This window comes from Micropterus salmoides, unplaced genomic scaffold, assembly GCF_014851395.1.
Source record: "Micropterus salmoides isolate LMB-PRFRI ecotype aquatic unplaced genomic scaffold, ASM1485139v1 Ms_hic_scaffold_18, whole genome shotgun sequence".
Lineage (NCBI taxonomy): Eukaryota > Metazoa > Chordata > Actinopteri > Centrarchiformes > Centrarchidae > Micropterus > Micropterus salmoides.
The window spans coordinates 13,890,098-14,178,455 of NW_024040928.1; the positions used below are offsets into that span (position 1 = coordinate 13,890,098).

Genomic DNA, 288,358 nt, shown 5'->3' on the forward strand with positions numbered 1-288,358 from the left:
TTTGTTTCACACAGAATTTAGACATTTCATAAAAAAAATAAAGTCTCTTTGTGATGACTCAAACTGATTGTAACCTCTTTCATTTGACTATAAGGAGTGAGGGAGGTGCCTTCCTCCCACAGGAGGACCCACAGTCACTGACCTTCACCATCACCATCACCATCACCACTGAGTCACTTGAGTCACTCTCACCGTCATGACTCAGCAGGGGGATCTCGCTGCTATTCTCTCTCATGAGTCAGGACACATAAATCTGCCCACCTCGAGTCAACTCCACCCCACCATGACCCATGAAGCTCCTTAAGACTAAAGGGAGATGGCAGGACGAGGGCTTACCCCATTGTGTGTGTGTTTGTAGACTTTGTGGGAGTGGGTGCTCCTGTGATGAAGCACTTCTTGAAACTCCTGGCATCATAGGGAGGGATCGGCATGCCGCCTGTGAGACTCTGATAAGGGTAACCCCTCACATAAACTGTGGCAATTCCTTTGTCCTTGAAAAAAGCGAGCCAACCCTGAGTGATATTTGAACAAGAAAGCACCTTCTCTAAAATTGCTTCTATGCACTCTTCCTCACATATAAACAAAAATGCAGGTGAAACGTGAATAGATGTTTTTGGCCTTGTGAGTATTTCACATGTTCAGTAACAACAATCTGTCTTGAGGAGATTTTGCCAACCAGGCAGCTGGGTTGACATGGCTAATTAGCCTCTCTTATTAGTATCACAGTGCCCTGGAAAATAAATAGCTAATTTAAAAGCTGCCAGCTTTGCCCATTTATCTTGATATGACCCTTGAGACAGCTCTTGTTTTCTGTTGGTTGTTTGTTATATGTAAATTTGTATCTGCCTGGTTTTCGTGGTGATGATTACACGGCATGACACAGCAATTAGGAGAGCTGGTGGCACCTTGGATGATGGCTATGCTAAATGTAACACAAAACAAGATAGCAGGTTTTATTAAGCAAAACTGAAACACAACATGAACTCCGGCAACAGGAAAGAAGGAGAAAAGAAATATCAACTTATTTTGTTTAATAACAAAAATCTAAGAAAAATGTACGTTTTGCAAGATATTCAGAGATGCTAAATAATAATAATAATAATAATAATAATCCTTATTTGTAGAGCACTTTTCAAAAAAAAGTTACAAAGTGCTTTAACAAGTGTAAAGAATAATAAACAAGATAAGAGCATGAAAAATTTATATAAAATTATAATAAATAAATAATAATAATAAATAATAAATAAAACAACAGAATACTAGAACACAGCACATTTATACTCACTGACACATACAACATGTATGAAGATACAACATGTCAGGTTTTGTGCTCTTGAGAATGGAAAGTGAAGTATGTCAAGAGCCACACAGAGAGAAATCTATCATAAAAGAGGCAGAGGTATCACTTTAGCTCTTTTTGACAATAGGTGACAAACCCACAGCATGTGTTCTGACAGTGATAGATTGAATTTGCTTTTTCATTGGCTTGAAAGTGTTGCTATCTTGTGTGTCACTGTGACACATGCTAATGGTTAGAATTCTCTTCAGCAGCAGAAAACATACAAAGCAAAAAATGCAGGTGAGGTTTGCGGATGTTGTTGGAGTAGGTAATGGAAAAATAAAAAATACAAACAATTTTGAAATCTTCCAATAGCAATCCTTGTCATTTATAAGTTAAGTCAATTTTATTTGTATAGTCGAAATCACAAATTTTCCTTGAAAGGCTTTTTAAGAAGTTGTTAATTATAACATTTTTTCCTCATTATTGACATACTCACTTATTTTTCATTTGTATACCAATTTATTTTAACAAGAATCTTTCCACATTATGACAAGAAAAGTTGATATGTGATATGTGATTGTTTCATAATGTGCATGTTGTAGTATTTTGCTCAGGTATACCACATAAACAAGAATCCGAACCAATATATAGTGCTGGAGATAAAACGCAGCAAAAACTACAGTCATATAATGATGGCTGAAGGGATATTATGCCGAGTCATAGATTGTGGCTGAGCCTTCAACTGCTTTCTAAAAGCGTGGTTAACTCCCTTTATGCAATGGTGAAGTCCAAGTCATGTGTCCAAAGCCTCAGCAGATTTCAGTCCAATCTCAGAGTGATTAGCAAGGCTTTTCATTCTATCCTTAGCTTCCCATGTATCTGATTAGCAAGTAGGCCCGCGTCTGGAGGAAGGCTTTTGAACTGCTTTCTCGTTTCTCCGCTTGCAATAGCTCTGGTGTTTATTTGGAAGCCACATGCTGTGGAACTATTCATTTTCAGTTTTGTTCTTTCACTGTCTGGATTATGATTGTGGATCATGTGAGTATTCATACTTAAGTCGTTATTACTCTAACCACTGCATTGTGGCTGGATTGCTTGTCCATTCAATGTTATTTGCAAAGCAACTGCAATATGCATTAGTAACTAAATCAACAGTGACACTGGAAACTGCACTTGCACTTAACAGAGATCAAATTAAATTAGAATTTAGTCATGTTGGGTAGTAGTTTGTTTGTGTGATTAGCACAAAGAAAGGATGCAACAATCCATGTTGAACTGGATGAACTCAGGCTGGTGTGTATGCAGGATGTGATTTTTATTTTCCTTGTTTGAACCCTTTTAGGAGCCTCAGTTGGCAAACATGACACCTTGGGGATAAATGGCATTATTCTAGGGATCCAAGGCCACATATGTTTCCTGGTCATGGTGAATAAAGAAAAAGAGAAATACTTGCATTTGCACTCCACTGAGTAGAAATAGCTAGTTTGAGTTTAGAGTAATTGTCTCTGTAATGTTTTTTTAAATTACCACATTCTGCAAATTTGCAAACTGGAGTAGACAGTACTGCCATACAGTACGATATGTTACAGTGTATCAAATGTAAGTCACTTTGGATAAAAGCATCTGTCAAATGAGTAAATGTAACTATATACCTTCCCTGTACCTTTATTATTAACACAAACCCTGCTGTGGCACCTGTAATGTTGGCATCCTGCAAAAGAAGCATCTCTCAAATGACCCAAACAGACTTTTTTCTTGTTTTTTTTCATTTCTATCAATAGGTTTGCATTTCTGAAATTTTCAATTTGATGTTGTGCTTTGCCTTGGCCAATGTCAGCATCCAGTGTGGCTGCACAGGGCTACTTTACTGTAGGACACAGATGATATGATTGATATTATAAAATCATTGACAGAAGCACGTATTCAAAACTCTGAATTCACTGAAATAGAATTCATAATCATGGATTATGGAGGACAGGGGGACCTTTTCTGCTAGTAAGATAAGACAATCAAATAAGCTATAAATGGGTATACTGTTGGTTCAACCTCAAGACTTAAAGGCCGAGGTTGGCAACATGACATATAAGGGTATTTACAGCAATCCATTACTTTTCTTTTCTCTGCCAAAATGTTAAGCTAGAGGAAACACTTGCTGCTTTACTTGCGTGTCTACAACACTGCTAATACAAGAACAAGGACAACAGCCAAACCTGTTCTTTATATGTGTCAGTCAAGCTTAGCCTATTTTCGAATCACAGAATTTGACTCTTTTTTTATTTGCATTTCTTAGTGGGCTTGCATCCCTTTCCATCAGGCTACAATGAATTATCGTTACCTCCAAGTATTGTTACAGCAAGAATGCGTTGTGCTTACTGCAGATATTGCCGCTTTTTATAGGTAATCCTTGCATTATTGATTGGAGTAAAAACTGGCTAAGAATGTGTTTTCTTCAGTGATAATAACAGAGGTAATGTCCACTTTCACTGCTTGCAGAGACTTAAGCTCGTTATTTAAAGTCACTTGGAGGATTTATTTGTGGCTGTGTCCTCATTATCCCCGTCTTGATTTACCCTTTGATCTTCTCAGCAGTCTGTACATACAGTATGTATTAGCTGTTTAAAATATTTGCAATGGCCAGAATTTTCAACAGCTGCTAAAATGTGAATAAATTATTAGTCTGGATACATCTGTCTATTTATAAGTATGAAAAGTATAATAAAAAGTGTAAGAGAGTCTCTGACCTATAATGTCAACAAAAGCCCAATGTCCAGTAAGGGTAATGAGTTCAAGAAATGAATCCAGTTGCCTTTGACTTAGTACTTCAAGATAAATGTAAAACAGTATTGTGCTGGTTACACCTACGGCCTTAAAGGCATCCCTTTGTATGGATTTTCTCTTTATGTCAGCCCTCATCAAACATGTTAAGGTACTACTATAGACTTAAGTACCTAAAAGAAGATGCTGAGGAGCCAGGTTGGGTTTTAAAAGCTAAAATGTGCATAAAAGTGCAAGTTCACTGTCTGCACAAAGCCTAGGATTATTTCTGTCATGTTTTTGTTTCTTTTGCTTTGCCTTGAACATTTAACTAATCACTTTAAGCTGTGTTCTAGTCTTCTAGCCGTTCTGTTTTTTCACCTCTTTCACCATTTTAATTTCTCGTTCAGCCTGTGCGGAGTGGGAGCCATGCAGATGTGTGATGCAGCACCTTCTCCTAGGCTGCGCAGGAGAAACATGACAACCCCCTTTACCCGTTTGCCTGTGCTGACCTGACACCATCCTTCATCCAGAGCAGATAGACCACCACCAAAATGTCGTCCCACAAACGCAACTTCCAGTGTTTTAATGCTGTAGATGGTGAAGGTCACAAGTCTGCTCTCCCCTATGAGCGACACAACAGCGTGCTTCCCAGGATCCCCCAACATGGCATGGTGACCCATCATGAACCTCTGGAGGAATGCTACCTTTGCTCAGAGTATAGACATGCGCATGCCTTGGAGGCGTTAGAAACTTTGTGTCACACTCACACACCATATCAGCACCATCATCCACACCAGTATGTCCTCAGGAGACCGACCAGGCCCGAGGAGCACCCTGTGGCATATTCAAGCCACAACAGGCACGTTCAACATCACCACAGGTACAATAAGAAGGTGGTGCTGGTGAAGAACAGCGACCCCTCATTCAGGAAGACCATCGTCTTGCACAGCAAGAGTCTACGCAGTTTTGGGCTTTTCTTAGAGGAAGTTTCGGAGCTCATGCAGTACCACATCAGGAAGTTGTACACTCCGGAGGGCCGCAAGGTGAGGTCATAAACACCTGGCACAAGAAGAGTGTGTAAAGTTATGTTTAGTTTTAATGTAACTTTTTTTCTCTTACACAACCTGCACAAAGTTTGGGAGTACCCGGGTTGTTTGAGATTTTATTCTATTATGTGTTCAGGAAACTTCTTTTTCCAGGAGGAAGTGTCTGTGCTTGACCCTAACTAAATACCTTCCTTTGTGTTTTAATGAATTGAAAAGGATGGCCGAATCTGAAATGAACAATAGTACTATGAGCTGTTGTCTACATTAACTTGGCTTTTAAAAAGTGCTCTAAAAAGTATGTTTAAAGTGTTGTTACACATGCTGTTATAGATGGCTTAGATTGAAAACCACAGTGAAAGGGAGGCCTTAAGTGACCAGACTGATTCCCTACTAAATGCCGGTAAAGAGCTTTGTCATCTACCAGCAAACACACAACTTCAAAAAGTTATTTTATGACTATGATGGTAGATCCTTGAACCTTAGAATATGTTATTGTAGCTCACTGAACATGAACAAATGGCAATATGGAATGCAATTGTCAAAGACAAAAAACAACAGGGTGAAAGGATCACAATACTACTAGTATTTATACTGTTTTTTATTAATAATTGAGATTAGTATGTCCTGGGTGGATTTTCATAATATGCATGCCATCTAAGTAGTGCATTATTGGCTGTATTATGAACGACATACTCTTCCTCAGTACACTAAACATTGATTTTAAAGCACTGCATCTTTTGTCATAGAAATATATATGGACATTGGATTGTTAAAACCCTCTGGGAAAAAAAGGTCCACCCTCTTTATTTTCACAATAAGAGGATGATTCATGCTTACTACAGAATCCTTTGCCATCTATACATAATTATTCCATACTTTGCCAAAGCATTTTCTGAAACAGGAAAGTTTATTCTGTCTAGTAGGACACACCACTGTAACTTGATATGTGCAGTTTAAATTTCAACATTTACACAACAAATACACACGGTTTCACTTAGTTTGCAATTAATCTACAGTCTATTGGGATAACAATTTGAGTGTGTGCATGAGGGAATGAAACAGGGATATTCCCTTACACACACACACTCACACATTTAGATTGTGGGTATCTCTCCAAACCCCATTAATCTTGGTCAAATCAGAGCTATTTTTGAGAGAGGAAAAACAGGTCAACGTTGAAACTCCACTCCCTCTACTCTGATACTAGAGGTGTCTCAGAAATGTGTCTTCCACAGTGGCAATTAATTATCTTCACCTGGGCTTCGTGTGACCACGGATGAAGCCATTCATCTGCCTTTACCGACACTGGATTCAAAATTCAAAACTGCACTTTCATCAAAACTGGCTGCTCTTCAACAAAATTAAATCAACAAAGCTCTCACTATTTTAGTCTACATATTTCTCTGAGTTTCATAATTGTCAATAGTGAAGAGAATGTATTCAATATTAAAGTGTCGTGAAAATGTAATAACAGTATTTTATATAATCTATTTGCTCTACAGACTACCTCACCACATAAAGAATAAAAATATGCAATAGAAAATATACATATTGATTTCATATCGTATTATCTGTGTTTCCTTGTTATTTTAAGATGTAGAAGTAGTTAATAGCATTATTGTCACTGTCTCGGTAAACCCTGTATCTTCAAACTGTCTTTTTAGCCTCAGTGACCATGTTAAACAAAGCAGTAATGAGCAATAATTAGCAAAAAAACAAGAGAGAAAAAAAGAGTTTCATCCTAAAACCTGGATAGTGACATGCTCTGAAAATGTAAAAAAATTAAAATAAGTTACCAAACTTGGAGATACATGTTTTTATCTGACGACAATATGTGTCTGTCAGTATGGAAGCTAAATAATATAGCTACTTTTATTCAGCATTTGTATGGAGAAAACAGGTCAGTACACACTCACCCTCTAGATTAGCATTCAGTCATTCAGGCTAATCACCTATGAGACAAAATACTTGATGATGATGATGATGATAATTAGCTTGCATGGTGTTAGCCATCCACTATAATAACCTTGCAACACTAACAGGCATAAAGACAGACTTAGTATTTCTGTTGCATTATACATTTTAGGAGTACGAGGTGCTCTAAAACAAAGAATAAATCTAGTAGTATTGTGTTAATGAATGCTCAGACCACTATACCAGCAAGCTTGAAATACTGCAGAGCAATTCCCACTCTTGCAGCTGACAGTGGCAGCTCACCATTGCAAGAATGCGCCGTCATCTGGTGAAGTTTCATATCATGGATTAGGATTAGGATATTTATCTTGTCTTGACTCACTGCTTGACACAGCCTTTTTTGCAGGGATTTAGAGCATTCAGTTGCACAAAATACAGTTTTTTCTTAAATATTTCCCAATGAATACTGTCAATTTGCTACTGCAGTATATGTTTACTCAAAGAACAGACCATTTACTTAAATCATTACAACAAACTACCATCAGACTAACACATTAGAGTTTTAAAACTTGTATACTGGACAATTTAAAATGAGGAGTATCTAGTGGATATTGTTTAATGTGAAACTATATTAGATACCTAAAACCCATACTTGGTTCTATTTGAGTAACTAAAGTCATATGAAAAGTGGCCACAGCAGCTTCAATCTTGGTCAAATAATAACTACATTAAAAGGAGGTTCTGTAGCTCGGTGGGTAGAACAGCACCAACACTGCAGCATTTAACCCCCACTATGACAACAGTTTAAAAAATGTGAACTCAGCTGTAGGTTACAACTGTCCACCGAACAGCAGAAACAAAGACAACAGTAAATAAGTTGTCCCCATGAATACAGCAGGCTTCTTAAAGGCCAAATTTATGTTAGATTTTAGTTGATTGGTAAGTGTGACAAAAGAACAGACCTCTATAATTTAGAACATAATAGGTAGTAAATGCCTAGAAAGGCTGACATGGACTGATAGCCAAACAATTTTTAAAAAGTGGTCCAGAAAACTCTTTGTAAGAAAGAGAATGCATCTAGCATAAAATATGGTGAGAGGTTGGGTACGTTTTAAATTTGCAATTTTGCATCAATACAGCAGAAATCTACCAGGTAAAATTCCCCATCTACTTCAAATCATTGCATGGCCATGGGATTTAATGCAAAGGGCTTGTAATCCCTCCGCCTATTATCTTTTTTTTTTGCTATAAACTTCATTCAGTAACATTCAGACTGACTCACTCTTAGCTAACACTTTCTGTTCTTCTGTTTCAGATTGACAATGTTCAGAGTCTTGTGCAGTGCCCCAGTGTCCTTGTCTGTATGGGACGTGAGCCCTCTCACCCTTCCATCGTGGAGAATTTTTGGAAAACATCAGATGACAAACTTCCGAAGCTGAGTGTGAAGTCACGCTCCAGTCGCTGCAATGAAGAACATGAGGGTACGAGAAACAGTCAGACTTCATTTTTGTGTTTTTTAACATACATTATAAAATGCATTCTAAGCATTGTTTCTTTGCCAAAGGATCTGCAATATACATTATAACTGTTCTGTATACAAAAGAGACTAAGAGTTGTTTTTTCTGTCTTTTTCCGTGTCTTTATGGTAAACCAAGGACTTCCAACAAAGAAAAGTGTCATCAATCCAAAACTGGAATCTGACAACAAAACCTCCAGGCAGTCAGTGTCCCCTGACAAGTCCTTACCAGATGGAACCGACTCTCCAGATAATGTGGATTCCTACCACCACTCTGGTGATGGAATGAGAGATGATGATATAGAGAAACGAGTTCGCGTTAATAAAGATGGCAGCTTGTCTATGGAAATGAAAGTGCGCTTCCGGCTACAAAATGATGAAACATTACATTGGTCGACAGAGGTAAAAAAGACTACAGGCGGGACACATGAGTACCTCCAAGGACACAATAATCCCTACTTGGCACAGGTTAGTGATAGAAACTATTCAGAATCTGAAAACATCTCTGCTGGTGAGCAAGAGGAGGCTTACATCACCAGGCATTATCAAAGACATACAGAGGAGCCTCACTGTCCTCACTGCTGCAGTCACTGTCAGGATTATGACATCTGGAAAAATGTCCCAGGGACACATGGAGCAAGTCGCCGCATTCAAACTTCCAGTTCAAGTGCATCTTCACATACAATGGTCTCTAGAAAGACGGTGGTTGAAACGACAACTATGTCTAGATCAAGCGATGAGCATACAGAACAAGTGGTGGAGAGAGAAACCTGTGTGAAGCAGACTGTTGAGGCAGCTGAAACTGTAGAGTACTGCACCATCAGGAGTTGCTCACCAAAGTGCTATGTGCAATCCTCTGCACTGGACAACTGTGATCTGTATGTTGACAATTGTCCCAGTGCTTCCTCTGAAGTATTAACAGACCATGAGGAGGATCAAAATGATGAGGATGATGATGTCCCACTGAGTGCTTCAAGAGCATCCTCTCAGAATAGTAAACCTGAAAAGGAAGAGACCACTGGAAGTGTAGTGTTGGATACAGGACCAACTATGCAACATTTATCCCTGAGCCCTACAATTAGAGCATCAAATGATTCAGGGGACTCAGGAAAATCAAGAAAATCCAAAAAATCATACACCTGTAATTGCAGAGTGTCTAATAATCCTGAGGATGACACAAAAGGACAAATCAAGGCCCATCCTGAAGAAGGTAAGACGCAAAGATATCAATCAAGTGCCATGTATGTCAAATCAAATGCCTCTGGCAGATCAAATACGCCTGAGTCTGAAGATGTAGAGGAGAAAAGATCCAAAAGTGCCATGTCAGTTCATTCAAATGCTTCGGCAAAATCCAAATCTGATGTTTTAGATGGTACAGTTGAAGAAATACAACCCTGTGCTGACGAAGAAACACAAGAAAGACCATTAAGTAGTGTGTCTGTTAAATCCTCTAAATCTGAAAAATCAATAAAGTCAGAAGTGGCAGCTGAACAGCATAAATCAGAGGAGGACGTGGATAAGGAACGAGCATTAAGTTCCATGTCATCAAAATCCAAAGCCTCTGTGAAATCAAAGGGATCAAGAGTCTCTTCTCTCCCAGATAAAAAACAAGCTGAGGAGGAAACGGAGCAAAGGACACCCAGTGCCATGTCAGCTACATCAAACGCCTCTGCAGAATCAAAATCAGACGCATCGGCAGAGGAAAGTATTCAAAATCCAGCTGAAGAAAATCAGAATGAAACTGGACAGAGAGCACAAAGCGCAATGTCAGTTAAGTCAAATGTTTCTGCAACATCTAAAATATCAAAAACCTCTGAAGCTCCACCCATAGAAAATTCCGATGACAAATCTGAGGAGAGTGTACATTCTCCTGTGTCAGTGAAGTCACAAACTGCTGATGAGAATCTTGAGGAAGAAGAGGGAACTGAAGAGGCTGGAGAAGATCAAGAGAGAGTGACAAGCGTCACGTCATCCAAATCAAAAACCTCTGCAAGTTCCACACATTCCAAAGCATCTATGTTTCAAGATGAGGGAAATGCTAATGAAGAAGAGAGAGCACCTAGTGCCATCTCAGCAAAATCAGCAAAGTCTAAAACCTCTGAAATTGAGGATGAAGTGCAAGATACAGACACAAGAACACCTAGTGCTTTACCAGAAGTGACATCAAATAAAGCTGACAGTGAGGAGGATGTGGTGGAAACAGTGGAGAGAGCTCCAAGTACAATGTCAGTAAAATCCATTAAGTCAAATGCATCTGCAAGGTCCAGAAAATCTGAAAAATCTAATGTATCTGAACAGTCAATGGTGTCTGATTTATCAGCTGTGGGAAAACAGGCTGAAAATAAAGAAAGTGAACGAGCATTGAGTGCAATGTCAGCTAGTTCCATCAAGTCAGGTGTGTCTGCAACATCTAGAAAGTCAAAATGCAGTGAAGAAATGAATAAAGTAGATGCTGAAGATGTAGAAGGACCAATGGAGAGAGCATTTAGCGCTATGTCAGCTAAGTCGAAGGCATCTGCAAGATCTAGAGAATCAAATGGGTCTGACCTCCATGCTAGAGAAAGTGTTGCTGACATTTCAGATGATGGAAACGCTGAAGAGGAAAGTGAAGGGAGACCACAAAGCACAATATCAGTCAAATCAGCAAAGTCGGTGAAGTCAAATATTTCTGCAAACTCTAACAAATCTAAACCATTTTCAATTCATAGCAAAGAAAGTGAAGACAGTCATGAGGACGGAAATGATGGAAAGCAAACTGAAGAAAGAGCAGAAAGCTGCAAGGATGAAGCTGTGGACACACAACGCTCCTCCTATGTTTCAGCTCAGGAAAATCCTGTCATTCATGATGAACCTGACACAAGAGCATCTAGTGCCAGGTCACAAAAATCAGTCAAGTCAAAATCATCTGTAATATCCAGTAAGTCAAAAGTCTCTAAAGGTAGGTCGGAGGGAAACAATGATGATGATGAAATGGCAGAAAGAGCACAGAGTGCAATGTCAGCAATATCTGCAAAGTCAAATGCCTCTGCAGTATCTACAATATCAAAAGCTTCTCACGTTCTTCTCAAACATGATGATGATGATGATATTTGTGATGCAGAAGATGCTGAACAGGAAACCAGTGTGAGATCACCAAGCTGCATGTCAGATAAATCCTGCAAGTCAAACATTTCAGCAAGATCAAGTAAGTCAAAACGCTGTGATGGTTCAGATAGAGAAAATACTACTGAAAATGAGGAAGAGAGGGGACCTAGTGCATTGTCAGTGAAATCAGCACAGTCAAACATTTCTGCCAAATCAAATATGTCAAAGCACAATGATGTTTCAGCTGAAGAAAATTCTACAGAACATGGAGAAAGAGCTCCAAGCAGTATGTCGGCTACATCCGCTACATCTGCAAAGTCAACTGCTTCAGCAATGTCTAGGAAATCAAGAGGTTCTGCCATCCTTCTGAAAACTGTGGTGATGTTTCTGAAGATATTGTTACTGAAGGGGAGACTGAAAGGAGATCAGTGAGCTCAATGTCAGTACAGTCAATTCAGTCAAATATTTCTACAAGATCAAATAAGTCAAATGTTCTGCTCATGTTCCAGCTGAAGAAAGTGTTGAAAGTCCTGATGAAGAAAATTACAACGAGCAAACTGAAGAAAGAGCAGCAAGCTGCATGTCAGCTAAATCAGTCCAGTCACATGTATCTGAAATATCTATTAAGTCTGCAGAGAGAGCATCTAGTGCTTTGTCAGCCAAATCTGCAAAGTCAGCTATTCTACCAAATCTGCAAAGTCAGCTATTTCTACCAAATCTGCAAAGTCAGCTATTTCTACCAAATCTGCAAAGTCAAAAGGAATGGATGGTCCAGCTGAAGAAAATATATCTGATCAGAAGGAACAAGTAGAGAGGGCTCCTAGCAATTTGTCAGTCAGATCAGGAAAGTCAGCAAAGTCAAATGTTTCTACGGTATCTAAAAGATCAAACATTTCTGAAGTTCCCTTAGAACACAGTGTTGACAATCCTAAGGCAAGAATTGTTGAAGGGGAAAGTGAAGGGAGAGCAACAAGTTCAATGTCTGCTCGGTCAGTTCAGTCAAATATTTCTGCAAGATCAGATAAGTCAAAATGTTCTGCTCGAGCTAAAGACAGCTCTGAGTCCTCTGATGACGATGATGATGAAGAGCAAACAGAAGAAAGAGCAGCAAGCTGCATGTCTGCAAAATCAGTTCAGTCAGATGTTTCTGAAATATCAATTAAGTCTGCAGGAAGAGCACCAAGTGCTTTGTCAGCTAAATCCGCAAAGTCACACGCTTCTACCAAATCAATCAAATCAAATGCTTCTGAATTTCGCTCTGGCAAAACTGCTGGCACTCGTGATGAAGGAGAAGGTGAAGATGTAACTCAAGAGAGAGCACAAAGTGTAATGTCAGCCAAAACTGCAAAGTCAACTATTTCTATCAAATCTGCAAAGTCAGAAGAACTAGATGGTCCAGGTGAAGAAAATATGTCTGATCACAGCGAACCTGCAGAGAGAGCGCCCAGCAATATGTCAGCCAGATCAGGAAAATCTGCAAAGTCAAATGTTTCTACAATATCTAAAAGATCGAAAGCTTCTGAAGTTCTCTTAGAAGATGCTGTTGACAATCCAGAGGAAAGAATTGTTGAAGGGGAGAGTGAAGGGAGAGCAATGAGCTCAATGTCAGCTCAGTCAGTTCAATCAAATATTTCTACAAGGTCAAATAAGTCACAATGTTCTGCTCGTGTTCCAGATGAACAAAGCATTGAGAGTCCTGATGAAGAAAATGATAATCAAACTGAAGAAAGAGCAGCAAGCAGCATGTCAGCTAAATCAGTACAGTCACATGTTTCTGAAATATCTATTAAATCCACAGAGAGAGCACCAAGTGCTTTGTCAGCAAAAACATCAAAGTCAACTATTTCTGCAAAATCTACTAAGTCTAAACGACTAAATGGTCAAGCTGAAGAAAATACGGCTGATTACGGGGAACATGTAGAGCGAGCTCCAAGCAATGTGTCAGCCAGATCTAGAAAGTCAGCTAAGACAAATGTTTCTACGATTTCTAAAAGATCGAAAGCTTCTGAAGTTTCCTTGGAAGATGGTGTTCACAATCCTGAGGAAAGAATTGTTGAAGGGGCGAGTGAAGGGAGAGCAATGAGCTCAATGTCTGCCCAGTCAGTTCAGTCAAATATTTCTGCCAAATCAAAAAAGTCAAAATGTTCAGCTGATGCTCGAGCTGAAGAAAGCGCTGAGAGTCCTGATGAAGAAAATTACAACAAGCAAACTGAAGAAAGAGCAGCAAGCTGCATGTCAGCTAAATCTGCTAAGTCACATGCTTCTATAAAATCAATCAAATCAAATGCTTCTGAAGTTTGTTCAGGCAAAACTACTGGGACTCCTGATGAAGGAGAAAGTAAAGATGAAAGTCAAGAGAGAGCACAGAGTGCAATGTCAGCCAAAACTGCCAGGTCAACGATTTCTGTCAAATCTACAAAGTCAAAAGCACTGGATGGGCCAGCTGAAGAATATACATTTCATCATGAGGACCACAGAGCTCCAAGCAATATTCAGCCAGATCAGCAAAATCAGAAAAGTCAAATATTTCAGTAGTATCGAAGAATTCAAAAGCTTCTGACATTCCGACTGATCATACTGCTGATTCTCCTGAAAAGGCAAATGAGGCGGAGCACAATGAAAGCAGATCAATAAGTTCAATGTCTGTCCATTCAGTCAAGTCAAATGTTTCTGCAAGATCGAGTCGGTCAAAACGTCCAGCTGATGTTCCAGTTGAAGAGAGCATCGGCAGACCTAGGTCACATGCTTCTACAGTATCTGTGAAATCAAATGCTTCTGAAGTTCCTCCTGATACTGATACCCCTGAGTGGACAAATGATGAGGAAAAAACTCTAGAGAGAGCAGAGAGTACAGTGTCTGCAAAGTCAACTATTTCTGCAAAATCAAATAAGACAAAAGTGTTATCTGCCCCAGCTGAAGAAAATGCTTATGATTCTGATCATGTGGAAAGAGCTTCTAGCAATATTTCCATCAAATCAGCAAAGTCAAATGTTTCCAAAATATCTAAAAAATCTAAAGCTTCTAACATCCCCCCTGAACATGGATCCGAAATCGCTGATGCTGAGAATGAAGGAAGAATCAGCTCAATGTCAGCTCAGTCAGTCAAGACAAAATGTTCTGATGTTCCAGCTGACAAAAGCTTTGAGAACCCCAATAAAGAAAATGACAAAGAGCAAACTGAAGAAAGAGCAGCAAGCTGCATGTCAGCAAAATCAGTTCAGTCTCATATTTGTGTTACTACTGACGATGTGGCTGGAAATGAGGAAACTACAGAGAGAGCCCCAAGCACCTTGTCAGCTAAATCAGCAAAGTCACATGCTAAATCAGCAAAATCTACTAAATCTAATTGTTCTGAAGTCTGTTCCAAAGCTACTAGCATTTCAGATGAAGGGAATGGTGAAGGAGAAACTCAAGAAAGAGCACAGAGTGCAATGTCATCCAAATCTGTAAAATCAAGCAAGTCAAAAGTCACGGATGTCCAGACTGAAGAATATGTTGCAGAACATGACAAAACTGTAGACAGAGCAGCCAGTGCTATGTCAGCACCAGACACTGTGTCAGCCAAATCAACCAAGTCAAATATTTCTGTTTCATTAAGGAGTACAGTAGCATGTGAAATTCCTTCAGAAGACAACACTGCAAATGATGAGGAAACTGTACTAAGACCAGCAAGCACCCTGTCAGCTAAATCAGCCAAATCAAATATTTCTGCAAAGTCTAGTAAATCAAAAGCCTCTAATACTCCAGAGGAAGTAAATCAAGAGGAGGCTATGGAGCGAGCACCAAGCAGTACCTCCATCAAATCAGCAAGAAAGTCAAATGCTTCAGCAGTATCAAAGAAATCAAAAGCTTCTGAGATCCCTGCCGAAGATGGTGCCAACATTAATCTAGACGAAAACACTGAAGAAGAGACGAGACCAATGAGTTCCGTATCTGCCAAATCAGTGAGGTCGAATGTAACATCACTATCTACAAAATCAAAAACTTCTCATGGTCCTCAAAATGTAAACAATGAAGGGGATGGTGGTAATGAACCTGAAAAGAGAGCACTATGTGCCATGTCAAATATGTCATTAAAGACTACTGGAAAATCATGTACTTCAAAAACCACTAAAATATCAGCTGAAGAAAATGCCACTGATTGTGAGGAAAATGAAGAGAGAGCACCAAGCGCCATATCAATTAAATCATTAAAGTCAGATCTGTCTCTGAGGTCGAGGAAATCAAACGTTTCTGAACAGACAGCTGACACACATACTGAAGAGGCAGATAAAACAGAGAAGACTCCAAGTGTTTTGTCAGTGAAGTCAAACATTTCTGCAAGAACCATGAAATCCAACATATCTGGAATTACCCCTAGTGAAAGGACTGGCCATGTGCAATGTAGTGCAATGTCAACTAAATCAGCAAAATCACATCATTCAACAAAATCAAACAAATCGATAACGCCTGAAATTCCTACTGTAGAAAGTCCGGACACTCCTCCTGAAGGAAATGCTGAAGAGAAATCTGAGAGAGCACCAAGTGCCATGTCAGAAAAGTCAAATATATCAGCTAAAGCAAAGAAATCAAAAGTATCCGATGTTCCTGCTGATGAAAATACTCACGAAAAGGAGGAGAGAGCACTTAGCCCTGTGTCAGCAAAATGCAATCGATCTGAAATGTTAGGTACGCCTGAAGTACCTACTGTGACAGTTGAAGAAAGTGAAGACAGGCCACCTACAAACATGTCATCAAAGTCTAAGGTTTCAGCACGGTCAAAGTCGTCAACAACATCAAAGGGCAAAGAAAAGAAAAGTGAAGGGCAGATACCAAGTTCTTTATCTGTCAAATCAAACATGTCTATAAAATCTCGAAAATCTAAAGTAGCTGATATTTTAACAGATCAATATGTGGAAAATAAAGAGGAGTTAAAGACGTCCACAGCCATTGATGTTCCTGGTGAGCAGAAGAGCAGCGTCTCCCCAGTAAATGCAGAGGAAGATGTGAAGCGAGATCCAGCTGATAAGAGAAGTTGTAACTCTAATACAAGCAAGTCTAGCAGGCAAGGCACAAAAAATGCAACCGCAGAGGTTGTTATCAAACCAAAGTCTGCTGAAAATTCTGCTGGGTCAGAATTCTGTCAGAATGCACAACCAAAAGGAAATAAACGTCATGTGATTCATCATACAGAGTCAAATGAAAGCGATTTGTCACAAACACTGTCCAGTTCAGATATTGTCAAAGAGATGTGTGAGACTCAAGCCACTGGAGAATCAACATCCAGTGTGTCTAAGAGGATAACACATGGTCCACTGGAAGCTACAGACGTTGGTAGTGTCACTGATAACAAAAGTGACAATAGCAGCAAACGCAGAAGCAAAAGCTCGAATGCTGATGACTCTGAGCTGGTCCCATCTAGCCTACCAAATGCATCCCCTACTGAGGTTGTGAATGAATGGCTGAAAACAATACCAGCAGACGGTGATATGTATGACATGGAGGAAATGAATGAAAACTGTGATGGACAAAAAATTGGCCACACAACAGAGGAAATTAATCGAATGGAGGATAATAACAATGAACACTCTGCTGTTGAAAATACAGAAGACACAAATGAAGGAGTTGGGATGACCACTGTCCCTAATGACTGCCAAACAAGCACAGAAGCACCAAATGCAGATAACACCTGCACTCAGAGAGATGATGCCTCAAAAATATTTAACTCCTCCGTCCAGGTAATGAAAGTACTTTTAAATCCAAAGCTTGACAGATGTAATAGTTTACCGGAAGTTTCTCCAGTCTATGGACGGAAACTAAGCACTTCAGCTTCAGGTCTTCTGGATTGCCTTGTGAAGTTGCAATTAATAGACCACAATCCTAAAAATGCAAATGAAAAGAATGAAAGATACCAAGAGCTAATGAATATTCTTCAGTCTCTTTGGCTTTGTGATCCTTCACAAAATGTGTTAAAGAAGGATGATCACCATTCTGTAAATGATGAGTTCATTCATACATCATCCTCCGGTGTAGATGTCAACAGTGGCTCCACTGGCTCCGGGAAGAGCAGTGATGGTGTGAATGGTGATGCGTCTCAACCACATAACAATGAAGATACGTTAAAGAAAGTACAAGAAGTTGGTGAAGGTGAAGCAGAAGCAGATGCTCAATGGACACGTGACATAGAAGTAGGAGTGTATGAGGAAAAACAAAAGGAAGATGATCCAGCAACAGATGAAACAATTAGAAGCAGTGATAGTCCAAGAGAAGTCCTTGAAACACCGCCCTCCTCAAACAATAGTTCAGGAAATGACAGCAACGGCCAAAAACTTGAAACAGAATGTCACGAGCACACCAGTTCCGAGAGTCCTCCCCTCATTCAAAGAGAAAAGATAGCTAAAAGCACTTCTCAAGATCCTGATCCTGTTTGGGTCTTAACTTTATTAACTAAAATAGAAAAGCAGTTTATGACACATTATATCAATGCCATGAGAGAGTTCAAAGTTCGATGGAGCTTGGATGATAACGAGCAGCTTGATATGATGATAAGTGAACTCAAAACTGAGGTCCACAAAAGAATCCAAAAGAGCATAGACAAAGAAATGAGGAGAATTCAAGGTCGAGTGGGCCTACCAAGACCTCCTAAAGAAGGGATGTCCCGTGCTTCAACAACACAAATCGAAGAGAGAAGACAAAGGCTGCAGAGTATGCTCAAAAAATCAACTGATCTCCAAGCAGAACAAAGTGATGATTCAGCAACAGGCACATCTTACAGTGACCAGCGCAATGAAAACGATGATGAAGGCTGTCCATGTGAAACATGCATTAAGAAAAAAATTACATCTAGGCCTGCAGAAGTTATCAATATTGCACCTGTTATCATGGACTTTGACCTAAAGAGGGTTCTAATGATGAAAGGTAATACACAGGCAATCAACTGTACATCTCACTCAGAAAATGATTCTGAAACAAAAGCAGCAGAAACACTTGTAGGAAACGTTATTGTCAAAGCTGTGAGAGAAGTAAAAGAGGATGAAATACACCATGACACAGAGGATAACGTTGCAGCTGCAACAGATGATGTGTGTGAAGATGCAGGTCAAGAAGAGTCTGTTGTGGCAACCACAATTGCTGTCGCAAGTGAGGATGAATCAAAAGAAGAGACTGCAAAAGCCACCACCGCTGAAGATGACAATACAGCAGGAGAGACTGATGTCGCAGTCATAACTGATGATGAATCTGACAAAGATGAGGCTGTGGAAACAGAGATAGTTGATAATGAAGAAGAGGTTCGATCCCGTGGGGCAGATAATTCTGTAGAAGAGAACGATGGCATGGCCACACCTGATGAATTGTCAAAGGAACTAACTGAGTTAGCAACAACTGAAGATGAGATTGCTGTACACAAAGAGACTGCTGTCACAAGTGAAAATGAACTTAAGGGGGAAGCTTCTGAAGCCGCTATATCTGAAGCAGTAGTAGAGACCACAATGACAGCCGCAAGTGAACATAAATCTGACAAAGATGATGCTGTGGAAGAAGGAACAGTTGATGATGACGAGGAGATTGCTGCCAACAGAGAAGATGAACTGGAGGAAGAGGCTGCTGAAACCACCACAGCCGAAGATGAAAATGCAGGAGAGGCTAACCCAACAACTGAAGATGGCATTGCTGTAGAAAAGACTTCTGTGCCAGCCACCACTGAAAACGAATCTGACAATGAGGAAGCTGTGGAAGAAGAGATTCTGGCCACAAGTGCAAGTGAGAACGCAGATGAGAACAATGACACAGCTGAAAATGCAGAAACTGAGGATGCAATTGATGAAGAAAAAGAGATTGGTGTCACAAGTGAAGATGAATTGAAAGAAGAGGCTGCTGAAGTCACTACAGCTGAAGATGAAAATGCTTCAGAAAATGTGGAAGAAACACCTGAACATGAATCTGAGCATGAATCTGACAAAGAGGAGGCTGTGGTAGCAGCTGAAGATGTGGAAGAAACTGCTGCCACTAGTGATAATGAGTCTGCAGAGAGTTTAGATCCCACCACAAATGATGATGAGACCACAGTAGAGAATGATGCCACAGGTGATGAGCTGTCAAAGGAACCAGCGGAAGAAGCAGCAATTGAAAAGAAGATTGCTGTTACAAGTGAAGATGAGGAAGAGGATGCTGAAGCCACCACAGCTGAAGATGAAAATGCAGAAGACAACACTATGACAGCCACAAGTGACCACGAATCTGACAAAGATGAAGCTGTGGAAGAAGGGACAAGCAATGATGAAGAAATGCTCGCTTCCACCAGTGCAGATGAGAACAATGACACAGCTACCGCTGATGAATCATCAAAAGACCTGGCTGAAGAAGCAACAGCTGAAGATGAGATGGCTGTAGAAAAAGAGATTGCTGTCACAAGCGAATATGAATCGAAAGAAGAGGCTGCTGAAGTCACCACAACTGAAGATGAAAATGCTGCTGAATATGTGGCAGACACAACTGAACATGAATCTGACAAAGAGGAGGCTGTGGCAGCAGAAGAAGTTGAAGACGTGGAAGAGACTGCTGCCACCAGTGATGATGAGTCTGCAGAGAGTTTAGATCCCACAACAAATGATGATGAGACTGCAGAGGAGAATGACGCCACAGGTGATGAGGAACTAACGGAAGATGAGCTTGGAGAAAAGGAGATTGCTGTTACAAGTGAAGATGAACTTATGGAAGAGGATGCTGAAGCCACAGCTGAAGATGAAAATGCAGAAGAGACCACTATGGCAGCCACAAGTGAACATGAATCTGACAAAGATGAGGCTTGGACAAGCAATGATGAAGAAGTGCTTGCTTCCACTACTGCAGATGAGTCTGTAGATGAGAACAATGACACAGCCACTGCTGAAGATCCAACAGAGGATCCTGACGTAGCATCCATAAGTAAACATGAATCTGATGAAGATGTGGCTGTGGAAGAGGGGACGATTGATGATAAAGTAGAGCCTGCTTCCACCAGTGCAGATGAGTCTGCAGATGAGAACGATAATACAGCCACAGCTGATGAATCATCAAAAGAACCGGCTGAAGAACTAACGGAAGATGAGATGGCTGTAGAAAAAGAGATTACAAGTGGTCATGAACCAAAGGAGGAGACTGCTGAAGAGGACATCGCAGCAGACGAGAGAGCTGTGGCAGCCACAACTGAAGATTCAGCTGTGGACAGTGCAGATGAGTCTGAGTCAGGTGAGGGGGAAACAGCTGAAAAAGCAACAACTGAAGATGAGATTGCTGAAGAAAAAGAGACTGCCGTTACAAATGAAGATGTGGAAGAAACTGCTGCTAGCAGTGAAGATGATTCTACAGAAGGCATGGATGCTACCACAAATGATGATGAAACTACAGAGGAGCACGATACAGCCAAAGCTGACAAACTGTCAAAAAAAACAATTGAAACAGCAACAACTGAAGATGAGGTTGCTATGGAAAAAGAGGTTGTTACCACAGATGAAGATGACACCAAAGAAGAGACTGAAAATTCAGGTGAGGATGAAATCAGTAAAGCTGATAATGAAGAAGAAGAGATGGAAGAAACCACAGATGGAGAACTTGTGGAAAAGGATGATAATGTAGAAGAATCTGCAAGAGACGAAAGCTCCAAAGCTGTAACTGAAAATGAATTAGAGGAAGAGTGCAACGAATCAGCCACAGATGAAAATGAATCAGCAAACAACGGCACGACAGATGCAAATGAGAGCGCCAAATGAGAGCGCCGGAGAAGAGGATTCTCCCAAAGTCACAAATGATAATAATTCAGGAGAAGAGCACTCAGAAACCAGGTGTGAGAATGGGACTATAGATGACAGTGCAGGAGAAGACGAAAATGCAGAAGAGGATAAAGTGGCTACTGATGGAAATGACACCTTAAGTGACGCAGAACATGTTGAAGGGGCATCAGCTGAAGAGCTTGCAGGAAGCAGTGCCATTGAAGATTTTGTTAAGGAAGAAGATGATACGTCTCAGAACGAGGAACAAGTAGAAGGCGAAACTGGAGAGGAATTAGAAGAGGCTGAAAATGATGCGGAGGAATCTGCTGAAAATGGAAGTGCTGCGGAGTCGAGAGCAAGTGGTGAAGATTGCACAGAGGCTGCAACAACAGGAGATGAGACTACAGAACGTGAAACTGCAGAAGAAGAATCAGGAAAGCCTGAAATGACAGGGAACGATAGTACTGAAAGGGAAGAATCCACTGATAACACAGGAGATGAATCTGCAGAAGATAACAGACAGAAACTTACAGAAGGAGAGGATGACGAGATATCGGAGAATGCTGCTAGTGAATCCGAGACTTATGCTGACAAAGCCGAACACGCACAAGAAAGTCACATGACTGAAAAGCATGGAGAAGATGCTTTAACTGAGACAAACGATGAAACAGAAGGCCCTGATGATGTGGTGGAGCTGAAGCCAGAGAAGGATGAGGAAGTGGAGGAAATATCAGAAAACGATGAAGAACACGTAAAAAACAAACCAGGAGACGATGTAGAGGAAGATAATGATGAGCAGACGAAAACAAACATAACACATTGTGAATGTATTAACATCCCAAAAGGAAGCCATGATGAAGATTATGCCGAAGCCTCCAAAAAAGAGGATGAGGAAACTGAGACAGCAAATGAGGACTGGAGTGGAAACCAGGGATATTCTGCTGATGGAGAAGATGAGGCAGAGGAAGATTCAGACGAACCAGAGGAAGAAACCGATGACGGAGAGCAAGATTTTGTTCCAAGCAAAACAGATAATCAAGGGACAGCTAGAAGAGAAGCTCAGAAAACAACATTAATCCCTCTTGATACTTTCATCAAAGTGAATGCAGAATCTGAGGATGGCGCTTATGCTGATGTTGAAGATTCTGAGACTGAAATAATGAGCCAAGAAGAAGTTACAAGCCTTGAGTCAACGACTTTGAAAAAGATTTCATCATAAATTGACTGTGACTTTGCAAAGGTTTGAGGGATAAGAGTGTAAGATGCAGGAGTAAGATGTAAGAGTCTACAGTAGAAAAATAGACTTCTAATTATATTGATGCTACAAGTTATAAGCAGTCTGATATCATTCATGTCATCGTCTTCCAGAGGAGACCTAACAAGAACTGTGAAGTCAAAGAAAACTAAAGCACTGCTCTGATGTGATTTTAGTTCTTGTTAAACAACAAGTGCTAAATAAATTCAAGCACTTTGTTCCAGAATTTCTAATGCGCAGATGAATACATGCACAACTACTTAATCTCAAAAACTTGAATGTATATAAGTTGGAGGTTTGCATAGTTTTCATGCAAAGCTATATGGGACTTATTTTCATTGCAGTCAGAGAGTATTTGTTACATGTTACCTACCTGCAACTGAGCCTCAGACAGAACATGGTTCTAATGATAAACTATGCTTTATTGTACTTCATAGGAGCTATGACCGTTACATTAATAACTTAAAAATGTCATACCTGCACATGTACTGTAGTTTTTCTTCAAATTACTGCAGTATATTTACACCATTTTTGCTGCTGAACATTTTTTTGCAGGAGTAAGAAAGTCTCTTAATGTATTAGGTACATAGGTATATGTATCAAATCAAAAGCATTATTTGAAGACTTTTGGTTCCAAAGTAAAACTATATATATTTATTATTATATATTTTTCTAGTTAATATTGTATTTTCTGGGAAGCCAGAAAATGCTGAGAATATTCATTTTGAATGTTTAACTTATTATAGTACAGATACAGTTCTGTTCATGGGAGTTTGTTTGTGCTGGATCTAAAGAGCAAAACTGGATGACAATTAACATCAGTGTAAGCATCTTCAGAATTCCATCAGGTAACAGCATTATAGCTTTAATTGCTTTCTATAGCAGATGAACACCAACATCTGAGGAGATGTAACAAAATTCATGGCAGGGTTTTATGTATCATTAAAGGTTATTCTATTGTCCAGTATTTTAGACCATTCAGTGGTGTTTCTCAATAAGAAAATAAATGTTACTCCGTGGTACAGACGTTATTACCTTTGCTGAATGTACTGTACTTATTGTCTCTGAAATTAAAAGTACTTTAATGTTGTTTTGTTTTTGTTTTTTTAAGACATACAAAAATCATTGACATTTCACACCATAAACTGAGACTTCATACCTCTTCTAATTGAAGTTTAACATTTTGAAAAAAAGAAATGTATCTATTGCATTCAAACACAGAGTCACTAAGTGAGTACAACATATCAGTATAATAAAAGATTTATTAAATTGAACACTTTTAAGTATATTATGATTAACAAACATTATCACAACTAAGTCAAAATGGCAATCATATTCAGTGAAAACAATGGCAATGCTTACTATACAGCACATGTGGCATTCAAAATTCATCACAAATCACAAATATTTCCTTGAATACTCCATGAAATATCTGCTACAGAAGTGACATTGGACACTACTACTGCTGACCTACAGTGTCATCTAGAGACACTATGCCTAAAATCAGTGAAGAACTAAAATTTGTAGGTAATGATATGATTATTTAGTGGGAGTGTGTGTGTGTGGGGAGGAGGGTATAATTACATCACTGATGGCACATTATGATTATCAGACACTTTAGTCTCTGAATAGTGCAATATAATTTAAAACATATATCCCATACATACGTCCAATCTGTCTATTGAGACTTCATTCATTCTCCTACTGTAAGCCCCATTAGACTGAGCTGATGGATGTGCCTCTCTTGGAGTTTCCATTTGCAGTCTCTTGTGGTCATGTAACATACATAATTAGTGTCACTCTGATTGACTCTATAACACCACAGAGTGAGGGGCAGGCCACTCTTCTCAAGCTTTCTTATGGACACAAGAAGGTGCCATGCAGCCTCTTAAGTCCTTCTTACTGGATGTTCTGTCTGGATGCAACAGTCCACTCCTGTGGAGCACTTTTGGTAAGTGTGCTTACTTGTCACACTGCTAATTAAGAGGGGGAAAAATGTAAGGTTGTATTTAGCTTAGCTTGGCACACACACTGGAGTGGAAACAAAAAGCAAGATACCCACCAATACTTTTAAGGATGGGAGGTATGTTTGCTAACCCTAACCCTGTACTGGGGAACTTAGGAAAGAACACCTAAGAATCATCTGGCGAGTAGGTAGTAAGGAAAGAGAATTATCAGCCAGGTCTGCCCTCAACAAACTTAAAAGTTTTTATGAAGCTCATTGTTTTACAGGACAACAATTTACTGTATGATTGAATCTTACCTGCCTCATCAACCTTCTCCAAGCCGTATCAAGCAGCTGTTTTTAGCGCCAAATGGCTCACAGATTTAGCAACTATAGCTGTTAAAAAAAGTCGAATTATCTAGGAGCTATCCAAGATATTTTTCTCAGGAGTGGATGAAAACCGCTGAGCTAAAAAGATAGTGACTACTGGACTTGCATTCTTTCAGTTCCAGACATACGACTCCAAAAGGATGATAATGTTGCTCCATGTCTCCTGGACGTGTGGGTAAGCTAACATGCTGGCTAATAACGTGCCAGGCCTTTCTGGCAGCTTGTTAGGATTTCTTCAGCCCTCTTGTGGCAAAGAAAGGAAATACATTTTTTTTGAAATAACACAAAATGACGAATTCCGTGGTGGGTTTGCCTTTAAAGGCCTGCACAGCCACATAGGTCAATAAACTACTCTGGCTAATGAGACATCTCTACTCAGGTTGAAGGTGGGTGGAGCCACATTGGAAATCAGAATCAGAATCAGAATCAAATTATACAGTATCACCAAAATCTATGTATCTAAAGTGAAAAAGGTATAAGTTGTTCGGCCATAATAAGAGCAACAAAACTAACTGGTGAGTGAAGGATGTCAATTAACAGCACATGTCCTTACATGTCTTATCAGGCAATTTAAGTAAAAAAAACCCACCTTGCTGGAGCATACATGTGTACAGGCTTTAAAAGAACTTGATTTATGATTTTTATTTTCACCCAAAAAATCCTCTTTTTATAGATGTTTATTAAGTGAAATAGTAAGAAATCCTAATAATAAAAAATAAATAGGATCATGGACACAGCTATGTTCAAGATGCTGGTTGACCACATTCATGTGAAAGTAGGTCTGCGGTGAGCATAATGTGACATTGTTCCTCAAAAAGGAGATATGACAATCAGTACTAAAGGAGACGACTGAAATCGAATCATGTTTTCAAAGTAAATGTTAAAAAATCATCCGTTTCTAAATGAAATACAATGACACCATTCCACTTAGTTACATAAGCTCTTTCGTAATAAAGCTGCACTAATGTTTGATTTGCTGAGATGAATTCAATCCTCAAATCTTCTGGAAAAGCAAAGAGTGTTTGAGGAAGCACCTGCTTGCTGGGACAGAGTTATTTCCACGGTAAACACTGGAAGAGTGAGGAACGTCATCCGGAGCACAATAATAAGGGGCTTTCCCGCAGCCATGTTTACCACAGAGCAACTTGCTCCTCTGGAACAGCTGCTTAGACTTGCTTCCAACTACATTACCGCAGATCCAACTGCAGATGTGTCTTTTAAACAAAGAGTGTGACCTTTTACTTGGGGAAAACTGCAGTTTTTGGTACTTAAAATATCACAGCAATGGTTAATTTTACTGTAGACATGAAAGTGAAATAAGACAAATAATAAAAACATAAAAGAATAAATAAATATGCTTAATTTAGCAAAGTAACTCAGGATGAAGGCTGCCATCTAACTATAAATGTAATAAAAAAATGCAGCCATGCTGCCATTACAGTAAAGCCCACATATAAAGCTACAATACATTTTCACCAGTGTGCCTGTTGAATGCATGGAGGAGGTCAATTGTCACTTTGAGTTTTTTTTAAGGCAAATGAAGGAGTGAGACCTTCCCTCACTCCATGCGTGACAGAGGACAGAAATGGTTCCCACACAGACAGGAAGTCAAAGAGGGGCCTCTTGTGATGTAGAGGGGGATCTATATTGAAGAAAGTGTGTGCGTTGATATATGTATGTGTGTGTGTCTGTCTGTCTGTCTGAATAAATCAAAACTTTGATAAACTCTGAAACAACACTAACTGAGCAATTACATTACAGCTTCTATAAATATTCAACTTGGAATCTGTATTGTATTTAACGAATGTCCTGCTTGGCCTATGGCCACACACAATAATCTAAAGCACGCACATAAGCACATGCACAGACATTTTCAGTCACAGGCAGTGCACACTCACGTTGATAATGGGAACTGAAAGTGCTCATTGGCAGCATGTATGCTTTTGGCACTGAGGTGGCCAGGGCTGCATTAGTAAAGGAGACCCACGCTCCCTGTCTTTCCCACCGTTGTTCAGGTTATCCTGTGGGGCCACTTCTGACCCTTCAGCAGGCAGGATGCAATGTCTAGGGACCCCAACAGAGCTGTACACAAGCATCCGCCAAGCCCTGGGAAGAAAACAAGGGCTGATGGAAAACCAGAAGAACTGAATATAAAGAGGAACAGCAGTTAGCAACCAGGACGCACTCAATAACACTCACCATGCACCTGCAGCCTGTGTGCGCGTACATTTGTGTGTACTGTATGTGTGTACTGAATGTGTGTCGAGTGAAGTGAGGTTGTTCCTTCAGAGAACTACAGCACAGCACAGTCCCCACACACAGCACAGGTGGTCCAAACAAAAAAAAACCTGTGAAGTGTTGCCCAGAGAGTAATATCCCCACGTTGCGTTTTGTATAAAGCCCCCCCATAGGAAACAAACACTTCCGGTGCTGCAAGATTTATTGTTCCCTGCAGTTATAGGTTACAACATACTCTGAATGATATCTTCCTTACAAGGTTCTTTGATTCATTCTTAATGACACTTAATAATAATTTAGCATGCAAACCAGAAACAAAAGGGGTCATAATTACTGCTAGATAACTCAAGGACACATTGTTTTGTGTTTAGTGTTTCCACCGCAGAAGAAGAGGGGTGAATTCCCTCTTCAGTGCATTGTGTGGTGAGAATAGGAAAGACCTGGTTAACTATGCTGTGAAAAACCAAAGCATTGTTGTACTTTGATAGATTGACCGCGCACCAGCTTGCGATGCTGGTTCCCCAATGTGACAGACTTTCACATCTGTATTCACTTCCGCACACTGCCCCTTTGCAACAGATACAGGTATGCAAGCATTACGCAATAAAAGTCCCCAAAGGTCAACACTCTATGGAAGCATTTCTATATATGAGGCCAATGTAAGGGTTATCTATTAATAGAAATGGCATGGATTTAGGGTAAAGCTCGTCTTGAAAAGGACCTACTTTTAAGAGAGACGGGGTTAAAAACATGACTTTCTACACCCTCTAGTGTCAACACTGTCGTACAGTGAGACCCAGCTATTGGGCCGCTTAATGTGTTCAGGGGTGAAAACAGAAACAGTACACTCACTCTGAATACATTTTACAATCCAGAGTAGTGTTAATTGTTTATTGCTCATTTATTTGCACACAAAAGAAAAATAAAACTACAAATCGAGCTTATAAGAGTCCTCCTCAAAGAGCACTAAAAGTAGGGGTGTGCTGATCGATACCTGAAGTATCTATACTACTGATACTAAAGATTGCTACTAGTGTCAGTAGTGCTACATTAGCTGCTCTCAATATCAGTATATGTATTGTATTGATATGGTTTTGGCCCTGGTGCTACTGTACTGTGGAATGCAGTCTTATTTATATGATGTTCCAATTACTGGTCAGCAGGCTGTAAAGGTAGGGGGGGGGGGGGAGTAGGATAAGGAGGTAAGGGGGACACTCTTAGACTCACAATACTATTTCTCAACTAGAGGGTTTCAAGACCAGCTCACCAACCCATCTTGTGGCAAGATTGTGTACTGCTCCACAGAAGTACAGTAAACATGTATCACAGTTCATAAAGAATTGTAGATAAAAAACACATTGGCTTAAACCACCAGAGGAACTGAGAAATATGTCATGGAAACCATACTAACCAAGCCATACTCTGCTGCATTATTTGAGGACCCAGCACTCAACCACACCTGTGCTCAATACGAATCACCCATACAGACACGCACAGTAGAGTGCAACCCTTTTTTCCACTGCAGATCTCATTTGATATGCAAGGATATTCACAATTTAGAACAAGGATCACAGTTACATATTAAAACAATTGTTTGCACCTTGCACGTTGTGCTGTTTCACATTGTCCAGGACATCCTTGTAAAAGAGATTAAAAATCTCAATGGATTTCTTTCCTGGTAAAATAAAGGTTAAATAAATAAATAAAATAAAAAATTATGGGCTGTCCACTAATACATTCAGAAAAACAGAACTACTTTGAAATACAACGTATCAGTAAACTTCCTTCTCTTTGTAATATGATTGATGAATTTGATAATCCTTGGTTATGCTACATTTGTGTCTGAAGGACTTAACTTCATTCATTTACTAGTTGAAAGTTTAGTAAAGAAGTTTAATAAGCAGGTGAAGTGGTCTTTGAACTGTTTTATAAGAAGGTCTGTCACAGAGGCGGGGGTGGGGGTGGTGGTGGTGGTGGGGTGACAAGATGCTGTATTTACTGTAAACTACGATCGCCCAGGGGAGGCCCTGATGTTCACTGAGAGAGAGAGAGAGGGAGAGGGAGAGAGAGAGAAAAAAAGGAGAGAGAGACTTTCAGAAACAAAATGAGCGAGTGAGAGTGACACACTGACAAGCAGTTGGTTTTCAATAAGGAAACTGACATTTAGCATCGGAGTACTTCTTAAGACACAAGCCTGGGGGACAAGTTCAAGGTATTTGTCTACTTTCTGTTTATCTCACACTACAGACTGCTAACACAAGTGCTACAAGTAATATTATGGTACACGGTATTGTGATTTTATGATGGGAAAATGAACAGACTAAACAGTGTAAAATAAAGAATTAAAAAGAGAAACATTTAACTAGTTGAACGCTAGTAGAGTTTTATTGGCGTTCCATAAAGTCACATAGTTAATTTTTACCATAAAGGGACAAATACAGCAATCGTATGGAGACAAATAAACACTTGTTAAAATAGTGGTTCCAAAGAATCATGACATTATACATGAAAGTAAATTTAGACCAAGAAAATTTAAATTCCTAGTGTGGCAAAAGCGCAGTTAAATTATTGATAAGATCTAGAATATGTAAGGTTGAAAAATGTAAAGCTCATTTTTCATTTAAATAATCAGTTCCTTTACATGGAAACAAATATGAGATGTATATCGAAGCGTATAATTGTTAGAGAAGGTCTGTCGCTGCTCAACAGCTATTTGATTTCCACTTATAAAATTACCGCCACAATTGCAATAATGCGTCAGTGGATATTTTTAGGTAGATTGTCATCATGACAGTTATATGTTAATTCATGGACAGCTTTAACATTTTTAATAAGTAAGTAATAAGAATAAGTTTCACATAGAAAAATGAGAGTTCACTGTGAATGTATGCATCTGCTTCTTATCAGTTATTTTTAGCACTTTATTTTCTCTCTGGCTGTTGTCTAAAATGGCTGTATCTTAAATTGTACATGCAAATGTTACCATATAAAGATGAAAACACATTTTCCACTTCCTCTTATGAGAGGCAATATGTTTGAAGTGCACTTGTATCCAAGACATAAAACTAATAATAGACTCTCCACTGATGATATTAGCAATTATGAGCAGGTTTAATTCATTTTTCAGCACCGGGCATGAACTCACAGACTCTCAGGCCCTGCAGCGGGAGGACTGGAGACTGAAAACAGCTTCAGCAAAGCTCATCTGCTTTATCAGGTAAGAGCACAGAAACAAACTTGCTGAGAGTCTTAGTTGGAACTTGAAATAGGTGGTGGTATTTGATAATGTAGTATGAACCGCATGGAATTACGTGGGATGAATTGTATTATTACATTGATTAAATCTTATTAGTAGTATGCAATATACTTTTTCCATTACATGTACAGGATGGGCTGCGCTTGCAGTGGCCAGAAACAAGTACAAGATGACAAGTTCTACAAAGGAAAACACAACTCTCAGGCCTCCCACTCGACAAATCACATAGTAGGTAGACTACTTAAAGGAAAAAGCTTTACTTACTTGAACAATGTACAATATAAAGTACTTTACTGTGATTTGAAACTAATGTAGTTAAATTACTTGCCAATATTTTTCCATTGACTTACTGCACTTTTTGAATTTTAAACAACATACTTTTTTCCTGTTCTTTAGGGACGAAGTGGAAACAGCTATTCGGATAATGGTAATTACTGACCACAACGCATATAACACACTTTCTACCAAAAATAACCGGTTGACTGCTGCTGTGCAGAGAGACAGTAGTAGCAGTGAGAAGAAGCTACAGCTAGCGATTGAAATCTCATTTGGATTTCCTCTATTTTCTTGGGGACAAGATGAGATTATTCACGGAAGAAAGTCATTTTTATGTCACAGACTGTATTGAAAGCTACAGAATCATTATTCGTCCAAGAAGAACAGCTTTTGTAATACTGATCTTTGAATTTAGCTGGATGCTTGTGCGGCATCCTTCCACTATAAATTTTATGTTAAAAGTAGCAGCCAAACAAAAAACTATTTAAAGACTTTTTTTGAAATTTAAAAAATTTGCACGAAATTACTGTTGTTAATTTAGGCAGATGGTTTCTTTTGAAATAACTCTTTGCTCTACTTGCCTTTAGATGATACTGTGTTTGTGGCACAGCATGACTTTAAAGGGACCAACGACAGTGATCTACCATTCAAAAAGGGAGACAAACTTAAGGTTTTACAAGAGTAAGTTCCCACATCTAGCCCCTAGTAAACAGAATGTATTCAGCAATAAAGAAACAAATGATGGTTAACCTGAAGAAATGAAAATGATCTGCCATGTTTGTCTGTTTGTAGAAATGGAGAATGGTGGGTGGCTAAATCATTGGCAACTGGGAAGGAGGGCTTCATACCATGTAATTATGTAGCCAGGGCAGATACACTGGAGATAGAAAGGTAAGACACAAACAAAAACACTTTTGTATATATTATCAAACTGCATGGCAGATATTAAAAGGTTTGTGGACTGTTAAATAATATTTTTAAATAGTTGCATAAAGCGTATTTTTCATTTCTGCAGGTGGTTTTTCAAAGACATAAGTAGGAGAGAGACTGAACGACTGCTTTTAGCCCCTGGAAACAAACCAGGTGCCTTTCTAATCCGAGAGAGTGAAACCAGCAAAGGTGACCACCGTCAGTCTCTTCGCGTGAGCGTGCCACAAATCAGAATTCTAGTGGCAATGCATCCCTACGTCCAATTACAAAACCGTTCAAGTAGTAACCCATACATGTAAATGTGCAATCTATTTGTTTCCCACTTAGGGTCCTTCTCACTGTCAGTCAGAGATCATGTACCAGAACAAGGAGATGTGGTAAAACATTACAAGATCCGCAGTCTGGACAAAGGTGGCTACTACATCTCACCCTCGAACACATTCCTATCTCTACAGGAACTGGTGAAATACTATAGCCGTAAGTAATAATCAGAACACATTTAATCAATCTATAAAATGTTGTAAAAGTACTTTTAGAGCTACATCATTTAAAAAGAAGTAGGTTTGCGTATAGGTCTCGAAATGTTTCCTTATCGGTAATTATAAAACATAGCTACATCATTTGTTGATGTGGATTCAGATTCAGCTTGCTGCTGTGAACTATAGGCTGACTGAGCTGGCTTTGAATTAAAGGGGGAAGTTAGACCCTTGTGATGCTTTGTGCATTTCCTGTGTGAGAGGAGTGATAATGAGTAGTGACTATGACTAAACCACAAGATAAGAAGGCCAAATCTTTAGAATGGCTGCCTGCACGCATCAGCTTATGAGAAAGAAGTAAACACAGACAAGCTTTCAAAATGATTTAAGGAAACAAGAGCTCTTTAGGGCTGTTCTGTTTCAGTAACTAAATTTAGCAGAGGGGAAAAAAGCAGGTAGTACAAAAATGTGTTTATTCAACTTTCATGTATCATGTTTTGGTGCAGGTACAGCAGACGGTTTGTGTCAGCGGCTGTATGCCCCTTGTAGGTCTAAGGAGCCCCAGCAGCCATGGGCACAAGACGAATGGGAGATTCCCAGAGAGACACTGAAAATGGTGAAGAAACTTGGGGCAGGGCAGTTTGGAGAAGTGTGGATGGGTGAGAAAAACTATTTATCCTGGCATTGGCAACATTTCATAATCCTAGACAGTAGAGCATAGTCAGTTAAGCACTTTGTTTCAATTCCTAATGCAGGTTACTATAAGAACACCCAGAAGGTTGCTATTAAGACCTTAAAGGAGGGAACGATGGCGCCTGAGGCCTTCCTCCAGGAGGCCAACTTGATGAAGCAGCTGCAGCATGAACGACTGGTGCGGCTCCATGCTGTGGTCACTAAGGAGCCCATCCTTATTGTCACAGAGTTCATGATCAATGGTAAGACAAAGCGGAAGACGGAAGGTGGGCAGACATTTGACGATTAAAGTCTCTCTATTGAAGGATGATATATTGTGTTACAAAAAGAGCTGCAGCTAATAAATATTTTTCATTAATCTGGAAATTATTTTCTTGATTAATCGTTTGGTCTAATAATGTCAGAAAATTGTGAAACATATGAGTATTAGGGCCACACTGAGGAATTTAAAAAATCAGAGATTATGAGAAGAAAGTCATAATATTACGAGAATAAAGTCATAATATTACGAGAATAAAGTCATAATATTACGAGAATAAAGTTGCATTTTTAAGATAAATGTTATAAAGGGAAATATCAGAAGAGCATCCTGCCGCCTCCATGCGTTAAAAAACGTGGAGAATCTTGTGAAGTTATACTTCAGTATAGGTTTCACAAATAACGACATACGAAATCTTTTGGCACATAAGCACCAAATTTTGGCACATCAGCACCAAATTATCAGTATCAGGACTTTGAAAAGACTATGCAAGAAACTGTCTCTATTCTGAAGTAAGAATCACACGGGCTTGGAGGAAATTGCCTCTTGTAGAAGAGGAGATGGCCGGTAGTGGTCGACTGCAAGGCTATCGTTGCTTACATCTGCGTGCTATTAAAAGGGGTTTCACGGTTTCTCAAGAAACCTATACTGAAGTATAACTTTACAAGATGCTCCATGTTCCTCATTTTAACGCATGGAGGTGGCAGGCTGCTCTTCTGATATTTCCCCTAACATGTAGCTTAAAAATACAACTTTATTCTTGTAATAGTATGACTTTATTCTCGTAATATTACGACTTTATTCTCGTAATATTATGACTTTATTCTCCTAATAATAGGCCTACTACTTTATTCTTGTAATACTACTTTATTCTCATAATATTACGACTATTAAACATCTTCAAAGGTCTTGTTTTGTCCAACCAACAGTCCAAAACCCAAACATATTCAATTAAAAAGGATATAAAACAGAGAAAAACATTTGAGTAGCTGGACCGAGAGAACATTTGGCATTTTTGCTTGAAAAATTACTTTAAACTATTAATTGATTACCAAAACAGATTCATTGTATGATTAATTGATTAATTGTTGCAGCTCTGACACTAAACCAATTTCAAAACATGGGCAAACCATTAACAGTTCATTTTTGTCAGTCGCTGCTTGTGAAAAGTACTTTGTTGTAATAAATTGTAGAAAATTACATTTGTAAAGCATAAAATATTCAATTTATGAGACTGTGTCAGAGGTTGATTCAATTCTATGGTAATTCTTGAATCCATAAAATGAGGTGTTGTTGTACTTGTGGATTACATCTACATATGCAGTAAGGTTTGTTGGGGAGAGTTGTTGTATTGTAATGAATTGTATTAGGCAGGAGATGTAAAAGCAAGGATTGTACCCTTATTACTGAGTATCCTTCTATACTGAAAGTGGAACAGTATCACATGAATTTGGTTGCGTCGTCTTTCTGTGCAACCCCTTTAATTGTAAGACATTTTGACACAACTACAGTAATTCTCTGAAAATTTTGTCTGTCATTTCTCATGATGATAAAAGTTGTGCTTCTCCTTTTCTCATTCGCAGGATGCCTCCTAGACTTTCTAAAAACAGATGAAGGAAAAAAGCTAAAGCTAAATAAGCTGATAGACATGTCAGCACAGGTGGGGAATGTTTAATTATAAATACACAATTTCAACAACACAACCTCTGTGAATGTACGCAATCTTTTATGTGACATTTTCATCACGTTGCTAATTCACATCTCTCAGTAAAAATATCAATCTCTGAACATTAACCAAATACAGAATCTTTTATCACTTTGCCTCGGAGTGCTTCCGTTATTCTCGTTATTTTTTTTACTTTTTTTTCACTGATACCGCTTGTTTGCGACTTGGCATTAATATTTACTTCACAGTTCTTTGCTTCCTTTGACAAAAATAAAAACACTAGCCGTCTCACTGACCTCAGAGTCTATTTATACACACAAGCTGTTCTACAGTGCCACTTTGAACGTCTGTTATAGTATGTTCTTTGACACCAGTCATGATGTGATACACATGGAAACTGTCAGCAGTAGCTGTGTGGTTTCTGTGGCGGGGCTTTTGCTCATCTGGCTTGAAAGCCTCGCCCCACGTCAATTATTAACATCCGGACAGGAAATCATGCATTTTCCATCCACAGTGAGTTCCCCCAGAACTCTTTTGCCCCTCCAAAAAAACAAAAAAAAAAGCATTTTCACTTCCTGAGAGTTGGCACATCCTGTTAAACCTACTTTGCTGCCAATATCACACACATAAACACAAGTATACACACATACTGTAGCTGCACAAGCTTTACATTTGCTCAACTGAAGTTACTGTACACACTAACCAGCGGAAATGCATACAATATGTGTACATCACCATTTATTCGATGAATTCAGGGTACTGTAAAACAGACATCTTTCAAGTGTAGTTATTAGTTATTTCTTGATACAAATGAATGAAATAACAGCTTCATTTTCCAACTTTGCATTTGATCTCACGATTCACTCAAAGAGCCATCTCAAATATTCTACTTTATCTCCTTACATGACAGATAGCTGAAGGCATGGCGTACATCGAGAGGAAGAACTACATCCACCGAGACGTGCGTGCAGCCAACATTCTGGTCAGTGAAACCCTGCACTGCAAGATAGCAGACTTTGGCCTGGCGAGGATCATCGAGACAGAATACACAGCTCAAGAAGGTGCAGTATGTGCAGTGTTTCCCCATGTTGGACCAAGGGCCATAGCCAGGATTTTAAAAATGATGAGATCATGACTTAAAATCCCCCAATGCACCTCCATCCTCCTAAATTTGAACAAGAACCCAAAAAAGGTCTCTACATTTTTTCAAATCAGAAGTTCTGATTTTTAAAAAATATTGTATTGTATGTTGAGTCACCTGTTAATTACACTTTCTGTAATGTTTTCCCTCTCCAGCAACATGAAGGTCTAAATTAAATTGCATTAATTTGGCGGATGCGTCTGTCCAGAAAGAAGTGCAAGAAGTACATTAAAACTAAAAAGAAGCAAGAGATATATAACACTCCCAAAGAAACAGTTAGAAAGCGTGTTAGAGAGCTTTGTCGCATGTGCCTTTAAAAAAAATAATTATAAACATAGGCGCTAGCGTGGGGCATTGAGGTGAAATCTGTAATGTTGTTTTCAGTGGTTTCTCTTGGCTGCCTGGAATAAATACAAAGAGTATAAAAGAGATTAAAGAGAATGACACCTCGATATAAATGGTGTAGGAAAATTTCTAACAGTTATCAAATCTCTGTCATCTCAGGGTATTATGCCGTCATATCACCCCAAGTTAAGAAGAACAAACACACATTCGCACAAAGCACACATATCACCACCTACATGTTCTCTACTACATTTCCTTCTGCTATTTCTCACCCTCTTTGTGACAACTAGGTGCTAAATTTCCCATCAAATGGACGGCTCCAGAGGCCATCAATTTTGGCACATTCAGCATCAAATCAGACGTATGGTCCTTTGGGATCCTCCTCACAGAGATAGTCACCTATGGAAGAATACCCTACCCAGGTACGACAAGTGAGAAATAAATAAAAAAAGAGAGAAACATGTACTTAACGTAAATTATGTATATTATAATGTTGCCTTGTTACTTTGAAGCTAAGCAAAATATGATCTATTAAAATCTGGCTGCATTTTTGTTTTTCCTGATCAGGGATGACCAACCCAGAGGTGATCAGGTGCCTGGATAGGTCGTACAGGATGCCATGTCCGGACGGCTGCCCCGAGGAACTCTATGACATTATGATGATATGCTGGAAGCAGAGGCCTGAGGACCGGCCTACTTTTGAATTTCTCCAAAACACTCTCAACGACTTCTTTATTGCCACAGAGGGACAATATGAGATGCAGCCGTGATAAAAGAAAAAGAAAATGTTTCCTGTTGGTAACCCGTAGAGACAAAATGTCCGACATGAAGGAGGATGAGGACCAAACATCTTCTTTATAACAGATGCAATTGATTTTTTTTAAAACCTTTCAAATGGACACATTTTTTAAAGCCTACCTTCTGACTAAAGCTATTTATTGGCTTCCTCTGTCTCTCGCAGCTAAGAACGCCTGAAAACATGTCAGAAAGGCAACGTTCAGAACTGCAACGCAATGTTTTATTATACTGACTGTACTCCTGCCATTGATGGCTCCCATTCTTGATGACAGCCACAGAGTATGAGGAGACTGATATATACAATGGTAAAAAAGGAATATGGAAACACAGTACATGCATGATGTAAAAAAGACCTTTGGACCCAAGGAAGTCAGCTCAGGTAAAGTTACAGATAAAACATTTGCATGGTACAGAAACAAGCAGCCTGAGATTACATGCACAATACTTTGCACTTTTTTCCTTCAGTCATCCAGCAGATAAAATAGAAAATAGAAAAGGGCTTCCTAAAGAGAATTTTTACTTGCATACATGTTTTTTTTTAAATAAAAATATTTACATTATTTAGAAGCTGGGCATGTTGTTATATTTCATTCCAGTTGGTTTATTTACTGTGCCATAGAAGGGTTAATCAGTTCACAGAGAAACGGACCTTCTCTATCATGCACTCTGTACGCTTAGCATAAAACATACATACAAGATGGGACTTTTAAGGGCTATATTTTGACAGCTTTTTATGCTGTGTGACATAAAATAGACAGCACCCTGAATTAAACAAGAATAAAGAGGGTTTACATGCACAGGAAGTCCCATCCAAACATATCATCTAAAGTATATAATTTCTGGGACTTTAATTTTTGTTTGAATAATAAGCCAATGGAGGATAAACAGTGATGAGCGATAACAACCCAAAGGTAAAACCCAAACTCTATGACCAAGTCTCTCAGTATTATGTGCTCAGAGACAACAGCAGCCTACAGGAAGCCTTTAAAAGCAACTGGCCCTACTAAATTACAGTGGTTTTGATCCTGTAACTAAACCATCCCAGGGGGGCTCAGACTGTATCTTGAAGATAAGAGAGTTGGATGGCCGAGGCAGCCAGGGGTTAAACCCTGCAACTTCCGGAATGGACAGGAAACAGGAAGTGCGAGTCAGCATTCCTCAAATGCCACACAGCTAGAAGCACCTCACACGCTACATTGGTGGGGTTCTTTACATTTTTTCTACTTGAAAACACTAGTTTGGTATTTGGCGGTTGAGAGTGTTTTCTCTGCTATGGTTGATAAACCTCCTTTCAATTGTGAGGAAGAGAGAGACTTTTACTTTATGGAATTTAATATTAACTGCAAATAAGATGAGGGAAAACATCAGCTTCCATTAATTAATAGTACAGGCAAATACACACTCAAAATGCACCAAGTGTGACTTTGTGTTTATGTACCATTGGCCAGCTTTCTTGTTGTGTCATCAAAACAGCCTGTAACAGCAACTGATTTCTTTTTCATATACATGAGCTCAGGGCTTTCTCTAAAAATATGCATAGTCTTTCATTTTCTTATACATTAAATCCATTAAATACATCATAGCATCAGAGAGCTGCCACGCTGGCAATCTGTGTAATATCGGTCTTTCTTACGCATGCAAGCAGAGACAGTTTAACGGTAGTTTGGCCAGTTAAATGCCTGTGGCATCTTGGATGTTTTAACTTCATCAGTTATGGAAATGAACAATTCCCCGTAGTCACGTGGTTCATTTTCCTGATAATACTAATCTAAAATTATAAACGCAAGAGAAGTTTGAAAAGCAGAAACTGTAAGAAGAAAAAGGGCAGTGTTACAATGATGATGTACTCTTGTCATCCTGCAGAGGACAGTGTCACACAGTTTCACACCAAGTGCTCTGCTGTAAACTACAAAGAGACTGTTGTTCCACTAACTATGTGAGAGTCACATTTCCTTCATTTAAGACAATCTGCAAAATGATACTTCAAATTATATATTACCACAATGCCAACATTGTGTCTCAATTTTTTTATGAGTGTAAAATGAGCATTTTTATTGAATATGAGGCTGATGGCAGGGGAATGCATCCTCAAAACATACAGCACATCCTCCTAATGGCATTATTTACATGTTTCTTGGTCACAGCCATGGTCAAAAATTCCTCATAAATCACACCTCCTGCTATGGGCTAAGGAGTTCCACTGTGTACAGCTGTGTACAGCTGTGGTCTCTAACTACTGGGCCACCATATCACACACTGATTCTATCACAGTAATCTGTGTCTAATTTATTTATCTAATTATCTGGCTGTCTTTGCATCTAAAAGTGTTTACGTGAAAGGCTCAAAAGGAATAAGTATTATAACATAATATAAAATCGTTATTGTATCTGTAGAACAATTGCATTACCATTAGTCACACCTTTATTAATTTAGGCATTTGCTTTACTAAATCTGCAGTTTACCTCTGGCAGCATCAACAAATATAACAATGGTGGATTATCTATCAAATATCCTAAGAATCCATTGAGCACAGGGTGAAATGTTTTCATTCAGTGCAAGAAACTGGAAATGTAATGGGAAGCAGCTAATGTTTGGTCACTGTTTTCAAAAGCTACCCCACAGGCAGAGATAATAATAACACCAGTCTGTCTGCTGATGAAGTGAGGGAACTACCATTAATAAGTCTCACACTGTAGTGTGATTGATAAGCAGCCTCACCTTGAAAGGAGCCATGATGTTAACACAAGAAGACAAGACATGAGGGGTAAAGGTTGGGAGGCCCAAAAACCCTCTCCCCTCCTTCTGCTCATCACTGCTGCCTAAAAGGGATAATGACGGGAAATTGTTGCTCGTACACAAATTGATGACTGATCCCTGTAGAAGGCAACACATCATTAGCATCATGTGAGGATAACCCCGCTCTGTCCTCTGGGATATAAAAAAAGAATACAAGAGCATGCCACCACAGATGAAAAGAGGTGTGCTTTCATCTTCCAATGTTGTTGCTGTTGTCAACGGCGTACAATTGAGATTATGCTCCCCATAAACGTGCTTTCTCTCCTGGGCTTTGATGTCATTAAATTAATGGAGTCCATCAATCAAGAGTGTTCGGTCCAACAGCTGTGAAGGTAGAAGAAGTCTACAAAACATTTAGGAAAACAGCATTTGGAGGATGACAAAAGGATGAGCCTCACACAAACTAGGGCTACTAAATGTGTAAGAGTCATGTCATAAACAGATTTTATTTATGAATCATAATATCATATATATAGTTTTACTTACTTACTATAAAGCTTTATTTCCTGAAGTTAACATGAATTAACAAACAATTAAAAGCAGATCTTCTGTGCACACATCAATCTGTGAAAACTTGCCTCAAACAAGAAGGTACAGCTCTCTTAATGGCTCCAGGTGCTGCAAACAGGCAATTGTTTTGTGTTTTACAGGGCTGTGCAATATGACGATATGATATCTATCGCCTGACGATAGAAAAACATCTATTGTTAACGTCTATAGAACATCCAACGTAATTCTAAAATCTAACTTGAAGCTAACTTCACCGCGGTCAGTTCTTCCACATATGGCGGTGTTGCGGAAAAGAAATTTGCATTCAGTATAAACAAATGTGAAGGTGAGTGAAGTTTACTCCTAACTGGATAATACTGAACTGCAGGAATCAGACAATGCAAGCTAAAACGAGGAGCTCATACCAAAGAGAGAAGTCTGTTGAGCCATTATTCCAGCAGTTCCAGCCATGATGTTTGTGTCAGGCAACTTTTAATGGCTTGCCCGTGGACACCGAGGTTACTTTCTAGTTCACCAAGACATACAGTGTTGTTGCGATACTCAGCAGAAGAGCTGAGTATCGCAGTCTAGAGCTGCTGTACTGCTCTGGGACCATCTCATCCCTTTCTTAAGCTTTGCAGCAGTTAGTAGCTACAGTTTGCTAGCCCACAACTTACTGTAGCTAACGTTAGTTACAGTCATGCTGTGTTGTTGTTCACTCTATATCATGGTATTTGTCATGTTATTGGATTTCTCCAGAATCCTTTATGAAAACTCCACAGTAGGTGACCAGATTTCTGAAATGAAAATCGGGGACATTTTTGGTTTGGTGGACAGTATGTCATTAAAAAATATAATGTTATTTTATATGAAATAAAAAAGGGGGACGATTTTGGTTATAATCTGTCAAATATTGGCTAACTCTTCTAAATGAAATTAAGTCATTTTGAGGCAGAAACTACCTTTCAGTCAGTAAGTAGAGGCTGCAATCACTTTCTAACAAGTATACTGCATGTATGTTGTTTTGGCCATTTAATGGTATTTTAAGAGTTATAATCTGTAAAACGCATAGGTGTCATTTATACTGGGGACGCTGGGGACATGTCCCCACCACTTTTTGAAATGGCTGATGTTTTAAAGCATTTGTAAAAAAAAAAAAGAAAGAAAAAAGGCTGAAAAATTGCTTGCAACAAGAAATGGATTTAAAATATAGTCTTGTCATGTTCTTGTGACACAAAGCTGTGCATCATTATGTCTCATGGCATTGGCTCTCATTGGCTGGAGCAGACACGGGGAGAACATGCAAACTCCACAAAAGAAAGGCCGTGGAAACCGGGGTTTGAACCCACAACCTTCTTGCTGTGAGGCAACAGTGCTAACCACTTCACCACCATGCCGCCCCTTGGCAAAACATAACCCTCATATATGAAATCAAGTCATTTTGAGGCAGAATCTACCTTTCAGGCCATAGGTAGAAACTGCAATCACTTTCTGGCAAGTGGAATGCTGCATTATATGGGTTGTACTGGCCATTTAAAGGTATTTGAACAAGTAAAAAGGTCTGGATTGGTTGGTACAGAGCAAGTTAAATAATGTAGGGTCATAAGGATAATTGCAAAAGAGATTCTGGTCACCCTACTCCACAGAGCCCCTGAGCTCTACAGAGTGTTTTAGCAACTTTTAGTTTCTTGTTTTCGTTTTGAGACCTGCAACTTTTCTGTTTTGAATCCCTCTCATCAGGATTGTTTTCCAATACAACAGCATGTTGAGCTAAATAAGCTCTGCTAAATACACTGTACGCTACCTGTCCAGCACCAAACACCAGACTGTTTAGTTAGAGACAGGCTGGTGAGCACAGTAAAGCACTTACCAGCTAAAGAGCCAGATATTTCCCAGAGGAGTTAGTTGGAAAGCAAAACAGAGATAAAAGGAAAGTGAATACTGGAATTACAGTACATCCGACAGGTGGACAGAAACACGACTCCAAATCACTGCTAATGCTGCTCCATGTCTGCTGGAGTGTGTAAATAGGTGAGTGTTTGCTTAATACAGTTGCCATATCAAGTTTATAAATTGATGCATTGTGTTTATAGTTTCTATTATTGTTGCTATTGGCAATAGGAAGATGGCCAGGAAAGTGGTGGCACTAACACACATTAGATAGCTTTAACACAAATACACCTACTACTGTCTACCCCTGACATACAAAATCAGTAACATGTTCATGTTAATTTTTCCTCATCATTTGGAGCATGAAAAAACCCACTTCTATTCTATTCTATTTCTATTGCAAGTCAGTACTGAGCACTTAATGCTCAACATAAAACAATAGAAAAGATGATGGCAAAAAAGAGAAGAGAGCACTTTTTACTTGGCTTATGTTTTATAGATCTATACAGTGGGTTGATTGTATTGTCTTTTTCCTAACCAAAATGAAGTCTATTGAGGGGCCATTCGTGCTAATGGAATTTTCTTTGATGAAGCCAATACAAAAGGAATCTGCACACAGGGGCACATTTTATGGAGGCTTGCTTCCTTTCCTTTGGCTGGTTGGGAAGGATTTAGGAAACCATCTGCTAGATTGATATTTTCTCTTGATATATGGGTCTGTGGCAATTCATTTACTGTGGAAAGCCTTAAAGCAGTGAGGTAGCAGGAACCCCACCAACACCCACAAATGTATCTGGTGATTGGCCACCATTGAGGTTGTGCTCAATGATGAGTCAAGGGCAGCGGTAACTATGGGGAAATGTAATTACATGTGCGCTGGTGCAGTAAAAAGTACTGCAAGATGCTGCTGGCCTAGGCAATGTGGGCTGAAATGTGACCAGTCAATGTTCTCCTAGACCTTCTGTCTCCACTGTTAAGTGTTGAAGGACTACGTGATCTGATTAGTTTTAAAAGAACAGTCAGTAATGAAGAATCAGACAAATTAATGAACTCTGCTATGAGCGCTAAATTTACTCCATACAACCATAAACCTTGTACTGGACAGTAAAACACTAAGCAACATTACAGCTTCTGCACATCTCACACAGCCGCACTTGTGTAACACCTGATATCTTTTCTCAGGGACATATGAGTCTTTTGTTAGCTCACCAACAAGACAGCTCATCATCCCTGATCAGTATGCAGCGCTGTGCTTCAGCCCATTTTAAGATACCTGCTGCCACCAGCTCCCTTCTCCTATAGAGGTTTGAACCAAATGTTAATGTAAATATTCATATAAGTGGCTTTGACCTTGGATTGCTGTCTTCGACTATGCTTTCTCACAGACTGATTTTTTCCCCCACATCATATGTAAAAGCATTAAATATAAAAAAGAGGAAAATCAAGAAGAATATGATGTAAAAGTGGAGGTGAGATGTTGGTGAATATAGTTGATACAATTTATGGCTTTTGTATTTACAATTTCTTTGTGTAATTAATGCACAGTATACTGTGGGAGGTACTGTATAAACAATGCTTTTATCCCATCATGCCATTTCACTTAATGGTGACTGATATGTGATAATGCGTTATGTCAGAGCCAGAAAACTCTTTAGTAGGTCTCATCCAGCATACTGCTTCTAATATTCCACTGTAAGTACCTCAGGCTCATCAGGAGAATGGACAAAATTATCTATAGACAGTCCGTCTGCAGTCACCTATTAAATCCCTGCCATGTTTCTGCCTTTTTATTACTTGTAAAGTTCTTTTACTGGGCACTGAACACCATGCAATTAACATTTTGAGTCTTTTCTCCTGCAAGGGGAATTTATTTTTGGTATATTTTTAACCCTGTCCTCACAAGATCTTGTTCAAAGGTTTTCAGATGAGATGACGGAGTTGCAACATGAGGAACAGTGTGACGTAAAGCAGGGGAGTCGGGATAGATGGAGTTCAAAGCCTGGACGATGCTTGGAGGTAACCCTCTGGCCTTTAAAAGGTCCTCTTTACTTTGCTTAATTTATTCATTAAAAACCCGCTCGCTAAGACGCCACCTGCATCAAATTATTTCTATGTTAAAGTGTTTTATGTTAAATTAATCCAACAGCCTAGAAATGTGAAGGTGACACATTCCTTAAGCTGTACAATGGGAGTAAAGGATCCTAAACTTGCTTTCACAAATACATGCATACACACTTGCAGGATCATTATAAGTGGCACTTCGGATAGAGCTGTGGGATCATGTCAGATAAAAGAGGTTGGTAACTAATGTCTTAGAGGAAATAAAAGCTTATTAATGATCTACCCTGTCAGTTTACAGATTAAAATGTTTTCAAATCAGACATACACCTCTACTCATATAGTACAATACTTGTCTCTTGGTGCTGAGGTGATGGCACACTGACACAGTGAGAAAACTTTTGTACTTTTAAAATGCGCGGCAGGACCTTACGAGATATACAGTGACACACTGCTGGCATTTCTGTATGCAACCTGTAAAATACAAAATTTCATGTAAACACAGGAAGTCGGCATCTGACTCTATTCATTTAGCAGGACTCCAATGTTTTACCCGGGTTTCACACAAATCGAAGGAATGCTCTCCCTCATGCAGTACACGGCTGAGCAACAGGAAGTACTGGTGCCGTCGAGCAATTATATCAAAAACAAACAACTCGCTTCAAAATTAGAATGAGGCAGAATTGAAGTGCAAAACATGTCGAGTGCTTCTATGCAAAATTAAAAAGCCATAAGCCTGAGTGTCACTTGTGTAGATCATTTAAGTTCCATTGTAAGCCTTTCAATGAACTCCTTGTAGTACATTTTCCAGTGAGATAAAAACGTCACCTCTCCAACATTCTCTAATACCTCTTTTAAATGCTGCTATAACTCATTCCACAATGTACTTTGATCAATTATGAAATATTTTCTATTTTCCACTCACATCAGTTACATTTATTGGCCTTTTTGAATACTTAAAATATTATGAGGTACTCCACGCTTAAAGCCTTTGAAGACTCAATCTTTAATTCCCACTTAATACTTCAGACTACAGCAGCTCTTGCACTGCTACCTTGGTCTTCTTCGGCATGCTAATCATTGTGAAATAATAAAAGATTTTTTATTCCTATTGCCTTTTTTCCCCCACAGTGATATAGTATCTGTTCTGATGGGAGTGGTTGTTGACTTGAACCTGAGATGTTTGCATTTCAACATGTTGCATTTCAACAAGTGAGCAACTTACTTTACCTCTTCTAACACCTCTTTCAGCGATTTAAGCAATTTATGAAAACAGGGAATTAAGTATTGCTGTCAAGACTTTGCATAAATTCCGGCTCATGTTACTGCTAAAGATTGTAGGGCAAGTGCTACATCTTACGGGACAAAAAAAGAGACTGCAAGAGGATTTTTCCAGGGGCAAAGTATATAAATCCCAGCATAGCAGACTCATGAATGTAGCTGTGTTTGAGCCAATAACTCTCTCCCCTCTGTAAATCAGCACAACTTACTTGAAAGAAGTTAGAATTAAAGCACCTTGTTCGCAAATCACACCGCACTGCAAAATTGTTTTATGCTGATTCTGAGTCTCACCCTGAAGCAATATCATGATTAGTCCTTATTTGAACAGAACACCTCTGAACCCTTTTTACACCATGGAAATTTATTTTACCGATGAGCTCAATAAATAACTGGAAGGAAATCAAGTTTTATAAACAAGTTTAAAAGGAAATGATCAGTCAAGTCTGTTCATTGGAGCCTCATTCTCACAGCTCTGTAATATACTGGCTGTAAAGCTAACAACATAACACAAAAGAATGCAGATAGTGCAGTGAACACTAACCACAACATCCCCACTTTTCAGTGTCTCTGTTGAAGGAAACGGAAAAGCTGCTATTGAGATAAATGCCACAGAAATGTCAGCTACTAATAGACAGCTGTCATGGTAACTCCAATATCTAATATCTGGCTTAAACGTCATAATTTTACTTTCAAAAACCTCTTTGTCTGCTCCAGCAGAGGACTGGTGAGCACACAGAAACCATGGCAACACCAACAGAGGTGGAGAACTGACCACCAAAAGCTATGAAATGGTTAATTAAATCACAAACAAGATTAAAGTTTCGAAAGGGGCAAACACACTTCTGTCTAAGGAGTTAATTTGCTCCTTTCATTGACGTTCTAAAATCATACTTGTGATCTATCTTCCATATCCACTCATCTTCTGATTCATAATTAGAAGCTGTTTAATAAGTCGTTTCCCACACATTTGATGACCTCTTTGTTGCGCCTTGAATGAAGACTGCAGCAGCCTGCCTGTGTGGGCAGAAAGACAAGGCGAAGCGCTTGTCCCATGAGGCAATGCACTCAGCTTATCAATGAGATCAATCGTCCTGATAACATGGTGTGTCTTAGGGGGCTGCACAGTGTATGATGGGTGAGAAGCATGTTGTGGGGGTTAAACAAAACACTTCATTCTTATTACATTTCTCATCAGAAGTTTAGTGATTGAAGTAGATCATTACAGTAGGTCTACTACAACACCCATTGTGATAGAAAACATTCCATCTTGGGAAATGTCAATCAACACAACATGACAGCACTCTGTAATATCAACACTCAATATTAGCTTCTGACATTGACATTGACATTAAAGCAGCAGGAGAAGCATGCTACAGTGTGAGAGGTGTCTGCAGCCCAGGTAGGAGTGCTCCCTCCTCTGATGATGACACGTGGGACATTAATCATGGCATGCTGTGCATGAACGCCAAGTGCCAGAAAACCAGAGGGTCTTATAGGCTACCTAGGGGTGGGGTTGAGGGGGGGGGAGGTCTACCGGAAAAGGACCGCAGGATGACCAGCCCCGGGCGCGTGAATAAACAACGTTTAGGTCCGAGACGTAGGCTAAATAGTGAGCCGTAGAGCGCGAGGGCAGTGTAAAAAAACGAGAAAACTTAGAGGCTGCCCATGGTGCTGTATCGCCCCACGGCGTCCCCTCAGTCTGCGAGGGGACCAACGAGCCTGTGAGCGTCATCCTTTCTACGACCTGTTCATACCTGAGCTCTCGTGCGAATGCAGGGATGATGTACGGCCACAGGTTCAGCCACCTGACTCGGTCTCAGTCCGCATGAGAACATGGACGAAGGACAAGCGGATATAAACCCCAAATGAAGAACCCTCTTCGGCTCGACAAACATGTTGAAGACATCATTTGTCACGTACTTTCACTGGTTATCTATTTACTGAGCAGCTCGAGCCCGATTCAGCCCCGTAGCCGTTCGTTCCTTCATGAAGGGGATTTTAACATGTTGTAAAATAAAAACATGGACTGCTGTAATTTAGCTGCCCTTTAAGCATAGGAGGTCTACGTTTTAATCCGAGAAGAGCGACGACACCCGCCGAGACATGGCTCGTCTACTTGTTGTGGTCAACTCCGTGGTCCTGTTGCTTTTTGGCAGCGGCATGTTCTTGGTAGGAGCAAGTAAGTACAAGCCTCTACAGCAGAGGAGTCCGACCAATTTTTGTGCACTTTGTAACCTTGTAAAATGCGCCATTAGCCATACAAAGTATTACAAAACCTAAAACAAAGGTCACAGTGTTTTTTAGAGTCTCACGAGACTTTTGCTGTTTAATCTGCACCTGATGGTAGATGCACTTGATTCCACCCTTTATTCACACATCATACACTATTTTGTATGTGTTTTAATGCCCATCTATACTCAGTATCCAGTTCATCCAGTAACACCTGTCTAACCAGTATAAAGTAGGTGCAAGCAAGTACAAGCTGTGCTGTTACACCTGTCTTTACTTTCTTTGAATCATGTAGAAATATTACAATATCTTTTTTTTGTTTACATTTCAATTCATAATAACCTTAAGCCTAACAATGACAGTTCGCCCCATGCATCCAATTAAAGAATATATAGCATGTTTATACAATATTAGCATGTTTAAAGCAAGGCGCATGCACAACTATCGCCACCACAGCCACATCAGCACTTTCCACCACTCACTTGGAAGGCTACAACATGCAGGGGCATTTGCTTCTCTATAATAATGTGCCACCAGTTGCAGAGTCAACACTGCTTTCAGGTTTCATTTACAACAGTGTATACACACCCAGTATAGTTTGCATTCTTGCCATTGCAAGCTTGGCTGTTAGACTTACTGGTTATATATTTTTCCTAGAAATCTTCTCTATCTGCCACTGTATGCGTGCATCTACAGTATCTCTGTCTCTTTAACTACCTGTCTGCCTCGATCACTTCTTCCCTCACCCCTCAATGAACTGCGTCCTACGTGTGATAGCGCCTTGAAATAATCAGATTGGCACTTTACTGTTTCTGTGGGGGTGTGTGTGCTCACGTGTGCCTGAAACAAATATTCATAGCTTTTTGTCATGTTCTGCGTCAAAATTTGAAACGCAAGAGCATCTCTGATCTCAGTGGAGTGCTGCATAGGGCTGTAAAGAGCAGGGGAAGCTAAAATAATAAACATGACACTCATAAATACAAATGTGGCTGTCGCAATGAGCTTCAAAGTAAATGAAAAGAAATGCTGAATTAATTAGCGCCACCCTTATGTATGCTCTGAGACTATGGGATTCACAGTGACACAACATTCAGGGGGAAGGTCTGAATTAGTTGTAAGCCTCTTTGGTTCATGGAAAAGTTTTCCATAAACATTTCCACTATACAGCGAAGCAGGAAAAAGGATTTCAGTGAAGTTCTCTTTGGTGATATTGTCAATGGGATTTGCTTAGATATTTTGATTGTGATGCTAAAATTATGTAATGGTGGTTGGTACCATGTAATAAAGCCTGTTCTTCTTTCATCTCACCTACTGAAATTTGTTCATAAAGCTTTGTACTCATCCACTGAGCATGCTTTTCAATATGAGTCATGATTATACATTGATCTACATGGCACAGGTATTTGGATTGGTAAAACTGAAGATTTGTAAAAATCTGAAGAAATGACATTTGGTGCACATGAAGTCAACTGTCATTGAGAAAGAAAATCCAGAATGCACAATCTTCCTAAATCAAACAGTGGGAACACACTTGGATTTCTGTCATTTCTTTAGTCCAAACTGACAAGAAATATTTGAACGTGGGTAACCATATTTACATTTACATGTTCTGAAAACAAGCAAGCTAGAAAATGAATCCCCCATGAGGCCTAAACAGAGCTTTAGCCAGTGAGAAAACATGAATTAGAATGTATTGGATTTATTTGGATGGCCAGGCTCATATCATTCTTCAAATTGGCAATCTGCTGTTTATAAACCTGGTGACACATTCTTGACAAATAGACATTCTGTATTACAGCTGAATCCATCCGAGTGAGGGCTAATGTTTGCTCATGTTGTGATAATGTTACCTGCTGTCACATGGCAGACATTTTACAAATACACAGGGAAAATACAGACTAGTGTGTTTGGAGAAAAAACAAAAGACGATTTGATTCAATCTGAGATTTTATATCTATGTTTTGAGTCTCACACAGTAGCTCACACTTGTTGGTGTCTTGTTTAGACATCTGTTAGATCCAGTAAACACCCGCTGTAGCCACTAAAATCAACTTGTTCATAAATCTGCTCCAGCATGTGACTTCATACTAGCCTTTTGCAGTTTTGGGATGATGAAGCAGTGTAAGCTTCAAGCTTAAAAGCCTAGGGGTGGCACCTGGTCCCATCTGGTCCCAGTGCAAAGGACTTAGCCACACCTGGCTGGACAAGTCCTTTCCTCTGTGTCCGACTACTTCATATTGTTGTTGCTGCACTAGGGAGACAGACAGACACTAGTGTACTAGAGTAAGAGATTTAAACAAAGATCACAAGTCACTGCTCTTACATGGCTTCAAATGTAAAGGAAAGATGTGAAGGAAGGCAGGATCTCAGTGGGGGGATGAAACATGAAAAAGGTCTTCAAAGGTGATATGGGGGCAGGCAGTTCTGCGGCTGAGTTAAACCAGCACAAAATTGCTTAAGAGTTCCACTACTGGGCAATTTGCAACACGGCGGCCTGTGAGCAGCTGTGCGACAACCTTCTGTTGTGCAGAGGAGAACATTTAGACTTCCCACGACTGGGTTCGAAACACATCCAGATTGAGCTTATTTGAAGACTGTCTGGGCAACACGTCAAATTTAAAGGCACCAGTTTTGACTTATTGCCTTTATTTATAAGATGTCTGTGAATATATTATCTCACAAGGGCCTAAGGCATTATATGTATTAGAAAAGGATTACATTGCAAGCAGCTCTTCAAACTGTCAGTAGCTTAGAGGCAGAAATATGATCAATAATACTGTCCACATCCTTGGTAGATCAGTGCGTTTTGCCTTTTAAATGTGTTTGAAGCTAAATGAATTATGCACCTTTGGGAGTTTCATTGTGTTGTTAGTGAGCCGGTCAATTGTTTGGAAAATTTATGAACGTTTATTACAGAATAATGAGCAGAGCACTCTCTCATGTCAGACTTGATTTTCTTTGTAAAATTAAGTAGAAGCCGCTTCTGTCTCTATTTGAGACATTCACTGAGTCATAGAGCAAATGTCTCTTTGTCACACTCTCCTTTTAAATGTCAGTTTTCAAAAATCATTCAAAAGAAAGAACTGGGTTGAAAAGTGTCTAACATATTCTTTTACCTTCTTTAATCTGCAGAGCCTATTAGAAAAGGTTGCCGACTCTGCTAACATACTTTCTAAAAGAAATGCATAGAAAGAGGCAGCAATATAGCATTTTGCATTCACTGTGCATTTCAACATTTTTTCTTCTACTTCAGCATCAAACTAAAGTGGCTCAGGGAAATGCTAAAATGGACATGACATGTCATCTGTCAAATTCTGCTCCTGGTAAACCCGACTGGGGATGCAATCTCCAATTTTCTACGCCCATTTTTCTCCTTCTGTTTAATCAATGTGTCATGGGTATCCAAGGTGGTCTGCAATCAAAAGCTACACAGGCTGCCTTATCTTGATAAACCTAAAATCACATTATTTGATTACAAAAAAAACATTATTAATCAATCTCTTCACCTCATATGCTGGGAATATACAGTATAAGCAACCAATAAACAAACTATGTGTAAATCAGGATAAATTGCGCAATTGTGCTTGGCAAGCAAATATAGAGGACAAAATATTAGATGCCAAAGCTGTGCCTCGCTCGGACAAATTCAAACTGGGCTCCTTTCCACGTGGCGTGTCAGCCATTCAGAGCTCCACCTGCACTTTCACTATCTCTCTGTGCACTCTGGTTAGATGGGGAGTAGCTAATGCACTGGGCTTTGGCTATATTCTATGATTCATCCTGGCAGTGCGCCCACATCCCAAGAGGGTGTTACCATTTGTTTGCACTGACACACGCCTCGGCCGCTGTGACCTATTGCTGTTTGATTTCAGATCTTACATAATGCATTCTGTGGAGTGGGGCTTACTCAGGACACGTGGCCGACAACAAATACTGAAGTATCCACAATGACACTTATTACTTCAGAAGGGAACATCAAACAAGCTGGAAGGGAACATTTGGAACAGGATTGGATAATTGGACTTCACATCAAGAAAAATATTTGCATTAGAAAATCAAGTCATCTGTTGTCTGCTCATGAGCCAACAGTTTTTGAAATTATTAAATGAATGGATACAACAATGTTAGTTTGTAGTTTTAGTGATTTATGTTCAACAGTACAAAAAAGTCCCCTTACCCAGGTGCTTCAAGTTAAAAACCACATGCTATGGAAACAACATCATATAGGATGAGGGCACTTAGACATTAGAGATGATTCATGGCCTGCTTCACCTGATCCGTCACTTGCTCCATCACCACTAAATGACCCACAGACAATACATCATAGTTAGTGGCTGCAACCCCCATTATCTAAAGGACAATGAGCTTCAAGAAAAATGAACGTGTCCAGTCTTAGATAAATGTTGCACCTGACTCTGAAGGGTGTGCGACATGTGCTGACGGCAATCTCGGCTTGATAGTATTTGCCTTTTAACGAGAAAGATTTATCCTTAGAAAACAAATAACAATGCTTGTTAGTTTGGCAAAGGGTGTCCTGGGGATGATTCGGCAGCAAGAATCGAAGCTTCTGTGCGGCTTTTAGAACTGCAAGGCTGTTAAAATGAGATACAAAGAAGGAAATGCAATCCTGGTGCAAGTCCAAGCCATATGCAGCTCTGAGGAAGGATTTTTTTAAGTAGGAAGCTTTATTAGTATTCAGCCAATAACTGTCCTAGCGTGTTGTGATAATAGATTCAATTGTAAGGTCATCAAATGTTCAACACAAAATTATCGTTTTGATATTGCCAAGGCACAAGGACACAGGAACCATTATTGTAGATTACTGTAAGACTCATTCCCCAATGCTCTGCAAAGATCAAGGACGACATATTCTATATGCAACTTGCCCTCCCTCTTAACCTGCTATACGTCTATCTTGACACATTAGAGTACCTGCTTCCATAAATAAGCTTCTCATAAAACTGACAAAATGAGACAAATGGAGGCAGTTAATTACTCTGTGACATATGGCAGGTTAATAGTTATAAATAGTTATAGTAATAAAATACAGTGCATGTCACAACAGTATACTGTGGTTATCTGACTAGACTGCCCGATAATGTTTTGTGTATTTTCCTCTGTTTATGTTTCACTGTTTTTTTCTTCTATTAATGTTGCTCTTCCTCCACTGTTTACACGTCGATCAGCTGCGCTATTTTCATACTGTTTAATTCACAAGCAGTTGGGCACACAGCTAGCACACACACACAGGTGCATACAGCATGCACACATAGACACATACATACACACAAACACACATAGATACAAGGATACGTCACACACACTGCACACACTAGCCTACACTACATCCGATAGTTGAATGATGACCACACTTAAGCTCACCTCTTGGAATGTATGCAGAGTTGGTTCAAGTGAAAAGAGATTTTTAACCATCTAAAAAATTTTCAATAAAACATTGTCTTACTACAGGACACTCATTTATCCAAGACAGCAGATAAACTCACCTCACCACAGTTCCCTCACTCGTACTCAGCCTGCTTCAACTCAAAACAAATAGGTGTCACCATTATGATAAATAGAAAAACACACTTCAATCATATTACCACTACTCTAGATCCAGAGGGTCGATTTGTTATTGTTAACATTTCTATTCAAAATATTCATTTATGCATTGCCAATAATTATAGCCTGAATGTTGACAATCTCTCTTTTATTCATGCTTTCTTCACCCCACTCTCTGCTCACTCAGACACAGCTCTTATAATAGGAAGGGACTTCAACCTGGTATCTAATCCAGTAGTTGACAGGCTCAGTATGGCAGGCAGTCATGAAAAGTAAAATAATCTTCTACTCATCATACAAAAAAAAAGAAAGAGAGATCTCGTGAATTAGAGCGAGGACACAAAACATTAGAAGTTGCCTATGCTGCCTTCCCACAGGAACACGTGTTGAAAGATCTGAGAAAATTAAAACTTTAATTAAATGAAATTATTGATAAAAAGACCAAATTTCAGTTGCAAAGACTATGCTTTGAGAACATGGCAATAAATCCATCAGATTCTTAGCCAACCAACTGCAATTGAATAAAGAAAGTTTCTGTTTCCTTACTGCCAAATTTCCTCCTTAAAAGATTCAGATGGGAATATGACTCATAACCCAGAAGAAATAAACAATGTATTTAGAGATTTTTATAAAAACATATATACATCACAAATTGATCCATCTAGCTCCAACATTGATGTATTTTTGAACAATATAGATTTGCCAAGATTAGATGATGAACAGATCAGGGCTCTGGATTTACCTGTTTCAATGGCTGAACTCCATGAAGCCCTCTTACATATACCAAATAATAAAGCCCCTGGGCCAGACGGTTTTCCTGCTGAATTATACAAGGAATTCTGGGAAATACTTGCGCCCACATTCTGTAGGATGGTAATGCAAATTAGGGGTACTTGCATGTTGCCTCCAACAATGAACTGTAGTGTTTTACACATACAAGGAATTTGCTTTGGTGTTAAGGTGCTACACGCAGACAGACATAAAGCTGACATAAATAGATGTAGAAATATATAAATATGTAATAAACAAATGCAAGTTTATAAGAATAACAGAAGAATAGAGAAAAATAATACAACTGACAATATAAAAAATAAAAATAATAATAAAATAAAATAAGAATGGAACAACAACAATTTACAATTAACAACAAATATGTGCAATATACCAGGTTTGTGCATGATATGACATGAAGTGATACACTCCGACACTCCCATCCAGTTATCGCCCAATATCACTTATTAACGAAAATCTTAAAATCATCTGCAAAGCCCAAGCAAGAAGGCTAGAGAAGGTCACTCCTGTTATAATTCACCCCAGTCAAACAGGGTTTATCAAAGGCAGGCACTCCACCAACAATACACGCAGGCTACTCAATGTAACAGACTATGCCACTATTCATAACTTGGATGCTACGGTTGGTTCTTTATATGCAGTGAAAGAATTTGACAGGATAAATTGGAATTTCTGTTTGCTACTTTACATAAATTTGGATTTAGAAACTCTTTCATAGACTGGATTAAAATATTATACAGTGCCCCAAGAGCTTCTGTCAGGACAAATGATCATACTTCTCCAAGCCTTAGTCTTCAGAGCGGTACCAGGCAGGGTTGCCCACTCTCTCCCTCGCTATGCGCTATTTTAGAAGAACCACTAGCAGCTGCTATCAGACAAAATGGAAATATTAAAGGAATTCAAACAGAAAATGTACACCACAAGATAGGCCTTTATGCAGATGATGTATTACTTTTCCTCCTAAACTCAGAAACATCTCTTTCTGAGACAATCACACTTATAGATAAAATCTCATCCATCTCCGACTACTCCATTAACTGGATTAAATCCATAGTTTAATTGTAATGTGTGATTTCCACACCGCTAAAATCAGGGAATATTAAATATCTGGGTGTCAGTATTTCCTCAAGGCTGTCAGAACTGACATAACTAAATTACACACCTCTACTTAAATCAATATATGTCCATCACACAAGGTCATCATTGCCCATAATAAAATCAGTCTTTTCAGTATTACCCACCCAAACCTCTGCTGTCTGGTTTAAGTCACTGGACTCAAATATCTCAAATTTTTTGTGGAAAAATAAACCCCCACAAATCAGTTAAAAAACTTTGATTGTGGTGGTTTAGAATTGCCAAATTTTTCTCATTACTTCCTGTCCAACAGACTACAATATATCTCAAAATGGATCAATCAAAGCCCACTGGACCACTCATGGATGGACAAAGAACAAACATTCTGTAAGGATATTAAAATTTCCAATATGCCAGTCATTAGTTCCAGCATCCATCATCATACCTGTGTTAAAAGCATTAACATGAGCACTTCACTGGCAGTCTGGTGGGAATTTCTCAAAATATCTAGGTCTTCACCTATCCCATGCAGACTGACTCCAATCTGGAACAATCCTGGCAAAATAAGAAAACGCTAAATTCCCCTCTGTGGCATGACAAAGGGATAAGACATCTAGAGCATGTAATGCAGGGCAATAACTTTATTCCATTCCAGGATCTAGTGGCACAATATGGAATTAGCAATAATAAATTTCTTTAATATCAACAGTTTAAATCCATAATTCAGGCAAGATTTAAGGATAACATAATGGACTTGCTGACAGACCTGACAAAGCATGAATTCATATGTCATATATATATATAACAAATCTGCATTATATTGTACTTATTTCGGCATCAGTTTGATCCGTTTATTACAATTAAGTGGGCTTTCACACCTACCTCGTTTGCTCCTTAAGACTTTCGGACTTTTCAGTTTGGAACAGACGAAATTTAGTCCGATAAAAAGAGGTCCAGATCAAACTGAACCATGGTTTGGTTTGTTTCTGGTGTGAAAGCATTTTTTGGATGGTTTGGACTTTCACCATTTACAGGAAGTTCGGCGTTTCCCGTACAAACCAGAAACAAATACACGGGGAAATGAATTGAAATAAGGACACAATTATAAATCTCCCGTGACAGCTAATCTTTTCAAACAGAGGGAATTATAGAAGTAGCCTACACTGCCACCCATCTCTTTGGTCTTTCCTCAAACGGAGGTGCAAAAGGATTGCTTGGGGTCTTCTCCTCCTGTCCTGTCGGTGATGTTTTAATGTTCGCACAACGAGCACGTTTAATTGCGACATTATAGTGGTGGCAAATATGCACATGTTCATTTTTTATTCATTCATTCTTGTCAAAGATACCCGATAAACCAATCAATGTCGACAGGATGCAAGTCTGTCATGTAAAGTCCTTTAGTGCGTTCGCAAAATTGCAGTGTGAAACCAAACCTAAACTAACGGAATGTATCAAAATGTATCAAAACATGAACTTTGGTTCGGACCTTGGTCAGTTGTGAAAGCCCCCTAAATCACAGCAAAAGGTTGACTTTGGGTTCATATAGCTGTAGTATTCGCGGCTTGTGTTTATTCGCTTATCACGTTGTGTGTGAACACTCAAAATGTGCAGCGGTCAAACTCACGCGAGTAAAGTGAGGCAAATATTAACTTTGCTTTCAGTGTGAACACACCTTTAGATCTACCTCCAATGATAACAGATTTTCTTCAACTCTCACCACCAAAACTATTATCAATGATAAAAATGTTACTGTTGAAAACAGATGGTTCAATCTCTTTCCCATTCTTAAAGTGGGAGACAGATCTATCCATTAGTCCACACCAAAACGTCTGGACACAGATAGGTTTAAATACTTTTAAAATTACTAAAAATCACAATCTACAACTCACATCTGCGGAACAGCTCAGGTAACATATCTGATAGTTGTCCAAACGTTCTGGCAGAAGACATGTGAAGACCTATTGATATGGCTAAGATATCCCTTCCCAGTTTCCCCATCACTCTGCATGCTGGGGGACCTAAGTGACATTAGTATACAGATTGACATATCATACATGCTTCTCACTGCCCTATGCATCACAAAGAAAACAATCCTCATGAACTGGAAGGCCAAAAAGAATTTAATTATCATCCAATATAGGAATCTCCTTATGGACCAAATTAGCGTAGAGAGAATGTCTGCTTTCAAAAACACACAAAAATGTTTGACAAAATTCCAGTCTCTCTGGTCCCCCTTGATTAACTTTATCACTTAGTGGGGGTGGGTGTTTGCAACCTCGCTACTCTGGGTCCTGTGCACCCGGTAGGTGGGTAATAGTGTCTGGGTGCTGGAGCCCCCCCGTCCAGCCCGATGACAAATCAATACATATTTAAATAAATAATAAAACAGACAAAGGAGTATATTAATACTCTCTTGTTAAAGTAAAATCTGCCTGGTTACCCCGGCCTCTTAGCATGTCACGGGAACCCAGTCCCAAAACCTTGAACCCTCCCTCATAATGCTACAAGGGCTGAGAGAGGGAGACTGATAGCTTCGTCTGACCCGAGGGTCTTGAGATTTGCCTCAATGTCACTTTTGCACTAAACACTGACGCCATCGTTGACTGTCTCCGAGATAAAACAGACAGAAGTGCAAGACGCAAGTGAGAGAGAGGAAAGAGAGAGAGAAAGAGAGAGAGAGAGACAAAAGTGGAGACACAGAGATAAGAGAAGAGGGATGTCAGAGGCACTGCTATAGAAAACAGCAAATCATTTGAAATAGCTCCCAATTCCATCATTTTGTCTTTCATCTTTCTCTCTCAAGTGCTTTTTTAGATGAAATATTGTCCTACACAGCATATGACTTTGGCTGTCATCTCAACACAACTGTGTTATGGGTTATTTAGTCCATGCCCCACAAGTTAATGAAAGTATTTGAAATACAAATTGACTGTACAACTGTCAATTAATACCCACTTTGTAGTGAACTGTTAAAGAAAGCTGTAACTAGAAATCTTACTGCTGGTACTTGGAGCTGTAAAACTTTAGATGAAACACATTAGGCAAAGCATATGTTATTCCATCTGTATTGTCTTCTCCGATGCCATCCCCATAAGATTCTATATAATTCTTTTGTCTTTTCTTTACAACTTACCTTCCAGCTCAAGACATTTTCATTCACTTGACCATCTCAACATAGCATCAGTTACTTGTGACAACACACAAAGTCACCAGACCTGTGTTAACTACAAAAAAGCCCCAAGGATGGCCTACAGGCTTGGAGACTGTGAAGGCGTACAGGGCCCTCCATTAGCTCTGTCACCCCCCCGTTTCTCCTGGCCTCTGCTTCCCAGGCTTTTGTCCCACTTCGCAATCAACATGTCCACTTGCAAGCAAATCATGGTAGATGGCTGTGAAGTCACTGGGGTAAAGAAACGTAACCCTGCCCGAGGGAGTTGGACACTGTGGTCATTTTCTGTCGGGTTGTCAGACAAGGTTGTTCAGAGGGAAGGAGGAAAAATGTGAAAAAGTGATAAATATCCATGGTTTTTTTAATTCTGGAGGGTCATAATAAAATGCAAGTGGATACAGTAACATGTTGCCACCAGTGGCCTCCCCTTAAAAGAACATTATAAATGTTGCACTTGCTCCAGAGAGTTCTAATAATTTGCTTTTGACTGCAACCTCCTTTGTATGCATGACAGTATATATTTATATCCATGGGGACACCAAATCAATGTCCCTGTTTAGACGAGTTTATTTAAATGTGACTAGCGCTGAAATTAAGCAATCCAGTAGCAACGGGTGACAAAAGTAATTAAAGTGGCACTGTTGTAGTGTGATATGGTTAATTGGTCTGAAGACAGTGGATCAGAAAACAGTGATGCTAGTATTTGGAGATGAAAGGAAGAACAGAAAGGTACCAGTGAAACAAAAATTTAAACCAAACGAACAGTTTTCAGTCTAGTCCACTGCTTGATTAATTGAGACCCAGCAGCTTCTTGTACCATGATGACATACAGTAACAAGCTGGTGTCCCATACTGTATTTACTCATTCCACTGATGAATTCATCCACAAAACTGGATCACATGAATTCTGAGCGTAAGACTTGGTTATTCACTTTAAAAATCGAAACAAACACCTGTGGTGAGTTTCAGAGTGCTAACAAAGAGCTTGAGACTTTCCAGGTTCAGTGTTGACACAGATGGCATGGGTAATTTAATATCTAGAGGAGTGGGCGGAATAACAGACCCCTCTGTTTCTGTTTCCTTACTGCCAGACCGGCCACCAGCTCCTGTCAATGTGTCCGTCATGCACCTGCGGGCCGACTCGGCAACTGTATCCTGGGAGGTTCCAGAGGGAGACATAATAATTGGCTTCTCTATCTCACAACAGGTAACTCCTGAACTTCTATTGTAAATCAGCAAGACCGTGGACAGGTTAGCAGAGCAACCCCAAAATGGGAAAATTGCATTGTTTGATTTTTGGCCATTTGTGGTTTGGCATTGAGCCTTCATCGTGTCCTGCTGAAATTGTGTTGGCACACCACCCAGCCAATACGTACAGTGCACCTGGAATTTAATCTACCATGTCACAGTTTTTGACAGCCTGTGGATAGATTGAGATGAAATGGGGGCTACAGAAAAAATATTTTTCAGACAATAAAATTATAATCTATTCAAGGGCATATGTTTGGTTTCAACATTGAAGGAGACATATTTAGTGGGTGGTTAGGAGATACTCCCCAGAAAATTTTAAGCATTTTTTTGTACCAATTTCTGTCTTTTCAATTAATTCAAATGTTGTTGATGATTCAATTCAATTCAGTTCAATTTTATTTATATAGCGCCAAATCACAACAACAGTTATCTCACAGCGCCTTTCATAAAACAGCAGGTCTAGAACGTACTCTGTTATGTTATATACAGAAGCCCAACAATTCCCACCAAGAGCAAGCACTAGGCGACAGAGCCAAGGAAAAACTTCCTTTTAAGAGGCAGAAACCTCGAGCAGAACCATGGCTCAGGGTGGGCGGAGACCACCAAGGAGAGAGAGAGAGAGAGAGAGAGAGAGAGAGAGAGAGAGAGAGAGAGAAGAGAGGAACAGAGAGAAAGAGAGAGAGGGATGGAAGGAGAGAGAGGCAGCCTACACAATATACACACAGAGGTACAGACAGTAAAGGTGATGTTTCTATAGGCTAAATGAAAAATGGTACAGATATTTAAAGTAGTGTTAATAATAATAATCGTAATGTTAATGATTATCATAACAATAATAACAATAGGACTAGCAACAATAGTCGTTGTAGCAGAGGGTGTCGAGCAGGAACACGGGGCAGCAGGTGACCCGCAACCACCAATCCAGACTCCACAGCTCCAGAGCCAGAAACACCTGCAGGAAGTGATAGGAGGAGAGAGGAGAGGGACGAGAAAGCACAAGACTACCGGAAAGGGGAGTAGTTGAGTTAGTAACATGCAATAATGGGATGAGGTTGCATACAGAGGGAGAGAAAGTAGAGGAGAGAGGAGCTCAGTGCATCATGGGCAGTCTAGGCCTATAGCAGCATAACTAAGGGATGGTTCAGGACTAACCTGAGCCAGCCCTAACTATAAGCTTTATCAAAGAGGAAAGTCTTAAGCCTACTCTTAAATGTGGAGATGGTGTCTGCCTCCTGAACCCAAACTGGAACCTGGTTCCACAGGAGAGGAGCTTGATAGCTGAACGCTCTGGCTCCTAGTCTACTTTTGGAGACTCTAGGAACCACAAGTAACCCTGCATTCTGGGAGCGCAGTGCTCTGGTGGGGTAGAAGGTACTATGAGCTCTTTAAGATAAGATGGTGCCTGACCATTAAGAGCTTTGTAGGTAAGAAGAATGATTTTAAATTCTATTCTGGATTTTACTGGAAGCCAATGCAGAGAAGCTAAAACAGGAGAAATGTGATCTCTTTTCCTGGTTCCTGTCAGAATGATGTTTCAAATGTTTTTATTTATATAAAAGGGAATCACAAATTTCACGCAGCAGGTGACAAAAAAAAGGAATATAATGCAAAGTCGTAATATTTATATATTTTTTATATATTATAAAAAAGAACTACCTGCCCCATACTCTGCTGTGCATTAGCTTGCGTTATTGCTCTGCTGATATGGTCGTATCCCCTTCAGATAAATCCCTCCACAAATCCACCCAAATGTTAACTTCAGCTCCTTCGATAAAGTGCAGCTCACAGCTGCTTCAGTGGGAAGCATCCTAGAGCAGTAAGTCAGTCCCAAACAGAGCAAAGTTGTCTATAAGTGAGACAGCAACCCAGAGGAAAGACGCCAGACTGCAGTCCAAACATTTTACAAGTCTAAATAACTGGAGACTGCCAGGAAATACTAACACATGACATCATGAGTTAAAGCAACCTATTCTATTATGTCTTTATTCTCTAAATATTACATTACAACACATTTGTTTCTCATAATATGATGACATAAATCTCAAACTCTTCTACAACAGTGGCCCTAATATGCCTGTTGGTTTATATTATTCTCTAACAAATTTGCGGCTGACTGTTAACCATTTGTGTGCCAAATACATTGACTAGACAGACAACAGTAGTTATGTTATATTTTGATCAAAATAACTGCTAGGGACAATTCAGTAGTCGCTGAATATTGGTAGGGACATTTCCCGTCCCTACTAAATTCTATGCCCTTGAATCTTTTCACTGTCTGTTCCATAGAGGACACATTTTGTGTGTTCAGCAAACACCTAACTATGTGTCATGAGTTTGTCCAGCATACTGAGTAGGTAGTAGTTCATACGCACAACATCCTGGGTTAATAAATATGTGTTTTCGTCTGGATGTATATTCACAGGAACCTCTTAAAGCATTGCTTAGCATGCAGAGAGGCTGTCTAAATCTTGCCTTTAAGTCTTGAGTTAGATTGCAACTTGGCATTGTCGATTTGTTAAGAGAAAACAAGGGTGCAGCGGGAATGCACATAAGCATGTGAAGCTGCATTTTTTAGGATGACAAGATTTCAGGGGCTTAAAATAGAAGGACCAATGAATGTTAACACTGAATGACAGGATGCCATATGCTGCTATAATCATGTTTATGCTTTATGCAACTTGAAACATTATGCAGCCATTTAACTTGGCAATTCACACACTACTGATGGGCTGTATGTAACACCCAGATGTCGGCTGTTCATCATGACATGCAGCTGAATTTGAACACGTTTGGTAATTGCCTTGAGTGTGTATGGCGGTTTAATCATTACATTATTCATTGTTTATGGAGAGTAACAAGTTTTTCTTCTTTATCAGATCTCTCAGTCAAGTAAGGGCCACAAAAAATAAGCCACTGGCCCAAAGCCACTCCAAGTGCAGACAGACGAGAGAGCTCACTAAAAAGAGAGCTCTGCATGCAAGCAGGAGGAGTTAATACTTTTTCTTTTAAAAAGCAGCTGAAGACGCTGTTATTCAAACAGGGATTTAGCTAAACATTAGGCTTGGTTTTAAAGTTGTCTGCCATATATCAATGTGTTTCTGGTGTTTAGCTAGAAGAAGATATTTTGTTGTTTCATTGTGAAGCACCTTGTGATTTTATCTGTGAAAAGTAAATCAATTTTACTTACTTACTTGATTGTTTCAATAACATTCAGGTCAAAGACAAAGTCTGAGACTTTGAAAGCTTGTGACTCGAGGTACTTGCAGTCAGTTAATCAGAATATTGACTCCACAACTTTTCAATTTCCAGTCAAGACTCCATATGGTGAAAATAAAGTGCCAACTGTTAAGATAATAAAGTACTTGCGTGTTGTTCTCCAGTACCTTAAATATTTTCTGGTTGGTCGCCTCCGTCTCACATTGCTTATGGCTTATAGTATATTGAGGTACATGAATGTTTTTAGCTTTTTTATGATGCTGGAGGGTGATACATCATTAATGCAGGATTGTCCTGTAAAGATGAAATCCATAAAATCAAGCAACATGACTTATTAAAGAAGAGAGTGTTTTCTTTAGGGACAGATTTGCAGGGCTGTTATTTCTGTGTGGTCATGTTGATCACCTCATTGCCCACTGTGCTGATCATTGTCTCTACTTGTAAGATCGCTCCATTCTGTGTTCTGTTTCGATCCATAGAGGCAGGAAGGACACATGCAACGATTCATTCGGGAAGTCAACACCACCAGCCGCTCCTGTGTCCTTTGGGACCTGGAGGAAGAGACAGACTACATCATCCAGGTCCAGTCAATTGGTCTCTATGGGGAAAGCCAAGCCAGCAAGAAGGTCCATTTTCGTACCCTCAAGAAGTCAGACCGCTTCCCTTCCAACAGCTCCAATCAAGGTAAGATGTACTAATAGCTACCTTTGAAAAAAGAAGTTTTTGTCTGTGTTCAGGGACAATAATAGAGCGTGATTCCTCAAACACTGTTAAACCCTTGTAAAAAAGTTTATTAAAAAACAAAAAAGAATAAGACTGGAATTATGTTATTATTATAATTATCAACAAATCCTATGAAAACACCAAAACAAACAATTAACCTATTCTGCCAAAAAGTATAATTTGAGTAGAAACAGATACAGTTTATAGCAACTTGCCACAGAACTCCATTATTGTTCATACACTATTAAAAAACCAAACGTGTACGGCCATGATAATGGCTCCTAAGACTGTACTCAATGGTGCTTTGAGCTACATACTAAGGTAAGCCTGCTATCATGCTCACAAAGAAAATGCTCTAATGTTTAGCATGAATTTTTTTACAAGGTTCTCCCTCTTGGTTAGCATGCTAACATTTGGTAATTAAGATTAAACACAAATTCAATCTGAGACTAATGGGAATTTCAGTAGTTTTGCAGGTATTTGGTTATAGTCCAAAGTATTGGGCAATTAAACATTTGACCTGATGATGGCATCAGATGAAATATCAGGAGATCACCAAGATCATTAGGATTCACCCTCTGGGAACCATGAATGTCTGTACCCAATTTCATGGCAATCCATCCAATAGTTGTTGAGAAATTTCTGTCTGTGTGGTGGAGTGAATAATAGACAGACCAACACCACCAGATTATGAGTGTGGACTTCTTCACCTTCATCAAACTAGACAGCTACTAGAGTCTCAAAAGATTCACTAGAGATGATCAGAGTTCAACGCAAAAGAGTTTCACAAGACAAACCCAAGCTGGTCCTGGAACCGAACTGATTACACAATGGCTGTGCCAATTTTCTAAAAATGATGTCATCTTTTCCCCAAAAAACAATGGCGTTGAGCATCCCATTGGCCGATTTTTACTAGTGTCAGCAAATCCCTCAGACAATGCCTAGCAGACACATTTTCAGGCTCTGTATCTGATTCCAGTATTTCAGGAAAATTCCAACTCATGAGGTCAAGAGATCAGATCCCCCCTGACATCGTTAGGCTAGGCGACCAGACATCTGTCCTGGCACATCTCCCATCATCCCATTAGAGGTCAGACTCTGCTCATCCGACCAACTCCTTCTGACACCATTCAATAATAGGATTTCAAGAATATGTGTTTTCTTTTTTAAACCTACATATTGTTACAGCACACACTTTGAACTAAGGCCGGTTACATCTGACAACAGAGTTTCTCTAATCATAGAAACTTAACATCAGATGTGAATATGATTGATATATTGAGTACATGAGTTAACTCTAGATATGAGGCCACAAGGAACTTATCATACCAAGTGTCTGCACGAGTTGTAAAGTCAAAAGTTCATTGTAATGAATACATACATAATACATGTGACTCTGTTATGTGTTTTAATAGACTATTGTACAACAGGTATTGTGTTCATTTAGAGTCTATCCTTAAGTCAACAAGATGTCATGCCAGAGTTTGCCAAAATGCAGCATAACCGATAAGGTCACAATAGGTTACTGCAGCATTTAATTCAATGTTTCATCTCACTCTGTTACGTAACATAATGCTTTGCTTTTAATTCTATATTACATGCTCTGCCACAGGTCTGTTTCCCACAGACAGGAGAAACCCATTACAGATGATTTTCCTGCTGTTGCACTAAAGCCTCTTCTGGCTGTTGAATGCTTTTAAGCACCTTGACATTGAAAATGAGGTACAGTAAAGGCTAGTGCCAACATAAGTGCAAATAACCTGAAGCCTCCTCTCGCAGCGTCCCTCTGAGGGGGCTCTATGTGCTTCTTGCAGGTTATTTTCTCCTAGACACCAATTCATTATTGACAGACTCTTCAAGCATGGCTACAGGCAGGCTCCTCTGAATTTATGCAACTCTACATCACTCCGGGTGCCTAATCAGGATTCTGACACACACTCTAAAACACTTTGGATTCAGAGTCTGGGCTCAGCTCATGAGCTGGAGGAAATAGGATGGCCGTGACCAATAGAGAATAGGTTCAGTAGCACTCAATTTCCTACAGCAAAGATGAGTGAGAAAAAGCTATTTTCTTTCTATTATAAGCAGTTGAGAAGAGTTTACATTTCAGAAGAAACTCCTTTGCTAATCTTCTCTGCATTAGTTCACCATGATTATGGGATGAGCCAAATACATTAACTTAAAATGATGGCAGCTTGTGTTTGAAATTAGTCTGTTCACTCTGTTATCTTATCGTCTGGCTGTTGTGAATTTAGGAATTGCTGGCACAAGTGACTAATAAATGTTTCTATTCAGCTGACTCAGGTTTAGTACCATCAGTTAAGCTGCCAAGATCGTCGAAACTGAAAAAAAATAATTCAGCTAACATAAAGCTAATACGGGCACCGGAGTTACACCCCTTTCCTTAAGCTTTACATTCAGGAAATTATTTTCTCTACTCATTTTTGAAGTTAAAAGCAATGGATTTTTGTAAACTTACTAACTATCCAAATGTATCTGATTTGAAGTGCTGAGCATAAATAGACTTAGGGCCAATGCCTCACTACTTTTTTTCCAAGAATCTTGGAGAAGATTCATTATGCAACATTAATCAGTGAACCTTTTAATGTTGTACTTCGATGACTCCTTTAACGAGTTGTTCCAAGTGCCAAGTGGGTCAGAAAAACAGCCCATTCAGTGGATGAGCTTCATTTGTGGGAGTTTGTTTTTGGAAGTGTAGAAGCAATCACTGTCAGCTTTCCATAAATCCAAAAAATGCCAGCACTGCTGCCTTCTCATGCCCCAGTTTCAAAGTTCAGTCAAGTTTCTTTATGTAACTCTTGTAAAGTTTATTACTCGACTCCTCTTTTCATGTTTGGCTTTGCGCCATTGTATATTTTGACTCTCGATATTGTTGGCAAATTTACTGTGGACTGAACTCAGTTTGTACATGACACACACAATGCACACATGACCTGGGGAAAATCCACACATAGCAGCTGTGGCTAATACTCCTTACATAGATAAGCTATTGTGCTGTTTTTTAATTTCATACCAGTTTCAGATAAAGACCCTAGATAAATGACTACAAAACACATTAACCTAATTAACTCTGTTGGTGTGATGGAAAATTACACCACTTGTCCAAACAGTAAAACAACGTAAAAAAGTAACATGCGGTCTTAAAGTGAACAAGTGAAAATCAGCAACACATAACTAACATTACTACATAGATACTAACAGAGGGTACATATCATAAAAATGTTCAATATATTATCTACATTAGTTAAGCTAATAATTATGTGTATCTACTTCTCCAACATGTACAACCTGATTCTGGTGAGTCTACTTGAACAAAGAGTAGGATTTCATCTGTCCTGTATAAACTGATAAACCGCTACCAATATAAGGTACTAGCAATGGTACAGCTGAACATTTCAAAAGCGTTAGCGTTTGCCTCAGCTAGCTAATGTGGGTAATGTTAGCCAACAGGCTGCTGACGTGCCCAAAATAGTTTTTAACTCACCATTATAGTTGAAGGTCACCAACATGAGAAACTGAGCTTTTCTACTACATACTCCTTAAATACACTCACTTTTAGTCACAGTATTAGTTCCACGAACCCCTGAAAATTAATTTCAGTTGTTTTTTAAAAGTTAAAGTTATGTCTCTCAACAAGCATGTTCACAAGGTTTCCTCCTAAAATCACAATATATTCTTCACAAACCTTAATTTAATGTGACTTTCTGTTCAGGATCTTGCTTGTTCCTTAAAAGCCTTTTTTAATCTAGCATTACGGTGCAATTACAGAGATCCTTTGTCATAGCCAAGTGCCTCCTATTGAAACTAAATTGATTTGCGGTGTATACCATACATGCCCAAGAGCAGGAGCTATAATACCCATATATCAAAAATGCTTTTATTTTTTTCCTCATTGCCATTCTCGTTGATAATGTGATTACATATTAGTGCATATGCTATTGAATGTACAGCTGTCTTGGTCAGAATCCATCTATTTCATATAAAGCATTTCCTGGCAAGACAGCAGCCATGTGTTGCTGGAGAATTTCAATTTAAATAGGTTACAATGGATGTTTTTCTCAAGATCAATATGTCTTTCCAAAGTCTATTTTAATTTTATTAGTTCCATGGAAAGCTTTTAATCAGAGTACATATTTATGTCCTTTGCCCGCCCTTCAATGTATGATTGAAAACGTGCAGAAGTACAGCAGCATAAAAAAATGTTGTATGTTGCCAGTTTATTAATATTCCATTAATTTAAGCAATCTACATTTGCAAAGTAAACATATTGGTTAAGAACTCAAATATAATTCATTGCTGAGGGGTAATTGCAGCACATTGAAGAGACTTTTTGAAATAAAATCTCTTGTGCTTATAGACAGACAAAGCTGTAATAAAATTGGGAAAACTAACTTGTATTTGTTAGCATGAACAGCGATGCCACAGTCACTACAAAAAAAATTCTCCAAATATGTTAAATAAATAATTTTCAAACAAAGTCATGAAACTGCTAAAAATGCTACTTGCTGCCACTAAGCTGTCAAGCTGTTTCACACGGGAGAGCAAAAAAAAGAACATTTTCAAAGGATGGATGCCTTGAGCAGTCAACCCTAACTAGGTAGGTGGTCCCCTTAGACACAATTACTGTGTGATACTTCAAAGAGATGCCAAGCTGTCTTCGCTGAGTCAGAAGCTACACCTACTGTTGGTACTCCCATTAACAGCACTGAGACAAAGGTATGCTACACACTGCTCGCTCCCTGCAGAATATTCCTTTGACTTCCACTGGTACACAATTCTACAACTTCATCTTTAGTTAATGCTTTAAGTTAACAGCATGCCGATTTGCTGATAGTGGGCAAATGGTGACATAAGAACTGAAACAACTAGTTTATTGATTATTAATTGGTAGATTAACAAAAAAAAAAAAGACCTTTAACTATTTTGATAATTGATTAATCATTCAAATCAAGCAAAACTGCAAAACATACCTAATTACTATTTTTCAGTTGTTAAGATTTACTGCTTTTTATTGAAGGTTAGCGGTCAGTCCTTAACCCCGTACATTTCAAACTGAATTAAGTCCAAGGGAGTAGCCTTGTGTTGTCATTGTACAACAGCCACTTGTGCACCACAATGTCTTCGCGTACACTGAAGAACTGACTCAAAATGTAAATGAAAACAAATTTAAGGTTTAATCAGTGTGACTGAGCAGTTGTTGAATTAATTTTGTCAAGTTAAGTGAATTTTAAGCTGAAAATGGTTTACAGTGTAATGAAACCTAAAAAAAAATTGCTCAGTCTCAAGGAGACGTAATGCAATAATAAATCACATGATCCATCTTTGTGACTACGGTAAAGCACCTCTGGTGTGTTGTTACACTGTTTCCCGACACAGTTCACAGCCACAAAAAACATCTTGGGATTCGGGGTGAGCAGAACGAAGGTCGACTAATTATCTCAACACAAACTCTTTGTTGCACTGGAGGCGCCACAATCCGCTCAGTGTGGTGTCGCCATGTTATTCAGGTCATCTGGAAATTCTGTTCACTCTCTCTGTGTTGTCTGCATCAAATATTAAGATATGCATACAGTATATCAGCATGCTAACACAGTCTGCATGTACCAAGTGGAAATCTATAAACAAGAAAAAGAAGGCTCTCATCATCTCAACACCTCTACTAGTAGTTTCTCTATGCATAGCGATATTGTAATGCTACATAGCTTTTCATATATGCAGAATAAAGTGGAGCAACTTGTATGAGCACAAACCTGGGTCCTGACCTGGCATTTAAGTGTATTTTGCAGCCTGAGAGCTCACTGTGCAATAGAAAGACACAGGAGATGATGTAGTTGAAGCTTAGATTTGGCTCTCAAATCACTGGCTGGAGTTTCAAGTCTATGTTAATACAACACTCACATGTAATTTATAGTTTGAAAGAGTTGGTCGCTGTAATAATTTCTCCTCTTCACATTGGTTATGAAGTGATACTGAGCGACTGCACTGTAAGAGATGGAGCAGAAAATCTACAGTCCTTACTCCATGCAAACACGCATTCTGCAGTTTAGTCGCAGCTAACATGAAACTTCAGCAATCGGAGTAGGTCGAGTCAAATGAATATATTCCCCCTGGTTTTCGTGTGCAGGTTCATTGCCAGTGTTTCATCCCCACTACGACTACCAAGAAGTATCCCTCCACCAGGGCTTAGCAAGGTAACCCTGCCGAGGGAAACATAAAAAGGGAATATCATAGGCTATAGGCCCATACACACTACTACAAGACTAAAAAAAGTGTGGCAGTATGAGTGACCCCACTCCCTAATAGCTATCATGTGAAGAGATCGGGGCCAGTTTCTTGACAACTTGATTCACTAAAAGAGGCAATTGGGAAGAGTGGTGCTCTGGAAGAGTTCCATCCATGCGGGTAAAGAGATAGTTTGGAAAGTGGAGATAGGCACATAGTCAATCCACTTAATGGAGGATATAATGCTACAGGATTGATACACAGTAATGCCCACCACAATTTCTGACTACTACAGTTTTTGTTAAATGGCATAATAACAGTCTTAAGAGATAAACAGGGTCCATTTTTGCCAGTCCACGCTGACAGGATGTAAGTTGAACATCTTACATTATCAGGAAAACCAATAAAATAGCCCTGCAAGCAACACAACCTTGTAAAGGTTATAATGTTCAGCTTTCACTGAGACACACGGGTGTTGTTTCTACTCTATAGTAATGTTTGAGGCCATTGTTTTTGATGTTCTATTGGATTGCATTTTAATGTCTAATGTCCCCTTCCATATAAATAAAGAGGTTAGGACAAATATTCTGTACTTTTTCTTCAGTATTTTGGAGTCAGGATTTCAGGAGTCTGTATTTACAATACGACAACTGTCCTGTCTGTCCTCTCTGCTAGATGACCCCACTGTGCAGGGTCTGGACAAGTCCCGGCATCTACAAACTGGAGAGATGATCATAATCGTGGTGGTCTTGGTCATGTGGGCAGGTAGGTTTATAGACTGTATGTGGTTAATAATATTTATACAATTATGGTTTTATTTATGGTCCTTGCTTTACTTACTGGTTTGACATGAGAAGGGTAATTTGGGAAAAGTTGATAGCCAAGTTTAGCCCCCCATCCCAAATTTAATCTGACACAGAAATACTTCAAAATCAAGTTTTCAAGGGCTTTAAGTACCACGAAATATAATAATTGTACAGAATTCTGACTTAATGTCACTGGAGCTGAGCCTACATGTATACTAGACTAGGTAGAGATCGATTATTTTTGTCAAAATGTCATCAGTACTCTAGCTTAAGCGCCTAATTAATGTTTGATCTGTAATACTGGTGTTACTGTCTTCTAGTCCTTCAGCGTGACACAGGCCGATTGTAGATCCACTGAAGTCTAAGATCTATAAATCCATTGTCATACATCAGATGTTATTGAGCAGTTGTTATCAGTAGTGAAATGACTTTAAATATGCAAAAAGATAATTGGACTTTTCCAATGGATTTGCAAAATGTTAACATTTATTGTCAGTCTAAATGATGATTATCTTGTAGATGAATCAATACAAGGACACACCAGTCAATAAGACAGCAATCAATAAAGACAGAAAGTCATCCAGCACAAGATATACAGGATCCCCACTGAGTCCAAAAAGCTAAGTAAAAAAACACAATAAATGTAACAACTCTGAACATCCTGTCCCCTTTAAGCCTTTTCCTCCAACAGCGATGTCAAACCAACATCACGCTTTCCTGAGCATTCTCTGCATCTAAGCTCCCCGTCCAAGTATGATTTTCTTCTCCTTTGAGGAAGTGCGTTGATAAATGAAGTGTTGAGGCACAATGAGAAGTGGCACATCTGACAGGCAGCCAGGAGCAGGGTTTTCCCATCCCCGAGCAGCAGAGTGAGATGTTAAATAATACTAATGAGAGAAACCAAAGTGACACGGGGGCTGTGAAGAGTGGGAGTGAAAGATTAAAGGCACCTCATGTGGCGTATTCATAATGGACTGCTCATTTGCAGCCAGTCCAGCTCAAAGTCACCTCATTCTCTATTTTTGTGAGGCTTATTCAGAAATTCATAACCTGCATCCTTTGTTTATTTCTGTATTTGTTTATTTGATTTCAATTTCTATACTCCATCTTTTAATCTTTTATTTATTTATCTCTGTATGTTCGGCGGCTTGGTCTGAGTTTTAAAAAAGTGAATTAATTGTAAAGTAATCGGGCAATTGCTTTTAATATGATGCAACCTCATCTACATCTACATTGTGTAACATTTCTGTGTGGCTGTTGGTTAACAAAGTGCTTAAAATGTAGTGAAGACCCTGGAGATCAAATTACACAAATGCTGTAATTTAACCATGCAGCAGTGGAAATGCTTACCATGTATGTATCCCTGCAACATAGAGACATGTAGCTTCAATATTGCAGAGCACTTATGTGGCGCATTATTAATATGTTAATTCAAGAAATTACACTATGCTTCTGACTATCCCTCACAGCTCCCCAGTTGACCTTACCAGAACTGTATATCAGTTTCTGAATATTTAATGATAGCATCCTCATAGAAATTCATAACCTCAATGAAGCAGGGAAGCTAATTGTAAGCATACAGTACTGATCCAAACTGGAGGCAGAGCTGCATCTGGCAGACTGCAAAATGTAACAAAGCCAACTCCGTGGAGAATTTCTGTCCTCCAAGCTTTCAGATAAGGGCCCGACCATCACCCTCCCTTGGGAGCAGAATTCCATTATCCACATGGCCTTTCAACGTGCTTAGTTAGAGGAAGTGGTGACATGTCTGCGAGTGACGGTTGCCGCCTCGTGACTGAATTCCTATCCTCTTTTGTGCGTGTCTGTGTGTTGCGCATGTGCCCATTTCTCACCTCCCGGCAGCTGTTATTGCCCTGTTCTGTCGGCAGTATGACATCATCAAGGACAACGACTCCAGTAACAGCAAGGAGAAGGCCAAGCCATCGTCGGAGAGGAGCACGCCGGAGCACCACAGTGGAGGACTGCTGAGGAGCAAGGTGAGTGCGACTCCGCTGAGTGAATACAGCTCCGCGTCATGATCACTTCAGGAATTTTTGTCTGAATGGATTTCTTGCATGCTGAAAACATGCACACCGTGTTTCCCCTCACGCAAGACTGGCTCTTGGCAAACAGTGTCTCACTGTGCAGACAGCAGTGTCACCAACTATATAAATTACTGTCAAAGTAGGAAACGCACAGGTGTTACTAAGAACATTAACGATGTCTCTGTTCTATTCTTAGCATCCCAGTAGTAAGTCATGACAGTAAGCTGGCATGTCCAATAGCAGGACCCTAAAACTGACACAGCTAAATTTAATTCTTTACACCTGTGCTATTCCTATGGAGACATGTCAAAATTTCCTCTGTGAAAAAGACTGTGTTTATGTGTTTAATGACTCAACGTGTTGAAGGATGTGTACAGAGGGGCAGTGATGATGTTTTTCTTTTTCTTCTGCTCCTTGCTGCAGAAACAACTTCCTCCAGTGAATAATAACATTAATGTAATCTAATCCAGTGTGCTCAGCCAACTCACGCGGCCATGAAGTGCCCACCTCTTTGGCACTTCACAACTGCAAACGTGGTTATGCTGGATATTAACATGATTACTGTAGTTTTGTAGAATACAGGTACATTTCAGGCTCTGCTGTACAGACTGGAACCAAAAACATCCAATATGCCATGATTAAGTTTAATTGCTTATCTATCAACAGATGTGATCACAGGAATCTCCAAAGATCCATTCCTCAACCGCTGTCAGTGCAAGATACTTACACACAAGCAGCATGTCTTTTATGGAAAATATATTTTGCATGTGCTATACTAATACAGTCAGTTTCAGGTTAAATGCTCAGCAGTAAATGAAATAATTAAGTCCATTCCTTGAAAGATATCGAGCCACTGGTGGATCTTTAAGTGTGTGAGAAATGCCTTTTAAAAGTAACAGATTGCAGCGGACAGATATATGCAGTCACAGCTCAATAATGAGGCCACGAGCAATCGATGGTGGAGGTCATTTGAATTTTGAGTGGCAAGGATTAAACACAGCAACATATTGAGTTCTCTTTTTTAAATTAGCCGGGGCGGCAATCGTGGCTTATCTCTCCTTCCAGTTGTCATTAAGTGGTCGGATGTTGACGTAAGGTATCTGACCAGAGACATTCTGATGAGGACTTCAGACACTCTCTCAAGCATCTGTCAATAGTAACAGTAACTGATTTTTATTTGTCTTGTCTGTTGCAGTTTCATGCTTCTGTGCCGTCTATCAACATCATTGAAGTTTGAGAGAAGAAGGAAGCTGAAGTTAAATTCCACCACTCTCTCTTTTACCGTGAATGCATTGTCAACCTTTCTTACTGAAAGCTGAAAAAATGTGTAGTTTCTGTGGGTGATCATCAGTGAATAAGGTTGGCCGAGGCTGTCTTGCAAGACACACTTGCATGCACACAGATACATACCCTACACACAGCTACACGCCCCTATATGCACAAACACACAACACAGAGTAGCTAACCTACTCCTGCAGGTTGAACATAAACGAATGTTAACCCATGATGCTGTGAGCATTTATGTCTTTGCCAGGTGCTTGGTACGTTATTGCAATACAAAACACATAATACCACTGAGGCCAGGAGGCCTGTCTCCATGACTTTAAATAGGCATTGTATTTTTGATATCGGCATGTGCGGTTAGATACCACGTCCACCTGTTATAGGCAACTCAACTCTAAATAAATCCTCCACTGCAAATGTGTTAATATATTGTCTGATCACAAATGTATATTAGCTGACTGCTGAGGGCAGATTGTTAATTAGCAGAGAAAGCAAATATATGTATCCAAAATTAATTTGTAAGAACCACCACAACATGTCTTAATTTTTTCTGATTATTGAAATTAAAATAACAATTTCTGGATAATGTTTTTCATATTTCATACATAACAAACATTCAGTCTGTACATATTTCATTCATTTTCCAAATGAAGTTGCATGCAGGTCATGTGCCTGTAGAATAGCATTTGATGTGCATTCTAAGTTAGATGCCAAAAATGGAGAAATAAACTTGATTACAGTACTGTGACGCTGTTAATGTTTTCTTCTATTTTGCCGCTTTTAGAACAGGACACCATCTCTCATCATCCAGTCAGTCTTGTACATTGCCTGACAATTGTATTACCTGAAGTGTAAAAATAAATCTTATTTTGAATGTCCCAAAATTGCAGTTAATGGAATGGAGCTTCTCTCACTGAAAAGCACAAATCACTTCCACTGTGCACAAAATGCACGTTCACACACAAACTGCTCTTCCGCATCTGCAATGTGTGCATTAACTGTTGGTTAAGACTTACGGCACAAGGAAACTGCAATTCATGCACAAAATGTTTGCCAAGTTGCATCATAAAAATGTTTTAATGCAGGTAATACATTCAAAGTGCAACAAATTTATTAGGTAATGATATGGTAGTTAATTATTGTAAAGTCACTCCCTTCATTTTAAAGTACAAAATGCATATAGTGCATGAAAAGTGACACCTGAAATCCTGACATGTGCAGTATTTTGTGCAACACGCTAGCATTTTCTTGTTCAGACTGTTTGTGTATGAGACACCTGGTCCATCATACATGGGACAGCTCTCTTAAATGAAAAAAAGATTGATTGGGAGAATTTATGTTCCCTTTAAATACTTTAAAGAGAACACAGTTAATGATAATAATAATAATCATATATTAAAACCGCAAACAATAAAACCACAACATATGTTTAAGAAATCTGGTCCATCTCAGCTAAAAGTGCTCAATAGAAATCCGTGAGAGCCAGGATGACACTAGTAACACTACCAAAGAATACAGTATATTTAGACGTTTTAAAACACATGAAGCTACTGTATCTGCCTGTTCACTGGGAGAAACCAACATGTTATCTATGTAAACAGTGGGGGGGAATTCCATAACCGCCGGCTCTGTTCATAGAAGCTTTTGATTGAGTTGACTGGGTCACGAATCAGCTGGTGCAGCTATGCGAGTCCACAGGATAATTGGCTGAGGAATATTATTTAGATAAGTAATGACAACAGAAAAACTGATAATTAAAAATATGTATATTTTCCATCCTGGCCAATTTATACTCACTAATAAAACCTCTATAAATAGAAGTCGTGCAATGTTGAAATCTGCATTCTCACCAACAACAACTACACTTATCCAAGATGAAGCAGAAGTTAGGAGACGGTGTGTTGCAGTTCTTTAAAGAACAAATTCAATAAGCCATTTCACCTGACCTTTAAATCAGGATGTTCCTAATCTAAAATGTAATTACACAGAAGGATCTAAGAATACAGCTCATCTCAAAATAGAAAGTGATTACAGTGTCTAAGGGATTAATAATTTATATTGTACACCCTTTTTTTCTCTTTAACTCTGTCTCAGTGCTGCGAACTTCTTTCCATTAGTTGTTCAGGTGATTTATGGGCTGTTGTTATAGCTGAGATAAGCTGTGGTTAGATTTTAGATGTGATTCAGAGATCCAGGAGTGTATCTAAAAAATAAATAGGGTTTGCACTGGGGGTCTGATTTCATTATTGCAGCACTTGGCCCCTTGTTTCCATGTGCAGCAATATTGTGCAGCAATATAGCAGCCTCATCTGATCTCCATCTTTACTTAATTTATTTTTACCTGAGCAGAAATAGATGGACAAGAAGGCCTGACATTCAAATACAATACACAAATGCATAAAAAACCAACCTATCGCGGTTTATTTTTAATGTGGTCTCTGGTAAGCTATAACTTTAAGAGGAAAAAGGTTTGTTAAAGTTGGAAACTGCTGCTACTGCATGCCCCAAAATCCAGTTTTTATAAATATAGCCTTTTATCATTCCCTGTTTCCATGAAAAATGTTCCATAGCACCACAAATATTATACAAATAGCAGCAACTAGGCATCATATGGTTCACTGCTGTGCACTAAATAACCTGCACAGTCATACCTCTGACTAAAAAGGGAAATATTCCCAGTACTTGAAGGTTAGTGCCCTCCATTTGCCACTTCTCCAGTTGCTGGAGTTCTAACCTTAGCATATCTGCCCTCCACAAGCCAGTCTCAATATACTCTCAATATCAAACAGTGCAACCACTACCTACACAACATTAAGCCACTAGGGCAGTGTGAACACCTTAGTAGTAGCTAATTAGCCATTTCAAAATTGTGTTAAATAGCCAATTAGCAATTAATTACACAGTTATGCATACTAAAAGAGCTGTTCATTCGCAGATCCCAGAACACCACGGTCAAATTAGACATCAGTAATGAACATATTGCCCCAAAGTTAAACAAGAATTCCTGAATTAAGAGTTTAATAAATTATAAACATAAAAGTATTTTGTCGAATAGCTGGGAATACGTTAGGAGAATGTTTTTTGTTTTTAGTGTTTTCTTTTTTCCACCTTATCTAACCTAAATGTAGGCAAAAGGTGGTTTGGGTCACTGCTCAGGACGTCACAGTGACAGTGCTGCTTTTAACTGCAGAGTGCCTGTACAGACTAAATGTGTAGTCACCCTATCTGTGATCCGTACTTATATTCTTATCATTTCCTCATTACAGCTATGATTTACACTACAATTTGTCCATAAGAACGGGATGTGACTGGCTGCTGTAGACACGACATGACTTGCAGGTGGTCGGTTTGCGGTGAGCTCAGATTTGTCAAAGGAGAGCAGAAAGCAGCTGAAGTGGACAGACAGGCTCTTATAATTGACAGTAGTATATCATCAGTCTAATATAGTGATCAAAACAAAGCCAATATCAATAGTATTTTAAAACCTACAATTATGAACCACACAACTGTAATGCCACGGCACACTTACACAGTATATAGGCAGTTGTCAATGCAGCACATGAAAAAAAAGTTTTTTTTCCCCCGCAGCTTCGCTTAAGTGCTCTCTGCAGGCTGATCTCAGGCCCGCTACTCTTTGTTCCTCCACAGTTGAGTCCAGAGTTTTCTGGATAGTCCAGTCCTCCAGGATTAGAAACCAAGCTTTTCAGGTCAGTGCTGCTGAGGCTCCCAACACACCATGTTCCTCCCCACAGTCTGATAAAAGTGGACGGGTTGATACAGGTAAAATGAATGTCTTCTTCAACATATTATATAATTAGTTATTTCATTAGTCATTTGTTTACATTTACACTAAAGTCTGCAGCCTAGGATTCTATATCCTTGAATGGCTGATGTCTGACCCCTGTGAGTGAAACCAAATGTGATCTTCTAGACGTGTTTTTTTTTTTTTTTCCCCCCAAACTGTTGGTGCTGCACAGTCTCATAATGAGATTGGAGACATCCTGCCATGATGCGGCATTCATGTCCTTAGAAATTGAAAGGATATTTGCATACCTCTATAAACAGTCATCAGACTAAACAAACACTTACAGGGACCACAGACATCTCACAGACACACACACACACACACACACACACACACACACACACACACCAGATTATTATTTATACCAGTAATATGGGGGGCGGGGGAGCCCTTGTCTGAACCCTTGACAACCTTTCTGTTAAGTGTTCCAGGTGCAACATAATTTTTCAAAATTTGATGTGCTATTTGTCAGGTTTGGCAATGTGATAAATCGTTCTACCAAGCTACAGGTGCAGCTACACAATAATTAATTGCATCAGAAATTGAACTGCCTTGGTTAAGGATTGTACTCCTACATACAAGCTACAATTGTTTAATATCACTCAATCATACAATGTATAAATCATGTGGGAATTTCTGATGCACCATGTATGCATTCTTTATGTTTTCCATCAGTCATGAGCAGTGGGCTGAGTGAAAAGACACGTTGATGTGTCAGTCATGCAGACAGACAACAGAGAATGTCCGTACCTTGGATCAAACACAATGAGCTAGAAGATGTTTGCAAGAAAAACAGTATGGACCAAATTTAATGTTAAACAAGAATTCCTGAATTAGAGTTTAATAAATTATAAACATTATAAAAGTATTTTGTCAGAATAGCTGGGAATACGTTAGACGTTTAAACCAAAATGTTCTGGAAGGAAATGAAAAACAAAAACAAAAAAAACCCCTGCACACACTGAAATGTGTGATGCCTGCTCGTCTGTGGTCATTTAATTGCTTGTTTTTGAAGATGATGAAAGTCATTATTGATCAACTTATAAAGCAATTCTGGAATCAAATTGATTTGCTTCACTGCAATCATATTATCTGACAATGTTAAAGGCCAAACTGTATCTTTGTAATAAAACTGTATATAACTGAAGAAGCTCAGCCTTCTGCAAATTTGCTTCCATCTTCTAGAATAAAAATTACACTTGAGTGCAATGACATTTTTGTACAAAGTCTTTAATTATGCATAAATATGTTACAAACCATTCTAGTTCCCAAATTCTGTACAATGTTTTACACAGTTACACAGGGCAACTGCTTGTGGTTTATACACAAATTGCTATTATCATAATATCGCAACACTGTTGGAAACCTACTAATTGCATAGATAGATAGAAAATAAGCACCTTCTTTGAAAAGTAAACTGATACTGTAAACGTCAGTGTTTAATTTGGGTAACAATAGCTTATCTGAAACCTCTCCGCTTTTTCAGTTGAAGGGCTTTCTCATTTTTACAAACCTCAAATGTTTTCTGGCCTCAAACCGTCACAGGCTGATTTGTATTCAGTGCGCTCCGGCTTCAAATTGGCAAGTGCAGGTCTGCCCCCCATCCCCCCGTAAAATTCTTGGCTGCATCCTTTCCATCCAAGATTTGCTGGGAATCTGATCACATCAGTTGTGTGCTGTGTATAACAAAACTCTTAGCAGGCCATAGAGTCCAGCAGATCAATCTGTGCCATAATGTAATTTATACAGGGATTGATCAATTTTAAATAAGGATCAGATCTAAATAAGGGGGGGGGGGGAGATCAAATTATGTTACACTGCTTTTGTTTTTACTTGAAAAATCAATCAAAAAGCCCTGCGATGGACTGGCGACCTGTCCAGGGTGTACCCCGCTGTTGCTTGATGTCAGCTGGGATTGGCTCCAGCCCCCCTGCGACCCTGTACGCAGGATAAGCGGTTGACAATGAATGGATAGATGGATCAATCAAAAAGAGCAAAGACTTGGTGAAGACTATATCCAAGTGTAATATCTAATAGGACCTCTTACAGGTTGTGCAGAACTCCAGAGTTTATTCTTATGAGTAAACGTGCCTTAAAACTGTTATCTGTTGTTTGTCATTATTGAAAACCAATTCGGAGACTGAGCACTCCTGGACAACAGCCCATCTCCAGATATCACTCAATAGCACTGAATCAGCGGATACTGAAGCACCAACACGTGAATCAATCGGTCAGTCAATGACAGAGCAGAAAAGGTGAGAAAACGTTGTAAGATGTTGAAGAGACAGGTAAGGGAAAATGACAAGACTGCATTCTGACGGCGCACTCTGCTGACCTTGAACTTCAGCCAATAAAATGCAAACATGGCTAAATAAATCATCCGCAGACTTGCTGGAGGCGATTTATGATATCCAAACAGTACCAGAGTGTTCTTTAGTACCAGTACCCAGTGGAGCTGCCATTTCAGCCAGATAGGTACGAAACAATGCAATCAAGTTTCATGGCGTAACCTGATAAATCTTCCAATTATTCGGCAGAGGGTGTCATGACAACACAGAGCCCCCTTTCCACCTCCCGCCGCACAATGATTCTCAGTCGTGATGCCATGAATACAGAGAGAAGGACCACTTCAGCCAATATAATATCGTCTTGACACAGTGAACATTATCTGAGCGGTGGATAAAAATAATTAGCGGAGTCTGCGCAGACACTTTGTCTATAATAAGATTTCAGACAGAGGACTGTTTGCTGTTTTGTGGCACAGATTGCCGTTAAGCGAGAAAATGTGAACTGTGTCGATCAATGTAACAGGTGATTACAAACTTGAGTATATGATTATTTTTTTCTACTTTATGAATGTTTACTGTATGTGGGTTACTAAAGGTTTTTTTTTGGAAAAATAAAGCAATTCCTGCAGTAATAAAAACCACATACAATCACATTTGTACAAATTGTCTAACCTAATGCAAAACAAGCATCTACACATTCACAAGAGTGACAATTATTTTTGAAACCCTGATTCTATTCATCCTACTTAATTTATAATGATACAATATGCATACATAAATTACACAGCTTTGACATTGAAAAAATACAGCATATGGAAATAGGTTTCTTTACTATAATAGTTTGTCCTTGCCATACAATTGTCCTCATAACCTTACATCATCGCTTTTCTTTGACAGTAACATCTTTATGTACAGTAGCAGGTGACTGAAGAAGGAGGCGACCGAACATTACATTTTGCTTACATTTAAGGAAGAGTGCTGAAACTGATTGTTACAGGAATGTCAGCCTGTTTCTGCGAGAGAAAGGTTTGCTGTTGTGTTGAGTGAGGAAGGTCGTGTTTTGTTTACGTTGCAAACACAATCTCTTTATTAACATTTACATCCTATTGACATTGTTAACACAAAGCAAGCAGGCGCAATAGTCATCAGTGGGTTAAGTTTTGATTACTGTATCATCAGAATTTATCGCTATAGTAAGATTGTCGAGTGTGTTTTTAATTAACTCAAGATTTTTAAAAAACAGATAAAGATTTGTTTAACTTAAAGGGGCACTCCGTTGATTTTAAACATCAAGGTCAGTTTGCTCATCATGATTAGTAGTACTCAGCCTGGGAAAACAGTTGTGTAACTTCTGTAGCTCTGGAGGGAGCACTCCAAAATCAGAAAAAATAACCCTGATGATGTCATAGTGATGTCATCGGGGTTATCTTGACTTGGAGGCTTAACATTTTTAACATCTGCCTTACAAACTGGGAGCACAGAGTTTGAAATACATGGGTGTTTACCAGGCAAGTAGAATCTAATAAAAAACACTACCAAATTGCATTATGGGAAATGTAGGATCCAGTGTTTTAGTGTACTCCCAATACTAGGGAGTACAGGCGAGGATATATCTTGCGCTTCAATTTTGATCATTCTTTTTTAATCCGCCTCTTTTGAGTCTCCCGACTTTATGAAAACGCATCAGTAAATCACTACAGTACCCCTTTAAATGTCAAACTATAATTGTCAAGTGTGCTGCCTCCTAATCTCTAGTTTACTAAATGCATTTCTTTAAGCCCAGTAATGAGACTGAATGAAAAGAGCAAATGTAAATGTCTACACTACAGAGCAAAACTAAGCTTGATGTTCATTCTTGACTTTTTACAGCTTTAAGCAACATCTGACAGCCCTCAGTAAATAAAATTGCTCGGTTGTCATAGTGATGGATGGATAACAGGTGGATAAAAAAAAAAAAAAAGTATGTATAATTTATCCAATATCATGACTGAAGATTTGTACCATTTCTGCTGTGACTTCTAACGGTGGACTTCTTCCACTGACAGCTGAGACTGGCAGCTGTTACAAGCAAACACCAAGAAAGTGATGACAACGTATATACACAAATGTCTGGACTTCATGATGCTGAGAAAATCCTCATCAGAGTGGAATCCACATGTGACAGTATTTTTTTTTTTTACAAGTTTAGATTAAAAGGAGACTCCATACATGGTATTCATCCTGTGATCTTCCATGAGTACTTCTTTTGAGTAGAAATGTGCAACATCTTTCATCCGGCAGTTTGTTGAGAATTTGACTACGGCACTGTGTGTGGTGACTGGCAGGCATTCATAGAAATAGCAGTTTATAATATCAGGATATTAATTCTTGCTTCTCTGAAGCAGCCAAAGGATATCAAATAGAGCCTCTCTGATTCAGATTGTGCACCAGGAAATGTGATATGTTTTGTCTGTTCAGTGATGTATGCTGTGTTGGTCTTGGGACCCGTTGTAGGATTTATGTCTAATTTCTGTGCGGCTGTAAGTTGGGCTGCTATTGCCGGTGTGTGTTACTCAAATTCGTTGTTGCTGATAGACAAAAGATTCTCATTTGAGACCTCCTGGGGACTCAGAGCTGCATCGTCAGAGATGGGTTCGGAGCGGGACTCGGCCAGTCTGACAGAGACAGAAAGAGAGGAAGACAGAAGTAATATTGCTACAGAGGTCAGAGGCAGTAAGTATTTGTCATCAGGGTTCACAGGATATTTAAAGGTTAAAAACTGAAGCACACAAAAGGTGGTTGATTTGAATGACTGGAATGACTGTGAACAAGTCGGAGGAAATATGTACTATGCAACAATGTGAACACATAAGTTGATTCATATCTCCTTTCCAATGAAATAGACTATCATGTCTGTCATGCACAGTTGATTAAAGGCAAGCCATAATAATAGCTGGTTAGATGAACAACATTAGGACTCTATAAATTTTTGTTTTTGTTTTTCTATTTTAAGGTCCAAGGATGCGAACCACTGCAAACACAGATGATTTGCTTATTTCTGGACAGTCTGTTTTTGGTGTAAAAATAGAATGGCACTGTACATGAGTGAGTGATACTCTAAATGTAAGGCCTCATGTAACATGCAGAACGAAACATGTAAATAGCATGCATGTCACTTACCGGTCTCCATCTCTACATCCACGTTGCTGAATGCCAGGTAAAGTAGAAGACAGATAGGAAATTATGACTATGTGACTCAATTAAATACTTACATTTTAATTGTAGTATTCTTAAATACTAATCAAGCCATTTAATTAAACACGTTTAAACTGTAGTTGATGTCAATAGTTGTGAGCTTCAATTGCCCTGGCTTTAAGCACTGAGCCTCCACTTGAATCTTCTACTCTAACATCTAGATTTTTTACAGAGCCATAAACCCTGACCTGTGCTGATATAGTTAATTGGAAACCATTCTACTGATGTTGGTTTGGCTGCACCATTTGTAGCTCAAGCTAGAAGGCTATAAAGCACTGCTAGCGACCACTAGAGGCAGTGCAGCTACTTACACACAAGTGCAATAAATTGGTTTTGCAGTGAAGCGCCCACCCACAGACCAACAAACTGACCCGCAATGCCATCTGTAAATTCACCCATTCTCTAAAGAGGCTAAAAGTTAGCAGAAAATAAGCTCACAAGCCCTGTTCATAGTAGTTTTCTGTACAGGAGATGCAGTCAAACATGAAAGGTAAAAACAATGCCCCTAACATTTTTACCCCAATGTGTGCATCTACTACTAATTACTATCGGAAGATTTTATGTTATAAGCTACACAAAGCTCCTTAAAGCACCAAGCAGTAGAGGACCAAACAGTTCACAGCTGTGGCCAGGGAGCGTCATTTCTTCAGAATCTAAAATGTTGACATACTGTTTTGTGATCGGACCAAAATCTAATGCTTGACCACTGGCTGCTGCAGAGGTCCCAAAACCTTTTCAAACCATGGCAGCCCTTCACAACCAAATACAGAAAATGCTGGTCTGCGCCTTTTTCCACTGTAATCTTTTCTAAATGCCACATGTGTGGTCAAGTAGGTGTTTTTCTCACTTGCTTGTGTTTTGTCTATTTGGAGTTGAGCTTTCAGGGCCACCATAGTCAAAAGTTTGATCCCTGAACATTCAGAATGGTGCCTAAAGACAAAGAGCATGACCATCCTCTGTTGATCTAAAAACACTCCCAGTGTCAAGGACAGATCGTATCCACCATTTGTGCACCACCACCTCACTTCCTTGCTGACTTCTGCATAGGAGATCTGCTCTAATAATCCCACTACAAAATCCTTTCCTCAAGGATATCAGATTTAGACGCTTCTTTAAGTGTTCCGCCTTCCTCCATTTGACAACTGTCCACACTTGAGGACAGCACTTTCTCATCCCTGCTGAGAACGGCATCAGTAATGACCTGCCTCCCTCTTCTGAACTCCCAGCCAGCTTCCACATAGACACTGCTGTGTAAATTCTCTGCCTCTCATTTACCAATTTGCTTTAACCAAAGCTTTTCATGCTCCAACACAACAAACAGATCTTCTAGCCACAACTTACTGAGATGCAATCTCTTTAATGTGTAGGGTACCATCCCTCTGCTGTGCTCCTCTCTTTAGGGAGGGCAGACACAGCACTGCAGACACATACACATGTATCAGCAGGTTATGTGAAGAAATGAAAAGCCATGCAGAGGGCTCAGACACTCACTGGACAGTTTGGCCTACATTCGTTATAGTTTTTTGTGCATGTAGGGACATTATCAAAGAGCTTTGATGGGTTTTGAGTTTGGCAAAAAGTGTGCTTATAGTATGTGATATTATATTACATATATCTTTTATTATTATTTTCATCACACCTTTATGAGTCTGTTACCTGTGAGACTCACATCTGTCTCTCTGCAGGCATCTCACGCTATTAAATTACAATTTCACAGACCGCCGCACTTCTAAGAAAATAGAAAGTGTTGCATTGTAATCCTAGTTCAGTGACTGATGTGCTGTGGAGTACCCTTCTGGGCTTCAGTCACTGTGACAGCTCTGTCAGTAAAGGTAGGCGATCATGTTGGCAGTAGAGGAAGCGATAGTCATTTCTATTGTCTGCAATGGTTCAAGAGTGGCACAGTGACCTCACAAGAGTTCAGACTGCTCACTAGATACACATGATTTCTATAGTCACTCAGCTCAGTGTTACAGGCTTACAATAGCCTATTCAAATAGATTGTTATAACGTGATATAGTATATGTTATATAATAAAATCAAACAAATTATCAGTAAAAAGCTTCTTTAGCACCAGGGTAATATCACAGGTATGACATTTATTGTACACAAAACAGTATCAATACTGGACTATAAACAACCTTTAGGAATGGATAATAGATGATTTCATATTTCTTAGTTTTTAACATTTTTGTATATTTATTTTGTTGAATCTAACAAAATGAAACAAAATGAAAATGAAAATCTCACTACAAAATAAAAAGGACTAAGGAAACTGAACATAAAATGGAAGCAGTTTTCTCCCTTATTGCTAAGAAGTGCAAAAATTGCCATTTAAGTATAGGTAATTTTAAGACCTATACGTGTTCTAAAAGTAGATTATAGGGTGTTCACATTAGGCTTGAAAATTTCTTATCCACCTTCCCTAGATTGGTTTTATTAAGCAGAGACAAACACAGGAGAACATCAGGGAAACAATAAGACATGTTACAGAAAGTAAGATAGATACCTGTAGAGGCCCAACTGGCATTTGATGCTGTTAGCTGAATTTTTATAAAAAGTCTTAGAGGGTTAAAGTAAATGAGGACTTCACTGCTCCATTAACCCTACACCTGGCATGCAATAAATCTCTTCTCATTTGTTCCTCATATTTTTTGAACCCTTGGGTCAATGGATTTGTCAGAATCAGAATTTAAAAGGGATTTAACCTGTTGGCAGGGAACAAATGTTGCAGTTATTTGCAGATGATATTATAATATATCTAAAACAGGAGTATGACTCCATGTATGGCCATAAACTTGCATAATACTAGCTTTTAATTATGAACTTACTAAGGAATTGGAACGCAGATTCATAACAATATTTTGGGCCTAAAGACCTACTTTTCCAACATCAACTTTGGTCCTTTGAACTCCAAGGTGAAATTACAAATTTAAGCGCAAGTGTTCAATCAATCAAAATGAAAACTCTCTTCCACAACTACTGTTTCTCTTCCACACACCACACATGGAAGTGACAGCCCCACGGGTCCTATGCTTACTAGAGTATCCTTATGCAGCCCAGTTAAGGCCTCTCATACACTGGTGCGACCCTGCTTATTTGGCAAGTTGGAAGGAGAAAGAGCTAGATGGGGTCCCACTTCAACACATAGCTTCAGATAAAATATGAGTCAAACATATCTTGAATAGAACAAACACATTTATTAATTTGTTCCTTAAGATATGGCACAAGACTCAAAAATTTTGCAATTTACAGAGAATACCACTCTTAAGATGATGTGGTTTTGTTAATTTTCCCTTCATTTAAGGGACGAAAGCTTCATTATATTGGAAAGGAAAGGTATTCCATCCTACTGTACTCATTAGGGGGGCACTAAAGAGAGTCAGGACTGTATGGGAATATAATTTAGGACCGCAATATCTCTACATATCCCTCTGAATCCCTCACTATTTTAGAACAATCCCAAAAGACATTCTTTGGCAGGACAGAATTAAAATATTTTTATCTACTTCTATTTCTGAATATAATACTAAAATAATATCTGATAGATCAAACGGTTTTTAAAATAGAAAATTAGAGGAGGCGTATTGAAGAGAAATGAGTTAGGGAAAGTAATAGAGTGCTATAAGGTTTGTCAAATACAGTGGAAGACTAAAGGTTCCCTTATTTGGAGATAATTTTGTTGGAAGAGTTTTGTCCAATTCTTCATTACTCCTCTGCAGAAGCGACACACAACAACTAATTCTGACTGTTGGAGCCAGACATATACTGAAAATCATTATTAAATCATTATTCTGGTCCTGTCCTGTTTTTATCACTCAGCACACACCAAACTTTAGACGAGATATTCATAACTTCAATCCCTCTTAGATTCGATGTCCTATACCTATGCAACACCTCAAGAGTGACAAACTCTGAAGATAGGGCCCTTATTGAAATTCTGCTTGCTGCATGCAAAAAAGCTATAAGTCATAAATGGCTAAATCCTTAGGCACCCTTCATTTATAACTGGAGGTAGTTCATCAAACATGTATAATGGAGAAATTGACATACTCACTCACAGTACACCAAGATACATCTACAAATATCCGGCAAAGGTGGATTGAGTTCATTAGATCCCGAAGACAAGACTATACATGAAGCACAATTACATCATTTAAGGATATTCGCATTCCTCTCAATTGTTTGTACATAGTTCTGTTTGGTAACAACAATATTTGTTGCAGCTGGGAAGACACTAGTTAATATTAATTTCTTCTGGAATTTAATTGTTTGGTTGTTTTCTTTATTTGTTTTGTCCCCATTTTTATTTACATTCCAATTGTGTTACAAGTGCAAAGTGAGAGCCTTCTTTAAGTCAACAATTTAGATTTTTCTTCTTGTGATTTTATTGTCATTATTATTGTACCACAGTGCCATAGGAGGATTTATAACACAATTTAAGTGACAGTAGAGAAGGCTGTCTTCACGATGTAATATAATAAAAACTGTGCTGTGCTTTTGGTTTGGTTGTAGTTGGTCTTTTCTTCCTTTTAAATTATTTTTATGTGTTTCTTCATTTTTTTTTCCTTCATTTAATATATGTAATTGTCAAAAAAGGGTGGGAAATGCAAAGTAATTCCAATAGTAAACAAACAAAAATTCTTAATCTTTCCCATGACTAGAGACACAATTAAGCATTTCTCAGCCAAAATCCCCTATTAACCAGATAATAATCACTTTTGGGTTTTAGGAACAAAATCTGGGCTATTTTACTAAGTATTTCAATACTGGTGTTATACAAGGTAGTGGATCAAGTCACATCCAAAAACTGCTTTAATTAGAGCTGATTGACTCCAAAACTGCCTCGTTTTATTCGGTTCTGGTTTAATAAGACACCAGAGCTTTACAGAACCTACAGTACCTACAGCGGCCTATAATGTTAAATTAGAAGGAAGTCCTCCAGGACAACTAACACGCTGAGCATGCTGGGAAAACTATCAGGAGCTTTATCAAATGGAGTGTTTTACTTTTTCTTTCTACTACTAACAGCCGAACACTCAAATGAATCTATCTTGTAATATCTTTCTAAATCTCTAAAAGCGGTGGTAACGCCTCAACAGATGCTGCTATAACCTTGTGTTTTCATGCATCCTTCCTACATTAGGTCATTGCCATGGCTGCAATGTCATCTTTCTGCATGGAATTAACTGAGAAAAGAAAACTAGTGCATGCCCTGTCTGTGTCTATCCATGGGTGTGAATTTCAATAAAAATCTGTGTCAGTCAATGTGTCAAATGAAGGTCTTACCTTCAGCACAACTGTCATCCTCTGAAATTGCTCGACAGTATTTAAAAGGTGATCTATCACCGTTAAGAGTTCAATCACCATAAAAATGGTTTCATATATTTGGTTTTCTGGGAGGGGAACACTTAAGTGAGCATGAACAATCCCATCTCTTTCTACAAATTAAAAAATATATATCCCCAGAGTTCAGCAGACTTGCAGTCACATAAAAAGGTTACCTTGAGAAAGCATCATCGAATCCATCCTCCACATCCTGTTGGGACACAAACAATATGAATCAATACACACATAAATGACTCCTAATGACAATCCTGCTGCTCTGTGCTTTCAAGCTGCCTCATCCCTGAGTCAGCTGTACTTCATAGCATGTGTCGCCTTGCATTGTTGTAATTTATTACATATATAAAAATATGATAATATAAATACCTGTCTGTCCAATTTATACTGAAAATATTAAATTTAACCTGTCAAACACGGAAGGATTAGAAACTACACAAATGAGTCAACAGTAAGAGGAGAGCATTAAAGATCAATTTGACCAGCTGATGAAATCTAACTCCATTAAAGCATAATTTCTCTAGGGAGAGAAATATCCTATTACAGAAAATATGTCACAATGAACACAGATGAATTTGTGTGAGATCAGCATGTGGGAAAGATTTTTCAATGAAAATGCTGTCACCTAGTGTTAAGACTCTGTAAGTGAACACCAGGATGGTGACTAAAGCGCATCTGCAGCGTGAACATTTAAAATGATTTAAAACTACACGTAACTGCTGCAATTGTAGCAAAGTATTTACTGGTATAAATTAAAGAAGTAATAATTTTTTTGACTTTCACAACAGTACAGCTGTTTCAAATGCTTTTTATATGTACAACTTTAATTACTTTACTGTGTATAATTTAAATACACTCTACAGTAGTACAGTAAAGTATATAAAATATAGCTTACTGTAGTTTAAATTATAATTAGGCTATAGCCTAAAACCGTATTGTGCCCTTAACCAGGGCCCTGTTATTATTTAAACAGCATTTGTTTATGAATGATTCTGTACCAAGCTTTTGATCCTCCGGTTTCCATTATATGTATAATTTAAAAACATTTAGTATTTTAGATGATTTTTGATAATCTTGTAAATTACAGAGATTGCATGTTTTAATATTAAGAGAAAGGCAATACGGTGTGATTGATAAAACATTTTAAAAAATCCTAGAGACATGGTAGTCCAATACACTGTATGCTATTGGCACAAATACTAGCCTTACTAAGCTGACAGGAAAACGCTGATGGTGTCATGTTACCTTACTTTTCCTAATGAGTTCTAAAAGTAGGGCGATTTACAGATTTAAAATTTGGGAAAAAGACTAGTTTTGCATCGGCACCACAAGTTGCAGAATTCAGTGTCAGGAGAGAAGACATTGGATTGCTCATTCCCTGTCTGTTGCCTAATCATAAATCATTTTGGCCCAATCAGACCAATCAGCAATTTGGAGGCAGATGTTGTGACCTACCCAAGAGTCATGTTTGATTGGTCGCCTTCGAGTAGGGTTACTACGAGGTGAGGGCGAGCTGAGTGAAGCAGAGAAGAAGGGCCTCCGGAGCTTCTCCTCCATACCAACAGGCTTGTGTACTTCTGGATCTGAGGGAGATGGTAGTGTGGATGAAAAGTTAACAGGGAAATAGAATGAAAAAAAGAAGAGAAGAGGAAAGGAAAAACACGTGGTACATCCAGACACAGAAGAGAGAAGGAGAGACTTATCAGCTTTTTTGTGACATATCAGCTACAGCCTGTGGCACCGGCAGCTTTCTATGCAACAAGCTGAATTTAAATCATCTCTCTAACGCTTTTATAAGTCTGTCCAGTTATTCTCAAGGTCCTGGAGCCTTTCACATCATATTTTCTCTTGGTCCTTGGGCCACTACCACTGGCAGTGGAGCAAATTTTAATTTAAAGAAGCTGGAAAATCCAGCTCTTAACTAACAATAAACTGAATGGATGATTAAGTCTCATTTCGCAGACTCTTTGACCCCCTGAGTAGCGGAAAACATTTTGACCTATAAATGTCACGGCCATTGGAAAGTACTTAAAATCTACTGCTCCCCTGAATGACTAATGAGTGGCGTATAATTAAGTGATTTGTCCTCCATGTATTTGAGAGGTGATTGACGTAAGTTAAATTACGTCAGCGTCAAACTTAGTCTCACTGTCACGTGCATGCTAAGACTGGAAAAGGAATTTTCAAGTCATTATGCAACTGACTACAGGAGCATTTACTTACTCGTGTTCACTGTAAACTGTTGGGTATGTGTCTGGAGGAATTTGGCCTTGTGAGGATGCAAGTACTTTAAACATGCATCTAATCACTGTCTCATTTCAGTGACTGCAGCACATTACAGTGGCCATTTTTACAGCACTAATCAGATCATTGGAGGGGGGGACTTATTAGTTGTTAGAGCCTTAGATTTTATATGGTACAAAGTACTGCAAGATGGTTGATAGTTTTCCACAGGACCTGCTAACAAACACCTGCTTTAAGGGCAGACAGCTCTCACTAGCTCACACTTTATAGCTGCTAAATGAATTGTGCAAACATTTGTCAGAAGCTATTTAATGCTAACATACCTTTTTTTATGCTAACCTAACTTTTTTATTTTTATATTAATGTGACTTGTGTGGTTATGGGTGTCTGTGTTTTTAACCCGAGCTGCCCAATGATGTGGTTTTGGAACACAGGCAGGTAATTTCTTTTTAGCTATAGACCTAAATTTGTGTAGTCTGCGTTAGCGTTATCACAGCTACTTGCTGCTGTTTTTCACTGGTAACATTATATGTGACATGTTAGCTAGCTGTAGGACACATGTCTATCAGAGTGTGATGTGTGGTAAAAAAAAAAGTTTTAGAAATGTGAGTGTTGTATAAAAATTCACATCTAAAAGTAGTTTATATATGTGCTATTATGGCAATGGGTGTTCTACACCACTGCTGTGAGCACATTTTTGACTGTTTGTAAACAGGAAACCCATCTATTAGGTTTAAGGGAATAGTTTGACATTTGGGAAATATTTGTTGAGAATTAGATGAGAAGATTGATACTATTCACAAATAGTGGGTCTACAGGGAGGTTATGTGCCCCAAAGTACTGCTTTAACACTTAATTTCTTTTTGTAGGGATTAAACAACTGAGATTTAGTTAATTAGTCAGCTTCAGAGCTGCAGGTAGATGGATTTTGTTTACTTCAAACAGAGCCAGGCTAGCTGCCCTCCCCCCCCCTTTCCAATATGTATGCTGAGCTAAGCTAATCACATTCTGGCTCTAGCTTTATATTTCACAGACAGACAGGACAGTGGTTTCGATCTCATCTGCAAGAAAGCAGATAAGCATATTTCCCACAATATCAAATGTTTCCCTCAAATCACCTAAAGAATTATATGGTTCATTTAATTGTGTGTTGCTAGTTCTTACATTGATAAACAATACTTTGAAAAAACAGGCACTGTTTACTTTAGGGTAAGATAAAGATGAAGTAAATTTCCTGGTAGTAACTATCAGCAAGACATTCTGCGATGTTCGGTTCAATTGTGCAGTCTTTCACTAATAAAGTCATAGGATAGAATAGTCTTTATTGTCACTGCACTGTGAAGGTACAACGAAATTTAGGGTGCTCCCACGGAGCCACCCTTGCACCATAAAAATAAGAAAAGAAAGAACAAAAAAGAGAAAAACAGGTTAAAACAAATGACGATCTCATAAAAATAGAGACACAATAATATATACAACCAGGGTATATAAATATAAAATATGTATATATGCTTACCTGTATTGTATATTTCTACATACACACATAAAATCTAATAAAAAGGTAAAGTCTTAAAGTGTCTGGAGTTATTACAAGAGTGCAAAATAGGGGGGAAGTGGGCTGATTGTCTGCTGTTTCGGGCGTTATTGGGTGAATTGGAGGCTTATGTGTGTGAGTGTCCATGGGTGTTGGCATTTCGTATGGCCCAGGGGAAAAAGCTGTTTGTCAGCCTGCTGGTGGGAGATTTGATTGACCTGTAACGTCTCCCCGAGGGCAACAGATCAAACAGGGGGTAGGCAGGGTGTGAGTGGTCTCTTGTGATGGCTTTGGTTCTCCTGAGGCAACAGGATATGGAGATGTTTTACAGGCTGGGCAGAGGGCAGCCAATGATCTTTTGGGCAGTGTTTATAACCCTCTGTACCGCCTTCCTGTCCTCAGCTGTGGAGCCTGCCATGATTGTATTAAACGCTGAGCTGTAGTCCACGAAGAGCATCCTCACATAGCTCTTCTTGTTTTCCAGATGGCTAAGCGCTGTGTGGAGTGTGAGGGCGATGGCATCCTCCGTGGACCGGTTTGCCCTGTAGGCAAACTGGTGGGGGTCGAATGAGGGAGGGAGACAGTCTCTGATGTGCTGGGAGACTGATCGCTCCAGGCACTTCATAATTACAGACGTCAGAGCGATGGGTCTGTAATCGTTCAGGCTGTTCAGTTTTTTTGGGAATGGGGATGATGGTAGAGGCCTTCAGACATGTGTCATGTCTCGTCACTGGCGTTGCACTTAATTTTATGTACATATACACACTATGGATGAGTACAAAATCAAACAAACTCACCTGCTGGAACACACTGAGTGTCTGTTGTCTCTGTTGGCCCGTTGCTTGCTGCACAAGAACAGCAGGTCCTGGCCTTCTTGCTTTTGTCTGTGGACAGAAAAAAACAAAACAATTCTTGTTCAGAAGGTCACCCACTCCCCATAGACTGCACCATCTAACATGCATGTGCAAGCTGTGGCGCTGTGCATGCGGCCCTCATGTCACCTTGGAACAATGACATTTCAGCAATTAAGTGCCTCAATTAACCCTTTGCTAAGCCCCGCCCCCCTTAGTTACGAACTGTCGGCGCTGCCACAGTCTATTGCTACACTCTTACTTACCCTAAAGTAAACAGTGCCTTCTTCTATCAACCTCTCTGGGTAGTGACTGTAACTATTACAAGTGCCCCAGAAACAGCATTTGACCATATCTTAGAAAAATACAGCCTAAAAAAGATTTTTACATTAGAGTCAATGGAGCGCAACCATTAAAGTGTCGGACTTCAGTTAGAGCGAGTCCTATACTGCGCTGTGATTGGCCAGCTGTGTATTAGGGGTGTGGCTTAGCAAAGGGTCAATTAAAAAGACAGTTTTCAGTCTCCCCTCTTTCAGTTGCGGCCGTTCAGGGGGACACTGCTGTCTCATCTTTTCGTCCCTAGTTCAGAGGAGTTTTGCTGGACTTAATACTTCATTTCATATTCTGGACTATGTTTTTTTTTCATATTCCGTGTGCGTCCATGAGAAGCGAGTACATTATTTTGTTTGTTCATTTTATCGTGTGTTTTATCACCTGTCTCACTTCATATCCTATATATTGCTGTGTTTGCTTTCATTTTTATAATCAATATATAGTTTATGTCAGACTTTCCCTCCCATTAATTAGTACTGTGAGCGCTGACGGGTCAGAAAGGGACCGTTGCGCAATTACCTAGTCCGTGTGTCATTAGTAAGAGTATGCAGCTGAGCCATTTCAGTCCCAATATTGAAGCTCCCTCAGAAGTTATTCATCTTTATTCATTTTCGTCATCATATGTCATTATTCATACTTGTTTATCTCATATCATATTGTTTTTATTCATTACTATTTTCAGATGTCTAAAATTTCACATTTGTTTACATATTTGTTTATTCTCTTAATACACACACATTCATTTCAACAATAAACAAGTTGCAAATACAAAGTGTGAGAGTGTCATTGGATTGGACAGATTACCAACATCATCTTAATTGTTCTAACTGGACAAACTGTGGTTGTGTACAGCCACAAAAGAAACATCCAGATAATTCATTCATTTTAATAGAGGTCTCAAGTTTGGGGGTCAAAAGCAAACACCTCTTTATAGTTCTCAAAACTAAACCTGAAGGAAACTATATTCAAATATCTATGTTTGAATTTGTTAGTGTTTAAACCTTTGCCATTCATGTTCAGTGGTAATTTTTCATGCAGGAAGTACAGTAGTGTGTCATTCATATAGTGTAGTGGAGATTGCAGAGGGCCGGATGGTGGCTGAGAATATGAATAATTTTCTTTCAGTTCCTTTGGTTGTTGAAATATATTCAAAATTCAATAACTATCTTCCCAACTTGACTTAAAAACCAGAGGAATTCCCAGTTAGACTGGCCGCAGATTGGATGGATCACAGCCTTTCCTTACTTGTACTTCACTGAACTGTGTCATGTCACCTTCGTTAAGTTCAGTAAACTCACCTTCCTGAGCAATCTCCCAAAGATCGAGGGCTACTTTAAATGCCTGGGCTACTGTTAATGTCACAGCCTGAGCCTGGAAAGAAAAGGGGAAGAATGACTCAGTAATGAAACAGAGTAAAATATCAAACATGAATAGCTGTGATTTAATTTGGTGGTCAAGAAAATGTTTTGCTTTAACATTTTTAGTCTGATTATTTACCCATCTACAGTGATAATTAGATTTATAAGTTTAACAGTTGAACAGTTTTTTTCTATAAACTAAATTATTTCTATTTATAATATTACAATTTCTCAACACTGGTAAGATTAACAGTATACGATACAGATTAGTGGGCTGTAGTCTGCCACAAGATGGAGCCCCACACCAACTACACTTATGCTACAGTTCATCACGTGCACTCAGTACCCCAAACACTGACCTTATGGCCTGCTAATGTCATAGAGCATGTATTCCATATAAGAGGATAAATACAGATATACACGCAGGTAAATGCAACAAAATTGCACACTTACAATCTTCTTCTTTTGGCAGAGAAATGCATGGCACTCCAGGGTCTCACTGAACTGACTCTGAGAGACATATGCAAAGACCTTATCCTGAGTTTTGTCAGCGGTGCAGTACGAGATTCTGTAAGAGAGGGGGGGGGGGGAATTTTTACCAACACTATCAATCCACCTGACATAAGTGCATTTATGATGATGAAAGCACAATTGCACCAGACAGGAACTAATTTGTGACATGAATGTATTATGGCAAACATCCTTTTTTATCACAGGACTCACATGCAGAACAAAGAACACAGTTACAGTACATTAGCTGCTAGCTTGCACTCTTAATCAAACCTCATACATCAAAGTAAGCTACGCTGCATACATGTCAATTTAGGCCATAACTTTGCATTTGTGCTCAACCTACTGCATATGCATAAGCAAACCAATCATAACAGGATAAGAGAGGTGGTTATGAATATTATACTGATTAAGTCCCACAGCTGGGAATGGTGGAGCAGGAGACAAACGTGCAGCAGTGACATCCATGAGAGATGCTCGAAGCTGTGACCGAGCACTTCAGTCCTTCATATTTTCACAACATTATGCAAAAATCAGTTCAAATGCTGATATAATATTGCTTTGTGGATTTGAGGTTTTTAAATGCCAGGCTTAAAGGGTCATCTGAGCCTGAAATTTTCAGTGAAGTGTTTTGATAATGGAGGTACAATGAAATTTTTGTTGAACTGAATGTAGTGGGGTAACTTGTGTGCTATTCCTCAGAGTTTTGTCTCATTCGAGAACTGTTCATTTCTGAAACCTCCCTGATGATTATATAATATATTGCTTCTTCTGTTGAAATATCTGAATTTTTACCATCAGTATGAAACAGAAAGTCTTGGATTACAAATTGATCTCCGTCATGACTATATTGCACAAGAGACCTCATTCCCAATAGTCACACTGAATCTCTCATATAATATCTGGTTTTCTAGAAATCCAACTCTCTGCAAATCCAGTGACACCCATGGCTGGTTATTTTCAATGGTTATTTAAAAATCCACAAAGTCATTTTGCTCCCCCACAACAACTCATATATATTCGCTGAAGCGACAGACACAAAACAGATGGATTTGTTCTGTCGGATTTTGTGCAGGCTTTTGGGGCGAGGGGTATCGATTTCGAGTCACCCTGTATGTCCATCTGATGTTGTTACCTGAACCAGCAGAGCGCGTCATGTTTGTTGCTTTAAATAGATGTGTAAATAAGCCAGTGAGTGATGCACTCGACCTTTGTCACTTGTATTAAACATACAACCTTTATAATAAGCCACACAAGGACAAGACTGGGTGCTTTTACTCTCATTATGCCCGGTATAGAAATTTGTCTTGGCCGAAGTTATTTTTCTCGAAACAGAACAAATCAAATCATCCTATCTGAATTAGACTAGATCTCTGCACACATGTCAGACACCATAGGATTACTCTCAATGTTGCGTGGACCTCCATGTAATCTGCTGTCATAACAGTAACTTGTCCACTGTAAGGAAAAGCGGTCTGCAGCTGATTCAAAAGGGGCAAGTCATATATTCGATCAAACAACAAGGACGAAATCACCAGCCTTCAGATTTCTCTCTCAGATTGTTTGCTGGCTTGCACCACTGCTGCATGACCCACATTGCAATGCCCAGGACACCCAGCTCTGTATTTACCCCCTTTCCCCCGTGTTCTAACTTATATTTGGGCCTTAATTGCAGAAAAAAAAAGAGTGGAGAAAAAGTTAAAAGCACTGACCTATTTAAGTTTGGAAAACAAGTGTGATGTAACTAACTGCTCAATATAAACTTAATTATCATCTTATTGAGACATTATCTACTTTCTTCCTTTACTATATTTTGCGCAACCTAAATTTCACTTATTTCTGTGGACAGACTTGCATCCTGCTGCGTGTGTGCACTCTGAATTTCAATTTGTTTTTCTAGAATCACTGTATAAATTATTAATGATAATAAAGTATAATACAGTAGATCCGAATAATTCATATTGTTGCATTGGCAGCAGTATTACAGCGGCAGTACTACCAATAGCAATTAATTCAGTAACTGTAGTGAAGTTAAAGAAGTTAAAGTGTTCTTGTCATTTAGGGAATCAATGCTTTAAAGCAAAAAAGACCGTAAAAAAAAAAAATTTAAAACACATTGTGAAAAAGTTCTTCTGCAAAAAAGTTATTCAAAAGCTGATTTGATTTTGGTTATTTTTATAACTTGTCACAGTTCTTATTAAAGGTCTCCATAAACATGCTATACAAAGTTTAAATAAAGGTAGATACAAAATAGGTTTGGGCCGACAGACAATGCCATTGTCCATCGGCAATGGCTGACAGACATCAAGACGTTGAGCCGGCATATGATTGTAAAACCCCCGCCCCCCAGCAAAAAATAATCTCAAATTTTCACATTATACCACCCTTTGAAATCAGGTTTTTATGACCATGAACATTCTTATCATTGTTTTCAAGTATGCTTTGCACCTGCCTCGAAATTCTCTTCTCCCCACACTCTGACACGCTCACACACACCTACACCTCAGGTAAACACCCCGGCTTGGCCCGCCTCTCTCTGCCTCTCTCGCCCCCGTCCGCTCCATTTTCTCCATCAGCAGTATGTTTTATAAAGTCGCCTTTTTTCCCGTATATTTCCACCCGCGACCCATTATCATGGCAGCAGGTGAGCCGCACGAACTGAAACCAACAGCTGCACCCTGTGTGTTCACTGCTGCTTTACCTGGTCCATAAAAAATCCACTGCGACTTGTAACTTAACTTATTACTCTACCTTTTGTTTTGTTTTTTTTACCGAGGGAAGTCTGTGCGAGAACACATGCACATAAAATGTCAGCTGCCCCCCTTTTGCCCGCGCACCCTATGTCCATCCTGATGTTTCATTGCAGGCATCGTCCGATGGAAATTTTGTAGACATCACCCAACCCCAAAACAAAATCTGTAAACAGCCAATGCCTGGAACTCAGCAGGCTCCTCTCTCTTATCACATATTGCAGTAGAGAGGGGTAGTTACAAGTTCTGAGTTTTAATGCATTTCAACAACAAACGCTGTTCATTGTCAATATGTAAATAATATGTAGTCAGATTTCCCAGAACATTCAGCTTTAAGCATAAGCAAAATAAGCAAATAGGTCAGTGCACATGCAGTGGCTGTCTGACTAGCCTATGTGCATCCCGTGTCCGTTTATCAACAGCAAGAGTTTAACAAACATGAATGTATCAAACAGTGGTTTCATTATAATATGGCATCCATGTAACAATAATGTGTTTCTGAACAAAGACCTCTCATTGGAGTGAATACACATTTAAAATTTCACCTTTTTTTGCAAAGACATACAAGCTTCCTCTTTGACACAGTAACTTGGAGTGTGATGAACATGTGCGTGAACAGAGTTAAAAACAAATCCATGTAGATGCAGATTTCACTCATAATAAAAAATGTTTTAACTACTGCCACCAATGTACCACACAATGGATCATATTCACAAAATAAGCCTTCAGCTTGAAACAACAACAGAAATAAATAAATAATAGAAACCATCGCAGAGGTTTTTCACTAAGCTTGAACAACAGAAGCTGAGCTGTCAGTCTGCATCATATCTCCAAAGGGGCTCTGTAGACAGCAAGCCTTTGATCTCCTCACTGTGTAGAGCACCGGTGTTTGTGAGGAAGAGAGGGAATATCAATGGAAATATTTAAATATTTACAGTACAAACCCTGAATAGAACTTCATACATCAAAGCCTCAAATTCTCTAGTAAAGCAGGTACGTTGTTTAACACAACCATGGACTAATTTTAAAGCTTTTACCAGACATTAATAATGAAATACAGCGCTCATCAAAACATTTTTCATCATTCTCAAACAAACGGCAAGATCAAAAAGATATTTTCAGGAATGTTAAAACACTGGCATGTCGTGTATATCGCGCTGTTAGGGATCTCTAATCTTATTACAATGTGCATCATTACCAGGTGGAGTGTCAGCGGTGCACACAATAGTTCCAGCTCCCCTTTTCTGACCCGCATGCTTTGCTGATCGATATGCTGGTTGTTCTGAGAGCTCTGGTCAGAATATGAATCAGTAACACCAGTCTGGATGCCAGCTCGACACCTCACGATGCTGTGCTTATTGGGAGGTTCACGTTTCACTGCCTTTATATTTTTGATACTGAAAACCAAACAAGCTACTGTGTACAACACATGTTCGGAGATATGTATGAACAAATGTAATTACAGGAAATACACAATTTGTTTGGTTTTCACACACCTATGAAATGTAAAGATTTGTTTAACATTTATATTAGTACTTTTTTTTTCTGCTGTAACATATTCCATTTTATAGAAAAATTTGGCATTTTAGGAACTATGCTGCTTATTCCATTAGTGTTTCATGTCTGTGCATCAAGTAAGGAGCTGGTGGCAGGAGACAGTTAACTTAGATTCTGCAGTTTGTTTATTTTTTTTACAGCCAGGCTTGCAGTTTCCCCCTGCTTTCAGTCTTTATGCTAAGCTAAGATAATTTACGGCTGGCTCTGGTGTCAAAAACTCTATATCATTACATGAGAGTAGATATCATGCGGGACTCTGACCATCCGATTGTACAGTTACCTAAAATTTGTCTTTATTGACTGCTCCAGTAAAATGAAGGGCAAATGGCTCCACACGTCAACATTCTTCTGTGTATATATTTAAGCTTCGATAGCAATCTGTAAAATATTGAAATATTTTGATACTGCATCAAACAAACACTCTGCTCTTTGATATTGTCATAATAATGAAGCTTTACAATAATATTGTAAATATATATAATATTAACAATATCATCTAACCTCCTGTGGTGTAGTCCTTGGCCTAACCTCTGCCAGCAGGTAGACCCATAGCACTACAAGGGAGACTTGCTCATGTTGGAAGATCAGGCTCATAACAACATAACTTGAATGTCTGATGCTGCAAATGAGATGCACTGTAAAGTGTGCTGTCAGGAACGGAGCGGTTGTCAAGGCTGCTGAATTCAATATCAGGTTGTGATACTGTGAAAACTCAAGTGCCACTGATACAGGATGATATTGCATTGTTTGTGTGTGGGCGGGTGTGTGTATGTGCGTGGGAAGGTGTGGGTGGATGGGGTGGGAGAGTCATGGCTTCCATTTCCAACACGATGCACAATGCCTTCCTATCCGTTTCCTATCCCCCACTAAGCATCCCCTGAGGGAAACAGCCCGACTTCCACTAAGTGTGAAACACAAATAACTACACACATGCTCATATGTCCATCAATGTGTGGACATCTGCGCGCGCACACACACACACACACACACACACACACACACCCCTTGTTTAACTGACTCTTCTCTCCCTTGCTTGTTATGCACAATAAATTCTAGTCTGATTTGGTACATTGTTTTGCATCTACACTTTCTTTCACCCTTCGCTTGCTTTCCTGGCCAATAAATGGATTATGTGCAACTAAAATAAGACACAAAAAAGGAGGGGCATGAGGGAAAAGGGGCTGTGAGGTGGTGGAGGTGGGGGTGCGGTCTCATGAAGGGGATAAATCCATCCTCAGTCAACTCAAAGCTCTTCAGGAGGCCCTTCAATCTCTCCTGTATCATCATTCGGGAGTACTGGCAAAGACTGGCGGCTTGAGTTTCAAAGTAGGCAATTAGTTGTGGATATTCCTGTGTTCAGAGCTCTGTTTATATTAATATGAGCAGAAAAGAAAGACATATTTCTAGACAGTGAAAATGAAAGGGGGAAGGAGAGGAGGGGAAAGATAAGGAGAGAAGAGAAAGAGATCAAAGACGAGGCTGATTCCCCTGGCCTGTAGTCTGTTACCGCTGATAAGGTGGATCAGAAGGGGATGCGGACCCATGCGCACACACACCAACCACATGTAGTGTATCTCCACACACACACACACACACACACACCCTGCTTTTATCACGGCCTGTTCTGTAAACACAGTCCGGCCATTTGATATTTAGACTGTAATCCTCAATGACACGAGACCCAGTCTACATTACAGGCTGCTATCCAGTGAAGGGGCAGCCAGCCAAACATATCACAATCCACACACACACACACACACACACACACACTTCAATGATTTGGTAGAATGAAACCTAGCATGGTGCTCTCTGTGTCCCTTTCATTGACACAGAGAGACAGTAACAGGCACCCCCCCCCAGCAACCCCCCTGCCCTCCCATTATTGGTTTCCGTGTGAATTGATCAAACATGAGACTCACAACAGCTCTGAGCAGAGAACTGCTTGGTTTAATCCAGAAAAAGGAGCCCAAGCTATGGACAGAAAGGGAAAGTGACCTAGATAGATGATATCAGTATCTTCATCATCAGATGCAGCCACTGATTTGCTTTTAGGACTCGACTAGAAGGATTACCCGAATTGTCAGGCATAGGTGAACATAACAGTTTAATAAAACAACAAAATGGAATAGCAATAATTTTGTTCATGAGCCATTATTTGCATGATGCCAGTAGACCTTAAATGAGTTCTCTACCACATGTAACATGTAAAAGCTGATACCATGTTACTAGGGCTGAGGTGATTTATTGACGTAGTCAACGTAATCGATTACGTAAATGCGTCAAGTCGCATTACGTGCGTTGAAGTGTCGCTGCATCCGGTGTTAGCAGGGATTCCCCCGGACAAGCTCCAGCTACAACACCGCGCCTTCGACCGTATAAATTTTGGGAGTATTTTAGACAGACACTCAACAACGTGCTGCTCTGCGAGCTCTGTGAATTGGAAATAGCTTCACTGCAGCACTGCTGTCCATGAATACGTGAAGCAGCATGAACACGTGAAGTGAAAGTTTTCTGGAGCACTTTGTCTAGACAGAAACCCTGCAAAATGTGTTTACATTCTGTCTCCACACAAGCACGCCACATTATAAGCATGAGGACAAGAAGTCCTTTAAAATTTATTTTCTAAGTATTTCTTCATTGCTTTCATGTTAAAAGTAATTTCTTCCCCACTGCTGTCACGGTAACGTAACGTTACACCGTGTGTCATCTACCGTTAGGCCTTTATATTTTCTGTTTATTTAACAGCCACGTATGAGCGAGAAAAGAGCTGAAAATAACCTATAAAATAAATATCCTGCCATGTATCAAAACTGAAAATAAAGTTCTGAAAGGTTGAAAATAAGTGTTTGAAAACTCAAAATCTTACAAAAAAAGTTTTGCAAGATCGAAAACTAAGATTTGCAGGCTTGCAAAATGTAAAATAAAAAATAAAAATAAAATCTCTGCAAACATTATGTGGTTTTTGAGTTGTCCTACTTCAGAACCGCACCATTTTTTTTTTACAATGTTGCGCAAACAAATTTATACGATGTTGAGTTTCAAATTTGTCAGTGTTGTCCCAGTGTATTAGTTTGTTTTCCAGGTTTGAACCCTTGTAAATGGTGATCTGAAAATTAGTGTGCGAATATGTGGCAAAAAGTTTTACAACTCTGAAAATGAGGTTGAAAAGGGCAAAACTTTTAAGTGTGGTAGTGGATTTTAAAGTTAACTTTACTGCACTTAACCAGTAACAACTATTTGTGTAGTTTTTTTTCCTTTTATGGCCTAAAGCACAGAAGACTAGGCATGCTTACTGTCCCTTCTATTAAATATCACATACCTACCTTTGCCGTCCAAAGCTGAGGCTACAGGGCTTCCCCCTGTTCGTTTAACTATGAAGCTATGAGGATCCCCCACTACGTTACACATCTTGACCATATGTGACGACTTGGGAGTGAGAACAGGTTGGCTGGAGTGTTTGTCTCAATAGGCCTCTTCTCAGAACCCATCAGCTATCATCTAACAACGATTTAGCCACTGGGGGCGACGGCCAATATTCCTCTTTTGCTCTCCACATGGACTGTTCAATCATGATTGTGTAGGCTTTGGTTCCATGCAGGTGGTCAATACTACAAACGGACTACAAACAAAAAACAGAATGCTTCCAACCACTGTGCAGGTTTCTCTTTAAAATCTATTTGATTTGTACTTTTTATTTACCTGTATATGGAGACATTTTCTATGAGGTCTGTGGTCTCTGTGTCTGTGATGATGATACCTTTCGGTGAGACTGTCAGTGTCACTTTCCGAAACTTCTTAGCTCTGGCTCTGGCCTGTGGATATGAAATATAAAAAACCACATATATACACACACATTTTAAAATCAGAGAACATCAAAATCTTACCACGGGTACAGACAGAGCTAGCCTGTCACTCTGACATAAATATAAGATGATCTTACTTCTGATTAAGCACAAAGAACCCTAAAAGCAATTGTCCCAGAAATGTGGGAAATTTATAAAAGGTGACAGAACGGGGAGGATGAAAGCTGCAGTGTGTTGCCCAGAACGAGTACTCGAGGTCGGGCTGGCAGCCACCGACTCCCCTGCCGCTCTGTTCCATCTGGAGTTTCACAAAATACAGCCATAGTGCTGAGCTTGCGGTCTGTGACAGTGCCTGTTGACAATGACCTTCTTAACATGCAATTAGCTAGCAAACAATTGCAGTTTTATTTTTCCCACCCAAATATCATCAGGTTAACAATCAGTGACTGAATGTGAATACAGAAGAAAGATGGCAAAATAAAAGAAATTATTTCATCATTTACCGCACATTTCTACATTCACCCGGCACCAGAGCACTTTCATTTTTGCAGGAGGTGAAATAAACATTGAAGAGAAGCTGAGGATGAAAGGAGTGGGATATTTGCTTGAACAAAATCTAGGACTTCTGAAGGACAACAGGAATGATGCCTTGGCTTGCTACAGGAGCCTGAATGCCCTGGAGATGGTGACAAACAACAACACATTCTGTTAAAACCCACAGCACTTGCAATATGGGAAACTAATATTATAATAGTGAGGAAAAGGGTGCTCAGGCTGACTGTGGCATTCATGTAGGAAGTGCTAACAACCACATTTCTTCTGTTATGTTACTCATGTTGTGCCACAAGGCATAAACCAATCTGCCAGCTTGAGATACCCCACTTTCTCTATATGTTCTGCCTTGTCTTATCATGCCTGACTGAAGCATGTATCCAATGGAAAAGTCACAAATGTATTCAGTAATCCCATTCAGGTTGATTGGTTACCAAGGGAACAGACAGAGACAACCGATTAGCTTTTTTCGGTCCTAGTGTAAATCAATTGAATCTTAATCCTGCCATTAGGTTCGGTTCAGTCTCTAATTGAGAAGTGGGAGGTTTATGATTAGGCTGCCTGTGCCAGGCTTTTCTTTCTGCAGAGAAACAGATTAGACATTCTTATTGTTGACGGTGTTCAGTGAAAAGGTGTGTGTGTGTGTGTGTGTGTGTGTGTGTGTGTGTGTGTGTGTGTGTGTGTGTGTGTGTGTGTGTGTGTGTGTGTGTGAGAGAGAGCATGAAAGAAAAATAAGGAGGAAATACGTTTGTGTGCATTAAAACATGCAAATAATTGGGTTTTGTACATCTACAAACTCACTGGTTTAAAACAGTTGTCAAAACGGTCTTATGAAAACTGACGGGATTCTGAACTGATGCAGAAAACTGTGCTCAGAAATCCCCTGCGCGACTCTGTGTTGTTAAGTACACAACATATCACTAATTTCACTGCTGCACATGTGCAGCCCTCGATAATCCTAGATTAACAGCTGTGTTACCATGCTGCCCTACTGACCTTGATATAAACATGACCCAACTATAACTCCATGCCAAGAGAATAAGACAAAGTTGAAGGTGAATGATACTAATTACTCAGTTTAAAAGTAATTCTGGTGCACTGTTTATATATATTTTTCAGAACATCTCAATCTAAACTTTTCCCTCAGAATGGACTATTTGTCCTACATGCTAACTTGAAAGGTCACACCGATCCATGAACACTGAATTTAATTGATTATGACAGTGACCACAATGGTTTTCTGGCCATGAGTTTTGCTGAGCTGTGACTGACTGAAGTTCTGACATATAGGGCATCTTATATTCTTTCATTGTCTGTAGTTAGCCTATACCACAAGTTATATTATACTGTAGACAAGCAATGCAACCAATTCATCATAACTGATCACCCTGTCCTGGGTAATCAGAATAACATGGTTAAAATCTAAATTTGACAAGCAGTCACCTTCAAGTCATTCAGATAATGTGCACTGCAGTTTGAGGCTGTAATTTCACAAATCCACAAGAGAATTTCTATAAAAAGCATCGCTGTAATTGAAATCTTCACAATGTCACTCTTGAAATTTCACATTGCTATTGAAGGTGCTGAGCTTGCCCACAGAATTGTATGCAATATTGTTTGCAAATATCAGAATCAGTACAATCATATATACTGTATAAGCACTAGTACTTCTGATAATCAAAGGGTAGTATGTAAGATTCGTCAAGAAGTGACCATAAAATGTCAGAGTCAATATAACATCCATTATAAGGCTGTATGAGTCAGAAAGGGACCAGTGACTCACCGTGGCTACAATTCTGCGAATGGCAGCTGAGGCCATGTCCTCTCCTTTGGGCTGGCCCACCAGGGTCATACCCAGGTATTTCACATTGAACACCATTCCCTCCAGCAGAGTCTCCTTGGTGTCTGTCCAGTTCTCCGGCAACTCTGGTTGGACAAAAAGACCGGACATAGGACATCATCAAAATGCCCTGGTATAACTAAACAACTACATAATTACAAAAAATGTGAAATGTACATCACTAAACAGGAGTCCAGAAAAAGTATTAAAATGTTTTACAATACCTGTGAATGGATGCCTAAAAATGACATGTCACATAATCCACTTATAATAATAATAATAATAATCATATCAAACTAGTTAATTAGAAATGGGATTCACACGTTAGCCTTGAAAGAAATGTGTCACAACTGTTAAAACATACATTTCAACGTCTATAAGTCTGTCAGAATTAGTTTTCAAGTCAGTTTCTTTATTGTTTGTTGAGCAGACTGTTTACAATACTCAGCACAGACAGCATGAGAGCTGGCAGAGTAATATCACAGCTGAGCAGACAGGGCTGTGAACATACAGTAAGATCTTTCACAAATTATGTGTGATATAATGATTACACTATTTTTTTTATATTAAATATTTTTTGTGCTTCAAATGTCTCTCTTCCGGTGCTCTGCAACATGTTAAAAACGTGTGCTTTGAAAGATAAAAATAAGATAACAACCAACTCTAGTGAGAGAATAAACACATGGTATCATCATTTATTTTGTGTAGGAAACAATCCATAAGTGAGCCTCACATTCCACACTATGCTTACATTTTCTTAATTTAAATACATCTTACATCCTACTCATCTGTTACCATCTCTTACAGAGTAAGAAGCTAATGTTTCTGTAGTAGAAAACAGTTAGGATCTCAAACATAAATTGTTGCACAGGCCCCACAAGCCCAGTGTCAACTGGGCTCGGACAGGCTGTACAAAATGGCTGCAATGTCCTGCTGTTGCTGTGATTTCCAACAGGTAGCACCAAGCTGTCCTCTAGCCGACTACCGTGGGAAGGGAGGGGGACTGCTCCCATTCAGAGAACTTAAAATATCTCTCAGCGACACCTGGACACCCTGCATTGGAGTATCAGGAGAGGAATAGCTTACTAAACTATGCAAGAGACCACATTCTGTGATAAACTTAAAGTGAGTCGATAACTGAAACATATGATTGACTAAACCACAGCGTTTCAAAGCATTCATCTAACAGCAAAAGCGCAGTGATAAAGACAGACACAGAACTGAAAATGCCCATGGTTTGGCCCCCCATTATTTCCCTTCTTCTTACAAGGGTATTGCTGTTTGTAGCACGCACTGAAATGAGGGAGCGAGAATGACAAAGAGTATGAACAAGATGAGCATGTAGAGAGAAAGAGACACAAACGCAATCAGAGTCCAACACTCTACTGGGCTATACTGGCAGCAAACTCCTCACATGGGCTGAGCCATCTGTCACCGGCAGGCCCCATGCAGCTGTGAAGGCGAACAGCAGAGACCACCATCCCCTTACAATGCTTCCAACAACTCTGAATTATTAACTAATCTTCAATCGTGCTATGGGGGCTGTTGTCAAAACCAGGGAGCACATTTGACGTTATTAAATGTGATTGCTTAGGTGGGCAGCATGGTTTGTTGCTTTTGAGTGTTCTGGATGAGAGCTATGTGAGGATTCAGGGTGCGAGTCTCACATATAGTCTAACATGGAAGTTGTGCCTTTATTAAAGCAATTCATTGTTCTGAGCCAGCAGGCTCACCACCTTTTAACAATGGCTCTTTAATGCTGTATTGATCCATGAGGGAGAAATGTATCCTCTCCCATTCCCCTCTCCACAGGAGGTCAAATGTCAGAGACAGCTACAGAACAGCACAAAGGGCTTCAGTCTTTTGCTCAAGAACACGAACAACATAAAGGCATAATAAAATAAGGACACTCTTTATGGAAAGGCATTGTTCTGTTGAATTTTGCAAAATGAGTTTTAATCACAAACAGACATAATTCTATTTACTTCCATTGTATTGGGTTGGCAGCACAATTGTCAGCGGTGGATATTTGACAATCATGGTAAATAAAACCAAAACTATCTGCATGGTTTGGTACCACTTGTAAGATTGTGGTGTACCAAAAAAATAAACAGGGATGGGTGTGAGAGCCATTTTCATTAAATATTTACAATTTGTTTTTGGTAAACCTCCCGCCATCAGGGGAAGCCAGTGGCACTGTCAATTTGGCACCGGAGTTCTTAACCTAGGTTCTTAACAGGACACAGGTGTTGCTGAGCCAGGAATGGGAGCACACACTTGACCGTGCCACTTGAGATATGGTGGATGAAGGTTGTTTTTTTGTTCTGTTTGCTGGTTTGTCTATGAATGGTACAAACAGAAAGTGACTATACATACTGGAAACAACACAAACACCGATCACCAGGTCCATTTGAAGCCTTTTATTTATCATGTAGCATTATACAGTATACTGTATATTTATCTAAAAACAATGTATTAAGTATTAAAATTAACAGATGATAAAGTGTCATGAAATGACAACTGGTTATTTTATTGGCAGGAAACATGGGCAACAAATTCCACTCCCTCTGTCTTAGAGACTTGAACCATAGCAGCCTTTGCTTGGTTACTGCGAACATCTTAAAGCTAAACAAATACAGCTTTCCTGCGGAATAAACTACAAAAACAGAACAAATTTACTTCAACTATAAAAACTGCAACAAAAAAGGCTATAGCAAAAATATTTAAGAGATAATGGAGCACAGGCATCCTGAGTCAATGACGTAGCCGTTTTTTGTTCTGGAAAGCTCAGGCAGGTTGTGTGGGCTTTAGGGGGGTATTGAGAGGGAGAGTGGGCTACAGAGGAGTCAAAACTGTCATCAATGAGATTTGAAAATAAGGGAAATTTAAATAAATAAAAGTACAATGTTAATTCCATGTTATACTGTTAGTATATTGTTAATATTACTTATAGTTACTTTATTCTTTATAATTTCATATAGTTTACCAATAGTATAGGTCTAATATTATTTCAGTGGGTTGTTTTCATTTATTAAATCCTTGTGCAAGAAGCAGTTTCTTCATCTTTAACATAGGCCTACTGCCACCGGCTTTACCAGAGGAGAGAGTAGCAAACACTTTAAATACGGCCAGCAGGTTTTTATTTGATTTTGTAAAGGTTAAAAATAGCCTACAGGAGATATACGGGCAAACATTTAATGGGAGATTACCGGGTGAGAATGGTGCTAGCTAGCTTTGAAAACTGCTCAGACCACGCAGTGAAACCATTTTAGCTGCCGTTGAAAATGTGTCCATCGAGTAGGCTATTGCATCATCTGATTGGCTTTTCTGATCTGCCTTTTTAGAGACCACCAATCAAACTAGTTAAAGCCATTATTGATCTTAGCACCCTTATTGGAAACCCTGGACATTTTCACCATTTACTGCAAGAGTCTAAAATAACATCAATCAGCAGCCGTGGTGGACTTCTTTGAGGCAAAAGGTCACTACAATGCGTAAAGCCAATTATCCATCCGCTAACCCGTCATCCAAACAGCAATTGTTCATTCAAAGATTATTACTCGTAACCAGGCACAACAGGCTGGTTTTTAGCCTTTTTATAACCAAAACAACAAAAGTTTAAAGAATGGTTTAAAAAGTGTGTTTATCTACATTAACATAAGTTGCAAACATTAGCACGCCCAGCTTACTATCTACACTTCTAAAGCCAAGGGTTAGTATATCTAATAATTTATATACTTATATTTTGGGATTACAAATGATGTTAGAAAATTCTCAGTTTGGGACTGTAACATTCCCTGTGTGGGAGCCCAGAAGCTACTATATCACAGTTCGGAGTAGCGAGAGCAGTTTTGCCCTGCTCTTTATTTGGTTGGAAGAAGTTAAATGCTACTAACCACAGCCTAACTCATTACCAGAAGTAGCTTTACTTTGCAGAATTCATTAGCTAGTCCTCATCTTTACAGGTAAGGATAGCTTACTTTTTATTTAGGACATGTAGTTTTAGCCTCTGTCTTTATCGATGTAGCCACTAGAGCTAGAACGATTAATCAACTATTAAATTAATCAACTATTTTGATAATCAATCGGTGTGAGTCATTTTTTAAGAAAAATTATCTCATTCCAGCTTCTTAAATGTAAATATTTGCTGGTTTCATTACTCCTCTATGACAGTAAACTGAATTTCTTTGGGTTGTCGACAAAAAAGGACGACGTCAGCTTGGGCTTTGTGAAACATTCATAGTCATTTTTCATAAATTTCTGACATTTGACTTTTTCATCACATTACAAGGTAAATTTATTGTCATTTTACAACAAGGTTGCAAGATAAGATATAGTTGGTAACTGTAGAAAGTAAACAACTAATTGATTAATTGAAAAAAATAATTGACAGATTAATCGACAATGAAAATAATCATTAGTTGCAGCCCTAGTAGCCACTATGTGCAGATAGTATTTGCTTTGTGTTGCTTTAAAACGTGTCGGCTGGAAACATTAAAAACTCAGCTCGTGACTTTGTTTTAAACCAACTCATTGAATTAGCACTACTTAGCTAGCTAGCTGAGGCTGATAAAATCTGATGGTGACAGTTGCAATTTAAGGAGACTAAATCAACGGTTGTCACCTGGAATTCAAGATCTGATGTTGCTTACTTCTTTGTGAAATCATCACCCATTGTTTAAAAAAATCATGTTTATAAACTGCATTATGCACCATACTAGAAGGGAAAGCTTGACAGGCATAGCAACAGTGATAAGGGTTGTGGGCTTAGCGATTAAAACATAGCCTACTTCACCATGATCAACTCCAATATCAATCCTTCAGTGCAGTTTGAGTCATCCCAAGCTGCAATACATCAACTTATGGTCAAATGGTCACGGTCGCCTTCTTTAAAATAGCACAGCACTACAAAGCCGAAGTGCTACAGTCCATGTTGTGTTTTCACCAGGCTACACACATGAATTATTAAAGAGATTTGTGTTGATGCTGCAGGGTTTCCAATATATTATCCCCTAAAAGAGGAGGGCTTAAATTTTTAATAAATCCTGTGCGAGTCTACAGAGGGACTGGGACTGATAAGAGTGACAGGAACAAGCGCAGGGAGGCTAATTGGATTTTAACATGTTGAGGAAAATACTGAGGAAGACAAAAAAAAATTCAACTTTAATTTTTTTAATATGCTGTACATTTGTCATCTGTGTTAGTGTGTGTGTGAGTTAGTGTGTGTGTGTGTGTGTGTGTGTGTCAAGGTGATTCAATTTAAAAAAGCACAAAACAAGATTAGGGAGGGCGAGGCCCTTGTGGTGCACTGATGACGTTTGCATCTTTATTAAACTGATGCCTGGCAACACTTTCACACTCTGTTGCGGCAAGAGCACCGATTCCATTATGTTCTCACAAAAGCCTAAAGGAATCAATGTATTACAATGAAGGCACTTTGAGCAATTTGATGACATTTTTCCGCACTCTGCCTCAAGTTAAACAAGGTACCATTGTGAAGCACTGTAAAATACCTAATGCTGTTGAACATACAACTGACAAGTGTAACAGTAGCTGATCTGACTGTAGTAGTAGTATAATAGGTACCATGTGCCCTGCACGCCTTCAGCTACATGCAGCGATCACCAGCTGTCTCTTTGAGCTCCATGCTCAGTAATTTAATTTGCACTGATAAGTCGAAATCGTACCCCGGTGAATTCTGCTCCAGCTGAACACCTACACTGATGGTTAATTAATAACACAAACAGGAGCGCACAGATATGCACACAGGCACCATATAGCAGGAAAGGGCACATGCACAGGCATGCAGGGGGCACATACACACACACACACACACACACACACAAATTTCCTCAAGATACTATCATCCATATTAATTGCAAAAACTGTTGAAATAAGTGTGTGCTCCAGGGTCAAAATAAAAGCATTCCCTGTTCTCTATTTCCCTACAGGTCAGTAAGTAGGCCGTTCTTCAAGGATGTTTCACACATGTCTTGGTTTAAATCAAATGCCATAAGTACAACATCAATTTATGAGTAAGGAAACATTCAGCTTGCTTTTTAGACCCAACTGACACCCCCATCCTCCATATCCTTCTTGACATAATCTCTTTGCCTTACTGTTTTACTCATCCGATGGAACTTTGAATCTAGGACACCACCTTGACAGGGAAAATAGGCCGCACATTCAGGGAAGATGGGATGGTGTGTGTGTGTGTGTGTGGGAGGGGGGTGTAACTGGTTTCCTGATTCTGCCTTGAGGGGGAACCAAGTTAAGCTAAGTCCATCCTTTCAAGCTCTCGCTCTTCTTACTGTTTTCTTAATTCCGTCCCTCCACTCACCTTTCTCACCTACTCTATCTTCACAAATTGAAAAGAAAAACAACCCTCTTCACATCTATCCAAGAGGCTAGCTTATTAGAGAGGCTAGGAGATATTAGGTGCCTCTCAATCAGAGCTACAGTACAAGCTACTCCTCAAATGTTGACAACATCAACAATAACAAGAACGGAGCCATGAGATCCTATGTTGCTAAGCAACCACAGATTTTATCACTAACAGCCCAACAGCAGCACGGAGGTGGTACCTTCAAATTACATTACTAAACACCTTGGCTAGGCATCAAAAGAAATGAACAAACCACATAAAGTGCTCAGATGACACAGAATTAATTAACCTGTGCTCTGAACTGGAGCAGTACATAAAACTCCCACCTTTGGAACAGATATTTACTTATCCAATGGGCCAAAACACAAAATGCTACCACCTCAATTTTGTCTCCCTTCACTTCATTGTCTTCACACTGACATAAACTTAACATAATGTTACAGAGCATAGAGCACATGCTGCCTTAAGTTAGTGGCACCTCTGTACAATTTTGTCCGACCAACCAAATTCAAAGATGCTCCATTAAATCTCACATAAAAACTAAGAAAGGCAGCACATCGTCACAAATGACTGTCATGGTTGTGGTTATTCTTGGTTTGGCCTGTTGGGATCTTGGTTTTCTGGTTAGGGTTTCATAATTTATGTATTCATCCATGTCCTGGATTATGTTTGGTTTTGCATAATTTGTCATTTGTTCAGTGTCTGTCTGTCCTGTTTCCTGTTTCGTACAGCAATTGGCTGTCTCGGTTCCCTGGCCCTGCTTCTTGTCTGTGTCGATCACCCTGATGTCTCTTACCTGTTCTTGATTACCCTGCCTGTCTGGTGTGTGTTGTCCTGTGTCAGTATTTAAGCCCTCAGTTCTGTTCAGTCTTTGTCTTGTCCTCGTTGTATGTTGAGTGTTCTGCCGGTTTCTGTGTCCTGGATTAGTCTGTTGTTGCACTGTTTGGCTCATATACCCTGTTTGAATTTTGTAATTTTATGGAGTGCTGCCTTTGTTTGGACTTTGCGACAAACCTGTGTAAGCTTGTTTAGTTGTTTCTTAAATATATCATAAGAACTGCATCCTGCAAGTTTGTGTCTGCATTTGGGTCCAACCTGCTGTCTGAATACACACCCGGACGAAGGCTCTGTGCCAAAACAGTGGTTAAATAAAGATCAAACACCTTCAATAATTGATAGTTTAATAGAATGCATTCTCACAAACTGGCTTGTTTATTTGGTTTACTCCATGGTGTATTCTTCATCAGCACTAGTATCAAAATGATGGAAATCTTATGAAAATAGTCTCCAACAAGATGGGAGGGAGACACCGTGCTGGTCGACACGGAGACCTGGCTTGTAAAAGGAAAAGCAACGGTTCAGTCAGTGTTTCCCACACATGCACTTTACTTCGGCGGTCCGCCCAGGTTAGGCGACACATTGTAGTATTTATCAGAGAAACACAGTGATTAGGTTACAAGTCGCAACATGGTGGATATTTTACAAGAGCGGACCAGGTAAAGCGACAGTGAACACACCAGTCAGATGTTATTCGTTAGCTACCACGTTGGTTTTGTTTTGACAGGCTATGTTGTCAACACATCTCCTCAACATGCAGCTCAGCTGCTGCTGTGAATGGAATCACGGGAGGAAAAGTCCAGAAAACAAGTTCTGTTTTTTTTGGCGAATTTATACAGCCTAGCCTACTACTGATGGAGAAAATCACCTAAGCAGACATACAGGGAGAGAGAGACGTTAAAGCCCTTTTTCCACAGCACAGTAATAGCTCAAGTCGCCTTTTTTTGGTTTCCCATTATGTAAAAGTTTTGATACCTATGTTACATTGAAAATATGTCTTGCTTTTTATATTAATGATAATAATGTGATAATTAAGTTACTTTATACAAACAATAATGGTTCTCAGTTTGTTGAGAATAAAATTGGTATAGAAAAAAGGATCCGCTATCGAAGTCGAGGTATCGTTGAACGCAGACTGCTCCCCACAACAGACTCACACTACCACCTATGCAAGAATGTAAGAATTTATTCACTGAATTTACAGAAAAGCAACTGATAGCCACCTTTTTATTTACCATTACATCACGGTTTAATTACATTCTTGTCTGCAGTGAAAAGCTTAATTTTTTTAATAGAGATTTCAAATAACTCAATGTGACGCTTTTAATTTTCTGCTGACCAAAACTGTCAGACAAAGACATGTAGGCAAAACCAATCCAATGAACAAATGAAAACCTTGCAGACTATAAAGATATTTAGTTTTGTTTGTGTCTACTTATAAAAAAAAAAAATTCTAGCTCAGTGGAGTTATCAAGCTTCTGTACTTACAAAAACTATTTCCTTTAAGCCTTTTATTTTATTTTTACTGACAGGAAAAATGTCTCCGGAGTGAAATAATTCAGGTTCATGTATCAAGTCTTTCTCCAGAGGTCCTTGAATAAATCAGTGCTGGTGTGTATCTTTCGACATAGTCCCCTTTTCACCAAAAACCCTAATTAATTGCTTTCACTTCAAACACCCTATCTTGCCGTTAATCATAATGATGATGTTAGTTATCTAGTGTATGCATTGCTGAGAAAATAGAGCTACTGCAAAGTGGAAGCTTTTTAGGGCAGCCTGGAATATGAAGGGAGACATGAAATTGTCAAGTGTCAGACATCACATAGCTTTGTAATATTACTGCAGAAACTGAGAAGAGGATATTTTTAATAGCAACGTAAAACATTACCTTGCACAAATAACTGTAGCTGTTTAACCAAATTATAGGGTGAAATACATTAGCTCAATGTAAAAAAAAGCACTTGAGTGATTTGTCCTGTATTTTCACAAGTTTAATGAGGCATAGCGGAGAGGTATTAAATGAGAATTTGCAGGACAGAATTACACCAGATATGACAGGTAAGTGGTCTGTCACTCAACGTCATTGTTTCCCTGGTTACAGAGACTCAGATGGGCCTTTTTTTTTTTTACTACGGCAAAAATCTGCAGCACACATCCGCCCATAAAAATAAAGCTATCCAACTCAGATCTGAATGGTACACGGACAGTGTCAGTGGAAATGAGTATTTTCTGAAACATTCAACAGGGGGCCACCAAGATGTTGGACTGAATGTTAAACTGACATTATAATGCCTTCATACTGTGAGAGAAGATAATATGCTATAAGATAATACTAACCATTTGAACATTGGTGGACATTAATCTGCCTAAGGCTAGGCTAACCCATCCTTTATGAGAGGTTTTGGACTGAAGGTTAAAATGAGATTTATTTTATAATCACTCTGGAACAGGCTGACATCCATGAGAGTTGTTCTGATCAGTTTTACAGTAAAAAAAGTAATTTATTTTTACCAATATATGCTTCCTTCAGTCGTCCAGTATAGTGGTCTCTGTGGTCTACCAAGTAATTTGTTGTTTCCAAAATTATCAATGGGTTTTTACTTCTTCAAAATACTACTAAATAGTTTATCTTACCAGACCTAACACTTGTCTATGATCTGATGTTTTAACCCTTAATGTAATTGATGCAACTGTGCCTTACTCTTATTGACTATTACCTTTACATTCATGTTGACAGTAACAGAAGACATCACCAGAATGCAGAATAAGGTTTCTGACACTCAAAATCTCAGGGAGGACGATCCCCAGAACCCCCCTTGACTTGTCTCTGACGACAAGGTATGCCTTATTTTTCCACATTGAAGGTATCAAACTTAGCTTGTCCCTGTCAAAAAGTAACAAAATAGGTCTCCCAGCACCTCTAAATCTCACTAATCATAATGTTAAATTGTTTGTTTACTCCGTACAAAGTTTAAAAACAACAAGTTGTGGTTTAACCAGGGGGTATGGGAGAAGCCAGGCAAGCTGTTTCCCAGTTTCCACTCTTTGCTAACCTAAGCCTACCGACTGCAGCTTAATATTTAGCATGCAGACTTGTAGTACTCATCTAACTCTCAGAAAAACATCAGTATTTCCCAAAATGACAAGCTATTCCTTCAACTACAGTAAGAAGTGGATGTAAAATATATTGTATTAATAAAAAACTGATCTGTATCATTTTCACCTAAAAAAACTGAGTAGAATCATGAAAGATATAGTATGTGTGATAAGTTATTAAAAATGATAACCGAAAACACAATCAGAACTTCATGAAAGACTTTCCTATGATGTCCTGACCTTTGAGTGCAGTTATCATGCAAAACATGATAACTGCACACCCCCCCCCTGCCCCTCCCAAACACACACACACACACACACACACACACACACACACACAGGACAGCCATCAGAAACCGTCCTCCAAAGGCTCTGTGAATCATTAATTAGAGAGGATCAAACCAACGTTCTCACATCCAGCAGTAAAACAGCCTTATCTTCTCTAAAAAGCATGTTTTGTCCTCAGATGTGTCCAGAGAATGAAATGGGATTAGCAATGAGGTTATTTGGCGGGCAGGCATTAATACATGCTTCAAATTAAAAGTCAACACAGATGTTTGAGTTTTGTTCCTGAATGACTTCCTGTTCTCTATTTATAGCTGGCATCCCACAGTGAAAATTGTGCTAATATTTGCTCTGCAGACAGTGACGGTTGGTACGATGCTATGCAGGAGGACTGTGGCAGATAAGCACACAATGAAATTTTTTAAAGCCACAATAACTGATACATTCACTATAATTCAATAAGAGTGTTTTTCCCCAGAAGACTAAGGTAAAATAGTGCTGATGTGTACTTCATATGTAGTTGATGTCAAATGAACTAGAAACTAGGAAAGTAGGCTGGGATGTCACTCAGGAAGAACAAAGTGTAACACCACATATTACCTCCTGGTTAGTAAGGACAGATGTAAGAACAGATGGAAAAGCCAGAATTGACTCCAATATTCTTATGCAATGCATAGAAAAATGTTTTTTTTGAGGGCTTGAATAACTATATCTAAACATTTTTACTACCTGCCCGGCACCAAATGACAGACAAAATTAGCCACTAGCTGGTGAACATGGTGGAGCATTAGGCAGCTAAAGAGCCAGATATTTCCCTCAGGAGGTGGCGGAGACCAAAACAGAGTTAAAAAGGAAAGTGAATATTGGACTTCAATTGATTAGGCCTGAAACACAGCTTCAACTGAATGCTACGGTTGCTTCGACTCTGCTGGGAGTGTAAACAGGCATTGCCATAATGACATCATATGGTGATATGTCAGTGCTGTGTATTCAGAACTAACAGGTTTAAAATTACTTGTTTGTTTTCCCCAGCAAGAGACCTCTTGCGGTGCAAATTATGACTGCTTTTACTTAGAAGCAAAAGTACAAGTTGTGCAGCATTGTTTTACTGGGGTTGGTGTATACAAAGTTTTTGACTTTGACACGGGAGTCCAAAGATTGCACTCCGTGTCCTTACAACAGTCAACATTGGTTTCTTTTAACTATGACCATGATGATTTCCTAACCTTAATCAAGTAGTTTTAATTGCCTAAATTTAACAAAATTTAACTGAACCTTAACCATAGAGGTGATAAAGCAGAAGACACTCATATGAATACTTTTTGGAGCAGTCACATGGGTAATTTGGGAAGGCTCTGACAAATATATATTTTGCTGTTTAGGTATGAGAACTTGTTAGCCAACCTAGACTAAAAACAGGCCATTATTCAGAAAAAAAACTTATGTAAAGCCATTTAAATGCTCATTCATCTCCTTCACTATGTGCTAATTAACCAACCACAACACTGCAAGAGGGGAGACTGTTCATTATACAAACTGTTTACAATCTCCTGTTATAGTATATTATTGACAAAAGCGCATTAAATATAGAGGTGACTTACACAATAAATGTCCATTTAAAGTGCCTTGTATAATTTTTATTAAGTGATTTAACAGCCTCCGTTTGTCTCTGACATGTAGACTGCTGATGTCTGTTAAATCAATACTTGATACTTCTGATTTCCATATAAGTCTGAAGCACTAGGGTCCATGTTTCTACCCAATTACCAGTATGTATTTTTCATCCTGTGGTCATAATCAGTGAGGAGAAAATCAAAACAAATTGTAAAGTATGTGGAGAACAAGGGCTCTATCAACACCTATAATATGATGTACATTAAAAATCACTTAGAGAAATAGTAAGAATAAGAGAAAAGTATGAATCATGGCAAAATAATATAACAAATTAACAATACCAACATTTCCATACTGCAGGAAATCTTTCCTCGCGGTTATTTATTCATAAAGCATAATTGCTCAGCACCGTGGAAGGATTGTTTTCATTAGCAATTCAAACAGGGCATGATTTTCTCTTTGGTGATAGAGATCGTTTCCCCCTGGAGTCTGCTGGCTCCCATTTCAACATCTTTATCAACTATAAATAGCTCCCTCAACAGATATCCATTCATGAAATAATAGGTTTATATTTATGTTTTTGTTTTGTATTCAAGGGTAAAGCTGTGACTCATAAAAGAAAACCAGAATCCCCAGGTTTCCCAATTCCCATTTCAAGCTGAGTGCTACGAAAAACAACACTCTGCCTTAGCAATCATTAGCTTTTCCATTCATTATCACACCAAAGCAAAACAACTTTGACAGCTTCTGATCTCATTTGAGACAGTGTATCTCTGAGTCCCTTTAATAGATGAGGGCTTCCCACAGGAATCCCCTCTAATGTGGTAGAGCACTTTAGACTCTTCCAGCGCAGTGATGGATGCTAGTCTGACACAGCTGGATACATCGGCTTCTCAGGTCTCATGTCTCTGGAGTATCACGGGGTATCAAAGGGGTAATCAACGTGAGTGCTTAAGCTGTGCTGTGTGTACAGTTTGGAAATGACTCATTCAGAATAAATTATACATATTTTGTATGTTTGCTTTTACTTAATATCAGTATTTAAGTAAAAAGATCCTGGATTTGGCTCCAGAAGACTGAAGGTATGGTACATGCAAGGGCGTACAGTAGGTTTGGTTTCAGAAGTGAGGGGGGCACAATGAAGTCATAGTATAACAAAAACAAAAAAGTGAATGCCATTTCCTGTATTCATATGCAATTATATCAATCTGGCAAGTTACATTTTGATGAAATTAGTCACTATGCTTTCCATAATAGTGGTAGTGCCAATTGTAATGGTAGTAAAACAAAAACAAGACTATAGCAACTGGCTTTTTGAGGTTTGCTCTTGGGCAGTGCTGCTTTGAACTAAATGCTAACGTGCTCACACTGACACTGCCAACATGCAGATGATAGAGATATGTTTACCATGTTGATTATGGGAATGTCATTTGTTTTGGAGGAATTTGCCCATAAATCCAAGTATTGGACAGATTCATATATTCACTTGATGATGGCGCTAGGAACATAAATAAAAGATTTTGGCAATCCATCCCACGATTGTCAAGTCATTTCACACAAAACCTCACGGTGGCGTTAGAGGTAAAGTCAGTGCGTCACCAATGTCAATAGGCTTTGTCGTGTGGGAACCATTAATGTCTGTGGAAAATGTCATGTCAATCCATCGAAAATTTGTTGTGTCTGGACCAAAGTGGTGGACAGACTGACAAACTGGCAATGCCATCCATAGAACCTTGCCGCTAGTGTGCCAAAAAATTAGGAATGTAAATTGTTTAAAAGAGACCTGATACTATGATAATGTTATATTTCCACATTTCCACCATGCTTACAAATAGCACTGTGCTATTTCTATGGTCTTTTTATGAGAATATAAACAAAAACATAGATTCAGTAATTCATTTAAACCTGAAAAACATACACTTACCCGAAAGGTAACACCTAGGGCAAAATCTTTTTTTTAAATTCACTCTGTGCCGCTCTTAACGTTTACTGCTGTGATCGCACTGTTATAAATGAAGGTGACTCAGATAAACATTTTCTTCGACTTCTCTCATCTGGATTTTAGCAGCTGGACAGTAAGAGGGCTCTGTTTAGAGAGTTTTTAGTGAGGAAATCAAACAGACACTATGAGACGCAAATAGGCTTTTGAAAAGTGAGGGGGAAATGTGGAAATTGGGCCCTTGTATTCGTGTCATCATGTTACATGTAACTTTGACAAAAAATGAATTTAAATTAATCAAGACAACTGAAGAGCAGCGGGATTTTTCTTGCATTTTCCAGCAGCTTTTAAAGTCAATCATTATCATTTGGTTTTAACATTATTACAAGATGATCAGAGGTCACAATTAAAAGCAAATTCACTAATCTCAGCGGGTTTGAACATCAGCAGCTCATCTGAATTTGTTTGACAACTACAACATCACAATAACTTTATGTGTTATGAGAAAACTACTACTGGGCTGTTTTTGTGCTCTGTGTTCTAACCGCAACTGCACGCACACTGTGTTTCTATACAGCACTGAGCTACAGAAGTTTTCCATTTCCACAGTGATGGTACAAAGTTATTTTTAGGTGTGGGTTCCTCGGCTCCTGGTGCTGATCTCAGATAATGACGCGGTGTCAGAAATGGTGAGAGGAGTTTGAATTTTTCAGAGGAACAGAACGGAGATGGGATTTAGCTCTCCAGTGTGGAAGCAGGTTCAGATGAGACACACACACACACACCTGCAGTACTTAATCTCTCTCACACACACCAACAGAATAACAATTGAAAACTTGCTCAAAAAGACTCTCGCACCGGTGTGACAGCAAATATCCCATTTCACATACAGCTGACAAACATTCATCAAACAGCAAGAGGACTCGGATGTAAGACTTTACTGTACACATTAAACAGGAAGAAGGATTGTGTATGTGTGTGTCTATGTGTGTGTTGTTGCAGCAGCCTGAACAGGCAACTCTCCCAAGATAGGGTCTCTCAGTTTCCCTGTGTTGCATAATTCACTTTCCTTCAGGCCAGGGAACTTCGTTGTTGCTAAAAACACTCCAGAGAGACTGCACAGATCTGCATAATAATGAGATGTATATAAGACACTCAAATTGCGGTTTGATTACACATGTTGGTGTTTTTGGAGCTGTAACAGGGAGTCAGGCATGCATTTAGTCAGTGTTAAGACTGTAAGAGTAAAGGATGTCCTCATGGCTGTCAATGTCAAACTGGCTAATAGTGATGCAAAAAAGATAACCTTGAACAACACGACTTACCAAACATAACCACTTACAACACATACTATTATATACTGTGGGCCATGAGAAAATGTTATACACTTACCATACCACAACTCCCAAAGGTCTCGCAAAGAAAATCAATATAGAATATGATGTGGAGCAGTTTTTAATAACATGAGGCAGAGGCTTCAAAATCAATATTTGTGGAGTGCAACAGTGAAGGAAAATATACTCGCAGCTTGAAACATAACAGGCACAAGACAGCATGTGAGAGTGGAAAAAAAAAAATCACCATCATGAAAGACTTGATTTCGTATGAATGTTGAGTTGAAATTGAGTTATAGTGTGACAAAACAAAATCAATACAGAAGAAGTTAACTTGTGCTCCTAGAGGAAAGTAAGTAACATTTGCAATAACCTTCCCAAGAAAATTAAACACAGGTTTTAAAAGATTCAACCAAACCCCCTGATATATTCTGTGCCGTGAGAGCAGCGCAAACACACATACATCCTGTTAGATCCTTCACACATCCTTATTTGAGTGTCTTCACACCAACTCCTTTGTTTTGACTACAGAGCAAAAAACAAAGATGATAGTTGTGGAATAAAGGACAGAAGGGCTCCCGCTATGCTTTGCCTAAACCCAGACCTTTCACAGAAAAAGAATGAGGCATTATTACATTTCAAAATACCCATAGCAACCGCAGAATTAAAACACAAGAAGACAAGAGGAGCATTTTAGTGTAGTAAAGCACTTGTCAACCCGGCGAGCGGTTGAATAGAAGTGTTCTCACCTGCCCAAACAAACCACCAAGCATGGTTAGCATAACAATATCCCAAATCCATTTAACACTGTAACTCCTCTTGACTGAGGAAATGCAGCCCAAAACAGCACTGTTGTAAACTAAACTGGATTCACAAAAGGATGATGCAAAACAAACAGATAATAGATTCTCAGACGGGTATGTATTTTTTTCTAACACAAAATATGAGCTATAGTCTAAGAAACTCGCAGTAGGCCACCGACCGGGAAGAAATAAAAATACAGGCTGACAGAGGGAAGATTCCTTAGCAATGCAAGCAGCTCTCAGTGCTTTGAGCTATCCTTCGCGTCACGATGCGTCTGGGAGTAAATTTTTTATTTATTTTTTTCTCCCACCCCTATTGGCTACTGGGGTTCTTGCCTGCCTGTCGCTGAAGTCGATGCGGCGCGGTTGTCCCACTCTCACTAAGAAATACATTGTTTAACAGGCTTATGCACAGACACATTCACGCACACAGACACACAGTCTCACATAGACACACACACACACACAAACAAATTTAGGTTGTCCCTGGTAGAATTATTCTTTTCTTTCAGTTACTTATTTTAATTAATTGTTAACCTTAGCCTAGCTAGTCATGTCTGAGTGCACAAATGCACTGCCAGTCAAGCTAACTGTTACACATATCATTCTTAAAAAGGAGACAGCGATAGACTCCGTGTCCTTGCCAACAGTAAATATAAATAAGCATTAAATCATACCATACTACATTTAAAAGCATTTCTATTGAAATAAGCGATATAACGTCAACTTACCTCAATCTAGCCTGTACACGTAACAACTCCGTTACCAGTAGAGGTGAGTGCTGCTCGGAGCCGTCAGAGCGAGGGGATTATGGGCGTGGCCATGCAATCGAAGCAAACCCATGATTGGTCAGTCAAACCCACCAACAGAATCTCTTATTTCAACCGTTTCAAACAGTTATCCCACAAAAATTTCTGACTCGCAATCAAAGAGGTTTTTGTGACACAAAAAAAGTCCTGTTTATTTTTAATTACAAACTTGATTTTTCTTTGCAGTGCGATAAATATGACTTTTTTTTTTGCTTGCATTAAAAAGACTTTGATCATCATGTCATTAAGAAAAATACCATTCAGTTTTCATAGTAATCAGTAGGGCTGAACGATTAATTGCATTTGTGATATTATCGCAACGTAATAAAACGAGATTTTCTAATCGCAAAGGCTGCAATTACACTCTGGTCACATGACACCCAAGAGGAAAGCAGTCTGACGAAGCTGATGCTTTGTCTGCACGTTACGCTGTACCTTGCCTTCTTGTTGTACGATGGCCTTAAGCTTGACAGAAACTGACACTACATAAACTTTAGTGTCACACAGGGAATGAAAGTAGCACCACCACCCGTGGGTAACATGGTGGTGGGTGAAATCGTTGGGCCATCCGCCACTTTGACGGACAAGAAAAATGCACAACAGAAAGACATGTGTAGTAAGGTAAGCGTATTGTGGCAATTGGCACCTGCGTCACACACACAGCCACCAGTCAGCTCAGGAAATATCTGTGAAACGGCGTTTCAAACCAAACTCACAAGTCTGAAAGAGTCCCAGTCTGTCCTGAGTTACAGCCCGGTTACAGCCAGTGCGCTGCTTACCAGCATCACAGGGGGAGGGGAACTCCGGAGAATTACTAAGCTTGTCTATTAAACATGAGAGGTGTCACTTATGTTTTACTTTTGAATTGAACCTCAAACTAAGTATTTTTTGTTTGCTTACTGGGATACAGAAAGATGGCTGGATGGAGGAGATTTAATGCCATGACTTGACTAAAATTATCATTCTCATATTATTAAAATTTGATACATCTTCTCCACCATTGCTCATAATAATAATTCAACCTAATTCATCATAACACAGGCCTGACCCACAAGAAAGAACAGTGTATGTTATATCCAGGGCTGAAACGATTCATCGATTAATAAAATTCATCGACACAAATTCTTTGCATCTATGCTTCGTTTAATACATTTAAGTATACACCACACTGTTTCGCACGGACATTTATTACTGTCGCACAACGCGCTTACGCTGTGAACATGACGTGATTATAATGGCGCTCTTTGCAAAGTGTAGGAAGAGAGAGAAAATAGTGAGGGGACAAAGAAGAAAGTGTCCAAAGTATGGGATTATTTCAAGCTAAAGAAAACAACAACAACTCTGATGTTACCGTCCGTCCACCGTAAAATGAAACTTATGTCGCCTTGGCAACAGCACAACGGCAGCTGCCACCGCCAAGCAAAGGTACTTCTTAAACGACGCATCGATGAATCGTTGAAATAATCTATCGAAGCTTCGAATACTAAAATCATCGTTAGATGCAGCCCTAGTTATATCTATCTAATATTGTGTTGGTCATACTATACACAGATTTAGTGTTTGTCCATTTTGAATAATACAGCAGGTAAAGAGCTTAAAAATTTATCGCATGTTAAATTGCAATTGCAATATTGATAAAAAAATAAATAATTCGCAATTAGATTTTCCAAAATCGTTCAGCCCTATTAATCAGGATAAATTGCCACAGCAGGTTAAACACAGGTGCAGTTAGTTAGGTGCAAACAAAACATGGAAGAAGTATTCGGGTCCATTACTGATTATAAACATTTTGTTTGTTTGTTTTTACAAGATTTGTACGCTTTTTCATCACTAAATACACTTTTGAGAGGTTTTGTGGCAGTTTTACGAAACTTGATGGCAAAACCAAAATGCTCTTAAACGTTTTCGGGGTTGAGAAGCTCCACAATTGCCCGTGAGGTTAGCGGTGCCAGCTGGCCGGCCAGTCACGCCCACTGTCAGTTACACAGACCAATGCAGCAGCAACAACAGAGGAAAAGCCACAACTGCAAGATAGTTTTAATGTTCATTCCTCTGTTATTCTGTCGATACAATCTGAGTAATGGTTTAACATTTTAAAGTAAATCAAGAAACATCTCCACTTATAAAACTTGTAAGCACTTAAATATAATAAACTACAGAAGATGTATGAAAGGGTACTGTTGCTTTATTACTCTAAATAGAATTACATTGTTAGTGTACAGTTGTGGTTATAGTACTTACTTTTAATGTGCTTTTATTTATATAGTTCCAAAGCAAAAATCTTTGTTTAAAAGTTTTAAAGTTAAAACCTACTTGGCAATAAATCAGATTGTGAGCTTATTGTTTTGGGTGATAAAGCCTGGTTGTTATTTTGCAGCAGCCTCTCCATAGTTCTTTGCATTCTTAGTTTTGAGGTCGCATGGATGATGCTGGCTAAGAGAACACTCTTTTTCAGTTGAGTTATCAGTGAATTATAAGAGTATCCTATGCTGACTTGTCTTCTTCCCTGGTTTCCCCCTGGTGTTGATACTAGTGTTCATTCTGAATAGTAAACCTCGTTCACTTAATAGTAACATTAGCTAGCCTACTGTGTGATGGAGATCAGTAATTCACTTGAAAGATATTTAATTAGTTAAATGGTTTAATTAGGGTTAGAAAAAAATAATCGTGACTAGTCGACTAATCAAATAAATAATTAACAGATTAGTCGACTATGAAAATAGTCATTAGTTGCAGCTCTAATATTCTACAAGATCATCCCATCACTTTTTGAGAATTTACGGTATGTTCTTTTTGAGAAAATGAAAATCACGACATCCCCTAGAAATAGAGGTATTATTTACAATGTCAGTAAGACACACAATAGGAAACAATGAAAACAGAATGACATTGAAAATGTGCATAAAGTTCCATAGAAATTAAAAACTAAGTGGGGAAATAAGAGTCAAGTCAGGGAAGCAGACAAATCTGTGCAGAGCTGTCACTGAGGTAGCTGTGCTTTTGACAATAATCCAACTAATCACACTGTTGGGGGGATTTAGTTTATGTAGTTATTTTCAGACCAGAGTGGAGTTAAAAGGATGTGCACTCTGGTGCAATCTTCTCTGCTATTATTCATGCAACTAAATAAAACTGCATTTGAACATCATTTTCACTGAGTTTGCTAAATTGTACATAAAAGACAAATGGCTATGAAGTATGTTGTTGCTTGTCTACAAAAGACTGCAGAAACACATAACCAACAGTTTGATCTAATGATAATTGTAAGGTTTTTGAGTCATGAATTGAAAGGACCCTGAGGGATACATGATGGGTTTAAATAACTTAAATCATCACTGCTATGCAAGCAATAACTCACAACTTTGGCAGATGCTGATCATTGGATAAAGAAATCCATTAGACAGGTTACTTTCCTAAAGCATGTTCCATGAAAACTCATCAGCAGCACGTTATCATCTAATCCATCCTCGGTGTACGACTGGTGAGACTGATGTGTATGAGAATGGATTATAAGTATAGGTGGGAAATCTGCTCAGTTAAATCACTATATGATACACTCAATTCAGCAAAGAGCACATATTAGCTTAACCGGGTGCGTTTCGTCACTACGTTAAATATGTACGAAGAACAGGGAAGAAGAATTAGTAATAGTTGTTGTCGTCGTCTAGTTCATTAGAAATAAGAACAGAAGTGGAATTTAGACAAATGGAGGACCACATATTATTTAGCACAAGAGCCGACCCAGCGTGTCGACCACCATAGCTTCTTCTACGCACTTGCAAAGGGAGGGTGAGTGGTTAGAGATTAATTTGTTGCGATCTGCGACCGTCCCCAATAGATGCCACTAAAATTTACACACTGAACCTTTGGGCATAACTGGAAATGATGGACCACGAGGAAATAAAAACCAACATAAATCTCAGCTGTTACTTTAATTTTTAAAAGACCAACATGTGAGGACGAAGAAGTAGAGTTTCCTCGAGGGCAACTTTCAAGTTGAGCTCTGTGGAGATAGGTCTGGCTATGGGAGACTAAGATGAAGGTAACTCCCGCAGTTAGTGTCACAGACACACAAAGATGGCAAATATTGGCTATTTAGAGAAATGTATCTTTAGTGCAACTACTTACAAAAACTGTACCGACAAAAACATTGCAAATGGTGTTAATATATGTTTTTTGATGTGCCTGTTTTCTTGCTACTATGGTCTTGCTAAAACGGAGATGAGCAAGCTATAATGTAACTATAGGCCGGGGTGATGCAATCATGTGTTCATTGTTGCTTTACCTGGTCCGTCCTTGTAAAATATCCACCGTGTCCACGTCCTGTAATTAGTTAATAGTTAACAACTCTCTGTGTTTCTCTGCAAAATGCTAAAATGGGTCGCCAAATATACCCGCCCAAGTAAAGTGTATATGTGGGAAACACTGACCGCTTGACATACTGCTATGAGATGAGCCAAGATACATGTCTATGTCTAACTGGGTGTAACGGTACACAAAAATCACGGTTCGGTATGTACCTCAGTTTTGAAGTCAGGGTTTGGTTTATTTATGGTACAGTAAGGGGAAAAAATGCAAACATTAATTTGCTGCTCGTTTATTATGAACTTTTGTTAACATCCAAATAAGAAAAATACTACAAAACTAAATACTGCTGAAACTACTATCAAGTTCTCCACTAAATAAAATATTCCCAAAACCATCCCACATATAGCTAATACAATATAATAAAAATATATAATAATATGGATTACAGTGCAGCATTCTTCTTCTTCATCTTTTATACCATCTATGAGCATTATCAATCCCAGCTTGCTGGCCTGCTCAATTAAAACAAAAACTTTTCCGTAGTCTAAAGTCTGTTTAAATGCCGAAAGGCCCTTGTTGCACTGACGTTCTCCTTTGTGTGATACCATTAGTGAGTTAGAAAGTTTGACGTGTTGTCAGAAACATACCCGATCACTACTGAGAAATGTTGGCCCACTGCTTTCGTCTTATCAACTTTTCCATTATTGTATTTCACTAGGAAACCGAAGTGTTCCCAAACAGAACAACAATAAGGGAGGGTTTTCAAGCACTGGCCATGATGCTTAAGTGACGCTTAGTCAGCGAGTGCTTGTGCAGCGGCGTAAGGCGGAGATTTGGTCCGCCACTTAATATGTCCGTGTGGAAACTCAGAATTTATGTATGTTCCACACAGAAACCAAGCCTAATATATGACGTTAAAGATTGTTAAGTGCACCGTTTCTAAAGTCCTGTACCAAAACGGTCCGGTACAAATACATGTACTGTTACACCTACTAACTGTACATCATCTTGAACAATGTCATTGCTGCAATTAGTAAATCATTCAATTCTTGCACAATACTGCCACCAGTTTGTTTGGCGCATGGGGCTAGGAATTGCACAATCTACTTTTAATGGATTTATTAAGAGTCTTCAATGTGGTTGATGATGTTTTACTTTTACAAAGATCATCCTGATCATCCTGTGTTGGTTTCAGCATGGAATACACATACTGATTGGCTGATGCTACAGAAAATATGTACTAAAAGTAACAAAGGAAACCCAGTGCTAAAACTAATAAAGGAAATACTGAATATTTTAGCGGTTGCATGGAATATTAAACACTGCTTTTTGTTTGCTATTCTCTTCTGTTGTCTGTTCTTAGTACATTATTTGTTTTACAGCATTGCTGTAAAAGGTCATGCACCTTATGCAAATACAACCTTTCCTGTAGACATCATGTTAAATAAATCGAGGGCCTAACCACAGAAAGCATGGAATTCAGGCAATGAAAATTAAATGCAAACTAGCTCCAGTGTTGGCTTTTTCATAGCAGCGTTTGAAAAATGACTCACAACTCAGCGTCCTGGTTTACTCTGAATAATCCTCAGTGGTTTAAGCAACTAGAGATGAAAAAATTCGATTGACGATAAAATAAACAACAAGACTTTTGATAATTGATTAATCATTTGAGTAATTTTTCTAGCAAAGAAAAGTGACCAACAATTCTCTGGTGTCAGTTTCTCCCAAGATTTTAACTTTTTCTTTGTTTTCTATCATCGTTTACAGTTTTGGACTGTCAAAACAACAGATCACCTTGGACTTCAAGAAACTTTTTCCCCAATTTCTTGACATTTTATACACTACACAATTAAATCAATTAATTAAAAAAATAAATAATGAAAACAACAATCTTGCAGCTCTATGAGCAACACAAACAAAATTACATTCACCCCGCTTGTATTGTGGTGGCAGCAGAAATTAATATGTCAGAGATAAATAAAACTATCTTCTGAGATGGATACCACTAGGGGTGGGGTGGCAGGAAAATGTGTGTTCTGTAATTTGGGTAAACTCTCTCTTTCAGTGGGCTTCCCAGTCTAGACAGCCAGATTAAACTGCATTTCATTCTCCAAGCAGCATGACACTTTAATTTGGCATCATAACACAAAGCCAAATACTCCTGAATCAGTCCTTAATTATCAACGTATTTTTATTTATCACACTGAAAGCAAATAAATCCCCTGTAATTTGCTACACCCTCATCCCAGCCATCATCCCTATCATTGCTAATGTATAGCTGACATTCCCTCTATCATTATATCACAGTATATTCCCACCGTTCCCTCCCATTGCTTCTGCTCTTCCTACTCTTCACTGGTATGTCCCTGACTCGCGGATTCCTGAGTCTTAATGAGCCATTGAGAGATAATTGCCCCTCGAGGGTCAGTGCTAACTGCCACCCCTGCCTCCTGCATGTCAGCCAAGCCCCTGTCAGCATCCACTGCCAGAGTTTCCAACCAGTTGAACCTAATGATCGTTGAGTCCACAAATTTCAGATCAAGCTCTTCACTTGACATCCCAGCAATACAAACACAGCATTATGACATTTTCCTCAAAGCAATAAACCTCGAGAATCTAATAGAAACACACTTGAGATGGCATATATTCAAGAACTAAATAAAGCTAGTTATTTTCAGCTTTTTTATTTCACATTGCTCACACAGCTATTCAGCAAAAGCAAGCTGTGATATTTACACTATCAAAATAATTACAAAAAACAATCCAAAAGCCAAGGTTACTCTTACTGGACTCAACTCAGTCTGTCCCAAAGCCATACGCTTTTAAATTGATGCAGCCTGTACAGCATGGCCGTCCTTGGTGCCAAGGGCAAGTGTGTGTGACTTCTAAGATACGGAAAGGTCCGTATTGCTTCTATGTGACGTGATCCAAAGGGACGGCTTGAACTCCGGGCACATGCTGTGCGCTCTTCCATCCTGCCAGTGGCTTTGACCTCAACAGATGACAACGGACGGCCACGAGGGGCGGTGGGGAAGTGCTGTACATGTGAGCTTTCTGTTGGCAAAAGAAATGAAGCCTGGCTTCATGTCCAGAAATAGATGTTTTATGTTAGTATGGTAGAGTGAAAAGGAAATGAATCTGTCAGTTTTTTTACTTGTGAAAAGAGTGTCTCTTTACATGGCTTATATAATTTAACAAATTATCTTGGATTTTACTGACTTATCTTGCTGACTGTGTGTCTCACCCTGAGGTTGTACAAATACAGAAGAAGAGATTTGGTTCTAAATCATTGTCACAGCCACTAATGGAATCAGTCAGAAGTGCACACTGTCAGTAGAATACAGTATTCAAAACTCACATTAGGAATGCCACAGCTTTCACCATCAATACTGTTTCACTTTGTTAGATTCATCTTTTAGGGAGCATCTTGTAAAAAAGTAGGTTAACTTACACAGAGCCATCCGTATCGACACCGAAATTCATGAAAATCCAGGATTACTTTTTAGCCCTTTTCAGGCATGAAATACGCAACATTGGTGACTTTCAGAGTATTGGCTTTTGATCACTTAGACCTAATTATATATATATATATATATAAATGTTTATTATGGCTTTATCCAGACTTGACAGGACGCTTAGGAAAAAAGCCACACTGGTTTGCACTATGTTTGGCGCCTGGTGCATGAGGGAAAGAGCAGCGACACTTCAGCAAAGTAACAGTATCAAGGTAGAAAAAGGTTATTCTGTTTACTCACAGGATGTGTATGTGGTGCATTTCAAAAAGTTATTCTCTCATCAGTTATTAGATTGAACATTCTGTTTCCTATTTGATAATATCCAACTGTACCCAAGCAAAGAATGACAATGCGTTATGTTTGGGTCTCATATAATATGCATCTGGTCACATGGTGCATGTAAAGCATTTTGCTGGATATTCATAATTTTGTCCATGCTGTTTGCAGAATGAAAATCTAAAATGTGAGGAGGGAGTGCTGGTCTGATTATGACTGGTTTGGCTTGACAAGAAACTCCTCCGCAACTTCAAATTGGGTCATTCGCAGTGTTTCCCGGTTCATTAACCCACTTTTATTTTCTTTGTGCATAAGAGGTGAGAGTTAAGTCATGGGTTTGCTGCCTTTACGTTAACCTTAACTTCAGACTTGTGCTGTCTTGGGCGTGTGACAGAAATGTTACTTGGTCCGACCTGGTAAGATTGCGGTCAAGACCGTTACCATATAAGTGACGGAGGTGCTCATTCAGACATTAAACGTCATGTAAATCTACCATTAACGTAACAAAGCGTATGTCTGAAAGAGGCTTTTGAGACACATCGGTCATTGACCCAAGTGTTGGTCAAGTTGAAAGTTTGACCTCACAGTGGTATTAAAAGGTGTAAGTTAGAGCTGAATAATAAATTGAAATCTCAATAAGGCCTACTGCAATTTTCAAATCACAGGAGGCGCAATATTTGTTAAAGGCTAAAAGTGTCAAAATACCATTTTAAATTAAATATTTTCTTGCTGCAGAGATGTCCTAACTTACATACCTAATTCTACAGACTTAAGAAAACATCTTTCTTTGGTGCAGATCTTTGCAAAAAATCAAACCATAATCATTTAAATTGTGTTTTTCATTTATGTATTTGATTTCAATGAAAATCAGAATGTCTGAAATGTAAAAATAATCATTCCCTCCAATATCACAAATCATACAGCAATTGCAATATCAGTCAAAATATCAGCAATTAGATATTTTTTTTAAATCACTCGTCTCGGCCACCACGCTCCTCCAACGAACGCCGCCTGGCTCTGCCATCCCTACACAACAAAGGAATCCCTGTCCTGGCTGTTCTCAATGGTGGAACGAGCTACCACATGCCATCAGAGCAGGGGCGTCCCTCTCTAACTTCTAGAAGCTCTTAGAAACTCATCTCTTCCGACAACACTTTCTTACATGTAAATACTCCATATTTGTATAGCACCTTGCTAGTTTTTACACTATATCACACTGAGTAAATGCTCAAACAGAAACTAACATTCACATTCCCAAGGACGCTTAGACATGCAGCCTAGATGAGCCGGGGATTGAACCACCAACCTTCTGATTAACAGGCAACCCGCTCCATCGCCTGAGCCACAGCCGCTAACCTCTAACTCCTAACCTCTAACATGCACTTCCTGTGCCCTTACTATTCTTCTTTGCCCTGTATTGATTGCACTTTTTGTTAACTCTTACTTCTTCCCTAGGTATTTACCCCCATTGATGCAATATGTGTCATTAGCTCTTACTAGTATCTATTATTGCTCTTACTAGTATGTATTGTCAGTTGTAGTTCTCATGCTTTATTTGATGCTTGTTGTTCCTCAAATGTAAGTCGCTAAATGTCTCACATAATCTCACTATTAAACAACTTGGCATGGCAAAGTTAATATACAGAACCAGCCCACAAATTAACTGTAGCCTATATTGTCATTAACTGTGGTTATTTAACTAAGGTGACTATATGTCCACAATGTGCATGAAATTTCCTTGAGTCAGTAGACAGGACACAAATGATTTACCCCCCCCCCCGACTTTACGCACACCTAATTTGTGTGAATGTGCCAAGCAGCTGCAATATTGCCTTATTTGCATTCCGACAGCCAGCTTTGACGCACTGCCACATGCTGGCATACAGACGCTGTCCTCTCTCCAAATTGCCTGCTAAGTAGCTTCTGGACATCAGCAGTCACCCTGCCTGTCTGTACCGTTTGTGACTGCTGTGTTCACATTTTCCCAGCCTGATTCCTCTGGTGGCTCTCAGATGCAAACTGCTTCTGTCATCAGGCGCTGAAATCCAGCTGGATTCTGCTCTTTCCTCCCTCTCTTTCCGGGCACCAACAACAATAAGAGAAGAGCAGCACAATGCAGAGGCTCCTGCTAACAATGTGACACAGGCAATGTCTTTCAATTCAGCATGCTGACGGTTTGTTTGTCAGCTTTTTGTCATCATAAAGTCACCATGGTAATGGTGGAGAATATGGTTATGGTGGGGGAAATAATAACTCCCATCCATCAATGTTTGAACAAAAAAAAAGATCAGAATTTCCCTTTTAGCAGCCATCTACAGACTAAAGTATTCAAGACAACCTGTCACATTGACATCTTGTGCTCAAATTCAAAGCCATCAGAGAGAATCATTAAAGCGCTAGTCCAATGACAAAACTTGGAAGTCCCACAGACTTACACTCAATACTCAATATTCAATCATTTATGTAGACCGTTCCTTAAGAGAGAGTGAAGAAACCAAGCACATCCTCCTGGCTGTGAAATTAATCAGTCATCTTTAATGGAAGCTGGCACGGGTGGCTGATTCTTCACTAAAGCGGGAATTCAGGATGAGGCTAAACCAGCATGATAGAACTGATGGCAGCGAGAGGGCTTGCAGGCGATGCAGCTGCAGGGAGGGAGCATTCAAGACAACACTTCACACGTCAATGAGACAGCAGAGGCGCGGGCAGCAAAGCAGCCCCTCACTCTCTGCCCATCACCATTGGTGTGACAAGGTCTGTTGCTCTGACACTTCGCAGAGCACTCACAGCCTCCTGCACTTCACACTGTAGTAACTGAGGAGCAACCCTGCACAGTTTGTATAATATTTACTGAATATGACAAACTTATATCAAATAACACAGTATATACATAACATCTCTCTCTCTCTCTCTCTAGTCATTCTTAAGTTTACAGAAAACTACTCATGTAGAGGATTTCTTTCCTCGTACCTTAGGGAGCTAGAAAACGGACAATCCGAAAGAAAAATCACTATAGACTAATGTCTCAATTACATTCCTTTCTTATTCTGTCTTGGGTCTAAAACGAAGTCATCCTACTTTCATTTATTTATCTCTAGTTGTAGGATTTGATTGTACCATCCATCCATCTTCATCCGCTTATCCGGGATGGGGTCGTGGGGTATTTGATTGTACAAATTGGCAAAATGTTAGTATGATATTTAATTTTAGGGCTGCAACAAATGATTATTTCCCTTAACCGTTTATTCTATGAAATGTCCAAAAAAAAAAAAAAAAAAAAAAAAAAAAAAGAGACAAAAAAACGTTCATCACAAGTTCTAAGATGTGAAGATGTCTTCAAGTGTCTTGATTTGTCCAAAGTTATTCAATTCAAAATTATATAGAAACAGATGAAAACAGCAAATTCTCACAGATGAGAAGCTGGAACCAGCCCGTATTTGCCTCTTCTTTCTTGTTTTGCTTGATTAAACAATTACAATGCTTACTGGATTAGAAAAACCAATTCATGGTTTCAGGGACTTTGTTTAGACTCGGTTCAAATCAGCCAGGTTTAATTTATGCTATGGTTGTTTTGGTGAAGAACAATTGGCAGTAGGGCTAGGCAGACCTACTAAGTACAGTAAAGCAATTACAACTGAGACTGAGCTAAGTTACATGACAGGCTACAGCTTGTACAGCTTTTCTTTACACCACAGCTCAGCTGCATTTGGCAACAAGACGATCAAAAGCTCTCCAGCACGAAAACACAACAGTCCGTTAGCTTAACGTTACTCCCAAAAGCCAGAGGCACATACTGTCCTTCTTTCCCTCTCTTGATAGGTTTGCTAACGTTACATCGCAAACACATTTACAACACAGTACCGAATCCAAACATTTCAACACACACATAGTCTCACTCACTTTCGTGCTTTGAAGTTCCCCATGTGTGCCGAGGAACTCCGGGGCTCTTGATAATCGCTCTGCCGGCGGATTTCAATGCATCCATCCCGAGGTGTGTCTGCTCTCCGGCAGGTGGATTCCCCAGTCTCCCGACCAACAGGGAGGTAAGTACGGCGGGCTGAACTCGACGGCGGATGCGCCAAAAAAGAGAAATATAGAGAGTACGCGGGCACAAGTTCCCACCCTGAACCGCTCCGGTTCGCTCTCCCGCACAGATAAGGGGGCCAGCAGCACGTGCACCTACTGCACCGTCTCCAAAGTTAAGGGCGTGTCCTTCCAACCTTGATCATCAGTTAGCCAAGCGTCCTCCAAAGTGCTCCAGCGTGGAGCAGCGACCTTAATGAAAAACCATTATAAAGCAGTGTTAAGGACTTATACTCGGTAATTAGTCTGAGGCTAATGAGCTTACGATTGTACTTTCTGTCTCATAGCAGTTTCTGTTATTTATTGACCTGTGTGTTGCTGCGCTGTTGCCCTGCTTTGTTCATAAAGACTGTGATATTATCCCTTTCATGAGTTTAATATTTTTGGCTTGCAACACGCTCTTGTTGTTTTAATTAATGACATAATTTTAATCCTGGGCTACTCTAGTTATGGACTTGGTTGAAGCCTCTTTACTGGCATTTTCTACCACCATTCTTTGGTTTTCCAGGCTGGGTTAAAGAAATGGGCTAAAAGCACAACCAGTGGTGAAAAGTAACATTTGTATGGCCATTTTATCCTACTTTATATTTGTACTTCACCAGCCTACATTTCAGAGGGAAATATTGTACTTTTCACTTCACTACATTTATCTGAAAACGTTAGGTACTTTTTACTTTTTAGATTCGGATTAACAACACAAAATGTAATCAACAAATAAATAATTATGGATAAATAAAAAGTGAGATAAGCCCTAATCAGGTCCACCTTTACCAGCTGCAACATTAAAGGGATTTACACATTAATGCATTCATAATAATCCTCTAATGGGATATGCTGCAAAAACTTTTCTAATTTTACTTTTACATACAAAATTTTGAATGCATGATTTATACTTGTAACATCTGGTGTTGCTGCTTTTCTTCCTTCCCTGTACACAAATAACAAACTAACGGCATCATTTGGAACAAATGCTTCGTTTTCTTTTTTGTATGTTGGCGCCCTCTATTGATGATGACCAGTTATTACAGCTTCTTCATTCACTGCACACACTGTATAAGCATGGTCGTATTTGTGGATATCAGTCCTACTACCAGTAGCCATTTGATTTTTAATAACATAAACTAAAGATTTTTTAAATCCTCAATTAAAAAAAAAATAATATGGGGTTCTTGGTGACCTATTAGTCTAAGACAGTGATTCCCTACCTGAGGATCAGGACACCCACAAGGGGTGTATTTATCTTTTTAGACTTTCCTCTAATCTTTTCTTTTTTTGCTTGTGAAATACTGGATCATTTTACTTCAGAAAAATTATCAAATAACACAGGTGAAAAACCCTTTTTAGACTTGACTTGCAGCCTGTTACAAGAAGACACTTGGGAGGTCACAAGCCAGAGTTAGGAAGACGATTACCATAACCTGCAATATCCCCAGTTCACTTTTGACTTGAGACCCTTTTTTGCATTCACCCAAAGTTTCCTCTCTGTAGGCAAAATGCCACAAAAACAATTTTTCCACATGCGTGTCATATTAGGAAACAGAGAACTCTCCAACTCCACTTGAACTTTCACTGAAGGAAAATCCACTTGAGATACAGATACAAAACATGCATTTTGTTTTTGTCCTTCATGGTGAAATCTTTATTCAGTTTCTCTCCACAACCCAGCACAGGTTATCACGTCATGTCCGAGTTCATCTCTCACAAGTATTTCACACTCAGGAAGCTAAGCAGAGCATGTATAGTTACGTATTTCTCATAAATCATCTAGAAGGGGTTATTAGAGGTTAGCCTGAGGTGGCATGCTGCTGTTGTCATTTTGGTGCTCTGTGATCATTTGAGAGGGTCTTTAGTTTATATTTAATGCTCTCAGCAGTGCACACTACTGCAACTACGCTGACAGCTGCGCATGTGGGCATACGTGTGTGCGCATGTGTGAATCTGCTTGTGTGTGGTTATGTGTTATCCTGGATACACAGCAAGTAGTAGAATCATGCAGCTACATTATAATTTAAGACTCTTCATCGAGAGATTGCAATGTTGCTGCCATGTTTTTGTCACTAATGCACATAAGTATCTGCATTAGGATTAGCATTTTTACAAACTAAAGCAGTGTCTCCCTCCCCATTTTAAAAAGAAACAGCCTCTTGAAGGCTAAAGCTGCACTAAAACAATGCAAAAATGAGATTGCCCCCTGTCTTGCTTCCATGGAAGACTGTGGATTTAAGATTAATAGTAATAATTAATGGTATTTTAACCCTACCAGTCAATCCAATCACTGCCATAATGTCACAGAGCACCTTTTACTCCAATAGAGAACAACAGGTACAGGCTTCAACAGTTTGCAGATGTCATTTTCAACTGAACTTCTTTTACAAAAGAGTAACTGAACAGTGAAGCATGCATTGTCTGTTTAAGGTTGCCCAATTCAGGTGTGTCCACTGCATCGCAAAAGAGATATTCTTTCTTAAGGTAGACAAAAAAATCGCCCCTACTGTCTTGCAACTTGGCTTGGGAAGTATGTAAGTTGTTAGATTTTTAATTCCCTATAAAACAAATCATGCTTGTGGGGTTCTCTTTATTTGTAAAGGGGGGAGGGAGGTGAGGTCACCCAAAGAAGAGAGGGCTTCATGAAACAGATTTATAATTGGGGGGGGGGGGGGTTAGATAGTCTCTGTCAGAAAGGACAACATAGAAAAAAAAAACAGACTGATCTAGTCAGCTTACATGCTCTCAGTCACTTCTGTTTTAGATTCAGTGATGGATGCTATCCCATCTGCTTTACAGTTTATTCCCCTCCAACAGTTATGTCATAGTTTCATGCTATTTGTCCCATACACACACACACACTCACACTCAGACACACTCATGTTTTTCATTTGCTCTCTCTAAACCCGCGTCTTCCTTAGAGGCTAGAGCTAGAAGGCAACTGGTGGGAGGGGCCTGTCTTAGAAGCAGGAGGAGGCCTTGGACAACGGTTTGAAGTCAATCCAGTGACATCAGCTCATGGATTTGTTTATTTCCATAAAACCTGACTAATCTTCAACCAAGTACAGAGCCTGCATTGGAGGACCTCATACACTGTCTATTTCAAAGACTGGGAAAACTGTCCCTTCGTATCCTTCTGCTTCCCCTCCTGGCTTCTCTCTTTCCTCCTGCTCCTCTCCTTCTCCTCCCCCCTCTTGTCTTTCTTCCAGTTCTGAGGCACACAGGTATTCTTGGGACTGGGACTGCGAGTGTCCCAGGGACTCCACAGACAAGCTTCGGCTAGACAGGATGCTACTTAGGCTGGACTGGCGGGCTCCTCTGGGTTGGTTCTCAATTTCCACACGGACTTCAATGTTGGTTCCTTCCCTGTAGAAACACATAAAGACAGCCATATAAACCTGTCAGACAATCAAAATGGTTATGACTTGAGGAAGTTTATGCAAAGAATGCCACAATGAGTCCAAATGTGCTGAATTCACATGATAGATCAACAGCAAGAGTATATGCTTAAACAAAGGTATTTGGTCCCAAAAACAATTTAAGAACTAGACTAAGAGTGAAAGGCTGTACTTAGGCACAGCGGTACTTTGAGCTATAAGCTAACATGCCTAAAATGGTGATGCTAACACGCTGATGCTTAACAGGTATAATGTTTACCATGTTGACCATCTTAGTTTAGGGTGTTAGCATGCTAATTAGCACTAAACACAAAATACAGCAGAGGCTGGTGGGAATGTCATTCAATTTGCAGGTGTTTGGTAGTAAACCAAATTTTTTAGCTGATGGTAGTCCTAGATATAAAGTTAAGGGATCAGCAAAGTTATTACATCTCATAAATGAGGGGAACATATGAGTGCCAAATTGTGGCAACAAGTGGCTGATTGACCAAAACCTTTGCTTCTAAACTTAAAGAGAGTGGTAGACCAGGAAAGAGGAGAGACAGAGGGACCAGTTACCTCAAAGGAAGCGCTTGTGTGTCATCAAGCTTGCTGTCAGGCACCGTAACCACCTCGCAGTCTGATTGGCTCTCCTGCTGGGTGTATCCGTGGTGTTTTGTGGCTTCATCCAATTCCTCATAGCTATCTAGCTCCGGGGGCGTGGTGCTTGTACTGGGGAGTACGCCCACTTCCTGTACACTGACTCTGACTTCCTGTACGCTGGTGTCGCTGAGCGATGAGTTGTTCTGACCCGGCCAGTGGTCACTGACTACATGAGAGAATAGAAGATCTATAAGAGAAGTTGAAACTTCATCAGATGAAGCCACGCTTTGGAGCAACAATTACAATGCACCAAGTACTTATGTAAGGAGCCCTTTAACTACATTTATAAAAGATATAGCGCCATAATTTGGGATATACACCTATTCACTTTCATATCTTGTTTAAGGAGCGTTGTTCAGTGCGTAAAATAATAACACTTTAATATTATACCTACCATAAAGGGTGGAATTGCGTCTCTCCTTGAGCAATAGTCTTTTGAACTGGCTATTAAAACTTAAACTTTGTTGCAATATCGCAGACATCTGGAGCAAGTAGTGAACTGCTGAGTGTGTGTGTGTGTGTGTGTGTTCTCGTGTGTGTGAGAGAGGGAAATATTATATTACGTAAAAAGCAATGATTTCTCTCTCTCTCTCTCTCTCTCTCTCTCTCTCTCTCATTATTTATTTATTTATCTCCGCCGGTATCAGATCTGTATCAGATTGCATTTTAATACCAGGTGTAAATGGGGCATTAGACCCCCACGAAGCTCAGATTATAACTCAAGCCCTGTTTGTCGCGGAGTGATACGGACCTGTGCGAAGGAATTCGACGTCATACCCGTTATATACGCTCATTATATCACTGCTATGAACCAATCAGATTGCTTGATTTGAGCAAACCGTTTTATAGTTATTATTTGAAACTAGATCCTGGAGATGAATCGCTTAACTTAGCATCAGGACTGGAAAAGGGGGAAACAGCTACTCTGGTTCTCTGCAAAGTTCAAAAATATATCTACCAGCACCTCTAAAGCTTACTGATAGATGCACTGTATCTTGTTTGTTTGAACCATACACAAACAGTAAAAATGACTTTCTTAAGTCTTGTTGTCACTGCCAGGCAACCAGTAGAGACTACAGGAATTTATTGCGCCCTGCTGCTGCTCACCAATAAATAGTTCCAGCATTTAAGTCCCCATAAAACCATTGTCATTTTTATTTATTTATGTTAGCTTTGGAGGAGCTGTTAGAGGCAGATTTGTGATCATTGGACATAACCACGCTAGCTGGCTCCTTCTGCTTCCAGTCTTTATGCTAAGCTAAGCTAATCGCCTCCTGGCTCCATCCCCATGGTTGATGCCGAAAAATGAGACCTTCTTGCTGAGATCTTACTCTCAGTAAGAAGGTGAATAAGCATATTTCTAAAGATGTCACACTATTCCTTTAAATTCTGTACTCACAGCTTGCTAAGTCCTCCAGTTGGATTTTGTGTGTTTCAGGGGGATCAGTCTGTGGTCTACACCAACCATTCCTACAGAGTGACATGGGCACGACCCCATAGACATAAGTCAGCATTAGCGGCACACCCACACCTGCAGGAACACAGAAGGGTATGAGAAATCAATTCATAATATATTTCTCACAATCATTTTTATAGAGTCTGTGCTAAAATATATTTAAATAACATCCAAAAGGTTAAGACTCAATTTGAGATTGTAGTTCAATAAAGTTGGGCAGTTGTGAAGTAAGATTGTTAATAAATGGTGAAAATCAAATGAGCAGAGGAGAATATATCCTGGCTTTTAGTCTCTAGTATGGGTCAGGCTCCAAAGATGCTGTCTTCTAGCCCAAACCAAGAAATGAAACTTAAATAAAGGAGCAGTGTGTAGGATTTAGTGGCAGAGCTGAGGTTGCAGATTGCAACCACCTCAATACACCTCACATTCCCCTTCCGAAGCATGTAGGTGAACCTGCAACTGCCACGAAACTTGGGGAAAACGCGAAAGGTCCTCTCTAGAGCCAGTGTTAGTGTTTGTTTGTACGTTCTGAGCTACTAAAGAAACATGGTGTGTAACATGGCAGACTCTGTGGATAGAAAGGGCTCATTTGAAGGTATCAAACACACAACAATTTTCAATTATTTTCAATTATTTTCAGGTGATAACACACTATTGAAGACATACTTATAATTTTATTAAATTCCATTTCTGCCATATCCTGCCAATAGATCCCCCTAAATCTTTCACACTGGCCATGTAATACTTTTCTCACACTTGACAAGGCTCTTCCACAGAAGATATTACACAGCTGATAGTAGTGCTATTTAGTAGTAATAATGCTAAATGTGCTTTTATGTTAATAGGTTTTAAGTTTCATCAAGACATGTTAAATTAGTGGAATGCTCCTTTAAACAGTTGGAGTATAATTTTACTGCAATACCCATAACAAGCACAAGGAGGAGGTCCTCCTTTTTCACTGTGGACAGCACAAAGAATAAAGCTGCTCAAACACACTGATCTATAAAACTTTACTTCATATTTATGTAATTTTTTTTCTCCAAAAATTGGTGGGACTGAAAGCTTATGTTTTATATCTTCTTTCATGAACCTGTTTCATTGCTTTTAAGTCCATTCTCTTCTAATAGTTGACAAATCAATCTAGCATTATTCATCCATGTAATGTTTTTATTTTTAATCTACTGAATACCTGTTTTTATACTGCTTGTTCATTGCTGTTATTTCATTCCTTTGATTTTGTGCTTTGTGAGCTTCATATTTTTATCTAATTCATTGAAAGTTTGTGTTAAACCTCTATGATTTATGTTCACTGTGGTGATGCTATGTATGCCCTCCTGTAAATGATTTCTTTTTTATCTCAGTGAGGCCACTTCCTGGTTAATTAAATATATATCTAAAGTAAATATTTTTATTATGTTGAGAGGTGGGAAAACAGCTCTGCAGTGGACACTTGAAAAGTTAAGTTTGGTTTAGTTTTTATTATTTGTCTTCTCGGTTTTATTTTCTGATTTTGAAGTCATCAACTCATAATTTTGACAAAACAAAAAATAATAGATGTGTTCAATATGTTGGATCACCTGTGTTAATATTAAGTCAAAATATAAATAAAGCAGTGCATAACTACTCTAGCAAAGTTCGATTCGTCCCCACTCTCCTTCATAACCTTCAAAAAAATACTTTCAACAAGCCCCCAAACTCGATGAGCAGCACCCTCCCTGCACTGTCTGATTATGCAACCTGTGATTGAGATAGGAATTTGGGGACACAAAGCAGAGTGCCGACCAAACAAAGGGACATCATTAACACAGCGGGAACACTGGGACGCTATTGACTCAGCAACAGGGTGAAACCAGGGCAAGAGGATGAGCCTGCCAACCAAACAATTTGCAGGAACAGAGGAGTGAACGCGAGAGGCTGTGTGTCTGTGTGAGTGAAAAAGAGAGAAACAACAAGACTGGGAGCTTTGACTGAAAAATGAGAAACTAACTAGCAATTGTAACATGGTGAGAGCACAAAGCAGAAGACATCTGATAAAAAATATGGTAGAGAGAAAGGGAAGGCAAAGTGACAACAGAAATGCAACTGACGGGTTGTAGAGAGGGATGCATGCAGGGTGGGGACACAGGGGTAGGAGGTGAGGGTGAAGAGTGCAGTGCTGATAAATGTGCTTGAGTGTGTGTGTGCTAAGGGAGGGCCCATCAGTGTGCAGTATGGTGATGGTTGTGACACTGCAGAGGGAAGCTGAGAGGCTGCGAAATCCTTAAGGATTTCTCTCACAGTTGTGAATGTTTCCTAAAGTAGGAAGCGCCAAGAGTCATCAAAATGGTACTTTGCACTATATGTGTGTGTGGTAGCCTAATGAAATCAGCTGGTATGCCTGCATACATTGCATTCTCATGATTCATTAAAGGAATAGTTTGACATTTAGGGAATCCGCTCATTCACTTTCTTACCAAAAATATTGCTACCACTTTCATGTCTGTTCAGTAAATATGAAGCTCCTGGCAGCATGGTTAGCCTAGCTTACTACGAAGACTAGAAAGAAAGAGGGGGAAACAGCTAGCCTGACTCTGTCAAAAGGTAAAAAAAATTCACCTGCCAGTACCTCTAAAGCTCACTGATTAAAATGTTCTATCTTGTTTGTGTAATCTGTACAAACACAAAAGTGCAAAAAAGTCACGTTGTGGTTTTACAAAGATAAAAAAAAGGTCATTAACACAGGGCTCTCAAGTTTTATCAAAAGTTTGGAGTGAGATAACACATGTTAAAGGATGAGCCACTCAAATATTTGCAGCAGTGGCCCCTCGGCCCCAGCCAATTCACTCAAGTTTTTAGTAGAAGTTAGATTTTACCTGTTGTTCATAACTGACCCGAAAAAATAGAAAGTATGACAATAGGTGGATCTGATAAAAGACTATTAATATACAGTATCTGTATGTATGTAGCCTAACTGATGTAGTTCTACTAGCTGGACTTGTATAAAATTTGTATAAGATTTATATCAAAACATCCTATTTTTAAAACTCTTCATATGTTTTGTGTGTAAAAAAATATATTTTTATTATTTTTAAAGTAACTAGTAAGTGAAGCTGTCCGATAAAGTAAAAAGTACAATATTTTTCTTTGAGATGTGGTGGAGTAGAAGTAGAAAGTGGCATGAAGAGAAAATACTCAAGTTTTGTACTTAAGTACAGTACTACTTTGTTAATGTCCACCACTGGGCTTAGCTTTGGCTACCTGAAACTAAGGAAAGGACCAGAGATGTTTTTCTATATTTTGGCTCTGGACGGAAAGCTATCATCCAACATGATGGTGAAAATGGCTGGCCTTGGGCCACAGTGCTCTAAGTGGGAGCCCCCTACTCCTGTCATCAAGGCATTAAAATGTGCAACAAACAACTACAACACAAAACACCATTCATAAACTGAAACATGAAGCCTACTCCCACACACAGCTTGGCATACATGCATAGGGCAAGTTCTGTCTGTCTGCTGTTCAGTGGGCTCGTTTGCCAAATTTCTTTTTAGTTTAGATACATTTGTATTATATGTATAATATAAGTGTGTATATATTCATATATATATTTCTTATCTAACTCTTCGGCAACAAGTGTATTTCCCAAAATGTCACACTAATTCTTTAATTTAGGTTTTGAGTTGTGTGTGTAGCGTGTGAAAAGAAGTGGGGATCTCTCTCTCTTCTTTCTTATTATTTTGGAAGGGATTATCCAAAGCTGGCGGCCAGTGTGCTGGTCAAACCCACATGGATCATCTTTATCTTTCATGGCTTTTTCCTTCACATGAATACTGCCCTAAAACAACAGCTAAATTATAATAATGTAAGGAAATATTTAAATTGGCATATTTAGCATATGAGGTACTTTGGTATCTGACCTAAACCTCTGTGTTTCAGGATATTGTGATAATTTCAGCTACTTTCATTAAAAAAAATCTATTTCTATAACTAATTCCCTGCTAATTTTACATAACAACCCCATTTTACAGTGTAATTACTCTTCTCAGTGTGCAGGACATAAGGTTGTCATGTTGTTGTTTGTTCCTTACCCACAGTGACAGCTGCTATGACCGGCGACACAAACACTGACATCATCACCCCACTTGCCACAGTCAAGTAGTGCTTACTTCCTGAGATATTGTTTTTCTTACAGCGACCATGGACCTGGAAGGTAATAAATAAAACATAAATTAGATAATGGAAATTGAATCTGTTCCTTGATGTTGTTGTTGTTGTTCTCCTTCTCTGCAACAACTTATTCCTGTCACTTATTCATGTCCACTAATACATGCATCCCAGCATGCATGAGGGGAAACAAAAAAAACCTGTGAGACCTGCACAAGCTATCACAGACCACTAACACAAAGACAGACAGACAAATATATTCACACTTAATGAATATTAAGTGCACACTTAAGTTGACCCTAGGTGTGCCATTAGTTTCCAATTCCCCTGACCTGCATGGTTTCCATGAGGACATGTTCAAGCTGATTTTACATCTTTTAATTACATGCAAAATTACCTTCCTGGGGGAAGGTGTCAGTTGATTCAGTACAATTTTCAATTCAAATTAATTTGTTTACTTTAAACATTTTAGAGTGCTACATGAGAGCACTTTTTGGCTGTGTGCTGTCTTTGCTGACAAGAGCGCAAACTCAACCAGTCTCTCAAAAAGTAAGTAAATCTAATAAAACCAGTTATTTGACGTGACACAGGATTTACTTGCTGTTGTTTACCTTGCGGCCCATGTAGATTGGTATGCCCACAATGATCACTGGGATGGCGATACCCGCTATCAGGGAGATGACCACCGGTGCTCCGAGCAACATGCCCACCTGCCACAGAACCTTGCGGGTTTGAGACCATGGCTTCTTTCCCCAGAATGTGCATCCTGAGGGACTGAGAGGGGGACACAATGGTACATAATAAAACATAATAGCATTTTTAGCCACATGAGCGCTGTCCCAGTATGGGTGACAATGTCCTTCTGTAAGTCGGTTTTTCCACCTCTTTGGTCCAGACTGAAATAAATAAATATCACAAAGTGATATTTTGTACAGACATTCATGGGCCCCTGGGGATAAATCCTACTGACTTTGGTGATCTACTGATATTCCCTCTAGGCCCATCATCAGGAAGAATTTTTTGGCTTGACAAGGAATGGGTGGATTACTGTGAAATGTGCTACAGATAAGTCCCTAGAGGATGAATTCTCAAGACCTTGGTGATCCCCCTGACTTCTCATCTAGTGCCATCGTCAGGCCAAAATTTTAATTTGCCCAATACTTTGTATTAGGACAAAATATATATAGCAAGGTACAGGGTAACATGTACTGCTACGTTTGGGTCACTTGCAAACTGAAAGAAAGAAAGAGAATGACCTCTGTCTCTCTCTAGCAAAAGTCCACATGGATCCATATGGATACATGATGACAGCTGGTAGGAAGACTGGCAGAGCCGTTGCTTAGACAAGCAAGGCCAGGAGATGGTTTCTCTCTCTCAGATCTAGGGAGAGAGACAGACTGGCACCTGTTTAGATTGTATTACATGTGAGCTGCTAATTACAACTTATCACTTTGCTGTTGCCATACTCCTCCACCGAGCTTCAATAAGTACTTAGGCTAAAGACATCCCGGGCTTCCTGAAACCTTCCTCATCACTTTGGAGTTGACTAGCTCACATTCATTTCCATCACACTAATGAAACTACTACATGAACCTGAACCTGATAAATTTCCCCTGCTAAACGTTAGCATTTAGCTCAAAGCACTGCTGTGCCTAAGAACAGTCTCATAGAACCGCTAGCCTGGCTACAGACTCCTAGTCTCTTTATCACCTCATTATAGGTTTTCTCCAAACTTCATTCTTGAAATATATACAAATGGTATGTGTACACCCACATAGACACACTCATAATAATCCCCTCCATTGCAATGATCACAAAAGCATCATCATCCTGCAGGTTGTGCACCTTTCTACAGCCTCATCTGACACTGACACAAACAAAAAAACATTTTGAAAGATTATTTTGTAAGAAATTAGAAACGTGAAATAAATAGGAACAGACAACGACATGAGAACATAAACTGTCTAATTGCCATCACCACATCATTACTGAAACTGAATGACCTTATCTGCATTTCTCATTTTAGCTTTACCCTCTCTCCCTCAGCCACAGTCATTTGCAGCTACCATTCACATACTCATTTATCTTACATGCCGCTGTTAGATAAATGGAGAAGCCAAGTTATTTAAGTCTGTTTATGAGGAGTAACTTCTCTGTCTTTAGATACGATGTTATGTACAATAAATGTTGCCTTAAAGTGCTTCTTCAGTCTAGTATCAGCCTTTGGTGTTGGTGTAATTCTGCCAAGGAGAGCGGTAAAACACCAACAAACGCTGTTTGGTTTTAATGAAGCAGTAATTAACTTGTAGGAGCAGCAATGACAATATAAGCAACACAATTGCACCTTAGGGCTATGCTATTTCTCAAAGCATGCATTTGTAATGCAGCAGCAAATGTCACTTCAGGGTTTTAAACGCCTAAATGGGGGAATTATGGTGAGATACACAGGTTGTGCTCTGTTGCTCTTAACTGGCAGACTTGCAATGAGAAGCTAAAAGCTTTGCCCTTCTGCAATATGTTCACTGTAGTTTGTAGTGTGAAAGACAGACAAGGATAAGGGGAGAGAAAAGGGGAAGATGCCGGGGAGTGGGGGGGTATAAAAAGACAATGCGGCTCATGTAGACAAAAAATCTCTTTCTTATGGGATTAGAAGAGTCTCGTAAGTAATAACAAACAAATCTCAAGACATGTAAGTCGTTAAACACAATGCACAAATAAATATAGAGTGGTTTATATCTGTAACCTGGGATCTGTGTCTATGCCTTTAATTTACAATTCGTATATATCAACATTTGTCAGTCAACTTACCATTTTTCAGTGGAAATATATTTGTGAATCTCTGCGTTTGTTACACAAATAAAATGTCACATTCAATTCACAAATAAATGCAGAGCGATTTCTCTCTGAATCTGGATCTGTCTAGACTTGAATTTAGATCCATATCCACAAATACACATTTATTTGTGCACTTTGTTTTACGGGTTACTTATCTTGACATTTGTTTGTGAATACTTATGAGACTGTTTTCATCCCATAATTTCTCATTTGACACATGCATCAACAAATATGCATGCATCACGTAAGGGGAACCAAGACATGAAAATGATCAATACATGAAAAATTACCCTGTCATTCACTGTAATTATAAAGCGGCCCTCGGCCGGGATAAAAATTAAACTGTTACTTCAAATTTCACTAATCAGCTTCTAGCTTAGTTGCTTGGGTTACATATTCTGCTGTATAGAAATATGGAGGTAGATAGAGCTGATTAATTGATGACAAGTCAGCAGTGACTCCCTTCCAGAAGTGGGAAAATCAATGGAAGCTCAGACGAACGGATTAAAGCAACTCAGCCTCTCAACAATGACATACTGTCTGTGCCTTGCTGACTGGCCCCATTTTTATCTCAGACTTTAAAACGTACAGATGGAATAGAGGTGTGAACACAGGTGTACTCATTTTAGTGAAGCTACTTATTCTTAAGTATTTGTCCTTTAGGAAGAATTGAAGAAAATGTTCATCTTACCATGTGTGCCAAGGTTATACTTGGTGCCACCAAGCATTTTCTCACATTAGCTGCTCTTTTTCTTGAGTTTTTTGTAATATTTTCACTGTATAGTTCCCAAACACCAAGATGTTTGATTATAGGGATGCAACTAACTGCAATTATTCCGTCTGTTATGTTTCTGAATAGCTTCTTTTGACCAACTAACAGCCCCAAACTGAAATACATTCAATTTAAAATCAATAGAAACAGCGTCACATTTAAGAAGATGAAACCAGTTAATGTTGAGCATTTTTGCTTGATAAATGACTTCATCGATTATTATATTTGGTGCTGATTAATTGTCAATCGACTAACCATTTCATTGCCTGTTTTCAAGCTAAATAAAATGGCATCGGTTAGTTAGGTGTGGGCATTTGGTTTGGTATGTTCATGTGTTCATGAGCTGAGTGTGACCGGAGTACCTGAGGTAGTGCACGTCGGTGATCTCCTGCATACACAGCCAGCAGAACTGACAGGCGCACACAGTGCAGTTCATACGGTTACAGCTGCCATCGTTGGTCTTCATGATGTAGGCACCACAGCGAGGGCACGCTTTGATCTCCTCTGCATCTTCAGCAACAAATTAAATGTGTAAGGGTCGGCCACACGTTCTGCAATATTTATTTAACACTATGTAAAATTCGAAAGGGATCCAGGAAAAACCAATCTGAAAAATCCACTGATTTCTGGCACCAAAGGTCTGGAATAAAGACAAAAAAGAAGGTAACAGTGGCTGCTGGTCTCACCTCCTCCAGGTTCTTCATTGAAGACGTACAACGTGGAGGCGTCGTTGCCGCCCGAGGTGTGGCGGGCTCGCTGACGCCGGGCCTGGTCACACGTCTGGTTGGGATGCCACAGCTGCCGACAGTGGTAGCAGAACTCTGTGTCACATCCCTCACGGCCACAGCTCAACTTGGGACATTCTGCACAGCCGTAAGCTATCACTGCATAGCTGAGAAGAGAGAGAAACTGCAGATAAAAATTGCAGAATTGACATCGTTAATATATTAATTGATCCCTGAAGGGGAATATTTTGTTGTTAGGGATTGTTACTAAAGGACACTTTAGAATGCATCACTGAGGTATAAATCCAGGTGCTCTCCCTCCTCACTCTTCCACCCTGTTGCCATAACATGTTCAGCTGGGACTCACAGTGGCAGTTTTGGTTGGCTGAAAAGCTCCAGTAAGCCTCTCATCTATTCCTCGATCTCCTTGTATTGTTCACCTGCTCAGCCCATTGAAGCACACTGAATTGTTCACTGTCGTCTTTGCTCACAACGATACATTTGTTGGTTGTGCACCACAAAGAATCCCAATTCAAAGAGAGATAAAACTACCTGTTGGGCTGCTGTCCAGAGTTCAACACCTGAACCAGAAACAATTCCATCCTTTGATCTTGAGCATTCGTTATGATGATAACAAGGAGCTTGACGCCTGTGCACCTAATCTCGCTTCTCAGAGAGGACATTAACATACATTGAATGTTCAATAGATCAGGTGATGAATGATCAAATACAGGTGAACTGCGAGTGATTTGAAGTATATGAAAAGCCCCTCAAGGCTTTTTCCTAGGTAGATAAATCAACAGGCCAAAGGCCACAAATACATAGGTTGATAATTAGACGGCTGCCTGGATCCCACTTTGGTGTCAGACAAGATTTAAAATGTGTCAGACACCCAATTCAAATACTTTTGGCTGAACGACAAAGCTAGCGTGGTCCTGCTCATGCATACAAACATTTCCATGTATCAGTGAAAATATTTATCACACCAGCAATAATTTGATTATTTAGATCAACACCTTTCCACACTTTGTCATGCAAAGATGTTTAGAGGGTCTGACAAAACATACAGCAACAGCAGCAGCAGCGCCACAGGCTGCAGACGTCATAGAAATTAATCAGATTTTACTTGACAGGCAGCACTGCACTTTTATTTCAAGCCCTTGTCATAGATCATAGTTCACAGAAAACAAAACACAAACCAATGCATGTAGAGCAGAATTAAGCAGATGATAATGAGCCTTCAAAAGAGAGCACTCAAATGTTTTAATCACCAGACATCACCAGACCCCTAGACACCGTACAAAGCCCAGAATAGAAGCTGGGCCCAGAAAAGAGTCCTCTATGTCAGATGGTGCTGAGACTAACTGAGTCTGAGACTTCTGTTTATGTACATGTTCATTTTTATTTCACACTTGCTTTGGCAATGTAAACATCTGTTTCCTATGCCAATTAAAGCCCCATTGAATTGAATCGAAGATAGATCAAAGTTTTACCAAAGCCCAGTCTGAAATGGTTTCCCACAAAAAACGTTCAATCTACACACAATCTACACACAATCTACTCATTCTTCCTCATTGAAAAATCCCGAATCTATGATCAAAAGTTAAACTGCTATCACAAGACGTCTCCTATGTCAAATCCATTCTCAGCGTATATGTACTAGGGGTGTCAAGCTTCCCCATAACATTTGTGTAAGTTGCTTATTGGACCATGATTGGCTTCCAGACTAGTTGTTGAATTAAAAGTGAGCTCCAAGAAACTTTCCCCCTTCAGCTGCAGATGAAGGTGAAAACAACCTTCTACTGTCAAACATTTTTGAGTTAAGGGGGGCTTTCCTGTTTCCTGTGGAGTTTTTGACCACCAGTTGCACCATGGAGCAATGTTTTAATGAGCATGTGCCTATTTTGTTGTTGCCTATAAGTTAGCAGTGCTACAGCAAAAGGTGGGAAAGAAAAAGATTTTTAGCAAATTTAGATATTTCAAACTGACAAAATATCAAAGGCTATGTGGTATAACTGATATACGTTTGACTGAAGTTTAAGTAAAAATGTTGTATATTGTTATTCAGATTAATCTGATTTGCAGGCTACATGGCTAACATCATGTTGCTCTATGCTCAGAAAAAAACACACACACTTTGATATATAAAAACATCCTTCCTCACACATCAAATTAAAGTTATGTTGGAGAAAGGTGCTGCTGTTTGACATCAACATAGGCATTGAACAATTTCAGCATGAAATGATTACTGCAGATACTGTCTTTGTGCGCTGAAACATCCCTCGCAACGTCTCAGTTGAAACCACCTACAGTACAATCACATATGCAGCAACGACATGACAAATTGTGCACATAAGTGTGTGAATATACACACAGAGCAACACACTGTCGGCATAATCTCCAGCTAAGCTTCTGTCACTAAGACCTCGAGGAATGTCTGTATGTTGGGAACATAGGAATAAGCACAGTTCACATAATGGTCAAGACATCAAAGGCTCATACTGTATATGTATATTTGCGAGCTATTAGCCCTACAAAAACACCACTGAACTCCACTTTTAAATGTTGTTTTATTACGTGAAACGCAATATTCTGCAGCTTTGTTGTAGCTACCTTAGAAATCCGATCTCTTGTTTCCCTCTGTTATATTTAATTCACCACAGCATCAGACAGATTGATGTATTGATTTTTGCTCCACTCATTCATCATGACCGAGCTGTGAGCGCTGACAGTCAGGGAGACAGACAGTCTACAGCTGAGTCCTGAACCCTGGTGCACGCGTGCTTTTTGACCACAGATATTCACTGAACACCCACACACGGCATGTACACACTCATACTCACACACTCACATTCTGATTTCCCATCAGTAGCCCTATCCTGTTACCCGTCCATGAACATTAAGGTGATAAAGCAATGGACCAGCATCTGTACGTGCTGTAAACAAAAGCAGAGAAAATGTGAGTTAACTCAGATCATGTCTTGTGGTTGCATTGCACTGTGGTCTATTGAGGCTGCTGTCGGTGGGAAAAAAAACATATCTCTGTATTTCTCCCTGCATGATTTCTGATGATGTCTTCGAACGACTCTGCAATGAAATAACAGTAGCTGTGCTTTAAACATAATACAGTAAATTGGTCCCAGAAATGTCAGGCACACCACCAATAACTATTTTAAAGTGTTAATGTAGTAAACTTATTTAAAGGCGAATTCTTCCTTTAACTCCCTATGCAATTCGTATTTGTTGTAACTGTATGTAGTCCCACATTTAGATATATTCTTGAAGAGTCGTAGTTATCAAAAGAAAGAGGCTTGCTTCATCATTCGCAACCGGTCTGTTCGGTTTCAGAATCTGCAAAATGTTTTGGTTGCATCAACATTTTATCAGCCTTGGGATGCGTGTAAAGCTCAAAGTGAGCTTTCACTTTCTGTCAGTTCATCTTTTCAAAGCTAAGTCAATCATTCTGACACTGAAAAAACTGCCTCACTCTTGTGTTTACAACATAAAGCCGGTCTTGGTGGTGGGATGACAGGGGTTTGACAAGAGCTGCCATATTGTAAGGTTGAATTAGGGCTTTCCCAGTACAGTGAATTGCAACTGTGTGACACAAGATGTCAGTAAAAAAGTACTTTTTTCTACAAATTTTGACAATTTAGAGAAGCCATTGTTTCCATTATTAAAGTCGTATCCCCTCCCAGATTAAAGTACCTTTATACCTACCTTCGTATCTGTCTATCTTTTTTTTTTTATGCATGACAAATTAACAGTTTTCTAGTGTAATTATATACAGAACTGTTCTAGGGGGAAAAAGTATGTAGGAAAAACTTTTTCCATTACGTGTGGGTCTGATTCTCACCTGCAGTCAGGCGCAGGGCACCAGCGCGTATCTGGATCAGCAGCCAGGAAACGCCTCAACTGGTACTCCTCAAACCGCTCCAGCAGCGCCCGGTCATCCAGGATGGCACGAACATCCAGGGGCGCCAGTGTTTCGGGGCACTGCGGGCACGCGATTCCCACCCGGCTCTCTGATATCTCAATGCGCAGGTACTGGCGGAGGCAGTCAGAGCATGTTCGGTGGGAGCAGGAGGTCAGTCGTGGGAAGTGGCAACGCGGTTGACTGAGCAGGCACAGTGGGCACTCCTCCAGGTGTTCATCCAAGAGCTGCTCCTGGCTGGAAGAGGAGAGGGACAGGACACCGGTGGAGCCGCTGCTGGCCCCGCCCACGCACTCAGCTGCGGCAGCACCGTCCTCGCCTCCCTCAGCCGCTGCTGGCGGACCTCCTCCTTCTCCTCTTTCTCCTCCAGAAACTCTTGATTCTCCAGCTTCTTCTGCTGTGAGGTCCTGTGAATAAATACAGAGGTGCTGATTTACCAAATCCTATCAGGGTGAAACTGTGAGACTAGCGAGGATATTCTGCTGCTGTTCACAAAAAAATGCTTTATTTTAGGAAATTAATCAAAGCAAATGGAAAATCCTAACATATCTAGTGAAAAGCAGTATAGGTGACTGTGTATGTAGGTGGATATTGGTGTACTTTGTTTCTTGGCAACATAATTTCCCGATATTAGCAATTAATTAAATAAACACTCTAATGCATTTGGGCTATAACAGTATGACAGTGGGAGGAAGCAAGTCGAAGCTAATACATCCAGAGTTAATGATCTACAGCCTCTCATCGGGTTGTATTTTTCTTACAGAACAATTTGTGAGACATTTTGATCTAAAATGTTTAAATCTAACTTCTAAAATAAATAAATTTTCGCCTTCTGACTATACTTATGGAGGGATAACGAACTAGTCATGAGCATATACTGTACATTAGCACTTAAAAACATCTCTGTACTATCATGTAAACTCTGTTTTAACATAACTGACCATCAGTTGTTTTTAACAGGTGACAGGTGTCAAGAAACAGGTTTTCCAGAAACCAGAAAGTATACAGTACAGTAAGAAACCACGCTTTTATAAAAACTGCTTAACTTCAATACACCAAGTCTACCTGAAGCCTAAACAAATCTTGGAGAAATAATACTATGGGATCACTTCCTCGCTTTCACTCACTCCCAGATAACAGTGACCGCACTGGAAGCCTCAGTCTCACCTGCTCGGGATGCTCGCTCGGGGTCAGGGTGATGGCCACCTCCTCTTTGGGCCAGGCCTCCACAGGCCTCTCGGGCCTCGGCTCCGATTTGGGCTTCCTGCTGAAGAAGTTTAGGAAGCTCAGTGGCCCCGTCTGCTGCTTGGGTCTCTTCATGGTCTAGGACTAGAGCGGGAGCAGCAGCTGAGGAGGGCAGGCCAACGACCATGAGCAGGAGGCAAAAGCGTGTGTGTGTGTGTGTGTTTATGTGTGTGTGAGAGAGAGCGTGTGTGTGTGTGTGTTTGAGTTTGTGCGTGGGTGGGTGGGTGAGCACAGCGAGCAGCTCTCACGGCTCAGAGTCTTGGAGCTGGGCAGCTGCTTTGCTGTACGTGGGAGGAAGAGTGGGAGAGATGGAGAGGTAGACGAGGAGGAGGAGGTAATCCCTGCCCAAGGGGAGCATCACTTATTTGGAGCCTTTCCGAGGCCTGGTCATGTGATTTACTTTGTCTGTCTTCGGACTTCTTTCTCTCCTCCTCTTCCTCCTCCGCTGCAGTTCCCTCAGTCTGAGCTAGTCCTGAAGTGGCTGACTGTCCATTATCGTTTCAGGCCTCCTCTTCAGCCCCTTACCCTGGAAACAAAGATCACAAACAGTGAATCAGAAATGGTATGTGGATTCAACAAGTCCCTACATGAAAAGTGGAGCTACTAAATGCACCAGATACTAGGCAATAATTCAATATTCTGTAATTATCAAGTGGAATGGCATTGTTTGTATTGTTTTATAGTTGCACAGTTTTTTTGTCCAAATGATTCCAAGAAAAATGTAAATTTGATATTCAAATTTGTTATTGAAGCTTTTGTTTAAAGGGATAGTAAGTGATTTTAATCCAGTGCACTTTTTATTAAATTCAGCGAGTATTTCCCTAATGGTTAGCTAGCTCTCTGTTTTGTGTGTGCTCTGAAAAAAACTTGTTTTCCTACACAGCCCTGGCTCTGAAAATAGAAAACAAAACGAAAGCAGCGTGGACCTTGCTACACAACACTGTTTCAGCCGATCAGTAACAGTTAGTTCTTGTGCACAGCAGTGATGGGGGGAGGGGGGCAGTGGGAGAGAGAGTTCTATACACCAAACGTGCTGGAGGCACTGTGAAGAAGGGGATATGGCTGAGAAAAAGTAAAAAAGAAAAAGGTCTGCAGAGTTTAAACTAGCCTACCACAACAGCATGACAGCAATGCTTCAGCATCTGAGCAGAGAGCATCCAGTTTATGCATCAAGTCCACGGAGCGGACACACAGCAAGGTAACGGTAATGTTAACTTTAGCATTTAAAGTAAATCATGATTGCTAGTTGAGATGAAGCAAAGGTTAGGCACAATTCTTAGTTGTAAATGTATAACAATATACATATAATATTGTTCCCCGAATGGTTACTCCGTGGGTTGTAACGTTACAGTGAATTATATGCCTGATCCCAGTCTCGGGGACTGCCAAAGTATATCTTATCCAATAACCTGATGAATTGATAAAACAATCTGTAGAATACTCGATTACTACAATTATTGATAGCTGCATCCCTAATGACCATGCAAGGCCTTAGGCATTGCAACGCCTGAGAAACCTCAGAGATTTGAAATTTATAGAGCACTGAAAGCAGGGGTGTTTTGGCAGTTGAGATCAAATATCAATCAGTTCTGCAGAATCACTTACTTTCCCTTGAATGTAATGCATTACAGTAGAACCCAATTTATGTGCCATATCTTCAATTTAAAACCATATCTTATATATATAATTACACATTTTCGAGATGTGTTTCTATATTAGTAAGAATATTTGAGACATTTGGAATTGGATATTAATTTCATCTTGGGATATTGATGACCCAAAAAATATTGACTGACCTTCATAAAGATCATTCATATATAGCAGTAGCAAAGAAATTCACACTTGGGTCACAACTGGTATTATGAAGGGCTGCAAGGTTGTTTTAAGGGATCACAAGCCAAAAGGTTGGGAGCAGATAATCTAAATCATATCATAAACCTATAAAAATATATTATAAAATATGAACAATGATAACTGCACTCTTGTTCTCTTTTGAACTTTAATTTTCTTGTGAACATTGTTGATGTGGAAAACCCTCTCTGTGAACCCCATGTACAGTGTCAGGGAAAAATGTGATGAATCAATTCTTTAGACGTGGCCACGGAGAGAAAGATCACGGTTCTCTCCCGACATGCAGTCTCCCTCTCCTTAAATACACTCAAGTACAAAGACACAACAGCAAACGGTAAACTGCAAAACAAATGGCAAATCACATGTGTAGTATTAGCATACACTCAATGACTCTTCCTGAGCTAACAAAAGGAAATGCAAATGTATATAGCACAAAGATGTCCTCATACCACCATAGTCTCATCCATTGATCTGTGTTAAAATCTCAACTACAAGCTCGCAGGCGTTTATTGTAGACGAGGACCCTTTGATTGGTAATCACTGTTTAGCCAAAATCACTGTAACCAAGACTTATTTCTATATAAAGTAAATATATATATACTATTATGCAAGTATATATAATATATAAGTCCTAAGGATCTGCAACCTAAAATTTATTTCTCAAAACATGAATATAAATGTTAACTATGACAGTTTTCCCTCAGGCTGCTAATTCAGACTCTTGTTATTCAGAATAACAGCAAACAGACAAACAAACATGGTTCAATCTGTGCTATGGTGTTTCATTTGTCATATTAGTAAAGTGTTAATATTTAATTACTGCAAAACTACTCCACATAAATACAAAATATGTTATGCATTAGGCTAAATAGCATTGCTCGGTCTCTCACATTTACTCAACACCTGAGCGGACACAATTCCAGGAAAAATCTGACTTTCAATAATATCACATAAATAACAACTACAAAAAAAGCTTTGCCATTTTACTCGTGCATTTCTGTTTAAAATCCCCCAAGAGTCACTTGTACAAACTGAAATAACACTTAGGGGTTCGGATCTCCGCAACCAAGCCCGCCTGTCATACAGCCTCAGACGTGAGCAATAAGGTCACAGGCATGAGGCACAAACAACAGATGCATGAGAGAGTTGTAACTGGTTTGACAGAACGGACTGGGGGAGATGGAGGGCGAGGCAGTGATGGACAGCACAGACAACTCATTCTGTTGCCATTAGGCAGCAGCGAGCTTTCGTAATCAGGCGCAAAGAGCGAAGAGAGCATGAGGTGATTCATGCAACCAAAAAGACCAATTAAAATATGTCTCCATACTGACACCACGTCAAATCGGACCATGGAACACGGAAATAAATTATGATTATGTTAAAAGAACTGTTTCCTGTTCTCTAATTCTGTAATAAAAGAAAAAGGCAGATCTATGATCTTTCATCGTGATTCACTTTTTTATATCAAATCAACTGCAATGGCCAGAGGCAGGGTATGGCTACAGGAGCTATGTGCTTCATTCTTTTTAACAGGGATACACAAAGATTCTGGATTTATGTAACACTGCAGTGCCTAACCTGCTTTCTTGCATAGAGACTGAGAGTTAGAGCCGTATTTATATTCTAGTCCTGTGGATATGTTAAAATCGACATGAATAACAGGCTCTTCTTGCAGCAGCACATCATTATATATGGTAATTTCAGAGTAAAGAGAAGACATTCTTTGCCCCTTGAAAAGTTGGCACCATAAACGGGTGATTACTGTTGATATTTTAGATGCGAGATATGTTTTTCTACTGCAGCTCTGCTGGAAGTACTGTATCTCTGTATTTAGCTGAGATACAAGTTGGCCAAAACAAATCAAAATAAAAAAGGCTACTGAAATGCAAGGCACATGCAAGTTTCTGTCTAAAGTTAATGTATTTTATGCTGGAATTATAAGCAAAATTTAAAGATCCTCTTAGAAAGGCTCTTCTAGGAAATCTCTTTAAAAATGTACAAACCAAATAATATAAATAAGTTAAGAGATGAAACATTAAAAGGCCAGATAACATACAAATATCATCAGAGGTGAAACAATGACTCCTAATTAACGAGAACTAAAATAACACGCAAGTGATTTGCAAAGCCAAAAAAATCTATAAGGTCAATGCTGGCAATGCAAAGATGACGTGATCAAATTGGTTTCGGTTTTCTTCCAGAAAACTAGAAGAATATAAACTGGACAGATGAGAGTTGTTTGTAAACTTTCTGTTTCATGTAGGTAGACAACACAGAGGATAAAATGACAACAGTGTCCACAACTCTTACAAAATGTTTATTGCTCTAAGAAATTAATTTCAGTTGCAAATGCACTTTTAGCTGTCCTTCAATAAAGTCCTTTTAATCTCTCTCAACCAAATCTTCACTTGTAAAAATGCAGTGCACAATGAGCTTCAAGATTTTGGTGTTGTTTTTCCGCTTAAAGGTACCTTCACCAAAATCTGACCGTCAGTTACAAGCATTTGAAGTTCAGTGGCATTTAATAATCTTATTGTTATTCTCCTGCAACTTGTATATTTTGTCAATTCATATAATTTCGTTCTTGATTCCGAATCTGAATTGTCCACTGGCACCCTTTTTATTCTCCCAACATTTAGTAGGTGAAAACTGATCTCCAGTAGTGACAATAATTTCAGACTCAAATCTCTTGTGGAAACCTTTGTTTACAGACATAGAAAAGCAGTGTAGGCATTCTTTGTTGAATAAAGTTATCCCCAGTAACAAAGAACTTAGTGTCCCCAGCAACAATTTGTAAGTAACTGTGTTGTGTTCGAATTACCCAGATGATGAACACATCAATGTGCGGCTGTATATTAATAGAAATGATTTTACACATATGAAGACATCACATTAATAAAGAGCTGAACTTGCATACTATAATAACTATAATGTACAGTGTCTATGGCACACACACTGATACATGGGGGGAACGACACTGGCTCTAGCCAGAGCTTATCTCTCCACACTAAGAAGAAAGGTAGCCATGTACTAGACAACACAATTCACTGTGAGGGAAAGTTTCAGTACAATCAGAACTGACCTTGGGCCGATACAGAGACATACTTTTCAGTCTAGTTTTGGACAAATTATTGTCCCATGTGTTCTGGCAAGTCAATCTGAGCTGGACAAAACACTTTCAGATACTTAAGTTTTTCTCTTCAACATCTTCCAAACCCTCCTTACGGATAGTGTTCTTTCCCTCCAATCGCACTGTTCACAATCTGTGCAGAGAATCCTTGCATTGTTATAGATCATCATCATCTTGAATCACTTCATCCATCCATCCATCCAAAACATCAGTCATCACAAACACATGTTTGTGGGCAGAAGGTTTCTTGTTCAGTTTGTCATGGTAGCCACCAAATATTGGGAAAATGTGTATAAAATGATACACAACAGGATATTAGATATATTTCTGTTGGTAATATCCCAAGTAATGGTGCAGCAGCCACACATTTGCTTTGATTTTAAATACTGTTACACAGATTTAGAATAGTTTAGCTTCAATTAAATGTCAGAACAAGCATACGAACGAACTGTATATGTGTGATGTTGACATATGACCTCGGGAAAACTTGCGTTACCCTGGGTTAAATTGTCAGCTGCATTCAATATTTCAAAAGGAAGGAAGAGAAATAAAGAAATGGTCATTTAATTGCTGAACAAAGTCCAACTACAGTGAGATACAATGTTACCAACGTCCTTCACACTCACAAGTCCAAAAACATTGTGGTGTCAATCTCTGGTTATTGATTTAAACCCAAGAATCTTGTGCCAAAAAAAGCATCCAGGCTAATAGCTGAGCTAATTATGAAACATGCTCTTATTTCAAATGTGTGATGTGTTAAACAAACTTTATGACCTCACCTCTCTCTAAATACATTCAACAATGAATGAGGAAAAAAAAAAAAGGGTGAACAGAAGAGTCCTGCGCTCTGTCATCACCCAGAAAGCCGAAGGGACAACATAGTTAACAACACGAGGGATGCACACAGATGCTGCTTGGAAAGACAGAGTACAGATTCAGTTTTCATCTTTCTTTTCTCTTGAATGTGTGTGTGTGTGTGTGTGTGTGTGTGTGTGTGTACAGAATACCGTAAAATACTCCTAAGGCCAAAGACACACTTAACGATTTGAACTCCCCTCTTAACACTATAGGATGCTGGCGTTCCCTTGATGTTTCATACTTCACTCACTTTCTAGAGAACTCTTGGTCGCGGAGAATGAAAAATCCGGTAACACAGTCTGTGCAAGAATTCGAATTCTTAAGGTGTATCAGGGGATTACAGAGAATTAAAGGACCAATACAAAATCTGTCCTAGAACTTTCTTTTTTCTGTGCCACAGCACACTCATTCTGGCTGCAGAAATTCTAACCTAAATATCAGATTTAATGACTTTGAATAACTGTGATGAAACTGTTCATCAAGTTTATGTGTCATGTTTGTGCAGAGGTGTATGAGTAAAACTGCAAAGTGAATCTCAACCTGCTGCTTCATGTTTGGGAAACACATAATCCTTCTGAGAGTAAAGTAGCCACACCAGGGTAAAGTAGAGGGTAGAAATCAATCACTCAATCAGTCGGGTCCCATTGGAATTAACCTATCAGTGGGCTGATATTTTCAGAAGAAAAATAACCCACTCTAGTCCTGAAAGAGAAATCCTCTGTAGAGTACTGTCTCTGCATTTTTCCAGATAGGGGGTTATAATTTATAACATTCTAATGTGTTATAACACACACTTATTCAGCCAATTTCTTCTTAACTCGGCCACTGAATTTATAATGTTATAATAATTGATAGACGATGTTGTGGAGTAGATTCCATTATGAAGTCTATCGTTCACAATGAAAGGAACTATAAATCATGCGTGTCCCAGCATTATGAGGGTAGTGGAGAGAAAATGGTCTGCAGTGGGGGATTTCCACCATCTAGCTTGAGAGGACTTTAACAAGATGGTCACCTTGTGACCAGCTCAAGCACCTTCCAACTCAATGACACCTATTGCATGTACTTTTACTGTAGCTACACCAATACACAAGAACAAAAGCCACTCAGTCTTAATTCAAAGCAGCAAACCCTCATTTTTAATTTATCTCCGGGAGGCAAAAGAAAACGGATCCCTCGGCCAACAGCATCATCGGACATCGTTACATAATGTACAAAGGCTTTGGCTGTAGTCTTGTTTTCTTACCTACTGACATGATTCAGCATGCTGATTCACACCAATTTCAACTTGACAACAGAAGCGGCACGTACTCATCCCCCCCCCCCAAAATATAGTACAGGTAGTCAAAAGTTTGTGCGTTAAAGTTTTAAAGGGGCATCCACCTATTTTTACCCATAAATAAAAGTTTAATCCGGATCATGTCAGCAGGGTCATCTCGGCTCAATGTGTGTTACAAACTGGAGGCATGGAGTACAAAAGGCAGGGGCATTTACCAGGAAGGGAAGGTACAATTAAATGATTATTGGTTGCATTGTGGGAAATGTAGGATCCAGTGTTTTTGCAGTTTGACCCACACTAGGGGCACAAATCCTCAGGATATCTCGGCCTCTGTTGCTCCAATTTTGACCACTCTTTTTCTTTTAATCTGTCCGCTAACTTTATGGAAGTGCAAATCTTACACACTGGAGCACCCCTTTAGGATACCCATCTATGATACTGAAGGCACCATTCACAATAAAGCAGTTTGTAAGGATTTTTTTTTACCCTAAAGGTAAAGATATATAAGGGGGTGATGAGCTATTACTGTGACATATGACCTGTACAGATGGTTGGCTTTGAATACCATATTAAATCTTCAATCTAACCTCTTTACATTGGCAGACCAAGCCTTTACTGCATTCCTAAAATCTGGACAAAATGTTCGGTAAGTGATATATGCACGTGCAAGTTATTCTTGATATAAAACAGCCTTTCTGGTTTCATAAATAAAAAATATATGGACGCCCGTAGGTTAGAACCAATAGCGTGGCACTATGCCCCTTGATGACAGATGCATCGACAATGACAGATGGGATTATTACACAACCAGCAACTGCCCCAGGCATTCCTACTCCTTTGAAATGCCAAACAGGGAAGAAAGAGGACACCTTTTTTCTGGATTTTGTCCTTTGCATGAACCATCTTATTGCCTCAGCTTTGCGGCGTTTTCGAGGACACTTGTTAAGAAGCTGTTGCTCTGCAGTGACCGAAAAGAAGAAGAAGAAGGTCACTTTTCAGTTTGATGTTGAGTTCTGCCTTCGCGGAGGGAAACCTGATGATGCGCCCTATTAAATATCTGTTCACTGGACACAAGCCCACATCAGCAATGCGGGTTTCAGAGGCATGAGAGTGACCTCAGTCTGCCCACACACACTCCTGCACTCCGTGGCATCCCTGATAACAATCTTCTGGCTCTGCACCATGTGGTGCTCAACATTGAGTCTACTGACCTCCGGCAGCCTGTTGGCTACTTTAACCACAATATAAGGGATTAGGTTATACTTAATATCAAATTATAGTAGCCTCTATTGGTGTGAAATGTCATAACAACATTGTATGTATTTTTAGTGTAGTATTATTACTCACGGATCCGTGTTTTAACTCTGCAGATTAAATAAGAGAAGTGTTATTTATCCAAATAAAGGGCCGGCCTGTATATTGGGGATACAATTGTGAATTAAAGGTGTTGTAAAAGCGAGCGTATCATAGGTAGTTTTGCATAAGCTCAACATTTATTAAAAATATATATTTTCATACTTCAGTGTTTAATCATTTAAAGAGATGTAACCTATGTCCAGGGCATCAGGAGCCAGATGCTATTGCAGGGAGTGGCATGGTGAATAGGCTACGTATTCGCATTCACCTTCACCTCCAGATATCCCTCATAGACACGAGTGATAACGAAAATAAAGCCGTCTGCAAGCGCGTTAGGGAGTCTGCTGATAAAACACACAATTATTTCTATTACGTAAACGGTATCTTACCTCTCTGTGCGGCGCCTTCTCTTTGCAGCGTAGAATCAAGAATTGGCTCCTCCCCCCCGAGGACCAAACAGTAGCACAGAAATCACCCTCGTCTCCTCCTCCCTACTGCTGCACACAAAACATTTTTGACCGTCAGAGGGGCAGAGAGGCTGGGTTATGATGGCCGGGTCCGGTCCGGTAGCAACAGGAGAGAGCCGGGTAGAGGAGATGGCTTGACCCGGTACAGCAGCAGATTGATGGCTGATGGTTTTGCTGTGCGGCGGCCTGAGGGGAGGCACACTGCAGTGACATGAGCCAATGGGATGACGCAGAATCCCAGGATCTCCTATTCATAAATGCCAAATCCCATACAAAAAACAGAGTTTCTCACGTTTTCAGCGCCAAATGTACACACAAATGTACACACAACTCATTTTATATTTCATCCCAATCAACCAAACATTTGGCAGGATTGATCATGATCATTTGAAATTAAGAGGTAGCCCACACCTGACCTGGTCCAAATTCTGTGTAAAATAAAAGGTAGTTTACTCCTCATGGATCTCCTGAAGCACCATGGCTCCAGTTGTAAAAAAACAAACAAAAAAACTGCACAGTTTAGATAAAAATAACGTACAATCACATTTAAGGTGTGAAATCTATATTATGTGGAACTGCAGGAGGACAACCTATACTGAGTGGGTCAGTGTTACTGGACTCTAAGTGTAAATGGAGTTTGTCATGTTTTATATTGTCCCCATAATGTAATGCATAGTGTAGTGTTAAGTCTATAACTAGCAAAATATTCTAATGTGTGGGCAGATTCATTTGTAAAATGCAGATAATGCCCTAAAATGTCACAAGACATAAGCATTTGCCCAATTTCTCACATTTGGCTACAGTTTACAAATTTTTGCATTTCCTACAATGTCACATTGTTGGCTACTACATTGTATCTTCATCAGTCTGGATTCTCTGTTGAGCTCGGTGCTTATACTTTAGGTTTTCAAATGGCATTGGCATTGTGGAAGTGGATGATTTCTTTATTTTGCCATATAACAACTGTATTATCTGGGGATGGTCTCACAGTAGACTACTGTCTATTGGTTTGAAGTGGGCCTATTGGGGTAGTCAGTCCATTGGATGAGTGTATTGTATTTTGGTAGGACTGCCAAGTTTTCTGTTAACAGTCATAGAGCTGTAAAATCATTCAGTTAAGATTAGCATATTATGGATATTTCTGATACTATGTGCGTAAGAACGACAACTACCATGATTCAGTGAGGTACAGCAACCGGAAATTTATTTCGGAAGCGGAAAACACCTCACTAAATGGAAGAGCGATGTCTGCAGAGTGGAATCAAGATGCATTCCGCCAGCAACAATAACACGTCCGGTACGCGGCCCGGGCCTTCACAATAAAACAAAGAATTGAAACTTTTAAAAATGGTTTCAAAATCATTTAATTTTGAAATAAATAGTCATGCCAATTAAATAAAAGCTCGGATGACTAATAGCGATCAAACAACAAAAAAGCTTCTTCCCGTTTGCAGCTAGCCTCATTAACAAAGCCCATGCTCCCCACTGACACTCCCCCCTTGCAAATAATACAAATGTGTCTGCACATGTAAATAACATTTCATTTCATATCATGCACAAACACACATTGCACATTGCACATATTTGTAGTTAATTGGTAATCTTTGTTGTTGTACATTTTTATACGGTCAATTTATAAATTTATGTACACAATACTCTCACCTTATCACCAAAGCAAATTCCTTGTATGTGTAAAACCTTACTTGGCATAAAGCTCCTTCTGATTCTGAACAAAATGTAATTTTACCCTGGGGTTAGGCCTAATGAATGTACCACAACTTAGAATTAAATACTATGAAACTTTAAAATTGAAATGGTCTGCCTGAGCAGTAGTCACAAACAGCACAAGATGGCATTAAAGTGGGAACAAAAAGTTATAAAAAGGAAGAAACTCTGAAATCCCAAAGCTGACAGAATTGGTACATTGTCATGTCACGTTGTTCCATCTGAAATATGTGAGTGTGAAAATAAACAAAAACAGGCTGTGCTCTTATGTATCACAGTGGTTGCAAGGCCAAGGCCATGCTTTGCCAAAGTTGTAGAATTTAGTAGGGAGGGGGCATGTCCCTCCCAATATCCAGTGACTACTCTATTGTCCCCAGCAATAAAATTGATCAAAATAACCACTGTTGTCCATCAGCTCTAGTCAACACAAACGGTTAACAGCTCTTGTTCTCTACTGAGTCCACTGTGTTTTTTAAGTTTTGAAAGATTAAGTCCTCCCCCTCATATGCCTCACAGTGGTTTGGTCTACTGACGACCTTTTTCAGAAACCTCATCACTTTATTTCTAAAGAATTTCTAAAAAAATAATAATAATAATGTAACAATTATAGGCCTATATTATTTAGTTTAGTAAATGTCCCTCAAATCAGTTCAAGGGGCAAACCCCTCACATACATATTCACTGTATGCCACATCCTCTACAGATTCTCATACCTATCCAGAAGGCGAACAACAGTTAATGTGTGTTTTCATCCGGTGTCAGATTATATAATTTCTTTCTAAACACAAATGTGGTGTTAAAACTGGAAAACAGTCTGTTCATGGACAGTAGTTAAATGAGATTGATTAAATGAATATGTCAAGTATGATATTGAATTCCACCATATCAATATTTATTCAGTAATAAATATCATTTCTTAAGCCCAGTTACTTCTTAACCTCATTTCATACAAGGTCGGTTAAGTGGTGAATTAGATGCCTACTGATGAAGTGGTAGCACCAAAAATGGACGCCTTAACAATTTCTGATGACATTTTCTGCCGTTTAAATTTACCGAGTAAACAGGATGTTTTGCGTTATCTTGTGTTACCTGTTCAAAAATCGCCCCCCCCCAAAAAAATCAGTGTTTTGTTTCGTGCTAAATTTAAATTTTGATTTCCCATTAGTAATTAGCGATGTCGCTTTTATTCTGAAGGATCCAGGCCGGAAGCTTTGTTGTTGTTGTTGCTGCTGCTGGATCTCAGGCGAATCAGAAAATCAATTAAGTTATGAAAAATACCATTAATTGCCTTTCTTTGTCACCGCAGCTCATGAAGAAATGGCGGATCTCCAGACGTTGTACACTTCAGCAAAAACACTTCACATCTAATGGCGTGTATAGCGACGATAAAAAACAGCTCAATCGACAGGACTATTTACGTTGTCTAGGTAAGTTAGCTTCACGGCTAACGTTACTCGGCTAATTTAGCTGTAGGTTAACACGTTTAGCCACGGCGCATATTCACTAAAGATGGCACTTGTCAGTCTTTACTACGTGCAGATGAGGACGCGTCTGGTTTAGCCACTCATTAGGTTGTCTACCGTCAGTTTTCCCAAATGTTGCTGACATTTCCTGTTGTAGAGTGACAACATTAGCTTGCTGTTTGCTATGTGAGGACATGTTTCAGTTTAAATTGCTAGCTGACTGACTCGTTTGATTGCTCTCTGTCGGTTTGCACTACCAGAGCTAACGTTAACGTTGATGTGTTAGCCATTTTGCTAAAGTAGGTTGATGTCTAATGGATTTTCTGGACCCTGACCCTTGTTTACAGTGTAAATACAGCAGCTGAAGTCCAGAAAATACACTTAAATGACATCTGTGCCCTGTAACGTTATTGTAGGTGACCTTTAAGGGAGGGTTTATTAACTGCACAGTGTTATATTCTCCATCTGGCTTCATTGGGACATAATAGATTTGAACAGAAGATGAGAGAAACACTGCAGTAAGACTTCTAAATGGGTTCGTAGCATTTATAGTTAGCAGTTTTATTTAAAAACAGGGATTAACAGACATGAATCAGCTAGAAAACCTACCTATGTTAAAGTAAAATGACTAAGGTAGTTCTGTGTTGGTAACTGAAATAGGTGATCATGTCTTCCTTGGTAAATTTAGATTTTTGAGCTACAGCTATTTGTTGATTAATTGGTTAAGGGAAAATAAATCAGTAACAATTTTAATAATCAATTTATCTTTTAAGTCATTTTTTAAAATGCCATAAATTTACTGGTCCAAGCTTCTCAGATGTCAATATTTGCTAGTTTCTTTACTCTGTGATAAATGTGTTTGGGCTGTTGGTTAACTTGAAGATGTTACCTTGGGCTTTTGGAAATTCTGATGTTTTTTTTTTATTATTATTACATTATAATGACCAAATAATTAAACTAAGTAACTAATTGATTTGAATTTTTTCTGTCTTGCATCTATAGAAATACTGAAGAATAGCTTCCAAACAGATGAGAATGAGCTGATGGTTGAGGAAGTCTGCAAGACGCCGCTACAAAAAAGAGAGAGGCTGACCGGAAGATGCCAAGAAAAAAACAACAGAATCCACAGCCAGTCAAGTGTAAGTATTCAGGGATGTTTTTAACATTGAAAAGTTGCGCATAGCCGAATGCAGGAAATGATTTCTCACTTCTTTTTTTTAACAACATACAGTAACTGCGGCTCGACATTTAGGTCCCTGTGAATTTACTGGAGATTTATTTGGCCTGAACGCTTACAACGTGTGTTCTTTCTCTGCTCACATCTGGACTCCAGGCGTCCGAGTGTTTCCCATCAATCATGCATCAGTCATCACCCACAGTACTCCAACTAGTAATGCAGTTCAATGTGATGTCACATCCTGCATCCATTAGAATGAATGTGGAATGTTAACACTGCAAGTGACTTGTGAAATGTAGCTATAACTATACAGATGTGACATTTGGAGCTATTTACTTGTTTACTTGTTATGAACAAATTTGTTCATGTGTTGTATTCTGTGTAGTACCTGATTCAGAATGAGATGACTGATTTCATGTTAGTAATTAGCTGCTCCATACAGAGATTAAGCTGTTGAATGCGTGATACTCTGCACGTTAACAAGATTAACTAATGTCTCAAACCATGCACCCCTCGGTATGGCCAGATATGAATGTTGCCAGTTATCAGAAGGATAGTATTTGTTTTACCAACTTCTTCATCTCCCTACACTTCCTCTCTAAATGTAATCGTCACATCAACATACATTGCTAAAGTAGTTACTCTAATTGATGTTGCCATCTGTTATGCATAGAAAAGGACATGAATGTGTGATTGTGTTGTCTACAAGTATTTCAGTGGTGGACAATAAATGTCAACACCATACATTCCCACCAGGAAAATGTATTATTGATCGGTATGTACTTCAAACGCCAAAACTAATTTACTGTCATGCACTAATAATACATCAGAGGGTTTGCTTTACTGTGGCTCTTTTACAGTCCAATATTTCCATTCGCTTGTCCAACATGTCCGAGCAAGATTGTTTTGTGTGCTCCTATTTTACAGCCAGCTATAAAACTAATTTGAGATGTGGCTCAGTGAAACATCCCACACAGTCTTGATAGATTGTTGTCATCGTGTCAAGCACTAAAAGGACCGGTAGATGGCAGCATGGTGCTGTTACTTCAGGACTTGCCAGAAAGGGCTGATGAGCATGATGCCCTTGAATTGGCCTGCTAGTAGTTTTCTGAATAGTGACAGCTGTGTCGTAGTTGTTTGGATGTTATCAAGCTTGAGAGACCAAGTTAGAATTTCAGGCATCATTAGCTGTAACTGCAGTAACCAAGCTCCATCTGTCAGCTGCTAGCAGGTTGGTTTTGTTCATAAAATACTGTTTGTACACTGTAGGGTAGTAAATTAAATAGTGTTCCTAGAATATGTCTGACTTTTTACTTTGATAGCCACATTAAAACAAATAACATTATAGTGGAACTGAAAGGATTTTCACCAGCAGAAATTCGGACCAGTTACTAATGACCTGGCTTTCGGCCTTTTCAATAAAACAGTAACAATAATCATCACAATATAATTTTCCTCAGTAACAATATAACCAATGTTCTATAAATGTTAAATAAATGTTTAAATGAATTCATTTGAATCACTAACAAATTAGCACAAATTTTTATATTTAGATATATATTCTGTATAGAAAAAGGGACTGAAAAATTTGTTGTAAAAAGATTTTATAATAATTGTTTTGAATGTTCTACCTCAGAAATGTTAAGTGATTCACTGTTTGACAAGTGTTTGTCATGTTCTGACCATAAAGAACAGTTTACAACCCCAATTGACCATCTGATTTCTTCAACTTAAAAAATCAGTCTTTAAACTTGACAGAAATAATGATTCGACAGTTATCTTGATAATTATCGATATCGAATGATGTGACATTTATTATCATGCTTTTATTTTGGCCATATCGCCCAGCCCTACCTGGCTAATTGCATTTCCATATACTCCACATTTGCATGCTTGACTAACCTAAAATAAAATTCTAATATAATATATATTGTGTAATTCTGTGGGGTGGATCAAACTATTGCATACAATCGATGATCTGGCTCACTAAGGGATGCCAAAAGCTTTTGTTGCAAAATGAGAAGAGCTGATACATTTTGTTTTTGGTATGTGTGGAAAATTATGATGTGATTCAGGCTGCCAACAATTTTAATTGATACTGTGAAACTCAAGCAGCTTCAAGAGTTTCCCCAAATGTTAAAATAACCTTTTGGGAAATATTCATGCAGATTGATTAAAGCCGAGCCCTTCAGTGAAATGACAGTAGTCATCAAATGTCGTTTCTTTGCTCCTTTCTGTAATTGCAGTGGATTCTGAAGATGGTGTAGCCATTGAAGCTCCTGGAAACCTCACCTTAGACACAGACTTCCTTCTAGGACAAGACCTTGAGTTTGGTGACCCCGATCATGACAACAAGATTCTAGGCTTGGAAAAGTTCTCAGGTTTGTAATCACTCTTTAAAAATAATTGAAGTGATAATGCCTGAAGATTTAAGTGTTGACTGATTTGGTGCTTGAGCAGCTACTTGGGTCAGAAATACAGCAGAAGAGCCGCTGGTGTTTGTGTTTACAGCTCAGTCAGACAAACTCAAGTTCTTTTAACAAAGAAGTCGGTCAGAAGTAATTGCAGCTGTGATGGGATTTTCACGCTAAGCACGGCGTTGGAGGTATGCAGAAAATGACCTTTTGTTTTATTTGTGCCTTTTTGAAGATCAGTTGCAGCCAGTGCTCACCAATTTTGAAATGATGCTGAGAGGAGAGTTAAGGGTATATTTACCCTTTTATATAGCTTTGATACAACGTTAGGAGAGTGAGCAGTCAACTGATGGAAGCTGGTATTAGTTAGATTAAAGTAAAAACTCTAGATTACATGTTGCCTTGTTTGCTTTGAATCCCTTGTGTGTAGGTAAGAAATTGGAATCCAATGCTTAAATGATCGACTCTTAACAATGATAACTAATATAATACTAACTAACATAGAGAGAGACAGAATTACAGAATGTAAATATATTGAATGGATATTGCAGAAAAAATGTTGATAAATAAAACGGGATTTGATTAAGTTAAGGGTTATAGCTTTAAAAGGCAGCGGGTGCTGTTGATGTCTGCCTGTCTTTAGACTGTACGTGTCCATTCACTTATAAGTAGAGCAAGTCTATCAACCGAGTTTTTGTCCTTTTCGGTGTCAATGTCGTCAAATGTTGCCTGTTCACCTCCCTCCGTGTGTTTGTGTTCTGTATTAGTCTATTTTAGACATCTTATCTCACATGTGGCAAATGTGTCTATTGATTATACAATAAAGGGAATGAAAGAATCAGACAGCCTGGTTGTTATAGTACATTTCAATTTACTCCACAGTTTCAACCACATTTGCTTGGTGAAAGGACAATAGCATCATTATGTGTTGCTTAAGCCTTCCTTTTCATGGAACAAATCTGTGATGTAAATGATGTGAATGGTTTTACCACTTAAAGGAAATGTGGCGGTGGCCACGCTACAAGGAGGACTTGTAGGTTTTTATAGTTTGCTTCTCAGTGATGAAGTGTCGCCCCTCTGTGCTACAGTAGGAGAACGAGAACTACCAGCTCGTATTTCCCAGCATGGCTCTTTGTCAGAGAGAGCGGTCTGAAAAAATGGAAAAGTAGAGAAAGGAGCTGCGACGCCATTATTATATAATGGTCATAAAAATAGGACCATTACCATCAAGGACACCATTATAAGAGGGCTTTTATTCATAATCATCATCATCATCATCATCATCATCTGCTGCCACTACCCCACCCACTGTCATTATTGTTTCCCCCTCATCATCATCTTACCATCATCATCATCATCATCATCTGCCCTCATCATCATCATCATCATCATCATCATCATCATCATCATCTGCCCTCATCATCATTATCATCATCATCAGCAGCAGCCGCCTCACCATTACAGTCATGATCATCATCATTAGGCTCAATAATCATCCACGAGGGGGTTCCATGGGGCAGGATAAAAGGGGCAGTCTTGATTCTCGCCTTCCTCACATTCTGCCTCGGCATCTGTGAAAGAAGGCGTTTATTTCTTTGGGCTTGTTCGCTTTCAGAAGCACATACACCGAAGAGTGCCAGTCTCTTGAAGTCTTGAAGCTTTTCTTCTTACCGTCTGAGAAAAGTACCGTCTTTTTGCTTTTTTGCTTTTTTGAAAACCTCAGATGGCATAAAAACAAAAATGCAAGAGACCTTGCAGGTAGCACTGTGAGTATCCAATGTTTTCTTACGGTCTCTTTTTTTACAGAGATTCTTTCTGTACTTAAGTTGTCTTTCTTCAGTGTCATGTAAATGGAGGGGCATTATGTGTAACAGCTTGGTATCGCTGGTAGTTTTGAATCCTTCTTTGTTGGAAGATACTGTTTGAATTGGATGTGTGCCTTCAGGTGTCTCCCTTTAAACCATGTCTCATTTGTTCTAACATTGTAAATGGCATTAGAGTAAATTTTTTAGGTCATTAAAGCTATTATTATTTCAAGCATCGCTGCATTTCATTGTTTGTCATGATCTGTGTAGTGACATTTAAAGTGGATAGTGAAGAGCTTGATGCTGAAAACATGCAGTTTTTAGAAACTTTCTTTCCCCCGTTTGTCTTCCCTATGCAGAAGTAGCTGCTGAGATCGGTTTCTCTGTGTATCCTCTGGGTGATGAGGAGAGCCCTGCCTACAGCCAGCTCAGCATGGAAAGTGAAACGGACAACTCCCACAGCACAACTGACAACGGTAGGGAAGACGAGGGTAGAGCAGCCCAGTCTGAGCCCAGTTTTCCTCCATACCTGTCCTGCAGGAGCTGCGGACAGCTCCGCGATGAACCCCTGGGACCTGGAATAGACCTGGTTGGTCCGTACTGCCTTAGGTGCTGCAAAGCCTCCAGGGAAGCCAAAGGCACGGACTTCTGTTCGCCTTTTGGAAGCATCAGCGGGATTCGCTCAGGATCCCATTTGCAGCTTGACGGTGATGCGGCGGGAAATGGGATGGGTGACAAAGTACTGACAGCTGAGGACAAATTGCCCAAACTGCACTCGTGTCACCTCTGTGGCTTCTCCTCGCGTTACGCCAACCACGTGAAGCGTCACATGAAGACGCACAACGGGGAGAAGCCCTATAACTGCCCCTTGTGCACTTACGCCTCGGCCCAGCTGGTGAACCTGCAGAGACACCTGCGCATTCACACTGGGGAAAAACCGTACAAGTGTGACCGCTGCACTTTTGCCTGCAGTTCCCTTGGCAACCTCAAGAGGCACCAGCGCATGCATGTGCCCTCTGCGGGGGCGGGACAGGACGCTCCACCACGACCGGCCAGTGGCCAAAACAGCCTGAAGAGGCATGTGACTGGGCAAAGATCCAATGAGGAAGAGTCTGGTGCATCAGCCAAGGGTATGTATCATTTTCTTACTACACTTAATAGTGTGACTCATGATGCACACAAATAGCTTTGATCAGTCATTAAGTGTATAATAACTAATCATTTTGTGAAGTTTCAGAAGTTGCGAGGCCGACTTCAAACCTGAGTTTGGGAGCCCAGAACAATGACTACCTATCAGCCTTTGATGGCTTAAAAGGGGCGTCACCACCCCCCATACCAGCCTCTAACCCAGCTCCTGACCACCAGCCTCCACCCCTGATGGAGAGCACAGGCAGCGGTGGCAGCAGGGCAACCAGAGGCGGCGTAGCAGACGGTGCAGCCCTCACACAGTCACTTTTCCCTTTCACCTGCCGGCTGTGTGGCATTGTCCTGGAGGACGAAGACGGCTCCACGGCGCAGATTTGTGCCAAGTGTACCCTTGAAATGCTGACTAAAGACTCATCATCTCCCAATAGCCCCGGTGAACGCAGCGACAAGGTGTACACCTGCGCCGCCTGCCCCTTCCTCACACACTACCCCAACCACTTGGCGCGCCACATGAAAACTCACAGCGGCGAGAAACCGTACAAGTGCCCACAATGCGACTATGCCTCAGCGCACTTCGACAACCTCAAGCGTCACCACAGAGTGCACACAGGCGAGAAACCTTACAAGTGCCATTTGTGCGATTATGCCTGCGGGAACCTGGCCAACCTGAAGCGCCACCAGCGGGTGCACTCTGGCGCGAAGCCCTTCCAGTGTGCCGTGTGCAGTTACAGCTGCAACCAGAGCATGAACCTGAAGCGGCACATGCTTCGGCACACGGGAGAGAAGCCGTACAAGTGCCAGGAGTGTGGCTACACCACTGGCCACTGGGACAATTACAAGAGACATCAGAAGAAACACGGCCTGGCCACAGACGGCTGGGTCAAAGTCCCGATGACCGGCAACGATGAAGAAGGGGAAGTAAGGAAAGGCATGGGAGTTGGCGGTCAAACTCACAGAAAAGAAACCGGGGTTGATATGCAGTATATGTCGAGGGAGGTAGGTCAGACAATACACCCATGCTACAAACATGAGATTGTATAAAATATAACTCAGCAAAACTAAGCTACCAGCAACCCCCCCCCCCCTACAGAGCCTTTATATTGTTTCAGTGTGTATCAGTCTGTTAGTGTTTTGTCAGATGTCTTCAGAGGCTGCTAATTGTTTATTTGTATAATCTCGCACAATTATGAAAAACAATTGTTTTGAATATTTTGATCCCTTTTTGGATTATGTAAGGTGGGTGAGTCTGTTCAGAGTTTGTCTTCTACTCTGTGTTTGTGTCAAGGCGAGTGGACTTTCTGTAAAGTGGAAGTCCTTTGACCGTCTCATTCTATATGTTACACCACACTAGGCTAATTCTAACTTTTCCCCCTTCATATTACAACACACATCTGGTTCTTCATCGTAGAACAGAGAACACTACCAAATACTCCTCAGTAGATGGAACTCGTGCACACTTTTGCCTGAACTGTTGAGCTGCACTGTGTAGTTTAGATTTTAAATAAGGGGCAATAGCTGTTTTTATCAAAGTTGTTATAAATTGTCATAAATTTAGGCCAAACCTTTTTAATTTTGTACCAAAAATTTCATGAAATTTGAATTTTAGTGATTTTTTTCCTATCACATTTAACTGACTTGCCTTCAATAGGTTATTTTAACAAGGAATTAGATTTGACATATGTGCTAAGTTTATACATAGACTACACAGTGCAGCTTTAAATAAAGACTAATATTGTGCTTTGTTTGCACTGGGGCACAAGCTCTGGTAATGGCATGCCTTCAGATTAATTTACTAATGTATGTACTACTAGCAAAATGCTATTTAATAGTAGTGGAACTGTACCATTGATAAACTATATTGATTAATTAGGTTGTTGAAGCCTAACTAAAGAATCTCCAGTGTCTTGAACTGTGTTCCCGTACCCCTCAGGATTATAAAACGGGATTTGGAAGGCTAAACAGTTGGCAGCAAATTTATTTCTGGTTATTTTAACGCTAAAATTGCATGCACAAGCATTTTGAAAGGCCCTCTTCGGTCTGGACGTGTGTATGGTTAAAGAAAAGGCACAATTATACACACAGTTGCCTTTGATAGGTTTAAATGAGTTGTGGAGGGAAACAAAGCATTGGAGTAAAGTAAATCGTAAAACGAGCATGTTGAAAGAATGTTTCCTGCCACAAACTTGTACTTGCTACATATCGTTACTCTTTAAATTTCTAGAACTTAAAACAATTAAGTCTGGGTATTTTTGATGGAGACTGTTTGATCACCCTCCTTTTGATTACTGTTTACTATTGACTGTGAAATTAGCCCATTCTTGTGTGTTTACTTGAAAAAAATATGACACTATTAGTAAGCATGTGAGTGTGTAACAGTTTTATTTTTCTAGTGTATACTTGTGTTTTTTATTTTTGGATGTGTGAAGTGTCATTTAGTTACCATAGGAAAAATATGGACTGATTTTAAGTTTACTCTCTTTTTGAATTACTATTATATGCAAGTGAGATTTTTCAGGTTGCCAACTTGCTATGACACAATGGAGCATTGAACCCATTGATTAGTACTGACATCCCCCAAGTGTCCATTTTTTTGTCTTTATGCAGTGTCTCATAAATGCCTTAAGTGAGGATTTTGAAATAAACACATGGAATTCATTTCATTGAATGTCAGACAGGCTGGATCTAATTTTTTTTTCTTAACTCTCTGCGTGGCGTTTTCACATTACATATTTAAAAAGATTTGTCAGACATTTATGTCCCCCCCCCCAGGGTGAATTGTAATCACGTTGGTGATCCTGTAACTTTTCCTCATGCACCATCATCAGGTTAAAATTTGTTTAAGACCAAATATCTGCAAACAACTGACATTTCCATCAGCATCAGCTGCACTTTGAATTTAGTGCCATTTCCAGTAGCCAATTTTAGCATGCTAACATGCTACACTAAGAGGGTGAACAATATCAGTATGTTAGAATGCTGACGTTAGCATACATTAGTGTCACAAGTTCCAAATACCTCCAGGAGCTGACAATTAACTTAAAATTACTTTTAAACATTGTAGTGTACTGATTCATATCACTTGGTTGCTCTATATGGATTACGACTCTTATTACATGTCTAGGAACCAAAGCTGCTGCTGCTGCTTAAGAACACTTAGTAATGATGAAAACATGAAGCGCACCATTAACTGACAACAGAGAACCACAAGATCAGCTAATTTTTGTTTATTTAAACATGACAGTTGTCACTGACCTAAAATCTAGATGAAAAGTTGTAGAATGAATCAAGTCCATATAATCTTCATGAAATTTGACATTTCCTGTAAAAATGATGCTGATGATGAATGCACTTTAATGGAATTTGGCACCTAAACATCTACTAACGTCCAGGACCTTGCAGCTTCCACGTACTTCGCATCGACAAGGAATACAGAAAATGAATGGCGGTGTCGATGACGTCCCTCTTTCTGTAAATGCAACTAAAGACAGAAGAAGCAGTGTACAGTTCTGGCTACCAGTGAGAGTAAAGCTGTTGACAGGTTTGCATCGATTTACATATAGGAGGCTTCAAAACATGCTGAGATACAGCTTAAAAGACTCAAACAGCAATAAAAATGGAATGACTTCTTATAAAACAGCGGGATATGTTCATTTTGTTGCCTGCTCTCCGTGAACTGTGTTCACTCCAGCAATTGTGATCACATTAGCCACTTCACCAAAACACCCTTTCAACTAAATCCTCTGAGATGATAGGCACAATGTACATACAAATTAAAAATGAACTGAAGCCCAGAAGAATGCTCCCGACGACGCCATCACTCGGCCAAAAAGAATGAGACAAAGACAATCGGATGCAAAATTTGTAAACACAAAAAAGTCCCCTAAACATGATGTAAACAATGATAAATGTTAGTCCATTTAAACTTTGTTCTATACATTTTAGATTACATTTGATCTATTTGATTACAATAAGCTATTAATGATAAAGATATTAGTAAATGTTCAGAATACTTAATTGCATGTACATAATATAAAAAGTGACATTGTCATAATTTTTGTGTTTATTTTGTGCAAAATGCTTTAGTAAACTATAATTTGGCATTTATGAGAAACCTTTCAAAAATTGGTTTAAAAAAAAAAAAAAAATCAAAGATGGATTTCCAGAGCCCCTTCAATCTCCACACAATGTTTAAAGTCATGCTCAAGCTTCCGCTCAAACATCTCCACCTGTGAAACTGTGCAAAATGATGGGTTCAGCAAGTGCAAGCAGCTCGGCCAAATCAACCATCTGTCAAGTTCGGCAAGGAGTTTAAGTTTCCACCAATGTTATGTTGAATGACAAGGTAACGAGGCAAGAAAACAAGAAAAGTAAAAGTTAAGGCATCAGACTATTTCTGAAGACAGTATGAGTGCCTCAAACGTATGCTGAAAACACCACTGGTATCTTGTTAAGATATTTACTGACTTGGCACATGAGTGGGATGACACACAGAGGACCACTAACAGTATAAAACATGACATTTTGGTTTATAGCCAAGCCAAACATTGATCATCCACATAGGTAAGCAGTTGTTCTGAATAGTCTACAGTTTAGAGATCAATTTCAACACATTCACTGGACTCATTTTGAGAACTATCCACATCCAGTTCTGCTGTATTATCACTAGTGCCAGGTCTAACAGAACATTTGGCTCTCTGGTTAGAAAGGAACATGCAGCCACCGAGGGAAGAATCCAGGATCTAGCAGGTTTTCTTCATGTAGTTTATAATATATTAATTTACTTTGTACCTCATGAATTTAACTGCATTATAACTTCACATATACTGCCAGTCAAACAGATCCATGTGAATGAAACTGAAGTAGGAATTTGTGAAAGTATATAGAAAGCCTCCCTATTTGACTACTTGTAGCCTGACATGCTATTTACTGTACGTTGCCACAAGTATAATAACATAGGGATAATGTTTCAATCGAATATGATGTTTGGAACTAAAATACAAATCAAGATGAGCTTTTGAGAGTCAAAAAGAAAGGGCTGTGTCAAAGATTAAACGAGAGCTTAAGGCAGCGATTTCTCCAGGAACAAGCTACAATCTCGCAGAGTCGGACACCTGTCTGCGGTCCGCTTGGCTTGGCTCGGCATCTTTGTCATCCCAGTCGCTGACAGTAGAATGAAGAGGGGAGGAGGGTGAATCGGCTGGTTACAGGTCATCATCCCCGATTCCCTCGAAAGCATAGTTGCCATGGAAATCGTTGCCGCTGATATCATTTGCTGAGTTGGAGGCGCTGATCCCTCGCAGGGACACCGAGCTCAGCTTGGTCTAAATGGAATAATCAATAGTATACTTAATACTGAACTGACATTGATTTTAAACAAATGTTTAAGGTTCTGGGAATCAATTATCCAAGCCCCATCATTGAGCTGCATGCTGCAGTATTCGAACAAATTATTTTAGAAGCACTATACTATACTTCACAACAAAAGATACTCACTGAGAGTTTGATGATTTGTTCACGGTTCGGGTCTGGGGAGTCCTGCAGCCAAAACAGCATGCAGTGTCAAATTATCTTGTGCTATACAACGTTCAGATCAAATTCAAACTTAGGGCACACTATCCCATTTCTCACCAGTAGAGGGGGAGATTTCACAGCTTGCTGACTGTCTGACCGCAGGATGGAGCCGTTGTGACGTTTCCTCAGCATCTACGAGGTGTCAGGACAGAAGTAGTAGTGGAGAAAACACAACATATCATTAAGAAGGAATCCTGTAAATGATGACGTTTACTCTGCATTTACATGTGTTGTGATTTTAGCACAGCCAACCAATGACCTATTGTCTCCACAATCATTAAAATAAAAACCAAATAGTTAAAAAAAAACAATATAAAAAAAGAAGATGCTGAAAGAGGCTAATGTGTTTATTTATAATGTTGAACAGTTTGTTAATCTGGGTATTAACTGAAAAACACATTCAAAAATGTGGTCCTTTTTCCCCCCCATTTATTAAGGATGCCATGGCAGTTACTGGTATTAGTAGATTAGATTTTTCTTAACACAAACCTTTTTTATGCTGCCGCCTGACTTCTTCACCATCAATTCGTCCACCATAGACTGAAGGCAGATACTCATCATGATAGCCTGAAATCACAGACTCAAAGTCAATAATGGCTGGAATATTGAAGAGTACTAAGTGCAGTTTTACTCAACATCTTTATTAGGCATCTTGAAAAGAGTGAAACACAGTGAAGAAGAACTGAATGCTTGTAGCGCCCACGTTGACCCTGTCAGCTTACCTGTTGACTGGTGATGGTGACCCACTGGAGGCGGTCTTTGCTCATCAAATACTCGAAGGCCAGCTCCAGTTTGACCTCGCATTTGGACGAGCTGCAGGGATTGGTGGTGCCATTGGCTATCGGGACTTGCTGCAGAGTCGGACAGAAAGGGCAAGGGTTATAATATGTTTTTTCCCCCCAGCAGGTATCATTATTATTATTATAATCATTTTCTAAATGTACAATACAACCGTCTGAACTGTTTTCATCAACACAACTTATGTTTATTTACCCCTTCAGCATTAAAGTTAAGTTTGTCTTGTGTATAAAGTTCACAAATTAAGTAACAGATTTCCATATTTCTTAACCAACATCCAGCTTGCATTCTTAAGTAGAGGATAAGCTTTCTTTTTTACTCCATGACTGGAGGGTCATGTAAGCAGCTAAACCACATGCATCTCTACTTGTTAAGCTGCCATTCTTGAGCTGCTGCATCACCACTGACAGGCAGCCAAATCTTAAGAAAACATGTGCTAAAAGATTAACACAATTGCAAGAAAGGAGTGAAGAAAGAACTATGTAAAAATAGTGAATTTCAAATGCCATCAAGCATATGTGAGGCTCAGACACTTCACAGCTCTCTGGAGACGAGCACTCGTTCCCCATTTATGGAGCCTGTGCTCTTCACTGAGACCCATTTCCTCTGGGCGAGAAACTAGCTGCACCTCCCATGTTAACCCCCCCCCCCCCCACACACACACACACGAAGATAACGTATTAAGACAGACAAAAAAAATGGTCTAACACACACACACAGTTTAAACATGTTCTTCCGGATGCAATTTGAGATTTGACTACAAGGGGGGTTGCAGTGCTGCACCATATGAGATGTTTTGAATAGTTCGTAGGAAAGGAAAGGGCTCATTAAAATGAATTTGACCTCTGAGAATGAGCTCAGGAATTAACCACGCTGCTGGACAGGGTGGGGGGCTCAGTCTGTAATCAGACGAGCCAAGATGCATTTTAATTTTAGATGTGTTGCCATGAGTCTACGTCTCGGTGCAAATTAACTTTTGGAGAATCATAAAGGCTTCTGTGATAGTCATAATGAATGTGCTGCTCGAACACTAATGCAATGCAAAAGCAAACAGTTTCCCACATCTCCATTTAAATAAGGTCCTGCGTCTGTAAATGCTCATATTTCAAATGCTGACTGAAATGATGTGGGTAGAGCTGCATGTAACGCTTTTCTCAGCGATTCACAGAAGTGAAAATAGATTGCTGAGCTGTCCCTTCAACACGAATGATTGGGTGGAAGCAGACGAAAATGCAGATTCAAGGCAGATCAGCTGTGTGGTGCATGATGGTTTAAATTTATGCCGTTTCTGGGTGACAATTATGGAGAGTCTTTGTTCTTTAGACAAAGAATTTGTTCTGGATTTCACAACAGCTATGGTTTCAAATGAACAAAAATAAAGCTCCAGGCAGTTAAATTTAGTCTGTCGATTTGAAAAATTACCTTTTTTTTAAGGTACTCCCGTGATTTAGACTTGCATCAAGTTGGGGGACTTACTAGAGACACATTAAAAAAGCTAAGATCAAAATCTCTGTAGAAGCATGTAGAAGCTCACTTTTCTCTCCCAGTGTAGGTCAAGCTCCAAAACCACCGGGTATTTCTTTTCACATAACGCTCCGGGATCTGAATCTGTATTAGACCCTCCCCGTTTCCTAAATGCAAACTTCTTTCAAACCCCACACCACCAGTGTTAAACACTGACTCACTGTTAAACATTTAAAGTTGCATGCCCAAGCCGAGATAACCCTGATGACGGGCCTGGAGGCACATCTACTCTCTCTCTTTAATTGAGAAATTCTGGATCTATGACTGCCCCGCCTACAACTGTTGCTTATGCCATGTTGACTGGTGAAAGAGCGGAGCGTATCAAGATTGCTAGCATTAGAGGGAACATTGAAGAGATTCAGCCATAGCGATATTCAGCCTACATGTGTGAGTGTCGGTCAGAGTCAGGAGTCTTCTGTGCACCAAAATCAGCGACTAGCAGATATATAAATGGTAAGTGCAGTAAGCATCTTTCATTTGTTTATGTTGCTTGTTAGCTTGTAACTGGCAGTGGCTTACACAGCATTAGTAGTTGTGAAACCTACAAAAATACCTGCGTTGAAATTGTCACATTGTTATTATGTAGTAGATAGTGAAGAGAAGCTCCAGGGTAGGATACACACCCAAAACGTCTGCCATGTTTGCTGTCCAAACTCTCACTATGCTACTGCAAATTCTCGCTCTTTGTACTAAACACGTCCTCTCTGTGCTGGAGGAGGTTTGAGGATTCTTTGCCGGTGTCATTTGCTAGACACAGATTGGCTTTTGAATTTGTTACATACTAAATGTAACTTAATTTGGTACATTTGAATCTCAGATTTTAGGGAAATGTACAGACATCTCCCCTTCAGTAGAGGAATGTGAAAACATCTCTCTAGTGAGAAACCTTGCACAGATACAAGTCAGTAAAGTCAAGGTGTGATATTTTAGAGGACAAAAACACTTCTGAGTGGATGGGATCGTCTAAATTGTTGGAATGTCCCTTTAAGTCATTTATTTTATGGTTTGTTATTGCACATTAGATTGTTTCTCTATTCATTTTACATCTCTTCAGCATGGCAGGAGCCCTGTCTGTTTTTCACACAAATGCCCTGCTGACTGTTAGTGGTTGAGCCTTTTGACTCCAACCTTTTCAGGAAAATGACAAAAAGTTTCCCCTCAGTGACAGCGCAACACACTGCATTGATTATTTACTGTAAATCCAACCTGCAGTGAGTAGGCAAGATCAATCTATCACTGTCATCTGCTGAGCCGAGTGTGACAGATTCTGACAGCATCTCATGTTTACTGATCAATTCAGTTACTAGGTGACAGTCTCAACTGTAACCTCATGCATTAAACATATGGCATATGTTGTGTGAAACAGCACTTTTGCCCTTTCTTTCCCTACCCTGAACGTCTCTGCACTTTTATTTTAAAAAGTCTATTTGTTTTCTTAATATGCTAGCGGAGCTGTCAGCACTGTACGGATGTATACAGAGTAGGCTGTTTAGGTGCTTCCTCGTACTGCATGCCATCAGATTCCCTTCTCACCAACAAACAATTATCAGTTCAAAGAGAGAAAGCTGCTCTGTGTGTGAGGCTGTTGGATCAATACAGCACTATCATTGTGTGGGCTGCGTGTTTGGGTAATTGGACAGATGAAGATGTATGGTGTGGAGGTCAGCACTTTTAGTGAGAGCGTAGGAGTAAAAACTAATGCTTGGCAAGACTAAAGACATTTGTTTCTGGTGCAGTGGGTAAGAGGAGGTCTGTAAGCAGGCCGCTTTGGAAGCACAGGAGGAGCACTTGTTGATTTGAGACAGACTCCAGCCAAAGCTGCTGCATCTCTACTCTGCCAGCTCGTAGCCTCTTAATAATGTGGATTCCAACTTTGTATATTCAGAGATACTGGCGTGCTCTCTCTCCCTCTCACACACACACACACACACACACTTCCACTTACAGAAGACGTGACTCGCCAACACCTCATGCGCGTGACCTTGAAGCTTCCCTCCTTCATCTGTTCGTTGGGCAGCTTGACGTGGAAGTTGAGCTCGTTGTTGCCGGCACTGACGATGACTTGGCAGCCCTTCTCGGGGAAGTCGGTGATACAAGGGTCAAACTTGATATAGCCGTAATATTTAAGAGTCTGACCTAGATGGATAAACTGGGGGGAGGAAGCATAACAAAACAATTTTTAGATGACTAACTAAACATTGTGTCTCTGTCTAATCCCTGGAGAAAAGACATTTGAATTCTCTGCTGGATTGGTGTAATAAAAAATTGATATCAGGGGAAAAACTAGGCTAATTGCACCACAGAATCCACTACATGCAGTATTCTCTATGGTCTACAGAATTATCCTTGGACAGTGATATTTCTCAGTATCAGCTGGATTCAAGTGAGACACAGTAGCTGCAGAATCATCTAGAAGCCCTTTGCTTACTTCTTTCTTGGAGCCTTTCTCCTGCAGTGATTTGAGCTGCCTGTGCTGGTCTTTGTTGACGAGTATCCAGCCTCGCTCAATGTCAGACACTGTCTGGTGAAGCAAAAAACAAGAGCTGAAGTTCATCTTTCACACAGGTGAACAAAACAAAGCAGGGTTTTGTGCTCCCTTTGGTAGATGTGGGAGAAATCCCACCCTAAGCCTTTTGTGTGAACAGTGCAGGTCAGCAAATAATTACACAGAAACGCGCACAAACGCACGTGCTCGCAAACGCTGTTTATTTTTCTTTGATTTCCTTTTTCAAAACCTCTCTGCTACACAAGAGGCAACACTCAGCAGTTTCAGATTTTAATCAAACTCGCAGCCCCAAAAAATGCTTAATACAACAGATCCCAGTTGTCACAGCAAAGGGAATCTGCCACTAATAGGATTACAGAGGAACACAAAGAGGTACAGGAGTCAAGGTGTTGCAAAGTCAAAACAAGCTGACATCACCATCAGATAATGGAGGGGCCTGGGGGCATTTGGAAGGCCAGGGCTGAAGCAGTCCTTTGTTTTGTTTCCTTGATGCTGGCACTAGGCGGGCTCAATAAAACATAACAGATGCAAGATGCAAACAAACACAATCACGTCTGATTTTCTGTTTGGTTCCATATCTCAAGGGGAATTTAATTTTAATGTATTTTTAAGGCCACTGTTGCAGCTGAAAATAAACGACATTGTCTGGTTTACCAAAGTAATTAAACCTCTTACCTGGGCATATAGCAAATTCAGACCAACTCTGTTGTCCATGACATCATTATCGTATGCAACATCCCAGTAGCTGCAGAGAGAAAAGGCATAGTCAGTCTTTACAAATCTACATCCAAACAGAAATGGCACAGCAACAACTGCTAATTTGTCTGAATGACTTGAAGAGACTCAGCAAGCCTGAAACATACTCCAAGTATATAATTTCCTATGACTGTCCTGTGAAAACAATGCATCTCATAAAACAACTTTTCATGAGTAAATAAAAAAATGTCTGGTTTTAATCTTTGTACCATTTGCATGTTTCAGGTGTCGATGAATTGGCCTGTCCCACCTAAGGAACACTTGACCGCCAAATTAGAATATAAGTAGTTTTCTTTGGATCAAAAAGCATGGCAAACTGCCTGAAACTGACCAATGTACGATGAACTTCAATACAATTATCTTAAATATACATTAAAGGCAAAATTCCTCAACTAAATGTCAATGGTAGTAGCAGTCTAAGTATTCATCTCAAGGATTATTTCCTGTAGAGGTTGAAGGACAGTTGGTCTGCTGAAGAGGGTGTGTGAGTTAAGACGGTACAAAGTTTTGTAGGCAGCACGGTAGTTGTATTAGAGGCCACTGCTGGTACTTCGATGCATAGAGATGTGTGGGTGCCGGAGGGCAGCCTTGTGGAGTGGAGCGTGACGTTAAAAAAAAAACAACAACAAAAAACATGAATTCAGAGGGATCAGATCTGAAATTACCAAATCTGATAAAAAAACAAAAAAACACAAACAACAAAAAAAAGAGTAAAGACCGACTAAAAAAAAACATGTGATCTGAAATGTCTTTATCTAACTGTCAAGGGTATTATTGTCTTTAATTAGAAGAGCACTGGATTCTTTATCCGCTTCTTCCCTTTGGCAAAACAAATTCTCTTTGCATTCATGTCTTGCAACACTTTACTACAGGAGTGAAATTCAACATGTTGTAATTTCATGACACGAAGGGCTTTGGTGGACGGAGAAGTTGTTCAAGCAGACGCGAAGCATGCTGCCTGGTCACATCAGCAATTCATAGCAGGTAACAAGGGAGAACAAGATTAAAAGGCAGTGAAAGGGGAAGGGAAGGAAGGGAATAAGTGTGTCAGTGCTTTTATTTCACTGCTTTAGTTTCAATTAGGAGTGCACTAAAAGCCCCAGCTAAGACATGTGGCCTTTCTTTTGAATTCTCTTACTGCATATACAGAACAAAATGATCAATTATCCACCAATTTGCATTATATGTAAAAAGTGCATATTCCTGCTGACCTACAAAAACCTCCAATTCTACTCATATACCTGTTTTAATTTTTTGAATGCTTTAGAGAATGCTGTAACACAAAAAAAAAAAAAAGTTGACATAATATAGATTCAATGTTTTCACCAGACAGAAACACAATTTCCTTTATTTTAAGCATGCACTTTTATCCAAAAAGAGCTTTTCGATTCGTTTTGACCTATCCCTCCCCAGGACCTCAAAATAATGGGGGTCTGTTTTTCCTCCACTTGTTAGTTCTACATTCATTCTTCCCTCGCTGCTCTACACTCCACAGAGAAACTAGGTCAGGAGGACTAAGACTTTCCTTGAGGCAGAAAGAAAGTAAACATCCTGTGTACCTCAGTCAGTGGGAGGCAGGGTGACGAAAGAACAGACACATGAGGAAGTACAAAAGTGTTATGTTGAAGAGGGGAGTAGTTGCTAACTTCCGGCTTGATGGGGAAGCAACATCAGTATTTTCCATGCATGGAATTTGTTTGGGTGGCACACCCAGGAAGGTTTTTTTTGTATTTTTTGTGACATGCACCTCTTGGTGACAGATGCTCGCTCACTTTACATTCTGTAAAAGGAAATATTGTTCAAAAACACCATGGCTGCTGTTGGAGCAGTTTATGGATATGCTACTGGTTACTGTTTTATTTTGAAGTTTAAAGACAGAGTTTTGTTTCATGTAGCTGGGTGAATATAAACAAGGGTTTCAAGTTTAGACAGTCGCCATGTTCTGGTGAAGCCGCCCACCCTGCACCAGTGCCAACCACCTTCACAACAGCCATTCTGAATTTGCTAATGTCAATATTTTGTTAAGAAATTACAGCTATAGTATATGCTGTTATTTTCTTAATGATCATTGAAAACGAGTTTAAATGAGATACAAAATGATGCGCCTGATTCCAGCGTGTCCAGTTCTCAATGATATATAAGAGATGATGTTATATAAGCAGCACTCGTTTGTCCTGTTTAAGTACAGTATGACCAGTTAAGATGCTGGGCTGTTAGCTTACTGGTTGGTTAAACTTTTGGTTGTTGAAGGCTATTGTCTGTTTGTGGACAGAAATTGAAAACTGAAATATGGGTCCTTTTCAGCTGCGAGGATGTAATTTGATCAATTCTGTTTATTGTCGAGCCCCTACACAATTTGTTGTTGCTACAGCAACAACAAATTGCTAATTTCTGACTTTTCTGCTGTGACCACCATGATAACTACGGTCCTTGGCAAAAGAAATTCTACAACAAATGACTCAGGTCTCTTTTCCAAATTAAGTGCCACTTTGTAGAAGACGGTCTGACTGATAGTCTGATATGCAGCCTGTGGTTAGTTTAACCGCTGTTCTGACACATTAAGAGCAAGTGTTTCACTGCTGATAAGGAATGAAAAGAGAGACACCCAGAATGCAAAGTGCCTTGCTGGTTGACTGAATTAAATTAGACCATGTACTGCCGATGTAGTTTATGTTTTGCTTACAAAACAGCAATATCTGACCTGCTTCTTTACAGGATTAGATAAATAACACATGACTACTCTTGACAGTAAATCACCGCTAGAATTACATGTGGAGGAGAGCATTTTGTGAGGGACAAGATGAAATTCAAAGTCATGATGTGAGCAGATGGTGGGTACCTTTTCCGTAGGAGTATGTGAAATTCAGAGCTCCGCAAGCTGGTAATGGATACATAAGGCAGCTCAAACTCCTGCAGCTTCCGCACAACTGAGAGAGAGACACAAGTAGACAGAGAGAGAGAGAGAGAGAGAGAGAGAGAGAGAGTGAGTAAGGAACAAGCAGAGCTCCAGTGAAGTCCCAAGGACATTTGGATAATGGTGGTAACAAACAATGAGGGATGGGAGAGCTCCATTTGGACAGGTCCCAGCAGGGTAAAACTTGTGTGTGTGTGTCTGTGTGTATATGAGTATTCAAATGTGGAAAAAGAAGATAATGTGCTCTATGTGTGCGATTGTCCCTAATCTGCAGCTGTTTGTTTTGCGGCCTGTTCCCTGAGGAGAGAGACGGAGCTCTCAGGTGCTTGCTGATGCTGGGTTTTCCGGCATCAATAAATGTGCACAACTCTACAAATCCGATGACTGGCTTTAGTAAAGCTATTAGGTTAGTAGATGTAGGTTTACTCCTTTATGAGCAGAGATACTCTGTACGTGAAGAAGAAACTGTGGGTTACTTTCATTTTGGAAAAAAACAAACAAAATAGATACAAACTGAAAATGTATTGGAACATTCTTAGGCGGATTAAATTGTCAGCAGAAAACTGCAAAAAAAATAAAATAACAAAATACACATAAAGGAGACCAGTACTGTTATTTCAGACCACATAGTGGTTCTTCTCGACATATCTTTGCATATTTTACAGCATATATTGATTTACACACAGACTTCTGGGAAACGTATTGCCTGTCAGAGAGGAAATGAATTCTTCTAGCTATCCTGTTATGTCAATACTCCCACCAGTTGTGTTTGATCCAAGGCCTGGTGCACCGGATTTTTTCTAGCAGTCGAGTCATTTTTAACACACGGCCCTTCCCTTTCATACTGCTCAAGTTTTTCAGATTTAATCTGTGCCAAGAATATACAACATGCCTGCAATATTTACAGACTCCTTCAAGTTCACCTGGCACCATTTTCAGCCTGGAATTTGGCGTGAGGAGTAGGGGAGCATTTGGCAGGTGGACGACGAGAGAAGAGAACCTTTGGGACTGAGGGGAGGGATTTGACCCGACAGGGCTGTGATGAAATGGAAAAAAGGGGAATGGACAAACGAAAAATCTTGATGAGGAAACCTCTATGGCTGTGCGGCTTCGGCATTTCTTGTGACAACAAATGCAGATGCAAATATTCTGCTATGACTTCCTTAACACAATTACTTTTAAGTAAACAAGTGAATACAAATAAATATGTGCGAAGCTTCTCAGTAAATGAGGAACAAAGTCGCAATCATGGCAAACTGAACTGCTTTGACTAAGAGGTATATAATGGGCATTTACATACATTTAAAGGGTTAACAAGTACAGCTAACTGTCATGCAACCAAATAGAGACAACGTGTGCCTGTGCACAACGTGCACAACGTGTCATACTGTGAAAACCACGCCCAACAGAGGGAAAACAATCAGCGCAACCAAGGACTGAAATGCTAACAAATGCCTTTAGCTAGCTAAAAACATTAGATTTCAGCATGTCAGATTATTTTAGCACCCTATGTATACCAGAGTGGAAAAGTATATTGACAAACTCAATATTGTGAGACTATGTCAGTGTCCTTTCTCCTTACCTCGCTTTTTATTGGAGAAATTATCCCACTGAATGCCAGAAGTAAAGTGCTTTGATATTTACTATTTCTATCTATTTGATCAAATCACCAGATAAGATCATCATTGAACCTAAAAAGGATCAAAACCGGTTGTTAGATTCAATCTTGACAGTTTGAAAAAAAATGCTTGCTGCTCACGGAGTGTCAGGACTGCACATTCCTCCTGCTGATGCCTCACATCTTATTGCTTGTATCCACATTTATCTTCTTAAAAGCTCAGTTTTTAAGATAATAAGCTCAGCTTATAAAAACTTAGTTCTGGGTTATTTACCCTGGTAGTGCATCCCAACACACAGCAGCTTTTAGGCGTTTTTCTGCTGTGTGCTAGCAGACCGTAGAGACAAGGAGGCACCTTCACGCAGTACAATGTCAATAGAGAGTGACTGTGATGAACCATTTTCCCCTCCGGTGTGGGCAGGACTTAATCATGCTCTGTCTTTATAAGACTCACTTTTGAGACCTAGTGATGTGACCTTTATATTAAATAGCTGCACATTACTGCGTATGTATAGATTGCCTAACACTCATCTTTGCATTCCAATAAAGCACCTTGTCATATTGATACAGAGGGAAAAAGCAAATGGACTTGCACCAACTACAATTCTACAAAGATTTAGAGTATGGACCTAGTTTTTCCTGTTTCTATTTCAGATTTTATTTATTTAAGTTTTTATTACTCCTAATATCTACTTCTTTGAGTGCCCTCATGTTGTTGCAAATTCATTTGGATAGTCTACAGAAATGGTAGACCTCTCTTGCAGTCTCTGGAAAAACGTATTCACTAATCAGACACTGGCCTGTGAACCCAATGCCATTTTGCAGCTGCCGAAGTGTCAAATTTTTGAGCCGAGACCACAGCAATTACATTCTCAACCTGATAACACGGCACACAGCCTGTTTTGCAACTGTTTATCACCAACTGGCCGACAAGCACGCCTAATAAATGAATTATGCATTCTAGCTAGAGTATAGGATACAGAAGTACATACAGAACTCTCATGGGGAGATGCGTTCTACTTTTTTTAATTAAACTACAGCACATCTCCAAACAGTGAGGCAGATTAACTGAGCTGCTGGTGTGTTGCCAGAGCCAAGTCTTTACGCCTCATTGAAGGGAATTCAAAGTAAAAAAAAAACTAAAATCAAAAGTGTGACATTACAGTAAATAATCCCTTTGGTTGCCCAGAAAGTCTCCAGTGAAACATAAACGTTACATCGTTTAATTCCAACTCCTAGCCGCTTTTGTTTCTCCGTTTATAAGAATGATTTGTCCTCCAAGTTCTGTGTGGTTTGCGTGTCTACTGAGAAAGGTCCTTGCCTGACCTGAAAAATAGTTTGAATTTACATTATTTTATCAAAGTGCTACATATGCTGCACATTTAGTTATCTGGTTTCCAGCTGTAGTGTTTCCACAAAAAAACCTAAAGCCCTTTTAAGAAATATCTAAAAATAAATTCTAGAGTGACTCAAAACAAAATAAATCAGCAGTAATGAATAATGGATTTCTTTTCCTGATACATTACTTTGCTCCCTCTATGCCATTTATATTAACCATTAATTAATCATTTAAATGGAACATTACTTTCTATTAGTAATGACAGGGAAATATTTGAGGTTTCCATCCCATGCATTCCTCGGATTCTTTAGGAAATCAGTGTTGAGACTTACATGTTAAACCTCCATCCACACCCTCACGGACGAGGAAGAGACTGAAGTAGCCAACAAGTTCGTCGGGAAGGTCAAGCTTCGTTGCAACAGCCTGCAGAAAGACGAGATATTTAAATATAGAGTGTTCATTTTCACAATCAAATTCAATCTGACTTTTTTTATTTATTTTTAAAATGGGAAATGAAGAATGAAGAGGTTGAAGACAGATGTGATAAAAAACAGCTCAGTATGAAGTGGAAAATTGGAAAAAGAAGACTGGATATCCAGTAGATCAAAAATTAGATTTAACCACCAGTGTTGGGCAGTAATGCGTTATTCAGTAACTAATATTACTTTTCCCAGTAACTAGTGGTGTAACTAATTGCTTTTCTAAAACAGTAATATTATTACAGTTACTAATCCAAGTAACGCTGCATTACTGAACACACCATCCTTGATGTGAAAGTGCGACTGTGCAGCAGGTCAGCAGCACCCGACCTTCTGTTGTTCATGTCCTAACTACTACCAACTAAAGGAAGAAAGGAGAACGAGGGAGAGAGGCGTTCTTTCGCGTAACGTAACGTTTTGTAACTACAGAACACTGCTCTTATAAATAGGCTACATGTGCAGAAAAACAGCTGTTCAAAAGTCAGTATTTACTTGCTTAATTTTTTTATTTCAGCCGGTGCCGTTAAGAAACGTTAGGCTATATGTTTTGTAAAAAACACAGTCCTTGCTGCTGTAATGAATAGGCCTATGATGTTAGTTAAAAAGTCAGTCAAACTGCTTTGTATGGGGGTGAAGGGGGGTGGTAGTGAAAGCAGGGTTTCCCATAATTAGCCTATAATTTGGATAATTATCAATGCTGAACGCCACATATTGATTTACTATTTCTTTTTACTAGGCATATTTAAAATCATATTTTATTGAGGAGCATTTAGCCTATTCGTACACCTCCTCTCACTCACTCGCTCCCTCTTTCTCTCTCTCTCGCTGTACCACCCCCCCCTCCCCCGCTGTCATTCTGTTAGAAACACATTAAGTAATATAGTAGCCTAACGTAACCATCAACGTAACTAGTTACTTTTACCACCCAGTAATAAGTAGTAATATTACTTTTGTAAGGAGTAATACGTTACTAGTAATATATTACAATTTGTAAGTAACTTGCCCAACACCAATAACCACCACAATCACACTTTACCATCTCTATTATACAACTAACTCGAACGTGGCAGATTTTAAATGGAGGTGGATTTGGCAAATAATGTGTCGTAGTCTTAAACAGGATTAATTTAGACTCCTTTAGGTTTAAGAAGATGAATGTGCTTTGTTTTGTAATTTTATCTGAATTATTTTGATTCCATTTATGTTTGCAAGACATAAACTACATTTCAGAATAATGAAACTGAACACTGACTGACTTTCTATGGGTTTTTATTGTGCTGATGTTGAGTTGAGCATGAAATTCACCCAAGCAGCCATATCGATAAAAAATGTAATTAGTTTCTGATACAAGATTTAAATTTTTTTATTTAATCATCTCTTTCCAAGAACTGCACTAAGCATTCTCATTATTTTCTCACACAGAACAATGGCTTTCTGTGATACAAATATTTACAATATTTGCTGATGTGTTTTCACATGTACAACCATTTGTTCTGTGGCCTGTTTTTTAATTCCTAGAATTTACACACACACACACACACACGCAGAGGTTAAACCTGTGGTTAAACTTTCATGTGAGCACTCTAACAAGCTTGATTTACAGCCAAGAGTGACAAAGGACATCATGATGAAACATCAGCATCTTTACTACGATGAGAGTTTGTTTTTTACGTCAGGTGGATGTGCTAAAATATAAAAAACGTATTAAACAAACAACCTATATTTTAAAAAAACATGTTGAGAATGGTGTTTGTTTTTGTCTATTTGCTTTGTTATCTCATGTCATCCTGGGTGCTAAGACTTAACCTGCCCAAGGTTTATTACATTCTTAGATCCAGTAGGCTTGTAAAGCCTTTTCAACTTGCTATTCAGTGTGCTTTGTTTTGATTAGTCAGATCAAAGTAGCCCTGACTTCATGAAATCATTTCATCTTTGCTTTGGTAAAGAGGGTCTACATAAATGAATGTCTGTAAAGCTTACAGAAGAGTCTACAGCAATACAGCTTCCCTAAAATCAGTCAAGTGTCAGTGCCGTTAAGAACAGCACATACCAAATGCCTCTCGTTAAACATACACAAACACTGTGAAGGTTGATAACAAACATAATTATACAAACTCTATACACTAAAGAGGTTTATTTACTAAATGCGCTCATCATCTCTAATAATAAGTAGGACCTTTAATCACTGGATTGAAACATTCAGCCATGTTGCACTTTTGGGGAGCAACCTAAACACACTTGTTTTCCATACAAATGTTTAATTTGTATAACGTTTTATTACAAAATTGAATTAGAAATTTCTATAAATGATGTACTAGTAGAATACTGGCTGGAAAACGGTGCATTTGTGCGTTCTTTGAAAGAGCACACCCAGGCACTTACATCAAGGACATCCTCCGTCTGATCTGAGGTCAGAATGTTGACTGTAACCTTCTGACCGTTCGAGAGGCAGATGTCTAGAGCGACTTCTTCTGTGGGAATCTGCTGCGTCTCCTGTGGGAACGACACAAAACACAACAGGCTTTCCCTTTCAGCTTCATGGGTAAGCTACGTGTTTTCATTCCTGTCGGTCAACAACAACAAAAAGAATCACACCAATTCACTCATTCGGCAGAAACAACACAGGGTGGTCAGAGAGGAGTTAAGTTTCCAGTGGAGAAAAAAAACAAAACATGCTAAACCATTCCATCTTTACACTTTTCATAAAGCGCTTCATAATCCTATCATGCAATGGCAAATAAAGTAGAGTGGAAGTACTCTTACACTTTTCCTCTTTAACCTTTGACACTAAAGATAAGACAAGTGCAGCTACATCGATTCTAGTGGTACCAAGGTTCATTCACCACGTGTAAAATAAGAAATTTTAGCAAACACAATAAAAGTGTGTTGAGATTTGAGTCAGATGGAGAAGACGCACAAAAAAAAAGAAAAAAAAAAAAAATCAAGGCTACTTGATGAGGATTTTTTTTTCTGCCACAAATGAAATGAAGTCTGACTTTTTATTGGCACAGACAGATTAGGCAGATACTGAGTGCTGATTTAAGGCAAAACAAAATCATATGTAATGTCAAATGATGTCTTCTTTTGTCCGACCAAAATTTCAAAACCCAAAACATATTCTGTTTGCAATCATTAAATATTCACATTTAAGGACCTGGGAGCAGTAAAACTGTTGCAGATTCATTTTTTGTCAATCAACTAATTTAATAACTGACTAATTGTTGCAGCTAGTAATCCCATCCATTTATTTCACTACTCTCAGCTCGCCCAGACATCAAGGCAACTGTATTCATTAGTACTGCTGTGTTTGTGCTTCTGTTCATTCCTTAACTGAACGAGGCAGATGTTGGAACAAAACCACACAAAAATCAAATCAAAACAAGTAAGGAAAGTAAGCCTAACTGCCAAAACATATGAATATTTCAAATCTCTGAATAATAGCTTCTGAGCTGATTTTAAGAACTATAAAATCTTAAACTGAATAACCGTGGCTTCTCCTGTCCCCAGGCAGTCTCTTACCACCTCTGCTAAGTATCTTTCATCTTCCCTGTTCCCCCAGCTGGAGAGGTGGTGGTGGGGGCTTCTCTCAGAGTATATCCCTACCACTAAAAGGTGCAGATGAAATGACAACGCCGGGTGATAACTCATCTCCTATTCTGCACCTGCTGTCCTCGCAGTACATAAGGCTCTGGGTGGAGGGTGGAGGGCGGATGGCGGTGGGCTTGGGGGGGGGCAGAAGAGGATAAGCAGAATGGATGTGACGTGGCTGCAGACAGATGAATCTGTCCATGAAGGTTATTGGATTTACAGCCCTCCTAGCAACGCAGGTCACAGCTTGAATGATGACGAATCAACCTCGCTACGTCGTCGGAATAAGTCATTCACACGCCATCCGTTTGAAATAGCCTTTTATAGCCAGAAACAACACACTATGAGTTGTGTTCTTACAGCATCATCCACTTCAGCTTATATTTGCTCGCATTTTAGTACTGCAGAAAGAACCTTTTGGCAAATGTGGTGGGATGAATCATTAGGTGGCTCATTTTTCCTTTTTTTCATGATATAATGGTTCAAAAGGATCCAGCTCCCACACACGATGCAACTATGTTGCACAAGGTTGCTTTCCCCTCAGCTTCATGTCTGATGCAATCATTTCGCACATTTCTGCATGCAAGCCAAACCTGAATGACATATCTAACCAACCACTTAACATGTACAGAAGACACAACCCAAGATAAGAGTACATGCTGCCACAAACTGCGACAAACAGTAAGGATACAGCTACCTCACTCGACCTCACTGCCTAAAGTAATTACTGGCCCGAGAAGAAATGACTGTATTAGCCTTTTGGTTCAAGGTGCACACCCTGCCTCCTCACAGGCCTGTTGACCATGCTGACGCAAAAGCCTAATGCAGGTACAGCACATTAACAAAACACCAACCTGCTGTGCTTTCCTTAAGAAACTGTTGAACATCTCACTGGCTCCAAGCAAGGGATCCTGACGCACTGTAGAAGCAATCAACAGGAGAAATTAGAGAAAACAAAATGGCGACATGAGTACAAAATATCTCACTGCGTTTGAATTGATAACTCAGCAATAAGTTAAGGGTATATTTCTGGATGTTATGTAAACATAAACCTCCTCAGGCGAGAGCCATTTCCCAATTCTTAATTTTCCTCTTTTCACGCAATTTCCTTTTGTTCCTGTTAAATGGGTTTGACCTTTCAAGACATTTGCCAAGAAAATTTAGCACAACGTGCAAAAAACCCTGCACTTTATGAAAGGACGCCAGTACAAAACAGCATTAACTTGATATCTGGCATAGGTTCAATTATCTGTAAATTATTACAAACCAGTTTCATCATTTTGTAATGCCCCAGATTTGGTAAATAACACACAAGATAAAAAACTCCGTTATGCTCATGTCTTTGGTTTTCTACTGAGGTCGTTTTCAGATGCAGAGCAGTGAATTAAATTATTTGCATGATAACCCCGTGTCACTACAGTATGACTAAATAAATGTGTGTCAGCCTGTACACTATTGTCCAATTACTATTTTCACCTAACCCTTTGACAAAATGTCAAAGTTCTGAGCCATTTGCGTCAGAGCAGATTGTGTTTGAGGCAGTTCATTTTCCATAACTATGTAAAAAGCCATGATGTAACCAAGTGAACTTGTAGCCAAGAACACCCTGTGAGCGTATGCTCCCAGACTATGAGCAAATACACACTCGAACAACGCTTCCTTGTTCTGCTGTAACTGCTAGTCCTTGAGAGGATTAAAACAAACCCTCTACTTTGCTGCCAGCTCACTTATTCATGTGTGTACGCAGAAAGCTCACCCTCGACCCGTTTACAAAATTTGGGCAATGTGCTGAAAACCTCCCAATTAGGAATTCAGAACTCCCAAGTGGGTTCTTGAACATGATTTAAGAATTGGGAAAGAAAGCTTTTAAAAATGTCATGCGGCATGTTTATATAAAAACTACTGTCTCTCTGAACATCTGAACTATTATTTATGGTATTCAGATATTAAGTCAGCCCCTAGAGGTGGCACATAACCCATCCATAAAGGATCTATACCTATAAAACTTTCAATATACCCTACCAGGTCTGAAATTCTGACTGGGGATTTATTTTGTTCATCAGGTGTGTCAGCACAACTCTTAGCTTTGGCTCCCAGTGCACTCTGTGCTCAAGTCATCAGTTCTTTAGTGAAGCACTATCATGCTTTTATGTGGCATGAAGATACCTGTGCAAGGCTGGACTCCCCGCAGACACCGAGCCAAATCATTCTTGCGATTGTTGTGGAAAAGCAAATATTTCAAGGATATGGTGTTTGTGCTGCAAAGTTACCCCTCCCCCCATACTTAAAAAAAGGGGGGAATAAATTGTCAGGGACATCTATACTGCTATTCCACTCATAGAAGAATAGTATCCCATTTAAAAAATGACAAAAACCACCTCAAAGTAGCCTGGAATTTAATGCAGTGAAATGCTATACAAGCCATCTGTAAATGGTCTATTCATCACGAGTAACTCACCAGCCTGCATGTATTTCTCCAGCTGTTCACGTCTTTGTTCAACCTCAGCAGGAGTCAGTGTGAAGATCTTCTTTGGAGGGAATGCAGGCACCACGTTGCTTCCATATTCTTTCTTTATCTGTTGGCACAAAATGCAGGTTGGTGAAGGTGAGACTGCAGGTTAGCAGACTATACAAACTGTATTTCTGTTCTTCTGACAACAGAAATTTGAGAAGATTAAATCTGTGAACCCACATGTACAAGATCATATGCCTAACTCAATTACTCAACAGTACAGAGATTTAAAGAGTTGTGCATTCATTTCTCTAAGAGGTACATTCATGCTGTTTGAGATGAATCACAGGTTTATTTTAAGCCCCGTTTCAATAACTAGCTAGTGGAGTTTCCGCGCCGTCTGTTCATTCCAAGTTTACTTTGTCTTCCAGCTTCTTGACTAATTTATTCCCATTTTCTATCATCTGAGGCCTAGTAACTTACTTTAAACCTTGGAAGTCTTAAACTAAGCCATCACAAACCTCAACATCACACGTCAAATGTGCTTTCATTTTGAATGCTGCTGCAGGCAAAAGCTGTACATCACACTCATTAGGAATTACAGACACATTTTGTTCTCGTTATAAAACACTCCTGCACATATGGGATGATGAACGTACTAAAAGGGAGAGGGGTGCTTTTCACCCCAACGCACTGCCCTTTGGTATTTTCAGTACTTCAGAGCCAGTGCTGGTTACACATACAAAATCAGCTCATAGCCACAGACACTGAGCACAGGTTACAGATGGGAAAGAAATCTGAGCTCATGCAGGTTCTTTTTAGCAAAACATGCCCTGTAGTCACCGTTGTCTTAAACAAGCTTTGGATCAGGCAGAAGTGTGACCTTGTTAGAAATCTTTATAGAACAGAAAAAAAGCGAAACAATTAACATTCAAATTTCCTCAGCGGTAAGTGGGTAGAGTGTGAGCCCCGCAATCACTGGAGTGTTTTGGGGTCATGCGTACGCCACAGGAAGCCCTGTGAGGGTTGGTTCTTAAAGCTTCGAGTGTGTCTTCCCTACACCCTGTTGCCAGGCAACAGCAACTGTCAGGCTGGATAACACAGACTTGAGGATGGAGATAGCAAAGTTTGGCCCTTGCTTGTTTAATTATTAATGTGTGAAAACAGGAGACTGGGCACTTCTGTAAGACGCATGTGTTTCATGCAGTGGTGTACATTTTGCAGCACAAAGAGCTCACAGGTAGTCAGCTACAAATGCAGCAAACAAATCCATCTCTTACAGACAATGCATCTACCTCTGCAACATCAGTTGCTTGAGCATGTTAAGGAGGGGATATATATATATATATATAGTGCATTTCAACCACAGCACTACAGAAAAACAAGTAGGTGCTAAATATACTAATTGCCTAACAAAACATTGCCTAGCTGGAGCTTCACTGAGGCAGAGACCAAAAAATGCTTAAGACCAAGCAACTCAACACTTTCCAACAACTATTCTTTTTCAGCTTAAGTTCCTTTTCCCAGCAGGTGAAGTGAAAGAAAGGCCAAGAACATTCTTTCCATGTCGCCCACCCCCCTCCAACCTCCTGCACAATACTGCCTATTTACATGCAATAGTTTGAGGAAGGGAGGAATAACAGCACAAGACTTCAAGCCACCGTGGTCGTGATTCAAAGTGATGGGAGGCTGGCGTATCGACCATGCAACACAAAGACGAGCGAAAGGTCACCGTGGGTGGATGTGGCGGCATTTAAACAGCTTTCAGTGCGCCTCACATACAGACCAGTCACCACAATGGGTTTATTGTGATGGTTGAAGACATACCTGTTCATGGAGGCCAAGAAGTTGACTGTAGCGTACCCGACAGTGTAGCACACCATTGACGTGGATATTGTAGGCCTGTGGGAAAGAGCGGGGACAAATTTAAATGTGAGAAGAAAGACTGCGTGAAGGTCTCACACAGTGCAGAGAAACTTATCAAAAGCGCGATCTGTCTGATAAGCTTATAGGTGGACATAATATATGTAGATGGGCAGATATATTTTACAACCTTTTTTCCCCAAATACAGGGTTCAGTAAATAAAAAAAATCTTTTGATGGATTAGCCCAAATCTCAGTCTAATTTCTGACACATGTCCTAAATTGCCGGGTTATAAATTCAGTGCAGAAATAAAAAAAACAAAACACTTGTGAAAGACAGTGAAGCAATAGCCTAACAGTTAACATCCTGTACCTTGAATATAAGTTTCACTACTTATTTCCCTCCCAACACCTCAAAACAACCTCAGTCTCCACCCACACCCGAGTGTTTCCTCACACTTTGCTTTCATTAGGAGTGGCCAAACAAATGAAGTGTGAATTGGATTCAATCAAACCCTTCTGACTTCCAACGGGGAAAACAGAACCTGCTGCACACTTTCCAAACAAAACAGCTCGTCCTTACATTGCCTAGAAGCTAACAAATACAGAAAGCAAGGAACACATGGGGAATCTTTAATTCTTTCTCCGAGACACCCGCTGCTTGTTTTGACAGACAGAAACGGAGATATCACTGGATAGTCCTCCGCAAAACCACCATTTGGAACGAGCAAACCAAATATCTGCTTGTCATCATGTTTAGAGCCAATCTCAGAAAGTAAATCTTCTTTCTGTGTCAGTTGATCATTAAGTGTTGGCAACGATGCAAAACCACAAAAATAACAATGTGATGCTTTAGTTGTACCCTCAGGAAAAGAAAAAAAATCTTTCAAGTTTTCCCAAACACTGGCTCAATTACAGAACAGCACCCTTGAACTGCAAGAGAATGTAGTATTTTGATTTTCTAAATGATTGTTTTAATGAAAAAACAAAACTAGGCTAGATTAGGGTTGCGTGATATGGCCAAAAATGTTATCAAAATAAAAGAATTCATATCATTCAATATCGATAATTATCACAATAAATGTAAAAAAAAATATCATTATTTCTTTCTTTTCAAAACCCCTGTATTACTTTATTATACGTTTTTCTATTATCTTAAGTTGTCCGAGCACCAAACACACGTTACTCCACTCTTTGGGGCAGTAGAGAACAGGAAACTTTGTTTGAAAATGCAATTCGCCATGTTAAAATTAAAAATGTTTTATATTTAAAGGACTAGTTCGACATTTGGGAAATAAGCAGTCATTTAAATATGAAGCTACAGCCAAGAGACGGGTAGCTCAGATTAACACAAAGACTGGAAATGGGGGAAACAGCAAACAGGGCCAAGAAACAGTTTTGCACGTAAACTGCTTTAAAACTACACATTTAATGTTTTTCCACACAAAAATAGATATTAGTTAATTAGTGAGCTTCAGATGTGCTGGTAAGTGGATTTTGTTACCTTAGGACTGAGAAAGGCTAGCTGTTGTGGTTTCAATCTAAATCTCGGCCAGAAAGTGAGAGAATATTTCCCAAAATGTCGTTTTTTTTTTCTCTTTAGAATACTGCATCTGACTTACAGTACTGACCATGTACTAAAAACTGAATTAGGTCAGTTGTTTCCAAGAGACAAATGTTTAACTAGTGCTGGGCCATATGGCCAAAAATGTTATTATTACTATAAAAGAAATTCATATAATTTGATATTATTATCACGATAAATCAGATGAAATCCTAATTTTTTTCAAGTTTAAATTATTATTTATCTGAGGTAGAACATTCAAAACAATTAAAATCACAATTAAAAAAACAAATAAATATGGATGAGAAAAATTAAGTAATCTCTTTTTTCAGTCCCTTTTCCTCAACAAAATAAATACCTTAATAGAAAAATTAAGGACTAATTTGTTTGTGATTCAAAGGAATTAAATCAAACATTTATTGAACATTTATTATATTGTTATTGAGGAAAATCATACTGGGATAAAATTATGCTTCATTTGCTAAGAAACCTCAGCCTCCACCAGCCTGTGTACAACTCCAGCCGGGATGAGAGAAGGGAGTGTGTTCTGTATGTTTGTCGAAGAGATTTCCCATTTGGGTGTCAAAGCACAAACCTTCAGCGCTTTAATCTCCTTCCCCTTCTGTCTCAATGAATATTTATAGTCAACATGGTGGGTCATCTGTTAAAACAAACAAAAGTTTTGAAGACCCCTGAGCACACTATTGCACGCAGTTGCGCAAGCCATTACGGACCTACTCTACCAATCAATAGTAAAACAAAGTTAAGTACAAACCAAAACCTCTAGAGGGAAAGAGGAAGGCTTAAGAATCCTGGACAAAGGCCAATGAATCAACTGAAAGATGTGTATGTAAGCAGTATCCAGGCAGGAAGGAAGAATGAGTATGCAGAATGATAAAACAAAAAAATAACCAAAGAGTTTGAATGGATGAGTTCAACTGAGGGACAGTTCAACATGGCAAATTCCTTTGACTATAACCACTATGATCTACTACTCTTTTCTGCACACAAAGTCCAAACCAAAAATGTATTTAAATATTGACCATTTTGATCTCAGTGGAGCAATTTCACCTCGCAGATCATCATAAACCGCACTTAAACTGGACAGAAACAAAATAAAACTAACCGAAACCATCTTTTTTCGTTCCCCTGTCAACAACTCTGTTTTAAATGAAAGAAACCCTTAATTCACCAAAATAGTCTGGCTCTATGCCTTCACCGACAGCCGCGAAACAGGCTGCGAGGTCATCCTTGGGGACAAATGTTCCGGGTCAAACTAGCATACAACGACTAAAAGTGCAACATGACAACATTTTGGAAAACAGTAAGATCCTAACCGTGGGGTGACATTCTCTGCTCAGGACGCCATTACCCACTATATCTTTACATAGCAAATAGTTGTTGGCTGCTATATTAAATGTTCAGAATCTCATACACAGAACCTTTAAATAAATGTGTAGTTTGGAGTCAGTGTGCAGGCGTTGTTCTTCTAATCATTGCCTATTTCCTATAGCCCTGCAGCTACATGCGATGTGCATATTTAAGCTCCTTCCGCCACACAATGATGTATGAACGATGACATCAATTTTAGTCTGGCGAATTCAAAGAAAGGTGCTCATTTTAAGAATTTCAACCCCCCCCCCAAAAAGAGAAACACTTATTTTAAAATCAAGGCTGAAGTCTTGAAAATAACTCGTTTGTAGTCCAGCCGCTTCCTTTTCATCCTTGTGACGTCACAGGGATGAAAGCTAAATGCGCCTCATATAATGCTCGCCAAGCGGCTACTCCAACACGCCTTCAAAAACACCAGTGGAAAAACACTAAGCTGCAGCACGCACCTCCTCTCCCTCCTAAACACTAGCTACCCTTTAAGCAGTCAATGGACATAAAGTTGTTACTGTGATGTAGAGACAGAGCTCAGTTAAAACTTAATGGATGAAAGATATATTTGTTACAGATTAATAACTCACCACTCTGAAACTCTTGCTCCACTCCATGTTGCCAAGCTGGTCAGCAACATGTAGCCTACAGCAGAATCGAAGCTGTTTACGGGCTTCTAGCTGACCGGCCCTTTTCTGCTTCTGATTAGCTAGTAGTCCTTAACTAGGAACTATGTATGTGCAACTCCCAACAAAGATCATTCAGCGACAAGATGTATCACTCCATAGCTAAAATTAAGCCTTCAACACAGGGTAAAAAGAGGAGCTGCAGCGATGTGCAGTATGAAAAAAAAAAAATGGTGTTTCTTGAAAATTGAACCATGTAAATCTGTTCTGGTACAACCCCTAAATAGGATTTTGAACCTGAAAATGAGCATAATACCACCTCTTTAAATCAAATTTGAGGCTTTTGATTAATATCTTACACTGAACTGTAACTGTTACTTTCCTGTTTTATTTTATTAGACTCTTTTTAAATTGTATTTCTATGGCTTTTGCGATTGCCCTATGTTACTTTTAAGATTTATGGAAATGACTTTGAATAGTCTTGTTGAAATGTGCTATAGATACAAATAAACTTGCCTTGGCTAAGTTTATATATTTATACATATTGCCAAATGATGTCAGTCCTGATATATTGGTATAATTTTTTATATAATAAAAACAACAATATCATGATAATGGCAACTTGTCGCGGTAAAGACGTCATACCTTTCCGCACAGCAACAACAAGCACGGTGAAAAGGTTAGTTCCAAAAAGGGGAGCAACTTCAGTAGTGTGAAAGAAGTTTGGTTACAAAAGATCAGATGTACCATGGCAATACCAGGATTTTCCTGGCTCAGAATGAGCCATGGGCCTTTGGGGGGGGAGGGGGGATTCGCACTACAGTAAGTATGATCGGAACCTCTTTGGGGTCGCCAAAAATTCCTCTATGCAGGAAAAACCCAGAATACGTAAGTCAGTGCAACAAGACTGTAATAACAGAAAGGGGCAATACAACAAACTTATTTAAGCAGAAGCAACAGGCTGAGTGCGAGGTTAGCAAAAAAAAAAAAAACCCCAAAAAAACAAGGAGAGCACAACAGCTATTTTGAGTTCTACACAACAAATATTTCAGTGTTTTGTCATATCGTCAACAATATCATTATTACAGAAATGCCTGAAATATTGTGATATTATTTTACAGCCACCCCTAAAAGGCATTCTTTTAAGGATGATTCCCATGTTTTCCAAAACTATAAACATAAAAGATTAACCTTTATCATATAAGTCCTAACCTGTTCCTCATCCAAAGTAAATGAGTCATCATCAGTTGCAGTAGCACCAAAGTCTGTCATCTGTCATTTACGGACCCACAAACACTCAAAGAAAACACTATAAATACCAAGTGAACCAGAGAGGAAGATACAAGTGTACCAGACGAGAGGAAGTGTGAGCACTGAAAAGCTCAGATTTGTCTGTGCTTGCACATCGCACCATATTTAAAAAAAGAAAACTGCCGCCCTTGTTATTCTAAAAATCCCCGTGCAAACGCGGCAGATTCTGTGGCCTACTGGTTCCAAGGTACACAGCTCATCTCTCAGCATTATAATCAAGCAAAGTCCCTTCCTGTGGGCTGGTTACAGGAAGGTCGCAATGACAGTCTGCCAGCTGAGAGGTGAAAACACCTTGCTTTAAACTTCCCACTGCAGTACAGCCTAAGAATGTGTCCAACCAGGTGGAAACAAGCCAGAGATTTTACCTGAAATGCTCAATTAAGAACCATATTGACTTTCAACAGCAAGAGTAGGTGTTGCATAACAATGTGGTGGGGAATTAACTACATTAAATTAAAATCCAATTCCTGCACATATTATACTTCAGAAAAAGTACATTTAAATGTCATAAGCTAAGTTTGTACTTTAGGCAACAATGACAGTGAACACATTGACATGTTCAAATATTAATGAGCTAATTCCAAGGTTTTTTTTCAAGTCAAGATGGAGAATGACACTGAGATCCGCCAGTGTGATGTCACATGGAAATCAGATGTTGCAGATGCTATTTCAAAGCATCTGGTGAATATGAGTAACTGCACTCTTCTATACAAAAGACATCTGAAATGAAAACTACAGATCTATTATTCTAATCTATGATTATTTGTTGTTGTAGTGTTTATTCATCTTTTATCTGTTACTGAGAGGAAATAAGCTTGAAACCAAGCTGCTATGTAATGTGTTCATGGATAAGTCTGGTTTACAGGCACGCTAACAGACACACATTCACACCAGTGCTGTTGTCTAAATCATAAAGCAAGGACAATATATTATATATTATATTCTGACAAATCAATATCTTTTTTTTTAAACAATACTGCCTCTGCCACACATTAGCACAAGGAATCCTAAAAGTGTCTGTGACTGGTGGACATGGTTTATGAGGAAAACAGTGTGAAACATCATCAGAAGCTTAGAATTTTTTAAAGCCCATGACGCTTCACTACAGCTGTCCTTGACCAACCTTCATGAATTAGCCTCTCTGAGCACTACGGAGCATGTATAGCAACTTCCAAACTCAACAGCAATTCAAAGCGTTTAAGACAAGATGTGAGAAACAGAATAGAATCAAAGAAAATAAACACACAGTTAGGCTATGGGAGTCTGCTGCAGAACAACCATGCAAGATGATGCAGCCACAAATCATTGCTGCTCTTGATGTGCTGTCAAGACTGCTATACTTAACTGTTAAATGGGGGACTTGACAATAAAGTTAAAACAGTGTTGGCTGTATTTTTCTCTAAACAGCGAGAATGTGATATCATGGCGGCAAACCTCAAATCTTCAGACAGTGTTTAAGTGCTGACTCAGACCTTTAAAACAAAAGGGACTCTGCTGTGCCTAAGTAAGGAATCAGAGATCGGGGCACACTCAAGTCTCTTCAGGTGGCTTTGACAGTAAATGACAACATGACAATTGGTTCCAACAGAACAATGCAGCCTAAAGTTCATGCCAAACGTGATGTTGAATCATGATGAAGACCAGGGATTACTTTGCTGTTGATGCTTTCAATCTCTCAGAATCACATTCAGCCCATAGATGGTCTAGGCAGGATGTATTGGAGGTGACTCAACTTTCTCACGTTTTAACTCTCTAAAATCATGCTTATAGACCTATCTAGACGGCATCCCTATGAAAAACTGTAACTGCCAGTGTGGTACAAATTAGCATTTTGTGCTCTAACTGAGTTTTTCTTTTATTGCATCAGGCAGTTGTACCATATGGTGGCACAAAACTGCTCATGCTATCAAATAATTTACAAGAGTGATGCATCAGGCAATTGTTTACCCTATGATGACACAAAACTGCTCATGCTATCAAATCATTTGTAAGAGTAAACAGAGAAACTCGTGCTGCAGTGACATTAGCCCGACCTGTGGCCAGCTGAAGCCAGCATTTAACACAAGCTAAGGGAAAGCGGGTAAGACAAAATAAATAAATAAATAAAACCCACACATTATCATGCTCACCACATAGGTTGATCCATTTTCTCCCGAACGAACCTCCGTTTCGGGTATGGAAAAATGCATTTTAAGCTCGAAACACAGCCTGCTGCCCGACGAAACGTCCTTTAACGCCACCACCACCGCAGTTAACGATGGAGAAGACACCACAGTTTACCCACAAAGTCCACTGCAGTGACTGTCGGCGGCGACTACAGAGGAGGAGGGGGCTCTCACACGGTTCATCCACTGGATTGTGAGTCCGGGGAAAGCTGTGCCAGTCTGGGGGAGACTGCTGACGACTTTATTATGTGGCAAACAACTCGTGTACCAACTAGCATCCGTGCAAAAAACTTGTCTCACGTCAGTGTCAAACTTTTCTCGTTCCCGCAGCAGCCATGTTGCAAGTGTTAAGTAATTGCACCTTCACTGTTGGCGTTAAAACATCACTTGCACCCACTTTTAAGTAATTTGTTATAACTTAAAACCACCTACTGTAAGATGTGAGTTTCAACGTGTACAGGTAACTCTATACATTAGCGGAACCAGATGAAGTTACCGGATAAAAGGTGCAGTTGGTTTCCTGCAAACAACACAGCGTCGCAGAGCCGTTGGCAAACCTTTCGAAATATGAGGGGAGACAGTTGCACTAGTTGTGGTTTGGCTTATTTTTCCTGTCTCCAACATTTACTGAAGAAGAATCTATACAGCGACGGCGGAAACTCGTATATAAAACGTGATATAAACGGCAGAGAAAGGAGATGTACCAGGGCCGTCAAGCCATTCTGTGTTCAGTGTATCTAGTGGCCCATCAAGAGGCATTGCAACAACCTTCTGGGCCGAACCATCTCATGTTTAGCCGGGGTTGCTCCACTCTTGACGGGTAAAAACAGTAAGAGAGCACATGCATAATTTCCATCACATATTTTACAATTAAAGACATAGATGTGTAATATAATTTTATAAATATGCCACAAACATTTTTTCCCTTTATATTTTGAATCTCATAAAATCGTCTAACTTGAAGTCCCCACTTTAGTTGGTATAACCCAAAGTGACAGTGAAAGCGCAGTGAAAATTCATTACAGTCAGAAAAGAAAAAAAGATTTTGACAACGATTTTAGAAATTTTATGTTGCAACCTACTTTGACGGGTGGGGATTTATTGCGCAACATATATTGTTAAATTTGAGAAAACATGCTCGAACGCTGGCAGGGTTCACATAAAAAAAATGCACTCAATTCATGTGTTCAATTAAACCAAAGGCTTTTGATTAGCTGTTCACGTACTGTCGTTTATTCTATCCACTACACAAGCAGATCAAATTAAATTAAATGCTCCAAAGTGAGTGTATGCGTAAGTGTAGCGCAAAATTATGGTTAGGGTTAAACCTCTGGACAAAGTGGTGGACCAGTTTCCTGTCACATGTCCTCTACAGTACGATCACATGATTTGAGTCGAAGAAAATGAAAGCTGGGCGCAGCCAGCTGAAACCTGTACTTCTTTTTGTGATCTTTAATCTGTGTTTTTATGCAAGTTATCAACTGACTGATCTGAAGGTAAGACTCACTCAGATTTGGCAATGTAATAGCAGGAGTCTTTACCAGAATAAGTAAATGACAACATATCGGCATAGTCTTGAGAAACAAGGTGTGTATAGTGGCTGTATTGTTGTTTATAACATTTTCACTTCCTTCGCACTGATTTGTATTAACAGGTATGTGAGCTCTGCAGCGGTACAATCCTAAATGGCACCACAGTGGGCCAGTTTTGCTCCTCATCAGCTGGTCGGATAGACGGGCGCTGCTGCTTGAGGAATAGCAACACAAGCGACTATGAACACATCATTGGGTAGGATTTTAATGTTGCCTTCAGGGTCAATCGGAAATGTAGAAATTTAATTTTATTACACCAAGTTATAAATGGTATGTAGATGACAAGATGTTATAAAAGTAAACGTTACTAATTCTGTACAGAACATCAGTATACTTAAACAGATACATAAATATGGTACTGGGACAAAAATAAATAAGTGTAAATAAAGTGTGCTAATGTATGAATGAATGAATGAATGAATAATGTTACATTTGCTTTGTTAATGTTTCAACATGGCTTTTTGTTTGTGTCAGGTTGGATCTGTCCAATTGTTCACTAACTCACGTGGAGGAGCTTCAGGGAGCATCAACGGCATTAATGATGTATGTATGTACAGTAAATACAGTTTTATACTCTTTAAAACAACACTGCCTTAGAGACTCTGTGAGGTTGTTTCTAAGGCAAAAAAGATGACCTGTGCTATCAATACTGTACATGTTGATTATGCACGATAATATGGGCCCATTCTACACAATAAACACTGCTGCACTCAGGCAGTGCAGGCAATTCCTCAGAATGATCTTAGTGTTGATAAGATTATTCTTAGACAACAGGAGGTTAGGTGAGTTTCTTTTCCTAGCAGCAAATAAAAACTTGAATCTCTCCTGCTGGCAAGGACCAAAACTCTTCACCAACTCTTAAGAGAAAAAAAGAAATAGAGCTAAAGCAAATTAACCCCTGGCAAGTACATAATTACAGCGCTTTGAGCACAAGGAACGTATATTTGTATAAACGTGTGTATATATAAATATATATATATATATATATATATATATATATATATTGTTTGGTTTTTTTTGTCTTTGCCCTTCCAAAGGTTTTTTACTTTATAAACTTTTGCTTTGCAGAGACCTCTCACTCAACCCCATTGCCAACATCAGTGGTACAGCCTTTCAAGGATTTATTGAGTTAAATTACATGTAAGTATTCTTAAACTTAAACTATGACAGCTGCTCATGAGAATTAAGTTATTTTTATTTCTTTTTAACTCTATTTTGGTTTCTCTATAGGATTTTGCCACGAGACATAGTTTGTCCAGGAGGCAACACCTCTTGGGAGAAGGTGGAGGTCAAAGAAGGAAATCGTCTCTGTGAGGGCCAGAAAGATACATGCAATCAGACCGGACAGCTGTGTAAGTTCCCATCTGATAATCTTCCATTGTCATGCATGAAATCTAAAACTGCAGTAGCCCTCGGGTAATACATGACATCTGTTCATGTCATAATTTGACAATCTCCAGCCATTAACTGCCCGGAGAACTCCCTTTGCGCCCCCTATGGCCCCGGCTTCTTTGAGTGCAGCTGTGCTGAAAACTATCATGGATACAAATGTCTTCGGGAGGTCAGTAATTAATTACTTAAGTTAAATACTGGTGCAATTGAATCTTTTGGGTATTTAAAGTTATGCATTTATTTTCATTCTCACTAGGGGGAGTTCCCAGCTCTTCAGGTGTTTGGGCCTCTTGGTGCTTCTATGGTTGTGATCTCTCTCCTGCTGTGGGTCACCCAGAGACGTAAAGCCAAGTCACTCTGAGGCTGAACTGCGGTCAACGTCTTTATCTGAAATGATGTACGGAGCTGAAACTGACTGTTCTTAAAAGGGAAAAATGCTGACACAAAGTCTGATGTTAACCCAGGCTTCTTTTAAACAGTAAGTTTTATTTTATTTTACACCGTTGAGGGGCAGCTATATTTTATCCAGTGAGGTTCTTTTTACCACATCATCAGTGCAGTTTTAGAGAGAAAATTTTATTTGAACACAAGTTGCTCCAAGTTTTAAATGTTTTAAACATTTCTGGCAATGATACCACTATTAACACTTTAATTCTATTTTTAAATATAGTAGACTGACACGAGATATTAATGAAGAGGTTGTGTTTAAGCAAATTCTGAGGATTTGCTCGTTGACTGTGCCAAACATACTGCATGCATGGGTAGAAGTTTACACAATGGATCTACATGTCCTTAAGCATATTTGTAAAGTTTGGAAAATTGTTTACAGAATGTTGAACATGTACTTTATGCAGAGCAAAAACCAAGTCAGTTTCATTAACTCATGTCAGAGGTTGCGCACCTCTGGAGCAACTAGGGGTTAAGTGTCTTGCTCAGGGACACATTGGTAGATGTGTCACAGTGGGAATTCTACTTGGGACTCCCACACCATGGTGGGTGTCTTATCCACCCACATTCACTATGTGAATTATAATGTGAACCATCAGAATCCCAAGTTTAACTGAGTTTTGTGCTTTAATAAACATTTATGTATTAGAGGTTACATTAAAAAAGTGAGACACTGAGTTTAACTACAGTATGTTACTTAGTTGACACCTGCTGTTACCACAGCTTGCATGTTTCCACACACATCTGCTAAAAATGTTTGTCCTCATCATTGTGTCCTTTATTCATCAGTGACATGTGGTAACTTGGAAAATGTCCCCACGTTGATGGGCGAGAAGTTTTGATGCACCTTCCCATTGACATTCAGAGTTCTAATAAAATGTAAAATAAAACATACCTTGCATTATGCACATACAAGCATTTGTTCATTTGAGCACCTTTTATGGACTCATGTCTGGAAGTGTCATTTAATAGGTGTAAAAGATAGTGTCAAAAGTAGTCATAAACAGTCATAGTAATAAATAAAATGGGGAGATAAATGAATGAATCAACTACTGCATTAACAAAGAAATGACTACTTTAGAGGGAAATAGACAGTGTGAAGCTGTGAATAAAATGTTGCTTCTTCCCAAAAGTCAAAGAATGAAGACTGAAACACGCAAGTATTGTGTTGACTAGGTGTACATGGCAATAAACTGAGTTCATTTTCCAAAATAAAATGTTTTACTCCCTGGTAATTTTCTTTATCCTGTTCAATTGATCAGGTCATTAAGAACTAGTCAGAAGAATTTATGTGAGTCACAAAATTCCTCGGAAATACTGCAGGTCCCACAATAATTAGGGAACCATTTCTGGCTAGTTTAAAATTGCATGCTGTGGTTGACAGTGAAAGCGTGTTGGGAACCACGGGGGAATTGTTCTGCTCCAAATACGAGCAATTAAATGTTCTGTTGTAAAGAAACAGTTCACAACCTGCATCTATTGAAAACTTTTGCCAATATCAAAAGAAAAGACAAAACTACCCTCCTCGCCCAATTAGCCCAGGGAAACAAATCTCTGTAATGATCCATTCCTACCATAAAAACACACACGGACTCTGTTTAAAAAGCTTATGCCATTTCAGATATATATTTATTGCATGCTAAAAACACAACATTTTGTGTTGTATGCAAGCATTCGAGCACACAAAGTCCCCCATTGAAACAGCCTCTAGGCTCAGGCTGAGCAGGTTGTTCACTGGTCCACGTTTTTGACTCGCAGAACCACGGGGACTGAGGTGCATGGGATCATTCCCAGGTCTGTGATGACTAGATCCACGAAATCAGGTGGTGTCACGTCATACACCAGGTTAAGCAGGCCAAGTGAAGGCACTTCCTGCCAGTGCTCTAGCTGGGTCTTCCCTTTACGGGTCACAATTAGGTCATCGGGGTCATCTGGAAAGGACAGATGAAGATAAATCCTGACTAATTCTGACATCTTTACCAAATGTTTAGAAGGAATGGAAGGTAAAATTGAGCAAAAGCAGCATTTGAAGTGACAGTATCAAAAATCAAGTAACTTTAAAGAAACAAACACCTTCAACAGATCCAACACTCCACTGGCTGCTTTTCCCATACCTAGTTCATTGGACACGAAGGAATCTGTCTGCACCCTTTCACAAAACTTGTAGGTTTCACAACACACCAGCACAGGCACGTTAAAGGCTTTGGCCACCAGAGCTATCTGTGACGTCCCCACACGAGACATGACGTAACCGTTGGCCAGCAGCGCATGAGCACCAAGGAACACCTTTGATACCTGTGAGGTCAAAGTTCAAGGCATTATGATGACATATTTACGCAAAAAGAAACGAAATGTAGCTTGCTCAAAACACAAACATTTGCCTTTACATTTCTACTTAAGCTCTGATGTGTGAATGTTTACCTCTGGAAGGATGTAAGACACGGCCGAGATAAGGACGTAGGTGCAGCTGATGCCTCTCTGGACCAGGCGCCGCAGGGCCTCCCGGCCCTCCAGTCGAGGCCTGCTGTCCACAACGATCACACGGAACTTCCTGCTCTTCTCAAAGGCTTTGCACAGGATGTGGTTGACCAGTGACGAGCTGAACAGAGGGAGATAAAAACAGAGATGAAAATGAGAAGTGGTAATGTTTGAAGAAGAATATGTGCGTTTAAGGGGTGAGACAAGAAAAACGGAAGAGAAAGCGTTTAAAAATAGGATTTTAGGTCTGGATACTTATGTGTTGCATTCATTTTACATTTATACAATTAAGCAATGCTTGGTTGCCAGTTATGACATATAAACTTTTGTTTTCCCTTGCCTCGTCAGCTTACCATCCATAAACTAGGATGACATCTCCATCACTGATCTTTTCTATGGAGTACTTGGCAATAGCTTTAGCAGCAAGTTTGATCCTCTCATCAATGTAGCACTCGATACAGTTCAGCAGCTTGCTCTTTGCCTAAACAGAGAAAGAGAGAATGCACGTGGGGGGAAGAGGTGAAAACTGAAAATCAGCAACATTAAGTCTATGGTATCTATTGAATGTGTTAGCTACAACACAGTAAGTTTATGACCCTCAGGTTAAATTATGAGAAAAACAATTGTGACAATACCTCTTCTTCTTTGCACTGACTAGGAATATTGGAGATCTCTTTCTTGATGTATTTGATTGCATTACCCATGCTGGCTGAGAGAGGGCGACATTGATTCAAAAAACTGCAAGAAAAATAAGACAAAAGGAATCAATTTATGTGTTAAACTTTAAAATTGATCATTAGGACTCAGTAAAACTATATTAGTGATGATCCAGGCCAAAATTGTAATCATTTTTGTACCTGATATAAGGTTTCAGCTTGTTGACCAAGTCTCTAGATAGCTCCTCATTTGGAGGTGTAGTATAGTCCCTTATTACCTGAGGAGAAAAAAAACATTGCTTTTAGTTGGTGTACTTTATATCTGTCTGGTGTCTAAAATAAAATCATGTCATCCTCATACTACAGAATGCAATTTCTGAAGACACTGCAGTGGGATTGCTGTCTGCTAAAAAGCCGATGCTAAGCTTTATCACTTGATAAATGGCTGGGAGATAAACTGCATTGCTGGCTTAACTTAGTATGAAGGACAAGCTGAATGAGTACGAAGAGTTGAAATAATAAGGAAAGGTATGAAGGGGGCAAAATATAGTGTAAGCAATAAAAGGTGTTATAAGAGTTATAGTGTAAACTATAAAGCCTTGTGCAGACTACACGACTTTCAGCGTCGGCCGATGGCCGTGCTGTTCACACTACACAACATGCTGTCTTGTGACAGGAGTCTTGAAGTCGCTGTGGCGTTCACACTACATGACTGATCGATGACAGGGGGTCACACACTACACTGACAGCGGCTCTGTCACCCACCGCTGGTCTCCAAACCAGATTTTGCCAAGAAAACACATGTGAATTGTGAAACGGGAATTGACGCGAACATACACATGAAACAGCTGTTGTTTGTTATTAAAAAGATACCGATTATAAAGACAAAAATATGGATGACAGAATGGATTAGCACATGCAGGTAGCCGGGTTCGTCTGAGCTACAGAGAGAGCTGGAGGGGAGTAAAAAGTGTTTTGCGGTGAAAAAGTAGCTGCCTGCTCTCATTGGCTGGATGTGGATGTCGAGTCTGCCGACTCTTCCAGATCTTTGGCATGCTAGATATCTGGCATATGTCGGCGATGTGGCAGTGATGTGTTGGGGAGCCGTTTTGATGCGGCGTTAAGTAGTTCACACATAACAACTGCCGACCGCAGATTGACCGCTGAGCAGCAAATCGGGCTAAAAATTGTGTGGTGTGATCTAGGCTTTATATGAACTGTACGGAGTAGGAGTTGATGTGTCGTTTAAGTGTGTAAACCATCAGCTGAGGTCTAAGCCTTCCAAGCAATGCGTGTGTAAAGAAAAAAAAATAGCCATTGACATTTCTATTTTGGGACACATTTTTCTATTTTTTCATAAAAAAAAGGACATATGAAGAGAGAAAATTGTGGGAGTAAGAGAATATTAAAGGCTTTTAACAACTTAACCACACCCTGTGTAAAGCATGAAAGATACAAACATAATGTCATCAATGAGCTGAGTTTTTTGAGGTTTGAACAACGGTTCTACATTGAATGGTGTCGAAGCAGTTAGGTGCCAAAAGTCTCACTAATTGTTATTGCAGTTTAAATACAACCCACAGTTTCAGAGTTAATTTTTTTTTAAAACAGTAACATTGAAAGAACATTTAAGGCTATTAGGACTCTTTCATTGTACTTTATTACAAACAGAATCAAACTAATGCGTTTTTGTTGCTGTGTCTAAATACTGGAGAGAGAGGAAACACAAATGGTAAAGCACTCAGACTAAGTAGTCTGCTCTCTACCTGTTTGAAGGCATGCAGCAGCGCGACCGAGCGAGCATTGGATCCTGCCACAATGCCCTGTGAATACTGGAGACCCAGTCGAACAATAGCAGGATGAATCACTGTGGAGGGAATGCTGTAACAGACAAAAACACTCAGTAACAATAAGTGAGATTTAAGATATAAGATAACAAATTATTGCTACTACATAAATCAAACTCTTCTCAGACCTACTGTACTAAATGATATATTGTCAGTTTACCCGAGTTGCTGTGTTAGAGGGGCGTTGCGACTGTACTGGTGGAGATGAGAAAACAGGCTGACTTTGTAGCCGTAGTCTAACCGGAGTGGGATCTGAAATGAAGCAGATTAAAGTCCACTGCCATAAATCCCCAGTGATTCAAAGGGTAAAACTGAGATCCCACAGTCACAGAACAGCCTGGGCATAATTTAAAAGATGGCTAAGTCTGTGAGTAAAATTCAGTGTACCACAGGGACAAACAAAGGTTACTATATACTAATGAAAGGCTACTCTCAAATAAAACTCACACAGTCTTGTTTAATTTTGGCAGCAAAGAAAACATTTCTTGTGTATGACTTTGTTGTAAATACAGTATGGAGTGAAACTATAAACCTGCACAGCAACATCTGTGTTGTGGGTAAACACAAAGAACAAAAAAGAACATGCTACCAACTTCTCAAACAAACACATCCCGCTGACGTACCAACCTGTGTCTCCATGGCCCAAATAATATGTTTGCATGCCCAACTTTTCAACGAACGAGTGGCATTGGGAGGACGATAACAATTACAGGTAAGCAAACACAACCAAACTAGACAGATGTCAGTCGCACACACATTTAAGAAAGTCAGACCTTGACCTGCGCAGCCGCATTGTACCCTGGTGTCTGAAAGAAATGTTAGGTACAATCACATGCGGTTATGACTCATGGTTATGGGAGGTTGCAATGACTGACAGGACACCCTGCCATTTTTTTTTTCACTTTTAGAATTGTTAGTGACATTTTGAGAACTGTCTCTATACCCATAATTGGACAATGAGTGATGACAGAGGATACGTTATACTGTAACACATTATTTGCAACAAGTGCCTGATCAAACAACCAAGATCCAGGCCATTCCTTATTAATTTTAGTCATTTACCAATAAGACATCAACATGCTTTGAGTCACTGTATCTGTTCCTTACATACATATTTTCTTATTTCAGTGCATTTATTGTTACTGTGCTCAAAATTTAACCCAATGCTAACATATAAAATTTAATTGGCATTGTATTATGTCAAGGCAAGCTGTCCTGAATCAGACAAAGCATGCTTTCATGATTCAAGGTTTTTAGAGACGACACATAAAGTAGCTAACCTGTTGTCTTTCCAATTTCTTTGCCAGTTTCTTTAAAACCTCCGGGTTGTCCACCTGGACATGTTCTGGGAGCCTCTTCACCACTGAAAACGCAAGTATATAAAGGTGTGACTTTCTGCACGGTATATAATGTATAATTCAGATTGTCTATATGATGATTTTCACTATTTATGCTGACCCCCAGGCTACTACAGTACCTGGCTGCAGCTCACTAGGAGGTGCTTTAGGTTTGCCCGTGGCGGCCTGCTGTCCCACATCTCCCTTCTTGCCCTGCTTGGAGGCCCTGTCAGCCTCTTGCCGAGCTCTCCGCTCAGCCTTCAACTCTGCTTTACTCTTAGCAGGCTGAGTTTCTGATGCAGGTATAGAAACTGGAGCAGGCACTGCTGAAGGAACTGGGGGAGAAACAGCACACAGTAACGGATGCTAGTTAGAAAGAACATTTCTTTGACAAAAATAATCTGTAACTCGCTGTCAGCAGCAAGCATTTGATGCTCACTGCACAGTAATCTGCCAAGTGAGAAATAAATACAAATGTGCTTTATGTGACACCTTTCTGTGTTGTGGGTTGTGTTGGGGGCTGGGAAGCTGGAGAAGCTGAACTGACAGGCTTCTTCTCTTTCTCACTTTCCTGTGAAGCCTTGTCATCTCTTTTCTCTTTGCTTTTCTTCTGCTGTTTCTTCTCTTTCCTCAGCCGTTGCTTCTCCTCTTTGGTCAGCTCCTTGCCTTCACTCTGTCAAGCAAATATGTGGAGAAAGGGCGTCCAACGAAAACATTACAATGAAGTCAACTATGTAGTCTTATATTAGACTGTGACACAATTCAAGAACTTTCTGACCTTTGCTCGTTGAACGTCACCTTTCTTGCTATGTCCATCTGTAAAACAACCATCGGATGATTATATGATTACATCAGTTTAATCACATACGTCTGTTCCTTTTTTTTTATAAGGGGCTTTAATGACAGGGCCAGCTTTTATTTAGCAGTTAGTCCTTCAGTTTTGGTGACGCTGTTGGCTGACTACATGACACTTGCTAGGTTTGCATCATGCTAACGACACCCGTCAGGACAGTCAGTCAGCACAGGGGGAACTTAAAACAGGCCTTTTTAATTGCTCTCTAAATTTAATAAAACGAATCGAAAAGATGATGCAATAACATCGCGATGTCTGCCGTTAAACTAACGCTACACTGTCTAGCCCGGCGCAATGGTGCCGTTGACTTGCTTGTAATGCTAACGTTAGCAGCACTAGCATAAGGAAATTAACCTCGCTACAAGCCAAACCCAAAGGCCACAAAACATGAACTATAAGTGCAAGACATGTTGTTGCTGTGACCACAGCAAAGTATTCAAAATAGCTGGAAACAGTAATAAAGTCCAGCTGTTACACACTCCCGAACTCACCTGTCTCTCCACTGTCAGCCATGTTTACGATGCTGCTTCGCTTCCTCTGCAGCTGCAGAATCTACCACCCAGGCAAATGTATGTCGCCCCCTTGTGGAAAGATGTAGTGCAGGTATCACCTGTACACCAAATGGTGTTTGGTTGTAGTTCAATAACCTGGACAGCCAGTAGGTGATTTTTAATGTCCGCATCCAGTAAAAGAATAGGCATAGACAAAACATGTATTAGGCATAATAACTGTTCTATTAAATAAAAATTACAATCGCAATTAAAATATCAGGAATTGGGCTAAGCCTGTATGATAAGTAGCCAGTGGGTTTGGGCGGATGCAGTAAATTACTTTTCACAACAGGAGATGGAGGGAAAGAGAAAGTGTAGCAGCAGCATTAAATCATATCACAAAATCAGTTCAAGGTGCAACAAAAAAACCTTCTCACTGGCCTACCCTGAAAGCCACCTTAGCCTGCAGGCCACCCCACATCCTCTAGGCAACAGGTTCTCATTCCTATCCAGAAGGTGAAGAGACCATGCATTTTTTTCTGAACCAGTAACCATACCAATATTTATCAATATTATATCGTAATCAATTAATTTTACTTCTTCACCTCACTTCATACATGATGGGCTGAGTAGGGAAGTATTTTCTTTCTTGCAATTATTGTATGCAGGGTTGTCTCAAGGTGGCCATGTTAACATGGTGTTTTTAAACACCATTTCCTGCTCCAAGGAGGAAAAACTGTAGTGTTCTGTACTGTAGTGTAATCAAATTGAAGGCCATAGAATTTAATAGGGATGGTACCAATACCCAGCAACTACTTAATTGTCCCTAGCAATAATTTTGATCAAAACAATTAAATATATCCACTGTTGTCCGTCAACAGTTGATGCGGGGTTTTGAAAGATGTCTTCCCCCCTCAAATGTCTTGCAGTGATTTGGTCTGCTCCCTATCTTTTTCAGACCCATCAGAGACTTTATTTCTAAAGGTCTCCTGCTGGGAGATGTTTTCATTGTCCCCACCAACAGTGACACGAAATATCCACACTTGCAGGGATTTGATTTAATTAGCTTTTATCCAATTTGTGCTGAATTAATTATTTTGTTGTAGATGGTTGATTTGATTTGGTTGATGGTTTACATCTTATATTATATCTCAGCCTGGGATCATTCTACACACTTTCATAACAGCCTCCTGCTCACCAAAGTCACTTTTCTCATGTACATGAATACCTTATTCTCTTATTCATTTTATTTATAGAGGGTGTCTGTGCACACATTATAGCTATCTACACAACCTATAATCTTAGTTTATCAGTAAATTCATGCACTGCGCGGCACTTTGTATAGAGGTTACATTTATAAAACCATCTACAGTGGATCATTGTAGTTTTCAAATAGATTTCCCCTGAACCTCTGTAGCTCTGATTGTTAATTGAAGCCTTACGAACTGAATGTTTTGTAACTACAAGCACCCCTTCAGCTTAGAGATTTAAATTTGGCAAGTGTTTGTGATGTCATACACATGGTCCATACTAAATATGCAATCATTAGTTCTGTACTGTTATAATTACCATTTTGAAAGTTAGTCTACTCAACCATATAATGTACAAACGACAGAATATGCAGTTTATTACGTCAAAGAAGTAACACTTGGAAGCGTAACCCATTTTAAATACTCTCTTTTTAATTTACATTTTTTACCTCATTACCCACTTCATAATGAGTGAACGTGTGCATGGGTGATGGAAATGTGTGTGAAATATGAGTGTCAAACCCGGGACTTTAATAATAACAGGACAATTTCTTTAAATGGAGACCTCCAGACTGTCTGGTTGGCCTTCAGAAATACCTCTTGTACATTACATCACCAAAAACACAAAACATCTCTCATTATAATCATTATTATTGAAGGACTCGTGCATGCTGTCCACAGTTCTGAATCCTCTGGCCTATAGACTCAGGGTGCACTGTAAGACTCTGGACTGTAGTCTAACTTTAGATAGATCTTGTCACCATGATGTACAATAAATAAGCAACCTAATAGATAAGAGGAAGAAACACTATTATGAGACTAAACATTTATAACTAAATAGTTCTCCTTACTATCCATTCATCCATCCATCCATCGCCAACCGCTTATCCTACGTACAGGGTAGCGTGTTCTCCTTACTAAACTATTTTAATATTTGGTTTGTTTGTTGGTTTGTTTACAACAAAAATGTAGGAAATGGTAAGAATATATATATAATTTTAGTATACTGAAAGACATATGACAAAGACTGACTACATCTATAGGGTGGGCAAAACTCATCATAATCTAATTTTTATTACAGTCTCATCTCCCTCAACAGTTAGACAAGTTAGACTTTTGGTGGAGGTGTTTTTCGCTGAAAGTGGTATTGTGCATACTCTTTGAATCACCTGGTAATTGAGCTTTTGGTAGTGCAATGAAAAATGTTATCATCAGACTAACTATCCATAATGACTACTCATTATACTGTTCAGAATAATACTTGGGTGCAAAAAACTAGGTCAGTCATACACTTCCATTGTGTGTCTAATCAAAAACTAGAAAAACGCTACCCTTTCAAACCGTTTCAAACGGGATTGTAGAAGGAAATCTGACTCTAGCAATACGTCCTTTAAATTTTCTTTACATTTTAGACATTTAAATCTACCACTGAATGTTGTCAGAAACCTTTTATTGACATCCATTGTCACACAGCAAACAACAAACACCAAACTACTAAAGAAAATACATCATCTATCATTGTCAATAAACTACCACCTCCACTAAAGTATGCAGCATACACCACAACGCCTCTGTGTCTTTGTTTCCACGCTGGGGTCTGCTGACTGAATTCACGGCGCAGTAGCTGGTTGAAGGGGACCAAACCTCACAGAAACACCTGACTTGGTTCCGTTTGACCAGCCACAGCAAGGCGTGTTGCTTCAGCTGCAAGAGGCAGAGCGAGAGAGAGCAGGACCGGTGCATGCAGTGAGCGGGGGCTGAGAGGGGAAGGTTACAGGGGTAGAGGAAATAGAAAAAGAAGGGAATGAGAGAAGAGAAAGAGCGGAAATAGGAGGTGGACATCATCTGCAAGCAGTCAGGCCGTCATGTCCTCTTCAGCCTTACCTGATGAAACACTGAAACACACAGAGAGAAAAAGAGGATCATCACTGAGTTACTACTGACATACCCTGCATAGTTACAAGAAGTATCTCCATGTTACCAAGCAGATAGTTTCTATTTAGAAGTTTGGGAATCCTGACAGCCAGTGACATCGTCCTATTTCCTCCCAAACCCAGCCTACGAGAGCGACCCTTCACCCTCAGTGACAGCTCCACATCCCTGCCCTCCCTCCGCTCTTCCTTTTTTGAGAGTCCTGTGGTTGCTAAAATGGGTGACAGCTGTGGTCTGTCAATCCCCCTTGACTGTCAGCCGTTGGGGCAGGGCAGGAATTTTTCAAGAAGTCCCTGAGACCCGATCAGCGTCCCTGGGAGTAATGCTAACTGTACACGTGTCTGAGGTGAAGGAGAGGGAACAGGCCCTTCACCTGTTGTCCTGCCACACACACACACACACACACGCACACACACACACGCAATTGTGAACATGTCATCCCCCTCCCATCTCATGAAACAGACAAAGGCACACTCAGACAATCGTGGTGAAGGAAGCTCCGTCTTTTATCACTTTTAAATGAAAGATAAAATCAGCCATGTCTTTTCTTCCCAGTGCGGCTGGAGCTCAAGCACCCTTGAAACCACACACTTCCTTACATTCCATAAGTGGTGTATTAATATGGGGATATAAGGAAGCATGTCCTCACAAGGGGCAACAACTGGATTCACCGCTCCTCGGACACAAGGCACCCTTTCATAGTCACAGTTGCAGAGTAGCAGGAACAACCTGGCTTAACAATGGTTAACTGTGACAGAGCGAAGAGGGATGGGGCTAAAGAAACACGTGTCGTTGGCTTTGATTATCTGCGCCGCAGACTTGTTAGAAATTCAAAGTTTTGTTTGATAGGGGCAAATTTTGAGTAAAAACTTGTTTTATATAAAGGCTAATTTTCCAACAGTTGTCTTGTAATATGAACAAAAGGTTGGTCCTTCCAACACTAAAAGAAAAAATACTATCTACACTGTTTGTCCCTGATATTAAGGATTACAGAATCTAAGAGTAATATTGCTAACTACCAGCTCATGCATCTTTTTGATAGGTAGTGCCAATGTGATGCTGAATTCCCTTGTGTTTAATAGCAAGGAATATTCGGACTTCCGGCAGATTGAGGTCACAATCTGTGCTCTTTCCTAAACATTATACCATGCAAAGTCATTTTGATCCCAGCAGATGTGTAAAAATCCTCCTTTATAAAGCTGCTTTAATATCATAAATAATATTTTTAAAATTCAGCTTGAATGCACTGAAAATATTTGTTACTCACCTTTATTGAATGCGTCTCCTCTTGTGGGTTTCTTGTGGTGAGTAGCTGGAGTGGAGCTTGAGGACACACTGGGTTCAGCCAGCCTCTCCTACACTGCCTTGTGGTGACTTCCTTTAAACATCTAACCAGCGGTGTGTCAACCTGCTGCGGACCAAATGGCCATTAGAAAAGACTGGCCCATACTACTTTGATTGGACTGGGATTGCTCCTCTGAGAGACACAGGTCGCCAAATTTCCTGATTCCTTCCTGAATCACACCTCAGTTTCCCCTCACCTGACGGAGGTGTCAGGCTGTGCCACGGTGTGCTGTGCCTATTATAAATGGAAAACCACTAACAACTGGTTTGACACCTGATTTCACTCACATGGTGCTGCAAGGCAAGGAAACTAGAAGTGCTGAAAGTCTACAACATCTGAATCTAAAGGACTCAACAAAAAATAGGTGTCACTGTAAAGCCCATTTGTTGGTGTCAAATATTAACCATCTACATAAACCAACACAAAAGAAAAGCTACCTACACAACTGTCAAAAGGCAGAGATTTAAAAAAGGAGTTCTGTGACCAAAAACACTTTCTATCTCTCAGACCAACCTTACTCCTTGTCCTTGGCGCTGCCCTTTCCACCAAAACTCAAACTATCCCTCTGCTTCCCGAGAACCATTCTCCAACTTCATCCTGCCCCTCTCCTCTCTTCACCTCAGCTATCCTGCAATCAACCATCCTCCTCCCAATCTGGCTGGTGGATTGTGCACACTACAGGCCTTGCAGACCGGCCTTTTCTATCCCGCCAGGAGCACCCCCCTCCAAAGCGGCCTCCCACCTGTTGGTGTCCTTTAGAAGCCCGGGCCTCTCCTGCGCCTCCTGTCCGGCCCAATCAGGGCCCTGACAGGGGGAGCCAGCCTGTGAAATCACACCTCTCAGCTGTTCACACTGGGCTCGAGACACCCTACACCCCTGCCGTTCCTCTATTCAGCCCCCACCCCACCCTGCCTCTATTTTACACCGAATGTCAATGGCTCCTTTTTGGAGAAAAAAAAAGAAAAGAGAGAAAGAGAGGGATACAGAGAAACAAGGAAGCAACTGCACGATGGGCGTGTTTTATTGGGTTTGGGGGTCCAGTCAGAACAGCAGTCACAGCGGGCCATGAGTCACAGCTGAAGCCAAGGTTGAGTTTCATCCCAGTTTGGTTCCTGCGCTCCACTTTAGCTTCATTGTATCAATAGCAGTATAGGAAAAAGTGACGTCCACTGTTGTCAAATTTTTTATGAGATGACATGATGCCTTGAGATGATTACCTTTGGGAGGTAGCCACAAAACAAATCTGCCTTACAGTCAACCAAATGTGGCAACTCCTTTGATAAATTGTAATGTAAACCTCTGTTAATGAAGCACAGTCAATGATATGTGAGGAGTGTGAATAAGTTATATGGGCGTTCTCCTGGCACCATAAAAACGAGCACTAAATTCTCCATTGGCCACAAGGTGACCATCCTGCTGCCACGACACTTACAAAACAACAATGAATGTAATGTAAGCTGCGTTTGTGTGAAGGGAACATTCTACAGAAATTGTTGAAAATGTAAAAAAAATAACACACAATCTTTCAGCTAAAAGAGTAAGTTGTTGAAACAATTTCTCATCAAACATAAAACCGCTTAGCCGGAAAATATGAGATTGTTTTCATCCCCCTAGTGGTTATTATCTAGAATCTAGAATAAGTCATTATATTGAATCTGACCATCCTTATATGACTGATTTGAAGCATCTGTGTGAGCACACAGTGACCAATTCTGTAGAGGCAACCGGGGCTTGAGCTCGGGGGTTCATTTTCCTCTACTGCAAGCACAAGCCGCTCCACTAAGGTCAACACCTGTGTTCTAAAATCAGAGCTGGGGTTGGGTGTGATAGGAACCCGGGCCTCATTCACAGAAAGCTCGAGCTCAGAGAGGGGGGCTTATATTGAAACCTAATAGCCTCGCTATTTTCGAGGCACTCGCCATCCACAAATAGCCACCCCATCGCATCTTTGTGGCTCCCGTTTTTTCTCCGCCACAGGATGTTGTCTAAATTCGACAGTTGTTCAATATTTCCCATGGCCCTGGGCCAGGGTGTATCACAAATGCAACATTTCCACTAATGTCAGCTATGCGCCAAGGCCTTGCCAGATATATCTGGGCGCTAGGAATATCAGATCACTTTTGTTGTTGAGTGGATTCTTGGTCGCTCACACCGGACACAATGGTTAAGACACAAATCATAATCCTGCTCTTCCTTTTAATGGGACAGCTGATCACTGTCACATACTGGCTCATAGCTGACACACAGATCAGCCTCTCATCTAATCATCTGTTTCTCTTTCATCATGTGTCACGCATCATGCAAAAGATCTCATCTTACTCTTTGATTCCACCCCCATCTGTCAACCCCTCTTCTGTTTTATTTATTCGAGTTCCAGTCGTCAGTCTGGTGAGCGTTTATAGATCTAATGAATCCCAAAAACAAAAGCATTCAAGGGGAGATTTCACTCCTCTACAAGTTCATCGAGTCATCAGGAAAAATTAAGCCAAAATAGGAAGACGGCGGCCAGCAGCTCAGCGGTTGTGTTGCATGTTATCTACAAATTGGGTCAGTGAGGTTATTTTTAACCCGTGTCCACATACCGGGGCCCCCGTTTGCTAATCACTTTGTTCCCCTCTGTCAAACCCATCTATCCCTTTGCCAATGTCCCACTGCTTCTGGGGAGGTCACAACACACTTTCCTTGGCAGGAGGAAATAATTTCCCTCTGGACATAAGGTTGGAGTTAGATTGACTCACCCCAGAGCAGTTTCTTCAAAAGTGGATGGCATGGGTTTCTATTGGTATAAATAAACCAGCAGCTGACACCAGACCAGGTCCTGCACATGCACGGTTCTTTGGAGGCAACTCTCTTCAGGAGCTGGAGAGGAACCTTACATTTCAATCACCTATTAGAAATCCCCGTCTGATTGACTATTTTTTTTAGATTGTTCTGTAAAGATATGACTGAAAAACATTATGATAATGATATTTAGAGAGAGTGGGTATTTGCAAAATAGGTTTTAACAATGAATAAAAATGAAAAAAATGTGTGAGAGATATTAGTTCTCACTTGTATTTGTATTTTGTAACTGCAAGTCTATATTGATTATTATTATTTAATCTTATTTTTCAGAAATGATCCTGTTTGTGCATGTTTTGATTTCCCACTTCCTTTGGCAATAGAGCCCGATTGAATTGAACTGAATTGAATACTGTAAATTATAAGGTTATTGTGTGTATTTGCTTCACTGAGAGACCCATATGTAAAAGTGAACCACCCGACCCTGACAAAGATAAGACAGTACCATGCTGCTGACTCATTACGTGGTCTGACTTTAATGCCACTCTCTGTCCTTCCCTGGGCACACCAGTTGCCAGGGCTGAGGTTGACACAGCTGTTGCAGGGAGCCTGGTCCCGTGTGGTGCAGCAAAGGAGCACAAAGGTCAAAGGTCTCCGGCATTTAAGCTAAAAGAGAGAACAGGTGATGGAGAGGTAACGGCAACTCACTCCCGCAATCCACAGAAGGACAGAAAGATTTAGACAGGATGCTTTGTGGTCATTAGATTTGAGAATGTAGGACTGCAAAACTACTTATGCTAATGATACAGTACAGGTCTTATAATTAAGAATCCCTATTTAGTTATTTGGTTCCAACCTAACAAACAATTTCACAATGATTTTACACCAAAAAAATCACATCTGTCTCACAACAATGGTACCATCGGGGTATTAATGATGTAGTTAAACAAAACATGGTTCCCTTAATTAAATTTCAGTTTAATTCATATAGATTTCTTGGAATATGGCGCCCTAATTAGGCTCTGGTTTGTTCCTAAAGCCTCAAAAGGCGCGATGACAGGAAACACATCCTTGACTTTTCTCACCAACCAAACAATTAGGACATAAAAGGGTTCTGGGTGTTACACTGGGGTCTGTGTCCCCCTTTGAAATGGCCCTGTTGTAATGGTCAGGTGGCCTCTGAGTGACCTGGTGACAGGTGAGCTGCAATATGGTGGATTAGTATACACCAGAGTTTACAGGTCAAACAAGAGTATGTAATATTTGCTCACAAAGTAGGTAAAAGCCTGTTTAAAATGTACGTTGTGGTTGTGAAAGCCCAATTATAATCCTGCATGAGTAGAAACTGGTGAGTAGACCTCACTAGTCAATGATGATACCTACAGAGACGTTTGACTTTATCGTTATAGTATAAACATTATACACAAAACATAATAGTTGACTAGTTTCAGCACAAACAAAGGCAGAAAGGACAGAATGTAACTTACGTGTTTATGAATAATGTAGGACAACATGGATATATTCATATAAAGATGCATACAAGCAATGTCAATCCTTTAGTGTATATTAATATGATCATGTGTGGTAACAGATGGTAAATGTTAGCAAATAATTATTAATTATTAGCAAAAAAGAGCCAAAGTTTGGAGACAGTTTTTTGTATTATTTTGTTGGGCGTGCTGACTTTATAAGAAGTTGTTGATTTCCAGAGGAAATTCCTTGATAGAATTTGTGCATTAAACTCATGTCAACAATCATTACTTTATTAAAAGGAATTTATTGTTGAAAACTTTTTTCTTACCATATATATCTAGACAAATTTGACGCATGTTCAGCGGCACGGTGTGCTGACTACAACTCTTGAAAAGTGTTGCTTCAAAATGAATTGGAATTAATTGATTGGAAGAATTTAATACGTTTTCCTACAATTACCAGTAATTAGTACCAGTACCAAAGTGCACAGTTCTTACCAAGAACCTTGTTATGTATTTGTAGTTGCATATCAGTTCAATTTAGGTGGTAAAGGAAGCTATGGGACCAGTGAAAGTGTTATCCAAATACAGTAGACTTGTAAACAGGCTCACTTACTAAGTACAACAATGCCATATTTACAGACACAGACACAGTATGCTATATTAGTCACTTCACTCTTCTCTTATTTCCAGTCCTCCACTCCTCTGGATAGTTTTAAGGAGAGGTTCACATTTTTTAAAAGTACGTTGTAAATCAGTATGAATCCATGCTTATATGTTTAATGAAATCAGTTTGGTTGCTCTAACCATTCCTCACACATCAAAAGTTAGTCTGCCATCACAGGAAAATGTTCTCCCCGGTGCTATATGAAACATTTTCACATGATCCATTACTGTGGGTCCTGGTGGATGAATGAATGTGGAGTAACCTATGGAAACCCAAGTGCCTGCGGGGGTCGTCAGTCAGCTGCCCGACTCCCCACCAAAAGGGAATGACAACTGCAGGAGAGGCAGCAGCAGCAGCAGCAGCAGCAGCAGCAGCAGTGACACAGAGATGGGTTTATGGTGGTGGTGGTGGTGGTGGTGGTGGTGGGGGGGGGGGAATCAACCACCCAGCTGAGGATGTTTGAAGCAAGAGTCAGCAGAGATCAATTGTCTCTGTTCTGTCCATCTGGAAACCTGTTCATCCTGTTAGAACAAGCATCAGATACATAGTCTTTGAGTTCTACAAATTATGCTTATAAATGATTTGCTCCCCACTTACATCATCAGAAGAGAAAGAAGGCATCAAAGAGAATAATGAAAACGAGATCCAAAAAAAACCTGATGACTCGTGCATATGTTGTTTCCTATTTAAGAGTTTACTGACTCAAACCCCCACCTTCATTCCACATTTCTACTCCCTTTTCTAGGTCATCCTGTTTCTCAAATTACACAAGACCATATACTGTATAATAATCAAGGTATCTGACAGGTACAGTTAATAGTTACCTTTCAGATTAAATTGCACATAAAAAGCTTACAAAATAAAACGCATCATAGATTTAATCAGTGGTTCCCGACCTTTTGGGCTTGTTACCTCTTGTGACCACAAAACAAACAGTGTCTGGTTGGAGCTCCTTGTCATGTTTCAGATGTCTAAGAGTTGTCGGCAGTTCCACCAGAGAGATGTTTATCCTCTAAATGGTGCATGTTCATTTATTTAAATAACTGTTCAAATTATCCAATAGTTTGCAAAAGAAAACTTAGATTAGAGAAATGTGAAGGAAAAAAAAATCACAACAGATTTGTGCAGTACAGCTTTATTTTATTTTCTTTCCCCTCCCTAAAATGATATTTATCTTGTGACCCCTTGGAGGTGCCCGACCACTAAGTTTGGAACCACTGGACTAAACTACCTAACTGTATATAAAGTCTAATTAAAACTAACCTTCAACCAGCTACAACCGCAAAATGCTACATACACATTGACATACACATGATTGATTGGGCCTGTTTTCTACAAAATATGTACTTTTACAAATTTAGCTGATAATACTTCTGTACTTTTATGTAAGAAGGATTGTGACTGTACTTCCCCCACCACTTATAATAAATGTATAATAAATAATGATAAAATATTTAGTACAAGGTTTGTACATGCTGTAGGTGCATAGGTTTTTATGTTATATCCTCAGAAATTAGCTCAACTCAACGCCTCACCCACCCGACACCCAAACTCCTCTCGTCCTCTTCATCCCCCTCATGGGTGGTAACAGCTGTGGTGTCACCACAAGTCACGTGACATGGGCAGGTGGGTGAAACCTATGTGGGACATCCATCCCCCCTTTCTTCCCTCCTATTCTCTCTCTCTGAATGTCAAATCCCACACGGACAAACACACACACACACACACACACACACACACACTCACACACACACTCACACAACCTCCTTTTTTCAAGGGTGTGGCCATTTTGCATTACTGGAATGTGCTCTGAGTTTGTAACTCATACAGTATGTCTGATCTCCAACATTGATGAAATTCCACAGATAAAAATCTCCCTCACTCCAGTCCCTGCTTGTAGCTGTCGTGTCAGTTACTAGAGACCATCTATTCATTAAAGGTTTATCTGAAATCTCATAGTTCTATGTTTTGAAGATGTGATCTGTGTCTGAAGCTCTGGGGAATTCAAGTCCACATGAGACATTTTGAGAACCTTGATTTTCTCTAACTGTAATGGATTCACTTTTTTTAATAGAGGATAGTGTTAGAGGACAGGGTTATTTGAGAGAGAGAAGTTTGAAAAAGCTTTATTGGTTGAATTTATATATATATATATATATATATATATATATATATATATATATATATATATATATATATGTCGTCAGTCTTTTTGACAGGTGATAAAGGCATTTTTGCTTTTATTTGTGAACAGTATTTGTTATTTGTTATTTGTGAACAGTGACGTGGACAGCAGGTCAGTGAATCAAGGCACTATATCCCACTTAGCTACAATTGTGCTGCTTTGTAGTGACCTGTTCCCTGTGAAAGGGAACCAGGAACAATTTTCTCATCCTTTTATTTCACTATAAAGAGAGTAGGCTAGTTCTAAGTGATTTGAGCTGGATCAAACCTCAAAAAATGATTGGTCTAGTTTATGATACAATATAAGCACATTCTGTGTCTCAACCTGGTAAGCCGCCGGAACATGCTAATCAATCATTATAAATTATATTATAACGCAAATTTATATGCACAACACAAAAGGGTTCTACCAATCACAGAAGCTCTAGAGTTGCACTAAAGTTAAAAGGACTCATGTTTGTCACGTGGCCAAGTCTTCTAACAAACTATTTGTCTCTGAGTTTAACAAATAGTTTTAATCTTTACGATTTTAACGGAATAATAACTCATAACGGTTTGTTATGAGTTTGCGAGTTTTTATTTTGTGTCCCTCTCGTAGGGGGAACATGACGCGCTGGCTCAGTTTCTGGGGACAGTATTTACGAGCGGACTGACCGGTGCAAGGAGCCATTCAGCGATTATTCGCATATTAACGTTAAAATCACGTTGATAGTACAGTATGTCGTTACATACACCAAAACAAAATTACCAGTAGACACGAAGTGGAGACTTTATATTAAAGTAACGTGTATATAATTGCGACAATATGGCGGCGCCCGTTGCTGCGCTCTCCTCTTCAACCTAACCAGCAGCGTTATTTTGGGAACCAGTCAAACAGAGGTTGGTATCTGTAACTAAGACAGAAGAATTATTTAATAGCTTGAACAATTTGGTTACTTCAGTACCGAATGTCGTAACTTTTCTGCTTATGGCGTTTACACTGAATTTATTTGATGATAAATGATTAGCTACAGCTGCGTATCAACCGCTGACGCTATATTTAGGTTTCGTGGCTTACTTTTGATGCACTGTTGTGACGCACTGTACCTGATGAGCCAGTGGTGTCTGTCTTTTCTGCAGACAATGTGGCTGACAGCTCGCAGCCTGTCCAAAGTGCTGCAGCTCACCCTGGCGGTGATCAAACCAGATGCTGTAGCTCATCCTGTGATGCTAGAGGTGAGCTCCCACCACTTTAAACTCCAGACGTGTTCGCGTCACAGTTATTCTTCATACTGTGAACCACTGCACATTCTTTAGTCAATATTTTACACATCCCATCCTCTTTTTTACTGTAAGTTACAGCTCACCATTTACAATACATTTTCCTTATATTTTATTGTACATTTCTAATTCTTCACTTTTGCCGTAAAAGCTTTCTTTTCTCTGTTTATTGTGACCTTGCCAGAGTGAACGGTGACGTCAGTTGAAGAGTAAACATTTTTTAAAGATTTAAGCAGTTAAATGACCTTTCTTTGGCAGGATTAACTCTTCAGGGGTCGTGCCACTTTCCACCTACACACACCTGTGCATTTCATACTGTATTGCAGGGAGAAGAATATTATATTAGCTTCCCCCTTCTCGAAATAAATAGATGACGTAGACATTGATGATCTTCTATTAAAGTGAGTTTGAACCTTTTAAGTCATTTGCTATAGAATTCCACCATTTGACTTTACATACTGAAATACAGTGTGAATAATATTAAGTTGCTGTATTATGTACTTTGTTTTTGGTATGTCATAAGGTAAATTAAACTTTTGGCCGCTACACTAAGTGTCTTTGTCTTTCTATTAATTTATTATTTAAGCTTATTGTCAAATCAAATAATCCAAGGAGTGGCCTTTTCGCTGACACAGCCTGCCACACTCTCAGTTTCATTCAAACGGTAAAGAAGAATCTCCATTTGCTGCCTTGATAGATTCACAAGCCCCAAGGCCTCAAAGGCCTGAAAGCTGCGTCAATCATAAAATATTCCATTATTGAAATGTCCAATTTCAAAGCCACATAAAGTGGACCAGTTCAAGGCTGTTGTCATCTTATTCGGATCAGAATATTTGGCTGTAAGTATTGTCCCTCTGGCAAGTATAACACCAGTAGATTATATAACATTGAAATGCTTGCCCCTGAAGTCTGAAAGAAATCTGCACACAGTACCCCGTATGTACCTCTGATCCAGCATATTTAGATATAGGTCACTGATTATCAGCTACATTATGTGTTATATTACATTCAAGTACAATGAGATAACTTCTGTTGTGAATTGGCGCTATATGAATAAAAAAAAATTGAAACTATGGCACAACAATGTTTTCTTTTTCTTTCAGGCTCTTCACCAGACAATCCTGGACAACAAGTTTGTGATTGTTAGATGCAAAGATCTCGTGTGGAGGAGACAGGACTCCGAGAGGTTTTATGCTGAACATTCAGGTGTGGACTCAACTGGTCTAACTGCAGATTTACTGAGCAGCCCTAGTAGGTTACAACAAGCAATTCATTCCATGTGAAGGAGAGAAAAACAGCCTCTTGTCTTGAGGAGGATAATTGAAAAGGATTTTTTTATAGTGATGTTTATTTCTGAGTCTGACAGTGACACTGATAATTTAATATGAATTTCAGAGTTGAACAGTTGTTTAAGCTCCATTTAACTTGTTTTTGTTTTGCTTTTTAGAGCGATTCTTCTACCAAAGACTAGTTGAATTCATGTCAAGGTAAACCTCTACATTTCCCAAACCATAACATTGTTGAATGAATGATGCTTTGACGCATGTGGATTAATGTTGGATGACGTATTTGAAATGGAATAATGGAGACATTTCAGACAAATGAACACCTCAGTTGATGGTGCCCCTGTTTCGTGCTCAGCAACAGGAGTTTCAATTATCAATGGACTGCCGTGTTTAGCACAGCACCCCTGGAGCAGTTGTCTGAAAATCACAGTGTAGCCTCCTCACAATAGCTCCTCATGCCCCCACTGGATTGCAAAATGTGCTTGTAATCACATTGTTATTTTTGCTTTCTCACAGCTGTGAATCTGTAGTTGCTACAGCAACCCTTTTTCTTGATGCTGTCAGTGTTAAGCATCCAGGGTTTAAATTAAAAAGTCTATGACAGCAGCACAGAGCAGTGACTGTAAGCTTACATGGCGTAATATTTAACTGTGACTCATGACCACTCAAATTGCTGTTCATTTCCTTTCCACAGTGGTCCGATGCGAGCATACATTTTAGCCAGAGAGGACGCCATACGTCACTGGAGAGAACTGATGGGACCGACCAAAGTGTTCAGAGCCAGATATACTGCGCCTGCTTCCATCAGGGCCCAGTTTGGACTCACGGACACACGAAACACGACTCACGGCTCAGGTAGGAAGTACGTTGAGTGGCATGTATTTAAGACTCCTCGGGGCTTCAGATACAGTCCAGCAGGTTTACAACATATCCTTCCCCCCCGTGCGTTATCACATTGGCTGTCAAATCCCATACTGCAATTTTATCAGGTTTAGTTTAGTTAGTTTAATTACAGTGTAATTATAGGGCAGCAAATAGCGATAATAAACAACAATACTGCAAAATATTTAATAGATTTTTTTTAGCTCCTTGTAAAATTTTTCCTAATATTTGCATGAAGTTAAAAATGAGTCATTCAATCATTTACAATGTATTCTGTAAGAGGCTGTTAGCTGTAAGCGTTACAAACTGAAATTACAGTAATGCCAGTTCTCAAGTGCCAATATTCAATACTGCCAGTGTGAGTCATCATAGAAGTCTTAAATCTGGAGATTTACTCAGTTGTACTAAAAAGGCATTTACAGATGACATTACATTTACTCATTTAGCTGACCAAATCAACTTACAGTCGATATATACTGTATATCAGGTCACATGCATCTGGAGCAACTAGGGACACGAACTCAGGCCTCCCACACCAAAGGCATGTCTTATCCACTGTCCCATCGCCGTCACAAAGATCACTTGTCGAAACATGTTTGTCCAACCCCTTTCCTATTTACTATATTATACTATATTTACCCTCCGCCATTTTGTTTGTGTTTGAATGTGTGAAAAAAAAATCCTTGAGTGGAACAAAACTGTCTCCATGTCATGTACACTGCTTTCTGCCAACAAGTGCGTGTGACCTATGAATGACACAAAATGATGATGATTCCTAAGTATCCGACATTTCAATTTACCACTACCTATAGAGTAAACCGCTGAGTGAGCAAGGGAGTGATTTTGGACACAACGTAAATTCTTCCATTAGCCATTTTTAGCTAAGCTTAAAGATTTTATTCTTATTGTACTGACGAGTGAGTACATTTTTAAAAGTGTTTTATTTTTAATCTCCATTCTCTCTAGATTCAGTCGAGTCGGCACAAAGAGAAATCCGTTTCTTCTTCCCAGACTTCTGCGCAGAGGAATGGATGGAGAAGGAAGAGACATCATTCCGATCAGGACAAATGCATTACGACGATCAAAAACACATCCATACACTTTCAATGCAAAGCTGATCCCAGAACTGCTGTCTGTCACTGATCTCCAGGGACCTCTTAGAAACTCTGCAATTGTTAATCGATTGCTTGTACAACAAAATGCAAGCTTCCAGAGAAGATGCTACACATATATATATATATATATATATAAATAAATAAATAAATAATGTATTCTGTGTGATGATCCCGGAAAAGCACACGTTTAATGTTTTTTGTTTGCCAGCACAGTTTGTCAAAGTGCCAACATGTTTATCCCATGTTTCTGTCATTAAAACATGTCCAAGATATACAGCTTTAAGAAGTGATTCAAAATAAGGACAAGGGATAAGCGAGTACACCATTATCTGTATGTGTTCAACCAACTAAATTATGGAACGGACGGGGCTTAAACAGAACATGGGCGGGACTAACCGTCCAACAAGTTTTATATTTATTGTTTATTAGAAAACGGATATACACATTTTACTCTGATACTCATACTTGTAAAAAGTACATTATCTGTACCGGATACACAATCAGCCGAGTACTAGCTCAACCCTTATAAGGACCATAAATGTTTCATTATTTGTCATTAGAAAACACGAATGACTACATAAAAAAATGTAACACTGTATTGTACAAAACAACACGATGTAGTAAGACAACTTTTTACATTGTCGTCATCACAAACTCCTGTCCAAGGCTTCACTGTAAATAGTGCAATCATCAGCCAGTTTCTGTTTCCTGAGCCATACAGATTGTAGCACAGCAGCAGCTACATGTCAAATAACAAAACTGCAAAATATTTATCATTTGTGAATATTCAATGAAGTGAAATAATACTTTAATAATAGATTTACACACATATTTATCCTAAAAGCGTCTTATAAATTGGGATTAAAAATGCTTTTTTCTTGCTTTTTGCTGAATACAGAATACTATGAATTTTTCATTTATTTTTGGCCTGACACTGTGTGTAGTGTAAAATGTATGTTTTGTATTTTCTCTGACCAACCTACAGTTTTACATATCAATGTCTTCAACGTGTCAAAGTAAAGTCAAACTCAGGCACCCTAGAAATAGATCTTACAGTATTAAATACAATATGGCCTAGTTGAAGGTCTTTTTTTAAAAGAAACATGTTTTCAATATGACAATCTAAATTGTACAGTTCATAGTCTCAGAGCAGAGTCACGCATCCTTGCTGTGCTTTCGTCAGCCATCAGACTGTAAAGATTTTTCCACAAATACACAATCGCTTCACTTATTTCACAGTTTTTCTTTGGCTTCTCCCAGTGTCCCTTGCGCTCAAGTGTTTTGTGTGGCCACCTGTTTGAGGGTTTCCACAGGTTTCATAACCTCGTAAGTGGTGAGGGACTTCTTCACCTTCCCGTTCTTGTCCACCTGATGGATGCTCTGTGTCACTGTGATGGTTACCTGCTTGGTCGACATCCGATTGTCCTGCCATTTTGTCTGATAATGATGCAGAATGAAAGACGGGGCATTATAAAATGAACAATGCTAACAATGTAAAATTTGTTTAGATTACAGATTGTGGCAGATTATCCAGTAAGGTCATCCAAAATCTGATCAGATCATCTGTGGTGCAAGAATATATATATATTTAAAATCATGGATTGTCCTTTAGCTGATGTGTTCTTGCGCATGTTCTCCACAGAACTTGTACTCAATAAATTAACATAAAAGAAAAAGTTTGTTGATTTTTTTAAAAACTGACATGGAGCATTTAAACGTTTCCAGGGGAGAGTCTTACAATCTCTTCAGTGTGTAGAACACTTCTGCGCTGCACTGTGGTGCCAGATGACGGTAACACGGCCTCCTTGGTTGGAGAGCCCAGTATTGCAGGGGGGCTGCTGGGCTTCGCGTCGTTCAGATTGGCTTCTGACACGGCTGAACAGACCTTCAGGTAAGCCTGAGCAGGTAGAGGGAGGCTGTCCTCAAAGAAATCTGGAAATGTAACAAAATAAAACCTCAGCTTTGTTGCCTGGAGCAACTAAACCACTGGTCTCTTACACTGAGTCTCAAAATGAGATCTGAGAGCTTGCTTTGCAGTCCCAGGTGTAGGGCTGAATTTATAACCCTAAACATGTACTTACAGATTAAGTATTGGGCCATGGTGTGAGGATAAAGAGACATGAATGCAGGGGGTTGTCTTGCTGAATGTGACCTACTGACCCTCAGACAAATCAAAGCCCCTAATGCTGTGAAGATGATGTTACTGTACTATACACAGAAGCATCCATAATGCAATAAACCTATAGTCTCAGCCTTAAAGCACACACCTGCAGTCTGTCTGTGTGTTATGTATTTCTTCTAATTGCCAACTGCCAATTGGCACCTGCAAAGACCGTAAGTGTGTGGAGGATTTTCAGAACATGCTACGTTAACAGGCCCTTGTCACCTTGTCGCTCATGGGTGCTTGAGCTGAGACGGCTTTTAAAGCTATGTACACATAAAGTAGCTGCACACAAGATAGGTACACAGACTACAACACAGCCAATATTATTTTATCAGAGAAAAACAGACAGTTAAAGGACTGAATATTGTACAACAATTAAAAGAGGGAATAAATAATGAAAAGAGCTTAAATAAGACTAATTATGTTGACAATATTAGATGAACCATTTTGGAGATTATCTACATAATCTAAAAACAGAAATTTGTAGAAATTTAAGTGCTGAAACTGTGTCATTTTTGGACATACAGTAAATAATAAAAGCTGATAAATAGTTACTGGCTCTCTAGATTTACATTTCTTATGAACACTTCAGGTCTGGGAGACCTGTTCATTGAACTTTTGTTTATTGCTGTGGTTTCTTTGAGTATGTTTCATTCAAAATAACCAAATATATAACATGTGTATTCCGGTCCTACCAATATCACTATTATCACATTAATCATGCTTTGTGTAGTGCAGAAGTTTGCAATTTATATAACAGACACCATTAGTCACAGGTCAGAGCACACAGCTTACAGGTGCATTACTGCCACCACTGAACTAATGTGACGATGGTGTGGAGCAGTGAGTTGTGATGATTAATGTCTGTGAAGCAGTATTTTGCATGCACATCAAGAGGGTTAAGTGTATGATGATGGATGATGTTAAACACATATTGTATTCCTCCTCAGTGACGTGTGAACGTGGACCACATGTGTTGGGATAGAACCAACACATAAAGCAGAATAAAGGCCGTTTAGAGGAAATTCTGCACAAAAACACTGCCATTTCCTGCATATGTACATTTATGTTACATCATTGTGGAACTACTGTTTGATACAGCTGCTGATACATTTGGCCAATTTTGTATGTTTTATCTCTGCAGAGTGGAGCGTAACTGAATTTGTCTCCACAATTACATCAAGGCTCCTCTGCCTGCATTCACTAACAGCTGCTCTGTTGCCATGAGAGCCAAGTCCTGTTTGAGCACAGTGGCTTTTGATGTAGCCTTGATTTGATTATGGACCATTCACTGATCCATCTCCTCCTGGCTTCAAAGAAAACGCACCCGCATTTCAAATCAGTGCAAAAGATGAATTAGCAAAAAAACAACAGATTTATATTAAGAGACATCTGTCTCTGAGCTGTATGTGTTGACTAAGTGCACATTAGAAGAAGAAAGGTTTCTTCAGCGCCACACTATCATAATGCTTACCTTCAGCATGAGGGACTTTGAATCAGATGTGCAAAACCTCTAAAAGTGCTAAATGGAAAAGGGTGTTAAACTTATAGAAATGTTCCTACAGGGAAAAGCAGATAGACTAACATATACTGTACATGTGTCACAATTTACTTTGATGTTAGGAGTTTCAAGAAAGGATGACTCATTTCTTATTCAGTCAAATTACTTACAGCATATGACTCAAAGTCTGAACTCCCCTAGCCCAGAGTGAAAAGAGTAAATACTACACTGGATTAAAGCCGGTTTACTAATATTGTACCTACTCATAATGTGGCAATTAAAAATGACATTTGGTGCAAAGCAAATACACTGTATTTTGAGTGGGAATCTAATTATGTACCATAAATCTATTATTCATTTTCTCAGCAGTTCAATGACAGCCTGTTCCTGTTAGGATATAAATTAGGTATTCATTTGTCCATCCACTGAACCATAATTCATATTTCCTACCAGGGCTGATTGTTTTCTCAGAGGTGGAGCCGGCCTCCGAGTTCTCAGAAGGGATGCTCTGGATGGACGACAGGGGGATATCAGTGTCTGTACTCGTCAGCCACGTAGACTCAGTCTCCTTGGTCCAGCTCTCCAGGTATCGAGGCTCCAGAGCGTCAGTCCTGCTGCCCCCACAGCCCATAGCTCTGCCTCAGGGACAGCTCAGCTGGACTTTTTCTTCAGAGTAGAGAAAGACAACCAGAGACAGGTTTACACTGGATTTCAGTGAGGAGTTTTTTTTCCCTCTACACAGAAGGATTTATGACGATTCGGAAACTATTTATTTTAATCTTGACATAACATTGTACATCCTAATTGATGTAAATAAATTACAACTAAAACAATCACACCATTAACACACCGTCTGTTAGTCGGTCAAATGAAAACATTTGTCAAGGATTGGCCATATGCATGAAAATGTACTTTATATGTAAGTTTAAAAAATGCGCATGTTTGTCTGTATGTCACCCCACATAGTGATGGTGATAGACAGTTCAAATTCTAAAGAACAAAATAAACTTATTTGGGAGAAGAGGTGCTGCAATATCATCACCAATCACAGATACAGAACATAATGAAAATCCATTGTATTTCACCAGGTTTTACAGCTGCGGCTTCTGAGACTTCTGAAAGATGTCGTCAGTTGAAAATCAGGTTTATAGGCAATTCTCATTAAATTAGGCAAAAATTGTAAAGTATGAAGCTGATAAAACAACATTAAATATGTTGTTTTATGTAACATGTTTTGTACAAAAGAGGAAGCAGGGCTTCAAACAGAACATTCGGGATGAGTTACCTTTCAAGCAAAAATGCCAGTTCAGTTCAATTCAGTGAGGATTTGCTGCTTTCCTTTGTCTTATGTGACAGTAAACGGAATATTTGTGGTTTTTGGCTTGTTGTTTGGAAAAGACAACTAGCAATTTCAAGACCTTTCCTTGGGCTTTAGGAAATTATGCATTAAGCATTTTTCACAATTTTCTGACATTTTATAGAAGATAAACAAAGAATGGCAAAAATAATTGGCAGATAAATTGATGATGAAAAAATCAGTATTTGCAGGCCTAAAATAAATAAGGTACTCTTTAATTCTGTACATGTGACCAGACCATTTCTCACATGACACCAACACAAACATTTATACCTAATACTTACACCATAGCACAGCTGCAAGAGAAACCCAGTGTCCTCATAAGATCAGGCTCCAATTACTTCAAAGAGTAGGTTGAGTGGTCACTTTTTGTGTTAAGTTGAGTGTCAGCATCTTCTTGATGGTCAGTTAGATCAAGGAGACCGTATTACACAGCAGGCGGTCAACCATCCAAACTAGTTAATCACCTGTGTGAACAAGGATGGAAACTATAGAAAGAATGGAAATGCACCCATCATTTCATTTGACCGACTCTGTCTGATCCACACAGGGCACTAAATGAATTGCACTCACTTAGTGATGATTAACCAGCTCTTTAGTGGTATCTGTGCAGTCTATATATTAGACCTATTTGGATAGCACCGAAAATCAATACATCTCGTTAGGCAATTACAGAACAACCAGATACATAACCTCACCGAGGTTTAAACACTGATCATCAGTAATATGCGTTACTGAACCTGACTGAACCGCGTTTCCCTTACATAGGATGCTGATGAGGTCTGAATTTTTAATGATGCACTCATTGGATGTTCACAATCAGGCCTCCTGTAGATCATTATATCGCCTGGTTTACTTATTTTATGTAATTATCTAACACAAGGGAACCCAAATGGCACTGCACTGCGATTATGTAGTCTTTAGAGTAAAAGCATGTACGGTGCTGTTATATGTCTGTCAAGCAACGTAGCTCTCGCACCTCCGTCATCACTACGGGCAAAAAGAAAAAAAAAACGATAGACTATATTTTAAAAATTAAAAACGACGACGTTTAATTCGGTTAATGCAGAGAAAACAGTAAAAGAGGATAAAGGCTTACTGATGATGGAAACTCCCTGTTTTTGTCTCGGTGCTCGTCCTCCGTGTCGGCTGCAGACAGACCTGTAACATATTGTCAATAATGAAACTCCTTCCGGTCGGTAACAACAGGCTGCGCGTCTGTCCGCATCGCCTGCTCCTTCATCCCTCCTCTTTACTGGAACAAGTTTATTTATGAAGACACAGTTATTGTTAAATCCTCCAGCCTTTTGCCATGAAGATGATGTTGTGTCATTCTTTAAATTGAAGTAAAAGGGGATTGCCTCAGCTGTTGCCAGGTAAAATCCTAATACAGTGGTCATTGAAACGGGTTGTTGTTGTTTTTTGCTTGAAAACCATTAATCAAACTGCATTTTTGGCCCATTGGCAAGTGTAAACAGCAAAAATATTGTAGCCTATTTTGAAACATGAGACTAAGCATATAGGCTATGGGCCATTGTATTTTTTTAGTTGTTTGAAACAGGCCTACAAAAACTTTAAGTAGTGATGACACTTTTTAATCTCCTACTGCCTTGCTTAAAAGCACTTTGGCACAGCATCGGGAATTAATTTGTGACCCACTTGTTTTATGCCCCTAAAAAACACCAATAGGATGTTTACTACTCTGCACACAAGGGGGCAGTCACAACTCACTCCTGTACTTCAAGAACTGGGCTGGTACATGTGGATTCCATATTCTAATAAAGGGTTACTGTTATAAATATTGAAATAAATGGCGGTTGTTTGTTTGGTTTATCTCTAAATCTCAGCAAAACTTTCCAGACCTACCAGATGCTATGACAAGGTGCTGGATACAAAAGTACAGTTAAATAAAATAAGTTAAAATCTGCACACTTGTCTTAATTGCAGACACCAAGTTTATTGTCTAAGCTTTTTGTCACACAGAACTTTGGAGCTGGTGTATCTATACACCTCAAACGTGATACTTTTGCGTTCTTAAAGGGATAGTAGGTGGTTGTAATCACTTTTTGTTCAAGTCTACAAATATTTCCTCATGGTTTGTTTTGTGTGTGCTCTGAAAAAAAAAAATCTGGTTTTCATACACAGCCCTGTTTCTGTAAATGGAAACAAAGAAAGTGGTTTGGACCTTGCCACACAACATTGTTTCAGGTGGCATTATTGGGGAAGAGGGGCAGTGGGAGAGAGAGTTCTATACACCGGCACATTCGAATGTGCTGGACTCAGGCACTGTGAAGAACGAGAGATGGCGCACATTTACAAATCAATCAATTTATTACACTTACAAAAGGTGAAAAAAATTTGAAAACACGTGAAATGTTTCAGTCAAGTTTTTGTCAGTGTGTGGGCAATGTTTCTTGTCTAAACCTGATTACAAAACACACAAACTGTCACGATCGGTGGTATGGAGCAGGGTGGAGCAGGTTGGAGGACCCAAAAGCAGGACACAGAGCGGAGCAGGTATGGTTCAGTGGTTTTAATAAACAAACAAAAGGCGAGCACACTTACAAGCTGAGTGGCTGATGACAGAGTCCCAAAACAAAGGCTGTCCAACAGAAATCCAAAAGGGTGAAAACCAGAATCCAAAACTGAGCAGGGTAACAGGGAGACACGGCGAGTAAGGCTGAAGACACGAGAACAAACTGCAACACTGGGTGACAACATACAATGACCCGACAAAGACAAGACAGAAACACCAGGTATATATACACACACAGGGACTAACGAGCAGGGCGGGAGCAACACAGGTGAAAGACATGAGGCTAATGAGACACAGGCAGGGAGAGAGAGAGCGAGTGTAGGGGAAAACAGAGACAGAAATGCAGAGTGTGACAGTACCCCTCCCTCAAAAGGACGGCCCCTGACGTCCTAAAATGAAACATCACAAAAAAAAAAACACAAACAGGTCAAGCCGGCCCAGGGTGGGCGGAGGGAGGCCAGGTGGAGGGCCAGAAAAACAAAACCAAGAGTCTCAAAGGGCCAACTACCGGCAGGGCAAGGCAGTCCAGGAGGCCGTCCAAGGCGGCCAGAGGGGAACAAAAGTTCAGGGGGTCGTCCTGGAGGATAACCCAACGGACCAGGGGGGCCACAGAATTCGGGAGGTCGCCTGGGAGGACGACCCAACTGGGCGGGAGGACCAGAGGGACCACAGAGTTCAGGTGGCCGTCCCGGAGTACGGCCCTGGAGGCCGGACTGTTCAGGGGGACGACAGGAAGGCCAACAAAGAGGCTGGAAACCCACTGGAGGCCGACGGGAAGACCTCTCCGGAGGTCGGCACCCAAAGCTCTGGTGCTCTGGAGCTGCAGCAGGGCTGAGGTCCACGGACTGAGCAGCTGGGCTGAGGACCACGGGCGAGACAGCTGGGCTGAGGACCATGGGCCGGATTTGAGGTGCTGGAGTCGGTCTGAACACCGACTGAGCAGCTGGGCTGAGGACCACCGGCGAGACAGCTGGGCTGAGGACCATGGACCGGACACGAGGAGCTGGAGTCGGTCTGAACACCGACTGAGCAGCTGGGCTGGGGACCATGGACCGGACACGAGGAGCTGGAGTCGGTCTGAACACCGACTGAGCAGCTGGGCTGGGGACCATGGACCGGACACGAGGAGCTGGAGTCGGTCTGACCACCGACTGGACAGCTGAGCTGAGGTCCACGGACTGAGCAGCTGGGCTGAGGACCATGGAACGGACACGAGGAGCTGGAGTTGGTCTGAACACCGACTGGACAGCTGGGGACCATGACACAGGCAGGGAGAGAGAGAGCGAGTGTAGGGGAAAACAGAGACAGAAATGCAGAGTGTGACACAAACGCAAAAATCAATACCACTGTCAAGGATTTTTCTGATATATCCATACATCACAATATGACAAATATATGCAAAATGATATGTACAATCACATTAATGTGCAATGCAATGGACAGTGTTCCACTGTAACACATTACAGCAGACAAAATGTTTCAAATGTGTAAAACAACATCTCAGTTTGTTATAATTTATTAATTACTATTTGCATGGAATGATTCACACAGATAGCAGAATTTTCTAAATATTATATGAGAGATGCTGGACTAGTCACCAAAAAACAGGCCTTTGTCACAGCAGACATATTGACTTCCATAGCAGGATATGCACAGGTATTTTAGATAATAGTAATAATGGCTTCTGAAATGTCTCAGTAAGCCATGACAGTGTGACAGTGACCAGCCTGCACAACACCAGGACCCTGAGACTGAAGCAGCTAAATAGAATTCCGCCGCCATTCATTCGGTTATTTAAATGTGGGTTTTTATTTAAATGTGGGTTTTTTCCGCCGCCATTCATTCGGTTATTTAAATGTGGGTTTTTTCTACTGTGGGTTTTTTCTACTGTGTCATGTAAACTGTCAGTGAAAAGGGCCTATTAACAGTCGAGAATGGTAATAGAGTACAGCCATCCTAAGGTAATATTCACTTCAATGAGTAGTAGTTGATTGTTTCCAAATACTTTTTTTATTTGCTTGTGAAACTTCTCACTTGGCAGAAAAGTGCACACTCATCACATCTCTCTGCTTTGGCGTTTTGACTTCCACAATGAACTGTAGAAGCAATAAACGTCACACTGCAAAAACTGAGCTCTCAAAAACAAGAAAAGCATTAAAATGGGGGAAATATTACTTAAAATAAGCAAAATGATCTGCCAACAGAACAAGAATATTTCACTTGCTACTTAAGGACAAAAAACTTGAAACAGGTGAAATTCTCATAACATAAAAGCTGCCTGGTAAGAAGAAATATCTTGTTGGACAAAAAACAAGTATATTTTGCCTTCAATTAAGATAATTAATCTTACCAAGATTTTAGTTTTTGCAGTGTATCTCTCTTCCCGCTTTATTGAAGTGATAGCATTTGAAAATTACGGCAGCTATGAAGGAGAGGTCTGCTCGTATGAAGGAAAGTCATTTACTTCTGATGTATCAGGTGCCAATAGAGCTCACATTATTACAGAAAAAAACGGAAGAAGAATGGCGCTTCAGCTGTTAAGATCAATTCACTAATGGGGAAGCTCACCACTTGTTGGTGTCGCACAGCAGAGAGAAGAGATAAAGTATACAGAATATGCCCAGTTCAGTTGGTGATGGCCTCTTCCTATAAGTGCATATACAATATTTTATCTTTTTCAGAATGTCTTCACAATACAGGCGCAACAATCTGACTTACAAATTGTCAAAACTTCCCTCTACAATACATTTTTCTTCACTGCTGGACAGTCGGTAATGTAGAGTGACAAGAAAGACAGAAGAGCACACTAACTCCCAAACCATCAACAGGTCGACACTCCTGACAGCATCATCACTTATGTTTCTGTCTGCTGCACTACTGAACCTGCCCCCTATATATACTGTACATGCATAAGCTGAAAGGTACTCAGTTGAAAATTAGAAAGACAGGCACCTAATCTATGTAGACACTGAATTCTGGTTCAATGCTGGGGATTTTCAAGGAATTACTACTAATTGGAGTTATGCCATTTAAATATATAAAATTTTTTTCATGCAGGCTTGGCAGCATCTGAGGTGAATAAAGTCCCCGTGACTTTCTGCGCCCATGTCTCCTTCCCCCGTCACCCAGCTAATGAATCTTGCTTCCTGCGGACAGTCTGGTCAATATGAGGCAGGACAGCTTTGATTTGTATGTCCTGCCCCTCTGTCTTATTGGACTACTGGTCAATAGGCCTGTCTTCACATTACCCTGGCGATTAATGTGGCGCACAGCCAAATGCTACACTGAAGTGAATCATGGGTCAGCTCTCAGCTGTAAATAAGGATGCATGACACTGAATTATATTGAAAATGTTTACATCAGGTTTAATGCATGCAGCAGTCTTCTTTCCAGTGTGAGGATACTAAAGGACAGTAACCACCCCAGACCTAGCCTGTTCATCCTGCTGACATCTGGAAAGAGATATAGAAGTTTCTGCTGTTGCACCACCAGACTGCAGGGCAGCTTCCCCCTCTAAGCTATCAGACTTTTCAGACTCATCCTCACCACTGCTCCATGCAATATAGTTTATAGTTTATTTCTGTTTACAATTTTATGATTGTTGTATACTGTATCTTTATATATATATATATATATATATATATATATAGCAGAACAGAGGTGCAAACTGCATTTCATTTGACAATCCTGTTGTACAATTAAATCTACCTTCTACCTTCTTCTACCTTAAGTCTAAGTCAGTGTAAGTCAAGATACAAGTCTTATATGTCTCTAAATGATGACCTATAAATGGCGCAGGTGTTTTACATGGCCGAGACAAAGGCCTTTAAATTAAGAGGTTTAATAATTAAAGGAATAGTTCAACATTTTGGGAAAAACACCAGTTTGCTTTCTTGCAAGAGTTAGATGAGAAAATTGACACCACTCTCATAAACCGTCCTTTGAATATGCAGCCACAGCCAGCAGCCGATTGTAGAATAAATAATGGAAACGTGATGAAACAGCTATGAAACGATAACAAAACCTGCCTACCCGGACCTCTAAACTCACAAATTAACATGTTACTTCTAGTTTGTTTAATCCTTACCAAAAATTGTATGAACGACAATTTTTGATTTTATGGAGGGTTATGCGCCAGACTAGTTTTTCGCTGGGCGCAGCCTCATGTAGAAGTCAAATCTAACTTTGGCAAGAAAGCAAAATAAGTTTTTTTCCGAAACTGCTGAAATATTCAATTAAGTTTGTGGGGGCAAGTCCAAGTCAAGCAACATGTCTCTGAATGCTGACCATTAAATGACATAGAATCTGAACATTTTACTTTAAAAGCTGTGCTAATACATTGAGACCAAGTCCTAATAATTAAATATTCAGTCTTTTGGAAGTCAAACCTCACAACAGACAAGCACAAGTGACTTTGACACTTGACTTTAATGTACGTTTAACTTACCTAAATCCAAGTCCCCAGCTCACTTACAGGGCTCCTCTGATAACAAATCAGAGACTAATTTAATTTACAGGTAGTTTTCCATCTAACTGACAGGTGCCCATATTCACCAAAAACTCACATAAGGTCATTGTGTCCCCGGTCTGTCTCTTTCACTATGTAGAGCAGTTCACTATTAGACATTTGGCCTTCCTGATTCTTAAACAGGATCTTGTTCATTCATGCTCATGATAAGAAGCATGTTTTTATGTATAGTGTATGTATGTGTATGTGTGTGTGTGTGTGTGTGTGTGTGTGCGTGCGTGTGTGTTAAACCAAATTCAGTTTTCCTGTTGGCCTCAGCATTCCTCCCCCACTGCTTCATTTTTAACAGCTGGTCAAGGTTGATAGTGGATAATATGCGCTCTCTATTGATTTGCAAACTTTTGCAGGAGGGAAAATAACTCTTTTCTGGCAAGTTCTGTCAGGAGGAGGAGTGAATGAGCCAATGTGCAGCAACGAAAGCAGCCAAATCCGGACTTTCACTGGGATTTCAGTGAGAGAGCCAGTTAGTTACAGCACTGGAAAACTAATTAGGATGCTTTGGGCCTGGAATGGGGAAAAAGTTGCCTCCAATCAAAAAGGATCACTAGTTTTGCTATCAGTTACTTAACTGTCTGGTAGAATGGTTGTTGCAGTTATAGTGTCCCAAATTTGTCATTTTCTAGGCGTTCAAAACACTCTGAAGATCATACTGTGATATTATCATGTTCACTTGTCCAGATCCCATCAAGAAAATTGTTGATATTGGAGCTTTCAGCGGGACAATGAGGGGCTTATCCAGATTGGGCTTTGCCTAGAGGTTGTGGTTCAGCGGCATCAATCACATCTCTGGAGCTTTTTCTGGCAGAGACGCGCCTCGTCTCGTCAGACTGGCAGCGGCAATCTCCCCTTTACGCAGAACCGTGCCAGAGATCTCTCAAGAGGTTTTGTTCTTTCAATCCATCATAGTCTGAGCTAACATGACACCTTTTCATTAGTGCAAAGTGCTCCAGAGGAGAGGCACTACTACTACTGCCCAAGAGAAGCAGGTGGGGCTAACACAATAGTATTTACTAGGCAAAAGTGGTAATGGTATATGAATGGGTTTATTGCTCTTAAGTTTATTAAACTTTTGGGAGCAGCTCAGAAATGTGCAGCCATTCAGTAAAAATGAGAATTTTTAGTTTTATTACTCTCTTGCCTTGTTTTCTTGCAGATAGCTGACTTAAATAACCACTTTGATGATACATTCATAGAAAATATTAACACATTTGCTTGCAGCTATATATTTTGTTAAAAAGTGGCATGTCTTTCTGACTCTGGAATAAGAAAGTGCATAGCACAGCATCATTAAGTACATATATCTTCCTTCCTGTTAAAGAGCCTTTATTTTAGAACATATTTTAATATATTTCATCATATCTTGATGAAACAGCCTTTTTATCTCTTTAATTCTTTAAATTACAAATGTCTGAAAAAAATTCTGACTTTGAACACCAAGTATGTGTTAAAAGCATTAAAAGTCCCGTTTGAACTAAAAATGATTAATATTGCCACCATAACAAAGCCATTCTCCATGACTGATTTATGTAATTTCCCTTACTGTCATTTACATTATCAGGGGAAGTGCTAAAATCGATCTTTAGCCACTCCTCTGGCCCCAATTGATATTTCCGCCTTTTAAATTCTGGTGAAGGCTGGCCCATAAATGCAGCCTTTGCACTTTATGTGCTTCATTCGTTTTATCCTGCTAAACACACAACTCTAATCCTATCAAAGGCAAAGAATATTCCAGAAAGGGCATTAGTGGGGGCTTACGAAGCGAGAGAGCGGAGCATTAGTATTCATGGAATTTCTTGGGACAGACATTTAGTTTAAGGGAAATTATCTTGGGAAACTCCGGTGGAGCTCATACAAACATTAAACTATGAGCTACCATAAAGAGTCATGCTGTAAGCTGGAGATGAAGCCAAAATTAAGGGGTGTTTTTAGGGTCTCTAAAAATGCCAACATGCTGTAAGCTGCCTTATTATTTCCCTGTATGACTTTAAAAGTCTTTGATGGGTGTCACCAAAGTATTTGGATGTTCTACTATAGGAGGTATTATAATTATGAAAACTGTAATCATTAAAATTTCTAGTATTGGCCATCCTCTCAGCTGTCTGTCTTCTGGAAAACTAATTTTGAACGCACGGTCGCCTCCCAAAGAGAGGCATTGCTTGTTGTATTGACACATACTGTAGCTGGTGCACTAATCCACAAAATAAAAGACTGAAATATAAATATCTGCTGAAAATTAAAATCCTGAAAAGTAATGTGGATGTGGAATTGAATGACTTTTGGTTCCATCATGACTAATGATTTAATAACCACTGGCTAAAAAGATTACCATCTAGATGTCATTCAAGCAGCTAAGGACCTGATGTAACCTCCTACTAATGCTGCTGAGAGGACGAGACAGTCCCATGGCCAGCACACTAGCTCCACACAGCAATACTCACAACTCTCCTACTATTATAACTAAGATCACAACAACAGCATGTCCTGTCAAACTAGAAAGTAAGCTTAATGTCCGTAACAGCTGAAAGAGTGTTGTGTGGCGGGGTGGGAGCCACTTTCTTTGTTTCCTATTTACAGAGCCAGGGCTGTGTACAAACACTGGGTTTTTATGCAGCACATTTGCTAAATTTGACAAAAAGACATGTATTGGATTAGAATAGCTGACCCCACCTTTAAGTAAAGGCTAGGTCAGCTTTTCTGCTGATTTAGCTTATGAGAACTAAATCGGTGGGCAGAAAGGGTGAAACTGGATAAAGAATTAGTGCACAACATCAAATATAAAGGTTGTCTCAGGTCTCGGAATTACACAGAACAAGTGACACAATCCCATAAATTACAGGGAGTTCAGTAAATGTCATGGCAATAACCTTATTGTATCATGCATTATATGTTAAAGGCCACAGGAACACCAGAATCAATAGACATTATCTTGCCTTTTGTTATATGTGTCCTAAGTAGATAACTGGCCTAAGAGTGGCACTGCAAATTATGTTATGGCTAAGTGTGAAACTAGTCCTTTGGGGAATGTAAAATTATTCATTAAATGTCCTGCATATGCCCATTTCACTTTACAGATCTGTATAGGTGGATACAGGTCACCACAATCTTTAGGGTTCTTTGTTTGGGGACCAAGAATATCTGCTATAAATTTCTAGTATATCAAATAATGCACACAATTTGGCTTGAGAGTGGAGCTACAGGGAATATGATGGGGTATCCAAAAAGGAACGCAAATATGATGAGTACAATTCCCATCAAACGCCCTACAATTGGAAGTTTGCAGTGTGGCAGTTGGTTGATCAGTTGGTTGGTCCACCACTTTAGTCCAGACTGAAACATCTCAACATCTACAATTTGGATTGGCAGAAGAGGCTGTACAGAAATTCCGGGTTCCAAATTGAGGTATCCTATTGACTTTGAAGATTCCTTCAACTTTTCCTCTAGTGCCACCATCAGGCTGAAATGTTGTGTTCAGTGCAAATTAGCAAATGTTAGCATGGCAACACACTAAACGGACTCGATGAACATTGATGAAAATCCAGCCAATTTTTATTTTTTTTTGAGATGTGAGGAAAATCTCATATTACTTTTAGAAATTGTTTTTAGTGCGATCACGGTATCTCTAGCAACATCTTGGTTTTATCGGTCTGATGTAACAATACTTTCAATATATGAAAAGCCATCACAACACTTAAACAAATGCATAGGCATGAATGTGTCCAAGATTAGCATTAACTGTGATGGACGGTGACAGCGGAGTAAATACCACTACCTTTCCGCTTCATGCTTCAGTTAACATGGATGGCCGTATAAAGTAATCATTCATAATCTATGACAATTCAATACTGCGTAAATGAAATGGAAATCATTACAAATAAATTATGGTTTCCATTTCATCCCTTGAGTGTCCACCATCAACTGCACAGAGTGGAAACCTCAAGAGAGCATTTTTTGTTGGCATTACAAAAATAATTTCTGAATATGTTTAATGGGAGTAACATAAAGCAAAACACTTGCTTTTAGTGAACTTTAACTGCAGACTGTAATGTAATACAAATGATGATACACGCATACTGTATGCACTGAATGAGTTTTGACTTAATTTTCTAAGTTTGATTAGTTGCACAGTTATTTCACAGCATGAGTGACATTTTGACAGTATAATTTCTACCATTGGTGCCTTCAACCATCAGAACTTCATGAGCCAATGAGATAATTTGGGTAATTAGTCGCACTGTACTCTCTGCAAAATGATTATGTTCCCTCATGGGAGCAGTGAGACATTTATAAAGTCAATAGGATCAATCAAAGAGCTAATTTAGATTAATTTAGCTATTTTTATCAGACAGCCATAAAATAAGATGTCGATTGTCATACAGCTTGAGTGAATTCATTCGTGCTCGTTGAAGATGTAGTCATTCAAAACATATGACATTGGTCATACAAAAATATTTAAGCAACGTGTCTGTTTTCCCCCATTAGAATATCTTTTTAAAAAGTAATTTGTTCAGTGATGTACATTACGCAGATATCATGGAGCATTTCTCTTTCAATAGCAGCTCCATATTTCTGTTTTACTGACTGGGTATACAAAAACACATTTTCATTAAATTATACACACACAGCAACACAACCATGAGTGGAGATTACCATCCGACTCCAGGCTGTTCACTATCCAGTCACTCTAATTAAACTTTGAGTGATGTTGCTAGGTAACAGAGATGATTTGTTGCTGAGCCAGGGGACCATCCAGCAACACTTGTGTGTGTCAAGTCATCTTAGGCTATTGTTTATTTGAATCCACATGCTGGTTTTCTTTTCTTATTAGAGAGATTTTTGAGTGAGGACACTTTCTGCTTTCTCTCTTGAGATGCAACTGCCAACCAACAGCCCTCTCCCTCATTCAGCATCAATACAAACCAAAACGAATCCACATTACAGGGGCAGAAGTGTGTGTAACAATAAAAAGCAGCAGGCGGTGCGGCAGATGGGGTGGTTTCATACACTGCTGATTCACTCTAATGGGAACAGGGAACATCCACAGCTTATAGCTTGATGTATGCTTCTCACAACTCAAACCGACAGGACAGGTAAGGGCTGCAAGTGAACCGAATTCTGAAAATAAAGCCAGATCATTAGTACAATCTCTTATGGTTAAGGAGTTCCCATTTATTATTTACAACAGGCCTAAAACTACACATTTTGGTGCACAAAATGATGGAAACAATTTTTGGAAACAATTTATGAAATAATAAAGTCATAAAACAAAACATAGACAGCTACTTACCTTAAATGAAACATGTAAAGTAAATGTAAGGTAAGTAAGTGAAATAAGGCTGGAGACTCGTTTGTCAGGAAAGTGTGTGCCTGAGCTGATGCCCTCTCTAATCATAAATCTGTCAGAAATGATTTAAAGTGCAGGCAGACGAACGGGTCCGCTGCTCTTATGTCTCTGACTGTACATCACCACGGCTGAGGAGAACTGTAAAGGTATTAAAAAGTGACACTTCACTTTGTGTTTTCCGGTGCAAGTTTTCTGAGTGAGTTTGGTGATGGGGGACATTACTGCCGTATATTTGCTGAACACAGGTGGTATCTGGGATATTTTGAGTTATTTATTTACATAAATACTATATATGTGTGTACTAGTGTGTATTTAATTTTAGAGACGATGATTCATCGCCTCTAAGGGATACATTTGAAAATAATTGCCTCACATGGCAAGGGCGGCATGAACCATGATACATTTTATCTTTTAAAAGCACCTGTGTGTGATTTGTAAGGCTTTCCACTTTATTCTTGAGCAAATTAGAATCTCCTTCAGCGTTAATGCCAACATGTTCTTGTGTGGGAGCGTGGAAACTCTGACAACAAAGGACTATTCTTGCATATTCTGGGCACTATTTTTGTCTAAATGAACCAAAAACACATAGTTGCAACAATTATTCCTGATGCCAAAGTGGGACATCATCCCTCTGATTGAGCCGACTTTCTCTGTGGCCGTCCACACTCAACATTTATCTGATCTGACATAAGTGTCAACCTTCAGCAGCTATCGCCGTGTTATTGAGTGACTTTGTCAGTTATTTTGGCAGCCACTACTGCTGATTCATGTCTCTCTCTCCCTACAGAACAGTTTGCACCTGCTGACAAAATCAAGTTTCACACATCAGTTCAATGTCAACTACCACTGCCTTGAGTCTTAATTTTAATGATGATCCTAATTGCAGGTGATGATGATAATTGACCTGATGTTGACACATCAGTCAGCTGTGATGAACTGCACCCACAGTGGATAATAATGACAATGATAATGTTATTTTGTTTGAGAATTATCACCTTTGATCAGATTTTTATTAATAATTCAAGAGAAAATATAAACAAGTATATTTCAGTTTGTGAATCATTTGTGCTTAAAGGATAATAGTTCACGTATTTTCAACTTCACCTCAGTTTGAATACGATCAACTTAGAGATAACTAAACTAAAGTTAGAATAACCCTGACACTGAAAGATCAGAAGTGACTAGCCACATGGACATAAAACAAGCCTAGGCTGCTACCAGCTCTGTGAAGCTGCACATCATCATGATCCTAACATGCTCACAGTGGAAATGCTAAAATACTGATGCTGTTTCGGAATAACAATTACTATGTTGACAATCTTGTCTTAGCATGCTAACATTTGCTAACTAGCAGCATTAAACACAAAGTACAGTTGAAGTTGATGGGAATGATGTATATAGAAAGAGTCAGAAAAATATCCTCCATTCAAAAGTTGGTGAAACCTTTCACTTCAAACCACAATTGTCAACAGGTAAAAACAGGACATTACAAAGTTTATGTGGTTATTTCCCTCGTCAGTGAAAACTGACCGGCTGGTGCTTCTACATTAAAAGTCAGATGGTTATTGAAGTTATTAGGATTCATTGTCAGGGCACTGAGGATATCTACACTAAACTTTATGGCAATCCATCACATAGTTGTTGAGATGTTTCAGTGTGGACCAAAGTAGACAGACCGACTGACATTGCCATGCTTGGAGTCACGTTGCTAGCTAGGCTTAAAATACCAACTTCCAACATTTATTCTCCTAATGCAAATTAACAATGGGCAAATACAGGATGTACCTCTTTTAAGATTTGTGGGATGCACTGTATATTGGGAACAGCAGACACAAAAGGATTACTCACGGTAAAAATATCTCTTATCAGGAAAATAACTAACTTCAATGCACACAAATGAGTCAATGACGCAACTGTAGGCAGCTTACTTGTGTGTTGCAAATGTGACTCAACGGTCCACTATCCAGTGATGTAATAACGCACACTTCTTTCACACAGCTGTCCCTCAGGCTGGACATGACAATTTTTTCTACTGCACACCAGACATTATGATGTGGGCGTAGCACAAACTAGAGAGCACTGCGAGGACATGTTGGGAGAAATGAGAACGATAATTTGAGGACACCATGTGGAACAGGTACCTTGCAATCTAGGTGAGATATTAGGTGAGTCAGTAAAGCAGATGTTGAATTTGACCCAGCAGTCTGCAGCTTTAAGCAAACTCAGCCACAAATGGTTATCAGCTTTTTACCATATAGTCTATGCTTTTTACAAGCTAAATCCCTTAGCAGGTTCTTTTGTTATTAAGGAGTAGGCTTAATAGGACCATCCTAACTTTAAATTTAGTATTTCCTGTGTAAGTTGAAGATTTTCAGTGATCTTATCCAGGGGCAATTTCATAATAATGGCAATGATAATATGGGTGAATAATGTGAACGCACAGGGACTATGTAGACCTGTTGCAGCTCTATGGTTTGGCTGATAAGACAGGTTGAGTTTGCTCCACGCTGCAGGAAATGATTCCCGGAGCTGACGTGTTCCTCAAAAACAGCCACAGGTTCACCAGCTAATTTACCAGAGACGCATGACGCAGTTTCCATTTGTCTGGTGAGGTTACAACCTCTTCTCTGAGGGGTAACAAAGACGAGGAGGAGGAAGAACGAATACAGCATGGGATGAGAAAGATGGATGATCTGTCAAAGCTGAGGATGTGATAAGTGTGAGCGTGGGACACGGGGGTGGGGTGGGGGTGGGGTGGGGGGTGACCTTCGACTTCTACAACAATGGAAACAGTGAGGGGTTATCGGGTGGCTCAGGGCTCCCTGCTGTTTGTCTCCTGTAAAGAAACCTGTGCCACATTCTGGCTTCTTGGCATGAATGATACACACATTTTAAAGCTCAAACAATCTGCAACTATATGGATAATGAGTCAATAATTCAAGTAGGTTGTTCACAGTAATGTCCTAACTTCTCAAATGTGAATATTTTCTGGAAAACTAGCACATTCTTCACAATAATTAATCGAGAAAACATCGGATCAAATAACTGTTGGTTACAACCCTTGGGTTGTAGCGGGTCTGAAAAGTTATGCCAATTCAGAAGTGCCTTAACACTGTATTCTGTGTAATAGCCAGCAGGGGGCGACTCCACTGGTGTCTTTTGTTACGTCAGTAAACACTTTCCTAATGAGTTTGGTCTCAGTCGCTAGACTCCTTCAATACAGCATGTTCATTTTTGTAAATTATGCTTCCATTTAGAGTAAAATAGATGATAAAGCAGGGTACGATTTAGGGTGTGGCTACCTTGTGACTGACATGTTGCTACCACAGCGACCTGTCAGCCGTAGCAATGTGTATCCCTCCCCAGCTCCACCTTCTCATACAAATATGGTCACTTTTGGTGCGACCAACAGTATGCCAAAGTCGAGGCTTTGAAATGATAGTCCACAAACCAGTAGGTGATGTCACATTGGCTACGTTGATTTCTTTTATACAGTCATGGTTCAGTATAGCAATTTGTGTACTTAATGTTTTAAACGTCCTGAAAAAAAAGTTAAATTATAACAATATAATAAATATTCATGACTTAATGAGTAACATGAACATTTTAAAAGTATCTTTAGGTTTGACACTCACAAAGTTAGTTAATCTTCTTCATCAGGGCTTTGTGAATGTGGTTTGATCAGATTTGATTTACAGTGAACTAACAACCGCCCAAATATCATCAGATTCTGATGCAAACATTGCTAAATCCTGATTGGTGCACAGATGCACGTGACATCACAGATTTCCAATTGAGCCCAGCCCGCTTCAAACCAGTAAAAAAAGCATAGAGAAAAAATGAAGTACAAAAACCTGTCAGGAACCAAAAGTGTTTGAACTCCGTCAGGAAATAGCATGTCCATATAAGATTCTACCCTACTCATATTAAGATGACTGATAAAATGTTTAAGGGACTTAAAGTTGAATTTTATCTTTAGCCCATTTTATTTTCCAGCTTTACTGTACAGTGAAGCTTTGTAAGCAGATGGTAGAAGTGTGAACTATAAATATTAGTGTACTACAATATCCGAGAGCTGTTGACTTCTGATGAATGACCTTTGTTTTCTGTTCTATTTGAGCATAATGTAACTTCTCTCTGCCCTAACAGTATGCAGCAGAGTCAGGGATTTACACAGATAAAAGTCTGACCTTGTGTTTACTTTGGAAGCCTGGGATTAGAACCCTCTCCTGATTTTGTTTGTATCACCAGACCTGACACATCAGGTAAACACTGCCCTTGCATTCTATCAGTCTGTTCTTGAAAATGTCACCAACAAGATTTAGTCTACAGGACAGATTTCAGCTGGCAGGCTATTCTATCTCATCCACACAGCTCTCACTATTTGTTCAAACCACTTGGTGGCAACAGTGCCTCATCTTGTTAAGGTCGACTTTGATGCAAATAGAACTGAATAGGAGTAACCTAGTGAGACAAGACACATCAGCCAACTGTGGTTCCTGCCAAAAAAATTCATCACTTCTGGTGTTTTTACTAAAGGTGGCTGAGATTTTGGAGCTGCAGCACCAGAAACTTTTTCATATCAGCAGTTCAAGATTGGGCCTACTGTATTATGGTGTCATTATAAACCACCGGGGTCTGTGTATAAGTGCTGAAACTGAAATGTGCTGAAAAGTTTTGAACTGTAAAAATACATTATTCTATGTGGTCATTGGTCACGTTTTTGAACATTTTCCTGTGTTGGTTTTCAAAGTGGTTTTGGAACCAGTTTGCCTTCACAAATAGAGTATGTGGTAATGGCACTGATTCTACAATAGTTTGCTTGCTGTGTTTCTTTTTCCCACACTGAAGTGAGTTTAGTATTAGTATAACTTTAAACTCGAACAATGATGGAAAGGACACAAACTCACAATACAACTAAAGGTAGGGAAGACTTGCTTTGACACAGAAAACAGTCTCTGACATTTCTGAATAAATCATCCTCCAAAAACGGGTATGAGCTAATTTTATGGTACTTTCTTTAACCCTCGCTGAACTATTGCAGTTCACACTGAGAATAACATCAAGCTAATAATAGGGCTCATAAGAGCAACAGACTTTCAGGAAGGGAGTAATTAACAATCTGTGCAAGCAAACAACTCAGTTATTCCATGATTCAACTAGTGCATACTTTACATGCTCAGTTTCCAGGAACCCCACTCTAATTTCATTTTGCCCACTCAAATGTCTGTTTGTGACATTTATTTACACAGTATCTGAAACATAAACAGCAACCCGATTCTTTACATGGTCTCAGTTTAAAGTCGAAGTCTTGAGTACTCAGTCCTCTTTTGCTTGTAGTTCTTTTCTCTCCATTAGTCACTTTCATTATTTGATCTCCATGTCCCTTGTGGTCAGATATTTTAATTTCCCATTTTGCTGCTTTGTCAAAATCCTCAGGAGACACAGAAACACAGTTTGGTTGATGAGGTGTGATGTCTATCAGATCTGACTCATTGTTCTTATCAGTACACACCTCTTGTGACAGACCCCTAGCCCTTGAATTGCCTCTCTACTTAGAATATCTCCATCTTGAAGATACTGTGTGCTGTATATAAAAACATTGATCACTCAAGAAGAGTAAAGGGGTCCCAGGCGTACAATGAATTGCCTTGGGCCTTCAGATCTGTAAATCATATTCTATAAAATGAACTAAATTTAAATATTAACAACTGTCAATCAGTGGTTGTCAGAGGGTAAATGTTATGTGTTATCTGGGCTACATCCACACTACTATGTTTTTGTTTTAAAATGGAGACCTTTTGCTACATTTGCACCTGCCATCCAGACTAAAACGGCAAATCTGAAGTCCTAAATCACAGAAGTTTGAAAATGCTGCCGACCCCATTTTTGTTTATTTTCTTTTATTGCTAAATCCTCTGCAACTGCGTAGACAATCTGCTTCCTGTGTGTTTTCAGTCATTTTAATATAGACAGAGATCAATTCTGATACACAGCTAAATTGCTGGTGTGGACGGAGATCGTTTAAAACGTCTGGTAGAGTAGTAGTAGAGTAGATGTGGCCTAAAGCAGTAGTTTGACATTTTTTGGTAAATATGCTGATTTGTTTTCTTACTGAGAGTTGGATGAGCATACCATTATTACTTTCATAATTGTCTGCTCAATATGAAGTTAGAGCCAGCATGCAGTTAGCCTAGCTTAGTTTAGCATACAAAAACCAAAATGTAGAAAAAACTTTACTGGAGTCTTGACCACGGGGGATTTCCCGGCAAACAAGCAGAGACCTCAGCTTTTGTACGGATTTACCATTCATGATATAGATTAATTAGTGACCTTCTAGCTTATACCTGAAGGTGGATTTTGACCTTCTTGTTGCTAAGCTAAGCTAACTGACAGCAAACGGTAGCTTCATATTGACCGTACATGAGAGTGGTGTCAATCTTATCATAAGCAAGTTTCCCAAGGTGCAACAGAAATTGTAGATGGAACTAAGGTGCGCTGCAGAAATAACAAATAGAAGTGTTACACTAAGCTAAGACAATATTAAAGTATTGCAGATCTAATTTTAGCTCCAGCCTATTATCCATCCCTTTTTTTTTATATTTCTGGTCTGCACATTTTACTTGAAATTAAGCTTTCCCTTTGCTTGAAAGAACAATAATAACACTAATTTCAACAATATCAAATCAGCTATTATGTGTGACAACATCAGCGCATTATTCATTCAATACACTGCTATGTGGCAAGCTTATAACTAGACTGACTTATACTAGAGTGAGTAGAGTGAGAGGATGTGGGGAAACGGACATGATAAAGGAGACAGTGGCATGAGGTAATTCAGCAAACTTATTAAACCACATCCGGATCTATTTCAATCAGCTCACTTGGCCTCAGTCTCAGCCACTTCGTATCTATAAACTATCTATTGAAGATAGTTTCTTGGCATTTATCAAAGCAAATTCAGGAATATCACTGCACACTCCGCAGTTTGTAAAAAGCTGAGATAGAGCAGCATCTCTGTTCTGCAGTTGCTTTCTGAACATTTCTTTCTATTCTTGCTTATCGGTATGGCCTGTGTGAAGAGTAAGGTAGATGAGACTTGGAAACAAGAGCGGCTGATTACAAAAGACCTTGCCGCTTGTTAAAGTTCACTTGGCTCACTAGAGATTATAAGCTGTTTAAAAGTTGAACGTGTGAGCCTGAACTTTTGAGGGGAAGTGCCTCTTGTTTATTCAAACCATGTTGCGAGAAATTCTCTTTCTCAGTCAGCTCTATTGATTAAAACTTGAATCAGGCAGCGGGCACGTCCACCTGATTTTGACTGGGGTCGCAAAAGTGGGGCACAGTCTCAAGCAAGGATGGCAATGCAGTCATGATACACAAGCTGTTGGCTGGAAGTATTCAAATCCTTTACTTAAGTAAAAGTGCCAATATATTAATGTTAATGTACTGCTCTACATCATGAGTAAGTCCTGTAAAAGTACATAAAAATTTATAAAAATTTAAAGTAATGTGTAACAGGAAAAGTGGCTCCTGTGACTGATATTTCATTTCATATTACATTATTAGATTGTTAATGGAACAATGCAACAATGTGTAAGTATAATTTTACTGTTGTACTGTATGTGGAGATCTAGGGATCGAGGTGGAACTAGTTTTAACCACTTTATATACAGTTAAGTAGTTTAGTCCAGTGGTTTCCAACCTAGCGTTTGGCCACCTCCATAGCGTGACAGTATAATTCTGAGGGGTCGTCAGATGACTAATGAGAAGAAAAACAAACAAACAAACAAAAAAACAAGTCCTTTTTCAACCTTCCTTTAATCCTTGCATTTCTGTGAAATATTGGAAAATTTGCCATTTTTGAGCCTCAAACATTCATTAAAATGAAACTATCTCAGAAGTTTAAATGGGAAATGTTTGTTTGTTGAACTGTACAATATTTCCCTCAGAAATGAACTACAGTAAAGGTGTATAGTAGCATATAACAGAAAATACTGAAGTAAAGAATTACCTCAAAATTTAATTTAAAAAACGTAAAGTACTTTGTTACTTTCCACCACTGGAAGCTGGACTCACTTTTATTTTATTTATTGTATTAGTTACCTTAAGCATTTTCTGTATCAGTTCTGTATGGATCAGCACTGCACAGACTCTTGCAAATACTGTACAGTACAAAGTGCACCTGGCCTTTGGGCTTTTGTGATTCAAATTGCCATGACATTTTCATACACAGCCTACCATTTGCATCGACTTGAGACAGAAGATCGACAAAGATCATCTCATCATAATGGCAAAGAATAACTTGCAGCTAATTACAGAATTATAAACAAGGCATAAATATTGAGAGACTGGGAGAACACACAGATTTGGAACATGTTGGGCTGAATTTTAAAGCATGCAAATTTCTTGAGTGTAACAAATGTTTTATTTCCCCTTTAAGATCAGCAGACACTGTCTGGTGTCAGAGACTCGTTCCTCTTATGGTTTAATGAGGCTGCTTTGGATGACTGTGAAGATAATTCACTTTAACACCTCACTACTATTTATTTTAATAAGGATGAATTATATCCCATACTGTTTCGTTGTCATGGATGTCAGCAGAGCAAAACAACTAACTATCCTTTCCAGCTCAAACGAACAGTAACACACAGTAACACACAATGGATTGGTTGCTATGTTTCACCTCCTGACACCATGACTACTGTGACTAAAATCACATCATATCTACTCACTCTGCCTACAAAGGACATTATTACTCACTTGAAAGGCCAATTAATGGAGAAAATGTCACTTATTGTCACTTACTGTATTTAACTTGTCAACTTGTAACATACAAGATGATATAAAGCATTTGTATCCTGTGCATTATAATGCTCCTATATGTGCTATATGTGTGTGTTACAAATGTGATAAAGAGTTTTGGACATAGACCAGAGAAAAAATGACAAAGGCATTGTCAAATTATTTTTTATGAGGATAAACCCTTTGAGATGCATCATCTCGTTGTCAAGGGGGTCCTAACATACATCACAACCATAAAAACAGAACAGTGACAAAATAAAGAAGTACAATTATCTTATTTAATTATTTGTCAATGTACAGACAGACAACAGATAAATACACATATACCCGCTAATACAGAGCAACAACAAGAAAACAAAACAAACAAACAAAAAAATAAAAAATATTTAAAAAAAATAAAAACAGAAATCTTAAGACCTTCACAACCATTAGACAATCAAAATTCCCAATACTAAATATGAAATTGTATGTGAATGGATCACCAGATAAAATACAATTAATTTTAGTATAGTGTATACACAATGTGACAGTACCATTCATTACATGAACAGTCCATTGCAAGGTAAGAAGACAGGGTGTGCTTAAATATCCCAAATCATGCTATGGATCTAATATCAGCAGGTAAGTTATTCCAATCTGCTGGAGCTTTAAACATAAAAGCTCTTTTGCCAACTGATTTCTTACCAACTGAGAACAAGTTATTATACAAGAAACAGGTTTGGATTTAAGTTTCTGTCTGGCACCAAAAATCATAAGATATGACTTTTTGTTGAGCAAAACAACACATTGAAAAAGGCTTGTAAGATTTTGAAATCATACTGAAGGCAAACTTGTTTTTTTTGGGAGATCAGGTTTAGATGTATATATGATAGTGTCATCAGCATAAATTGGAGCACAAAAATTATTGAAAATTGATTGTAAATTATTAACATAGATAGAAAAAAGAAGCGAAACATTTTCAACTGTACAAGGATTCGCACACAACTCTCCATTCAAGCTTCCCCAGCACTTCCGGGTCACCAGCGCTACTTCCGGGGCAATGCCAACGACTCTGCGGCGCATCCCACGGCAACAGAAGCAATACAACCCCACATCAGTCCTCACACAGGGCCAGGTCGTATCAAATCCTGTTGCACCCCAACCTCTTTCTCATCCGTTTTCTACTTCTCAAGCGTCACTATCAACCCGAGCACATGCATCCCTCCATCCCTGCATCCTTTCTTCTTCCCTTGTTCCTACTTTCCCTATCCCATCTCCTCTGGCACCATCGGTCCTTCCTACCCCGATACCGGCGGCAACCACAGCCGCCCAGACCGCATCTACACATGAGATCCACAAAACACCATCGACCAGACTATTCCTCCTGTCTATACTTTTCCCCCTCCCCTCCCCCTCCCTCTCCCCATATCCCAAATGCATCAAATGTGACTTTTCCCTCTTCTAACGCACCCCTTTTCTCCACAGCTTCACCCACTACCGCACCGACCCGTTCTTTCCACTTTTTCACCGACTAATGATTTCACTTTAGCCACAACAGCACCTCTGGTGCGCCCTGCGGGCCCAGCCAGACCATCCCCAGTGTCACCCTCTTCACACAAAGATTCTCGCCGGTAACCGCATCGAACTCGCTTCACCGATTAATCCATCCTCACATAACCCGCATATTCCAAGCGAACTGCAAACTGTTCCCAGCCCTATCGAACTCAAGCAACCACTTCCTGCCACATCCAAAGAACTAACAGCAGCAGAATTTTGCTCCCCTTTTTCTTCGTACCCCGACAACATAAGTTCAGTCTTCCCCGACCGCAGGTCAGAGCTGGACGATTATCTGTCCCCAATCTTAGACCTGGCAGCGGTTTCCACATCTACCACGTCCTCTTTTCGTCCCAGGCTGCCGGCCGCATGCAGCAGTTCAACCAAGGGACATATTGGGGCACCCTAGACCCCAAGCTTATTGCCTTGTCTTTGCAGCACGACCCTCCTTGAACTGCAACCTTTGCGGTGCGCCATCAGATCCAGTCTCAACAGGCACCCTCGCAGTCTCTCTGTCTCCCAGCCCAGCTCCACACTTTCAAACCCAACCGTTTCCTGCAGACAGCTTCTCATAGCTCCCCCACCATCAATCACTCCCCAGCCAGTAGGGATGGGTATTGTTACTCTGTACCTTTACGGTATCAACCGAAACAGCCCAGCATCGAGTAGAATCGAAACGTCTCCAGTCAATACAGCACTTCAGTCGATACGTACACCTACTTTTTGTAACTAGATCGTAAACAAAAAAACCCCAACAAAACAAAAAAAACAAAACAAACAACAACAACAAAAAAAAATAAATAAACGGGCGTAAGAGCAGCCGAAAAAAATTAAATGAAATAAATAATAAAACATAACAATTAAATTCAATTTAATTAATTAATAATTAATATATATTGAATGATATATATTGAACATATATTCACGTCATAGATGACTTCCTCACCTTTTGTCACCCTCTACGCCACCATCTTATGGCCTCAACATCTCGACTTCCACACTCCACAAACTCGGAGTCCCTCTCTCCCTAGAGAAAACAGAAGGCCTCAACACATCACTGGAGTTCTTGGGCATCACCCTTGACTTAGGGTCACTCCAGGCATCCTTGCCCCCGAGAAAATTCACCGCATTTCCTTGCTAATTTCCAATTTCCTTCTGGCCACCGTTGCACCAAACATCGTCTTTTCTCACTACTAGGCCATTTAACTACATCACCCGGATCCCACAAGGTCAGTCCTTCCCGTCACATCTCCTTTCCTTAGCCGCTTCCCTCCCATCTCTCCATGACCACATCAAACTAGACGCCGCATGCAAATGGAGCCTAAACATGGTTACATTTCCTTTCATCCTGGAACGCCACCTCCTTCTTCCACGACGACCACATCACCAAGCCAGAAGTCATCCAGCTCTTCACAGACGCTGCCCCTTCTGTCGTCTTTGGCTACTACGGCGGTAGTTGGACCGCAGTGGACTGGCCACCTGAATTTTCAGCCCTCCCTCCTTCCCCTACCTATTAACAGAGGACGGTCCCATTGCCCAGACATAACGCAATTCATGCAGAGGCTCACCTTGGTTTTCAGCACAGCACCAATTCATCATCTGAGCCAAAAACACTATCGCTGACTTTCTTTCTCGCTCAGATCGGGTTATCTGACTCTATACGTGGACAGAGTCCTAGAACACAAGCACACCTTTCCATCTGAAGTTCTCTTGGGGGTTTTCCGCACGTCCGCAGACTAAGAGACGGTTCCCCCACCCAGAGTCTCGACTCCACCGGTTCCCGTACATCTTCTCGCCAGCAGACACCGGTCTGCTCTTCAATCACGCATCCATCAGCGCAGATCCGACTCCGCCCCTTCATCCCTCACCTGTCTTCCCCTCAACCCTTCTTCCATCACACCTCGACCCCTACCCCTCATCCCTCGACCCTCTCCCTCATCCCTACATACTTCAGCCCACCCTCTGGGCACTCAATCCGTTCTTTTCGTACAATCTGTCTCGGCTCCATTACAAGCAATAAACCATTTTAAATCTTCTATGTTCTTAGGTGTGGTCTTTATAAGTGAAATGGGGATAAGATATTGTTGGTGCTAAGATAATGTGAGAGTTCAGTTCATTTATGGCATTCTGAACTTCATCTGGTATAATTTTACTAAAAGAAAAAGAAGTGTGACTGGGCGAATTATTATTAAAAAGCCAGTACTCATGTCAAATTTGGGTAGTAAGGTAGAACAAACAGAAGAGAAATGTTCATTGAATGCTTGAGCAATAGATAAAGAGTCATGTAGTATTGTATTAGCAACTCATATTTGATTAATACAATGTTTATCTGATGTACTGATGACGGTTTTAATTTTATTCCAGAATTGTTTTGGATTCTTAAAATCATATCTGACACTTTCCTTAAAGTAATAAGATTTTGCATTACAGGTTTTAGTCTTGCTTATATTTCTCAGCTGCCTGTATATTTCCCAATCAGCATTAGCTCTTGCACGGCGAATATTGAACATGCTTTGTCCCTCTGCCTAAAGAGACTAATAAGTTCAGAGCCGATCCAAGGGAGATGTTTACCCTTGACCGTAACAGTTTTCCAGGGAACATCTGTGTCAAAGACATCAATAAAGTCAGTATAGAAGAAATCCCAGGCGTCTTGTACATTAGGTATAAGTTGGTATCTGTCCCAGGTAATAGCAATCAGATCATTAACAAATTAATCTGAATTCAGTCTCTTGTGTTGTCTGATTTTGATATTTCTTGGTGGTGATTTAGGTAGTTTGATTTTCCATACACAGTAGACTATCAAACGATCACTAAGGCAGTCAGACATAACACCTACCCTTAGGAATCTAACTGGATGTGAAACAAGTATCCAGTTAAGCAGATATTGAGTTTTAGGGGTGATTCAAGTAGGCTAGAACTAGATCAGATGACTTATCTAACCAGTTTTTATTGAAATCCCAGAGCAAGATAATTTCATTTCTACATGAGATGGAGTTGATAGTGGAGATCAGGCAATCAAATGTTTCAACTGGCGAAGAGGGTGGTCGATATATGCTCCCAATAATTAAACATATATTTGCATGAAAAATAACCTTAACAAAAACACATACAAAATGTAGAGGCTAAACTGTGGGTATGGTTAACGCAGTTATCTCAGAGGAAACATAAAAAGCCACTCCTCCACCTCTGGAGCACCTATCAGATCTATATAGAGTATAATTTGGGAGATTAATTTCATTATCTGATATATTACTGTTAAGCCATGTTTCAGAAAGAGTGATGATGTTAGGTTTATGTAATACAACCCATGCACGAAGTAAGTCAATTTTAGGGATAAGACTCCTAATGTTCAAATGCACGATTTTTAATCCTTTAACATCATTCATTCAGAAAGCAAAAACTGATAATGTAACTACTGTCACCGATCAAACATAAGTTTAAAAGTAGTTGGATCCAAAAAAATAATACACAATTGTCGAGATTGCAAGATTCATTTGATACAATAAAGCAAAAACACACAAAAATAAACACAAAACAACAGCATTTCCAGAGTATTTCTGTGAGTTAACAAAGCTGTGTGGGTAAAGATCATCTATTAAGCTCAAGGCTCAATCTGCATTAATTAAGAAATAAAGGAGAGTGTAGCTCTACAAAGAAAAAAAAAAGACACTTTACAAGCAGCATTTAAAGTAAAGTAGGGGGCAATTGTAATCATACGCTAGGAGACTCCACCACACAAAGGGACAAGAAGAAAAGGAAAATCGTGATGCAGTCAGTTGCATCTAACAACAACTAACTATAAGTTAAGGTGTTGACTACAAGTCAACACCTTAAGAAACATTACAGCTGTGCAGTCACATATTTTAAAGAAAAAAAGGGAAGAGATCGTTTGCTGTTCTGTAGTGTTCTGTTGTAGCATTGGTTAAAGGTTTGACTGTGGAAGACAATTTGTTTTTACTTTTTTGTCTTAAAATGGCAGCTTGACAAGCTTTCCCTGCAGACTACACACATACATACTGTAAAAAGGTCGGTCAGAAGGTTTGAAGGAACTTTGGTGTTTTTCAGTCCTGTTATTCTTTTACCAGAGTTATTTTTGAGAGTCAGTATTGAACTGTGAACTCTGAAATCTGGGCAGTACATCCCTGCATGTCAGTCTCAGCACCTGGAACATATTAAAGCTTTAACTCTAACATCCTTGACAGTCACAGCTGTCTGTCCTGCCTGAGGAAAAAACCTCTTAAAATGTAACAACATATTTTAATTTAGGGCAACATAATTACACACCCTGTTCATCAATAGTGCTGCTTAGAAAGAAGTTCTTTCAGAAAAAAAGAGAATTAAAGCATAGAAATACCTCTATCAATTGGACTCCCTCTCTGCCACATTTTACTTTTCTCAGGCCTTTTGAAACTTCCAGTGCACCGCTCGCCCCGCTGAACATATTATCTTTTTAAATTAGTCATATGGTGGACAGAGGATGTTCACTGTGACCGTGTTATAGTTTTCATAGTTCAAATGGCTCTGCTTTGACTTTAAGGTAGGTTAGTACAGTGGATTTAGGACAAAAGCAAAGAGCAAAACATATTAAAAAGGGAAATGTGCTTTATTGAATTTTTTTACTTAAAAAGCTAAATAAAATTAAAACGAGGCAAGCGATGTATTGCACCTGTGCTTTATTCCTATGAAGCTGTGTCAAAAGGCTCCCACAAACATTCATGCAACTGCCTCATGAGAAACTAAAATATTGTATTTTTTCATATATTGCATCCCTGTAAAAAATTATAGAATGGCATTTTCCATTTCAGCTACATAGCTGATGCCCGAGTGGTTCAAAATTGGTTCAAAAATGTTTGTGCCATGGACTTGTAATACTGATTTATGACGTTTATCCTGCTGTACCTGGTCATAGATGTCATGGCACATTTTTTGTATCAGTGTTGTAATAAATCATCTTAAATATGCGTGGCCAAGTACCTGCCTGCCTTCAGCTATGAATTATACAATCACCAAAATCACATGATGCTTATGGTTGAATATTCACTATCTTACTCAAGCTGCCAAATAGAAGGATGAGACTCATACGTGTGTGTTTACACTAAGGGGAAACATCCCACAGGAAAATCAGACCAGTGCATTTCAAAAAGTATGGTCTTGAAATAAAATCCCGAGTCCTCAATGTCCGAGACTGAGACAAGACCGAGTACAAATGCAGACCATCAAAAAGTGGTCTTAAGACAGGTCTTGAGACCAAGATGGTATGGTATTTCAGTGCAAGGGTGAGTTGACACGAAGGGTTATATGGAATTGTCTACTCTACTCTACAGACTCAAAAAACAACTTCTGGAAATCTGATATGTGTAAAAGACCAAATGAATTCACAAAAGCCTTGATGCTTGGAACCTGTCTTATTCAGGTTAAACTGCCAGATGCTTTTCTTTCCTGCCATCACAGTGTCCATTAATGATCCAATTATTCCTGCCCACCTGTGCTCTCCTGTTCCTAGACTGAATGGCTCACCAGATAAGGAGCGTAAAAACATGCAGATACACCTTCCTCTTCCAGCAATACATGACTTCTAATAAAGAGGAAAGACATGTTCACAACAATTATAATAATACTATTTAGAGTTCTTGACAATATCTTTGTTAACATCTGCATACCCATAAAACTGAGGTTGTGCAGATAGCTGAATTAAGTTTCAGTCCCTTGGAGGAGGGAAGAAACGTCTTCCAGTATCTTCAACCAAGTCCAGTTGCCCTTGACTTTAACCTCCTTTGGATTACACATACTTGTTTGGATGTGTCAGAGGTTATGCCAGAACCCAGATGCAGACACGGAGACAATTCAGCAGTTAAACAGTTTATTGATTGAGGCAGGGTGAGCAAACTAGGCAGGGTGAGGTTGCAGGGAGTCTCCTTCCGAGCTGTAGGAACGTGAGGGCTGGCTGGCGTGGCTGGCTGGAGTGTGGCTGGGAGGGTTGGATCTTGGCTTTGAGAGACTTGGAACTGGTGAGAGGCTGAGCAGGTAGAGCTGGCAATCTGGAGACAGACAGAGAGAAATTAGTTAAAGCAAACTGGTTACTTCACTAACAGGCTTAAAGCTAGATGCTAAGGCAAGACCTACGGTATATAACTTAACAATCCGGCAGGGAATGGAAGTCTGGTCTCTCCTTAAGAAGAGGTAGGGATGGCTGATCAGGAACAGGTGCCTGATTGCCAGCAGGTGCAGCTAGTGTCAACTCAGGAAACTCAAAAAACTGAGAGAAGGGAGGGAAGAAAAACAGAATAAAAACACACCAAGCACACACAAAACACACTCACTCAGTCCCAAACTCAGACAGATGAGGAGTCATGACAGGATGTAGTTTAAGGTTATTATGACAATTTTTTTTTAACTTTTAAAAGTTTTTCCAAAGCAGATAAATGGCTGAGTAGATATTTTCTTAAACTATAAGCACACAAAATAAGGTAAAACAATACTCCTCGTAGCTAGCAAATAGTCCATTCATTTCAAGCGTGTCCCTTTATTCCTGACTCAGTTCCTCATTTCACTGGAATAACTGGTGCACTCCTGGATCACAAAAAAAAAAGATCCCTTCATTATCTTTCTTAATCAGACTCATCTCAGGAGAGGGGTCTGCAACCTGTTAGCTCTGTATGTGTGTGTGTGTGCGTGTGTGTGTGTGTGTGCGTGTGCGCGAGTTAAAACCTCCCTCTGAAATCTACTGAAGCAGTGCAGTATCTGATCAAAACCTCCACTACTCTGTATTCCAGTAACCGTTACAAAAATGGTGGAGCCAACTTAAATGCTGAGAAAAGTATACACACTACTCTGCTCAGAGAAATATCATTGACCTTTTCCAAGGATCACAGAATAGATTACAGGCTTTACTGCAGTCCAATTTCCCTTTGGTGAAACATCCAGACTGTAGAAAGGTCACTGGGGTATTTCACTTTAGGACAGAGCGCTTCAAAGGTTATAGAGAAAAGTCTCTTTGATTATCATTCAGTACTAATTATGTTTTTTGGAGTGTACAAAGTGCAGGTCAAAACAGCAACTTTACTGCAGAGGACAGATCCTTCTATTACTTCCATGAAAAAGCAATGCCAGAAAAAACAAAAACTTGCTCATTGTGGCAGCAGAAACATTTGTTTTCTCCTCCCATTCAAACAATTTGTGGTTATCATTTTAACACAACAGGCCAGAGGACATATTGCGTTCGTGCAGTTCGTCTCATGAGGAGCCTCTAGACTTGTATGCTTGTTTGGCCAAACACACAGCCCTCTTTTGGAAAGAAAGAGAAAATAAAAAAACTTTCAGACCAGAAGACTATTGTCACACTCCTAAAATCATGCTTTAGTATGTTGTAAGATTCATAGAGTGATGATCTTTCTTTAGAAGACAAATTAAAGGATCATTTCAGTATTTTTAAACCTGGGCCCAATTTTTACATATTTTGGTGTCAAAATTACTAGCAGGTACAAAACTTTCTGGAACCCATGTGGTAGACGGCTTCAGTCAGCGGACTCGAACCGGCTGTAGTGGAACGTATTCCTTGGATCCCTACCATTGATTCCTGGTAACACCCATTGTTTTTAACAAGAAACAGAAGTCTCACTCAAGGACAATTCTCACTCTGAAATCTCGTAAGAGGGGAATTGTTGCAGGAAGGCAACAGTGTAAATGTGAGTCAGAGTTGGAGAGAGGAGTTTGTTGTAGCGGAAATAAAGCCTTGCTTGCAGTTCCTCTGCATACACAACAAACTCCTCTCACTCGTTTCCACCTGCATTTCCTGCAACAAAAATAAGGCCCAGGTTTAAAAATACCGAAATAATCATATGATATTATGATGATCATATAATAATTCATATGTAATAAGACACAAATATTTACATTATACGGAATATTCTCTCCTATTTAAAGTGACTTACAATGAAACAATGTTACTTTTCATGTAATATTAATAAATGTTTTATCAACAAAACATATGTCCTGAGAGCAAAAAGTAGACTTCAGAAAAATGGTTCTTTTTATTTCATTTGTAAGACAGGTGCACATTAATGCATGACCGTGAAGGAGGTGAATCGCTCCCTCTCACAGAAGAGACGGGTTTTCATGCTATAACAGGGAATTATAAGTGCCTGCAGTTGGGAGGTCATTCTATTTCCATTGAGCCGGAAGGAAAAAAAGTCAAGAAGACTAAGCGTAACAGCGGCCAGTTCATTGGCCATTTACAGGAGTGATGTAGGGTTAAATTTGGTCTTTCATCTGCCTTATAGGTCTGGGCAACCTTGTTTGAAATGGATATGAGCAGCCACTAAGAGAGTCAGTGAAGTGAAAGAATTTAAGATACTGGACGAAACACTGGAAACATCATCATCAAGTGCTGCAAATGATACGACAAAATACATAGTCTGTAATTGCCTTCCAGACCGACGCATTTAAGAGTTTTCTGATCTGACGCTGTTATCGGCAGGACGACATTGTTCGCAGTGTCTTCCAAAACTATTACAAATCACAAAAATGTATACATTTTCTGATCTGACACCTTCTATGATTAAAGTTTGATTTGGTGTAGGTTTAAGCTTGAAACAGTAAACTTTCTGGAGTCCAGCTCCTCTCAACTGGAGTCAGGAAATAGTCTGAGACATAACACTCGAATGGCGAATTGAGTTTTTTACACTTTGTTTTTCACATGGATTAAACAATTAAGATATAAAAAGGTTGGTAAGTGGATTTTGTTATCTTTCGACAGAGTGAGGCTAGCTGTTTCCCTCCGTTGCCAATCTCTGTGCTAAGCTACAGTAAGCTAACCGTCCGCTGGCTGTGTCCTTTTAGCTATTTAATGGATGGATGTGAGAGTGGTAACTATCTTTTCATCTAACTCTCCACCAGAACGAGAATAAGCAGATTTCCCAAAATGTCAAACAATTCTTAAAAAAAAAAAAAGAAGTAGGAAACAGGAAGTTAACAGCAATCTCCTGTGTCAAAGTCTGACATTTTGCTGGCTCTTCTAAAACCTCCACCCTCTGTATACTCTGTGGCTCAACAACATCTACTTCTTCCTTTCCCCCAACAGATAAGAGTCATAAGGGCTGCTAGATGTCTTTTTGGGCATTTAAAAAAAAAACCAAATTATCCAATTATTAGTGATGAGCCCAGTAATTTTCCTTTAGAGCTCTTACTGACCTGTACTGCTTCACTGTCACAACATACAGCAGAGCAAAATGTGTGACTTACTATATTTGTCTTCATCTGTTGTCCACAAAATATTCCTACCATCTTTATATTGTAGACCCTTTGAAATGGATGCCCAAAACAGTGCATGAAGAACAGGCCAAACTTTGTCTTTAAACCTGGATTGAAAGCACTTGAGTGAGCATAAATAAATTCACTTTGTCTGGCTGGCAGCTTGGTGTGGTACAAAAGCCAAGAGCGGCCATTTACAGTAATGAACAAAGGTGCAGCAGAAACAAGCTCCCTCCTTGCTGTGCCAAGATGTGTCGGCACATTTTTGCCATTCTAATGGCACTACTTAAACTAAATGCAAAGTCATTTCAAACAGCTAATAATAGCTCATGGAGGCTTCTGAAAGAAAAAATGCTTCTGACAGCAAAGTAATTAATATGAGGTGACAAAACACTTCATAAAGCATCTCATTCTATGGTCTGGATTTAATTCAGATACTAATGTACCAATATTATTTATAGATTGTTTTATTATTTGAAGCCTGACAAAGCCTGCTGTTAAATACAGAAATGAAAATGACATTTAAGTGGCCGTAAAGATAGAGGACAGACACATATGCCACTGCATAGGAAACTTAATGACTGACACCCATCAAGAGTGAAAAACCCACAACCAAGTTTAGAAGAAAGAAGCAGAGAGAGGCTAAAACTTTGGAAAGAAACTCAGTACATGGAGTCTAAAACCTCACAAAGCATAAAACAAAATACAGAATGGAGTATGATGAACAGACAATGAACACTAAGTACAGCAATTCTTTATTTATTAGGTATAATATTAGCTAATGACATTTCTATAGCTCCTATCTCATTCAGCTTGATGTGAAGAGGACGAGTCTTCAACCCTTAATCATACCCTCTAGTTACTGTAATAGCTCTAAAAATCCCTTCTCTTCTCTTAGGTCTCACTTTATCACTTTTCTCAGCAGTCCTTCTCTTGATCATTCTGGGGTCTTAGGAATAATGTCGTGACATGAAGGCTTGTTATAAATGGTTGCTTATTGGTGAGGTGCCATGTAAATAGCAAAATGTAAAATGTAAACGTAAATCATTAGCACTACCATAACACTCATTAGCAGGTTTCCTAAAAATACACTGTTTTGCTTATTTGTTTGGTTTATTTTTGTTTTGTATTTTGCCACAATCACAATCAAATTATTGTCAAACAAATGATTTCCCAGTACTTCCTGTGGCGTGGCATTTTATACACTTTGCACAAATCATTATTGTGAAGACATGCCGTAGTCGTTCCACTCAAAACTCACCCTATCCATTATAAACCTTTTCCCACGGCAGCAGAATCAATATAATGCAAGTAATTTCCTTCAGTTTGAAATGCCACGTGTCAAACAGTCTCAGAATTCCTCACTGCTATCTGAGCGTCAGGCGATAGTTTAATGAGATCTTTCCCTTTCCATGAACAGCTTTATGTAATCTGTGGGGTCACACTAATTTTGCAGGGCATGTATTCTATTCTGTGACGCAAATTGTTTAAATGGTCCCTTGTGGAATTTAAATGATGCTTTTGTCTTATCCCCATTATAGACTGATAATGGTTTGATTGCTTGTAATGTTTCTACAGCAGAGAATATCTGGTGAAATGGTAACTTACACTCTTACAAATGGGACTGCAGTACACACAATAAAAAACAGTCTGGTCAAAACACTCAATGTTACTTTAAATGTTGTGTTTATAGATGTGAAACCACACATTTAGGCAGTGGAAAATGTGAGCGCTGAGAATGATGCTTAGTTTTTATTGAATTGTTCTCTGCCTCCACTTCAAAGGATTGAAAAAGCTCTGTGATCACGCCATCTCCACTGAAGTGTTTCACAGAAAATATGTCTGAATATTAATTGAACCTGCTCTCTAAAACCCCATGGGAGTGCTCAATAAATGCAGATGACTGAATGAGTGAGAGGCTAAAGACTGCCACTTCATTGGTTAACTATCCCACAATTACAATTCTCCATAAAAAACAGGGTTCATCTACCTGCGACATGAATGCTGTTATAAAGTTGCCATGTGACCATGAAATATGACCTATTTAAGTGCAGGTCTGAGACGAGTCATCGCACTCTGTGGTGTTCAATTAACCTATGCGAGGTGGGGAATGGGCACAAGGAGATGGAGTTCAATCAACCAGACATTTATGCATAGGAGAAGTGCAGTTGCTTTGATATCCACATAATCTATTACATCAACAGTGATCTATTCTTATCTTCAAAAGGATAACTTGTTGTTGTGGACATTTCTGTTTCCAACACTTCCATTATTTGAAGTTAAAACAGAAATTTTAAACGTTTACAAGCCTGAATAGGTAACATCTGCACATAAGGCACACTTTTTTATTTTTTATATGTTTTTATGTTCTTATATACCCATATGTCTCACCCTGTATTGCTGATTGCTGTTGCTGCCATTGTTGTTGTGTTTTGTCTAATTGTATTGCTACTGTTTTGCATTTTGACCAGTAGGCCAAAGAGATGCCTTTTGTTTAACATTCACTTCATTAATATTGACTTTTAAGTTATGTGGTTTAAAAAAAACATAAAAACTAAAAACCCTAAAATTATTATTTAAAAGTAAAGGCTAAAGACAGTGGGTTTGGGAAATGTTTATCTCAATAAACTAACATCAAAATGCTCAATACCATTTTATGAATGCCCTGTGACATTTAAAGAGGTTACATATAAATAGTCATTTTGAAAATAATATTCAGGCTTACTGCTCTCCATTTCTTATAGATCAGCAGGCAAGATTATAGGTAATCGTGCCATGAGAAAAAAAGCCTCTCTGTCAGAAATGCTTGTGAAGAGCTTGAGGTGCTCCACATCTGACAGTACTGTATAATTTCACCCCTCAGTGTTACCTGGAGTGACAAAATGTAACAGGCACATCCAGATTCAATCCACTGATAGGAGGGTGAGACATGTTGTGGGAAATCACACATCACTCACAGTGTTTCTCCTTATGTCCTACCTAATATATTTGTTATACCTGTACTATTCTAAAAATGACAGATGATAGAGGAGCCCTTTCTTGTAATCACTGAAAAGTAAAAATTTTATTATTATTGTTTGCTAACTAGTACATTTGTAACAATTAACTAATTTGAATTCCTATACCTGACTTAATGTGTAATTTGTTCTGACAAAGTATTGGGGTTCAGGGCAGGCCATTTTGTTGCTTAGTTTGCAGTTCAATTAAATTATTTTTTAAATGTAATATATTGAGGAATAGTTAGAATAGTGGATTTCTTTCTCTCTCTGACCATGCCAATCATCTGTATGTGTCGTGCTGCAAGCAGATAAGCATTGCCCAGTGGGAAGAGGATGTAGCCAGTGTGTGGCAAAAAATATTCAGGTTTGCGTCTCTCATTTGGTAGCACCAGTCAGGTTGGCTCTTAAAGAGGGTTTGAAGAAGGTTTGAATGCCAGTTTTAGGAATGTGCAAAATGACATAGTTCTTTTTTTGTGTCATTTGTTGTTTGTATGTTTGTCTCATGGGTCTATATGCTTGTATCTGCCAGTATTGTGAGAACAGTGAAGGTTCACATTTGCAGTCCATGTATTGCCTAATTTGTGAGCTGATGAGATGAATTGAACTATTTACCATGTAGTTTAACATATGCTGTAGATATGTACATTAACTATGCTGCACACCATATGCAATCTTGGCCTTTAAACTTACAGACGATGATTTTATTAACATTTTACACTCAACCTTATAGAGACATAAACATTTGCATCACAGTGAAACAAACGGTGAGCCAATTCCTGGCTGCTTCTTTTGGCCTACACTAATAACAGTGTCTGTGCAGCACTAAGCAATCAGTATGATACAATCAAGAAAATCAAGGGTATTGAAGCTCATCATGTCTCGCTCTAAAACTGAAATTAAGGAGGGTCTTCCTGTGAAGAGTCGGTCAGTCTCTTTCCTTGATAGCTCATAATAACACCTTTTTGGGGGGTATATTATGATGAAATCCACACAGTTGGGATATCTACACTGGAAGCAACTGTGATGCAACCTGTAAACCAGGCATGTATGAATGGTTTTCCATATGACAGGATGGTGTACTATCACAACACACCTCATGTTTGACTTAAATACTGATAGACAAGTTTTGATAGAGAGAGGTTATGGTATTCCAAAGTGATGGTCCTCTGTATTTTAGAGCTGGATGACAATAAGGGAGATGAATATTCTTTGCTTGTCGGGTTGGATATAAATGGACATAGAGTTAGTTAAAAACCAGTTATGAAATACTTTTGGTAGGCCTAGATTTAGGTTAGAATTGCGACTTTGTGAAGGTTGGGGGAGCTCCATCATGGTGATAATAATAAACACTTGGTTAAGGTTAGGAAACAGGCTTTTAAAACGTGTTAAAATCTGATGGGTTTTTTAACCATCCATCCACCTGGACCTCCTCCCTACATAGATCTTATTGCTCTATAAAAATGTCACCTGATTTCTTCCTTTGCTCCTGTTATAATTGCTAAATTTGATGATGTTGTTCTTCTTGGGAAGACGGTCTCTGTTTAACCCCTACTATGACGGTTAGTGGAAATGCATCACAACTAATATTAAAGGTGCCAATGGATTGAAGCCGCTGATAGTGCGACGAATTGGACATCACTTGTAACCACTATCTGGCCCGTCTCAAGGTCAGATTTCTGTGGTTATTAGTGCCTGTGTTTGTGAATTTGACTTCTTTTGCAATGAGGCTCATTTGCATGGAAAGTGGCCACTTTTGCACCAAATGAATTCATATTACCTTATTTAAATACTTGAAAATAACACCAGAACTTGGATGCAGTTAGGGGTGAATTTCACTGTTTTGGTGCTTTGAGAATTACACCACAAATTCTGCACAATCCTTTTATGAATTCACCCCTTAATGTTTAAAAAGGTTCTGTAAATATCTGTGATAGCCTACATAATCAATCAACGCTGAAGGATTGTGTGCTTTGTAGCTTTAGTTCTTCATAACTAAACAAAGCGGTACTTTTGCTAGAGAGACCAAACAGAGTTCTAACTACTAGTGACAAATAATTCATAGCATTCATATCAAAAGCTACTAATTTAAAGCTGAATAATTTAAAATGGGCCACCCAACACACTCAAACCCTGCACACTGGTCACTGAATCAAGTCAAACATTTAACTCTGATGTTAATATATGAGCTGGAGCACTTTAAAATCAGTCTATCTTAATGTGTTTTTCTTATCTTACCAATGCTAAAATTACTCCTAAGTTCAACAGCTGACTTGTTATAGTGTGAGTTGAGTTTTAGGGTGTTGGTAATTGTTCTTTCAACTATCAGCTACTATCCTAGGAATGTTTCCTAGGACAATGTTTGTTAGATGTCTAATAATGTCTTGGGAGTCTTAATCTATACAAATTTGCAGTTAGGTTGTGTGGAGGTCAAGGTCACAGACAATCTTCTGTACACTTGGTCTTATCTTCTACAGCCACAAATGTACCACAATGGCCGATTAATTAACTGTCATCATCTCAACTGGCAGCTTCAAGGTTTGACCATTATACTGAATAGTGACATCAATCGAAGCCATCAGGTGTGAAGTGCATACAATTAGGAGTTGTCCCACTGTGCATGAAAAACTAGTGCTTAGCTCGTATCCATGAGGGTGGTGATGGAACAGCGGATAAGACTCATGCCTTTGGTGGGAGAGACCCGTGTGTCCACTGTGACACACCAATGTGTCCCTTAACCCCTAGTTGCTCCAGAGGCGTGCAACTTCTGTCATATGTAGCAATTGTAAGCCGCTTTGGATAAAAGCGTCAGCTAAATGAATAAATGTAAATCTACAGCTGATGTAATGGATTTTCCATATGCCTACTAAAATATCAAAATATTAAACAGAATACTACAAATTAGCACCTAGTTTGCTAGTAGTAAAAATATCACGTTACACCTAAAAAACATTTAATTCATCCAGAAGTAGAGACTTGCTTCTTATGATTTGACAAAAAGATTTGAGTTGCCTGACACTCAAATATTTTTTAATGAGGCAAACAAAAAAACATCCAACAATGTATTATAACAAATTCAACAGAAGTTGAAATTGTCAAAATATAATGCTTCAGAAATAAATTGAAAGAAAACTGAAGAATGGAATAACATAGGTTAAGCAGGGTCACTTAGACAAGTGAAGTGTAGAGGAAATTGACTTTTGTCAGAGAATGACAATAAATTGAATACATCCCTTGTTGTCAGACACTTTGAATGACTGTAACAATGTGGCAGACACTGCTATTTCACTGTAGTAATGAATGTGGACACTTCAAGGACAGAGTTTCTAGTGAGAATTCAAACTAATAATTGCTTGAGTGGAAGTCAGTGTGCAGCATATACCTGTTGTACAACACACCTACCACATTGCTACAATCACATCTACACATTTACATCTATCATGCAATTATTTTAAATTTAAAGGGTTGTCTCATGGATGCTGTTCAATTCTATATTTCGTTTTAAGTACAATATGTCATAACTGCTATGAGAGAAAGCAATACAAAACAAAGCTACAGTACAGATTGTGTGCAGCAAACCGGAACTGAATCCCTCTAACGTTGTACGAATCATCAACTTGTGAGGATGCTGAATTTTAGCCCAGGTTCATGCTGCTTGTATGTTTGTATGCGAGTATTTATGTATCTTTATCAAGATTCCTGTTTTAAAGCGAGTCAACTGGAAACAACAAACAAACAATTCAAAAGTATACTGGAGGCTGACTAACGTTAATACTAGCTAGTTAGCCCCTCTAGCTTCAACTGATAAAATCTGCCAGCAACAGGTGAAGTGAGAAGCAGCTTGAAGTGAGAATCCTGCTTATGTCTACCTCTGTCTTAAGTCAAGGACCCATTGTTTCAAAAAATAGGAGCAACAGTAACTAAGGGGAATGGGGCGTAGCAAATTTTGGAAACATAATTACAGTTCTTTTTGTCCTTGCCTAAATTCCCTGAGATGAATTCTGCCATTGGCGTTGCATAGATGCTACTGCATATTCAGTTTAAAGATACTGACACAATTCAATCGAATTACTACAATAAATATAGTCTGGTCAACGTCAGCCAATTAATGAAGCAATCATTCCAAGTTAGGTCTAAGTGCAATATACACGGCATTGTTCGACTTCATATTGATACATTACAAAGTCTGTTATATATTGCATCCACCCCCTTGACAAGAACGACAATGTGTGTTATTGCAGCTTTATCGCACCATAATCCCCATTGTGGAGAGGGGGACGCCATTCAGTGCTGCTGCTGATTTTACTGTTTGCCCACAAAGCCTTAACTCTTAGAAACAGGCGGGTTTTATTTCTGAGAGAAAGAATGGCATCTAATTCCCCTCGATTGCCCAGTGGGGGCAAACTAAAGCTGCTTTGAAAGGGCACTGATCTAAAGAGCCTCTCTGATGAACATGCTTGGGCTTATTTTCTGGTTTTGATCTATCTATTGGTCACAGTGGGTCTCTATGAGGGATTTTCTACTTTGTTTGAGTTGACTGACCAAATACTCTGCCCTGAAGGTATTGTAGCATGCTGTGCTGGAGATGGAAAAACAGACGATTTCTCCTTGACTTTTTGAATTAGAGCAATGGAAATTCGCACTTGCAAAATAATTTGTCTCAACTAAAACAAACAATTACATTTTTCACATTTTTAATTACCGGTATTTCAGTACTGCAAATTTTAGTTTTCTGGTCCCTACGCAATAGTAGTACCATCAGGCAGAGAGTCCGACTTGTCTCACACACAGTGACTCGACTTAAAACTCGTCCCCAAAAGACTTCAGACTCGATGTGGACTCGAGGTGCGGGACATCGTGAAAAATGTTTATTTTAAGAAAATTATTCCCCTCCCTCCAACCTATAACCTGCCTACGTAACACGTAGTATCAGCTGCGCGCAGCCACATATGAGAGAAGACAACAAACAGCGGCAGCTGCTGTGTCATTGATCATAAACTTTGTCTATGAAGATTCTCAGTCATCCAGGTCATCCAACAAAGCTTAAAGTCAGGGGTAACTGGACTTGGTTGAAGACACTGGAAGACGATTTAACCTGAGATGCCGACAACACAAACTTATTCCCAACAGCCTTAGGCTCCACGGTAAAAGGACACAGAGCCGGAATAATCCTAGAGAAAGCGCAACACCAGCTACTGAATGAGAGAGTGAGACAGATACATTTCACAATTGAAGCCCTGAACAAAGAATTGGACAACATACACCACAAACTAGAAACATATCAGCCCAGTACAGCACTGGGAAAGGTCATGGACTTCATCAAGAAAGCACAGCTATCTCAGCATAACAAGAGCAAAGAAAGACAGACCAGGAAATGCCGCAAGCTGCACAAACAGAACAGGAGAACTGTCTTGGAGGAGAAAGGATGGGTGACAAACTTGTCAGATAGGGAACTCACCCAACCAGAGAAAGATGTTCTGGCCAAAGGATTAAACTTTGCCATTACACCACAGCAACTACCTGTAGTAGACCTCATCACAGCCACAGAATCCGCCATTAGGAAAAACAAATTAACAGAAACAGAAGCGGAACAGCTCAGACTAAAGGTATCTGCAGCCCTTTCTAATGCGAAGGCCCCCCTTCCAACCTCACTATCCAAGAAAGGAAAGCTGTGACATCTCTGAGCAAGGATCAAAACATCACTATCCTACCTGCTGACAAAGGAAGATGCACGGTAGTCCTTAACACAGCGGACTACCAGAACACATTGTGTTACGCGCTGTACACATTGAAGAGGACAGGAGCCTGCAGATTGGTGTTTACAGAAAACCCACACACACAGACGAATACCTACTCTTCGATTCACACCACCCACTGGAGCACAAGCTAGGGGTCATGAGAACACTGCACCACAGAGCGGAAAACATACCAACAAGCGCCTAAGCCAGAGAGAAGGAACAGAAACACCTGAAGGGGGCACTTACAGCCTGTGGATACCCTAAATGGACCTTTGTGAAGACAGCCACAAGATCCAAGAAGAACAAAACTACAGGGGAGGAGGAAAAGAAGGTCAAACACAACAACATTGTGATTCCATACGTGTCTGGAGTATCAGAGAAACTCAGGAGGATTTTCAACAAACACAACATCCCTGTGTTTTTTAAACCCAAGAACACACTAAGACAGATGCTGGTACACCCCAAAGACCGCACACCCAAACACAAGAAAAGCAATCTAGTGTATGTGGTCCAATGCAGTGAGGAATGCACAGACCTGTATATTGGGGAGACTAAACAACCACTACACAAACGCATGGCTCAACACAGAAGGGCCAACTCCTCAGGTCAAGACTCTGCAGTCTACTTACATCTGAAGGACAGAGGACACTCGTTTGAGGACCACCAGGTGCACATTTTAGACAGAGAAGATGGATGATTTGAAAGAGGCGTCAAGGAAGCCATCTACACCAGGGTTGAGAAGCCATCATTGAACAGAGGAGGGGGTCTACGCCACCACTTATCCCCCACTTACAATGCTGTCCTTTCATCACTTCCCAGGAAACTCAACAAACGTAAGCTATTGGCCTCAGGTGAAGATACCAACGATGGTCGTTCAGTCTTGGCCACAGGTAGTCTTAACGACTGTAACGACTGTCGTCACAGCAACAAGGAACACTAACAAACCAGCGGTATCGATGACCCGGGCCAACGACCCCACTGAGGTTAAATAGCTGAGTTTCCCTGCCAGTCAGTCAGAACTGAAGAAGTCCTTTGGATGAGGGACGAAACGTCTTCCAGTATCTTCAACCAAGTCCAGTTGCCCTTGACTTTAACCTTCGTTGAATCATAAACTTTGGCTTTAAAACTTCATACAACGAGACCCAAACAAGGAAGTGCTGAACGCAAAATAGGTTAGTAACCTGAGGTTAGTAAACATGTTTAGATCAGCTTGCTTCTTGCTTTAGCTACAACCTACGAGAGGTTAACTCCGGGTGTTGTTCTGTGGTGTCCAATATATGTGCATTTGACTTATAACAGTTCAAAATAGCACTGTAGCAGCAGGACAGAGGGTCAGTGACCTTCTACAGGGAGAGCAGTGATTGGTGGTTATGTAGGGACTGAACCCTTCTATAGAATTTGACCTCTGACGCCTTGTTTTGTTACCTCAGAATAGTACTGTACCCTTCTATGTGTTGTAGCTTTATTTTGCAGACTCAAACCCTTCTATGGTTCCTAACAGATACCTACACATATCCTATATAAGCTATGTTTGATGTACAGAGAGACAGAGTGGCCATCGGGCTGGGTCACTCTCCAAGCTGCTGCAGAGCTTGTAATTGATGCTGAACTCCTTGATTTAATAAACTTTTATGATCAAGAACAGTGTCAAGCGGGTTTCTTCTCAACACATCATTGAAGAATTATTGTTCGGACACCACAGTTCGTTATGAAAAGATGAATGAGCATTTGTGTACTTGCCAAACTTGTGGCAGTCGATTAATCATTTACATCCCGCTGGCTGACATCAGCATTAATTATTAATGGTGGCTGCAAACAGGTTACAGGTTTATTGTTGGTAATGCTACAGTTTTATTCGGTTAACATTACACTCGTTTGAGAGTCTGGGGTGTGATGACTTACAGGAGTTAAGCTGTCATTAATTGGAGATTTATTAGGCTACATGGTTGTGCTCTCTGTAAGTGAAAAACAGGTTACATGTTTAATGTCGATCATGTAATGTTACAGTTTTATTTAGTTAATTTTACAGTGGGTTTAAGAGTCTGGGGAGGTGTTGACTTACAGTAGTTAATAAGCTGTCATTGATTGCATTGCACATTACATTGTTGTGCTCTGCAAGTGAAAAACAGGTTACAGTTACAGAATTCCTTATAGCTATGCAGTTTTATAAGCAGCCTGGATTGAATGTGATACAACATTCATTATAACCACGAGAGACTTGAAACTTGACTTGGACTCTAGCTCAAAGACTTGTGAGCATCTCTGGTGACAGGGTCTCATTATACCACCCATCTGAATCAAGGCAGAGTGTCTCATACTGTCTCATACATTAATTAATTAATTAATAACAAGTACAATACTATGTCATAGATGTCCACATACCCACTCATTCTAAAACTTCAAAGTGAGCTACCCTAAGAGACTGATGTCCAACTTCAGTGGCAAGTTTGCAGCAGTCAGCTAGACTCCTGAGTTGGATCGTATGTTGCGGGCAGTGTCAGCCAAACATCAAAGGAATTTAAATATTTCTTGCAACATTGAAGTTACAGTAAAAGCAAAAGTGCTTAAGAGAGATAGTTGCACATACTTTTGGGAGAATATTGCACAAGACATTAAGAATAATTTTACATATCTAGTTTCTTACTACAACACGCAGTGACAGTGTAAAGAGTTTCAAGAGTTAGTATTAATTCCATTTAGACCAAGGTTTTTGCATCTTTTCCTAAATTTCCCTGCAGTTCTACCCGTGTCTTTCTTTAATGGATGCAAAAACTTGATATATTGGGCTACACAGGTTACTTTGTCATCTGGAATCTTTTATCAACACATTTTTGATATACAAAGGACATTGGGCATTAAGAAAATACATCAACCTCTTTACTGAGGCTTGTATCTTTTTCCTCAAATGTAAGTCGTTTTTGGATAAAAGCATCTGTCAAATGAGTGAGTGTAAATGAACATCTATTAGAGATACTGGACTTTCTACTGGATGTTTTTATCAAACATGTCTTCTCTGTGGTTAAAGATTGTGAACTATGCCTGTGAATAAACCATTGTAGTCCTTCCTGCCCTTCTTTCTCAAGACTAAAATCCCTCACCAGACAGTCTGGTAACAACCTTGTTTTACCTCTTGAGGATCTTAAATCAGATGAATGAGACTTTTGAATTACCAAACAGCTCTATTTGCAGTCTTTCTAAAGTCATTTTCTTCCATCCCAAAGTGATGGAGCACTGCTAGAAACAGGATTGTTCTATAAAAATGACCTTTACATACATGATTATCATATAGAGAGCAGGTGAAACCCAAATACAATCTTTGTCATATATTTCATCATTTACAAATTGGAGATCTAATGTTCAACACAGTATTCCAAAAAGTTGTGTTCTGTTCCCTAGATATCCATGGCCATCAGTACCATCACACCCAGTCCCTTCGAATATGCCTGACAAAAGCAAATATGTACTCAAATGTGTGTGTATAAATTTATGCATGTCCCAGACATGTCTTCTTATTTCAGGCTAAATGTCTATATACATTTGATACACATCATACACCAGACGGGTCCATATAAAAAACGGTGATTCAAACAGAAAATACTTTGCTTGTCAGTCTGCATCTGTGCTGGGACTTGTGTGTTTGCAAACACAAAACAAGCTCATCCATATGTTTTTCCTAAAGGAAAGTGGGCACTGAATCTGACAATCTGAATCTGGGAATCTGAAAATAGGACAAAGACAGTTTTTATCTGCAAACCTTGGCTACTTTCCAAGAAAGGCTTTAGTCATAAATTCACAAAAATTTCTGACGAGGTTATGTGACAGCCAGTCATAGTGCAAGTGTGATACTGTGTGCTTTTTCCAGACTAGCTCCTTGGCTGGTTGGCAGATGTTCACACTCACATTTTTATTTATATTTTCTGTAAATCTGATAAAATTCCGGCAGTGTGGAAAAAAGAATAAAGTAAGTTCATATACAGTACATAACACAGTAGATGACAATAATGTAAATGCCTTGTAACCAAGTAACAGAACATTCCTGTCAGTGCTTAATTCTACACTATGTGCCTTTAGTTAGTTTTAGTTTAGATTTAGTTAAAGCCACATATAAAACCTTCATTGAAGAATGATATCAATTTCTTATTGACTTATTAACAGTATTTTGATACATAATGTGCTTATCAATCAGTATCAATATTTGGCAAATTGTACTATTGTGTCAATAGTACTTATGTCTGGGAGTATAGCTAGATAAGGTTATCATTAAATACCCATATCTGGATTTTTACAGAAACAAAACATGCTTCTTTTTGATAAATGATTGAACAAGCAAACAAATAATTAAACATCAGGTATTTATTCACAAGCTGCTCTCTGCTTTGAAGCCAATAGCTTATTTTGACCTTGGTTTTTATTACAAAAGATACATTTCACACCCATCATTGTGATATATATCAAAAGGTTGGCTACTTTTCAACAGCAACAAAGGAAATTAATTGCATTATATTTGTCTTTCGAGCTGAGCTGAAGGTGTACTGCACTTCTCTACTACGTTTTTAAAAGCACTCACTATTGCACCAAAATGCTGTGTTGGTTAGTTTTCAATGTGCAATTCCTCATCTGAACCTTATTACAGGAATTAGTATGATACTTTCATGATCTGATGAAAAAGAGTTAAGTCTTGTACCTGCCTTAGTACTTTTTAAGCAATGGTATCTTTCCCTGTACATACTTGGCAGCTTAATTTACATTTATTCATTTTAGCCGACACTTTTATCCAAAACTTACAATTGCTATACATGTCAGAGGTCGCACGTCTCTGGAGCAACTAGGGGTTAAATGTCTTGCTCAGGGACACAATGGTGGACGGGTCACAGTGGGGAATTGAACCTGGGTCTCTCACACCAAAGGCATGCATCCTATCCATTGTCCCACCACCAGCCCAGCCCAGCCCAGCCCAGCCCAGCCCAGCCCCAAACCGCCCCACCAGCTTCACACAGTAAATATGTGTGACTGAATTATACTGTACTTTTACCCCTCTCTTGAAAAGGAGACCATAACCAGTATACTTTTAATCAGACAAACTTCGGCTGTCTGGCACTTTGCCCATATTCTACATATTATATTGGACATTTAATCTGCTTCCTGCCTCTATGGTGTACTTCCCAACAGTAAGAGCAAGAAAGAAAGATCTGAAATTTAGCAGCTTATGATTAATTAGGTGAATGATTGCTTCACATCTGGCAAAGGTAAACCTTTTTACAATTTATAAGCCACTCCAAAACAATGCATTGTTTTAACAGTTTCAATAAAGCACAAAAAGGTTTCTTCATATTTCCAGAATTGGACAGATGTACGTAGCTGACTGTGTGAGATGGTACTGAAGTCATCTCAGCCTCTGAAGTACCATCCACAATCAACCATCAGCCACTGGAAGAGAAGAGGTTTGACTTCCCTTCACCCAGAACTCCAATCTCTGTGTTTGATCAAGAGAGGGAAAGACTACTGATCACTGTGACTGTGGTGTCTGACATGCCTATTCTGCTTTTTTTGACAATGATTATGATCAACCAAAAGGTACACATGCACTCATGATAAAAGATAAAACCAATGATGAGGTTTGTTATTTTATTTCTTTCAGAAATGTGGAGCTGCTGTGCCTGCAGGACTTGATCAAAGTCGAAGCCCATGAAAGACCAATTAGAGTGACCGGTACAAACACTGAGCAGAGATCAAAGACAGGGCTGCATTACATGACAGCCACTACGATAGAAAGTAACTGGATCGCATTATTAGTGTGAGCACATCCAGAGATGGGGCTTTGCATAAAGCGATCCATTATTATTGCAAGGATGGTGCAGGTCTCTGTTGGGGTGTAGTGGCCAATCTCTCGGATCAGTGAAGCAGGCAGTAGGTTTTTATTTTTCCTTTTAACAATATATATTTGTATCATGATTATAGTCATTCTTATTGGTGAATCACACAAGTCATAGATACTGCAGAACAGCTTTTGCAATTGCAGTGACACCACTTGCCCCATCTAATCCTGAAACATTATTTGATGGATGAAGCAAATTTTGTAAAATGTCTGCAGTGTTGTGTGAGAGTGATTTAAGACCCAAGAGAACAAAATATAAGCAAGAGTGGATTACAGGCTGTGGTGTGCCCTTGTTCCACAAATACCAATAAAGTAGGCAGTGTGAGAAAAGACCAAAATCACATTCAGTTTGATGCCAACATTGTCTTCCTTGTTTCTTCCAAACCAGGTGTGCAGGTGAGATTCCAGCAAAGTGACAAATTGCAGAAAGGTGAAACAAAAGCAAAATTATTCAAAATGTAGACAGAATTTGAGTTACTGTGCATTACATTATTTTAAATTCACCATCACCGTCAATTCAATTTATAACATTTTTCTTTCCATAAACAGGAGTTATATGTTATTATGGTAATATAAAATATAGGCATTTTAATGCAATATCCAGATTTCTATTCCCCCCCAAAACCGTTTAGTCAAAGTGTCATGACAAGTGTGTGGCAGGTTGGAGGACCCAAATGCAGGACACGAATACAGGCAGGTAAAGTTGGATGATTTATTTAAAAACCAAGCAAGCACACGTACTAGTGGCTGAGTCCAATGAAACTAGAATAAACAATCCAAACAAATGAAGTGATCCCACAGAACAGGTAATCAAAAACTCCATGAAACAAGCTGGACAAAACATGAGGTGAGACTGCGCAAAAGCAAGCAAAATGCAACAATGAACCAACAAATACTGAACACAACACAGGCATTGAAATACACAGGCAAATGAGCAGTGGGAACACAAAACAGGTGTGAGGTAATGAAGGTAATGAAACAGAATGGGCAGCAAAACCAGACATTGACAGCAAAGGCAGACAACTTCAGACTAAAACAGGAAACAGAAACACAGGCTGACTAGATATAGCACTCAGACAAAAATTTAACTTGACACAGACACTGAACCTACCAATCAAAACACAGAAGCAAAAAACATGGACAAGACAGACTGACAAATGACAGCGATCCATGTAGAATAAAACAGAACAGAAAATGTAAAATCCAAATGGGAAAGTAACCAGTAAACAGATCTAAGCACAGAAGTAAGACTACACACTAAGACACTGAACAAAGACACTGGACTAAGATGCTGGACTAAGATGCTGGACTGGTAAAAGTAAACTAAGCTGAACATGCCAATGAACACAGCAAACAAGGCTCAACAGAGGAAGCACCAGACATGGACCCAACAACCCCCCAAATAATACCTGAAAACCCCAAACCATGACACAAAGTGGATGGCAAAGTTTTCATATTGACCGATCTGGTTTGCTATGGATAGGCCATATGGACTTTTCTAAAAAATCAACATACTGGTATGATCCCCAACAGATGGTAATTACCACTATAGCGGCTGCTCTGTGATACACTCAGTGCCACTTGAAATTAACATCTGGTTCCGTCATTAAGTTATATACACACAAGTGACAGAGCGGACCAAGTTAAGTCAGCAAAAATGTTAATGCCAAGTCATGTTCTACATTAAAAGTCTATGTTGACCATGTCAAAGGCAAAGTGTCTTCCTAATTAACCACATGACCAACACAACAGTGTGATGATGATTCACCTCTACAAAACTCATCTATCATGTCTGCCATGTCAGATGGTATAGTTGCTGTTGGAAAACACAAAAGCAGAAGACATACAGGTCAAAGCAAAATACTTCACATCTGGATTCTGGTCTAATTGTACTGAATGGCTTGTACACAAATACAATTGTGTTTACATTGGAAAAAAATTGTTTACTTTTCCTCTTTTATTGGTGCATTGCTCCGTTAGTAGCTGATTACTGCCTCCAATTGGTAGTCAGTCTACCACATCTGGGATTAAGGTTTGGTTAGGTTTAGGTAATTCAAATGAATTGGTTCAGGTTAGGGAGAGATCTTCATCATAGTTAAAAGGAACCAACATTGCAGTCTCTGGTGTTAATGTAATACGCTTTGCTAATTCTGCCTTTGCTTCTGAGACACAAAAGTCATTCTTACGGGCACAAGAGGTCAGGAAAATAAAAAACATACTGTCGGTAATTTCAGTTTTTGAATGTGAGCAATCCTGACATTTTAATTATTCCTCCTCTGTGCTTGTGGTGTGCATAACTATGCATCCTCATGCGTGTGCTAGTAAAACACAAAATAAAAACATTATGGTGATCTGATCATTAAATGGTCTACTGTGTTATTAATGGTCCAAAACTGGTACCTTTAATTGAAGCTGTCATAGAAATCATTATCTGTAGATCATGTCTATTAATACTGGCCAGCATCAAATAAATGAAAGTGAGAAAAATTCTATTACCGTGAAAACTAATTTTCAAATCGCAGCTATGATTTTCAGACCAGCCCCTCTTCTAAATGAATTTAGCTGATATCTGCATGAGCTTCTTGTCATACAGTGAGTGAGGTATAATTAGACTCTGCAGATTTCCTAGTGAGCCATAGAGGTGAGATCGCTTTCAAATAAAGTGTTTATTAATTGGGTCTACATTACCACAAATACACTGACGGACTTCACTGAATCTATAGTTGTACTAACTCTGTAGTACAATATGACATTTTCTTGAGTTTGTGTGCCATATTTCAGCCTGTGAGCTATATTGTCTTTGCACTACGGTGTCTAAGCATGTGGTTGGTTTATTAAATGTAAGTCCAACTAGTGCAGAACAATATAAACTATTGTGTCTGAATACTGCATGTGTGAGTGAGACAGCTATGAATAATGGTTCTTCAGTCTGTCAGCACAGGTGAGAAGCTCTGTCAGTGCCTGTGACTCATCAGCTGCACATCAGCTGACATGAAACAGTCCACACTTAACACACAAGCAACAGTCGCCATCAGGCAGCCGCCAATCAGTCTGCAAGGTCACTGGAATCCATGAAATCTGAACCCTTCCAAGTTTCACAGACAGATGATAATTAATAATTAGATCCCAGAGGAAATGGGTCCTTCAATCAACCTCCATTATTGTGCAGGATTTGTGTGGGTTTCGGCCATCAACGCACTGTGACTGATCATGCAAGGAGCATAATTACCATCAAGGGAAAACAACTGATTGTTTTGTTTTTCCCACCTCCTAACCCCAACATCCAGAAGAGAAGACTTTTGTCACACCTACAAGAATGCCTGTTCTTCCAGTAATTCATTTGTCTTCTTGTTATTACAGATATTGAAATATAAAAGAGGGTAAGTGGGCTATGACATCACTATAATGAAGAATACGCTACTTAGTTTTAGCAGCAGTAGACAAATATGTACACAACCTATACAGACACAAGGCAATTCTTTCAATAATTTTGCTTTTATGTTGGCATTACTGCTACTAAATATTCAATATGTGAATTACAAGAGCAAAGAAAACTATACAATAGCATGAAAGATCAAAGGTTTGGGAGCTACAACTGCACAAGTCTTCATTAATAAAAGTCCATCATCACTTTGAAATGTGCTCTGCTTACTATTAATTCATTGGATGTTTGAGCTTCACTGTTCAGAAAGATGTACAGTATGTGCATGAGGTTTTTACACTTGAAGGCTGTTTTAACATTCATCTGCTGACCAGGGGGGGAAGTTCCTCTGTGCTCACTTTAAATCAGACAAGTATGTACAAGCAGGATGTTGTGACATCACAACTAGTTGTAGCTAGAAGGCAGTATGTAACTTAAACAAATGTGATGTGGAAACTTCAGCACACACACACACACACACACACACACACACACACACACACACACAGTGGACCTTTCAGTGATGTTGGAGACATCTTGTGCCCAGCAGTTTAACTTTTGAAGTGAAAATATATTTGCATATTCATAGAGACTGGATTTT

At 39.4% G+C, this 288,358-nt stretch overlaps 10 protein-coding genes and 2 long non-coding RNA genes across 17 annotated transcripts; 5 read left to right on the forward strand and 7 right to left on the reverse strand.

Moving 5' to 3' along the window:
• Nucleotides 1–29,249: 29,249 nt before the first annotated feature.
• On the forward strand, nucleotides 29,250–37,555 carry blk (BLK proto-oncogene, Src family tyrosine kinase). Its single transcript, XM_038727352.1, has 14 exons — nucleotides 29,250–29,367; nucleotides 30,283–30,372; nucleotides 30,543–30,639; nucleotides 30,808–30,838; nucleotides 31,275–31,368; nucleotides 31,480–31,578; nucleotides 31,703–31,806; nucleotides 31,945–32,094; nucleotides 32,600–32,752; nucleotides 32,849–33,028; nucleotides 34,629–34,705; nucleotides 35,622–35,772; nucleotides 36,488–36,619; nucleotides 36,765–37,555. The coding sequence occupies exons 3-14, from the start codon at nucleotides 30,544–30,546 to the stop codon at nucleotides 36,965–36,967; spliced, it is 1,470 nt and encodes a 489-aa protein (XP_038583280.1). The 5' UTR covers nucleotides 29,250–29,367; nucleotides 30,283–30,372; nucleotide 30,543; the 3' UTR covers nucleotides 36,968–37,555.
• A 9,473-nt stretch (nucleotides 37,556–47,028) lies between these two features.
• fndc4a (fibronectin type III domain containing 4a) lies at nucleotides 47,029–74,781 on the forward strand. Its single transcript, XM_038727272.1, has 6 exons — nucleotides 47,029–47,688; nucleotides 59,427–59,542; nucleotides 63,282–63,486; nucleotides 70,444–70,533; nucleotides 72,438–72,571; nucleotides 73,815–74,781. Exons 1-6 carry the CDS (start codon nucleotides 47,613–47,615, stop codon nucleotides 73,854–73,856), a joined length of 663 nt encoding a protein of 220 aa, XP_038583200.1. The 5' UTR covers nucleotides 47,029–47,612; the 3' UTR covers nucleotides 73,857–74,781.
• A 5,821-nt stretch (nucleotides 74,782–80,602) lies between these two features.
• On the reverse strand, nucleotides 80,603–135,299 carry si:dkey-71h2.2 (low density lipoprotein receptor adapter protein 1). 2 transcript variants are annotated; one of them, XM_038726745.1, is made up of 10 exons: nucleotides 135,007–135,297; nucleotides 105,849–105,991; nucleotides 103,410–103,522; nucleotides 95,347–95,461; nucleotides 94,834–94,906; nucleotides 93,149–93,235; nucleotides 90,029–90,156; nucleotides 88,735–88,769; nucleotides 83,156–83,181; nucleotides 80,603–82,650 (listed from the first exon to the last, which is right to left on the reverse strand). In XM_038726745.1, exons 1-10 carry the CDS (start codon nucleotides 135,089–135,091, stop codon nucleotides 82,604–82,606), a joined length of 852 nt encoding a protein of 283 aa, XP_038582673.1. In that variant the 5' UTR covers nucleotides 135,092–135,297; the 3' UTR covers nucleotides 80,603–82,603. The 2 variants fall into 2 exon arrangements, with proteins under 2 accessions (XP_038582673.1, XP_038582672.1); XM_038726744.1 differs by lacking the exon at nucleotides 83,156–83,181 and having other exon boundaries at nucleotides 135,007–135,299.
• A 1,500-nt stretch (nucleotides 135,300–136,799) lies between these two features.
• si:ch211-278j3.3 (E3 ubiquitin-protein ligase RNF19A) lies at nucleotides 136,800–163,407 on the reverse strand. Of its 3 annotated transcripts, none has more exons than XM_038726742.1 (10): nucleotides 163,185–163,407; nucleotides 154,244–154,847; nucleotides 152,999–153,483; nucleotides 149,104–149,309; nucleotides 148,780–148,921; nucleotides 145,422–145,584; nucleotides 144,735–144,849; nucleotides 140,614–140,745; nucleotides 139,131–139,401; nucleotides 136,800–138,540 (listed from the first exon to the last, which is right to left on the reverse strand). In XM_038726742.1, the coding sequence occupies exons 2-10, from the start codon at nucleotides 154,394–154,396 to the stop codon at nucleotides 138,261–138,263; spliced, it is 1,947 nt and encodes a 648-aa protein (XP_038582670.1). In that variant the 5' UTR covers nucleotides 154,397–154,847; nucleotides 163,185–163,407; the 3' UTR covers nucleotides 136,800–138,260. The 3 variants fall into 3 exon arrangements, with proteins under 3 accessions (XP_038582670.1, XP_038582671.1, XP_038582669.1); XM_038726743.1 differs by having other exon boundaries at nucleotides 139,131–139,380; nucleotides 148,780–148,927; nucleotides 163,185–163,406; XM_038726741.1 differs by having other exon boundaries at nucleotides 148,780–148,927; nucleotides 163,185–163,404.
• Nucleotides 163,408–166,203: 2,796 nt separating this feature from the next.
• On the forward strand, nucleotides 166,204–175,662 carry znf513a (zinc finger protein 513a). Of its 2 annotated transcripts, none has more exons than XM_038727164.1 (5): nucleotides 166,204–166,414; nucleotides 167,453–167,589; nucleotides 169,874–170,008; nucleotides 172,206–172,976; nucleotides 173,078–175,662. In XM_038727164.1, the coding sequence occupies exons 2-5, from the start codon at nucleotides 167,550–167,552 to the stop codon at nucleotides 174,031–174,033; spliced, it is 1,902 nt and encodes a 633-aa protein (XP_038583092.1). In that variant the 5' UTR covers nucleotides 166,204–166,414; nucleotides 167,453–167,549; the 3' UTR covers nucleotides 174,034–175,662. The 2 variants fall into 2 exon arrangements, with proteins under 2 accessions (XP_038583092.1, XP_038583093.1); XM_038727165.1 differs by having other exon boundaries at nucleotides 173,084–175,662.
• A 538-nt stretch (nucleotides 175,663–176,200) lies between these two features.
• On the reverse strand, nucleotides 176,201–206,197 carry snx17 (sorting nexin 17). Its single transcript, XM_038727167.1, has 15 exons — nucleotides 205,411–206,197; nucleotides 198,365–198,439; nucleotides 196,544–196,661; nucleotides 194,940–195,004; nucleotides 192,880–192,990; nucleotides 190,351–190,441; nucleotides 186,987–187,074; nucleotides 184,067–184,136; nucleotides 183,314–183,406; nucleotides 182,831–183,034; nucleotides 179,286–179,414; nucleotides 179,053–179,130; nucleotides 178,621–178,695; nucleotides 178,486–178,527; nucleotides 176,201–178,313 (listed from the first exon to the last, which is right to left on the reverse strand). Exons 1-15 carry the CDS (start codon nucleotides 205,468–205,470, stop codon nucleotides 178,194–178,196), a joined length of 1,419 nt encoding a protein of 472 aa, XP_038583095.1. The 5' UTR covers nucleotides 205,471–206,197; the 3' UTR covers nucleotides 176,201–178,193.
• On the forward strand, nucleotides 181,201–209,792 carry atraid (all-trans retinoic acid-induced differentiation factor). Of its 2 annotated transcripts, none has more exons than XM_038727169.1 (7): nucleotides 181,201–181,338; nucleotides 207,101–207,234; nucleotides 207,513–207,581; nucleotides 208,107–208,178; nucleotides 208,269–208,390; nucleotides 208,499–208,599; nucleotides 208,687–209,792. In XM_038727169.1, the coding sequence occupies exons 1-7, from the start codon at nucleotides 181,336–181,338 to the stop codon at nucleotides 208,789–208,791; spliced, it is 606 nt and encodes a 201-aa protein (XP_038583097.1). In that variant the 5' UTR covers nucleotides 181,201–181,335; the 3' UTR covers nucleotides 208,792–209,792. The 2 variants fall into 2 exon arrangements, with proteins under 2 accessions (XP_038583097.1, XP_038583096.1); XM_038727168.1 differs by lacking the exon at nucleotides 181,201–181,338 and adding an exon at nucleotides 206,789–206,942.
• A 682-nt stretch (nucleotides 209,793–210,474) lies between these two features.
• eif2b4 (eukaryotic translation initiation factor 2B, subunit 4 delta) lies at nucleotides 210,475–216,632 on the reverse strand. Its single transcript, XM_038727166.1, has 13 exons — nucleotides 216,540–216,632; nucleotides 215,974–216,011; nucleotides 215,688–215,868; nucleotides 215,336–215,530; nucleotides 215,139–215,221; nucleotides 214,019–214,110; nucleotides 213,778–213,892; nucleotides 212,213–212,289; nucleotides 211,991–212,093; nucleotides 211,709–211,836; nucleotides 211,299–211,476; nucleotides 210,992–211,172; nucleotides 210,475–210,808 (listed from the first exon to the last, which is right to left on the reverse strand). The coding sequence occupies exons 1-13, from the start codon at nucleotides 216,559–216,561 to the stop codon at nucleotides 210,609–210,611; spliced, it is 1,593 nt and encodes a 530-aa protein (XP_038583094.1). The 5' UTR covers nucleotides 216,562–216,632; the 3' UTR covers nucleotides 210,475–210,608.
• Nucleotides 216,633–218,200: 1,568 nt separating this feature from the next.
• Nucleotides 218,201–221,762, reverse strand: LOC119909146. The gene is made up of 2 exons (XR_005445383.1): nucleotides 220,989–221,762; nucleotides 218,201–219,684 (listed from the first exon to the last, which is right to left on the reverse strand). It is a non-coding gene; the product is annotated as an uncharacterized LOC119909146 (long non-coding RNA).
• Nucleotides 221,763–228,803: 7,041 nt separating this feature from the next.
• On the forward strand, nucleotides 228,804–232,985 carry nme6 (NME/NM23 nucleoside diphosphate kinase 6). The gene is made up of 6 exons (XM_038727364.1): nucleotides 228,804–229,049; nucleotides 229,290–229,385; nucleotides 230,534–230,636; nucleotides 230,878–230,917; nucleotides 231,411–231,571; nucleotides 232,565–232,985. The coding sequence occupies exons 2-6, from the start codon at nucleotides 229,293–229,295 to the stop codon at nucleotides 232,714–232,716; spliced, it is 549 nt and encodes a 182-aa protein (XP_038583292.1). The 5' UTR covers nucleotides 228,804–229,049; nucleotides 229,290–229,292; the 3' UTR covers nucleotides 232,717–232,985.
• A 136-nt stretch (nucleotides 232,986–233,121) lies between these two features.
• baalcb (BAALC binder of MAP3K1 and KLF4 b) lies at nucleotides 233,122–239,237 on the reverse strand. Its single transcript, XM_038727365.1, has 5 exons — nucleotides 238,835–239,237; nucleotides 238,020–238,202; nucleotides 236,829–237,044; nucleotides 234,452–234,645; nucleotides 233,122–234,150 (listed from the first exon to the last, which is right to left on the reverse strand). Exons 3-5 carry the CDS (start codon nucleotides 237,007–237,009, stop codon nucleotides 233,986–233,988), a joined length of 540 nt encoding a protein of 179 aa, XP_038583293.1. The 5' UTR covers nucleotides 237,010–237,044; nucleotides 238,020–238,202; nucleotides 238,835–239,237; the 3' UTR covers nucleotides 233,122–233,985.
• Nucleotides 239,238–266,321: 27,084 nt separating this feature from the next.
• On the reverse strand, nucleotides 266,322–267,037 carry LOC119909178. Its single transcript, XR_005445394.1, has 2 exons — nucleotides 266,602–267,037; nucleotides 266,322–266,516 (listed from the first exon to the last, which is right to left on the reverse strand). It is a non-coding gene; the product is annotated as an uncharacterized LOC119909178 (long non-coding RNA).
• Between the last annotated feature and the right edge of the window lie 21,321 nt (nucleotides 267,038–288,358).

Excerpts from the sequence above, each read along its gene's own strand:
- eif2b4 (XM_038727166.1), bottom strand. The coding sequence starts at position 216,561 with ATGGCTGACAGTGGAGAGACAG. Across the intron at positions 212,290-213,777 it reads TGCTGCATGCCTTCAAACAG|GTAATAAGGGACTATACTAC; the intron begins GTAGAGAGCAGA and ends TTTTCTCCTCAG. Across the intron at positions 211,837-211,990 it reads GTCAGTGCAAAGAAGAAGAG|GCAAAGAGCAAGCTGCTGAA; the intron begins GTATTGTCACAA and ends TTCTCTGTTTAG.
- blk (XM_038727352.1), top strand. The coding sequence starts at position 30,544 with ATGGGCTGCGCTTGCAGTGGCCAGAAACAAGTACAAGATGACAAGTTC. Across the intron at positions 30,839-31,274 it reads AAACAGCTATTCGGATAATG|ATGATACTGTGTTTGTGGCA; the intron begins GTAATTACTGAC and ends ACTTGCCTTTAG. Across the intron at positions 31,807-31,944 it reads AGAGAGTGAAACCAGCAAAG|GGTCCTTCTCACTGTCAGTC; the intron begins GTGACCACCGTC and ends TTTCCCACTTAG.
- atraid (XM_038727168.1), top strand. The coding sequence starts at position 206,850 with ATGAAAGCTGGGCGCAGCCAGCTGAAACCTGTACTTCTTTTTGTGATC. Across the intron at positions 206,943-207,100 it reads ATCAACTGACTGATCTGAAG|GTATGTGAGCTCTGCAGCGG; the intron begins GTAAGACTCACT and ends TTGTATTAACAG. Across the intron at positions 208,179-208,268 it reads TTTATTGAGTTAAATTACAT|GATTTTGCCACGAGACATAG; the intron begins GTAAGTATTCTT and ends GTTTCTCTATAG.
- nme6 (XM_038727364.1), top strand. The coding sequence starts at position 229,293 with ATGTGGCTGACAGCTCGCAGCCTGTCCAAAGTGCTGCAGCTCACCCTG. Across the intron at positions 230,918-231,410 it reads CTAGTTGAATTCATGTCAAG|TGGTCCGATGCGAGCATACA; the intron begins GTAAACCTCTAC and ends TCCTTTCCACAG. Across the intron at positions 231,572-232,564 it reads AAACACGACTCACGGCTCAG|ATTCAGTCGAGTCGGCACAA; the intron begins GTAGGAAGTACG and ends CATTCTCTCTAG.
- znf513a (XM_038727164.1), top strand. The coding sequence starts at position 167,550 with ATGCCAAGAAAAAAACAACAGAATCCACAGCCAGTCAAGT. Across the intron at positions 170,009-172,205 it reads AGGCTTGGAAAAGTTCTCAG|AAGTAGCTGCTGAGATCGGT; the intron begins GTTTGTAATCAC and ends TTCCCTATGCAG. Across the intron at positions 172,977-173,077 it reads GTCTGGTGCATCAGCCAAGG|TTTCAGAAGTTGCGAGGCCG; the intron begins GTATGTATCATT and ends CATTTTGTGAAG.
- snx17 (XM_038727167.1), bottom strand. The coding sequence starts at position 205,470 with ATGCATTTTTCCATACCCGAAACGGAGGTTCGTTCGGGAGAAAATGGA. Across the intron at positions 196,662-198,364 it reads TTCTTGGCCTCCATGAACAG|ATAAAGAAAGAATATGGAAG; the intron begins GTATGTCTTCAA and ends TTGTGCCAACAG. Across the intron at positions 178,528-178,620 it reads TGAAATCTCCCCCTCTACTG|GACTCCCCAGACCCGAACCG; the intron begins GTGAGAAATGGG and ends TTTTGGCTGCAG.
- baalcb (XM_038727365.1), bottom strand. The coding sequence starts at position 237,009 with ATGGGCTGTGGGGGCAGCAGGACTGACGCTCTGGAGCCTCGATACCTG. Across the intron at positions 234,646-236,828 it reads TGAGAAAACAATCAGCCCTG|ATTTCTTTGAGGACAGCCTC; the intron begins GTAGGAAATATG and ends TTACATTTCCAG. Across the intron at positions 234,151-234,451 it reads TTCTACACACTGAAGAGATT|ACAAAATGGCAGGACAATCG; the intron begins GTAAGACTCTCC and ends CATCATTATCAG.
- si:dkey-71h2.2 (XM_038726744.1), bottom strand. The coding sequence starts at position 135,091 with ATGGATGCATTGAAATCCGCCGGCAGAGCGATTATCAAGAGCCCCGGA. Across the intron at positions 90,157-93,148 it reads CACTCAGTGTGTTCCAGCAG|ATCCAGAAGTACACAAGCCT; the intron begins GTGAGTTTGTTT and ends CATCTCCCTCAG. Across the intron at positions 88,770-90,028 it reads CAATCAAACATGACTCTTGG|GATGTGGAGGATGGATTCGA; the intron begins GTAGGTCACAAC and ends GTGTCCCAACAG.
- fndc4a (XM_038727272.1), top strand. The coding sequence starts at position 47,613 with ATGGCTCGTCTACTTGTTGTGGTCAACTCCGTGGTCCTGTTGCTTTTT. Across the intron at positions 47,689-59,426 it reads CATGTTCTTGGTAGGAGCAA|ACCGGCCACCAGCTCCTGTC; the intron begins GTAAGTACAAGC and ends CCTTACTGCCAG. Across the intron at positions 70,534-72,437 it reads GGTCTTGGTCATGTGGGCAG|CTGTTATTGCCCTGTTCTGT; the intron begins GTAGGTTTATAG and ends ACCTCCCGGCAG.
- si:ch211-278j3.3 (XM_038726741.1), bottom strand. The coding sequence starts at position 154,396 with ATGAAGAGACCCAAGCAGCAGACGGGGCCACTGAGCTTCCTAAACTTC. Across the intron at positions 145,585-148,779 it reads ACCGACGTGCACTACCTCAG|TCCCTCAGGATGCACATTCT; the intron begins GTACTCCGGTCA and ends TCCCCCTCTCAG. Across the intron at positions 140,746-144,734 it reads CATAGCAGCTGTCACTGTGG|GTGTGGGTGTGCCGCTAATG; the intron begins GTAAGGAACAAA and ends GTGTTCCTGCAG.